Source organism: Atractosteus spatula, chromosome 3, assembly GCF_055471065.1.
Source record: "Atractosteus spatula isolate fAtrSpa1 chromosome 3, fAtrSpa1.hap1, whole genome shotgun sequence".
NCBI classification, from domain to species: domain Eukaryota; kingdom Metazoa; phylum Chordata; class Actinopteri; order Semionotiformes; family Lepisosteidae; genus Atractosteus; species Atractosteus spatula.
In genome coordinates this window covers 62,421,418-62,644,034 of record NC_142708.1, presented here as the reverse complement: position 1 = coordinate 62,644,034, position 222,617 = coordinate 62,421,418, and the positions used below count along the sequence as shown (strand labels likewise).

Below are 222,617 nucleotides of genomic sequence, written 5' to 3'. Positions count from 1 at the left end.
GCGTTTGATCAGCTAATTGCCCCTTTCTCCCTTGCCCTGTGGTGGAGTGATGTCCTGTCCAGAGTGAGAGCGTTCCTGAGCTCTCTGCCCTGCCTTGCGCGCCGTACTTCCAGGACGGGTTTCCTCACCAGGAAGAGTGACTTTCCAATCAGGGAATTCCGATGCTTTGGGTTCGGTGTTTGTCATGCTTTTGGATTGGGGGAATTATTAAAGAAGAGTCTGAGAAGTCAAGACCCTTTTCATCCTTTAGAATTCCCATAATTCTTTGGTCCCTAAATATTTCTGCTTTTATTGAATGTCAGCTGGAGTCTTGGTTGCCGAGTGTGCACTAATTTGCCTTGACAGTTCACAGAATGGGATTACATAACGCTGCAAAAAACTCCCCTGTTGCAAGGCTGCGTTAAGATAAGGGGAGAAGATGTGCTGTTGTATCCCCAGTCATGTAGCGTTGCTCTGATCACAGAAATAACTGCCAATTGCTCTTCTGTTCGGCCTCAAAGTCACCCTTCACTCCAACAGGGCAGGACCCTCCCAGAAACCACGCGGTTTAGTTTTATGAGAAAATAAAACTGAATTACGCAGATGTAAGCATTGTAACCAATTCCTTAGCAACCAGAATACATGTACATGCTGGTTTTTAAAAAAGACTGCATAGACACAATTGATTCACATGTAAGAGAGCCCTCTATGAACACAAGGGGATTTGCTCGATCCATAAAAATACCTGCACATTGTTTCATGAAAGTGTTTAATCCGAGCACGTTTTCCATGTTTACTCAATATGTATGTGAACCTGTTTTATTTTATTGATCTTTTCCAAAGGAAATGCAACTGAATTCCAGCTCTAATGTCATTTACTGTAAGTGCACAGTGCAGGGCATCATGAGAATACTTCTGAAACTTACTCTGGAGCAGGTTTTGAAACTGAAGTGCTCTGTGTAAAGGCTAATGTTGTGTTACTAAATGCCTGGAGCAGGTGCATATGAAATACCAAATAGAGTGACAAAAAGCATTCTGCCTTCCATTGAAAGCACACAATTAAATGCATCTTCACATGAGTCAATAAATTATGGTGTTTTTCTCCTTTTTTAAGTTGAATTGCATCTTCATATTTTGCCAAATATTTTTAAGAGTGGGGTTTTTCTCTTGAACTGTTCCTGAGATTAGTATTTCTCATTGCAGTGTATGTACAGTACCACTCTTCCTGTTCTCATTAGCCTTATTTTCAAGCTGGAAGATCAATTTTGTTTTTATTAGAGGTGTTTTGTTAATGATTCTGTTCTGGACCAAGTGAGTATGCTAGTGTGACAATTTCTCTGTGTTCACTGTATTTGTTTTGACCCTAAGATCCATGAGCTGCTGTATATGAGCTTGATCTCACAACCTGGTATACAAACACTTGAGGGCTGTTGTACAGTGATGGGGTTGTTTTTATTATGGATGCAAGAGACTCAGACAAAGGAATGCACATAATACCATTTATACACCTCACTCCAGAGAAAAGACTCATTTAAACTTATCATACTGCAAAGATACAATTTTTAACAGTTTCATCAGCCAGAAACGTGATTGATTATTAACTTGGCAACCACATTCCATGAATAGCAAAATCTTTCAGTTTACCAAGTTGCTGTTTCATTGTGCTTACAATCTTCTTTTCTCAGGTTCCACTGACTTGAGAGCTTCATTCAGTAAGAGGGGAGGCTGTGTCCCTCTCTCTTTACCCCTCTCTGCTCCCCATCCAGCAGATGAATTTATGGATGCAGCCACTATAACAAGCGAAGCCGAAAACCTAAAAAGTAATTAAAATATGAGCTTCAGTCACTCATAAATAGTTGATGAAACAGGTTGTCCTGACTGGACTGTGTTTACATTCATATAGCTTCTTTTACAAATCAGGATAAAATTGACAACAGAAGCCACAAACTCCAGACAGTTCTCCAGGCAGCACACACAGAGAAAGCCTTCCCAGTGGGATCTGTGTGGCCTGTGTTTCAGACCAAAGGTGACGCAATTTGTGAAATCAGCTTGCGATGCTCATTTTATTAACCGCAGGGCAATGCTGAGATTCAAGGACTAGATTTGATTTTGTTTCTGTATTTAAGCTATCAAAGGCACAGTTTTCCGTTAAATAAGGAATTATAAGCTACTAACACTGAAAAAAAAAATGTATAAATATTTCAGATATTTGTTGTTTGAACACAGTTATGTAATGCTATATATTTTTTAACTAGTTAAGTGTCAAGCGATGATTCCAATTTTAAACTTGCTTACGTTTAACTGCTGTTCAGTGTGTATTCTTTACAATACTCTGCTCCAGGCAAGTCCAGCCTGTTCTTGGGTCATTCACCTAACACATCTCCACAGAGTGAGGGGTGCCTGTGGAAAATTTTCAAACTCGCAGATTAGCAATGTCAACTAGGACCGACCACAAACAGTTTTCCAGAATGGTCCCTGAACAGCAACTCAGCTTTCCTAACCCCTACTTCCGCAGAACTGCTCTCCGGGAGAATATCCTGATACTAATCTAACAGTATTCTCCCTGTCCATTTAAAAATAGTCTGCTTAGTCTTGATGGGCCTTTGTGTTAGTCAGTAAAGCTCCTGGAAAAGATTAGGTTTCTGCTGAGGACCAAAACAGGTTAGTCTGTGACTGGGGCACCCCTGACAGATCACCCTGTGACTGGTTAACACCCGACTGGTCAACTCCTGACTGGTCAACCTGTGACTAGTTAACTCCCGACTGGTCAACCTGTGACTACTTAACCCCCAAATAGACAACTCCTGACTGGTCAACCTGTGACTGGTTAACACCCGACTGGTCAACTCCTGACTGGTCAACCTGTGACTACTTAACCCCCAAATAGACAACTCCTGACTGGTCAACCTGTGACTGGTACTCCTCTGACAGGTCAGCCTGTGACTAGTTAACCCACGACTGTTCAACTTTTAACAGGTCAGCCTGTGACAGGTGGGTAAAGTTCCTCCTCAGCTGTGCTACAGGCTGATGCAGGAGCACCTGGAAGTGAAGAGAGCTGTAATTACAAGAGCGACAGGCTAATAGAGAGTGTAGGTGTTGTGATAGAGTCTTGGCAGCCGTTTCTGTTACAACAGGAAAGAGAAATCGAGAAATCTCCTCATTGCCTGCTGCTTACATACAGTATATCTCACTTCATGCAAAGCCTTTCTATCTACATGTTGCTAAGAAACAGGAAGTGCCCATAGGCAGAATACGCTCACATTTATGCGTTAAGCTGGCTCATATGGTCAAAATAGCTGTTTCTCAGGGTTCTTTCATCAGCCAAGATGCCTCACATGCGATTTGAGGACAGATATACTGTATACAGGAACATCTGAGGCCACTAGTTATGCAGCTACTTATAATCTGTTTTGAGAGTAATGAAAAAGCTCATATTACAATATTCTACAGTACTGTTCAAAGGTTTGGAAATCTAACAGAGGCATGGGGAGTGACACATTGTTCATTCTTCTTCACTATAATCCTAGATCCTCTAATAGCTTGGCAGTCCTTCCTTTGTCTTCTCCTTGGTTATTAGTTGATAAGACCTTGATGAGGAGGTGGTCCGAGGCAGCCCTTCAGAGGGGTATGAATTACCTGACATGTCAGCGCTCGGTATATGCCTAAAACTTGGTAATTGAGACATTAAATATTTTGATTGCAGCACACTGAAATGTACTGAATATGATGCTTACATGACCTGGCCCAGTGGCACCAGCCAGGTTTTCCATGTTCTTATCCTGAGGTGTGATTCAACGCTGCAGGTGCTCTGCAAGAGGCCTCTGGCTCCCCTGACGTCCCTCAGTCAGCCTGATGGTTGGGCTATGCCCCGAAGTCCTTCCTCATCAGTCCACCCTGTCCAGAGCAGCTCTGCCCCAATGCCGACCCCGGATCTCTGGGGACAAGGCTCCAGAGGAGAAGCAGTGAGGCGATCAGGGTGCGAGAGCTACACTGACAGCGGGAGGATTACGATGAAGTATACAGAAATTAATGAAAGCTGGCATCAGGCATCTTTTACGTTCTTCTCCCCTGAGCACTAAGGTGATTCAGAAGATAATTGAACATTTGATGAAAGCTGGTCCAGCAGTCTGTACTGTATGGGAGGTTCACAGCATATACTGTAGGACTCCTGTTATTGAAGAAACAAAACCATAACACTTTTCTTTTAACAGGTGATATTTTTGGTTCAAAAAAGATTGATAGTGAATTGCTCAAGGTGAGCTATTCGAGTGAAGCACCTTGCTCAAGGGTACCACAGCTGTGTCCCAGAATCCGAACCATCACTCAGAACAGCTGCCTTAATTCTGTTCTCTTTGCCACACTTTAAATAGCACTGACCTGACAGAAAATTCAGTCCAGGACCACGAGAGTTAACCACCAAGCATCTCTGTCCTGCATGCCCTGCATCTGTGGCTTTGGTTGGATTTTGAGCTCAGGACTTCAGCAAACGAAATCTAGGGAGCGGTTCATGTTACATCATATCCCACAGAGCACGCACGCACCACCGCTGCTAAAATCAGATCTGTGCCTGTCTGCACAATAGCACAGAAAACTGCAGACCGTCCAGAAGTATTTAATGACACTGAATGCTAGATTAACGTTGGGGCTAGTCAGCTCAGGGGCTTTGTCACCTCTCACAGCGCAGGGATTAGTACAATCCCTGGGGGAGGCGACTGCAGGACAAATGTGAAAGTCACTTGCTGTCAGGAATGCCAGCTTTCCACCCCAGGAATCCGTAAGCAGTCTCTCTAAACACTTTCTGATGGTAGGTTTTGGTTCCTGGTCCACAGAATGAGCAAGGAAACATGAACTGGAGGACATGAGTGGAAATTACAGGAAAGTGCATTTAAAATTGAGAACAGGAGGGACGTCTTCACAAAAGGGATTGTGGGAGTGTGGGACAAGCTGCTCAGTCGTGCGGTTGAAGCCATATCGTTGACTTCTTTTAAGACATGTCTGGATGAGATCCTTGGATCAATTAACTACTAACTACCAAACACGTTAGATGGGCAGAAAGGCCTCCTTTAGTTTTTTTTAAGAAAGCTGCCACCAGTGATGAGAGAGAAATACCCTGCTTCAGATCCACCCTTGGATGAGAATGAGGAGGATGTCATTGGAGTACAATATTGCACCAGCCACCCTCTTTCCTTAACAAACACTGACATAACCTTCCTTGATTGAAACCCCAGACTTTGTACTATACATTGTAACATGTTTGGTGTCTTACTTCGCTACATTGTCTAGAAGCTTTAAATCAAGTGTCAACACAAATACTTAAGATTTTCTCATCTTATATCTATAATTGATATTTCTGCTACCTGCACACAATCCTGCACTTGTCTACATTAAATGTGATTTACTGTAGCACATTTTTGCCTAGTCTTTTCTATTTTAATTTTATTTGCAGAATCTCCAGCATATGCTGTTCCTCTTATTTTGGGATCACGAGTGAATTTGACTACTTTATCAACTACAGTATACTGGAAACTGGACCGCTACATATTAAGAGTAGAGTCTGCTGATTACATCATCTAGTAAACAACTAAAAAGCACACTCGAAACCAACTTAACAATTTCTTGTTAAATTTAATTTGAAAATCCTTTTAAATTTTAAAACCTTCAGAATAGGGGAAGTGAATTTAGTTCTGGAGGCAAAAACGATGAGAAATACCATGTGCTTCTTTACAAGCGTTTTGCTTTGTTATGAAGAACACTGCAGTCTTTTTCTGATTGCTGTTGAGTTCAGATCTTCAAACTACCACTTCATACTCCACACAGCAAGCATGTGGGTGTCTGCAGGCAGAGGTTATAGGAGGTGGGCTAAGCATCGCACTCCTCTACTCTGCATCACCTCTGAAGTCACTTTTGCTTAGTGTGCCAGCATGCTCCAATACTGGAGTATCTGAAAAGTCATTATCACAACAAAAGTAACAGCTTTTCTCAGCTTCACATCAGACGCATTCTTTCCTGAACAGATTAATATCCCATCTGCACTGTCATCAATATAATTATTAGGCTTCTCTTACAGAAGGATATCAACTGTTCTACAAAATTGATTGTTAGAACCATATAAAATCTTTGGCACTTACTGAAACGGCTTTTTTAGGAGAACTTAAACTGATCACTGTTTGAAACAATATTAACACTAGTACTTTATTTCAGTTACAGAACAAACTCAGATGTATACGACATATGACATATCCTGCTACTTTCAGACAATGTTCAAAAGCACCTAGTTGTTAGTGCTGTGTGCTCTGTTGGTAGTTCTAGAACAAATCTGATGACTGCCTTTGAAGTCACTGAATACGGTATTTTCAATGAGGAGGCAGATATCTCAAGTATTTTAATTAATTCCGAATAGAATGATAAGAAATCAGTTCACTGTTGGCTCTACAGAGTATTGTTAAGGAATTTTAATCATTAACAATATCATTAACCTTTTGCCTTAAACTCTCCTTAATTGAAGTAATAGGACTCACCTTACTAAATTGAAGTTAAGTATTTTGGGCACATTTTCTTTTAAAAAAAAGGTTTGTTTCTCAATAAAATTGAGTGGGATGCCTAGCTGAAGGGGGCAACAGCAGTGTCTCACTAGTAATTTGATCCTAAAAAATGGAGGAGTTTCCAGTGCCGATGGAACAATCTCCTGATCCCAACAGCAAAGATGCAGTTAAAAGATTATCAGAAGCTTCTGGTTTGTTGTTCGTGATGTCTAAATGTTTCTTGTCTTTGATAAACTCTTTAAGATGTAGAAATGCGCTGAAAATGTTAACATATAAAATATCTTGGGAATCACCTCCAAAGAAGAATGTGACAATAAAATCTCTAAAAATCTGTCTTAATGAAAAATGTTATACATAGGTTTAAATTGCCAAAATTGCCCTTCTCTAAATGAAACCTATAATGTAAAAAAGGTTTACACTATTCTTTAAGAACCCAGCTTCATAGCCACCCATGTACATTAAGCAATTTAGATGTTTAAACTTTTGTTACCGTTTAACTGTGATATGGATAAAACCAACAGACTTTCGTACACGTTTTCATGCTGGTCTCAATTTTTTCACATAAAGTATTTCATTTAGGACAAGGCTATTAAACATAAGAACAAATCTTTCTTCCAGCTGGTTTGACAAGAACATGGTGCTGGTGAGCCAACTTAGCTCTGAGAGTTCCTACCAGAATGTCCATCTGCTGATTCAACTCCACTGTCTTCGATAACCATTCTAAGTGTTTTTTTGGGGGGGAATTTTTATTGGAAACGATCATCTTCTCTTGCAGAAGAAAATGATAAAAAGCTCAGATTGCATATTCAAAGACTCTTATCTTTCCATTGGCAGTGGTACACTGGAATGGCTTTTTTAAAGGTATTAAAATAGTGAAAGCGCAGTCCGTGTAGTTATCATAAATGAATGCACCATCCAGTGAAGCAGAAAATAGAAACTGAAATCTGAGATTAAGATTTTCTAACTTTCACAATAAAAAGCCATTCAACTTATTTTGGAATGATTTAAAATATTTAATGCATCTAAGGTAAAACACATTTTATTGATTAGTATAAAAAATTAGCAAGACTGACCATTATGAAAATTCTACGATTCATTTGTTCAGTTTGTGGATTTTGACAACTGTAGTGTCTCGCTTCAAAGAACAAATCTTTGAAAGAAACCGAAACAAAAGGTAAAACAGGGTATGTAGCAAAGAAAAGCCTACATGTATCTCCGCACAAACTGAACCAAGTTCATTCTGTGTCAGAGCAAAGCAGCATGATGATTTCAGGTCCGTGGGAGAAACTTATATACGGTCCCCAATCTGAGGCCTGTCCCCACCCTGAGGCCAGTCCTACAGAGACAGCTGGCATTTACTGTCCCAACAACTCTCTTCACTAGACTAAAGCGCTGTTTTTAACCACCTCTCTGCACTTACCATCCATGAGGAGTACCAAGAGGCTAACACACCAGCTCATGAGGGACAGGTAACTGCACTCTCCTCAGCCCTTTTTCCATCAAAGGGCCTGATTTTCCTTCACCTGATATAAGCAGCCAGCCTGGGCTGGAATAGATGCCCAGACATGACAGTATTCGGCCATCAGAGCTGGTTTCCACTGCACTGAGTGCTACTCACAACTCCCACTCACTCAGCAAGCCAACAAGAAGATGCCAGGCTTGGAGACTTCTCTTGTAAATGGGAAAAAAAAGTTAAGACAAGGAGTACTGCTCTACCTAAAACGTCCAGCAAAAATCTGACACCACTGGTAATGACGGTGGTAGCAGGGTTGTTTAATGGCCATGGGCACAGTGGGGATGCTGGAGATCTAGCATGTGATGGCAGAGGTGATGAACTCAGGGGAAGCATTAATGTCAACGTCATGCAAACATTAGTGGCCACTGGGGAAAAAAGAAACTTCCTAATCATACAAAACACAAAAGGAAAAACAATAGGAAAAAAATCAGCCCTTCCCCTCCATTTCACTGTAGGGTTTGGACTCGTACATGTCATTGTTATTACTGGATTACTGATGCCGGGACAAAGCTGCAGAGCTGGCAGGAGAGCTGCTACTGCAGAAACGAGAATTCAGAAAAGAGGAGCCGAGTTGTGCAGAAAGGTCTTCGTCTCGCAGCTGGCTTTCTTGCTGCCCGTAATGAGGGCTCCTCCCCGTTCAGCCTCTGGGGTGAGGAGTCGCGTGCCAGTCTGGGTCAGGGCGCTGGCTGGCGTAGGCGGCTGCGCTCAGAGCAGCACGTAGCGGGTGACGCCCCCTCCGCGGAGCTCGCGCAGCCGCTGGCAGTGCCGCAGCACGTTCAGCATGCTCTGGAAGCGCTTGCCCACGTTCATGGAGGTGAACTCCCTGATGTCAGTGTCCACGATGAAAAACAGACCTGCAACGTCACAAACAAGGAGGATCAACCCCCTCTGCCCTGGGGCACTTCTCCGGGAATCGACAGATTCTGAAAACAGGTGACAGATCAAGAGCAAGCCATTTGTCTCACGTGCTGTGCGCAGCTAACTGAACTAAAATTCTCATCTAGCTGACTGTTGAAGGAAAGATTTTTCCCATCGTACCTACAGCTCATTTGATCTCCTATTTAGTCTTAAATGCACCTCCTCTTAACTGACCAGTTGTGTCCCTGGGACCTTGACTCATGTTTGATTCTCAAGTTGTCCTTTGCGTTGACTGCCAGTGCTTTGCAGGATCTAGAATACTAAGTTGTGTTAAGTCCACTCTTATTATTCCCCCTTCAAGACTCAAGGGAATCAAGCCTTTAAATCCTCTGTGCAGGTCACAGACGTATTAATCTGGATGAACTCTTTCCAGAGTGGTGATATCCTTGATATCTTGTTCTTGTGGTATGGAAAACAAAATCCAGCACAATGCCCAAAACGAGATCTTACGAGTGTGCTGTAAGATTCACATTATTCCCAGCTCAAAGCAGATTTCACACTGTACAGAGAGGCAGCTTGGGATGTTTTAGTTGCCTTCGTCCATTTCTAATGAGTAAACTGCAGCATATTTTACCGAGCATGCCACATACTGTTTATTTGCACTGCCTAAACACCTTCACTGAGGTGGCAATTCCTCATGATATTTTAAATATCTGTGACTAATCACAAACCTTTAATTGAGGTTATCTTACGTCAAAACACATCACTCAGAGAAAAATCTTCTCAATGCAGAGCAGCATTTGAAAGAATCACGTTTGCCTTCTTAGTTCGACTCCTCTGTAACTACATTACCTTTAGTGCCCTTGGTCTCCTCGTCCTTAAACCTCTGGTACAGTTTCCTTGAGGCGTTGCTCATGGATTTTAGAGGCTGGTGCAGAATCTTGTATTTACTTGTCACTGCTTTGTTGATTTCCTCGATCACACCGTTCAGCTGGTCGTATGTCATGCGTCCTTTCATGTATCTAAAAAGTTGAAAAGGGTGTTAAAACACAGCTGAAGAGAGGAGACTCTCAGGTGAACAGGAAGAAAACTGGCTCCAAGCTTTGTTTGGTAGCTGAAGTCTGGTCCTCCACAACAGTAAAGTATTAGGGGTATAAAGGAAGCTTAAGCATTTATGAAATTTTTATGAGCGATAATACTAGCTGAGGCAGAACATCACTGACTTGGCCTATGAATGTCACAGGGTGCACACACTGATGCTCATTGTGGAATAATGCAGGATTAGGGCCCAACAAAAGTGTATATGGAAGAAAACTAACAAAATATTGCCTTTTCAATTAAGTGGGCCACATCCCCTCTTAATCGGATTCCCACTTGTTTCACTGTCAGGATAGAAATGATCTTGTTCCAAGAAAAAACCTTCTTCCTAGCAACTTGGAAACAAAAGGCCTCTGAGCACAGTCTGCTGCATATGTCTGACGCTTTAAATAGAGAAATAATCCCACTAGTTCAAGTGTGTCACCAGTTTTCCTTTAACATGATTAGTAACCATTTTTCATTAGGAACACTCTGTCCTGGTATTTAATCCATATCATCGGCCCTGTTTATGTAATGGCCCTGGGAAGGCCTGGTAGCTGATTGCGGAAATAAAGTACTGATTATAGAGGTAAGCCTGCAGACAAATCCTGGGACTGTGACAGAAAGAGGACGCTGCAGAAGTCGCAGAAGGTGAAGTTTCATAAAATGAACACAAACAAAAAAAATGGAGTGCTGTAGTGAAAAATACTTTTTCCTTTAAGCTAAGAGAAGGGAGTGTGGAGGTAATTCTTTACTCCCCATTCACAATGAAACAACTGACTAAGAAAGCCTTTCCTTTTTATTGATTTAGTTCAAATTTGCACACCCATTCTGCATTGAGTTTGGCACTGAATTGCATAATGAAAAGGATAATTTACAGCCCTTAGCAGTACCAAACAAAGCTGTATGCAAAGTCAAAAAAGCTTTCAATAGGATAAAAGGGCAGTTTATAAACAGAACACAAAAACCGCAATGGTGCAGTTTTTAAACACTCAAAGCATTAAAACTAGTGTTCCATTTTGTTCCTCAAGAATTTTGGTGCACAGAAGAGTTCAAAGAACAGTACCTGATATAAAGACATGTTGCGCCAAAAAGGGATGGAATCTCTGATTGATTTTAATGTCTTAAGCAAAGGAGATGATCTGATTCAAGTATTTAAAGTCACATAAGAATGTAAGAAAGGTTACGAGAGGATTGGTCTATCTAGTGTGTTTGGTAGTTCGTAGTTAATTGATCTAAAGATCTCATCCGCCGTGGGAAGAGCTGTGCCTTCCCTCCTCTGTTTTAAAGACCCCATGTTCAGTTCTTTCAGCCTGTCAGCGTAGGGTGTCGACAGAAACTTCAAAACAGAAAAACACACACAGACCAGAAGCCTGTTTTCTGCCTGTGCGTCAAACCAGGGGCCTGGTTTATCAAGGGGACACAAGGACTGGCCTATTCAGGCATCTAAACAAGAGACGTCTCCTCACACACTTCAGGAACAAACTGCCCAGTCATACCGCTGACAGGGACTCACTGGCAAAGCTTCAAGAACCAGCTCAATGTGCTCCTGGATCAATAAGCTGCAAGCAAACAAATGAGCAAGACAAGAACACGCGTTGTGCCACAGGACATTATTTTTCTAGCTCCATTGTACGACTATTTTTCACTGAATTGTTTCAGATTGAAATGGCTATATATTTGTGAACACAGGCATTTGGATATGTACAATCTACCTATTTTGTTAGGAAACTATGGACATCCTCACAACACACTTTAGCCCGGGTGGAGGACTAAAGCATAAAATCAAATTTCTCGTAACGAATGTACATGAAAAGTGCAAATGCATTCAATTACAAGCCTGCAGACTGAACATTCCTATTAAGGCTCCTAGCTCCTCGACACCTGCGGAGAACCACACAGAAACGCTGCTACGCCCTACAGGTCTAGATACTCACTGTACTGTAAATGTTGTAGGAAAGGTTACAAAGAAGTCATATGTGTGGGAAATGTGAGAAACAGGCTAACTGCTCTTCTACAGCTTGCTCTTAAACCACTCAGGTCCTCATTGTGTGCCAGTCTTATGGGGAACTGTCACAACAGTCCCACAGGCATGTCTACACCATGGATAAACGGCTCAAACCAGTTAATAGTTCAGCCCTTCATCTACAACATAACACATTAATGCAGTTATTTCACATCTAAATGCAGACTATTTATAATAAACAACTGGTCTCACCTTTTTTATTAATTTTAACTACGCCTACTCCTGCTCTCACGGGCTTCACTTTCTCTTTATTTTACGGCTATGGATGCTGGTTACGTGACTAAAAATGTAGCTAAAATAAGACCTAGTATTATCTAACGAGCTATCCGAGACCTTCCTTTAGGGTTTACACAGAGATGGTACTGAAACAGCACTTGCTGAGGTAGGTTATGATATGTTGATGGTGTTGAACTCTGAGGCACTTAAAATTCTTCTCTATCAGGTCTTAACTGCCGCTCCTAATACTGTCAATCCAGAGCCTTCATCCTGGATTGCTTGGAAAATCATCTAGGGGCTGCTGATAAACCGTTTGTTGGTTTGGCTCCTATTTGGCTAACAGAAGCCAATTAGTAAATCTTGGCTGTTGTAAATCTGAGGATGTCCCAGTTATTCAGGCTGTTCCCCATGGGTTTGTGCTGGAACCTTTACCATTTAGCATATATACAATGCCACCTGCGGAGATATTTCCTATCATGGGAATTAATCTCACTTCTATGTCGAAAAACTAAATTTGATTTAACAGGTTTTGCACTTTACACCTGCCAGTCTGATGTTAAGGCAGACTTATTTAATCTAGACATACTGTATAATGACCACAAACCAAACCGGTCCTCACTATACAGTTGTATAATTATATTAAATAAGCTAACAAAGACTTTACCATTCACACATTCCTCCAAAAGAAAATCATTATAAAATTCAGCAAATTACATTATTGATTAGGCTTGTGCAAAGACAGGCTGGGAAAACCTTTCCATTTCAGGCAAAGAGAAGGAAACAGTCCTTTAAGGTGTAAAAACAAAACTTTGTAGCAAGTTTTGTCATTTCCCCAGCCACAGCCTTACCTACAGAGCCCTGGGAGAGAAGTATCAATATAATACCTTCCAAATCGCTTACCAACAGACATGCTTGTAGAAAAAGAATAACTGAACTGAATCGCACTAAAGCAGGAATATGAAAGATCACTGAATACTTGAAGACCAGTAACCTGGAATCCAACATTTCTTGGTGATAATGTGACGAAAGGCTTAAGTACAGTATATCACAAAAAATTGATTTCTCTTTAAACAGGTATTGTAATAAATGTAATGCACTGTACTTTGCATTAAACCAGCTGAAGTAATGTGTCCGGTACTGTGTTGTATCTGCAGTACTGTATTTTAAATATGTAGTCTGTCTGTGATTTCTCTTAAGTACGCTGTGCTTTATTTCTAAAAGTTTTATACAAATTCAAGACATAAAAACATGTCTACAGCACCCAAAGACATTATATTATTATAGACAAAGGTATTATAAAACATTTGGGAAAGTATCTGACGTTTCTGGAAATGCTGTATTAATTATTCAGGCTCTGATCCAAAGCTAAGCATAAACAAGTTCCACCAATGTTGCTCACACTTAGCATCAAATTTCCCAAATTTGGAAAAACAGCAAAATCAAAATGTGACCCCCAAAAAGACTAGATACCGCTTAATGTAAAGTGCTGTTTTGATCCACATCCAATTGTTTCTACAATCCGTATAAACAGAGGTTTAATCAGAAGCCTCTTTATCCTAAAAAGATAATAAAAATTTAACAGTAAAAGATTGTTTCATTCCAAACTTGTTTTGTTACAACAGATACTAAGAGCCATTTCTTTCTCCATCCTCAAACCTCTAGAATCCACACAAACCTAAACGCTTATCATTGATTGCGTACAGCGCTACTAAATTTAACCCAACAATTTTACAGATGTACTGTATGTAGAAGCAGGCCTTTGGGAGAAACTGCTGTATCTGTTGTATAACCAGAGCAAACACTTGGCAACCTGTCAAGGTTTGGGGTCAATCAAAATAAAACCTTCATCTAATCGATGTGTTATAGCTGAATGTGAAAAAAGAAAGCAGTCTCGCTTTTAAAAGCCAGTTTGCCAGCAAGCTGTTTCTTTAACCAACACATTACCCAAAAATGTGTTTTTAGCTTCTGTCACTCTGCAAGGGAACTGGAGCAGCATTGGATGAACTGATCAATATTTATGCAACAGCAACACAAAACCAGCCCTCTGTTGATCAAAGTGGATCGTTCCTCCTCCCACCTGCACTCCTAACGTGCTCTTCAGTGGGAAGAAGCCCGTAGCCGAACCTAAAAGACTTAACCGTAGCCCGAGGGAGAATAGCGATTTTCCTGGCCACATCCCGGAAAAGAAAGGAAATAGTCAGGGTTTGCTCCAAAAGCCCTCGGTCGGCCACTGCTCCACACTGTCTCACTACAAAGTGACAACTGGGGCAAATTGGGGGATACAACAAAAAGGCAAACCATGTCAGGATATACAGCTAAAAGAAAGGGATTTAAGTTAAATCAATGTTATGTTATAAATGCACAACCTGTTAGCAAATGTAGCTTGTAGAATTCTGCGCACACCTCTGGTCGCCATGTTACAAAAAAGATGGTGATGTGCAGAGACACCCCTGGGCTGAAAAGAATATCCTGTTCTGTCAGGCTAAAGAACAGCTTCAGTTCTTAAGACATCCTGCTACTTATATTTATATTTAAAAGTGGATTGGACCACTGGCTTTGGTTCTTGATCATAAAAAGCCTGAAGACTATTTTTATCCTGATGTATTCATTAAAGGCCCTCCAGTGAGTTGCCCTTCGTCACAAACGTGCCCAATCAGGGAGGGAAGAAGGCACTCTCTGTGTGGCCTGCCGGACACCTGATGAGGGCCGTAGTACAAAAACACTTACTGTGGAATACTCTCAAACTCTGCCAAGGTGACGAACTCCATTTCCTTGATTACACATTTAGAGGGCTTTCTGACGGGCTCTTGCTCAGGAACTGGTCTGGTGTCGGGATCCTTTTCCGATTTCACCTCAGCGACACTAGGAAACAAGAGGGAGAGCTCTTGACATGGGGCGCCTGAGGCAAAGGAGGAGGTCATTACTGCACATGCAACGCAAGAATGCTTTGAGAAAAGGTGGTATCGTAGGGCCGCAAAAAGTCACAGCGCAGCTTGGCGTAGATTTCAGCTGAGTGTATTACGAAAGTCCTTGGAGATCTGAGCAGAGATCACTAAACTCTGAAGCACAGGCGTTACTGACTACTTCTCTACCTTGGACAGAGCCTAGATCACTTCCTGTGCTACCATAAATGTCATATTAAGGAAAAGCCAATTAAAATGGATATCTCTGTTCACGGCCTCACAAACATCCACCTGTCTACATATCCCGTGGGCCTGAGACAGCTAAATAAATACCCAGAGTTACAACAGGTGGTCACAAAAAAGTCTACCTGAATCGCATAGTAAACATGAGGCCTTACAGTGGTCAACACCTGGACCAGTTTCAGTCCGAAAGTGACAAAACCCCACGAGAGAAATGGCTGCTGATAAGCAGTGGTAGCTTTTGCAGCACACCCCAGTCTGCATTACCAGGACTGCAAGGGTTAAAATCCCTTCTGCAGCTGCTTTCGGAGACTAAAAAACACAAGCTGTTCCTGCACACAGCATCGATCAACTCCCTGCAAGAACACGGGGTTATCGAGCTCTCCTTTTACACGCGCGGGACCAACGAGAAATCCGCGTGCCTGCGGTCCCTCTGAATGAGTCCGTCGCACGCAGATCAGCTTGTGAGCTACGGGCACGAGGGAGCCGAGCAGTAGGAGGCTCAGCTGGGATCTCCTCTTCATTCCCACGGTTCCATATGGCACTTCGCTTCTCCGGGAGCACGCCGGCAGCAGGATGCCGATGACAGCACCGCCGCAGGGCTGCAGGAACGGGGAACGGAGAGCTGGCCTTGTTCCACTGCATCAGCACTGGGGCCGCAGGCCTGTCGCACAGGGCGCTGGCAGCAGATGTGCGAGAGGCCAGGGAACAGGCTTGTGGCACAGCGGGACTGAGGAGTAATTATACCGCAGGGCCCAACACAGCGCTGATTGCTCAGAGTCCATTTACTCAAAGCCAGCTAACTACAGTAGAGGAGCTGGGAATTTGACTGAAATCACCTCACGGTCCCTGTGTCCCACGTATCTGAACATGCCGATTTACTTTCTGAACTGAGCTACCGGTTGTAAACAGTCAAAGGGGGCACTGTTCTCTGAAAAGATGGGCAGGGCTGACCTTGCAGTGACTGAGGTTTTCCTCGGCATGTGTGGAGGGATGTTCTGTAAGAGGTGTTCGGCCTCCTTCGCGTCCTCCTTAAAGGATTCCTCTACCTCCTGCAGGACGAGAGATGTTAAATCAGCAGTTAGAGAAATTATGTTCAAAGAATCAAAGAAAGCATTTCATTCATGAGGGACTCTGATTTCTGGCTGTGGTCTGTGGGAGCCCAGGCTTCTAGTTTTCACGGCAGCAGAGCTCTTCAATCGCCAGTTTAAAAGCCATACGATGCTTCAATCACTTTCTGCCATCAGGGCATGTTTTCATGCGTCTGCAAGGTCTGTCCACAATGTTTTTAATAAAATGCTGCTCACGTGCAGCTGATGTTATCAGACTAGCAGTGAGAGATGTACGATACTGGGAATCGCACTGGACACAGGCCGTGAGCATGTACAAACGTTTATGAGCAAAAAAATCTTTTAAAGAGAATAAAAAACAGTCCTAGCTGAAAACTTTGAAAACTAGCAAATTTAGGGCTTATAATATAATATAGTACAGTATATAGTATAACATAATAAGTGTTTCTGGTCAGATCCATCTCTTTTGTATCCTCAGCATTCTCTTCCCTTCAGTTTCATCTGAACCCTGCGGTAGGAATTTGGAAGAGTCAGCCCATGAGCGTGTGGTTATGCCCTGAGGTTACGGTGCATTACATAACCCCTGTGAAACTCTGGATTCAGTCTCCTAAGTGGGCTGTTCCAAAGATCCATTTACTGGCAAGGGAAAAAAAAATCTCTTCCATATTTCACTTTAGGTCCAGCACACTGATTCAGCCAAACTCTGACAAACGAGAATGTCAAAGAAGTGTGGTCGGAATTTAAATGAGCTTGCTAGAGGAAAACGGAAGCTTGTTTAATGTAGGGCACTCTAGACATTTACTACACCGATTTAATTAATATGAGGCAGCAGTGAGCAGCTCTGATCTTGGGGTTCAAGTTCCAGTTGGGTCAGTACAGTCATACCCTTGAGCAAAGACCTTTGCTCAGATAGCCCCAGCACAATACCCTGCTGTGAAAACGGGTCCCCAGGTCATTATCGTCAATGACAACTCAACTGACTCATCTTTTTCAATAATGGTTTGTTTTTGTTGGGAATTTTAATGAATGAATAAGACAGAGTGCCTTATCTGCTGTGCATTCTTCTCCATTTATTTTTAATAAGACAGAGCCCTCTGCTGGTTATTTATTTGTGATTCATTTTGTTTTGAACTTCCAGGACATCAGAGAACAAACAGGGTATGGCAATAAACTCTAAGGCAGAAACCATACACAGATTTATTCATACCACCCGTGAAATAGGAACAGAAAACAATGTATTACAATTCATAATGGAATGCATTACAGATCGGATAACCGGTCTTGCTTCAAAATTGTCAAAAATGTTATACTGTAATTGCAACAGTGCTGCACAGAGCAAAGTTGTATTTGATATAATTGAATCCCAGGAAACATGAGGGCCAGAATTATTCACATCTCTACGGGTTCCTTTAAACAAAATCCGGTACACAAACCCTCCAGCGTAGATCGCGAGCGAACACAGCCCCTGCACAGCAGAACCCCACCTGCGCCTCACACGGGAGATCTCCGTCGAGGAGATGGAGGAATTTCTATTCAAAGGGGGCCGGGCAGGTGCAGAAGAACATGGTACCTCACAGTCTCGGGCATACAGCTAGAAAAACAGCCATATGGAAAATGACCACGGTGACCAATGTCCAACACTGCCGTGTCTGCGAGCTACAGAAGTCATTGCAGCCAGAGCAGCTTCTGCTTGTGCACACGCCAGATCACTGACACCAGAGGGCTCCATTTTTTCTGCAGTTTGAAAAAAGACCCAAAACAAGCTAAGGGGTGGTAAGAGACAGCACCCCTCAACACACATAGAGGAACGTGAGAGATACTCAGGAGACGACACAAGGTCAGTCCCAGGGCCTTTTCCAAGACACATTTGCAAGTTGCTTAGTTTGTCTTTACTTCATGTATGTTTGAAAGCAGGCAGTAAATGGATCTACAGCGCCCCACTGCGCAGCGCCGGAGGAGCAGAGCTGGCACACGAGCGCGGCTTTGTCATAGGAAGACAGGAGGCAGTGGCCTGTCCTGCTGCTGTTCAGCACCTCTCCTCACTTTCCATTTCTGCACTCACTGCAGGCAGACTGCACGCCTAGGACCACTTCTTACGTGGTTCCAGCCTCTATGGGAACAGGAAGTGGAACGCAATTGCACTGAAAATGGACAAAACATGCAGCCCAGGCGGGACAGAAAAAACACATCCGGCTATCAGTCAGTATCATACCTTAAGGGTCTTCAGCATCTCCTTCTGCTGGGCGAGGTGTTTTTCAAACTGGTCTAAGAGCATATTTATCGTGAGAACATCCTGGCCCACTTTCTGCAGAATACTTCTTTTATGGGGATCATTTACTGAGGAAGGAAAAGAGAGAACAAAAAGGTAACTGCATTAAAATGAATAAAGGACCTCGACAGAAAAAGATATCGTTGCGTTTAAAAGACATTGAAATTCTGCCCTCTACACTGTCAGATCACATTTGCTCGGCTGTTTCCCCATGTTAACGAGGACCAGTGATAATCAGTTAGTACCTACTGTGTACAAGTAGCATTACTGAGCCACGAAACCAGGTTTGTCCAGTCCAAGTCCTGGAGGGCCAGTGTATCATTCTAGTATATTAGAAACAGAGAAGTTCTGGTTTTGAAGCTAATGGTTTTTTTTACTTCTAACACAAAATAGGACACAGCCTTGTTTAAGAAGCTTGTGATGCAGTGACAGAACAAGTCACATAGTGGCTGGTCTTAAATCAGTTTTGAATCACCAGTTTGAAAACCTGTCCGCACCGTACCAACGGTCCTGAGCTCAATCATCTTCCTGATGCATGATATTTTGTTGTTTATATGCTGAGTCAATTCTCCCAGGTCACAAGAATCCATTGGTAAAGCTGCCTATTGTTGTTTCTGTCAAAGACAAAAAAAAAAACAGTACAAAGACACATAAATAACACAGGCAATTCCATTTAATATTTAAATACAAATCTTGCTCAATGCAAATATTCACTAGAACATCACCAGCAAGGCTACAAGTCTCGTTTACACATTTTTTATCTGAGCACCTCAGTCAGATAATTCTCAAAGGATCCCACACAGTCTCTCAATAACATAGCTGGGCAGTTAATCCCAGTCTCCTCCCACTCTTTGTGTAAAGAAGTACACTTCACGTAAGGAAGAAGAATGTTTTCGGTATATAATCACAGTTCTCTTTTATTGTTCCACTTACTCCCACTGGTCAATGAAGGCCAAGTACAAACCTGGCTATTCGTCTTTGTACAGAATCTAACTAACAGACCAAATGACTTTAGAAATTTATATTGAATATACCTTGCTACAAATCCTTAAACATGCAAATTCGAGACGAAGGTCGATTCGATCTGTTTTCCGATTATTTGCCGATAGTCTTTTGTCTTAAAATTCGGGGTTGCGTCGAATTCCGTGCACGGTTGTGCTCAATTCACAATTAGCCATTTACAGTTACATTACAGCTAACGAGCTGAGCCCTGGATAACACCATCATGATTTTAAACGTCGCCATTAAACCGGTACCTCAAAGATCACTACAGAGAATCGAAGCAATCGATTATTTCCTGGTTTGTTTTAGAGGACCAGAGCTAAATCATTGCTAAAAGCAAACTGTAGCCTTCGAAAAACGAAACCTCGCTGAGGAAAGGACCACTAACCGAGTTGATAAGCGTGTTGGGGTCTGTAAGCAAGATTAGTGGAGGATATTTCACAAAGACAAAACAACCACAGCAAAAGTCGAACCAGCTAGACATAAATCGCAGACACACAGCAATCCTTATTCTTCAAAATACTCCGTACTTAATTTTAATTGTAATCATGATTTTGTACACATATATAGTGCTAACATTTAACATACAAGCGCTCTTGTGTATATAGTCCACGCGTTTTTGATCATTTCATGTTTGTTTCTATTTTAATAATTCAAACCCAAAATAAGCAAGCCGTAGACTTCGATCTGAAGACATCTTACTTATATAATATCTACAAAAACAGACCGTCTGGACCTGAACAGTGACGGCGCCGGCACTCCCCTCCGCTCCGCTTCTAGTCCACATTTCAAACTTCTCTCTCATCCCGCCATCCAATCGTCATCTCGCGAGAAGGAGAGAAGCTCATCGGGAAGTGTAGTTTAGAACAAAAACCCGTTTCGACCGCAAGTGTAGCTTCATAAACAAAAAGTCTCTTATCGTCAGTTCTGTTTCCAGTGTAAAAGTTATTTTTTAAGACTCTGGAAAAAATAAATGCATCTAAACTAGTCTTTATTTGGAAAATGTGTATGTACAAATGTTTTTTTTAATATAAGTTGTTACTAACAAAAAATGTCCAGCACTGATCTGTACAGGTTTTCCCGCACCAAACATGCATATAACAATGTGAATTCATAACTATAAATCAAAAACTGAAAGTTTGCCAGGTGAATTATAAAAAATACCACCTGTAAAGTCCCTGGCATAAATATTGTCATCATCATTTAGTTAATGATCATAATTACCTGCACTTTACCAGCAATATTTAAACTCTATATTGGTCAATAATTTGCTACATTTATTTCCAGAAATACATTTATTGACATACATGAAGTATAACATGGTTATGTTAATAATGTAACGGATTCGGGTTCTCGGGCTTGTGCCCTCGCCGCTCCCACCCCTGTTCGTCCGTCAACTGCAATGGGCGCGAATCCGGGTCTCCAGTGTCGCTCAACAGGAGTCTTGCCGGCTGAGCTTAAGTTATATAATGTGCAGGGGCGTATTCGTTACAATAACTTAAGAAGGATACTCCGGCTATTAAGTATTGGGGATCAATACCTCCCGTGAAAAATGTTCCACAGTTGTCTTCTATATTGCAGAGCCCACGTACTCTAGAGCGCTGTAGCCACGCGCACGCAAGGCAGGCTGCGAGCGGCGGCTGAGGGGCGGGACTACCCGCTTGTATATAGTGGGACGAGAGCTGGAGATGCCCTCTTCCCTCTTGTGTCTGTGTAGGTGTGGTGCAGTGCTGTATTTCCCCTGTCACTATGTAACACCCCCTCAGCGTCCTTAATAAATGTCCTGCCGACCTGTGCCAGAGACTCCGGCCCGTTTCTTTCTGTCCGCGGACCCCGTTACCGTTACAATATTCTGTTACATTCTGCAAGCATACTTACCACACACACAAATCACCACGGTAATGTCGCTGGATGCAAGAGCTGACGAGCCTGATGAGAATTTGCTGGGGAAGCACAAGTATGCGCCAAGAAAGTTTTGAATGCAAGTTTGCTGAGCAGATGAGATGGAGACAAAGTTTTACCAAAGTGTGGAAAGCCTTGGAGATGTAAAGAATTCCTGAATTTTACAGAAAAATTTTGTCTCCCAATGTAGAAGAAAATGCTGCCACACTGATTGGGCAGCACTTTAGCATGCAGCGTGACAGTAACCCAAAACATACATGCAGTGCAACCAAGGAGATCATCGGGACAAACAGGTGGAAAAATCTTAGACTGGCCAAGTCAATCTGGATTAAAATCCAACTGAGTTCATTTTATTAGATGTTTTTATGTACAGTAGTTTCATTTGTTTCTATTGTTTCATAGTCACTGTTAGTCTTGTTAAATTTTTCAAAATTGCTTAAGATACTTTAAAAAATGCAATGTGTGTTTAACATGCTGAAGAAACAAATGGAGTCAGAATTCAAAGTGGCTTCAGGAAAGAATCTCAAATATTTACACTCAGGGTTGGGTGAACTAAGGGGGTTGCAGACTTCTGCAAACTTAAAGGGAATGCATCTCGATGCTTAAAGTTACTTTAATTCAGTGGAATGAACACACATTATGTTTTTATTCTAATATGATCACATGTATGTTTGAATTACTCTAAAATTTACATAATATACTCATCATTCATATTAATGTAATGATCAACACAAATACTGAACTGTAAAGCAAAAATAGGTTTTGGCGTTGCCATTAAGTATGTAACTGTATGTAGTTGTAAGTAAATGTTTGGAAAAAAAAAAGCTTAATTAAAATCAAATACTTTACTGTTGATAACTTTTAAATTACTAGGTACATTTGAACAGTGATGAAAAAAAATCTGTATCCTATCTCCTAAATCACTGAATCGATATGCTTTTATCATCTTGATATAACTCTGGAATTTTAAACTTCAGAAATGACAACTGCCATACATTTTAAAAAAAGTTCTAACATTACATTATAATATAAAGCACTATTTTCAATAAACAATCTACATTTCTGAGCATATTCAGATCTGCAGAACTGCATTTATTGTGCATTTAGGTGTGCAAAGCAGTTAATTCAGAATTTATTTTATTACATTTTGAATTAAAAAACACACACAACAGATATTTATGGCATGTGAAATTTTCTTTTAAAAAAGGTTGTTTCCAGCATAAAGGTTCAGTGACCAAAGCAAACAAACAATAGTAATAGTGCCTTTCAGTGTTGCCTACCACTTAAAAATGAGGTTCTAAATAATACCATCCTAGACTCCGTTCAAATATTATTTGTACCAGGTGCATTATATACATTTTCTCCCACAATTATTAGTTAACAGAATTATTTAAAACCAGAAGAGAAATTCAAGGAGCAAGGCACACTTCAGACTTGAGGCATATTTACAGAACAGCAATTCCTTGCCTTCAGTATTTCATTAGTCAGCTTATAATACCGAATCCTGTCCTACCTGTCAAATCAACACACTCTGAGCGAAACTCTTCAATATAATAGATATATGAAACTTAAGTGAAAAAAAAAATCCCCTTGGAGCCTTGGACCTTGAAATTAAGAAATACAAAACCAGAAATGTGCCCCTGAAAACGTGACGGTTTGCTCAAATACAGACATTAGAACAAACACCCAAGTGTGTGTGTGTGGACAGTCCTGAACAAAACAGCTCTCTCTCCAAACCCCGAGTGAAGGGCATGGGATCCTCACGCATATGTGCCAGACAAGGGCTGGTAGTCATTCTGGTTCCTGTTTCTGCACGTGATCACGCACACGCTCAGCATCCCGAAGAACTGAAATCCAAACAGAGGAAAAAATAAGGCAAGGGTCTTTGCAGCAGACATTCGCTATGTGCACAAATAAAATATACTGAAAACGCTCAATCTGCTCCCCCTTGTTTCATGTCAAATGTGCCATTTGCTCCCTACTTACGATGTACTATACAGAAATCTATAAGTAGTCAGGCAACCAGGAGTATCTGATGGCTCAATCTTGGTGCTTGTATGCCCAAGATCCCACTGTGGAATGGTGCTCCGGTACCTCTTGGTACTCGGGTTTGAGTATGCATAGTCTGTCAGGCTGTTAAAGATCTTTTCATCTAATAGAACCATGTTCCTTGTAATATCTATTAAAAAGCACAATGAAAGTTACCTTGATGATGGCAAACCCCAGAATCACCAGCATGGCATAGCTCAGGACCTCCTGAAGTACATGCTCCAGTTTGGTTTCACAGCCCTGTGAGTTGCAAGACAACACATTTAGAACAAAAGATCACCACTCTTCCCTTTTGCAGCAGTTTCTGAAGTTTTGTACTTTAGTTTAATTGTCAGGCCATGGCAAGCTCAACATAAGAGATACTGGTTAGTTGATCTGGTGATCTAACTGGGTCCTGTGACTGTCAGAGATGGCCACAATGTTGACAGCTGAGAAACAACTTACAAAAAACCCCAATGATACACAAGTCAAAGTCATTTTAGAATGAGACAAAGAGTGACTGTCTTGAAATAAATATATCAGCATCACTCATAGTAGGTTTTGAGGTTGCTGAAAATGATTTATATATGACTAATGGTCTCATGCCCATTTGGAAAATGAATCACACACATGACCAGCATAGACTCGTCTTCAATGGACAGTCTCTGAAGGAGAGAACAGTTGTTAGAAACGGCCATGTGTGATGCTCCTTAGCAGCAATTCAGAGTTTCATAGAAAAAAAACAAGCAGAAATTCAAAGATTGTGCATTTAATATAGAAAGCAGGTGCAACCTCTTTACCCAGTGGCTTCAGGGATCTGGAAAAAATGAATGGCAATGCTGTTGGTGTTGAGACCCTGGCTTCTTTCAAGAAAGAACTGGAGGAGATCCTCAGACCTCTTAGGCAACAAGCTAGATTTGTCCAATGGTCTTCTCTTGTTTGTAACTTTTGTATGCTCTATTGAACAGGAATCTGAATGCATCGGGCATCTGGTTCTAATCCTGTTCAGGAAGGGTTCTCGTTTGCCAAAACCCTCCGTGATGCTAGAAACACAAGTCACAAAGGCCCCACTATGGTATCATGTGGAGACTGCAGATGGTCAGAGAAGCACAGGAACTTTAGCTGTAGTACTCTCCAGCCACATGAACACATTGTACAGCATCAGAAAAATCTCTTTCAGTTTGCATTAGAAGCAGCTGAGAGTTAGGTCCATCTTTGAGCACAACCTTCTGAACACAGGAAAAGAGGTCTCATGTTCCCAAGGCTCCCTACCACCCACATCATGATTACTGATGGTGACTCTACAATTTCCAGTCTCTAGTGCAGCCTGTTGTTCATGCCCACTGATGCAGTGGCAGTGGGGACATATCCCAACTTTAACTGCAGACAATGAGACAATCAGTATTTGCACATCACCCTCTCACTCCTCCGCCTCAAATCCTAGCACCCATGGTGGGTCGCCAAAACGAAAGAAACCAAAACTGTACAAAAACATTTTATGTCCTCAAATCATGAACATCAAAACAAATCAATACATAAAAACTATGGATCAGTAACTGTGGCTTCTCTCAACCACTGCAGTTACCTTGAAGCTTTGTACCATTTAGGTTAAGATATGGACCTTGGTAACTGTTCAGTTTGAATCAGGACTGCACAGAGATTGCCCAACCAGGACAGGAGGAGGAGGTACCTGCGTGCTGAGCCTGCTCTCTGGGAGTCGGCCCTTACCTCTGTGTTGATGAAGCCAGGCTGGCCGGTGCAGTTGGCGAAGGCAGACTTGCAGCAGGACTGGGGAACACTGCCATTGCCAGAGGTGTGGAACCACTGGGTATTGTTCCAGTCGCTGTAGTTCTTCACTCCACAACACTGGAGCTGCAGAGCAGAAAAACACACAAATACCCAAATCACTACTATGCCCCTGCTCCACATCCCCCACACCCACACCCCCAATCACTACCGCGCCCCTACACCACACCCCCCACAAACACCCCCCCCAATCACTACTGCGCCCCTACACCATGCCCCCCACAAACACCCCCCCAATCACTACTGCACACCAACTCCACGCCCCCCCACAAACACCCCCCAAATCACTACTGCGCCTCTACTTCACGCCCCCCACAAACACCCCCCCAATCACTACTGCGCCCCTACACCACGCCCCCCACAAACACCCCCCCAATCACTACTGCACACCAACTCCACGCCCCCCACAAACACCCCCCCAATCACTACTGCACACCAACTCCACGCCCCCCCACAAACACCCCCCCAATCACTACTGCGCCTCTACTTCACGCCCCCCACAATACACCCCCCAATCACTACTGCGCCCCTACACCACGCCCCCCACAAACACCCCCCCAATCACTACTGCACACCAACTCCACGCCCCCCCACAAACACCCCCCCAATCACTACTGCGCCCCTACACCACGCCCCCCACAAACACCCCCCCAATCACTACTGCACACCAACTCCACGCCCCCCCCACAAACACCCCCCCAATTACTACTGCGCCTCTACTTCACGCCCCCCACAATACACCCCCCAATCACTACTGCGCCCCTACTCCACACTACAACATGGCACTGATATTTAGAATACTTTCACTTAGCACTTATTTGTTTCCAGCTTTTAAGAACAGCTGGTCTGTCTTAAGCCTGGTGATACAGCGAGATCTTCGCACAGACACTGAAAGACAACATCTTTCCATGGCCTCGAGAGTCTCACATGACCCAGCAAAGTCACTGGATTTCGAATACTTCACTTGCCTTGTCTGTATCCTTTTCCACTCAAACTCACCCACATGGCCAACATGCGACTCTGAAGACAACTGTTCCATTCGTCCCTGTCCTGACTCCGATTGTGTGTATCCCAGCCATTAAAGTCATTGAATTTCAATGTCAGACTGGATCTGTGCTTCAATTTACTCAGCTAACTCTCTCACGAGAAAAGCCTCACTATAATGTATCCTAAACACTAGCATGCGACACTGCCAGAAATTCCACACTCTTCCCCCCCAGAATGAGAGCCTTCAAACCTTCTCCAGTTTACCTGTTGTTGCAAATAATCCACTGCTCTGCTTTCCGAATTCTTCCCATCGTACTTCTGGAAAACCTCAGCCATTGATTTTTCAATGTCTCTATTTACCTAGAAAAAATAGGCACACACACTCAGACAAAGACAGACAAGCAATCTGCAAACAATGGAGTTTGTAGGACTGGAATGCCAACAATTTCTTCTCAAATAAACAAGAAACCTTAAGAACTCTTATAACCAATAGGCACTCTTGGTACTTTTACTTATTTTTTTGCCGTGTGGAAATTATCTTTAGAAACACTCGCCCTTTCAGGCTTGTTTTAAAAAGACAGTGACACATCCTTGTTGCTTTCTTTCCTGCTTAGAGGAAAAATAATTCAAATAATTAGCTGTTTATTTTGTATGTTTGAATTAATCGCAAAATAGAAGAGAAATCACAATTTAAGTACAGTCGGAAAGAATTTCATAAAAAGGGAGTAGTGGTTGGTTACTGAATGCTTGAAAAATACTTGCTCATTAAATGTTGAAGCACCACAGGTGTTTATATCTGTGCTGTAATGGACAGAATAACAGCTAAGCTTGAACAAATGAGCACACCACCTTGAGATCAGAACATCAGCATTTTCTGAGAGTTTTTGCTGTGCAGAATATACATGGTCACATTAGTCTGATGATGAAGAAATCTGGCAGAATTTCCACAACAATGAGAGCAGGGAATAGCTGGGCAACACTCACCCTTCCCCGGTAGATAACTCCCAGCACAAAGGCTGCCACTTCGGCTGCAAAGATCAGCAGGATGATGATGAGGAACTGATGAGGAGATACGAAAACAGAAAACAGAAAGTGAAACAGAGCTCAGCTTTTAGCCTTAGCTCTCTCTTCAAGGACTGCTTGACATGACTTGTGTTTTCTTTAGCTTGTTGAACACTGCTTTCCTTAAACAGCAGTCCTATGCAAGGACAGGGAGTACTGTGTTGAAAAAACATTTCAGACTTTGTTGTACCAATAAAGTTATTACATTACTGAGCATTTTTACCGAAAGTACTCACTTCCCTTGATATGGGACCTACAGTATATTGAAATGTTTTAGAATTAACAATGTGCCTTACAGGGGGCAGTATGGCCACATCTTTGTTTAATTATGCGTGAAAACAGCTTAGTTTGACAATCACAAGCCATGAAAACACACAATATGACCCAAGAGACATCCACAGCAGAAGAGTACATCAGTTGAGTGGAACTAAACTTGCAGAGAATAGCTATTTGGGGGGCTCTTCTACTAAGGTTACAAAAAAGTTTGATCTTATCCAAGATGGGTATTAATGTGTCTAAATATAATCAGTATAAATTTGCATGGTATTAAATGGGTATTAATGATATTAAGCTTGGGTATTTAATAAAGTAATAAGTTCCTCCACTCCCCCAGCCTCCCACCATTAACAAGAACAGGAAGTGAAAAGAACAGGTCAGAAGACCCGCTAAAATGATTGCAATAATTTCAACGATATCCTTACACTCCCAATTTCCCTGGTGCGGTATTTTTGCCAGTATTCCTGGTTTTAGTTTTGTCTTGATGACTTTCTGAAACTGTTTTTCCCCCATCGACCTGCATGGGCAACTAATGAAGAAGTGAAGCTCCTACTGTTTTGGGAAAAGATTTCTGCTTTGCGTACATTTTTGGTGTTTTTTCTTTTGCAGAAAAAAAGGAACTGAAAGACTGTGTGGGGGACTCCTTCAATGAGGCTACTGTTTTTGTGAAAGCAGCCAGCAGCAGCTACCTTAAAACTAACTCAAGTTCCTGTCCAATTACTGTAAAATGCTGTTTAAGGAATACCCTTTTCTTCTAACCACTTGTTTGCCATGTTTTATCTGTTCATATTCTTTTTCTATTACAGTTTATAGCCGAGCTTTAGGGTACAATAACCACTAAACCAACTGGTGTTACTTCTCAGTTTTTGAACTGGACGCACATTGATACTTTGATTCAAGTATTAATGTATTTTTTAGGGAGGGATACATTGGTCAAAACTACAATGTCTTCCAAGGGAAGATTCTTTTACAGTTTGTACAGATGCACCTTTCTCCTCTGAGCGGAGTTTCACGGAGGCAGCAAGACCCGGTAGAGAGACAGACCCTTTGCCCTTGAGAAGCCCGAGGGTCTTGCCAGACCTGCAGTGTCATACTTACAAACCCCAGCCCAATGCGCGACTCGCGCAGCGTCGCACAGCACCCAATGATTCCAATGACGAACATCACCACGGCGACGCCCAGGATCACCACCGCAGGAATGAGTGTGTACTTGTCCTCCAGGAAGTTGTCATAGTTTTTGTAGCTGGTGAAGACATAGGAGCCCACATATGCCAGAGCAGCCCCTGCAGCCTGAAACAGAGAAAGAGAAGACACTTAATTTCCATCAGCCTAGACGTAAAAAAATGCCAGCTGACCAGTTTTGGCCTCTGCCTTGCAGACAGGGCCTCCGAGTGCAACGTCACAATCACACTCCTTCAGTGGTTAATGGGATGACCGGAAACACCCTTCAGTGACTCTACATGTATGACTGAACAATTAGGCAAATCTGAGGTATTGACACAGCCTCACAGCTGGTCCAAATGCAGAAGTGCTTCAGAACAGACCTGAACATCAAGCACAGAAGCATGTAATTTTATTTTTTTCATATCAGAGTGAGCTCATTGTTGACAACACAGAGAGGCCATGTTTGGACCAATGAATAACAGTTAGTAAAGGTATCGTTTTGTTTTGTGCTTTAAGAAGGCATTTATTACATAAGCCCATTAAAGCCCTGGCCTTCTGTTTCTAACAAGACCTGTTTGCGTGAGCTCACACCTACGTATGCTTGTTCTGGCAAACACGGTCAAGTCCAGTCACAGGACACCTTCTGGTGTGTCCACTCAGCACCACTGGTGAATGAACAGACAAAGGACAGGTCTGGAGATGGCTGAACAAGCAGATGACGTTTAGTCGTGGAGCTGTGTGACCAGTCTTTCTGTTTTAATCACCCAACACATCAAATATCAGAAGGATAAAATAAGGTTTTTTTATTATGGTTAATAAAATATAAACCATATTAAACTGGAAAAATTCACCTACTACTTATCCAGATCCACTGATCTCAATAGACAAACAGCATTTATGAACGTAAAATACTGTGTTTGTACTCTGTTATCCTTTAACATGCATCACGCTTGATCTGGGAAGGAACCCATATCCCCTTATCTGGTGCATGTCAATAGGGGAACAACTAACACTAGCTTTGCCCTCCATTACAACTGCTGAACCCCTCTCCTGTTTTCCCACATGGGAAACTGCTGTCGACACTCTCGCACACACGTTACAAAGCCAGCTCCAGCAATGACTATGGTGCCCGAAGTTCCCCCTCCTCACAGTGGGATTGAAAGACGCAACCAAAAGTAATTCCCCCCTGAGTGATTTTGTTGAGCCAGCTCATCTAGCACCAGAGACAAACCGCAAAAGTGCTTCTGTCTTAACTCTACTGCCGAGAAGGAGCACGGTCTTTACTGTGAGAGGAGAAGACCAACAGGCTCCTTCTAAACAAACGCAGATTTGTTTAACGCCAACCTGCCCATTAGCTCCTAGTACACTGCCAGGCTGTTTTTTGAGTGATACATCATCCCATTAAAGAATGCAGTACAAAAAAGCTCAACGGATGAGATATTTTAGGGTGACAAAACAAAGAGCTTAAATCCAGTTCCTAGTTATAGACTGGGAGGCTGACCTTGAAACTAAAAGTCACCTTCAACTCATCCAGTTTCTTCATTCTGTGTGTAAGCAGGCGAAAGTTCTAGCTCACTGCTGTGATCCCATGACCGCCACTTCCCTTTGAACAATTTTTCAGAGTTTCCAATGGATTGAGTAGCTGTCTGGGCTCCAGAGAGGAGACTGGAAACACGGACTGATGTCTGAGCTTCCCATGTCCCTGGGAGACCCTGGACTCAGAAAGGGAATGACGAACCGCCCAGCCCGGAGAACTGGGCAAGATGGCAGGGGCTCCGTGTCTACAGGTCACACCAATTTAGACAAAAAACAATAAGACTTCCTGTCCTAATCAAGTTCAATTTAGCAGGATGTAGATGGTGTGTTGCAGCGGAACTGCTAGAGGCGCCTTAAGAGAACGTCTGATGAAGCTCTTTGAAGATACTCTAGGCATGCAGAACTGAAAGAGACACAAACCTCACTAACCCACTTCACAGCAAATAAAAACCTTTTTACCACCAAAACACATTCTGCACAAGCCCCCTTCCTCATTGAAACTGTTTTATCACACCACACATCAGTACAATTCCTGGAGCTCAGAAGAATAGAGCTTCCTTTGCAAATTTTCATTTCAGACAAACCATCCTTTCATAAAAAGTCCTAAAAATATGCCACAATATCACAGTCAAAACCATGTTACAATCTAAAAAAAAGAACTGCTGAAGAGCAAGAAGGTTTTCTTAAAACATTAAGAAACTGAAGACCTTCAAGGCTAGCAGTGTTATACTGCATCTCACTCATCCTAATTAGATTTGGAGCAACCACATACAGCAATTACTTGCTACCAAACAGTGAACCTCTCAATGAATACCGAAATCACTTACACTACAAATCTGATGTTCTGCCTGTTAAGACTGACAGCGTGATCTGTTACAATGATAGGACCACCTTTGCTTTCATTTAATCAGCTCCCCACTCCAAGAGAACTGCCCTCTGAACATGGGCTTGTTACTCAAATGGTAAAACAAGTTCACATCCACCCGGCTGTCCGAGTCCAAATTTTAGCTTGGCAAATAAGAACGATACTATTTCTGTCAGTCACTCCTTCACACAGGTAAAACACAACACAAGCTACTCCTGCTGGAATTCTGCGCACTCTTTTTTGCCCAGCTCCAGACAGAAACCCACGTGGAGTTTGAAGGTGCGGCTGAATGAGTGGTAATAACAAGCAAGCATCTCCAATATATCCTTAACTGCCACAGGGAAGCGAGCGAGTGCTTCTCTTCCAAAATAATAATCATTGCTTACACTTATATAGTGCTTTTCTGGACACTCCACTCAAAGCGCTTTACAGGTAATGGGGACTCCCCTCCACCACCACCAATGTGCAGCCCCCACCTGGATGATGCAACGGCAGCCATAGTGCGCCAGAACGCTCACCACACATCAGCTATTAGTGGGGAGGAGAGCAGAGTAATGAAGCCAATTCATAGATGGGGATTATTAGGAGGCCATGAAGGGCAAATGGGAAATTTTTTCAAGAAACGCCCTGGGATTTTTAATGACCACAGAGAGTCAGGACCTCGGTTTTACGTCTCATCCGAAGGACGGCGCCTGTTTACAGTATAGTGTCCCCATCACTATACTAGAGCATTAGGACCCATATGGGCCGTTAGTGGAGTGCCCCCTGCTGCCTCTACTAACACCTCTTCCAGCAGCAGCCTTAGTTTTTCCCAGGAGGTCTCCCATCCAGGTACTGACCAGACTCACACCTGCTTAGCTTCAGTAGGCTGCCAGTTGTGAGCTGCAGGGTGATATGGCTGCTGGTCAATGGCTTCGTCCACTTTCTTATGTTGTTCCATAGCAATTTTTGACCCAGCTAACCCCTGACCACTGAAGTCATCTCCAGCAGCTCAGCTAATGAAGTAATTAACTGGAGGATTTCAAAATCTGCAACGGCATGGAATGGAGTTGCCAAGGTTGACTACCCCTGCCTCAGTCTACAATAGGTATCAAACTCAAACCCAGGAGGCGCAGTGTCTTCTGGCTCGTGTTCCATATGCTTGGTTACATCATTGATTCGAATTCAATAATTAGGTGAGTAACTGCAATATTTCTCATCGGGTGATCTCTAGTTAACTTTGCCTCTAATGAAGTGAACGCCTTGTGTAATCAACTGCAAACATTCTCTTAAGAATAATCCAATACGTGTCTATTTAAGAAAACAGACATTAGGAGTAGATCACCTGTATGAATAATAATTCATGTTTTCAAAAAAAAACAAGGCCTTTTTCTCAGTATTTGTCTTTTGATTTAAGCTGTGTCAATGAATGAATGAAAGGGTTTGCTATCCCCTATTGTCAGTTACAGCTCTTAATTTAAGGCTTTGATGAGGCTGCAGAGAGCTTGCTTAGAAATGAAAAGCAAAAGCGTGCGCTAGCCCTTCCATGCTGAATGATTAGCAACTTTCTTTCAGAGCTCTGCACACCCACTGTGTGAGCTACAGCAGGAGCTGGCAGCTACTGGCCTGGAGTGATGGGTTTCAGCAGGGTTTAGAGACACCTTTCAATTAGCACCTGATTAAGATCTGACAAGCAGCTAATTGAACAAATTAGGAGGATAAGTAAAATGAGGGCACAAGATGGAATGAAAATTAGAAAGTAACACAGTGCACAAGGATCAGAGTCATCATTATTGGATCCACAAATTATTGCTGATCTTTAAAAACAGCCTATATACAGGCTGTTATACAAGATATACAGGTGATGTATGGTATTGACCAGATTAGAAGAATCCAGGATCAGGACTAGAGACCACTGTGCTCAAGGAACAGAATCCACCTCCAGGTCCAGGCCACGAGCACCAACACATAACGAGGAAGACGCAGTTTCAAATGTTTATATTTTACAAGTACCCATAGGTCATTAATGCGGCACAGGATCTATACGCAATGCTCGGTCACCCGCGGTGTTGTGATAAATACGTCATGATTCCAATGCCAACCCAGAAACTTCTTTACATAAGATACTGTAAATGCCTGGGATGCTCTTGTGCCAGCTTGCTGCCTTGTAAGAGATGTTACAACATTAGGAAGTATGGACAAGCAGATTCTATACAGTCCATTTAAACATATGTATTCTTTCCTACAGAGAAAACGCAAGATTAAAAGATTTAAAGACAAAACGGGGTTAAAAGGGATGCTTTAAAATGATAAACTCCCAGCAAAGGTCGATTCGAAGAAGCAAATGACTCAGCTTATTTGGCTAAAGAACACGGCAAGAGCTCTGAAAAAACCCAAACTTGAGTCCCCGTTGAACTATTTTCATCTCAACTAATGCAAAAGGAGTGTCGAATTGAAGTCCCCCCCAGAAAATGATTTTCCTGGTTTAAGACGGTTTATAAGAATAAGGTACTTAAACAAGGCGGCGTTTAGAGACTCTTGGATTTCAAATCTTGACAAAATCGGATTCTTCAAGACAAAAACAACTATTTGATTTATACGTATATACACTATTAACTAAAAATACTCCCCCAATAAATACGGACCACGCACAGCGATTCGGAACAAACTCCCACTTAAAACTTTCTGCCGAATCGGTTCAATGTAGCCGTGGGTCGACTGGGCTCTTGTAGTTTACTTACTAGTATGAATGTATGAATAGTTAACCTACGTATAATCTCATATTGTAGACTGGATATCCATGTCAATACTGCGTTTTAAAATTCACGCACGATGAAGGGCAGCGAATTAAGTCCATCACGGTAAAATACCGAAGAGGTACACTGCTGGGTTTAATAAAAGGATCACATTATCATTCAATCAATCTTAATCCACGTTTTGTGGTTTATTTCATACAAGTTAACATTTTATACACGGTTAATAAAGTGTGAGCAGTTATAGACACTAATGAGAATTTTTTTCTTCTTACTACATTTCCTGATGAGCTTTTTTGAAAATGTTCCACCCACTTGCAGGTAACCGTTTTTTTTGTTTCGTACTATCCTCGCCACACACAATCATTTAAAACAAAGGGTCGAGGCATATTATCAAACGTAACATATTCTAGAAAAAAATAACTTACCCAGAAAATCAAGCTCAGCAACAGTAGAACTGTTTTCGAAGTTATTAATCCGCAATCCATTGTCTGCAGTTACTGTAAGAGTGTAAAATGCTTCTGAAATCGTCGCTCCACAATTTCTCCAGCGATTGCAACTGTGTTATGAGCAACCTGTTAAACTTAATAAACCACATGACGAGTATCGCTCTGACTCACACAGTCACATGATTAGGCCTTTCTTTAGATTAGGTTTTTTTGTCTGGGTCTTAGAGCCCAGCAATTTCTCTTACAGTAATTTCTCAGAGGTTGTGGACCAAGCGAATCGAGCTCACGTCAGTCATCGGCGTCATTTCACACGCCTTGCACAAATTACATTTGTTTCCTAATCTCACCATTTGTGTCACAAGAGAAAGGTGAAGATAGGAGAGCTTCCCACATAATGGACGTTCCCATACATTACCTGGAAAATAAATACAATTCAGAATATCGGGAGCTGGACTGTTGGGTGCTTATTGACAGCAGATAAAACTAGGGTCTTGTCTAGAGTTGCAAAGGCAGCATTCATCAACACGTTTAAGCACTCTGTTTTCCGTTGTGATCAACACGATATCTTTCATGAAAAGAAAAAACCAGAAAGAATCATTTAACATCTTTAGTACTATGCGACAGTACCATTCTTATTGTAATCAAATCAAAATTTGGAAAAGTGTGTCGATTGGTATCCTATGGGAATCTAAATGAAAAGGATAATCTAAATGAGTCTGAGTCTGAAACGGCGATAAACAGTATTCAAAGATGACTAATCAAATTTAGACAATATATGGGCAGACATCTTTAAAACGCAGAGATGATAGGGTGTACGGCAGTTTCCAGTCCAGGAGAGCAATTATCTGGGTTGTAAAGTTTTTTTTTATCATAAACTTTAAAGACTTTTTACAATGTTGTTATAAATGAATCAGTGGATTTATTATTATTATCCTTTAGGATCCAAATGTGAATACCCTTCATCCCTTGATGATCTGGGGTTTCTTAATTCAACTGATTGCTATCTCATTCTTAACTCATTTATAAGTGTTTCCAACACGTACTGAAATAGTGAAGAATTATCCTTTTAGTAATTGAATGTGCTTAGTAAATTTAGAACAGAAAGTATGTAATCGAATGTGTAGACCTTTTTGTGTTTAAAACTAATCATGCCTTGCAAAAAGGATTTTTTTCACAAAGCTGGGCATAGCTTTGGTTCATAATTAGATCTGTCAAAGATTTATGGCACATGTTGGACTCAACATTTGAAAGCACATGGATACTGTATTAGTACAACAGAATGTCATTAATTCTGATTGAAAATAATATAAAGCAAACATTCATTGTGTTGTATACCATATCAAAGCCATTAAGAGAAAGAGAAACTTTCCCAGTTTTTCTTTCTCTTTATGGCTTTAAAATGTGGGGAACTTCTTAGAACATCGACATAATACTGTTCACAGACAGAAACTCCAGGGAGTCCAGAAATCAAATTTCAAACATTTTCAGCCAAAGCAGCATACTGAAAGCTTTCCCTCCAGTCAGGGTCTGCCCTGGCTAATCTCAAATATCTTTGTATAATGCGATTGCTGCCCAAGCACTAAAAATTCTTCTCAGTTCATCCATCCATCAACTTTCTAACGGCTTTATCCAATCCAGGGTCACGTGGGGAAATTTCTAGCAAGCAACAGGCACTGGGTACACCCTGGAAGGGATGCCAATTCTTCTCAATTCAATTAATATAAAAACAGCTTGTCATACTGTACTCTCAGGAAGTCAACAATTGGGTCAAAGGCTGTTTTCTGCATGATAAGCATCTCTGCAGTCTGCACAAAACCAGACTGAGCCTTAATTTCTTTACCAAGGAAGAAAAACGACAGGTCTCACTGCAAATACAGAGGTCTCAACACCAGGAGACTGGTCCCTGGTGAAATTTTTGAGGATGAATAAAAATATGAATAGCTGATCGACACTGATAGTACCTTTTATCCCAAAAGATTCAAAGGTTAGGATTGAGCCAGGACACCATGGTTAGTACATGCGTACTCTCACAAAAAGTGTCCTGGGATCTTTAATGACCAAGTAGTGAGGACCTCAGTTTAATGTCTCATCTAAGATGTGTTGTTTAGAGGTCTCCCAACCAAATACTGACCAGGACCATCCTTGTCTAGCTACACTAAGCCATGAAGATATTGACATACTGTAGTCTGTGGCTGGCAACAGTTTCCTGGCGCTACTGGAAACCAAAGTATTTTCTCCACAACTGTTGGAGTTCCTGATTCGAAAAGTAAATGATAATCCTCTTATTTATCAGGAACTACATTCCATGCACAGGCCTGTGATGTGTGTGACAGTGCTGCATCAACTATTCCACTTTTTTTCTATTTTAAAACACTTCAGCCTTGTGATGCATGGTCAGGCGGCAGATGAAAAAGAAGATACGTAACAACAGTGAAGAGTAATGTATGGAATGCCACAAAATAACAAAGAAAACTTGCTGAAGATGAGGTTGGGCAATCTCAAGTGATGTATCCAGTGTGTTGTTTCATCAAAGAGGAGCAGTGTCCCAGTCACATGGGGGTCTCTGCCTCAAGTAGATCACACGGGGGAAAAGCCATCTGAAGTACAGACAGAGCGAAGAGAGTTCTTGGCATTAAGATTCTTGAAGTTGGTCTTTTCAATGAGTTGCATCAGTGTCAGTGGGGTCGTCATTTTCTGCGAAATTACAGAAACTGCTCAAACACAATGGCATCTGCAATGAAAAGAGTTGGTTTCCAGTCCCTGGTGAAAACTTGAGGCATTTTTTTCTTTCCGTTCAGCTCCTTTTTTGTTTCACTTTTTAATTGCAACAAAGAATCTATACAATACACACAAGAGTACTTGTGACATCACCAGGGCTACATAATACAGTTGCATTTTACAAAGAAGATTAATGTGAGGTAAATAAAGATAAGGTCCACACAGTGTGATACAGTATGCAGTAGTTGAAATGTCAAATTTCAACTGCTCAAATGTGGGCCCTTCCCAGACCATTTCATTTTTTGCATATAACAACAAGTATATCTATACAGAGCAAGTATAATGATTAAGTCAATGACAAATTATATTTTTGTACTATTTTTCAAATAGGTTTAAAAAGTAACATAACATCTATTTCTCCAAAAGAAATGTCAGTATTAGAATCATTTATATAATTTGGCAGAGCCATCCAGAATGTTTTAACAACAGGACATAACCAAAACAAATGTTGTAAAGTTTCTGGACTGCCTTTGAAAAAGACACCGTTATCATCTATATTGATTTTAAATGTATAGTTCAGGAGGTTTGACAGCGCCTGTTTTTAACCCTTCATGATAGCGTTTCTCTGATCAGGGAGTACATGATGAGTAGCTTTCAAAAGAGGAACAGCAAGACACTGGCCAATGTTTTCATAGTCTGGAAAATCAAAGAAGTACATTTTCATAGTGATGACCATTGCCACTTTTTCTAACACAACCCTGCTGTTGATCTGCAGTGACAGTTTCACAGGGAAAAGTGAATCCCATCATGTTTTCATCCTCTTTATGTTAAACAGTTTTCTTTCTTTGTTGAGAAACCAAGTTTCCCTTTGAAATGCTAATTATAGGAGGATGTGAAAATCAAATGACATGAAGCACTAATGAGTAATGAAGATAGCTGATGATGTACATCAAAAGGTTCTGCTTATTATAATAATAATAACAACAATAATGGATTTGTACTTAAAATATGTTGCACAATTTTTAACAAAGAATACAAAAAACAATATCCTGCCGACTGTGATCTGTCTGCTAGAATTATTATAATTATCATCCTGTCATCATGACATTAATGACAACAATCCTAATCATATTCAATGACAGAAATTATAATGTGGGTTTCATAAATTCTGGAAACTCAGATAATTCTATGCACTTCAGCTTTTTCAAGCAATATTATAGCTTGCATTGTCTTTTTTAAGGAGCATTTTTCTACAACAGGAGTGTCCGCTCCTGGTCCTGGAGGGCATGTGTGTCTGCATTTTTTAAAGCTTTAAAGCACCAATGTCTGAATAGCTGGGAGAAAGTCTTAAATTGGTCCAGTTAAGCTAACAGCCATATGACTTATCTCATTTAAAGCCGAGTTGGAATGAAAACACTCCTACACATCAGCCACCTAGAACAAGGATTGAATAATCCTTTTCTGCACTGACACTTTCATTTTTTTAAAGACTTACTGAACATAAGTTCATCTACACATGAGTTCTAATTACATTTAACAGGATTTGAAGAGTACTCAAATGTTCAAATAAAAGAACATTCACTATCTTGTTTTACGCATTACGTATCTTTCACTTGAGTGTCAAACATATCCTCAGTGACATGGACAAAGGCAATGCATTAATAACTGAATGTCATCGGTGACTCTTGAAGCAATGCCAGACTTGTTTACAGCTGCCTAGTTGTATTTTTTTTTCAGCCACAAACTGCCCTGAAACTTGTAAAAAGGTAGTACAAATGGTCCTTATTTAATTTATTTTTTACAAGGGGGAGGAGGGAAGTTCACACATCTGGCTTTAACTGATTAAGGGTTAAGACTTGACTATGCAAGTTTCCTGAGCTGTCTGATGTGCTTTTTTTTTACTTTTAATGTTAAAGCTAAGGCTGGGTCTGGTCAGTACTAGGTTGGAGACCTCTAAACAAAACCCATAGGTGGTTAGTGGACCAGTTAGTTAGTGGTGCTCTCATACCTGGCCTACAAATTCCAGTCTAATGACCAACTCTCACATCACACAATATTTACACATCATGGATTATGCTAGAGTTCTCTGTCTAATCTCTAGGAGTTCTTTAACCTGTCAATCTAGTACTTTTACAGGTAAAAGATCTTCCCTCAACATTGTAACGAATACGCCCCTGCGCATAAGAGGGATCTTGGTCGCCTGGGCTGATGAAAGTTTTCTTTAGTTCAGCCGGCAAGACCGCTGTTGAGTGACGCCTGAGACCCGGGTTCGCGCCTATGCGGTGAGGGATGAACTGGGGCGGGGAGCTGCGAAGGCACAAGCCCGAGAACCGGCATCGGTTGTAATGATACCGGTCACGAATAAAGAAAACGCTGCAACACGATGAAACAGCAGCGAAATTCTTTCTAATCCCCGCGGGGTAGCACATGACTAACTCATGAATTTGCAGTTCACTGATCTTGAGACACTGTTATGCATTCACGACAGTGGTATTTTCAATCACGAGTTGATTCCGTTTCCAAGTATCCGTCATTTAACTATAAATGCGTGAGAATCTCAGTGTTAAGATCCTCGTTATATCTTTGACTTGAAAATGGGAGTCCACCAGGAAACTACTGAAATTTGTCATTATTATTAAATTACAGATAAGGAAAAATATGTAGTTAGACACGAGAAGCCAGCGCGAAAAAGCCCCAATTAGTATTAGCTTCGTGAAATTTATTATTTATTCTTAACTCAATGAGTTGAAGGTGATTTCATTACGAATTTGGAATTATAACTAATCAACAGAAATATAACAGAAGTGTTGAATTTCGCTTTTTAGAACGCGTCAAGTTTTAAATGATGTTATTACTAATAACTATTCTGATATATACTGTTGTATCGATATCTGTATCACATACAGTCGGCGCCCCTAAGGCAGAGAGCTTTGCATTGCTATAGCAACCACTTGTCATTTCCTGTACTTGTGGGTCGGTTGCTATGGGACCCTCTCATTACTTCCGTACACAAGTTTTATTGTGATTCCATCGAGATGTAAATGTTATAGCTGCGTTCAGAGAGTGAAATAGAGGCATAAACCTCAGAGATAAAACAGAGATAATAATGCAAGTAAGTCAGAGAAGCAAGCCGCGATGCAGGGAATTCACTGGACCCACTCCGCATTCAGTCGCCGTGGTAAGTGATGTCTGGAGTTAAACTCGGAGGAGAGGGTTTTGGTTTTTCTTCATAATTAAATAAACTAAAACCTCGAAATTTCTGTTATGTCCTATAAAACTGATAATGGTGTAATGACCATTATCGTCGTCGTCTCATCATCATGAAAAAGTAACTCAATGCTGTGAACAGATCAGCCTGAATTATAGTTGTGAGTCTACGATATCCCATAATCGTGTATTAAGCAAAACTCTAGGAAGTAAACAAGAACGTTACCGGGTGCATATATTTGACAACAAAGCAATGGTAATTAGTAGTCTTTGTTTTTGCTTATTGATCTTCTTCTGCTTCTATAACTTGAACACTGACTGCTTTTCCTACAGAGCTTCTCTTAGATTTGAGGTCACTTATGGGCTCTTCTGAAGTTTTTCTTATTTTCTGAAGTGTTTTTTATCACTAATCCATCCTCAGTCCAGTGGAGGGATGGTTTGAAGGTGGGTGGAATCCCTGGGGCTCCCTATTCAAGCTTTGATAGAGAATGGAATTAGCCAGCAGCCATATGACCCTGCAACTCACAACTGACAGCCTACTGAAGCTAAGTGGGTGTGAGCCTGGTCAGTACCTGGATGGGAGACCTCCTGGGAAAAACTAAGGTTGCTGCTGGAAGAGGTGTTAGTGGGGCCAGCAGGGGGTGCTCACCCTGCGGTCCATGTGATGGGGACACTATACTGTAAACAGGCGCCGTCCTTTGGATGAGATGTAAAATTGAGGTCCTGACTCTCTGTAGTCATTAAAAATCCCAGGGTGTTTCTCAAAAAGAGTAGGGGTGTATCCCTGGCATCCTGGCCAAATTTCCCATTGTCCCTTACCAATCATGGCCTCCTTATAATCCCCATCTATGAATTGGCTTCATTACTCTGCTGTCAAATCATCCAGGTGGGGCTGCACATTGGTGGTGATGGAGGGGAGTCCCCATTACCTGTAAAGTGCTTTGAGTGGAGTGTCCAGAAAAGTGGACACATATAAGTGTAAGCAATTATTATAATAGATGGGTTGGTGGATGGATTGAATATTTGGGGCTTTGTTCGAGTTGCAATCTATGTCGTGTCCTGCAGAGAGCCAAGCTCCCCTCGGCGCGGCCGCCTGACTTCCTGATTCTGGAAAGGCGGCGGCAGGAGGCGGCGAGGGGCGAAGTCCTGGCCTTCATGCAGCACCAGAGCCGCCATGACCTGCAGACCCAGTGGGAGAGGGCCACGGACCGCCGCATCGCCCTGGGCACCGTCCAGAGACGAGTGCAGGAAGCCATGGAGCAGTACAAGCTGGGCATTGAGGACAGGAGGGAAAGGTTGGACCTGTTCAGGTTTTGCTTTGCCACTAACATGAGAAGAATTGATAAGACTGAAGAATGAAATGGAAAAGTGACCCAAGTCAGAGAACTGTAATAAAGGATGTATAATCCATTTTTCCCAGGTCTGACAGCAGCTAAAAGCTTCTTGCCGAGACACCGAAGCTATCTTATATACTGTATCAGCCATGGGTAGTCAGTCCAGGTCATCAACGGGACACCATCACTTTGTAATGACTTGAAACACTCAGGTGTTTTGATCAGTAGATCAGCAATGGCCAGCTGTGTTTTTTGAGAGTTACAGGGTGTTAGCAACTTAATTTCCAAACGATCTTCATATGCTGAAGTAGTCAATAATGAAATTGTTCCATGTGTTGAGAAAGTGATGATTACAAATCCTCTGGGCTGTGGCTCTTCAGGGACCTGGGTTGGCCCATCCCTGCTAGATTCTAAGTAGAGTACAGGACCAGAGATACTGTATCTATGGCAGCAACCCTGTGGTGGTCATGTGGGGGTGACGTGGTGATTTTTTGGGTACCCCTAAAGTAAAGAAGACGATGGAGCCATGTATACATTTTAAAGAAACATTGTTGCATGACCAGGCTGCGTGACCTGCTGGAGACCGAGGAGAGAAATTACCTCAGAGAACTGGAGTCCAGGGAGGAGACCCTGTTGGAGCGCCAGGCAAAGATGCGCGAGAGGGCCAAGTTCCTGCGAGAGAAGAGAGAGAGCGAGAGACAAAAGCTGGTGGCTGAGAAACTGGATCAGAGGTTCCAGTAAGTCCACGCTGGGGTAGCCTGGATTAACCTCGGGTGTGCACCAAAACCGATTATGTCATTCCCTTCCGTCTTTCTTATTTAGTTATTGTTGTTTAGTTGTGCCACTGACCACAGTGTCAAGAGTGATTGTGACCCATATTAGTCCAATAATGTTAATGTTTTAGCATGGTAATCTGAACACCTTTCAATATAATGTGCTGCAGAAAATGCTCTGGGTGCATATTAATGTGATTTTGAAATGGGTATTGCAGGGGTAACAGAAAGATTATATACAGCATTTGTGTCTGTTGCAGTGCTTCTTTTTTTTTTAAAGACGTCATTTTATGAATGCCTTGTTTTTATACCCAGCACTTCGGTAGGTCAGAATCCAGGATTCTGAATGATTTACTATGCATTTGAACAAACAGAATGTGGCGAATGGTTATAATTTACAATTGTCTCTTTCTATTTAGGTACTATCGTAAATCCAAACCTGCTAAGAAGTACTTCAGTACACAGATTTCTAACTGAGAAGTCTGTTCTCAGTTAGGAATGTGAGGGGGGGGTTCAGTGTGACCGGCAGTGAGCACAGTTTGGAGAAGCTAAATCTTAACTGTAAAAATACTTTGCTGTTTTTGAATGGGAAGAAATGAATTAATCTATTGTTTTACTGCTTACACTGGCATGGGATTAGGAAGACAATAATGAATAACATGGTGGATAACAGAATCTGAATATTTTGTTACCCAGAGACTCTCCCTTTGGCTGACTGCTAAAGCTGATTATTGCACACCAAGCATAGAAAAGCTAACTGAAGCAAAATGGGGGCTTAAGGATTAATGCTGCATAATGCAGAGGCCTCTATTAAAGAACACATCATCTTAAATCAGGCGTCGCAGTCCCTTTTGCACTTTAGCAATGAGTGATATAAAACAGTCTTAGTCAGCACACTCAGAACTTGAAATTTAATTATAAGAACTCAGAACTGCAGTTTTCTCTTTGCAAGAAGCTGGGCTCTTCTAAAACCATGCAGAGCCGTCATAACTGTACTCTTATTGTATACATAAGTGTGCATTTATTTTGGTGGGAATTAGTTTGATGCCTGAGATGTGTGTAATCCAGAGTGATGGAATCAGCATGGTGTGTACTGGAATGAACACTAGGGGTCTGGGGTTCAGCCGGAGACCCTGCCTCTGTGTGTGTGTCCTGGGGGCAGACGAGGGGGTGATTGGCCTGAGACCCTGCCCCTGTGTGTGTGTCCTGGGGGCAGACGAGGGGGTGATTGGCCTGAGACCCTGCCCCTGTGTGTGTGTCCTGGGGGCAGACGAGGGGGTGATTGGCCTGAGACCCTGCCCCCTGTGTGTGTGTCCTGGGGGCAGACAAGGGGGTGATTGGCCTGAGACCCTGCCCCCTGTGTGTGTGTCCTGGGGGCAGACGAGGGGGTGATTGGTCTGAGACCCTGCCCCTGTGTGTGTGTCCTGGGGGCAGACGAGGGGGTGATTGGCCTGAGACCCTGCCCCTGTGTGTGTGTCCTGGGGGCAGACGAGGGGGTGATTGGTCTGAGACCCTGCCCCTGTGTGTGTGTCCTGGGGGCAGACGAGGGGGTGATTGGCCTGAGACCCTGCCCCTGTGTGTGTGTCCTGGGGGCAGACGAGGGGGTGATTGGCCTGAGACCCTGCCCCTGTGTGTGTGTCCTGGGGGCAGACGAGGGGGTGATTGGCCTGAGACCCTGCCCCTGTGTGTGTGTCCTGGGGGCAGACGAGGGGGTGATTGGCCTGAGACCCTGCCCCTGTGTGTGTGTCCAGGGAGCAGTGCGAGGAGCTGCGGGCAGTGATGACCCGCCGCAGGCAAGATGAGGTCTGCTCCGAGAGGACGGCCCAGCTGTCCCTGAAGGAGAGGATGCGTCGGCAGCAGCAGGAAGAGGAGGAGCTGTTTGTCCAGCTGTGGGAGAAGGACCGACAGGCCAAAGAGGAGAGGGAAGGCCAGGAAGCCCAACGGCAAAGGGAGAGGAGCCGCGAGCTGGCAGACTTCCTGGATGTACAGAAAGCTGATGCTGAGGCACAGAGACTGCAGGCCAAGCTGCTGAAGGAGGAGGAGGCACAGCTGCTGGTACCTGAGCTCACTAATCTTTGTGACATTCATGTCTCCCAGTTAAGGGTTCTTGTGTAGGTTTCTAAAGGGCAGTGTAGAGCAGGGGTCAGGGTTCTGAACTCGATACTAGAAGGATGCAGGTTCAATTCCCAGATGAGACACTTTTGTTGTCCCCTTCATCTGAATGGGACAACAAAATACCAAGCTATGTAAATGACTACGTCTTCCATTCGTCTGTGTTTGCTTGTGACTTAAGGCAAAAGCAGGAAACTCTTGTAAAGTTTAGTTACAAGGAAACTCTTGTAAAGTTTAGTTTGAAATAGGACGTCTAGTTCAGCCTTTCTCTATAATTACTCTGAACTAAAAGTGCCTTGTATTCAGTCAATAAATCAGACATTTATTTCTTTAGCTGCTTAAAATCTTTGTGAACACATGGCACCGTGATTGTGATTTATGTGTGCTGATATGGAAGGACGTTTTTAGTGTTCCTTGGGGTTGGACTTCATATCAAAACTACAGCTACTTCATTGCTTTTGACTTAATTTATTCAAACCTGATGATATTCATACAGCTTTAATTAATTTGTCGTGAAGATGTCAGAAGAGAGAAAATCTCACAAGGATTTTGTACTTTTTTCCTTTGATGTAAAAATTGCCGGATCATTCAAACATTCCAAATTCAGCTAATTTCCCAAACTATTTCTTAAGTTTTAATACATCTGTTTTTTGCAAGGTGTGCATAATTAAATTCTCATAATTACCTTTAGGAAATACAGAGCAAAATTGTGCACTCCAGGAAAAAGCCATGCAGATCTTTGTATCAGAATCCTCACGGTTCTCCTGGGTTATTGTTCTTTGCTGTTGAAAATGAGCATAAGATCAGAGGTTTCAAACAAATGGCAAGAATAAAGGTTACAAACAGGAGGTGGCCGTTCAGTGCATCTAACATGTTTGTAGTTAGTGATTAAGTAAGAGATCCAAGGATCTCATCCAGCTGTTTCTTGAAAAAAGGCAGGGTATCGGCTTCGACAGTGTGGCACGGTAGCTTGTTCCACACTCCCATCTTTTTTCAAAGCCCCCTTCATCACCTCCCTTTGGGGAATGAAGGGGGGTTTAACTCTTAGTTCTGCTCTCTGCTTGGTGTTTCACCGTTCATTGCTCGCTGGTTTGACTTGTAAGAGAACCTTGAGTGTTGACACAATGCAGATGTGAAGCGCTCCCTGAGGTGCAACAGGCCAGCACTAGGAGAACTGGGAAGTGTTGTGTCCCGGCTCCGGCTAACTGTGGGCTCTCTCCCGCGGGGCAGAAGGAGCAGCGGGAGATGCGGAGGCTGGAGGAGGAGCGCGAGAAGCGCCAGCGGCTGCAGAGCCAGCAGCAGACGCGCCGCCTGCTGGACCAGTCCCTGCGCCTCAAGATGAAGCGGCTGGCCCGCGAGCGGCAGGAGGAGCTGGCGCTGGACATGAAGATCATGGAGCAGCTGCTGCACGAGGAGCGGGACGAGACCGCGGAGAGGCAGCACAGGAAGGTGAGCCCGCAGCCCCTCCTGTCTCCACTCTCTTCTCCTCCCTCTGCCACACAGACCTCCAGGATGGTCACCTTTGTGGTGGTTTTGATCACTACTTTCTAATGAGCTGAAGAAAATGTGGACTGATCTCAGTGTCCTCTGATCTGTAAAAGCAGATGGATTCTGTCAGTGCAGCAGATCGATTCTAAATAAAGTGCTCTCTGTGTTCCTGCTCCTGCAGGGCAAATAATACTAATATGTGAAATAGTTGTAATTAATAACAACATTTCTGTTCAAAGTTTTACCTCTTGCAAAAACATTTTCCTTTATTCCATGATGAGACCTGAACAAGCTCCTAAGGAGTACCTGATAAATAAAGATACTTTGTAAGGGAATTATGCATAAATGAATTCCTGTTGCAAGGAATGAAAGAGATTCAGAACTTTCCTCTCTTCTTTCGAGTTCATAGCATTATTATAATGTTCCTGTTGAAATCATTTAGCAGGCCACTGAGAGACTGCTTCACTTAAGGAATTGGTCTCCAGATCTATCACTGTTGCTCAGGGCTGGCTCATGTGTTTGTGTTGTACCCATGGTGAAATGCTGTTGTGCACAGCTGGAGCTTCGCGAGGAGCAGCGGAGGTACCGGGAGTACCTGGCCCAGCAGCTGGAGGAGCAGAGGAGGCAGGAGGTGGAGATGGACCAGCTGCTGGAGGCTGAACTCAACCGCTCCTGGGCCAAGAAGGCTGAGCAGTGGAGACTGGAGAAGGAGGCCAGGGACCGGCTCATGAGAGAAGTCATGGACACCCGGCGCCTCCAGATCCAAGCGAAGTGTAAGGGCATCCTTGAGCCTCTTTCAGACCCCAGATGAGTGACTCTTAAACCTGGTCCCAATGATCAGATATTTACTCACAGGGCTGCTGCGTTGATTTTGTTTCTTAATGTCTTGATTAAATCAGTTAGTAATATAATTGATCTTAATTGGCATTGTTCCATAGTCAACCGTGTAATGTTTCATGGTGTGAAAATTTGCTTACAGACTATATATTTTAACAGAAACTATTTTGCAGATGAGTTTCTCATATTACTGATTGTGCAGCAGGAGGATGCAATGTCCCTCTCAACATGAGTTTTATGAGTTTGTTTTAGTTTTCTTACCATTTTTGATCTTTCTTACCATTACTTTATATGTATTTCAGATGCTAAAATTGGTGCTCAGTCATGGGGCTGTTAAAGCAAATAGAAACGGGTTAATTTTCCTTATTGGTTTTAATGTTGAGAACATTATTTTTCTGGAATGTTGTCCATCAGTGGATGAGAACAGCCAGAAACAGGCCCAGCTTGCAAAAGAGCGAGAGGAGCTGGCCAGAGCCATTGAGGAGCAGAAAGCTTTGGAAGAGGCAAAGAAGATAAGGTGTGTAAGGACAAGGAGATTAGCCTCCTTTTTGCTGTTGAAAATAAAAAAAAAATCAAAATTTCTGAATCATTCTACACCCCCTATTCAAGCAAAACATAAAATGCCCTAATTAAGACAGGAAGATGTATCATATCCAACGAAGATGTACAAGAAAAATAGTTGAACTCACAGATTGTGTGTTCTGTCTGTTTTCAAAGTGATCCAAATCTAAATTCTTATTGTTTGCCACCACTAGGCCTCTGACGTAGCATTGCAGCTTGCTTTCTTTCCAGCTGAACTCACTGTTGGCGAATCCCAGGATTCCCTGTTATAATTCTTGAACCCCTGCTCAGGAGCCCACCCTCTATCATCATCCTTTGGATTCTCTTATACCATAGCTGTCACATCCCCTGTAATGTGTTATAGGAGTGTCTGGCCCGATTGCTGCCTTAATGCAGATTGGTGCATGTCATTGTGTAAACGCTCTGGAAGTAAAGTGGTGCCACTCTAGTTTGTGCTTAACACATGTGGAGTGATAGCACAGAATTCAGCTTCTCCTTCTACCTTCATTTTTTTAAATGTTGTTCTTCCACCTTTCTTTGAAGCCGAAAGAAGGCTAACCAGGAGTACCAGGGGGCGCTGCTGGCTCAGATGACTTACCAGCAGCGCCTGCGAGAGGCTGAGAGAGCCGAGGAGTGGCAGGAGTTTCAAGACGGGCTGCTCTCCGAGGAGGAGTACCAGAAGAAGCTTCAGCAAGTTCTCTCCCGGCCCTGTTCCGACCAGGCGCAGGTCCACCCTTTCAGAAGAGCCCGTCTTTCCAGCCCCAAGGACTGGCTTTCAGCCTGACATTGCACAAGCACAGAAACATATCACATGCTGTAGCTCTAACAGAATAAAATCTAATGTAATAAAGAAGATGAGTATTTGCCTTGATTGGTTTCTTCAGCAGCTATCATGGATGATGGGTACTGGAAACATCTGGCTTTGACAATAATGAGTTACACAGCCACGCCTCAGGGCTCTTGGCTGTCTTATACTTTACCTTGCCTCCCAGGGTGATCTTATAGGATCAGACAAAGCATATAGCCTCTTTAAGGTTTTTAAAATGTTATATTTTTGCTGCATTTGCATGTCCATAAAATTTCTTTCGGTTTAGGTGTCAGTGGTTTTAATTCTAGCCGTAGCATCCAAAGGGCATTTTTGAGATCGTAGAACTCGAGAGTACATCATCTTCGAGCAAAACAATGTAGTAACTACAATCTGCCACTAGATGGCAGGGCATTCATGCTATATTGCAGATTTGTACTGTACAGTATGTATAGGGTAGGTCTCTGAAAAAATTGACATGCTGATAAATGTTTTGCCTCATTTCAAAACAAAAAAAATAGATGTTGAATAGAATCAGAAGTGCCTCGCCTTTGACCTGTCAAACACAGCCCGTCCAGCTTTCACTGAACTATTGAGTCTCGAAGTTTGAATGTATACATTATCAATCAGTTTGTATGACAACTTTTCTCCCCCTTAATAGAGCCCATTTAAAAATCTTAGCCCAATATAGAGCCCAGTGTTTACATGGAAAACTTTTTTTCCATGTAAGAAAAGGGGCAAGAGGCCCCTTTGGAGACATGGAGAAGCTGAGGTGAAACTACTGTAAACCTGCAGCAGGTGTGTGCAAGCTGACACTCTGAAAGGTCTCTTCTTTACAAGCAACCCAGCTCAAACTATTCCAGTAAGAAAGCCCTGGGTCAGAAGGGATGTTGTAAAGAGCCTGACGACAGCTCTTGTTCATTAGAACAGCTAGGATGTGTTTTATCACACAACCCAGTGGGGCTTGTGAGGAAAATGTTCACTGTCAGGCAGCTTTGCAAACTCATGTTAAAAGTCAAACTTGTGATATGCTTGCTATGAGACAAGCATGTTGTCTGTTGCTCCACCTGTGGCTCTGCCCTGGTAAAGGGACCTCTGATCTAGGAATGCGGCCAATAAAAGCTTCTGTGAAGAAATTACACGTGACAAAGGTGAACATGCGCGTGTGTCTGTTGAGTCAGCACTGAAGCGCATTGTGCAATAACTAACCCTGCCTGCCTGCGGTGATGTAAGGGCCAGTGACCTCTTTCCTCTTGACTCAGTGGGCCAGTTTCACACTGAACCAGTCCCTTGTTTGGAACCGTGTGGTGTCTTGATCACAGAGTGCAGAGAAATCAAAAGAAAATAAAAGGTAAAAGTAAAGAAACAAAAAAGATATTGACATGGAAGTATCATCTGATTTTAAAAAGTATATTAAAAACCGTGTAAGCTAAAAAAAAGACAAGACTTCAAGCTATATTGTATAAGGACAGAGTTAAGGAACTGAACCTAAGGACAGAGTGTTCAGGCATTGAATAAGAAGGAAACGAATCTTTCTGAAATACTTTTGCAACATTCTTAAAGTCCTGAAGTTGTTATCAATTTCATCTTCTAATTTGCTGATGATCGTGGGAGAAACTCATTTAATGATATTGCGCCTGCAGTGTCAGGTGTGCATCAAGAATTCAAGGGGGGTGTGCTCTCAAGTTGAAGTATTCCTGTGAACTACTATCCTGTGAGCACATTTGTGTCATAACTGGTTACACGGAAAGTGCCAATTCTCCAGTGGTGGTGACAGGAAATGTCAGTTTTTTTTTTCTTTGGAGATAAAAAGATATGAAGATTACCAAATGCAGCAATAAAGATGTTAACAGATTTCCATGCATTTATCCATTAACCCATTACCCAGTAAAGACATACCAGTGTGTTACTGGTTAACAGTGCATAGCACGAAACAAACCAAATCCCAAATTCTTTCCCTGATGCATTCTATGTGCTGTATCACTGGCATTACAGTGGAGAATGTGGGTAGTCCAATGTCTAAACCTGCATGGGACAATGGGACAGTCATTGGGCACCCTATTCTTACAGTGCAGGGGGGTCTGTAGTCAGGACATCAGCGTAAATATATTTTCCCTGAAGGACAGCACCTCCTCACAAACAACAGAGATCTACCTCAGTTCATGAGGCTACAGAGTAGTGGCATCAAATGTTTTCACTACTATATCCAAAATTGACAGTGAAGCTGGGAGGAGAATGGAGTCTAATATGCATTAATTTCCAGTGTGAAGAAGCTGAAGTCACTGTTTCAGACTCCCTGAAGTTAAGGAAGGTAAGGTTACTTTTGCAACCATGGCAATCTCAGCATTTCTCTGGGAATTTCCAATTACATATTTCAAGGTTTCTGCTTCCAGCCTATCATTAAACATGCATGTTGCAACCTTCTTGAAGCTTTTAATGATCAACAGTCTGTGTTACAAATTTCCAAGGCTTTGGATCAAAACAACCTTAATTCCTGGGGCTTTGCTTTCACACACTCATTCTTGATTTGAAATCAGGAGCCTTTGGAGTCTTTATTTTAATGACAGGTATGTGACTGTACTCTCTGAAGGTGGCATCTCTATCCACCAGCAATGTGTTAGCATTCTCTCTGTTTCTCCTTAAACCCATGGCAACACAATACCACACCAAAATAATGACCAAAATGAACAGCACTTTAATTTTCATTGTGGAGAGAGTGAGATGGTAGATAATTGAATTATTTGCAGGTCTGAAGCAAAATTACCTGCTGCTAATTGGCAGCAATATTCCTGCTTGGCAGAGGCTGAATCAATGTTCTGTGGTCAGCTGTATCCTAATAAGCAATTTGAGTCTGTTTCCTTACCAGCAGTATTACTTCACTGGAGGAGCTTGTGAGGAATTGTGGAAACAGTGTTTCACGGTCACTAACACTCAGTGAAGTGAGTAGACGGTGTCTAGTTACAGACGGCCTTGGGAGACAAGCCCACTTACTGCACGTACATCAGACACCCCACATCTGAGGGAGAGATTTTTTCATTTTTCTTTATCATGTGTCAGTTTTCCTCCTCTTCCCTCCTCTGCCACACCTAAATCTAAATAATGCTTCTTGCATAACAAGGAGCTGGAGGACAGGGAGAAAATTAAGTGCAGAAAAATGCAAGGGAGGGTGCAGGTGAGAGGATGCCTATAACTTCAGTTCACTTGACAGAGCAGACCTAAAGGGAAAGTTAGCGATTGTGATGCCATCGGGCTCGTGGAATGTACAGGAAAAGGAGTACCTGTCAAGAGACCCAGTAGCAACGATCCCATTGTATTCAAGATATGGTATAAGTTTAGTAAAGAAATGAATTTACTTTCATTTAGTTAACAAATGAATGAATTTTAAAGATTCATCCAGCTATTTATTGTTCCTGTTCTCTGACACAAATGGATTCCCTTGTGGTTTCCAGCTGTGAGCCAGTGTCTTTGTTCCCTGGGTTGACCCTATTTATACCCCTTAGGTGTTGACTTGAATCAAATCTGCTCTCAATTTCCCTTCTTCCAGGTTTAAGAGCTTTAGTTCCTTGAACCTGACCATATATGAAAATCCTTTTAGAGCAGTAATGATACTTGTTGCTGTTCTTTGAACTCTTTCTAAATCTAGATAGTTTTTTTTTCATGATATGGAGCAGATTACAATCTCTTAAATGAGGTTTTACTATTGCTCTGTAAAACCTGCATACAGAAACCTGTGGTTTAGTGGACGTGTATGAGTGTTTTGCAACATCATTGCTGAACCCAACTTTCTTTTAAAAATAGAATCCAAGTTGCAAAGATAGATATCTCATCTGGATTACTAGTGGTTGTCCACAGGATGGCGGCTGTTTTAATGGTGTCCCAGTGAGTCTTGCTCTGTTGATTAAATGAAAATACCTCACTCAGCTCTCACTCTGCTCTCTAGGAAAGCAGTGGAGATCTGTGCACCTTCTGGAGTCCCACAAGACGTTCAGTACATCCTTTTGTTCCATTTACCATGTCGGAGAGATTTTGGTCTGGGCAGTCCTCTCAGGTTTGTGAGTAAGTGAGCACTGTACTTGTTGATACAAGTGCAGCAAGTGTGGACTGAACTTTCAAATTTGCACACCAAGTAAAATACCATGTCTTTGAGGACCACTGAACTATGATATTTTTGTGGAAATGGTTGTTTTAATGCATTATTACCTGCAGATAAATTGAGCAGTAAGCCTCAGTGGTAAGTGCTCTGTGTGCCTTCTCTTCTTGTTCGGGGAACACAAGAAGACACAAGCACTGGGAAGGGTTCAGAGCACAGCGAGTTGTGCTACGAGTCTTGAAGTCCTCCCTGGGTCCAAAGCTCAAGAGACATGTTTAGTCAGGATAAAAAAGCTTTCAACCCAGTCGGGAGGAAAGCAATAAGTAGCCGTTATCATTAAAAATTCTTATGTAAAACAGATGCTTATTTATGAAGAAGAAATTCATTATGTATCCCTTTGATGTTGAGGTGTGGATTTGCCCCGGAATACCAAAGGCCAGGGATGATCATGATCATTTCCAGTGTGGGATTTGCACGGTAGGCTTGCATTAGACATGAAGGGGTGTTCATTTTTTTGGTTTTATGTTGGGGAATTTTGTCTTTCGTGCATCCCAGTTCAAATACCTTAAAAAGAAAAGGTAAAAACAGAGGAATACTTGGCATTATTCTTTAGCTCCTGTTTCTTCTCAGGAACAAGCTCCTACTATGTGAACAGCTCTGTTTTTATATCTACCCTGCAGAGCAGCACTGCCCTGGGAGCTTGGAATTTCATGCTTAGCGTCAGATACTGAATACATGGCATTCTAACTCTATGCAGACAGAAGAAACAAAGACTAAGAGGGCGTGCAATGTAATGGACAGTGATTGACTGCACTTTTTTGTAAATATGAATTTAAAACATATTAGAAATATATGGTACTGTATATGACAACATATATTGCTAAATAGAAAACAGTTACAGTGCAATGTACGCCAGCCCATCGCAGTCCTGCTCTGTTGATTAAATGAAAACACCTCACTGAGCTCTCACTCTGCTCTCTAGGAAAGCAGTGGAAATCTGTGCACCTTCTGGGGTCCCACAAGAAATTCAGTATATCCTTTAATTCCATTTACCATGTCGGAGAGATTTTGGTCTGGGCAGTCCTCTCAGGTTTGTGAGTAAGTGAGCACTGTACTTGTTGATACAAGTGCAGCAAGTGTGGACTGAATTTTCACATTTGCACAGCAAGTAAAATACCATATCTTTGTGGACCACGATATGACACACACACACAGACACAAACACAGTCGCACACACACTCCTAGAAATCAATTAACCTCCTAGTGTGTCTTTGGGCTGTGGGAGGAAACAGGAGCACCCATAGGAAACCCACATAGAAAGAACACAGGGAGAGCACCCCAGGTCTGGAACTGAACCAGGGCCCCAGCCCTGTGAGGAAACAATGCTAACCACTGCATCACTGTGCCACCTTGTCGATACTGAATAATAAAAAAAAAAAGATTGTGACAGTTTCTGGCGCAATCGCTACAGGAGTTTGTATAGACAGCAGGTTGAGCCTGGTGGTGTGGACAACCTCAGCCAGATGTCTGTCATATTCTGTCTTTACCCTCTTGCCAGCAAAATTCTGCAACCAGTGGTGCCCAGATGCCCAGTCATGACCAGAGCTGGGCAGGACTGAGGCAGCTGGGTTAGACATGGCAACACTGGTCCTTCAGGCTCATCATAAAAAAATCACATAGGAACTACATTTATTACCTCCGCCTGCAGGGACCGTTCGTAAAGTATGAAAGGATTACAGTCTGGCACATTAGTTTCTTATGGGTAGTTAATGAGCTTGCCAAACTAATACACTTTGAACAGAGGACTGACACAACCCTTATTGCTTATCTTTGGGCACATTGATGAGCAGCTGGGCTGCTGATGTCCAGTACAGCAGGGGTCTCCCACTAGACCCCATGGTGTCCATTTCTGTTCATCTTGGCCCGTCAGTGCTGCCCATTCCGATCCTCTGGGGGCACAGGCTGGATTTGAACCTGGAACTCTCCTGGCAGTCAGACGCTATTCTCCACTCCAGACAGGGAGTTACCAGAAGAGAATCTGCCTTCCTGTTACACACAGAATTTGAATTCTTCTTCTTCTGCACGGTCACTACACTCAGAGAGGGTCTCGTGAAACTCTGAACAAGAGAGGAAATGCTATTTAATTGCTGCTTTTTTGACAGAGTTCTGAGATTAATCTGACAGACCGCAAAATACATCTGAATTAGTATTCTGTATTCTTATTAAGTCAATTATTTGTTTTGAAATAATGGAATTAGTGAATTTTTAAACCAATATAGGCAAAGGAATGGCACCTTTTCGCTTATAAATGGGTGACTTCTTCATTTTTACCCTGTCAAAAACTAGCGCCCCTGTTGTACTGTTTTCTTCCAAAGCAACAAGATGGGACAAATGCATTAAGCAAAAATAAGCATTTTGCAATTGCGCAGGGAAAAAAAACCAACTTCATCGTGGGAATGATTTTCTTGTGGCCGATTCCAAAAACAGATGACAACACCTCATACCTGAGAAAGGAGTGTTTAGGGAGTGGAGCAATAAAGAGTATTGGCAACAATTTTTCCAGAACTCTTCGTGCAGGTCTGATGTTACAAAGGCAACCTCACACTTCCACATCGGATAAGACGGAATACTGTGAAGAAATGGATCTTTAATTCAAATCCACTCAGCTGCTACCCTTCTCGGCTAACATTTACTCCTGATTTTTGGGGTTCTTCCGTGGACACTGTGGCCAGAGAAGACCGCAGTAGACGGAAACAATGATGGAGTATGAGTTGTACGCAAAGGTAACTCCCTCTGACTTCTCTCTCTTGTGTTTACAGCAATATCTCAATTTATATGGGATATAGAAATCAGTATTTTTATTTACAAATGTGTGGCTGCTATCACAGACAGTGACGGCCAGTGATTTATCACGGCGCCCTAATTCGTAAAGAAATATATTGTTTTGGTGAAAGCTGTGCACACAGGATACATTTGACTACTCTGTAATACAGTCAGGCTGTGGCGCAATGCCATGTCTTTCTACAAAGATCCACGAGTAAGGGTGAGAAACCTTAGTATATTTGATCAGCAGCGAATTTTCCTCAAACGGCCCCACTGTTTTAAAGTTGTCCTGTGATGTTTCCCATTTTCTCACCTTTTCCACCTTTCACCAAGATGTTGTAGAACGAGGAGTAATACTTTTGATTATTTTTCTCCATGTATTAAAATTAATATGCTTTTATTAATTCAATATTTTCAATAATTCAATTCAGATATATATTGTAATATATGGTAAAGATTGTAATCTTTGAGACTAACTTTTAAACGTAGTGCAGGATATACTGTACTTACTATGGTTTGCTGAGATGTTACCTAAACATAACTTGCACGCAGGCGGTAAAAAGTTCTGCGAGACTACATCATCATCAGTCTCGCAGTGACGCTGCGGCCTGCGCTGGTCTTCCCACAGTCCACAGACACGCTGCCCAGTCCTAATTGTCCCCCTGTCCTTGTATGTGCCCTGCGAAGATGCCTACTCCAGGTGTAGACCCACCGTGCGCCCTGTGCCTACCGGGGTCAGCTCAGGCTTGCCGCGACCCTCTTAGGATAAAGTGCCTATTGAAAGAGGATGGGTAATAACTTTGATCGATGTGACGTATCCTGTACACGCAGCTTGGTGTCGCACGACATAATCAACAAAAATGCCCAAATCCAAACCATGTACGTTTGTGAATCTCCAATTAGAAACCTCATATGGGTAACGTGTTTAGCAGATCTCAGATCCGAGCGACAACACCTCAGCTGCTTCTACGCGCTACGGCGCTTCACGGGAAGACCGGGTAACAGGTGGGAATGCCGTAACGCGGCTCGCGGCTCGCCGCACAGTGGTGCCGAATGGGTAAGTCGCTCGCGGCGGCTGCTCCGCGCTCGCGCTGGGACAATGCGGAAATGCGCTGAGCTGGGAGAGCCAGCAGGTGTCTGTAGTCCGGGAAGGGTTTCGACAGGACCGAGCTGCGATGAGATTACAGCTAAACGGCAGGCAAACATGACCGAGTCCATGGACAAGAGGGAGAAGTAAGGAGAGCAATTGCGTGGCCACTTTTTTTCTCCCTCCTTTTTTTTTTACTTTTTCGTTTGCCTCCCTCTCTCGCTCGCTTTTTTTTTTAAACTGGTCATTTAACACTTAGCTCACCTTCGGGTTGCGTCCATACCTGCGCTGGGAGCGGCGTGCGGGGAGGAGCAAAGAGTGGAGGAGTGTTTAACACTTGTGTTTTCAGAAGACAAAGAATTAAAAAAACAAACAAGAAGCCTATGCTGTTTTTAAGAAAAGGGATTCATCAGCACACACACACACAAAGATCATAACTAGAAAAAGAAAAAACAATCTTTCGTTCTGGAGTTATAAACCTGTGCCTACGCGAAAATGGCGACCGCCGGACAGTCATCTCTCTAACCGGGGCAATACTTTAAATGGGAATATATGCGTTTTTTTCCATAATAACATCTGAGGAATTGTGACCAGGCTACATGGTCCTGTTTCTTTTGGTGATCAGAAGGTAACCCATCTCCGCGGAAAAAATGTCAGTCAACGAACTCTATACAAAGGTGAGTGGGCATATTGGTGGAACAAGTTTTCGTCAGGCTTCAGGAAGGAGAGATTCGGGGTTTAAGTTCGTTGTTCTTGGGGAGATCTGTGAAAATGGCTAATATTACATATGACTATTTTATAGACCGCATGTCTGAGATATCTCATTTTTTATCCTTTTACTTGCGTGGCTCAGTGTTGCGATGAAAAGAATAAAGTACAAATGGAAGAAAATAGATGGTTCAGATAAGCGCCGGGTGTTTGGCTGGCAATCGATTACATTATTAACTGTGTCCTCTCTGATTTTTTATTATTGTTTTTGACGACATTCTGTAACTTGCTGTGATTGTATTATTCAATATTTCAGATGGGTGGTTTCAAAATGACTATTTTCAGGGGAAATAGTGAGAAATTTTTAAAACGGGGAATACACATCATACTTGGTTTTCATTAAATGTAAAAGCAAGAAAGTTTTAAGATGCGAGTCGGTCATCAATCTCCCTGGCGAAGAAGAGGACTTACATTTTTTGTGGGTTTTATTTCAGCGAGGAGTATCGCAAGGGAGGCTACAGTTCTGAGACCACGCTGATCAATGGTGTCATTATGTAACGTCGCGCTTTTGTGAAATGGGTCCTGGCGTGTGGTGAAGTTGGAAAAAGAGCGGAACTTTGCTCTTCCGTTCTTCGACATTATGGTAGCCAGGTTACTGCAGGAGAGCAGGTGCAGTTCTCCGAGCTGGTTTCGTTGTGGTTTCGCTGTCACATTAGGGAGTGTGTGCAACTTCCTTATATTTTAGCGCTGACGTGTTTACGCTGCTCAAAACAACAATAACAACAATTTTGTGCTCTGCTTTTTCATCCTCGGACATTTATCTTAAAGCTAAGTGACATGTTTCTGTTCTGGTGCTCTGTTTGGTTGTGTACGCTTTGCATCGGTTTCCAGAGTGCAACTCTAAAGCAATGCCTGTGAAATCCTAATAGTCCATTGTCTCTATGATTGCAATATGTATAAAAACATAAGCCTAGGTGTTGCACTAGAGAGTAACAACTGCATATTCGGAATATTCAGAAACTGAGAAGTTTTTTTTTTAATTGTTGGCAGCGCTCTGCCCTTTTTCGCTTTAAAGGCGCCACAGTAACTGTGATATGGTCCCTGCCCGCACACACGTACGGAGAGTGCTGTGATAGGCAATGCGGGTATTCCGCTTGACAGACTCTTGGGCTGTTTTATGCGGAGATAGTGGAAGGCGCTCAGATGCGCTCAAGGCGATCCCTCGCGTTAGGGAGACTGTAGCGCTTTAATTGGCATGCGGAACAGCGCTTGCTTTCAATCCCGAAATATTTTTGAGCGAGTGCGGAAACTGTGGTCTGTCAGTGTGGCATGTATGGTAATTTTTATGATTTTGCACTTTTAATGGAACAGTGACCATTTCAGAACTGACAGCACTGGCTGTCGTGGGAAGTTAATTTAATGGGTACGTTAAATGTAAACAGTAAACATCACGACTGACGCTCGGTTTTCATTGCATACGTTGTTTTCTTGTTCGCCTAAAATGTACTTGACAGTCTCTAAAAAAAAGCTCTTTGCCGAAGAGCTGAGTGTTGGTGGAAACTCTGTGATGGTCCATGGCTATATGTCATGGAGAATTCCAGCTCTCCCTTTCAGAATGAGGGCACAAGTGAAAACTACATTGAAGAACAGGCACCTCTTTACCCAAATAGTTGGGGGTTGCAGTAGCTACCCAGCCATGTCACTGAAGCCTTTCTTTCAAGAAATGACTGGATGAGGTCCTGTGACCATACTAAATGCCAGACTGCTGAGATGGACTGAATGTCCTCTCATTTGGAACCCTTGTTATGTTCTTATGTTCTCTGATTTTTGCTCTTGGCCTGAGCTGAGCTGGTCTGTTGCGCTATGGAAATCTGATTTCCTTTTGTTTTGTAGTCTCAGGTGACATATTATTTTCCTAATCCACCACATGACTAAATCCCTGGCCTACATTCTTTTAATGACTACAATGATGACTTCTTCCAGTTCTGTGCTGACCTGTGAATGTATGTGTGAAGATGGTGGTGTGGCTGTTTTCTGTTCACACAGGGGCGTATATCTCTAACAACAGCACAGAGAGCAGCATGTGACGAAGAGGCTCTGTGACATTAGCTGCAAGCTGTGGGAGAACTGCCACTTCGCCCCTAGACGAACAGGCTGTTGCATGTCCACAAATACTCACACTGAGTGTCTGAGTGCAAAGACTCTTAAGTCATGGTGCACGTGTTCCTGAAGCTGGTTATGTAGATCATGAAATACCACACCATTCTATAGAGCAGTTCAAGGGTTTGAAAGCAGAATTTTGAATTAAGAAATCCACAACTGGACAGTGGCCCAGAGCAAACTCTAAATTGCGCTCCATCCCTTTACAAATGCTTTTTGCTTGCTTAGAATGTGCAAAGTAGAATCTGTTTTTTTGAATGGCAGAAACAAATTGATAGGCAGGTCGGAAATGTAATCAAGTAATCTTTTTGGGGACATGAAAATTGAATTCCATCCACTGATCTTGAAAAGATATACCCATTTCTCTAAATCATCATTCATCACTCTGCTTTCAAGCTTTTAGTCTGTTCTCTGTGTTTGTGTGTCACATTGATTTTAGGAAAAGGCATACTAAGCAGAATACAAGACCCTTACGCAGAAATGCCTACTTTCTTCAGTCGGGATTGTCCTAGGGTGAGATACCTACGCCATTAAGAGAGAGGAGCTGCAGGCTCCCTTCTTCTGGCTGGGCTTTCTTTATATCTGTACTGTTACTGTATGTGTGCTCAGTGCTGGACTGCACATGACAGGCACAGGTCAAAAAGATAGCTTTGCATATTTGTAAATAATGAAATAAAAGAGATTTACAGCTTCAGAAAAGTGCCTATGTGCTGCAGGATATGCAAACAAATGAGGAAACTAAGATGTGATGATATTTAAGGTTTCCTTTTTGAGTGACTTTATTGCTTGTAAGAGCTCTTCTATCAGTGCAGAAAGCATTTAAAACATTGATTCAATCCTGGATCCCAATAGTGGGGGACCAGGCTGCTTACACTGCAAAAATCCAATGGGCTGCGCTTGATTGAGGGCTGGTAAGAAATTCACGCATGCCTTTGCAGTCTCAGAGATTTGTGTCCGAGTGCAGTTTACTGTAGGGTTTGTCTGATACAAGCAATGCCAGCAGACTGGATTGTGCAGCTTCATTTCATTGAATTGAAGGCTGGGCTCAGATGTAATGGCAGATATCATCTTTGTTTAATACAATACCAAACTCACCGAGCTTGAGTCATGTGAATTAGAGTACAGATGCTCACAAAAGGCTTTTATGTGAGTAGAGATGAGGGAACAGCAAACAGATAAATACAAGATAACTGGTTGCAAATACACAAGGTTGAGTACCCAGTGTCCTCTTTATAGCGTGCCTTCTTTTGTAGAATACCTCCCCGGTCATTATGAAGTGAACCAGTGGACAGCCCTGAGGTTAATAGGTTGACTCATACTGCTACAGGGGTTTTGAAATTATGGCAGATGATGGAGTGTTTTACTGTGGTGAGAAAAGACACTAATTGATTACACATCTGTGCAGTCCCTTTGGCCGTGTACCATATCAGGAACAAATATAGAACGACTGACCAATATGTTAAAGTGTAAATTTATATAAATAAGCGATCAGATCAGTTAAGGCATTAATTAGTCCTGGTGATTTAGAGCTCAGTGGCCAGCCAGCCTGTTCTACAGGATTGGGTTAGTCTTCTAGGAGGTGCATGGCCTAACTTGTGAGTCATAAAAGAACAGTGAAAGGCAAATTGTTCTTTAATTCTGGAATGTCACAGGTTTTAAAAGAGTCCTGCATAGGTTCAGGGAAATAGTCTTTCTGTGGCACTCTCTTAGGGTATAGGATTTTGAGCTAATACAGATTCGGTTCCAAAGGCAAGGTGCAATATGCTGTCCTGAGCCAGTTGCAGTGAAGGACTGTGTGTTGCAGTTGTTTCAGTGGGACAGGTGAACACTCCCAGTTTCCCAATACAGTATTTCTCAATGTTGGTCTGTCTCTTAACTGAAATGAGATTCATTTCAGTTTTTCTCCCCCCATTGTTTTTGCTCCTGCTGTGTTTTTTTCCCCAGTAGACTCCATCTTCCCTTTCATCGAAAAGCCCATTTTGCGCCAGATCTTCCATTTTTTTTAATAAAACCTGGCGAGTGTACAGTACATTTAAAAGAAGAGTATAAAGAAATTCAGATCCTGTTGTGAAATCCACAGAAAATTTGTTCGTAGAGAAATCCATTAGGTTAATGTCTGTATCCTTGACTATTGATCTCACTGCTTTAAGGTTGTCCTGTGCAGTTTTTACTGTTACGTCTGGGTTTCTAATGCTGAGCCATAAATAACGTATTTGTATGAAAAACAGTAGTCACAGTGGATAAAGGCTTCAGCCAAATGAGTCACTGCATATATAAGATGTTTTTCGGGCTGCTTTTTAACACAGTGAAAAATAAAACGGCGATTAATTGTAGTGATTTGTTTCACTCATTTTTTAGGCTCGTCTCAGCATAGTGAAAGAGGACAGTCAATTATTTGAATCACATTTACTGATTGGATGCTAGATTGAATGAGGCCATTTGCAGTAAAAGGTGCAGCTGCAGGAACTTGTCTGATAATTGTCATTATTTTATAAGAATTGGAAGAGGCCATCAGCCCAAGATGAGTTTTCAAGCAGAGACCAAATAGTTTTGCAATATCTAACGGTAGCTTCTGGACTCTATTAGTTCAAAATTTGTAAAGGCTGGTTGAACGTGACATACTGTATAGCAAGTAAACTCATTGCTTGTTCTGTGGCTACTGATTTTATTTGTTCTTGAACATTGGCCTGCAAATATCCTTCTGGATTGCTGGCTTTTTTTACTCTCGGAGAGGGCACACTTTTCCAGTTCTCTAACATCGTATTTGCTTAGCGATGACTTCTGCTTTCCCCTTCCGCCATACTGGGCCACTTCTTCTTTTTCCTTGTCTGCTCTCCAGCAGTGTAATAAATATCTGATAACGTTAACACTACTGCAAATATCATACAGGATTGCTGGCTTTTTTCACTCTCAGAGAGGGCACACTGTATTTCAATGTGTGATGTGCATTTGAGCTTTCAACTCATCTCCCCAGTGCTCCATAGCTGTTGAATATGGATGTGCCCAGCTGTCACCGCATTGTGGCACTAGTACGGGTCTCGTGTCTTCATGTCTGGCTGAAACTTCTGTCACAGGAGACGAAACTTGTAGTTTGGAGTTCACCTTCCCTGAACAAGCCCACACACCACTGCTACACCCTATACTTCTCCCACTGTGGCCTCCTGAAGTCTCAGAGCCCAGCGTGGGGTTCAAAAGAAAGCCATTGATGTGTGGAAAGAGTCACGCTAGGTGAGCAGGTCATGGGAATGATGTACAATAACTAGGCTCAAGGGGACAATACCAGTCTTGTGTGAAATATAAACATGATTTATCACTGAGCAAGCTAGCATCACTTCATTTGCCTGCCATTATTTTGCACACTTCTTATCTTTTCATTAGTTCTATTTCTCTATAACTCCCATAATCCCCTTTTTATCCCACAATTCTCCTGTCCCATTTGGTATTAACTGTTATGTTTCACAAGTCTATGCCTGGTAAATCTCCTTTGTAAGCTGAAGTATCATGGAACATCATATTAATACCAGGCAACCTTGAACCGTTCACAACCTGAACATTGAGGGAGCTAACTTGCGATGATGGTTGAATAATTGAGCATGAGTTGAATGCATTATGTTATTGGAACTAACTTGATTTTATTGAGACACATATTTAAACGTCTTTCTAATTTTATGACAACAATGACGATTTTGTCCCCTTCTATTGCAGTGTTTCAGTGCATTGCAGAAGCACAGTAAATAGTGGATGTCGCAGTAGTAGATTCTTCTTTCTGAAAACCCTTAATGGCTGAGTGGCAGATGGTGAGTGATTAGAGTCTTTGAGATGACAGCCATTGGCCTTGAAAGTTCAAGGCAACAGTTTACGTTACTCAGGGAGGAGAGGTCAGTGCTGCTACGCTTTCTGACGAGCTTGGCAGCTGGAGCCCGGTTTTTAATGGACGGACTCTGTCTCATAAATCTCACAAATGTCTGTTTCACAAATGTGATCACGTCCTTTATTGTGAGGATAATGTTTGCCCTTCCAGAATTTCACTGGGTCGTCCAAGAAAAGACCATCACAAAATGTATCCCACAGCAGCGGCGGAGTCACATGCCAGTGGGGTTCACTTTCTTATAAACAGGTTCTTGGTCTTATTCTTCCATCAAAGCGGCAGATCTGCCATTGGCCTCAGACCAGGGAGAGCAGTGCTGAAGCTGCAATGTGTCCCTGTAACTAGACAGCGACTTCTTCGGAGGAAGATTATGCCAATTTTTAGATCAGTGGCAGTTGCTTATAACACTTCTAAGTGGTAAGACTCTTTAATGTCAATCCACTTCAAGAACCTTCTTCTGTCTACTCTGAGTTTTTTTGACTGGAATGTAATGACTAGCAGCTCTTGTAAATACGAGCCTTTGTGCATTGACGGGCGTCAACGGGTGTCTGTCATCCTGCCATTTTTAGCTGCGTAAAGGAAGAAGGCCGTGGTCACACCAGCCTACAGTACTCGTGCAGGAAGGGAAACGACTAGGTGGTGGCAAACCAACAAGTGCAAAACAGCAACACCTTGTTGTTATCTTTACACATGATCGAGTGCAAACTGTGGTAATTGGCCTATTGTTACAAAGGAATTTTTTTTCACTAAGATAGCCCTTGTTTCAATGTACAGTATGAAAGGGATGGAGAGCGCTAATGGTGAAACTATGCATTGAGGTGCCTCTCGGCGGGAGGCGTTGTGCAACACTTTCTCTGCAGACCCCGCCTCGCTGCAGAACCTGAAAGCCAGGTCTTGTTATGCAGGCCCCCCCAAGCCGGCTGTGCTAATTGTATCCAATCACCTTGCGATGTTCTAAGAGCTGCTGCCAGCAAGCCTAAAGTGAGAGAACTTCGATTTACAGAAGCCCTGGTGGCGACCACAGCCACATATTGCAACTCTCTGCGAAGAAGAAGGAATTAAAGTAAGGCTTTAAAAGCTGGGTACTAAAATTCATATCCCACTGCTGTGTGACACAGGCTGAGAAAGTAAAAAATGGAGGGAGTTAAGGCTGTCTCCACTCATCTTCTTCAGACAGGGTTTCACAGAGGCATGTTTGGCTGGTTCTGTACAGTTCCTTCTGTCCTCACGGTCTTCGAGGGGCAGCCCCTGAGAGCAGAGACTGCTGGGAATGGCTTGCTAAGTCAGACGTGTGTTAGGTTTCGAAACCAGTAAGGTTTGGCGGGTTCTAAGAGGATGAGGGTTCTGTTCTGAAGAGCTGTGCTTCTCTTTACTTCACTTTAGTTTGAATCTCTGAAGCTCTCCAACACAATATAGTTTTGCTGATATTGTTAATTTTCTCATGCCCTAAAGAGACAAATATTTCTCGTTCAAGGTCTCATTGCTCATGGTGTCAGACGCTCAGTTTCCCAGTGCAAATGAATGGGACTGGTTTTGTGCCCCTGTCTTGCTGTAGGGGGCTGAGAGAAGTCAGTGTGTTGTCACATCCTTAAGAAAATAATCCTTAGTATCTCAGAAACTAAAGCAGCACAAAAGCTGGTTTGAATGATGAATGATCTGTTTTTCCTGTTTGGTGGAAGGCCAGTTTCGCAGAGCTCTAAAGCTATCATGCATTTTAAGAATGTGGTCTTTAGTTTTCCTAATTGTACACTGCATTATAGTTCTGTTCCCACAAAAGAGCTTTGTGAGCCCGTTCGTTTTGTAATCAGAAGCGCTTTCTTGGAGTACCTACTTCTGTAACTTTACACTTCATGAATCCTTCAATTTCAGTAAAAGGCACTAAGGCTTCTAATCTTAATTATGTATTTTTTGTTCCACACTTGGCTCCTAGTCTCACTGTAAGGATATTGTGCATTTTCTCTGTTTTAAAGGAGGAAGGTTAGGTTGATGAAAAGAATTTTAAAAAGAAAACTATTTTTAATATCTAGAAGGTGTCAGCTATAGAAAACAGCACGGAACTGGTTTTGTAACAGTTGCTATGAAATTGAAGAAGGGGAGTTAAAGCTATCTAAATTTCTGAATCCAAAGTCCCATGGGAGTTTTGCTGGAGAAATACTCTGCAGGCTCTCTGCAGTGATATCTGCTGTGATATCATAAACACTTCTTAAGTGTTTGACTATAATGAATGAATCTGTGAATACGAATTCTTCTTAGTGTGAACTAGACATGACCGACATGTACTGAATGCATGGAGGATTAGAATGACACTACTCTGGAGTAATTGCAGTATGGGAAGATAATATACTGTATAAAATTATTGTCATCCAGAAGGGTGGAAATTTGTCTTTGGTATCACCATACAAAACCAGAAAAACACGTAACACAACATAACTATACATTATAAACAAATAATAGTTCTAGACATGCCACATAATCACGTCTCGCTCTGCTCGTATTACATTTCTTAACACCGGCCTTGAGAGTCAAAACCTGCTAAGAAATATTCTGGATGCCAAGGTTTGAAATGTGAAGTTTCTCTTAAGATATAAGGCAGCGGTGTTCTAAAGTGACACTCTAGGTGAAGGTGTTGTATAGGTGTTGTGATGTATCATGGGAAGTCCTGTTAAAAAAACAAATCTTTCCTTTAGTAAATAAGTTAACATTGGGCTCCTTGTGTCCAACTCTTTTCCCTATCAGCCTGACAATGCAAACGCCAGATTTCTCGTGGCCTTGTACCAGAGGCTGACTGTGAAATCTAACCTTTTCAGTCCTGCTCTGATATACAGCAGGTGAGTTGTGACAAAATCTTATCACTGTGGTTCACCCTAGATAAGTGAAACAGTGCAGGGCAATTGGAGATTGACCGAAGCATGCGGAGCGCTTAGCGATTCAGACTGCAGCTCCGCGCCTGGAAGGGTTTGCTCGGTGCATGACCACAATATTAACACAACCGTAATGTAGTGGTGTAAGAGAAACCCTTTTAAACATATCTTCACAAGCAATTAAAAACAAGCAGAAGATAATAGTTTGTGTCCATTTGCAAAATAGAATATTCTCTAGGATGAATCAAGAAAAGGGTTGTGCTGGTCTGGCTGTCGAAGTGATTTTGGTGGTGTGTGTAGCGTTCTCTGGAGTTTTCAAAAATGATTACTAAAGTTTACCGTGTAGATATGTATGTGAAAACCTTTTAAACCTGAAACAAAGATAACAGAACAAAAGCATTCCGGGCATTCCTAAAGACATCTACCCTTTGTAAGGGATTTTAAGGACATATGCAATGATTTGATTGGCTTTTCCTCTCCATAGTCTTCTGCCGATCTGCTGCAGTGATGGTTTACTAATCCTGGATTTTATAAAGTCTTTACCATTGCCCACTAAATAATAAGTGCCTAGTAAATAATTGAACAATAAGTTATATGGAGCCATCTGCCTTACTCCAAGCTCTTTAAAAAACACAAAAACCCGCGCGAGTGTAGTGTGGCGCCGGGGGTTATAGGAGATTACGGATTAATCAGGCGGGCGAATGAGATGGTAATAAATAACTCGGTACCCTCGCTTAGCTTGTCCATGATCTCCCTGGGTTTATTTCGTTTGACATGTATCCCGTTTATTGCACTGACCAAGGCAGCTAAGGCGTGCCGTAAAAAAAAAGCTATTTAATTGAGTCAATCGTGACGGTGCGAAAATAATCAAGCGGGATCGGCTCGGCAGTTCAGGCTCCTGAAGAGGTTTTTTCGTGGCGCCTGGAGTTGTCGGTTTTGTCCTTCTTTACTGGATGGTCGCGATCCCCTCTCGTGAAGAACACGGCGGCAGCGTGTTCGTGGTAATGTAGCAGCGCATGAAACGCTCTTCTACGGCCGTGGAGTTTGAGGATGATTTATAGTTGCTGTTGAAAGGCAACATTGAAAGGAGAAGCAAAGTTAATTTAACACAGAAATAAAGCGTTTTGGAAATCGTTATTGCTGACATTTTCATTTCCAGCAACTGGGTGTAACATTTTTGTTGCTGCATTTTTGCTTAAAAAAAATAAAAGCAGAACCCTCTGACAATGTGTGTGTCATTCTTAAAGCTGAGTACTGTATGTTTCCGTTGGAAAATCTATTTCTTGTCTAGGAGGAAGAAAGTCTACCAGTTGCCCGTTGCTTAGAAAAGATCATGAGCTTCCAGTTTGTTGTGTATTTTGTGCAATGTGTGCATTGGTATTTGTCATCAGTGATGAGGTTTGCAACTATCCAAGTGGCTACTGCAGCCTTGCTCACTTGCTTTTACTGGAATATCAAAGGAAGTTTTGGAAATAAAAGGTAGATGAATATGTTTTCTTATCATATACATTTATCCTTCATTATTTTTAAAATCAATTATTTTTAGCATGAAATAACTCTGGTGGTTAACAGTGGTTAGCGTTTAAGCCTCGCAGAGCAGCGGCTCTGAGCTCAATTCCAGACCTGGGGTGTAGTCTGTGTGGAGCTTGTATGTCCCTGTGTTCTCATGGGTTTCCTCCAAGACATACTGGCACATTGAGTGGTATCTGGGAAACTGTCCCCAGGTGTGAGTGTGTGCAAGTCTGTGTCTGACTGTCTGCCTGGGATGGACTGGCGTCTTGTCTAGGGTGTACCGTGCCTCGCACCTGCTGTTTGCAAGGATAGCCTCCTTTTCCCCTCCAACCCTGACTTGGATAACGTGGTTAGAAGGTGGATAGATGAAACAATTTCATGTGAGCTTCAATTACTGCACATCTGAGAGCAGGCATGTTGAGCTGCGTCTGTGTTTGCAGTGAGGTAATCTGAGAATTTATTAGGAAACTGTTCTTTACTGTGGTTACCCATTACATGTTGTTAAAGCGACTTTTCCTGCAATTTAGGACTCTGAAGAACAGTTGCACAAATGGTGTACAAAATCATTTTGTGAAGCCAGATTGAATTCTATTCATGCAGGATTAGACCGTCAGTCATTCTTCTGTTAATGGCAGGCACATTTAGCTGGTGGCCTCTCTGTCAATATCCACACTGCTTAACATAATTGTCCCATGTGATTTAGAGGAAGATGAAAGATGAAAAACCACACCGAGACAGTTCCCTTGTTGCGTGTACAAAGAAAAAGCAAAAATAAGGAGTTTGGATCAATCCTTGAGAAGAACACCCACATTCCAGGGATGTGATTTACTGTAGATTATGCGCTGGCGGTTTCTTCCTTGGGGTCGGCTGCCGGCTGCTGAAATCATGAAGTGGACATAGGTCACAGGAGAAAGTCAATAAGCAGCAGGTTGGTGATGAGGTTCCTTTCATTGATGGAACGCAGAATGCCACTTAGCATAGTGACATCTAACAGCCTCCTTTCAACCCGTCGACTGAAGCACTGCTAGGAGGCAGCAATACTAACCACTGTGCCACTGTGCCACACCTCTCACTATGGTTGTTCGTGGTGAACTGTGATCTTGAAGGGAAAAGACTACAGAGACTACAGCATGGAGTCGGTGACAGGGAGATAAAAGCCCGCATGTGGTACAGGCTGTCCTTTTCGCATGCAGTCTAAGCTAACAGAGTCCCTGAGGACTGTGCATGTGGTGGCGCTGGTAAAATATACATTAAACATTACAATATAATATACAATATACATTAAACATCTGAGTGTATGTGAATATATGATGAACAGAATGAAGTACATCAGGGGTACTGTCAAGTTGTACTGGCGGCTTTGTAGTATCCTCAACAACTATAAGGAGTCTTGCAGTGCTGTCCTTGAGGGAATGTAGTGATTCTGAATCTAAGGCTTTTGTTGCAAAGGGAGAGTAGCAACTGTTTTATATATATATTTTTAAAGGGTTACTTTGAAAAACATGTTACTTGTATTTTTTTGTCATCTGAGCAAAGCCAAGTGAGTGTTAAAAGTATTAGAACTCTGAGAATGTTGTCCCTACTTTTGTAGTTCTCAAGTGTTTTTGCATTGATTTCATAAGTAAATATCAATACCTGTTCACAGAGCCAGTTATGAGAGAGAGCCCAGTGAAAATCATATTGATTTCTTTCAGCCGTATTGTATGAAGGGGTTATGAGGAGTGATGGTTCAATAAAATTCAAAGAAAGACATCTGGAGTTGTGGATTTCAAAATTAAAACAATGCAGCCAGCACTATTTGCTGTCTTTAAATCAAAAGTACCATTTTGCAGTTGATAGGTGTTGTTATCCAAAAGTGATTGTTATACCCTCACTGGTATTTAATGAAAAAAGACAAAGACAGTTGTGCTTCTAAACTGAAGCCTTTTACAATGCACGTGTGTTCACAGCTTGCTTTCGGCGAGTCTCCCGTCATGGAAACAGGCGATTCAGCCTTCTGTCGCGATGGCTAGCTGGAACAGTTCTGTAAATGCAGTTCCCGATTATACTGCTTGATCTCTGATGAGAAGGAGACGCTTATTTGTTCCCATTTAAAGCCAGCTCTTTAAGGTCTTGAATTTGGATAATACGGTATTAAATACCAACCTCCTGCTTTAGCTAGGCCATACATAAAAGTGCTAAATGTCATGCTTTCAAAGTAGCGCAGTTAAAATCCTCATTCCTTTAAATGGCAGGATTAATAATAATCTGTACCTGGCACCTGATTTACTGAGGCTGTGTGACAGGTGCGTCCACCTGTGGAAGAAATGAGATCAGAGGCTTTCCCAGGCACCGATTTCAAACCTTTCCAAATGTGAAACTGCGCGGCACACAATTCATCACTTGAAACTCTGAGGGGCTGTCAGGTCGTTCAGAGGCAGCTCTGCTGATCCTAATGAATCCTGTCCTCGATAGCTAAACTCTGCTGCAGGTTCCTGGCCAAGCAGAACTCAATTAATACAGGGAAATACTTTCTCTTTCTTCAGCTGTATGTTCTAGGATGTCCTGTTTTTACTGTGCTGTGCTCAGTCATCATGGGTGGAAGGCATGGATATAAGTTTCAATGCTGTATAAGTTCAATGTTCCCAGTCCTTTTGGATCATAAGAGGATGGCAGGGTTCACAGCAGTGGTCCTTAAAGAGGCAGTTATTAGAGACTGAAGATTTGCAAATTGCTCTGTTTATACTAGTGCATAGCTACCACAGTGATGAACACTAATGGAATTAAGTAATGCAATCACTGCCTATTAGAAATCCCTTCGGAGGTCTGCTACTCCTTCTGTTTTGTCTGTGCCAAGCTCTTTATTGTAGTAATTCCATGTGGTCTGCGCTGCAGCAAAGTACTCTTTCAAATCTCGGTTACAGATTAATTTTAGGGGCTTGTCTGAGCTAAGGGTTCATAGCTGGAAAGTGGAGATTAGGTAATTGTCTGTATGCACATCCTCTCACCACAAACCTGCTGCCGAGAAGAATAATCCTTTTGCTTGAAGGTGATCTGCCTTTTTGACCGTTTGGATCTATCCAGTGTATCGAAGTATTGAAGCACCAGATCACAGAAACAGACTGAGGCTGGTTTAGCATTGCTCTCTCCAAACAAGAGTCATGGCATGCTTGGGTTATTTCTTCCATTACAGCACAAACACATATAAGATGCATTTCCAATGTATTCATTACAAGACATCCTTTTGATTTTCAGTTCCTTTTTTTGGTTTCTTGACTGAGTAATGTCCCTTTTACAAACTTTTACCTTACCTGCACTGGCTAGTGGGACAACTCATAGGCAAGCATTCCATGGAGAAATTGTAAGGTCTAGCAAATATTCACAATTGTTCTGATGTGAATTTATTCGTAAATCCTGACTTCCCTGTGTGAAAAAAAATGGAGAGAGCATCTGTCTTCCAAAATTTCATTTTGTAAGTGCATGTGTTTCTGGGGGTGTGCTGATAGTGTCTGCTCAGCTATTTCAGATAATCTAATTCCGAGGCTGTAATTTTTTTCTGGGCTTTCCAAACTAAAGTAGCTGCGCCCACTTCACACGTCCACGATCGCTTGCAATAGCAGCACAGTCTGCTGTGAGCATAAGAGAGGAAGACATTCAGCCTCTTTTTGTTGTAAATAGCTAATTGATCTCCTATCCTATCCAGCCCTTTCTTGAAAGATTTAGAATATCGGCTTCTACTGCTTGGCTAGGAAACGCATTCCACACCCCCACAATGCTTTAGATAAAGAAGTGCCTCCTGTTCTCAGTCTTAACTACATTTTCATGCAGTTCCCACTTGTGTCCTCCAAAAGGGAATGTGTGACTGTAGGATCTTCCACATCTCATCCTGAGAATGAGAACACAGCACCTCACTTCCCTGTTCTTCCCGAGATTCCGACTGAGACATTTGGTCCAGTACACTCCTGTATCTGCTGTGCTTATGCAAATCGGACATGAGAGCCCTGAGCTCATTTGCCTTGTAAAATGTGCTTCCCTGCCCTCGGCCTCCTGCCGTCAGGTGAAAGTGAAAGTTCTGGTTCATTCGACTCCTGTGTTCAATTCTGTCCTGATGAGGAGCAAAATCCGGCTCACAAGGCTCCAAGTGAAAGGCAACAAGAATGAATAAATTCAAGCTGCACTGAACATACACCCCAGGGACAAATACAATTAAGCGATTCCTTGTTTTCTAAGAACAATGCCAAGTCTCGAATTCTTCTGTGTACAGCTTCATGCCAGGGCTTCACAACGCAGCCGAGAGTGAGCTGTACACTCTCCATTATTTCCAGTGCTTGAGAGACCTCTAATAAGATCAGTTAATGATGCTGAGGTTTTAACCCAGTAAACCAGCTGCTTGTTTTCCTTCTTTCCTTATGGCAGAGCATCTATTTCACTGTTCCCAGGATATTCCCAAACAAGCCTTCATAATCATCTCTCATTCAGTGCAATGGGTTTTGTCCTGAAGGCCGCTATCTGTCTATCTGTGCCCCTCAGTGTCTAGAGAAATGTCAGCATCTTCCATTGCATCCAGTTGTGGAGAAAAGACCCTCGGAAACGCAGCTCCTCCGAGACCTCGCTGATGCCTGTAAAGTGAATTTGACTGATCAGAACCCATGAGGATAAGAACCAGAGCAGAAACAATTTGAGCAACATGTTGTGATGAAGAACAAGCTGCAGTCATTATTTGCTCAGAAGATGACTTGCAACAACAATACAGTACATAAAATAAATTTAAATACATATTCTGATATTAAAAATAGAAAATACATTTAGAAAGTAAATGTTAGTAAATGCTAAGACTAAACTAATTGTTGCTGCTATTTTTAGCATTAACAGTGTAACTGATATTAAAGTTAAGGGGCAGAATAAATCTCTTATTAAAACCTCTCCTTGGAATGTCATTTCATGCTCTTGTTTTCATTTTCCATGTCTATGTCTCTAAATCCTGCCAACTGATTAAGAGCAGTGCTTGAAAATACTTAGAATTTAGAAATGGTCCCCTTTATCCCGAACGCCATCTGCCACTTCAGCTCATCTGAAACAGATGCTGAATATGAATTGTGACAAATCAGGGTTTGTACACATCAGTACACACTGAGCACACAGTGCCATCCTGACGCCTGACACTGATACTAACTGGGAAGACTGACTCTGTACACCTCCTGTAAGTGTTGCTTACTTGTCATCATGCACTCTAACAGAAATGTATAATTTCTCCAAAACAGGCAGAACCAAGATCTTTAGAATTTAGAGATTACACAAACTTTTATTTATTTTAAATATTTTTTTTACTGGGGGTGGTGGTTCTAAAACCGCTGGGACGTTCAGGAGGGCTCTGGGTAAATACTGTACAGTATGTGGATAAGCAGTGGCTGCCTTGAGCCCTGCGCCTGCTGGGACAGCTTCCCGCTGAATGTAATTAAGGATAAAGCCGTTATTGGAAGAGGACAGATGGATGGAAACATATCATATTTAGAATCTCAGAGCCCGAGAATAATGTTAACGTTGCAAGAGAGCCAGCAAGGCAACTCCCCTCTTCTTCTCCCTTGTTCTCACGTAAAGCCAGCTCGAGAAGAGAAGCTCTGTGCCTGCTTCCATCGGGACGATGTGCTGTTGTCTTCAGACTCAGTGAGGTGGCGCAGGGGGGCACCCGGAGGGCAGCATCCTCCACGAACTGCCGGAGCGGCAGCAGTAAATCAGCAGGGCATTGATTGAAGCTGACTTGACGTGACTAATGCAGCACTGCAGCTCTGCCCCTGACCCGCGTTCTGAAACGGCAGGATTGATGGGCACCCCTGTGCATTGCAGGCCCGGGATGAGAAGAGGCACTCGTTCTTTAGCTCTGCCATGCACAAGCCTGTGGCACCCCCCTGCTCCCCAGAAGGCTTTCATTCTGCAGGCCCACGATGTGCTCCGGTAGCAGCGAAACTAATGGCTTTTTAGTTCCAGCCTTTGAGACTGGAAATTAAGAAAAGTACGGGTTTGCCTGCCCTGTGAGAGGTACACAAAAGCTTTTGAATTATAATCTCTCAAAGTAAGTGATTTCCTGTTGCTTGTCTTTTCAGAAGTGGACAAGTGTCCTACTTCTCCGGTGAGAGACTAGTTGTAATTGCAGACATTTTAGTCACCTGGTCTCTTACAAAAGATCTCCAGGTCAAACCCTGCCCAACGACATTTCTTTTTACATAAGAAAGCATTCCTGCAGAAAGTGGCTACAGGGTGTGCTGATGATTTGATCATTCCAGTGATAAAAAGAGTTATTTTCGTCTTCCTGGAATCTCCCAGGAGGAGCTGGAAGTGGAGCCGTGAGGCAGAAGGCCAGGCTGACCCTGTGGCTTTGGTGTCAGCGGTGCAGTAAGGTCACTGTCGCAACAGGTTGACATGAGCACGTCGCCAACACGTAAGGTCATTGGCCAAAAAAATGGGAAACGCAGTTCTCTCATTCCCAAACTGCTTAGGGCCCTAGAGGAGTTAGTCTTTTCAGAACGGAGCTACTGTTCGTTGGAAAAAAGTGGTCATTTCAGATGGCCCTCTTGTTCATCTAAACCAAATCGATCTCTAAATTAAATGTTCAATCGCTCTAAAACCATTTCTTTTAACTAAAAAAAGCAGAAGCTTGAAAGGCATGTTTCTCATAGGCTTCGGCTATGTTAAGATGCAAATAAGGAAAGCTCAAGGAGTGAAGGAGATGACTGCTTTTGTGATGATGGCTTGTATGTATTTTGTCTCTTTTCTCCTTTCTCCTTTCTCTCGCTTATATGGATCTTTCTCAAACCAAAGGACACTGTACATCGGGATGAAGAAAAAGACAAAAAGACAAAAAAAAGTATAATAAAAGTAAAAGAAAAAAATAAACAAAAACCTACATGAATGTAGGCAACGTACTGTACGTCCTGGTAAAAAGATGAGTTTTGAGTTCACGTTTAAAGAGAGTCGGAGAGTCTCAGGAAGACCAAGAGAAAAGGCAGTCCCCAAAAGTCTGAGATTAAGTCCTAGGTATAGTGAGCAAAGGACCAGCTTCGACTGAACGGAGACTGTAGGAGGGAGCGTAAACTTGGAGGAGGTCAGAGATGTATTGTATATTGGATCTATATTATTTAAACCCTTAAAAGTCAGTAAGTCAAGTATTGAATACGTGACTTTATAGACAACCCATCTAGAGATTTAAGTCTAGGAGAGATATGCTGCCAGATCTGGCGTGGGTTAGAAGTCTAGCTGCAGATATTTGGACATACTGTATTGCAATGTACAGAAAAGAGTGTTGGATAACCCATAGAACAAAGAGGTTGAGTGGCTTCTTCTCATTTGTAAACTTTCCCATGTTGTAACTAAGTCTGTTCAGTTCTTTTTTTACAGAGCCTTTTACCTGTAAGGGGCAGTTTTATGGTCATCAGGGTGAAACTGTATTTAAAAGAGTTTATTTTTTTATCATTTGAATCAATAAAGTGAAAGAGGCACAACAATAGATGTTTTGTTGAGAGGAGGCTTAGTATTTAGGATTTGAGCTCCACAGAATTTGCCTCAGGCATATGTGTGGTATGAAATGAGGTGAAGCTGTGCTTTTTGAGAGATGTTTTTGGATTTATCTTTATCTTGCTGGATGTGAATTGAAAGAAACTGGCATATACAGTGTATGCTGTAGAACCCTTTTCAGAAACTCGACTGTAGCTGCTTGAGTCTAATGGTATTAGATATTTTGTCTAATATCTCAGTTTGCAAGAGCTGTTACTTGGTTTTCATTTTATGTTGTATACCACACGCAATGTTATTTTGATTTGGTGAATACCATCTCACAGAAAACCTCAGTTATTTGTAATAAATATATTTTCATACAACTTTATAACTGGCAGTTACCCAACACTCTGAAATCTCTGATTTTTAAAAGTTAGAACAGGTTATTCTTGCAGTGTAGTTGGCTTTTGGTATCTAAACACAGATGATGGTTTTACCAGCCTGTGAGGTCGAGCATTGTATTTTGAGATGCCAGCTATACTTCCTGACAGCCCCTCCCTTATAGAATGTGACCTCTGTGGTGCTGTGCTGGAGAAGAGTGGGACAGCACACTCAGAGCACATCAGAGCACGTGAAACAAAAACTTTCCCTGCTAAACCCTTCATTATATTTCCCAGGGAATCTACTATCCTTATTTATTTTCACATTTACTTTATGGATGCTGTATCTGTCTCTTGGGAAATGCTGCATTTGGAAAGCTTCAGTGAGAGCACCTGACCACATCGGAGCTATTTTCTTGTCGGGAATATGCTGTTTTCCAGGTTATGCAGTAGTTGTGGAGTCTTTCCTGTCAGTTTCCTGTCACTTGGGGCTGGCCGGGGGTTGTGGTTTGGGAATGTGGTGGAGCAGGTTGGAGCTGTTGCTCAGAGACCAGACAGACCCTGCAGTTCTGTCCTCTGGGTGGGCTTACAGAGAGACCGCGCTGAGAAGAGAGACGTTAGAGCTGATTTATTGGCCAGAGGGCAGAAGCCTCGAATGATGAAGAAGTTGCTTAATTTTTTTGGTGTTTTGAAGGCACATTTGCTCGACAGGAGATGTGCGTCAGGTTGGTTAAACAACTCGCTCTCAGAGAGCACCGTAGTGTTATAGCGTGACTTGAGTGTTTCCAGGGTTAGAACTGGGCTGGCTGAGAGAACCTGGAAAGTCCCAGTCAGCTAGAGTCCTTCCCTGTTGCCATGAGTTTTAATTGATAATTTTAGAAGCTGGAATTAATCAGATGCCACCCTGTTTTTACTAAAATAACACTAGGTTATGCAATTAAGCTCATGTTCCATGATAATCGCTTATATGGAGACATTTTCATGGCCGACTGAACAGTTCTTCATGGCCTGAAAGTGCTAATCGACGTGCCTGAAATTCTGATGTTTCCTCTCCGCCACCACGGTATTCCACCCCTCCCCATCAGACATGTCCTAATCATTAAATAGCTGATAGTTGGTGCTGCTCAGTGCTGAAGCCAGAGTGACAGGAGAGGACTGAATGCAACTGCAAACACGAGAGAATGAAGACAAATGTGTAATAAAGGAATAGTGGTCAAAGCTAATGAAAAACAGGATATACAGGAGGTCTTGACAGAACAGTGTGCTTAAGCTGTGTATGTGATGTAAAAAACGTACTGTATCTTCACTCCCACCGCCTGCAACAGGCCACAGAGAGCTCCTGCTTTCTGTTCCAGGAGAAGTGAGGCGACAGTCCCTCAGTCTGCTGTGAGGGGACCCTGGTTTGAAGCACAAAGTCAGACAGAGCCAGCGAAGACTGGCAGTTAGGCCATTTCTGAGCAATTCTCCGGATGTTCACAGGGAGGTGTTAGCGGGATTCCTTCCTCTCAGAGTTTTTCTATGCGGGTCTTTAAAACTGTACTCACCTGTCATTAAGCCACCCACGTTCCCCTGTGTAACATCCTAATAGTGAAATGACTCAGACTGTTTTTTTTCCAACATGATGTCATCATTATCAAGTAGTTCTGTCCTTGGTATAGCACCTGATTTAAAAAAAAAAAGTAAAACAGAAACTGCCTGTGGTCGTTTCATTGTTTTGAACTATTACTCATTAATGCCCACGTCATTTTCTGTTTCTTCATCACTTAAGGTGTTCATTTAGGTTATACAGCAAAAACATTTTGAGCTTGAGCACTAATAATTATAACCCTTTGTGTCACAAAGTACCCCCTATTGGCTGTTTTAAATATACACCCCTGTAGTGATGTATATACTGTACATGCATTGTGGTCTGCGGTCAAGAAGCACAGAAGTGAAGACAGGACGAGATGAAGCTGATTCTACAGTAGCTGAATGAGTAAGATGGGCCTGATGACAACCTGTGATCTGATTTTGATTATATGATTGTATAGGATTGTATTAGAGCGGGTGGGTCCATGTCAATTCAGACTCCAGGCTGGTGGTTTCTGAAATGTAATGTCTACTGTCTTTGCTTTCAGGGCTGATTTTTAGTTTTTTAGCTGCTCTCACACTGTCAAGAGAAAAAACAATTTCCTGAAAACCAGAGATATATAGATCAATACAAGGGATGCATACACTCCAAGTATGGTAGATAAGCTCACATTTAAAAAGCAATTTTTAATCAATTTTCAATTTTCCCGGTGGTTTTTATACATAGTAAAGTCTCCCTGACTTTTCCTTATTTACACATCTGCCTAGGTCCCAAATAATTTATTTATCCAAAAACCTGTGTGTTTTCTGTACGTGGTAGCAACGTAATGCCAAGTATGACATATATCTAGTAATAACATTTATGTCAAAGCTTGAGGCGATCAGCCAGATAGGCAGTAATTGCGGATGTAAAGAAATGGAGAACATTGTTTAAGAAGACAAACGGGCAGTGAGTTTCAGGGCCCATCTGCCAGAGATGATGTTGCAGGAAAGCCCGCTTGGCGAAATCGGTCTGAATGAATCAGCTGCGGGTTCTGTGCATTAGTGGGACTGTCGAGATGAGATGAATGTGCCCGTCACTCTTCTGCTGGTGATTGGCAGATACATCACTCTTCTGTGCTGCTCTCCACAGCACACAGGTATGAGATGCATCAAGAGTGTTGTCAAAGGATACCAGATCACCTTGCAACTCACAAGGTCCCCATTACCTGTAAAGCGCTTTGAGTGTCCAGAAAAGCATTATATAAGTGTAAGGAACTATTATTCATTATTATTAAGCATTTAGACTTACGAACCTGAATGTACCCACGGGTTCCATGATCTCATGTAGAGAGGGGATAAGAGGAAAGAAATGGCTTGGGGTTTCAAAGGGCCCGTCTGACTGATCAGACATTGCTCTCCAAGCTGAAACTGGCCTTGACCTCTGGACAGGCCAGCTTGTGTGCCCTGCCTCTTCAAAGGCCTGTTTGAATCGAACCCAGTAATTTCCAAGGATTAAGCACTAAAACCTGTCAAGTTGGCTTCTCAGGGTCCACTGAATGGCCGGTGCAGGATCCGCAGTTCAGTTCCCACGCATGCCGAGACTTGAGCAGTGGATCTGCCGCTGGGATCAGTTTCCTGGCCCACACAATGAGACTTTTCTGTGGTGCTCCTCCATCCATACTGTGTGAGTGTCTCCTTTCAGCACGGTGCATTCAGCCCACGACACCTGTGTTCGATCTGATAGAGGAAGGCTGTGTACTGTACTTTTTCCCCTTTCAAAAGGCAGAAGCGGCATATCGTCTTGCCTACAGAGGGGAGTGAAATTTATGCCAGACCAAGTGGCCGGTGGGAACGCACATCCCTTCGGCACAACACTAGGGGCCTAGACCATGATTCAGGTGGGAATCTAGATCCAGGATCACATCACAGTTGGGTTCAGACATATTGGAATGACGCTTAACTTTTCTTCTATTTCAGGAAAGTTATATAGATACCCACACATTGTTTATGTATTTTCTCTAGACTTGCACAACCTTTTTGCAATTTTCCACCTAACCACTAATATCCAGCACAGACAGAACTACCAGACATGATGCACTGAGTTTCAGTATTTATAAGCGGGGGGAATGCTGAAATTTTCCTTGCATGACTTCCAGTGAAGCCTGGGCCGAGCTGGAGCACTCTTCAGATGGCAGAACAGCCTCTTGTTGGGTACAGAGTCACGGTCACTCATTAAACAGTTGTCTAGTGATGTTGAACTCACAATGAAACCTAAGCAGGCAGCTGGAATGTATTTTATCCTTTTAGTTTTACGTTTTCCAAGGTAGAGTACAGAAGCAAGCCTGTACCTCTTTGCAAAACCAGCTCATTAAGCAACATTCTGTTCTGCTACCTCTTCAAAAGCTACTTCTGTTCCTTTAAATACTTACGGTGTGACATCCCAAGCATGGAGTCTCGCTTGGATTTTCTGCTGTTCTGCTGGCCTAATTGTGGCCAGCTGCCCTGATTTCTTCTAGGTGCTTCATCCAAGTGACAAGCATTAAAGACCATGAAGTTAGAGGAAGGTATCTCAGCTATTTCAGCTATTTATGCAGAAATTCACAGTTCTGCCTTTAGATATTCTATCCTGAGAGGAATAGCAAGAAGTGAGCTCATTGTTTTTCCTTTGTGAACTTGCAGCCTGGTGAAGGGATCAGTAAAACCAAGACAATGGAACCTCCTGGCGGATTTGAGGTTCATTCCATGTGGATGTGCTCAAACCTTTTTGCTCCTCAAAGAGGGCAGTCCATGCTGTGGTGTCAAAAAAAACATTTGACACTTCCTTGTGTATTTTTACTCATTGCAAATTGAGACTTGCACCCTGAAACTGAGAGAAATGACTATGTTTCAAGACCCCGTCTGCTCTTAGAAACAGATCAGTATTTTCAGTGTTTTCTTTGAAGAGCTTGCATCAAGATGCGCTTTGAGTCCTGCTTAAATGATTTGCCTTCCTGACGAACATGCTTTAATGCCCATATCCAGGAAGTGCACAAGGTGAGTGTATTAGCAATGCAAACGCACAGATATTCTCTCATGGGCTTGCTTCTGTCCAGTCCTGAGAACTTAGAAAACTTGTTCAGTGCGTACTGGGGTGCAATATGCTCACATTTTAGTCACTGTGTAGCAGTTTACCACCTTGGATGTTTTCACTCCTTGGTGGTTTCATTTGAAACCTCCCCACAAAAAATAGGCTAGGTCAAGGTGTCAACCATTATAAAGAGGTCAAAGATTTTGGTAAAATGTACTTTCAGCCTCCAGTTCGCTGTCAGTATTAAGAACGTAAGACTCATAAGAAAGGTTACAAATAAGAGGAAATTATTTGGCTCAACTAACTCAGTGGATTGCTGGTAGCTATTTGGTCCAAGGAGCTCATTTGACACTTTTTTGAAAAACGCCATCATATCAGCTTCAACATGGCTATACTGACTGTCCCAGACCCCGCAACAGACAAGCCCTGGACACTCTTAGATAAGATAAGGATTCTGTGAAGTCTAACTCTGCCTTGATATTCTAAAGCATTGTTTTTTCTATGCCATTATGGGGTATTGCCATTCACTTTCATGCAAATAAGACCTGAAAGAAGATTTATAAAAGGTTGAAAGGAGTGGAAATCGACCAGTTTCTGGCCGCTCATCCGAACCACTGACGTAATCAGTCTAAATATTTTTAGAAGATATGGTGCTTGAGGCAAGTCAAGAACCAGGAATCATGTGAATAATGGATGGAAAGCTGTCATGACAGGTTATTTGTTAAATCCCAGTTCTATTGTATGATAAGTGAGAATGTATTTTGAAAGAGCTATGTAGGAAAAACAAAGGAGTTGCATGTGGTGATAAATTTAGTATCGACAATGCAGAGCTGAGTCTAAATATTTCTGATGGTCGTTTGGTGACAAGCCCGGTATTTTTGAGGCTGGTTGTGAGTCACTTTGTGTCAAAGCCATGCTGCAGGTCAGTGCCCTGTAGTGCTCGCTGCCTTCGGTTGAAATACCTCTCGTGTCCTGATACTGTGGGCTGAACTGGAGGGCTTCAAATTCGAATGGAAGGGAAGGCTGGCAGAGATTTCCATACAGCCCATCGCTCAGTGTGAAGACGGCGCAGCCTGGCCTGCAGAACAAGACAGGAGAGACCTGTTGCTCAGCCTTGGTGAATGCATCAGCAGACAGAAGGCATGAGTCACTCTTGCCCACAATGTGGCATCTGAGGAAGTGACAGATATTAACATGCACTTAAAAAGGAGCAGGAGTGCCGAGCTGCATTAAGGCATGATTTGATTATTCCAGCTTGGTTTACCAGTAGGCGTAAATGATTGAGGAGAGTTTAGGCTGTACAATGGCTTTTTTAAGCGTGAGCTGTCAGGTCATTCCAATTATGCAGTCTATTGATTTTTTTTTTGTTAAAAGCAAATTTGCATATGATTGCACAAATTCCGAAAATCTGAAAATGTCATTATGTGAAGAACATCTTCTCTTTTCTTGACTGGGTTCATCAGTTTCTTTTATTTCTTACCACTGAGGACTGGGTAAAGAACACAAATTCATCTACCTTTTTGTCTGTTTTACTGTGCCTCCTTGAAAACTACAATCCAGGCAATCATCTCTCCTAGCTCTGTGTTACTGTTACCGACTTAAGCCTTTATACAAAGACACCTCTGTGCGGCCCATTGTGCAGTGTGTGTCCCTGGTCGTGCACAGAAGAGCTTTAGTGTTTTGCTTGGATGCACACTGAGTGCTGTGCCTGCCTGCCTGAACCCTTTAGCTCAGACAGGACCCTGCATTCAACAAAAGACCAGCAAAGAGATGAACATGCAAACTCCACACAGAGAGAGAGACCCAATATGGAATTTTACCTTGGACTCGAGCAGCGACGCAGCAGTGCTAACTGCTGTTAGTGTGCTGCCAATTTGTAAGTCGGTCCGTCCTCACTTTATAAACAAGGCACTGTACAAATACTGTACAGTAAAGTACGCAGACAGTAAAGAAAAGTAATGTCAGGTAATACAGCTGAAAAAACAGCCCACATCTAATGAGTTAACAAACAGGCACAGAACATAAGAAGCTCTTCATAGAAGGAAACAGGGTGGAGAGAAAAGTGCCCTTGTCAGAAACTGGGGAGATACGGGGTGAAGGGGCTCCCCAGGTGAACAGGTGTTGTTTTGAAGGCTGTGTTTCTGAACGAGGGTCAGCTGATGGGTGGGCTGCCCCTGAAGTTCTTCTCTCAGACAGGAGGGGGGCAGGCCGGGTGGAGCAGACTGTGCTGGAGTGTCGGTGATGAGCATGTTCAGGATTATGGATAAAGGATGTACTGTAAGATGGCTGTAAAGGAGAGGAGGCTGTTTGAGCTCTCGTGCTAGTTTCTTAGTTGATCCCAGAATCCCCCTCCAGCAGTTTTCTGGGAGAGACCCAGAGAATAATGTTTGACATTATGGATTTTGTTCCAGACACCTGCAGAGAGGAAAGGTTTTTTGGTTTAACCTGAGGCCAGTGCATTTAATTCCAGCCTGAAGTAAATATCTATGCTCTGCACACCTACTACAGTAAGCACATCTCTTTTAACTATATTTTAACAAAAGAACGTATTTTTTTTTTAAAAAAGTGCTTTTGCCATCAGAAAAAACCCTGAACAAGTGTCCCTCCAGCACTAAATATGATGCTAAGCAGTTAGCATTGACTCTCACCCTGGAAGTTACCCTGGCTGGAGTCTGTGAAGCTCATGTGGCTCTGAAACAATCCAGGATATTCATTTCTTCAGAGAGTGATAGTGACTGGGGCCCAGATTGGCGTTTTCTGTAGGTGTGTTGTAAAGTCGGCCTTGGAGCTGGAGCTGTGCGCAACCCAAGGCTGTGATCTTTGCAGCACAGTAAAGGCAGGGGCTCCGAGTTGCGTGTTTTTTTTGGTGAAACATTACAGCCCATTCTCTATGGGCAGGCTGTGGTCCCTGAGCTTGTATATCAGATGGGTCTTCTTTATCAATTCAGATTTTCTGCCAAAGATATATGACATTTTTTACAAAATGTATGAAAATAGAATGCAAGGTATAAAAATATTCAAAATGCCTCCAAGTTTTCCGTTTCTTTCTTACTTGGTAAACTGTACACTTCCCCCAGGAACATGCCAAGCTGGGGCTATAATTAATACTACACAGAAGCTCAGAGTTTCTTCTGCTCCATTTCTTGTAATAATGTCTTGTCACACTTCAACAAGCTTGAGAGCACCCAAAGGACCTCCACTATTAATGGTGTTCGCTTTCCGACTGTCAGAATTTGCTGACACATTGTGCGTTGCATCTGCTGTTGATATTATTACAGTATCAGCACTACTCGAGAATCAGTGACTATGATTCCAGAATCACCTTGGAAAGTCTTGTTTTGTTTTCTGATGCCCGTCACTTTTGACCTACTTTGGATGTTTTCAGTTATAGTCTGCTTCATAATTCATTCGGCGGGGGAAGAAAATGTCAAGAAATGCTAAGAAGGTCAGCTTGATCTGCCTGTTGTTTTATATATAGTATTTGCTTTCTTTTTGCGGATCAAGTCTTGCTCGTAGTGTCATTTTTGGGTCTGATTTTGTAGCCAGCTGCAACGAAACTTGTTATTCAGATGCGAGCCTTCTGCTTCGCCATCTCTCTTTCTTTCAGTTCGGCCTGTTAAGGCATGTCTCTTCTAATCTGTTTTTATCGCATCAAGGAAGCATGCAGTGTCTGCAACAATTATCCTTCTATATGTGTTTCTCCATCAGGTGTAATAGATTTGTATTGTCCTTTATATTGGTTGTGAAGCTTATTCACTGCAGTGCAAAAGTCTTGGTCATCTTGGTTTTTGAGTGGAAACCTGCTTTCAAGATGGCAGCTCCCTTTCTGCAATGGAGGTGTTTTGTCCGTGAGGCTGCTGTCCAGGATGTTCCTGTCTGCTGGAGAAGCTCCAGTAAGAGATGCTTCCATCATGCCAAGGCTTGGAGAAAACTGGGGGACAGACAGCTGCACGAAGAATGTGTAGGGATGTAGGAATCACACTGCTGTTCTGCACAGTTTTGAAACAAGTTTGTTACAAAGAGATATGGAGAGTCAAGTGGATATGAAGACTGCCTTCTGAAAAATCAACTCTTAAAAAAGTCTCTTTCTATACAGTACCTGCAGCAGTGACCAATCTGTTGTGTTGCCACATTCAGAATGGGTTATTTGGATGACAGAATGACCAACAACACAGAATGCCCAGGTTCTCTAGATGTCACATAGTTCTCTGAGTTATGTTAAACCCTGGCCATCCTAAATAATTGTCTTTAGTCACGCATAGCAATAGCCAAAAAAATAAGTGTAACTAAAGTCTACAGATATTATTCTGAAATGTATTCTTTTGATATTCTCACAAATAAAATTGCTCACCTTCTGCGTTCAGTGCAATATATTATTGAAATTGTTCTGGATTTCGCTGTGCCGTGCAGACTTCACAATGGGAGTATGTTCATTCCTGTATTAACCCTCACCTGCAAGTGGGCTTCCATTGCTAGGATATCTGCTATCATTTGTGGCAGTGTGTCCAGCTGGTTTCTTGCCAAATCCCAAGTAATGTGTTGCTACAGGGGTACTGTTACTTGTGACTCAAATAGTGTGGCATGGCTGCTTTTTTAAGTCGATTCCCTGTCTTTTTTTCTGGCTGGATGAGGTCCTTGCATCAGTTAGATGCTAAGTAGCAAACAGGCTAGATGGGGGAAATGGCTTCCTCTCATTTGGATGGAACTGTTCTTATGTTTCTATCCCAGTAATCATATTTCCCTGTTGTCATTTACCTTTTGTAAGTGACAGGAGAAAGATACAGTGGCCCCGGAGACAGCACTCAGTTCTGACTTGCAGGAGGTCAGTAAGGTAGCACAGCAGCTAGCGCAAACCAATAGAACTCTGGTATTGTGTGCACCAAGTGCACAATAGTAATGAGTTTTGTGGTTGTGTTTGGGTGAGTTATTCCCCTGAGGGATTTGGAGGTAGATGTGTTATTTGTGCGGGGATATTTATTATATTTCTACTTGGTAGCTGTTCATACAACCTTGTCTTTTGGGTGAAGAGTTGAGATGGATTGGAGAGATTCTCTTCGGAGTACTTGCAAATGACTGGCAGCCCATTAGAAGGCAAGAAGGCAGAAACAAGTTTTTGTGTGGTGCAGCAATACTGATACTTAAATGAATAGTGACAAAAAGCCACTACTCTTTGTGTTTCTGTAGCAGTCCGCTATTATTCAGTGCCTCTGTCTCAGGTAACCGTTAAAAAAGGCTCACAGGCTCTGGCGCTACGCAAACTGATGAGCTAATGGAGGGAAGGCAGAGAAAGTCAGTAGCAAGAGAAACACATTTGACTGCATCTTCACACGTATCATTTCAGCTTAAAGCATCGTGTACACCGTGTCACAGGATCCTTCTATTATTTTAGGATGATCAATTCAGAAGGTTTAATAGTGTTTAGGGTTTCATAGGATTGGAGGTCACGTGCTCCACTGATCATGAAGGCGAGAATTTTCCTTCCCAGCATCCCATTATTTTCACCTTGACCCTGACCCGTGACCTCCTTTGGCGTGATGACAAATGATATATTCCTTTATTTAGTTTAATAGGTAAGTCAACAGAGAGCAAGTACTCTGTTCCCACTGCGACCTGGAGACCCATTTATATACTGTAGCAATGTAAGCAAAGCACCTCGCTGAAGGCTGTAACACCAGCATTCCTTTGGGATTTGAACCTGCAACCTTCTGGTCCCCAATCCAAAGCCTGACTTCTACTACTGTCCAATAGCAAGACAGTACGTTATTGTGTTCTGAAATAACATAAATACGCATGCAATTTATAAAGAAGTAGTTGTCTCACATTACAGTGAGTTTGTTAAACAAGAACCATTTGACAAAAACAAACTGCAGGCATTACTGTTTGACATTTTCAGGTCTCATCTCTATCCCTTTAGCTTTACATTGAAGTAAGTCATAGTGCTGTGGCATTTTTATGTTGTCTCTGTTGTTTACTGTTGGGGAAGGGAATACTTAAGGGCCTTTTCTGCCTCTTTTGTAATTAGACAGCAGATACAGTACATGTGCACTGTGGCCTCATTGTGTCAGTCCTCCAAATCGAAAGGACTCTTCACAGAGATGCTTTGGGGACTCAGCCAAATAATTAGGAGGTATTCCTTTGATCAAACTTTTAATGTTGCTTTAGCGTGATTGGTATTGATTTGCAGATTATGGTTCAACACGGTGAACAAGCCACGTTTCGTCTCCACTCAGTTCCCTTCGCCCTCCTATGTGACCTTTCTGTCTGGTTTCCCTCTGGGTGCGGGGCTGCAGGTGTCCACGCTGGCAGTTTAATGGGGAAATTCTTGCACGATGATGCCAAGAAAATGGTAAAAATAAAAACAGTCTTCTACCATTTTCCAAACCAGCCTCTTTTTTGCTTCCTTTTTGATCTTGTTTGCCTTCAGTGTCGGAATGACAACAGCTCTGTTTGTCATGACTTATTGTTCTCATCTTGAAAAGAAAGCAAAATGATGAAATCATAGCGTACATGTACGAAAATGCCTTGTAATACTGTTTGTGTGTGTGGGGGGGCATTATTAAAACGTGAAAGTGTAGGGAAATAAAAATATATCCCATATGATTGGTATGGGAGTGGTTTTGATGGTTTGTGTAGTCGTGTCTTTTTTTTCCTGTTTTACTTTAAGCATGCTTATTTTTGTTATTGGATTTTGTGGCCAACATAATTCTCCCAGCAGCTGTCTTACAAACAGGGCAGTGTTTGTAAGAGCTGGAGTATTAACCCCAGTGGCCTGGCTTAATTCCACTCTGGGCTTGCACAGTCTGGCCTTAATTCAATTGCTAAAGTGGTAACTATCTGATGCTCCTCTTCATCTGCTGTGTAGACAGTTTTGATATTTTATCCCACATTCCTTGGGTTGTAAATCACCTGGGAGAGAGTGATAAAATTCAATAGCAATCAGTATCCTCTGTTGACTTAATAACTGTGGGCCAAGTCTATGTTTTTGTGTGATAACAAACCATCATTTTCTTTAACTCAGATTCATGTTTCCCCAGTTACTTTATCATATGAGCTGGATGTTGTTTCTAAACTATAGTATTAAAACAACTGTACCTTTGCTGGACATGATATTTCACAAACGCCTATAGTTAAAGTAGGTATTTGCTATGAGCACCACAAGATTTTTTATAATAAAGGAAATGAGGGATGTTGCTTATAAAAGTAACAGAGGCTTGATACTTAAATTGGAAAATTGAACCAAGCAAGAAATGATAGATCAGTAAGTCCCACCTTTATCACTTGTGAGGGTATAGGAATGTTAATTACAGCTAAACTAGGGTATCGTCTTTGTGGTAATAAAATTCTACAGGATAGAAAAGGCAGATCTTGTAACTTCTAAAAGCCTCTTTTCTTTCATGTCCAGTCCCATGCTGATGAGGTATTAAAGGCTATGAGATTGTGTTGCCAGGTAGTGACTATAAACAAATACAGGCCTTTGAAGAGTTTCTAGCCACTGTGCCATGACACACACCTCTGTGCTGTGTGATCTGTTCGGCACTCAATTCTAAATCAAGAACAAGCTGAGCCCTTTGGAACACGATGAGCGGCTGATGTTCAGACGCTCTGTTCATTAATGTCACTGCCTGCCTCCAGTGCTCAGCTGTTAAAGAATAAATCTCAGGCTTCCCTTCTGTTTGGAGACTAAGGGATGTGATGGAGGGCTGTGACATTTTTGCTTTCATTTTAAGGGCTGAAATCAAACCAGCGAACTTGCAAGATCTAGTAGATCCGCAGAACGGGTTCAGTACTGACCAGCAAGGAGTTTCATGGGATTTTGAGAGCAGAAATGTCTTTCCTCATCCACCCAGCTGACGGGTTTTCTGGCAGCTCTTTACCCTGTACAGTGTTCTGTACTCCTGAAACCGTTTCCAGTGCATTCTTAGATATGGAAAACACTGAGTCACTGTAAAGCACGGCACGAATATGTTGTCAGGGAGTGGGCGTTAGAAGTTGAGGGGAGAGAGTAGAGTGCACTCGGCTCGTTTTACTTACAGTACATGACGCTCTACATGCATTTAGAGAGGGAAACGCAATCTGGCTTGAAGTAGCTTATGAAACCAAATCAGAATGCATCTTTTGCCGGCTGCAATTTCAATTACAAATGTATTAAAAGTGGACGAGTGCGACGTTGCTGAGGTGATGCCATGTCACGTTAGTCGCTAGGTTTTCTTTGTGTGGAAACAACGAAACAATGCCTGTTGAAGACCATTTGGATGTCTATATGGGAAGCCACAGAAGTGGGTGTGTTTCAAAGCTGGGTTGTTTCAAAATATTGGGTTGTTCGTGCTGTAGGGGGAAGTCTTATGCCCAGGGCCTAAGCGCTACAGTGGCTGGTGTGTCCAGTGGAATGTAGACCACGCGCTGGTTCCTCGTGGTCCTTGGTGTGGCCAAGAAACTAGAGGAGTTATCCAACCGGATTGCAGGGGAGTTTGGGATTCAGTTACTGTACATCGTGGCCAGTCAGAGACCCCTGAGACAACCACCTGGTTCACCTGAAGCAGCAGCACGGGAGCTGCCACATAGGACGCCTGCAGACAGTAATGGCGAGTGCAAGGCCTTTTTCTGGAAGGAAACACGAGATTCTGAAGAAGGGAGTATCCTAGATTCTGCTGTTCCTGCCATCAGATAACACTGAGCTGAAGGGAATGAAAGAATGCATATTCAAAGCATTCTCTGACGTCACAGTTTCGATAACAGGACCAGAGACTCATCACGAGGAGCGAGGCCATGCTGTCATTGAACTTCTTTGAATACAGATCTCTGGCATTTCCATGTGTACTTGGCTTTTTATGCCTCTCTAATGCCATTACGAAGTGGAGATCGTTATTTGAAAAAATGTTTTGATGCCAAACATGAATGCGCAGAAACTGGGTGTCTGCTTCCTTGAACTGTCTTGGTGAGCCTTTTACTAGGACAACTCTTTCAGCAGCAAAGAACTTGTGAGTCTACAGGACTGGCTTCTGATTCAGAAACATAGCAACATGCATTAAAAGACCAGGGTTTGTCACAGTGATATCCCTGGTATTCAACCTAATTTCTTCCAAGCTGAAGAATTGACAAGCACTAAGTACAAACACATACAATCTATACAGTTAAACTAACACAGGAATAAAAGGACGCTCATTCTTTTAAAATTGATTGTTTTGTGCATGGTGTATAATACATGTGATAGTATCTATTATAACAGAAAAAAAATTATAAGCCGAAAGACATTATTGTAAACTTCACATTTCTTTTCTAAAAGCGATCATATAAAGTATGCCTGCCTACACAAAGAGGCACTTTACTAAGGTAAACAACCTACAGCATGGTAGGAAAAGACTCTCTGTAGTTCAGAAATCCTGAAATGGATTTATGAACTGCAGTTTAGTGGGTCTCAGTAGTTTCCCCTATTATCACATAAGACAAGTGAAGCATTGGATCGACTGTCTGATATGCAGCATCTGATGTATGGAAGATAAACTAGAATGAAAAGCATTCCAAATAAAAAAAGACATTTATGACACTTTTTGTGAATGGTGAGAAATTAGGCGTGTGCCCACGTTTGAACATTCTGTGGGAGCTTAGGCATGTTCAGTGTGACGCAGTAACAACTTTAGGAGGAAATAAGAAAGCAGTCCACACAGAGACACCGGGGTCAGTGGGTTTCCACATGTCTTCATTTGTCAGCCCTGGAAGGAGGGCACAGTTTAACAAGAAGAAAAACCTTTTCCATCAGGCTTTTCTTTGTGACATGAAGTGACTACTTGCTCAAGCCTGTGTGCAAAGTTCAAGCACGTAGTGTAGAGATAAGAGAACTTTGAATTAATAGATGTCTTATCTATTAAGCATTCTAAACACAAACACCAGCTTTCACCTTGGTCACAGTGGAGAAGTATAGTATACAGTATGTGATCTTGGTGCAATATTAATTTGCTTTAATGTGCAGTACAGGATGTTGTGCTTAGCCAGTCACTGTGCACTGTTATGATCAGAGAGTATGACCCATGAGAGAAACTGTTTTTATTGCTAAGCACAGACTGCTAGAAGTATATTTCAGCAGGAACAATATTGTACTAATATTTAATGTTTGTAGCAGAGAATCCACAAAGAGGAGATTTTAAGCTTTGTAACATGAGTTATGAGCTTACAATGTGCGATATCATATCCCCTGTGTTTTAAATCACCTCTGTGTAACTCCACGGGTATCAGTGGGCAAGACTGAGCAGTGTTTCAGCACCTCAATTCCCACTTCTTTTCTGTAAAGAGAAAGAAAATATCCTAGTTTGGCTTGTTAAATAGTTCTGAACAACTTGCTGTGACATTTTAATTAAGGGCCATTCCTTCTCAGTTATACCCTCATTTCCAGCGGGTCCAAACCTGAGATTCTCACATTTTCTTGCCAAACAAAAACATCAGAAGTACACACTTATGAGATCACGTTTACAACCAACAAACACCAAAACTAACCAGAAGATAATTACATGATAATGATTGTAATTTTTTACGTGTCACCCTTCGTGACGCAACACGCAACTTAAGGTACTTTACAATGAAACAAGATTGATGCCAAAAAAACAGAGTATATAGAGACCTAGATTAACTCGGGAAGTTAAATGGAATTCAATACTAGCGTATAAAGATGAGTTTTAAGTCTAAGCTTTGAAAGGTTATGGAAGGACCTTTTAAATATTTTAAAGGTTCTGAAAGGCTTGTAAGGCTTTTAAAGGACTTGCAAATTCTGATTTGGGATGGGAGATCTTTCCACAGCTGTAGACAGACAGAAGAGAAAACCCAGTCTCTGGGAACTGTTTCCGAATATTTGTGGGTGTGTAGGAAGGTAACGGTTCCCTGTTGTAGTCAGGAGCCCAAACTTTATGACCCCTGCATTTGACTTCCTCTCTTGTTTGGCTGTTGCTATAAGGAACAGTGTTTGGAAACAAACATGAGGTCAAATGAATACCTTGTGCCTTGCACACACTTGCCTTCCCACAAGATCACAAAACATCAAGGTCTGAGGTCTAATTACTTCCTAATAGAGTGAAATACTGCAGAAACTCGTGTGGCACTAAAGAAAATAAATCAATGTCAGGGCTTAGCTGAAATTTCTAAAAATAAATATCAGAATTCATTAATGTTTCCTGGCAGGTCATGACCACACCAGTGCATCTGTGAACAGTGAACAGACTGGGGAATGTCAGGGGTCCTCTCCTTTCAGATGTGGGGGACGTAGCTGAGGTGTGTCCAGGCTTTCCTTCTGTCTGTGCTGAGCACCACTGAACCTCTGCAAGTCCTGAATACCATACCACAAGCCCAGAAACGCCATAGAGCTGATATAACTCCCCATTGTCAGAAACTGGGTTATTCTTCTACCCATTCTGTTCCGTACACTACCTTGAAATATTACCACCTGCCCATATTACAACCTTCCACCCTGCAGGCAGTTTAGACAATTTTCCTTTTTACGTTAACATATCCCTGACGTTCCTTCTTATTTTCCATTGTGTGTTCTCTCACTAGAATATTGTTGATGAAATCCTTACACTTTGCATGCAGCTGAGGAAGATAATAATAAAGGAAATAATCGAGTGACGATTAGATTAAAACAAAAAAGGCAATATAAATACACATACAAACCTGAAGTCAGTATTTTCAGGGTAAATTCAAATTATTTGCATGGCAAAATTTTAATCTGCTGCAGTAATTGTCATTCACTTTTTTAGGAATAGAAGCATCCACTAAAGTCGGTCAATTTATTAAATAAGTTATTTGTATTGGATTCAGCTTTTTAATGTACAGTGTTAGTGCATACTGTACTATTTAAAGGGTAGGAACAGAAGGCTATTTGTGCATAGTAACATTATCAAACACTTGCTGATTTAAGCTTTGTGCGTTCATTTGAGATTGATCGTACCAAATTATATGGGCCAGATTTTGCTGATGCTGTAATACTGTGCACAGACAGAAGAAATCAGAACAGAAGACTGTTTGGGTATATTAGTCTAAGATGGCTAGCATCTCTGTCTTGAAGATAAGGAGGCCCCAGTGAAATCTCCACATCCTGTGTACAGCGTACACTCTTACTGGGTCTTTCTCCTCAACCAATAACGTTTCTCTGTTCTCACTTTGGGAAGGGTGGAAGTCTCACACTGCCTGCACACAAGGCTGTAGTTGTTAATATTGTGGCCAGCGAGTGCATGAATCCATTAAAAAATGTTTTTACGTACACGTGTGGAATCTGGGTTTCAATCCTCACGTTCTCAAACATGCAGTTTTGGAAAATTAATTCTGCTTTTTTTATTTTTTGTGGTTTTCGCCTCTTATTTATTTGGCTTATAATTCTAGAATTTGCAAGTGAAGAACTTTTGCCTTGAGGAGTCAGTGGCCTTGCTGACACACAAACTCGGTCCTTCTTTTGCCCAAGGAACAAATGAGCTGACAGCACTCTCTTTAGTCCAGCAGACAGGTGAGTCACAGCTGGCTGAGCTCCTGACAGCAGTGGTTTGTCACCAGTCTTTGCACAGCTTCTGCAAGCCTTCCAGTCTGTTATACTAGGGCTTCAAAAGACTTTCCTGTGTTTTAAAAAGGCTGTCTGCTGAACCATTCCCTTGGTCTGAAATAACTGTTTGAGATGAGTGAAGAGGAAATTGTCATAAACGTTAAAGCTATCAGACGATTTCCACCACCAGGCTGCCAGGGATGGGGTGTGGAGATTGTCCTTCCCTTAAACCGCCAGCTGTCTGCTATGAGGACTGTAGATGAGACTTGCTCGGGGATGAATGTGTGCGGTACGCTGTTTTCTGATGGGGAAGCAAGCGTGATGAACCCAATGATTGGTAGGGAGACAATCCCAGCTCATGTTTCTTTTGTTAAGTTGTTGGTAAGAGTGAATTACCAATAATGATCTTTCCTCTAAACGATGGCAGCTTGAGGCAGGCTTATTGTGGAAGCAGCCCCCTTTCAGCTGAGATCTGTACCTGCTCCAGCAGTGCATCCTCATTCATTCAGACGGTTAATCTGACGAGACTACCGCTGTGATCCAGCTCTTAACCTGGCAAACTGCAACTCTGTCCTCAATCAGCTCTTCTCTGACAGAGATCTGGAGATCCTCACGGACGGAGTCAGTAGAATTTTGATCGGAAATGAGTGAGGATGATTAGGTCTGGTGTAAATTTATTGGGAGAGGGAGACTTTTTCCTGAAAATCTGTCTTATGCAGTCCTTTGCCTTAGGAGTTTACTTACAGCACATAATTCACAAAGTGACTCCAGCCATTCAATTCATGTGCTTTGCATCAGTCTTTAATGCTCCTCCCTGCAAATGAATGTTTACTGTTCTTGGTGACTTACTGGCACCACAGTTACCAGTTCTTCGGTTTATTATGACCGACGTTAGCAGTTCCATTAGGCCCAACTACTACTAGCAGTAATAAAAGTACAAGAGATACTATTCCACTGAATCTTATTTATCTTATCAGGCTGCATTGCAGTAAGGTCATTGATGTTCAGATTTTTGTGTACGTTGCTATCATTGAGGTTTGCTTTACCACTGTTTTGCAGTGCTGCCTTGTCAGTATTTACAAAACATGACAACGGGCATATTTATGTTTAGGGAGTCATTTTTATACCTCCCCTTCCTTCCTGGGCCTGTGCCACCTATACAGGAAGCAGGGATTCATGTGCTTTATATATATAGACACTTATATCTGAAGTGACGTACACCTGCACCCATTCATACAGCTGTTTTGCTGGAGCAATTCGGCCAATGTTCCTTGCTCAAACTGTACCTCACTGGGATTGGAGTCTGGAACCCTCACCATTGCTTTAGAAGAAGGCAGCCATTGGCTGAAGCAGGCAGGCTTTTGTTTTATGGGTCAATGAAATCCATTCCAGCAACACAATAAAAAAAATCTACATTTAAATGATAAGTCAGCAGCTTAGCTCGCATCCAGGCAAAATAGACGTGAAAATGGTTTCCTGAATTGGAAAAGCCACAACAATAACAATAAAAAAACAGCCCTGCATTTTTATGGGTACAGGGATGAAGTGTGCATATATTAAAGATTGAATCCGTCTATTTAGCCTGAGCTTCTATTATGTCTGCATGTGCCCTCACCTTCAATGATGTTGGGAATGTTCAGCCTTGGAGAGTAAAATATGGATTAATATTAATATAGGGGAGATATGGGACACTTATATTTGTGCTCGTACTGTTTTGATACTGTTTGCAGTTACATGTTTTTACAAGATCCTTTGGAAAAATGCTTCCACTGAAAAGAAGGAACTGCCTATATCTCACCGTAAATTAAACGGAACACCGTTTTAAGATCTGGGCTTGTGGTAAACACAGTACAAGTGGCAGAAGGATGTAGGGAAGTACCGGTATCGGTTCCTTAAACGTGTTCTGAAATCAATTCATACTGAATGTATTCAGGCAGCGGTAATCTCTGAATGCATATATTTAATATGCACAATAAAATCCCATCACAGGTGGCCGATAAGATATTCTGCTTTGGGTTGTGCTTCTGGTGATGTGTGCCATGTTTTATTTTTTCCTGCTTGGCTGTGGGGAAAGTTAAGTTGACAGGATTTAAGCAGGTGAATCAAGAGCTCTTATCCTGGCACAGATGACAGACGTCACCTTCCTTTGCAGAAAGTTGCCAAGCAGGTGGTTGCATCTGTAAATGCTTCTGTAAGGATCCCCTTCAAAGTTTTAGCCCGGGCACAGAGATATCACACCTGTGACTAAACACCTACTCAAAGTGGAACAGACACCAGTAAAACAGCCTATCTGCTTGCTACAGTAAGTTCTGGGCTTCATACAAGCCCTTTTATTGTAAAAAAAAAAAAACTGCAATTGTTTATTACTTTCTTTATTGTATAGGTACCCAACCTGCATGTGCTAACTGGTTTAATAAGCACTCTGCTTTCTGGCACTAACCCTCTGCACCTGTAGGTGGACAATGAGGGCCTGTAGACATGCTACTCCAGCACACCCAAGCATGAGAGCCATTCATCTCTTGACGCAACGCAAGCTCTACAGTGCCTTACAGCACAATTAGCGCCAGCTGCAGAAGTGGTTCCTTTCTAACCATTCTGAACTCGTGGTAAAAGTGTCCAGGCTTCTCCATTGGGGACCAAGGGTAGAACTAGACACCGAATCACTTATTGCACAACATCAAAAGGGACCCCTCGACCTGCAGAAACCCCATGAGCCGCTGTTTCAGGACACACTTTATGACACTGTCCGGAGTGCTTAACATGTGGCGCTTGTCCTGCTGGTTCCTGCTGCAGCCTCACGCTTGTCTTCACTGGCTCTCACAGTGGCCAGCAAACCACCCGCAGGCCCGTGTCACACGTCGCTTTGCAGGACACCCAGACAGCACTGCTAGCGTCCTTTTGTGTCTTACAGAATATGTTCGAGTCCCGCACTGAATTCCTGTACCTTGGTACATGCAATGTTGTGGGAGGGGTGGTGCCCATTGTCAGGGAGGTACTGCTTCAAATGTCCGCGTTGTTTTTCATTTGCACCTTCCTGAAGTCTTTCCATCTTTCCAGTCAGAGGGATACATACAGTGCAGAAGCATTTGTATTCCGTACAGGTCAAGAGGCCGAAGGCAGAGTTTGAGCCTGTGCAGGCTGAGCCCTTCAGGAGCCCATTAGACTGTTTTAATAGGAGGGCTGGTCTGAGGCTGTCTCCTTCGTGGTGCGTGCTGAATGTGAATTGCTCTTCCGGCAGCTCTATTGTTTTGCTTGTTTGTGAGTTTTGCTTGACAGAACAGCCTCATGAATTTGCCTTTTTACACTATGGATGCTCCTGATTCTGCAGCAGAACTCTGCTGCAAGATTCAGTGTTGCTGGGTGATGAGTGATACATGAGACTGCTTGTGTGGGCGATTGTGTTTGTGGCAAATGCTGTCCTTGGTGAACAAGAAAGCTTCTGAATGAATGGAGACCCATTTGGCCCACACTGGCTCTCTGGCCGTTTGTCCCTTATTGATCTGAGCCTGTCCAATCTTCTCCTGGGGGTCTCAGCAAATGAAAGTCCTGATTATGGCTTAATAAATCATTCATTATGTCCCGCCTTTCCTCTTGCATCCCCTTCCATTTCATTTTCCTGGTTGTGGTGTTACGCCTGCCGTGAAATTTCACTATTTCCCTCAGGGGAAAATCCCAGTTAATTCTCCCCAAGAACCTTCCTGTTCCAGAGAAGGGAGGTTCAATTATTTTAGCCCGGTCAAGTCACTGTCCGTTAATCGTGTGGTTTTATGCTGTTCTCATTTTTTCCTGCTTTTCACTTCCTAGCTTTCTGCCTTGGTTGCCCTATGTGAATCCCTTTGGTATGGCACTTTCCATTTGCGGTAGTTGAGGTTCATAATTTTGCACTTAAACACTTTTCAGCATGAAGTGATCTTTCCAAGAGTGTGAAGTTTTAAATTACCCATTCCCAACATGGATATGAATGTTTCACTCAATGTGTAAAGTATGTTCAACACATTTAGCAAGATTCAGAACTCTCCAAAGGTCCTCCCTAGATGGTTGTGCTGTGTTTTGGAGTTCACATTTGCTTTTCCACCTTCTGTGTTTTGGGGGTCTTCTCACTTATTATATCCCTTCAAAACGACGAGTGAGAGCCAGATTTGGCCCAGAAGCCCACTTTTGGGGACGACTGGTCTATGATGTGTGGAAACCCAGGTTCATGCAGTTCTCCTGCCAATTTCTCATGTGGCACAAGAGTATAGAGAAAGATCCCTGATTCAAATTCAACAGAGGAGTCTTGTATTTCCCCCATTCACTTCGCTTGTTAATAACGAAACAGTAATATTATTCAGAAAAATAACAGCTGTGTTCTACATTTGGAGCTAGGAAGCCAATACACAGGTGTACTCCAAATTATTTCGTGTTTTATGCTCTTGTTAACATCTTAACCAGAATCAGCTTTACCCTACAATGAATCTTGAAATGTTACTGTTATATGACTTTACAGAGCAATATTTTTAATGTTCTTCTATGTGTGATATTGCCTGCTCCAGGACTCCAGGTGGGTTGAATGCAAGAAATAGACAGAATGTTAAGTGATAACTTTTATGGAAATCAGAAATTGCAAGCTGTTAGTCATTCTCACTGTTTCCCAGTAAAACTAGTTGACAGAATAATGCTTCACAGAGTCTGTGTGTAGTTTCCTGATTGTCCATCCTGGAGCAGGTTTATTAATAATCTGCAATGCAAATATCACCAGACCCCTCCAGTATCCTATAAAGCAATGTGTGTTATTTTGTCACAGCTCAGTAGCTTTCAGTGTAGCTCCTGTTAATTTTTAGTTTTTCACTTAGAAGCCTGGAACTTAGCTTTGCAGCTTTGGGGAAGTCAGTTTATTGTCTTTAACCATCTATAAGAGCTCCTCATGGCTGTGTATCATTCAGATTAGCATTATCTGCTCCCAATATTATAGTAAACTTGAGCCCCTGTTAGCTCATAGCCCCATTTCAATTATCTGTATTGTGTTTACAGAATTAGAACAGTTAATTTAATAATAGTTTCTGCTCTCAAGCATCAAAGAGTTCTGTTTCCTTCTTTATGTCATTTGGCATCACTTTTAATTAAAGGCCTTGGCATTATCACTGTGTTCATTGGCCCCAACTGTCAATCCAGCATGTGGTGTGGTCAAGTAATACAGTCGAAAATTGTAATTGTTTATAAAATTAAATTAATGTATTGAGCAAGCCAAATGCTTGAAAGCAGAGGTATTGGTAATAAATTCAAGTAAAAAACTATCTTCAGGACTAGTTGATGTTGCAATTTTACACAGCCATGTCACACTCTTTGCAAAATCTTCACACACTTTGGAACCTTGCTGACTTTCCTCTTGTGACGTCTTGAATAGATTAGAATAGATTTTAATTCCTCTAAAATGAAGAATAAACCTTTAGAATTGCTTCAGTAAAGTATTGATCTATTGCGTTAGGTCTTTGGCTTCACACAGAAGAATGTCTAGTGGTGATCAGTGACATGGCTGTCTCACATTTCGAAACACCCCTCCACACGCATGACCTACCTCACTCATGGACTGGGGCGTGTACTGACTCGTGTGATGCACATACTTACTTGGTAAATCTCACGCAATCAACATGCCATGTGAAACTTGCTGTCTGGAAGAGTGGTACAGACACTAAATAGAAGAGCAAAGGGCTTGTAAATTATCTACTCTATTATTCTGTGAGGTTATAAAAGAGAATTGTAGGTTTGTGAAATCTGTGTTGCAAGTTTCAGGTTCTCATTGTTTTTTAAGCTTTTTTTAAAGCTATTGTTACATTTCCCAGAAAGTTTTATAGTTCAGAAGGCAGCAGTCATGCTTCCTGTAACTCACATCTGGCAGCCCACTGAAGCTCAGCAGGTGCGAGCCTGGGCAGTACCTGGATGGGAGACCTCCTGGGAAAAAAATAAGGTTGCCGCTGGAAGGGATAGTAGGGGTGTTACCCCGGCGTTCTGGCCAATCATGGCCTCCTAATCATCCCCATCTATGAAATGGCTTCATCACTCTGTTCTCCTCCCCACTGGTAGCTGATGTGTGGGGAGTGTTCTGGCGCACTATGGCTACCGTCACATCACATCACATCATCCAGGTGGGGCTGTACCTTGGTGGCAGTGGAGGGGAGTCCCCTTTACCTGTAAAGTGCTTTGAATAGAGTGTCCATAAATGCGCTATATAAGTGTACGTAATAATAATAAGGAAGTGCAGAAAAGAAACTTGCACATTGTGTTACAGAGATCCTTTTAATATGAGGGAAAATGAACTGTTCTGTGTTGGTTGCAAATTCTCTTTTTCTAGCTGTATTTGTCCTTCAGGGGCCTAACTGCGAGTTTTGGTTTGCCTTGTTTTTCAGTACACCAGAGTGTGGATTCCAGATCCTGAAGATGTCTGGAAGCCAGCTGAAATCACCAAAGACTACAAGGAGGGGGACCGGGTCATGCATCTCAAACTCGAAGATGAAACGGTAGTGTGCATCAGTACTGTTTCTGATCAGGAACACAGTAAATTCTACACTGAAAGAGAGAAGAGTGCATGGTTTTTAGCATATGTTGAAAAGAATGTGGCCCGTATTTCAATGACAGAACAATCCGAACACAAGTGCCCCCTTCCTGTCCTCATGATGGGCAGTGCTCATTGTTGCTGCAGCCGTCTCTGACTTGTGCGCTTAATGAACCCCGCCACTTTCATTAAGGAGGCAATTAGTCCCATGACTGTGCATGACGCAGCAGGCTGACCTGAGGGCTCCGAGTCTGTCTCATCAAGGGTCACCAGGTAACGAGTTTCAGAAATGGGGCTTCACAGCCCTCAGTGAAGGATGAGAAGGACTAGCAGAAGTGCAGCCGTGAGTTTTTAATCTGATGCTTCTTGGAAAAGACCTTCAGTTAGTTTGAAAGATTTCAGCCTTACACCTGACTATCTTGTGAGGAAAAAGAAAAATGACACATGTAGGTTTCCAGAAATATTTTTCGACCGTGAAAGCAATGAGTTATGGAATTGGTTGGAAAGTGAAGTCACTTCTTTTTTCCTCCACTGACCTGAGCTGTGAGGAGCTGTGTTTCACACCTGTTTTTTTCTCCTGTCTCTTTCTCAGACGCTGGAGTATGCCATCAACCCCAAGGACAACCAGCTGCCTTTCCTGCGAAACCCAGACATCCTGGTGGGGGAGAACGACCTGACGGCCCTCAGCTACCTCCACGAGCCCGCCGTCCTGCACAACCTGAAGGTGCGGTTCCTGGAGTCCAACCATATCTACACTTACTGCGGTGAGTGACCCCTGTTAGTCACGGCTTTTCCCGAACGAGCCGCACTTCACTGGTCTGCTCCAAACGCCCACAGTGCTTTGAGCCCTTTCCATTTACAGTCCTACACAGTCACACTTCACACTGTTTTCTCAGGCCCTTGTTTTCCTGTTGATCGCTTCACTACCCGAACAATACATCACAAAGGCATGGCTGTCTAGCTGGTCAATCAGTAGACTTCGTTGCAATACCTTATCGAGCACAGAAGGTTAAGGGTGACCACCTTTTTAGAAAATCAGTTAGCGAGGTTAAGGAATAGCTGTTTTGGAATCATTCCTTTAAAATATTTGGTGGGAATTTTCTGTTACAAAAGATATTTTTTCTGTGCAGCTAATTTGACCCTCCCTCACCTGTTTAATGTCTTCCCTTGAGTTAAATTGTGGTTCCTTGCACAGAGATTTACCTTTTCCTCACCACAGTGGATCTGACAGGTCGCACCTGGGTATGACAAGATTACAGACTTGCATGTTTGTGCAGTCTGTTCTGTCATGGCACTGTACCACTGTGCCAGTGTATTTTACAGATCTGCAAGGTGTTCCAGGTGACCTCATCATTTTGACCTCCAGAGGTTTTCTGTATATTCTTAGAAAACCCATCTATGTGATCCATCTTGATATCTTAATTATTATTATTAAATGTTGTATCACATACAGTAAGTTGAAATGAAAACGCCTGAGATTTGGAGCTCCGTGAATTATTAAGCCTTCACCCATCGGTGAAATTCAGCAAAACCAAAAAAGAATCCTGAAAAAGAAACATCTTTCTGGGGTTTTACACTAGCAGAGGCTGTCAGGAGGTATTTGTGCCTGTCTTATAGAGCTGTCAGAAAGCCTTAACCTCCAGGGGATATTCAAGCGTGATGACACTGGCACACCATGATGTTCAGTAGGTTTGGTACATTGGAAAGACTGAAATGGGTCAAGATTTCGTCAAAGAAAATCCAGCTTCTGTGTTCTATTCACTGAGTGTTTTGATAAGTCAGAGTCACTCAGTGTGTGACCTTAAAGGCAACTCATTTCTGCCCCAGAGGGACTGCTCAAGCTCAAGCCATGCAGATTTTATCCAAATTATTTATTTAGTAACAGTAAATATTAATGATAAAGTTACATTATATAAAAAGTAATGTCGTTATAAACATCAACTGTAAAAGTGCTGTAAACTGGAATGTAAAGTGCGACTGTCAAACAAATAAGGGGATCCACCATAAATCAAGTTCAGTATATTATCCAGTGAATAACAAATACAATGTGAGATAGAGTTTGAGCAATCTGCCAGGAATCGTTCTCTGTGACTGAGGCCTTGATCAAGGCATTCTGGAGAGGTGCTGTGCGATGATGAAACTGCATGTGGGAAGGGGCGGTTCTGATGTCTGTGGCTAGGTGGTGCCACCACAGGGCCAGAGAGAGGAGAACAAACTATACAGGATGCACTGAGGAAAAGGAATGATTAAAAGGTCAGTTGGAGATGAGCAGAGACGATGATGGGAGAATATGAGTAGGAGGCATGGGCAAGACACTTGTATTTGATGTGGGCAGAGATGGGCAGCACGTACAGAGTTTGCTGTATGAGCACCAGAGCTGTGAGCTACTGTACAGCTGTAAATGCAGAGTTGGTCATAAATGGAGAATGATGAGCATAGCCAAAACCAGATGCTGGAACAGGAGCTAGGGATAAAAACATAGGCCTGATTCCTTTGTAAGTGACAGTTTATCACTGTGGTGAGGTTCGGAGGTACAGAGGACAGAACGTGAGGCAGCAGCAGGAAACACTTTAAAGTAGAGGCAGATTTCTTCTCAGGTTGGAACGTGAGTGCTGACCCAGATGCAGAAGGAATATGGAGGCCAAGGCTCTCTGGTTGGCCCAGGACCGTCAGCCCCAGTAGGGACTGGAGCTGCAAATACTGCAGTGTGTTACACAATGAAATACTGTACAGATGTTTCAGGCCAGCCCAAGCTTGCATCTGTACAGCAATTGTGCCCCAGCAGCTACAGTACGTGCTGAATTCTTTTAGTTTCCAAAGATGCCCAAGTTTGAGATTTGTAGGCATAAATGATACATGCTAACATGTAACGCTACACAGGTAGGTTTGGCACTTCCCTCGTGGACATCTCATCACAGGAAAAATGAGCGTGATAGATTTCTGTCAAGCAGAATTGAATGACACAAAATATAACTTTAATTATTTGGGTTTTGTGAGATTTGTGATTTCCTGAAATGATTTTAAGCACTGTATGAACTTGGAATTTCAATGTTTATGTTCTTTATGTACATTTTAGAATTAATTTCCATCCATTATCAGAAACCTTCTTGTTCCTGGCAAGGGCAGAGGCCACACAGGGCTTATCCAAGAACCACAAGACAGTGATACTTCCCAGTGGGGATGTCAGGATGTAACACACCAGGACGATGGGGACAGCCCGTTCAGCCTACCCACCATGTCTTTGTGATGTGGACGAACCCCAGAGCCCCAGGAGAAAGCCCACTCAGACATAGAGAGGGCTCTCCACTCTGGAACCAAATCCAGAAGTCAAGAGTTGTCCCACCTGGTTCATAATGCATCTGCAGATCACCATAAACACCATCATAAAGATGAAGAATTTGTGAAACGGTGTTTTATTTTGTGAGTGTATTCACAATAAAAGAAGGTACCCACTCCCTTCCTCCCTACACTGACCAACTCAGTTATGAATAGGAGTGCATCTTATGGGATTAAACTTGAAATGAAGACAGAACAGTGTTTTAGCCTGTGCTATGAAATAATATAATCTCTCCAAAACTGGGTTAATCTTGCTTTGTCTGTCTGGCTATTGGGAGCTGCGTGCTGTGGACGACGTCATTTGGATTTCTGCTGGCTTAGCACAGGTCACCTCAGGAAATACCAGTTTGCCCAGAAGCCAGTTAACCTACCAGCATGTCTTTAGAATGTGAGCAGGAACTGGATCACCTGGAGGAAATCCACACCAACATGGGGAGGACATACGAAAGCCAGGCAGATAGTACCGAGGTCCAGACTTGAACCCAGGGCCAAAGCACTGTGAAGCAGCAATGCTATCCACTGCACCACTGTGCCTCCCTCCTGTGCACTTCTCCTCTGCTTGATTTGTAATATCTTGTGTTTTTGTGGCACAAGGATAGTTTAAGAGAAGCTGTTTCTTTATCTTTTCAGTGTTAGAAGCGTGTTAAAAATAGTCGTGCATTCCCTCTATTTGTTTGTTTTTCAACTTCAGGGGTGGTTTAGCCATCTCCATAGCAACACATCCCCATGTTTTGAGTGTAGATGGTTTAATTTCAAAGTTCAGCTAATTATTATACATTCTTCTGTCTTTTTACAAGACTAAAAAAATAACATGCCTTCATTTTACCTCAATGAATTAGTACACTTTCACATCTAGTGTTTACATTTTCAGTCTCTGAGGATGCTGGTCTCTGATCTAGTCTAAAGGCTGTGCTGTACTACTGCAGGGCAAAGGAAAATCCCTCAGGCGTCTTTAAATCCATACCCTGCTTCTACTCATCTGCTATTTCTCATGCATAACATTTTCTCTGTGCTTTTCTTTGTATTTTTGTCTTTTGTTCCATACCATTTCAGAATGCATTTTAAAAAGCAACAGGAACAATGATTAATATTGTAAAACAGTGGAATGTGTCGTTTGAAGAGCCTCTGTACTTAATAAACTATTCGAATATGCTTAACAAGCATGGGCGATGAAACATCTGTTGCAAGGAGCGCTTGAAGAATGAAAACAAGGGCTTACAGGAATTGACCTTCAAAGCCACTTCTCTGATTTGCACTTAAAATTTCTCAGCTCAGTCTCAGGCAAGCAAGATTGGATTTTAGATGCAGCACACCAGGTTTATGAGATGGAAAGCTCCTGTAATGAACTCTACTCACCAGCAGTGCACTTCATTTGTTCTTTGGCTTTAAAGTTCACATCTGAAAACCATGACAGTACTCGCTCTGCTGTGCTGAACGGAAACATTGTTTCTAAGATTTTTCTGTTATGTACTGTAATTTTGGAAACCTAATAATGTATATGTAGAGGCTCTCATACTACCTTAATGGCTACCTAGGCCCAGTAAAGATTGTTGCAGATCGAGCTCTGTGACATTTATGGGAGAATGGATATTACCTGAATGATTTGCAGTCTGAAGCCATTTTGTTAATTAATCTGCAGTTTGTAGCAGAGGGGTGGCCAGCTCATTAAATACTCTAATAGGATGATTGACAGGTGGTTGCTTGTTGCTTTGCTTCGGTTTTGATTAAATAGTTCTGTCATGGTTGGAGGACTTAATAAAAAAAGACAACCGATGGAATAACTTATGGATAAAATTCCTTAATAAGGATCCTGAGTTCCTATTGATAATGGTACTTGGTGATCAGAGAGGATTGATCTATTCACAAAATCCAGCACAACATAACATCCCATGGGAACGGTATGTGCAGTTTATTCTATTGAGGATACGTGATCCAAAGCTTGGTATTACCTGGTTACATCTGCGATCTTTGTTTCTTATTCTCAGGGATTGTTCTTGTTGCCATAAACCCTTATGAGCAGATGCCCATCTATGGAGACGATGTGATCTATGCCTACAGCGGCCAGAACATGGGTGACATGGACCCCCACATCTTCGCGGTGGCAGAAGAGGCTTACAAGCAGATGGCCAGGTAAGCAGGGGCTTCTCCTGGGTCCAGTTCCTCATGCCTGGAGCTCATTAGCAAAAGGATGGCCGCAGTCGCAGGAAGGCCATGGGACAAAAGTAACTCGCTTTTTTGTTTAGTTTAGGATTACCATTTCCAACCACCACCCAAGCCAGTCTAGCTACCTGTCTTGTCATGACATCTCAGCTCTCAGCTGTGATCCCTGTAGCCCGACGCAAGTAAACAATGAGGAAGTGTAGACAGAAAAATTCCACCCACCCACCTTCGTTCCAGCCAATCGCTTTTTAACACGCCACAGGAAGAGCAGCCCCGTACCGGAGGTTCAGGCTGATTGGAGGAGAGGTATGTCTGTCACTGAGAGCTCTGGGATAGTGCAAGCACCCAGGATGCCACAGGGGCAATGTGTCACTGACAGAGCCCAGGTTGACTAAAGGCCCCCTACCTTCAGCAAGGGCATTAGAAAATTAACTCACTTTTTCCAGAGTCAGAAAATGGACAACAGCGCTATCCCCTCCAGATCTGCCTTGTGAACGGTGAAAGCTTGCTCTGGGTTCCTGTCTTTTTTGCAGAATTTTCTATATATTTACTTGTATTTCATAGGGCGGCACGGTAGCACAGTGGTTAGCATTGCTGATTCTCAGCGCTGGGGCAGTGGGAGCGGGGTCTATTCCAGACCTGGGGTATTATCTGCATAGGGTTTGTGTGTGTTCTCCCTGTTTTTCGTGTCTGATCTGTAGTTCATGACCGTGATTGAAAGATATACAGGATTATTGTGATCACAGTCTGGAACAGAATCATCTGGGTTGCCTCTTCTCACCATGAAATCCCAGGAGCCTTAATGTTGTATAGCATTTGGACTGGAAAGGGATAACAATGCACTAAGATTCAGGGCTGGATTTCATTAGCTATTATAGCAGAGAGATTTTTAGGAAAGGCTTTGACAGCCACTATGAGCTGTATCTTTTGGCACCCTGTATCCAGTATGTAGTGTCATAAATCTTGTAACACTGGCATTCATCCAGCTTCATCCAGCAGCTATACTCGAGCAGCTACTTACTATTATTCTTCACAACAAGATTTTCAACTGATTTTGATCACATTTGCTGATTATTCAAAAAATTTAAGAATTCTATTTAAAGAATATGCATCCTTTCAACAGCATTACACAGAAGTGTGCCGCATTATCATGTACTTAAAAAAATCCTTATAGCAGGCACTGTAATGTGATTTGAATCTCTAACTTGTTTAAAATGCTGAAGTTGTTTCTGTCGTTATTGTAACAGAAACAATGGGCTCCCGGTGTTGAACATAGTTACAGTAGGTGCTCTGTGCCGAGAACCATATTTATGAATTATTTCCTGTCTACTCAGTTTTAGTGCTCTGTGCCACCGAGACGGGTGTGTTTATAGTGTGGTTGTTACAATGATACTTTCTCATGTCGGAGAGGTTAATAGGTTGTGAACAGCACTTTAATTTTATTTGAAACCCTTAAATCCTTTGCTTTTCCGGGAAATAGCAATGCTGCGCTACTCCAGTGAGCCGTTTTTAAAGCCACCTCTTGCTTTAAAAAGTCAATAATTCAAAGTTTCTTTACAGTGTAGTGTGTAGCATCAGGGTTGTAAAGCATTTTTAAAATTGTAACAGATTACGTCTGGCAAGATAATGCTATAATGATAATGATAAAGTTTTTAGCCAACAAGGGGTATAGTTGTGGTAGTGAATTGAGAGATTGCTTGGAGAAGGAGCAATTTGGAGTCATTTAGCTGATAAAAAAGGACTGTGAATTCTTTAAGGAGGCTTTTGAGAGACTTAGCCCAAAGGATGCACAGTGCTTCTTTATCAAGGAAGGCAGACCGTTCTGTGGGAACCTCTGATCTTTAGCGGGCTTAGGGCTAAGATCTTGGAGATGAGGAGGTGCTGTGGAGCAGGTCTAAAAGAAACCGTGAGTCAAAGTTTCACTGCAATTCATAACCAATCTCAGCGACTGGTTTAAGATGATGATTTGAGTGCCTAGCATAAACATTTATTTTTTAAGATCAAATTTATAATGCTGTATTTTCAGTTATTTGTATTCAGTTTCTTTTAAAATAAAGATGGTAGCAAAGAATAACAGTTCTAATTAGCTGTTACACACTCATGAGCTGGGGGTATAAAAAAATTATATCTTTATTAAATGTGTCTTGAGCTGCGACAGTTTTGATCTGGAACAGAAAGCCGAGTAAAATTTCTTTTAAGTGGAACATTTTCTAGTTTGGGTTACATTTCTTTGTATGTATAGAAGCAGCCCCTGAAATTAGTTAGCACTTTAGTTGAAGGAATGGTTGTGCCAGCTGCATTGCAGTGTGGTGCAATAATCCCTCTGGTGTTTTTAAATAGTAACATATAAAACAGAGTTAAACAGATAGCATGCTAAAATTGATTGAATTTGAGCATCTGTCCACTGAACATTTAAAACACTGGCCTTTCCAAATGAAGCCATTAGGTGCTTGCGGAGTTTGCACATGCAACCCAGACAGAAGGTAATGCTTTCATGCTAGGGGCTCTCTTGTCTGGCACACAGCTACACACACTTTTAAGTTTGCACAACAAGTTTAGTAACATTCTTTTCAAGGCTTTGACTTTTTGAATAGATGTATATACACGAATCCTGTCACTTTGCAATCTCTGTGAAGAGAAACGTGTCACAATTAAATTAAAGCAGTTAAACTGAAGGATTGTTCAGGTGTGTATCAAGGGATGTGATGTTATTCAGTGATTTCTCCTGACAATTAATCAGTCCTTGACAGTAGGAAGCCCTGATTTTACAAAGAGAGCAGTTTCATTTTCAGAACCACTAGCCTGACTCAGGTGTAAAGAATGATGATTATGATATTAATAACATTAATAAGAAGAAGAGAAAATAAATGTATCATTTTTTATATTTAAACGTAAAAGGTTTCTTAATCATTCACAGCTAAAGTACAGCCCTGCCTGTACAAGGATACATAGTGATGAAAAAAGGTGTATTCTCTGTGTATTGTATTGTATCTGTAAAAAATCGGGGGCTAAGAAATGCCACTTACGACATTTGGAAAGTGTGATGCACCTACATCTTATTTCGATTGTATGGATTAAAAAAGGTTGGAGATGGTTACACCATGCCCCATCACAATGAAAGAGTGTACGAGGTAGATTAAAATGACAGTACTGATCTCCATCATCCAGGTTTTCTTGGGGAGAAAGAAAATCACCTGTGAAACTGTCAGAAGTGTCAGTAGACACAACATTCTTCGACATTCTGATTGGCTGCCCTGCATTTTTCTGTTTAGGACTAGACCAGGTTAGCATAGCCTCACTGTTCCTCCGAGTCTTTGGTTTGCTTTATAGTCTACAGATTTGCAGAAGAACTATTATTTCCAAGATTTGATAGAACCACTTAAGCAACCCTTAAAAGGTTGTACTGTGGAGAATTGAGTTAAGTTAAACTAAAAGCTCAAGTGCTTACTTCAATATTTGTGATGAATCTGGTCAGTAATCTGTGTGTGTGCTTTGATTTAATGGCAGATGCCTCTGTATCTGCTTTCGGTTTGAGCCAGGAATGCTTTCCAGCCTAAGCTGTATCGCTCTCAGAGGGTGCCGTTTCTGTGACTGCCTGCATTTTAAATCACGCCTGGGTACGGGCTGGCACTGTGCCGGCCGCCTCCAGGCTTATTCAGAGATTTTCTCCTGAAAGATGAAGAAAGGGCAGTGAATATTGATTCAAAGACCCTGGAAATCCATATCCAGGATCAGGTCCAATTTTGGCTTAATCCAGGTGAGGACAGATCAAGAATGTGAGGATTAGTTTCAGAATTTAATAGCATTCTATCATTGTACCTACATGTCCCTAAGCAGTGAGAGACAATTCTTCATTTCAGGGAAACTGCACGCTGAACCACAGGTTTGACTGAGTTTGTTTTGCTCTGTCCCCTCACATGCTGCTTGTCAAGTTAGTCCCAAGTCCCCAGGTATTGCTCAGCTCTCCAGGAACGTCACATGAATCCTGTCCTGGTTGATCTAAGACACTGGTTCCCAATCCTGGTCCTGGTGAGCCGCACACCGGTTGGATTTTGTTCCAGCGAAGCCCTCCACAATCCACAATCAAACCCTCCGTTGACTTAATAATATGAAGAGTTTAATAATCTCTTTCCTTCCAGTTCTTAAACATGTTGAAGCTTTAACTGTTGTATTTTGTAAGTGAATTAAAATCCCAAACTTGTGACTAGAAATAAAATGCAAATACGTTATTGAAGCAACTTTTAAGATCAGCTGAGGCTTCAGTAATCTAATGCAGTTGGGATGGAATGAAAATCCGCAGGTGTGTGGGTCACAGGACCAGGACTGGGAATCACTCATCTAGAGTCGATCCCCGGCTGGCTCTTTTGAGTCTCGAGTGAAATGCCCCTCGAGTCTAGGTTTGTTGTTTGTGCAGTGTTGTGCCATTTTTACTCCGTGTCTGATGCAGAGAAGCAGCTGTGTGCCTGTGGCCGGCGTGCTGCCCTGAAGCCACACCTGCAGCAGGTGCCAGATTGAGGGCCGAGGGAGAGAGCGACTGAGAGGAGCAGGACGAGGAAACACTGCCGGATAAACCGAGCCAGCTTGGATTGCTCAGCACATTAAATGGATGTGGGCGTTGAGTATGATATGTGGCTGCTGGTCTCTAGCATCCTCATCTGATCCCTTTATCCAGAATAGAAAGTGACGTCCCCGGAGTCCCATAAAGTTCCTTGCCATTCCTCTGCCCTTTCAAGCATTTATGCTGGTCTGTTTGTCATATTCTGGGCACTGCTGTGTAGCTCAGGCAATAACTCAGGCACTTCAAGCAATCATTACAATGAGCTTGAAATCTATGTCCTCCTAGTCTGCATTTCACATTACTGTGATCGTAAAGGGTGTGATAGAAAAATTCCTGAAACTAAATGGTTGCTCAACTTCTCTCTTACATGCAGTGTTCCTGCATTGTACTCTGAGCTTGCCGTAGAGGTCCGTGTATAATCTTCAGTCTCCACAGCCCAGATTTGAACCTTACAACAAGCCTACAATGCCACCATTCCGTGAAACATTTTGTCAGATTTTTTAAAAATCACAATACTGGATGGTGATAAAAGATTTTAACTGTAAGGCTGATTTGTATGTAAAGCAGATCCTCTTGTCCTCTTTGTACAGACTTCTTCTGTATGTCTGTCAGACCCAGTTCTAGAAGTTTCAGTTTTCAGAATAGTACAATCTAGTAACTAGTTTTAATAAAATATTTGCTGCATTTATTCTTTCTCTGTAAATACTGTAATGTACTTGAATGAAGTGGTTGGTGCACTTTATACAAAGGCTAAGGGGAAACAGATTCTTTTTTACTCCATTGGGTTTATTTTTTCTGGCTTATTCAGTCCAGATACAAACTGGATAATCAGGCACCAGAGTCAGATGCTGGAGAACGAAACGGGAGCAACAGATGACATGTCACATCAGCTTTTTCTTAGCTGGCAGGACAGCAGATGTCCTTGCAGTCTCTCAGATCAGAAGGGGAATGACCTCGGGCTCTAGGGGACTGCAGACAGACAAGTGTCACATCTCTGGAGTAACAGCTCCATTGATTCCTTCGTGCTGAGAACCAGAAGAGAGATGATAGAGCTGCGACGCTGAACACGAGGCAGACGCGGCTCATATTGAAACAGTCCAGCAGGCATCCTTTCAGGCACAGGTGATGCTGCCAAGATGCTGGACACAAGTCCTCCCTGCAGGAGCGTCTCAGACCTGCCCTGTCTTAGGCCTAGATCATCGAATAATGTCCCTTGCATTGTGGCCAAATGGTTTTTGAGTAACCCGTCTGGAAATACATGACCCCTGCAGCTCAGCCCCCAAATTACCACAGTTCACAGATGCGGAAAAAGGCAAGTTTTGTTCGCGGGAGAATGAAATCAGCCTTTCAGTGTAAGCCAGGCTGGTGTGTGCTGTAATGTGGATGGCCATGTTTGATATTGACTGAGAGAATCATCATAATAGTTTTATAGAGCTGTTTCCACTTGCACTGTTGTTAAAGAAGGGTTTAAGCAAATTCCTTCCTGGTCAGTCTCTCAGAGAGCCAATGGACATCATTTTCATATTAAAGGCCAATAAAAGAGGTGATGTTTGCACACCAATAAAAAGGGAGAGGGAGAAAAAGCAGAGTGTTGCTCTTTCAGTTGTCTCGGGGACAGTTAAGGAAAAGTCAGAAATCCCGTGTTCTGGCTCCTACATGCTTGACATGTAGTTAAGAAGTTGGTAATAACCATGTGACTTCACATCTGCTGGAAACTGTTTCCACTTCATCACTTGCGAACCTGTGATGAAGCTTTGCATTCAGCTTGGCACAAAATGTGGGAGAATAAAAACACCCCAAAAGACAACAGCTCTGTCTGCAAAGGTGTAACTTTTCACCCGTTGTAAGAACAGTGTAACCAGAAGTGGGGAAAAGCATTTTCCGGGAAAGAGCTGTGGCCCAGTCCGAGTCCCCTCAGTGAAAGCGGGTTGTTGCTGCTGTCCGGCATGTTCGCAGAACACACAGGCCTGCATGGCCTCCTGCACAGCTCTTCCTGACCAGTCAGAAGGGTTCAGTGTGATGGTACTCCAGTCACATGTGCTTTTTTTTCCCATTGGGACAAAGACCACAGATGTAGAGGTACAGTATACACTCCTTGTCTCGCATAACAACAAGAGAACCTGCAATGGCTGAATTAGTCAAATGTTTTGACTCCATTCACTTCTGAAATTCTCCCTATTCATTGCTGTAGAAAAAACAACACTAATGTAGGTTTTGTTCCCTATACAGTAGATCATCTAAGGAGACTCGGGAATGAAGGGATTGTCACAGCAGATGCTCACAACAGTGAGAAGTATTACATGGACAGAAATGTTTCTCTTATAAACTCTTTAATACATGTGCCTTTCCCTTGCCTGACTGGCCCATGTTTAATATATGAATGTGCCTGCTGCCAGAGATCTTATCCTCCTCAAACCTGTTCTGGCATCTCAAGGGGGTTTGTTTTTAGAAGCATCATCTGTGTAGCCAAGGTTTGCCTTGGAAGTATTATTACAGCTTACGAGATGATGCCAACAATTGATTACTTTCATATCGCTCCGGTACCCATCCTGAGTGATCTTTGTTCAGGAAGAGCAGCTCCTTCTCCTGGATACAGCTGAGCAAGGCATTGATGTCTCTGCATGCCTTGCTCAGCTGCTCTGTCCTGTGTCTGTGCTGATTGCGGGTCCTTCTTAGATTAAGAAACAAACCCATTGAGTCTCCACTTCCTGACTTTTCATAAATTTAATGCAGAACAACAATGAATTTTGGTGGCTAAAATTGTGAAACCTTCTTGATGGATCAGTGTTCTGTACAGTATAGGCATATCCCTTTAAGGCCAAGGATGTTATCCTTTTTTGATGATTCCAGAACAGCATTCTTCTTTGTTGTAGCATGGGTTCCCGAAGTTAACACAATATTCTAAATACCGAGGTAAACACCGAGGTTTACCCAAGGTGTATATTTTTTATGGAATTTTCCTTGACTTGAATTTTATATTTTAGACTGTTAGCATTTTGGGGAGATTTTGGTTAATTAAGTGTTCTGAAATGGAGTGTTCTAGAACGCCTCTCTTGTTCATTTTTTGCTCCTGTCCTGTCTCCTGGCCCTTGCTGTGAAGAGGCTGACTGTCTCACCTCTCCTCCTGTAGCTGCAGAATTCCATTAGAGAGAGGGGGAAGTGTGAGTGGGGAGTTGAGGGCAAGGCTGAGTGACAGACATGGCCTTCTCCGAAGAGACAGGAGCATGTGAATTACGTGAGTCGGTTCCTTTAAGAGTCTTCTCCCAGGTATCTAGGAATTTGAAAATGTTTTTGAAACACCATATGTCTTCATGCATATTTCATCTAGCGATTACCTCTTGAGACATTTAATTTGCACTTGTTTTCTGGATTCATTAAATAATTTTGAGAATGAGGGAAGTTTAGCATCTCACTCTTTGGCAAGTTTGTTTTTTGCAGAAAGTTAACTGCTGTACAATTGCAGGCAAGACTATATCTGATCATCTCCTAATCTGAATCTAAAGAAAAAAACAGGCTCAGTGTTGACCATGCCTAGAACCTGTATAATTACAAGGTAGAATTGTATGAATGTAATGTTTGCTATAGTTCATTATGTAGTACTATTTATCCTAAAGGATCTAAAACCTTCTACACGTTGTTTCAAAGACATCAACAGTTGAACTTGCGATGCAGAGACATGTTGAACGGGTGTCAAACTGTTCTTAAAAGGAATTAATAGAATGCAAAAATAAGAGTAAGTTAACTACTATTGTTAAGTAAAGTAACTTTAAAGTAAGTAAAGCAAGGAAAGCTGGATACTTACTTAATGCATTGATCAAATGTTTAGCATTTGAAAACACTCATTTCTGTACATCTTTCACATTCTATCAGACACTTTTTCTTGTGATACATTTGTATGCATGTAATGCAGTGATTTTTGCTGTAATGCGCACCATGTCCTGCGCTAGTTCAGCTCTCAGCAGCACACTTGAACATAGGCATGGAGTCAGTAGTTTGCACATGTTTCTGCAGGTGATGAGACCGTTATAAACATGTTGTGTAATTTCTCTGACCTTTCTCTGATAATGGCTAAAAACGCTAATCACTCATGCATGTAAAACTAATGCACTCACAGAGCAGAATTCTTGTACTTTGAAGAGGGGAAAAATCTCTTTAATGGTCTGTATTTGCAGTTTGAAATCAGTGCCCTTGCTTCATCTCCTGAAATGTAAGCGTGTTTATACCTTCGTTATGAGCAATTTAATTTAGCGCGTTTCTTTTTTTTTTTGATAAAGCAAAAGCCTTTTCTGGTTTCATAAATACTCTTCATTCTGTTACCTCCCATTTAAAATTTGTTGTGTCTTGACTGCTTTAAATATTTTCTGGACCCTTTAGAAATAATGTATCAAAACATATCCAGAAAACAGGATATGGATATATCTCTATCCAGGATTGAGGAAATACTGCTGCTACAGTACATACAGGACTGGTATTGCCCCATGCCAGCTTTAGTGTCTCTTTCACATGCTGTTCCTGTCTGCTGGCACAATCCTCTTGCACGATCATGTGGAGAGGAGCGTTGTGTCCTATTGCCTTGAGCTCTGGGTTCCTGTGGATGGATCCAACACTTGTATAAAGGATGGCACTCCGAAGTACCATGACAGTCTTGTGCATGGTCTTGCCTTGACTGTTATCCGCTAACTGCATGGATACCTCTCCCTGTTGTTTCAGAGATGAGAAGAACCAGTCCATCATTGTGAGTGGAGAGTCGGGGGCAGGGAAGACCGTGTCTGCCAAGTATGCCATGCGATACTTTGCCACTGTGGGCGGGTCAGCCAGCGACACCAATGTGGAAGAGAAGGTGCTTGCCTCCAGCCCAATCATGGAGGTAAGGACTCTGTAGTGCAGAAGCTGTGGTAGTCTGGAACCAGCTGCCCCAGCCATGTGATTGAAGATGATACCCTGGCTTCTTTCAAAACACGGCTGGAATAGATACTTGAATAAATGATCTACTAACTACCCCACAGGCTAGATAGGCCAAATGGCCTCCTCTCGTTTGTAACCTTTCTCATGTGCTGAACTTGGAGAAAACGTTAACAACATTAGGGGGTGGTCAATGCATTAGCACCTGGAAGGTAATGAATTATCTAACACTCATAAATCTCTCAAAAATGTCAGTACCAGTGGCCATTTTTTCTAATAATACACTGCATGGTTCCCCAAAGACTTGTCCTTGATTGTGATGGGACAGTGTGCATAGAAATAAAAACTTTCAATACTCCCACAAACTTCTAAGACTTGGCAGAACCAAACAATAATTTCCTTCTTCTTTAACACATTAATATCCCTTTCAAGAAAAAGAAAACAGGAATTAGCTAAATTAGTTTAAAGATGTAAATTAGTTTTAAAAAATGCTTCCTTTGTGTGTAGACTTAAACCTTGGCAACCTTTGCATTATTATGCAGTATTACTTGACATCTTCCTTGATTGATAAAACCTTGATTGATAAAGTGGAGAACATGAACATGAAACAAATAAATATCCATTCCTACATTTTAACTCCCCTTTCATTTTTTCCTTGCCAGCAAAAATATGGTCTTACACATACCTCTGCATCACACACTCAGCCCAAACGCTGCAGGAGGCCTGTGACTCTCCGGCTTTCAGGGTGTAAGATCAGCTGGTAACAGCTGTTTCATGCAGCATTCTTAATCACTAGTGTTTGCCGAGTTTTTTAAACCCCCCCTTTTTTCCCTCCCCAAGGCCATTGGAAATGCCAAAACCACCCGAAATGACAACAGCAGCCGTTTCGGAAAATACATTCAGATCGGCTTCGACAAGCGATATTACATCATCGGAGCCAACATGAGGACTTATCTCCTGGAGAAATCGAGAGTGGTCTTTCAGGTTTGTGTTATGACTTATGTAGATGAAGAAAAGGGTTTATGACCAGGTCCGTGATTAATATGTTGACAATTGCAGCAATTACAGCTTTTGGACATTGATTTGATGACGTGGACCCCTCGTCTTGTTCTTGGTGAGTTTCAAGCCCCCTTTCTACCTAATCTGCTCTTGCAGGACAACCTTACATTTTGAAACGGAACACCACCCAGCTCAGTGCAGTCCCAGCCAGTCTTCTTATCTTTGACAGCCCTCTCCACTGGCAGCTGAAAGTAATGATCCATCGCTGTTCTGAAAGAAGATGCAACCACACCTGTGCTTTTTGTGCCCTTTGTTCCCAGTTTTCCGTCTTGTCAGCCTGAGAGAAGTGACACACAGAGCTAGTCTGCACTGGCCCGTGAAAATCAGTATCATCTATTGCATTTTCTTGTTTCTAGATTCCTGAGTCACTTTTGATTTTCATGACTCTTCACTCCTAAGAAAAGCTTTTTATGTGCTGCCTTACTGATGCCTCATATAAACTGGTCTGGCATTGTTCTCTCATCAAAGCAGCCCTGCCTACCTGTCTGTCTCTATATACATCAGCATTCATTTCCTGTCAGACAGATCATGTAATTCTGAAATGAGTGTTTGTAATAGCTGCCAAAATAGATTTACACCACAAAATGAATTCTACTTTTTAAAATAAGATTAGTTTTCATTCCAAAGGATCCCGTAGCTTTTCAGATCTTGGAAGGGTCCCACTTCGTCTCCAGCTGTAGTGCAGAATTCCAGTTCCGTGCTTTGGTTTTTCCCTGGACCTTCGGGTCCGGTTTCTGTCATAGAGTGAGTTTCATGCCTGGAAGACTCTTGTAAAAAAAACGTTTGATTTTAGGAACAGCACCAGAGTCCCAGCTCCAAGACAGGAGAAACATGGGAGAATGAACCCACTGTTTATGACAAAGGTTTGCTGAATTTTAAGCCAGTGCTCAGTTTACAATGAGTCGTCACAGTTAAATTAATTGTACCAGTGGTGCGTGCACAGTGTGCGTTGCGTGTATTGTTGAAAATAACTGTTAGGTGAGCTTAGAAATGAAATGCTCTGTCCTGAAAAAGGTTTAGATAAAAAACTTGTCAAGTGAGTTTTTCTGTAAATGTGTTCCACTGATTACAAGTCATTTTGCTGTCTGCATTCCTGCATGGTACACTTTACACAAAGTGACAGTGACTCAGTGTTTGTGAAGTGGACCTTAACGAGCAAGGAAAAGCAGTGTAGCAGCTGTTCCAAAGAAGGAAGATGAAGAAAATGCCTTGTAGCGTGTCATTGTCTGATTGTGTACTCGTGGAGATGGCCATTTTGTGTCTTTGTGGGACCTGGTGATTGTCTCATTTCACCCTGGTGCCAAACTGCAGTGAAAAGTCTCACCTGTTTGGTGGTGTAAAAGGCTGTGCAGGTGAAGTGGGTTGTTGTGCCACAGAGGTATATGGAGAAGCTACCTGCACTTTTAGGTTGTTATTGCTGGGTTTTCCAGATTGCCATTCTCAGTTTAAAAATTCATGCCAAGCTCTTGATTTCTCTTTATCACCAGTTCTGCTATAGTTATTCATCCTGATGTCACCTAGGCAAACTATCGCTCACCCTGTCTGATTCTAGGTTAATCTCACCCTGTCTGATTATGAGCACCTGCAGGGCTGTGTCACTTTGGTCCTGAGCTGACCCAGTGAAGATGTCATGGATGGTTGAAAGGTTGTCAGACCTGGACTGTTGAAAACATGAGAAAGACTGAAGCGTTCAGAAACGTTCTACATGGTTGTGGAATAGGCCATCAACTTCAAACTGAAAGGGTTTTGGCACATTGGAAACATTGGGAACATGTCAAAATCTGATGCCCAGAGAGGCTCAGATATAGATCGTGGAAATGCTCAGTTGACACCCCAGGTAGGGTTAGGGTTAGCATTCACACACTATTTAGACAATTTTTAAGCTCAGCGCTGGATTTTGGGGCCCAAGTCAGGTTTAGGACGGGTGGTTTTGTAGTCCTATCTGAATTTTTTTTTCCAGAAACTCTGGGGCCTGGGTGGCGCAGTGCACCGCGTGGGTAGTTGTATCCCGAAAGAGTCAGTGGGATCAAAAGTTGTCACCAAGCATTATTGAATCTCATTTAATCGCAAGAGCTTTGATACGTTGTCTTGATTGTTTCCCACTCATACCTTTAGGTTTTGGGAATATGTCAATATCCAATGCCCAGAGATTCTCAGATATAGATCGCTGAAATGCTCAGTTGACACCCCAGGTAGTGTTAGTAGTGCATTCACGCACTAATTAGACAGTTATTTTTCTAAATAATGTATTTGTTACTCATTGCTCGTTTCTGACTTTGTTGGTTTATGCCTGATAATAGTAGAAAACTGAATCCAAAGCCTAATCAAATGTTCTTTTATTAACGGAGTTTGTTGTTTTCTTAAAGTGTCATTGCTATTAACTTTGCTAATGTTTTTAAAATGTACTTGCATGCTGAATGTCAGTGCTAATCTTTTTCTAACACTTACAATCAACACATAATAAACTTTATCAGTCTGCTGTTAGGGCAGCAGATTTAAGTTCATGTGGAAACTTTGGACAGTTCACATGGTCCTGAGCTCCGTCATCAGCGTAATAATGTTTGATTATATTTCAGGCTGAAGATGAGCGAAACTATCACATATTTTATCAGCTGTGCGCCTCTGCTAGCCTGCCCGAGTTTAAGGATCTCTCATTGAGTAAGTGCCTTTGTGTGACTTTTTTTTGAAGGAGCAATGAGAGGTGCTGCTCTCTTGGAACAAACTCCCTGGTTTTGATGGTGACTTGTCTTTGACAGAGCAGCTTTCTCCTGAGATGTGAATCTATCTCTAGGAAAATAAATTCTAAATTTCTGAACTTGAAGAGAGGAGTATTTAGCCCATTCATTGTTTTTTTATAATTGCAATAAAAAGTGCTCGCCTGAATATTGGGCACAGTACGAATGGTAATGTTATGGAGAAACATCCATTGGTCCGTCCATTTTCAGTGACCACTTTATCCTTGGTTAGCCAGGAGGTAAAGGGTGTGAGGCAGGGCTACCCACTGGGCTGGACACAAGGCCATTGCATAACACAACATACATTCACTCACATACAGGGAACAATTTAGAGATACCAATTATCCTGGACAGTATGTCTTTGGACTATTGGTGTAAATCAGGACACCAAACCAGAGAGTGCCCCCATGGATCCAAAGAGAACATGCAAACCTTGCACAAAACAGAACTGAACCCCAGAACTGTGAGGCACCACAAAGGCAGATGTTTCTGTGCTGGACTTGTAATTCTCTAATGACAACTGAAATCACTTTGTTTACAGAACAGGTAACAGTCTGCAGTTTCTTGTGCTGGAAGTAGGCTGACATACAGGTTGTTACACAGAGGGCTGGACAGATCTGACACTTCTGACCCTCCCTCTGCGCTGGGCTGTACGGGTGGGTGACACAGTCTCTCACTCGCTCTTTCCTCCAGCCTCGGCAGAGGACTTCTTCTACACCTCGCAGGGCGAGAACATCTTCATTGATGGGGTGAACGACGCCAAGGACTTCGAGAAGACCAGGAAAGCCTTCACGCTGCTCGGTGAGTGACCCTGGGGTGACCACTCGGTCACTCCGTGTGATCAGGAAGTCAGGGGCTCCAGACACCACTGGAATCAGACATGTTTACCTGTAATCGTTGTTGGTAATCGGTGATCTATTATATTAATGATCACCATTAATATACTGTAAATGAAAAAACATTAAGGCAGATGATAGAATGTTAGACACTTCCTACAGCTTTCCCCTTTCTCTGTAGGATTATGTATGGAAATGTTGAATGTACGTTTTTTTGTCAATTAAAAACTCTACAGCTAGAGTGTGTTTTTTGTTGGCGTGTGCAGCGCAATCTGTCAGTACTGTACAGAGAGATTTTTGTCAGTATGGCGCTGTCTGCTTATAAGTGTTGTCTCACATATGTGTTCGTACTGTCAACCTTGGATACTGTAGTTTTGTCACATGTCCCAGGATTCTGTGATGTTTTTTTTGGTTAAACAATATTACAATTACAGCAAACACCTTCTAAAGGACAAAAAAAGTTCTGAGTTTCCTCAGCATATCAATCACACTGCAGCAGAGTTTCACTGGAGAGAAATCAATCCCTAAATGAATTCCACGGTAAAATATTTCTTCCATGAGGAGTTCCAGTGCCTGTGTACCAGAGGCACCCTGGTGATAAATAAGTGCCCAGACTGCAGCTATTCACAGAATTAGTTTTCCATTGTCTGCTGTGTTTTTCTCATACTGTTCTCCCACAGTGCAGTCTGTTCTCAAGTTATTACTTTCCAAAGAAGAAAAGAACCAGGTGCCCTGTGGCGTTCTAGCAAGAAGCAGAGGTCTGTTACAAGCCTCTCACCCAGGCACTCCACATTAATTGTGTTTGCTTCAGCTGATAGCCGGGTCGGAGCTGAGTCGTAACAGACCTTTTCTCCACTGTCCCGGGTTTCCCTCGCAGCCGGCCGCCAACCCCGACCCGTTTGGAGCATTAAGAGCTCCTCATGGTTTAAAGCAGCTCAGCCAGCCTTTTCAGTCAGAGCCCACCCACCTCCGAGCTGATGCTCTGCCCACTCTCCCCACGCCCCCGCGCCCACAGCTTTGTGTCTGAGGAGAATGCGTTGTCACTTCGCCATGGAGCCACCCACCTCACAAACACGAAAATTAACACCTGCGCGAATTCCAAGCATGTGGCTTGTGAGCTCCTTGAGTGCATAATATAAGCAAGAATCCCCAAACGGCGATGCAGTCAAGCTGATCTCTGCATGTGTGTTCGGTAAAATATGGTCAAATTATTTACATTTTTTTTGCCAATTTTGACCAAAATCTAATTTCAAAAGCTTGTAGTGATCATTAAAGAATTTTCAGCTGTTTGATGTGGAAACATCTTATTCCTTATTATTACTAATAACAACAATAATAATAATTCCTTACACGTACAGTACAGTATATACCGCTTCCCCCCTCCACCACCAATGCGCAGCCCCACCTGGATGATGCGACAGCAGCCAGAGTGCACTGGTGCGCTCACTTCACACCAGCTATTAGTGGGGAGGAGAACAGAGTGATGAAGCCAGTTCATAGATGAGGATTATAAGGAGTCCATGATTGGTAAAGGCCAAGGGAAATTTGGCTTGGACACCAGGGTAAAACCCTTACTCTTTTCAAGAAACACCCTGGGATGTCCACGGTTTTACATCTCATCTGAAGGATGGCATCTTTTTACTGTATAGTGTCCCTGTCACTGTCCTGCAGCATAAGGACCCACATAGACAGCAGGATGAGTGCCCTCTACTGGCCCCTCTAAGACCTTTTCCAGCAGCAGCCTTAGTTTTTTTCCCAGGAGGTCTCCATCCAGGTACTGACCAGGCTCACACCTGCTGAGCTTCAGTGGGTTACCAGGTGTGAGTTGCAGAGTGATATAGCCGCTGGGGTATTAAGCTATTGACCTTTGCAGGTGTGAAGGAGAGTCACCAGATGAACCTCTTTAAGATTATTGCCTCCATCCTCCACCTGGGCAACGTGGACATCCGGTCAGAGCGCGACGGTGACTCCTGCTACATCCCTGTGAGTGTCTGGAGCCACTCTGCAACAGCATAACCATATTTCATGCCAAATCATTGTTTCATTTTTGAAGCAAAGCTTTTTCAGTTTTGCATCCCGGATAAAAGACTGTGTGGTCACCTTAAAACCAAACATACTTATAAAGTGTATTAGTGTTATAAATAAAGTGCATGGATGTTGAGGATATTGATGAAACGGGTATGGTGTCATTTTGATTAATGAATCATGTAGGTCTGACCACGATAGTGACTTAGTCCTGCAATGATCACCACTGATTCTGCAGTGATCACATTCCAGCAGGGCAGTGTACATGCACAGTGGCTTCCTTGCAACATGACAATGTGACAGTTCTGCTGTAGATTCTGTGCTCATCAGACTGGAGCTCCACTAAAAATCTGTAGGATGAAATAAGATGAAGTGTGACACGTAGGGCTCAGAGACCAGTGAACAGGCACATGCTTGTCCAAGGGCTTTGAGCTGAAAGGGACCTCAACTGGATCCTGCGTGTGCCAAGCACACCTGATGTACAGCTTGTATTTCTTGTAGCGATGACCACGTACACCACTGTCCCGAGACTTTCAGATGAGAGAGCATTGTCAATTGGCCCTGTAGACTGCAGGTGTCTTGATGGCAAATATTAATCAGCATCAGAAATCTTGCTGTGTCTTTTCTGTTCAATAAAAGATCTGTGCATCTCCTAGTACACAGATATTCCTAATAATAACATTAACTTTTTAATTATAAGTAATACGTTACTTTTGAGTAAATTAAAGAGCAAAATACATGTACCTCATTTGTTGTTCCCCGTGTGTTTTGAAAGGGGATCACAAGGGGACTTATAACAAGAATTCAAGAATTCAAAATAAGATAAGATCAGGCTACTTCAGGCTCATAAAGTAGCAATGATTATACAGGAAAAGTGCTGTTTTAAAGTGGAAATGGGAAACTCTGAAATCTTATTTTCAAAAAGCTGCTGGCACTCAAACAAAACAGATTGGCCAAAGTGCCTGCTCTCATACTTCAGCCTTATTTAAAGTTCATTGTTACCATGCTGTCCTAGTGCCAGATTTTGATTTAAGCAATTCAGGTTCAGCTGCCCGAGTACAAGCTGGTAAAGTTTCCTTCGTCTTCTGCTGTCGGGAGCCTTGACCTCTTCCATTTACAAGTGTTTTTTTTTTAGTAAGGTGCTTACAGTTCTACTGAAATCATGCGGATGGAAGACAGAAAATAGAGTACATTCATGTTCTGCAGCAGTGTACACGTTAGTGTGGCGCAGTGTTCAGAGTTCTGAACTTGTAACTGGAAGGCTGTGGGTTCAAATCCCACTTGAGACACTGCTTTGGCCCCTTCAGGATGGTGCTTCACATGAATTGCTCCAGTAAAATACCCAGCTGCTTAAATGGGTACTGTAAGTCACTTTGGATAAATGAAAGTAAATAATTAGTTGTAATAGTATCTGGCATCCAAGTAGGTACTGTGGAGAAAGTGTCAGTGCTCTGTTTAAGTGAATTAGCTCTGGTCTAATTTGTTGCAGGCTGAGACCATCAAGCTGTGGCCACTGCCAACGTGAAAATGATCGTGATTCTTAGCCTTTAGTCATAAACGTTTAGATGTGCAGCATCATTTTATACCTGTATCTCAGCCTTATCACTTCAAAAGAAATTAATAGCAATTCTTAAAAATGCCACAAAGTGTTTAGAAGGAAATGCAATAGTTTTAACCGGCTGTTTTTTCTCAGAAGTTTTTTTTGTAATTTTCTTTTTAAAAAACTGCCAATTACAGAATTGTGTAAGATTCCCAGACAAGCAGATCAGGTGTCATTATATTGGAACTGTTTAAATGTCCCTGAATCCTGCTCATGTGAAAGAGCCACCATCTCCAATGGACAGATGCAATAATCAGTATAATTTTTCATTGATCTGGTGAAATGAAAGACGGTCTTTCAGGACAGGAGACTGTGAGGGATGGGAGGACTGCTGGTGGTGATGATGGCAATTCAGTCTCAGCCTCAGGAAAAAGACCAATGAGTCAAAATTACGCTTCAGTAAACCAGTAACATCTTTTCAGAATAATTGAAAACCTTAATGAAGATACAGTAGGCTGCTGTTTTTAATAATCTTATCTTGAGGCCTAGTTCTTCCTTTACAGCTAGAAACAATGAGATGAATTGGTCCAGTAATTTTAATAATTTGTTTGTGGAAGTGTTTTTTTTCTTTTGTCCGCAGTTGGTTTTTGGAGGTGGGGAGGGATTGATTTTTTCTTTTTCCTGGGAAGTGGTGTAGCAGTAAAACAAAGCCCTGTCTTTTCTGACCAGCGAGAAACCGCGTCTTCGTCTCGCGCCGCTGAAAGAGCGAGATGGCGCGGGAAGGATGGGTTAGCTGCTCCGTGCGCGCGGGGCCTGAGGGGCCGTTCGCGTTCTTGCCGTGCCCTTCGCGGGGGTGACCGGCTCTCCTCTCCGTGCAGAAAGGCGACGAGCACCTGAACCACTACTGCGACCTGCTGGGCGTGGAGCACGACCAGATGGAGCACTGGCTGTGCCACCGCAAGCTGGTGACCACGGCGGAGACCTACGTCAAGCCCATGTCCAGGCAGCATGCCCTCAACGCTCGCAACGCGCTGGCCAAGCACATCTACGCCGAGCTCTTCAACTGGATCGTGGAGCACATCAACAAGGCACTGTACACCAGCACCAAGCAGCACTCCTTCATCGGCGTGCTGGACATTTACGGGTAAGAGCTCGACAGCTTAAATGATTTGATGATGAGTCATTATACACAATATAAGTATACTTGCAAAAGATATTATGTTTTAATTTCATAGTTAAATATTACAAGTAATTTTTGTCTCAGGAGTAAATAGCATTAAAGATAGAGGTCTGGTTGTTCCATACAATACAGGTTTTATCATTATTATATTTATAATCATTTCTGGCCTTATGACACATACATGAAAATATTTTATTCGACTTATTATAAGAGTGCCTTGACATTTGGCACCAAATAAAAACTAAAACAGAAATGAATGTGTCTTTAAGTATTAAGTTTATATGGAAAGTTTAAAAAGACTCTTTATTGTACTAATATTTAGGCAGATTTAACCATTCCAATAGGAATAAGGTTTTTTTCCACAATGCACAAGCACAGAGGTACGGCACATGACTTTGGCTGTACCTGTAAGTGAATCCTCATCCTCAACAGCGCTTGCCTTCTGCAGGTTCGAGACGTTTGAGGTCAACAGTTTCGAACAGTTCTGTATCAACTATGCCAACGAGAAGCTGCAGCAGCAGTTTAACTCAGTGAGTATGAGAGGAATTGTCCTGTGCAAAGATTACAATATCCCATTTTTACCATCTTCTTTCACTGAATGGACATATATCTGTAGTGATTTAATAGAGCATTGTTTATCTAAAGGGACTGGATAAACATTTAAATGTCTGTATTCTAATCCAAGTAATTTATCGATGTAGCTAGCATTTACTAGGCTAGAAGTGAAAGATGTTTTGTTAAAGGAGCAGTTGCTCATAGTGTACTTACAGTACAAATACTAGACCTTTGTCAAATCTGTCTTGGCAATCAATCATACAGCACAGCTTTCATGAAACATTTACTGCCATACCGAGTTTACAACTGATTTTCCTCTGCCCAGAAAAGCACAGTGGTGTTTTGAAATGTGGCAGAAATACTGTATTTCAAGGCATGGGTTTCAGAGTGGCTACCAGGAGAATAAGCTTCTTGTGTGTACTGTAATCGTCCTGCCACAGCAGAGCAGAGTTCAATGCAAGTATTCATACAAAATAACAGAATTCCATCTAAGAAAGACGGGTCGTGAGTCTGAAAGGTTACAAAAATAGTATGTGAGTTTCTGTAATAAAGCCCGTGCCAAAATCTGTCTTAAATAAGCTGGGCTAGAGGAGACGCTGGAAATGTAATGGTCAAATAGCTGAATTCCATCAGAGCAGGGCATTGCTTAAAGAAGCATGATGATGTGGGCTTAGCCGATGTCTTGAATTTCTCCTCTGTCAATTTCCGCTGTCAAACCAGTGGGAACCAGAGGTTATCAGTTTTAATGTGTTACTGTTTAAGTCTGTTTGAACTGTATTGGCTACCCATTTATGATTTATGAACTGTATTGGGTACCATTCACTATTCCTGTATTGATTTTATGATAGACAGACTTCTTGGGGTCACATGACCTGTTTTTTTTCACTAAAGGATCTGAGTCACAGGGGAAATTTGCTTCAGCGCTCTAAACTGAGAGCCATCCTGTGGCATAAACTATAGCTGCTCAACCATTTCTTCTGTGGCAAAGGACATGAGATGTGAAAGGGAATCTCTTTTATATCTAAATGGACAAGTTAGAGGCTGGGCCACTCCTTTTCAAAGTTGATCTTTCCAGTATAAGTTCAACAAATTATTTTTTTGTTTACCTTTTGAAAAGAGGATGCTGGGAGAGGCATCAAGGGTGACCTGTGAGTACAAACCTTCTGAGTGTTGCTCTCTGACCCCCATGAGCAGGTCCCATGCTTCTCCCCTGAGTCAACCTGCACTAATTAAACGAAAATTAAGAGAATTAAAGCTAAGCTAAAAACCAAGCTGCATCGTGTGCTACATTGAGTCATGCTTCAAACTTTTTCTTTGCCTTGTCCAATAGTTTTCAGCTCCTATTTTAATGAAGTGATAACTCCTTCAATTAACTGGTATTTAAATAGTGAGAGGCTATTATCCCTTAAAAATGCATAAAAAATGGCATCTTTCAAAGTGCTTTTGTTTGTCCAAATTATCCACCCACAGCCATTTACTACAATTTACTACATTTAATTCCCCAGCACTCCTGTCGTACTTATTTTCTGACCCAGACCTTTTCAGGTTTCATGTTAACCTCTGGGCTCTGCGATCCACAGCCCACCAGCTCTGATTGTTGGGCCATTGCCCTGGTCTGTTGTGTTGCAGCATGTCTTCAAGCTGGAGCAGGAGGAGTACATGAAGGAGCAGATCCCCTGGACCCTGATCGACTTCTATGACAACCAGCCTTGCATCGACCTTATTGAGGCCAAGCTGGGCATCCTGGATCTGCTGGACGAGGAGTGCAAGGTACACCCTGCCCATAGAGAAGAGAAGTGTACAGCAAAGGCATTAGGTACTGTGCTGCGGGCAGGAAATCAGGGATGAACCCGGAAGAATGGCAAAAAAACCAAAAGGGTCCCCTGTGTGAGAATCCAGATTGTCTGAGCCAAGCTCTTTACTGAAAAGCTGTGTGTGTGTGTTATGCCAGGTGCCCAAGGGGACAGACCAGAACTGGGCACAGAAGCTGTATGATAGGCATTCCAACTGTGAGCACTTTCAGAAGCCAAGGATGTCCAACACCTCCTTCATCGTAGTGCACTTTGCAGACAAGGTGAGTGCAATCCACAGGTACCCTCATGACACCTTGAGGGCTACTGATAAGTCCAGAAAGAGCACTGCGGTGGTATCCTGTTTTCACCTGCAGCTCTTCTGTTCTTGTGTTGTGATGTCAAATCATTGTTTCTGATCTGACATATCCTTTGGAGCATTTTTAAGTCTGGGTAAATTGAACTCAACCCATCAAGACTGCTCTTATTTCTTCTTGGTTTCCATTTTTTGGGAAGTTAAAACGTTGACTTTGGGAAAACGGAATGAACAGGGTGTGTTCCTCTGTGCAATTCTGCCATGATGACTTTGCGTGGTACATTTTAGAGCTGTCCTAGGGTTGTTTTATGATGTTGATATCTTATTTACCCACAACACAGTTTGATAGGTTGAACTTTTTTTACCTTGTTTTACCATGATTTTGCTGTTCATGCCTATACTGATTTTGTCATGATGTACCACAGTGAACATTTGCAAAGAGGAGCATTTTAACGGTTTGTGTTTTGGCAATAAGAGTGCACCAAACTGCAGTGCAGTCTAACCAATAAATCAGCATTGACTGGCATAATAAAAATGTGATTCATTGTTCTAATAAAGTGTAAGGCAGAAGCTGGCTCCTGGATGTCTTGGAAACTTACCGTCCCCTTCTTCATCATCAAAGTGCCAGACAGGTGCATTGTCTGTGCCAACTGTCATCCTGTGGAGTGCCACACTGAGAGTTTTGGTACACCCACCCACCAGCCAGCACCAGGCTGTGCTCTCCGGCATCAGATTGGGCTCTCCAGTGTCGGGCTGGGCTCGTTATCTGTTTTCCATTTCCCATGTTGCCAGTCATAAGCATGTCTTCATCATAGGAATACACTGTTATAAGTATGTAAATAGTGCACGTTTGAAAATATAATAACAGAGAACTACAGAATAGTCATTTTCCATGTGTCCTGTAAAACTGTGTGGGGTGCATGGTGGCGCAACGTGATTATACGGTTCTTAAATTTCCACATAGTGTACTACTGCGCAGCACCTCCAGGATTTCTGTGCTTTAATGTGTTGCTGTGCTCTCCGGCCAGGAGCTTGTATCTGAGACGGCACAGTTACGCCAGATGCTCCTGTCTGCAAGCCAGTCTGGCCTCCGTGATAGCTGTTGACAGATAAAGAAAAGCGAAGCCAGAGCAAGTTTAAACAGAAAACCCTTTTTTTGCTACACTGTTGTCTCACGGGACTCATTCCACTGCATTGATTGTCTGGCTTGTTATAACTCTGGTCCGCACCAGCATTTCTTGAGAATCAGGAAACAGTGTGTCGTCTCCGCAGACTGGGAGAGGAAGAGGACTCATGGTCTTTGCCACTCCAGGGACCTGACATTAGCAGTTAGCTTCTGGAGTTGGTTCTACTGGCAGGCAGCATGACGCTGGAAAGACTTGCCCTAACAGTGCTCGTGTTTCCTACTTTCTTGTAACCTTTCAGGTAATGAATGCCCAACTGTGCTGGTCTGTAGTCAGGCAATCTGCGCTTGAGGTATTTTGATTCTTCTCTCAAAATGAAATGTCAATGCTGGCTTGACAAGAAATGCAAAGAAAATAAATGGACGTGAGTGAAATAAAAGGAGGAGAGGAGAGGCGAGCGCTGGTGTTGTTAATGATCATGCTTTGCAGAGAGCAGCACACTAGTTGAATTCTAGTTTCTATGCCAAAGACACACTGGAGTCTGGAGTCTGAATGATTCCAGTCCAGGGCAGGGCTCACCATTGTGCTGTTAATTTTGGGGCTCTGTAGGACCTAGTGTGCACAAATCTGGAGAAAATATCCATCCTGTTGACAGCAGTCCACTCATCTTAATTAGAACTGGATGTCCTATTATTAAAAGGTGAATTAAGGCAAAGCTGGAAAAAGCCTTTCCACCCTGGCAAGATCATATCTGCCTATCTCATTATTTGAGCCTGTATACGTTTTAATGTTCTGCAGTTTAACTGAATGCATATTAATTGAAAACAGTAGGCATTTTGTAAATTCAGTCCATTTACCCCTTTCATTGCTGCTGAACTATGACTTGGAGTAAATGAAGCTTCTTCAGCTTGTCTCCTAAAATCATATCAGGGTCTAGCACAGCACTTAAGCATTGACCTGGATCGATCTCCAGTCATCACTGCCGAACAATAACAAGGAAAGGTGGATTATGAGAGGGCAGGCCTGGTTACCTGGTCATGATGAGGGCTGTGCAGCAAGTGACAGGCTGCTACAGTACATGTCATTTTCTTGTTACACAGGTGGAGTACCAGTGTGACGGATTCCTGGAGAAGAACCGGGACACTGTGTATGAAGAGCAAATCAACATCCTCAAGGCCAGCAAGGTAGGCCCTGCAATTCTTGAGCCGATGCAAAAAAGACCCGTCCGCATGGCCATAGTTCAATCACACACCTCCGTCTGAAGTGCAATCTGTAGTCGAGCCCTCTGAGCCCTTCAGTCCCCAGGACAGGGCTGGCATCCAGTGAGACAATGGCAACACTGTAAGCTCACACCCCTACAAGCCAGAGACAAAGACACAGTGTCCTGCTGCAGTCCAGCTTATTCTAACAGCCCCTGGCCAGCCCTATGACACTTCAGATCCCTGGAGACCCTGGCGGAGATTGAATCTTCTTACATTTTCTCTGGCCAGCCTCTGACTGCTTCTGTCTTAACCCACACTTGGTCATTGTGAGGTGGAAGCCCATTTACAAGTGTAAATTTTAACACAGCAGTCATGCTGTTGGTCTGCAAACATCACAGCTTCTGCACAGTGGCTGAGAATCCCATCTGTCAGATCAGATTAGATTGGAGAGCTGGCTCTGTTATCAGTCCCATTCTCTCTGTGTTTTATATAACCACTAACTGATCTTTTTCATCACTGTTTATGCTTGGCCTTGCTCTTCGCAAGCACATGCAGCTCTGCTTACATTCCTTGGTGATAGGGGCATGTGAAAGCTCCCTCATTCATCTTTCCTGACTGAAGCACTGGCCTGTTTTGTCCGTCTGCTCCTAAGCCCTTTTTCGATATGGAATTTTATTTGCACATGCATACAGTACCTTATATTAAAAAGCACATCCCAGTAATAAAGAAATGTTCAATATTACAGGTCCCTTCCTCTTAAACTCTCAATACTATATGTTACCTTCCTTGTAAGAAGCAGCTCTTACTTGTCACATGTCCTGCATATCTTTTGAATTTGAATTCAACATCTCAAAGTCCTTTACTGTGATGTCCAGCACTTTCCAAAAATGCTGGTTGTTGGCGCTGGTAAATCTCTCTGAAATCCAGACAAGTGTGTCGTTTATCAGTTGCTTTGCTCTCAGTTCCAGCTGGTGGCTGACCTCTTTCAAGATGGAAAAGACACTCCCGTGCCCACCCCTTCCAGCAAGGGATCCAAGATCAACGTGAGGGCTGCCAAGCCGGCCCTCAAAACCCCCAACCGTGAGCACAGGAAAACCGTGGGGCACCAGGTGAGCCTCTCTCACACAGTTGCCTAGCCAACCGTGTCAGAGGTAGGCAGGAGGTTAGCATACGTGACGTATGCTGCAGAGAGTTGTGGGTATAACTTTTCATGTGGTAATGGGTTATTTTGCAATATGTACAATAAAGTAGGAATATCTGGGTAAAAAAGTCTCTTATCCCCTGAAATGGTGGATGTTCACCTTTCATAGTGTTTCTCTCCCTAGAGGAAAATTTTTCTGGCACACTTTTTAGAAACGACTGTTCTTTGAAGTTGAAGAGGCAAGTCCTATGGACAATAACATGACTCTGGAGCACCAGATTGATATCTAAAGTATTGAATAAAGTGAGATATTAAACATCAATGTATGTCGAAGACTTTTGTCGAACCTTCTTTGAGTGAAGTCCTGTGTGCTGACAATCCAGACACTCAGAGGAGCTTGGTATTGGACTCTATGTAGTTGTAGTGTAGTAACCTGCAGTTAACCTGTAGTTGCTACCCAGTAAACCTGCTGTTTCAATAAGATAAATAAACATTCAGACACTTGTTGTATGGTTTGTTGTGCCCTTAGTCTGTATGAGTGTATTATTAGTTTTCTGCAGATTCCTGTCTTGATCTTTTCTTTGACAGTTTCCCTCATGTAGAAGTCATGTAAAGTACCTTTGACCTTATAAAAAAGATGCAAAGGAGAAAGGAAAGAAAAATGAATAATTAATTAATGGCGGTCACATTGTAACACATTGTCCCAGAAGGGAAGTGTTTCTGGTGCATATTTTGGAATTTCTTGCTTTCCTGAGAGGCCGTTTCATCTCTTTCCCAAGGGAATTGCAGGTGGTTTGTTCTAGAAGCACAAACTGCCAGGTTCCCTGGGGGACGGGCAGGGCACTTTCTCTCGGTTTCAGGTTTTTCACCTTCCTCCTCCCTGTCTTGTTCTCTGTCCAGTTCCGCAACTCCCTGCACCTGCTCATGGAGACGCTCAACGCCACCACCCCCCACTACGTGCGCTGCATCAAGCCCAACGACGAGAAGAAGGCCTTCTCGTGAGTACTCAGGGTATCATGCTTTGAGCTGTGATGTGGTAGAAAACACACTTCCACCCAGTTTTTCACTCCAGTATGTGCTATGTAAGATGAGGTTTCGCCCAGTCAGGGGCCTTCTAGAATTAGTAGTGTAGACCTGAATCATCGTACCAAGTGTAAAAATAGAACTTTCTTTCCAGACATTTGATGGCTTTGGAAATAATATGCAATGGTGTATGTATTCTGTACTGGTGTTTCCAATATCTGGTTCGCATCCTTCACCTCTGACAAGAGGGTTGCACTGATCAGCTAAGTAAATATGTTATATTACAGTTAAAAACTGAGTTTTGGGCATCCATTTCTGTGTCCACTATTTAGAATCGAAATTACTACATACATTCATGTAAAAGAACTTCACTCTGGTGTACTTTCTACATATACCACACATAAACAAGACTAAGAGACATTATTAAGAAAGTGCGCAGACACAAAGCTGAATCTCTTCCTGTGGGTCTGCTTTCTGGAAACCCGATCATCAGCAAACGGAATACGGGCCTGTCCTTAAATCAGACCTCGCACCGAAGCTTGCCTGACCCAACAGAAGGCAAAGACATTAATGTTGACACTTGTGTCTGTTTTCTTTTCCAGGTTTGACTCCAGCAGAGCAGTGCAGCAGCTGCGGGCCTGTGGGGTTCTGGAGACCATTCGGATCAGCGCCGCTGGGTATCCATCCAGGTGAGTCACAGTAGAGCATCACACTCTTCTGGCAACATATCTGTACGTGCCTCAAGGAAGACAGGCAGTAGAAGACAAGTCCGCTCCTGGAGTTCCTGAGAGATTCCAGCAGTCAAGGCAGTGCTTTTGTGCCTTACTCTCAGTCCATCTTTGTATTTATTGCAGAATTGCATGTCAGTGCAATCATTGTACTATAGACTACAGTAGAGTACCTTGGCGAAATACATATTTTCTGTATCCACAGATGACAGAGTTTTTTATTTTCCAAAAGGTCACAGATCACAGATATTCCACAATTGCCAACAATACATGCATCTCAAGCCTGCATGGAAGCTGAAGAGAAATAATTAGGAGGTTGTCTATTTCCATATGACAAACATTAGTCAGAAATTATGCTGTGGTACTTCATCATAAGGACAGCTGCACGTATATTAGCAACTGTGCTGAAGGATACAGGTTGTTGATGTGAGCAAATTAACAAAAAGGAAGTAAGTTTCTAGAACAGCAAGACAAAAAGTTATTCGGTTGAACTGTTGAAAACTCCTGTAACCTGTCCAAATGTGAAGTGACACACTCAATAAAGTACTTAGACATCCTTCAGAATTACTTGTGAGGGGATGCAAAGGACTATTCTTTGGCATTTTTTAATAGCAAGTTGGACAAAAACTGAATTTAATGTTACTTGAAACAGTCCCCCAAGGCACATACGGAGCTGTGCTGCTGATGACTCTTGGCTGGGACAGCCATAGAAAGCCAATCTCACCATGACAAAAGAAGTGGAGAATGTTCTGTAATACAAAAACAAACTTTCATTGTATACAGTATTTTTTTTTGCATGACCTACATTCCAAAACGGAACAGAGATCCTCCTCCTAGGCTTACAGAAGATGAAAGCTTGCATCTTCTAGCTACTCTGCAGAACATCCTGGTATTGTGTGTGCCTTTCAATGAAACACTCATTCAGGGCTGCAGTTTGAACAGCCAGAAGGAACTAATAATTGTATATCTTCATTCAGAATAAAGACCTAAATATAGCCTGCATGAGGAACTGCATCAATCATTGTGGGGCATTTGTCTCAGGAATGCTCTGTTATGATCAGTGCAGATGTCACAGGAGCTACTGTATGATTTAACATTATCCTTGCGGTCTCACTGATATATTTTTTTTCTGTTTGCTGCAAGCAATGTACTTAATATTCAGTGTACTGTACTTAATGTGCTTGTTTTACAGCTCTTTGCATTGCTCAGGTTCATTTATGTCACAAATACTCTTTAGCTGCAGAACTGTTATATTTTACATGCAGTGTAGATTGTAACATGGTGAGGACTGTTGAAGAATTACTGAGCTGAATCTGAGTTTCTAATGAAGCAGTGAATAGGGTGCTGGTATTTGAGGCTCCTCCGGCTGGTAGTGGTAACACAAACTGGAAATGCTGAAAATACGGTGACATTGAAATACCTCGAAAACCAAGGTCCACTTCACTCTCATAAAATGCACGTTGCGAAGGACCATAACTGAGAGGACTCGTTGAGATTCCTGTTTAAAACACTGTGAGACGTACAAAGTAATTGTTAATGCCTTCTGTACACCAAATAGAAGACTTTGATTCAGATAATTTTTTCCTTATCTGTACTTTTTTCACTTTAAGTGTTCAGGATTGACAAAAATACAAATCTTTATTTTGCACTTTAGAAATAACAAGTTATAGTTTTTGATGGGAGAAACTGTAATAATGGTTGTGACGTTGAACAGTAGCAGAGTGACGTATCGCGGCCCCAGCTGTGGTGCTCCTAAGAGGCCAGTACCCCTCCACTAATGAGACCTTCGCTAGGAGCAGCCCTGACCCTCTGGGTGTGTGTCCTCTGCTTTCAGGTGGACCTACCCAGACTTCTTCAACAGGTACCGGGTGCTGATGAAGAAGAAGGACGCTACAAATTCAGACAAAAAAGCCATCTGCAGAAACCTGCTGGAGACCCTGATTAAGGCAAGAGTTATTTTCCTGTCACCTCTGCTGTAGCTCATTGGCAGATATTGTTCTGTGATCTAGAGCTATTGACTTATGTCTGGAAATTTGGCTTCTGTAATTGCACTGCAGTTCTGGGTTTTTGTTATAGCCCAAGAAAGAAGTCGGGTTACTGATTTTCTCCAGCTGACCTTCAGCAATAATGCGAATAGACAAGGTCTTTGAAAATGGGTACAACTTGTATAGAGTTAGCCAACAGTTCGGCTTATTAGAGTTTACCTACTAGGAGTTCCTGGGGCCTTAATGCACAGCCACCCTCCACTAATGGACTAGTCTGGTAAAATTTACAGTTTCTTAAACCCCTTTAAACTCCTGAACCAACTGATGTAACAACCTCTCCCCCGCGCCATACTGTTAATTACCATCCTTAGGTTTATCTTCTCTGAGTGTCATCATCTCCACCGCTCTTTAAAAGATTTAAAAAGAGAACACGCTTCAGCTTTAGCTCTCCTTTATAAGAATGTATATACTGTACTTTTTCATATGAGTTTCCTGTTTTCCACAATCCCAGTTTCACTTCCACCACAAGTAACAACACAAGTTACTGTGTAACTGTGTCTGGACACTCTCCCGGCTCACCATAGCCCTCAGTGATCTGGCTGTGTTAATGGGCTGAAGGTCTTTAAGATGGGACTTGGTATCAGCCTCATGGTGTCAATTTGAGAAAATTTGATCAAGATCCAGGATCGTTGGTTTTCCACCTCCAAACCCAGACAAGAGTACAGGACTGTTTCCTTTAGCAGACCCCTGATAGTATACAGTATCAATTTCATATTTCATTCATTTTTCCTTTCCATCACATACTGTACTGTAACCATTTTTTGCTTGTGAACCTTTTTACATCTTCAGTCCTTGTACAAGTCACATCCTTGTCATTGCCTCTGCCTCTCCCCACGCGACACAAAGAAAAAGCCAGTTGTGTGATCCCTCTCTGTTTGGCAATATGTTCTGCTGTTGTGCCAGCTAAGAGGCTTGTCTGGGTGTTTCTAAATGGATAAAGAAAGAGCCACGTTTGAGATGAGAATCTTGTCCCAGCTAATGTGAGATACAAGGAATTACGTTTAATTTCTTTTTCATGTACCCTGAAAATGTTTCATGATCCTACTTTCTAAACCCCGGTTTCTGAGTGGTACAGGATGATGTTTTTTCCTTGTAACATGCCTCTCAAGGGCCTGATGCTTCATGTTGGTTGGCCTGCCTTGCTGTCTGCTTGTGCACATCAGCTAAATTTATCCATTTCAAAACAAACTCTGGTGATGCTTTATGTCCACAGACGTTTTGAGTGGTGACTATTTCACTTTTATGTAGCATGTGAAATAAAATAACCTTTTCCTAGCACAGGGCAGTGCTGTAGCTGTATCCTCCCTCGCCTCCCTTAAATCAGCTAATGCATTTCAACGAAGATTCACGTCCAGGCAAATCTGTCTTTTTACTGTCCTGTTGTTTATTATTAACTAAACATTTTAAAATGTTTTATTTCTCATCTAGTTATTTTTCTTTGCTTTATACTTCCCTCTCTGCTCCAACACCACCAGAGCTTTCCTCAGTTTGGAATTTGCCGTCCTTGAGAGAGCTTGGCTGTGTCCTACAGGTCTCGTGCTTGCAAAAAAAACAATTATGAACTTCTCACTTTTAATAGGATCTTAATCACTGTGCTTATGAGGACAGCAGTTCAAATTTAATGACAACAGCTAGTAATACTTTGTTGTGGGGGATTTGACCAGAACATCTTCACTTATGTACATCCTTAAGCTCGTATTTGGCTGTATATTTATGCTCACGGTTGTGACCTTTCTGAATTAGTGAGTTTTTTTTGGCTAATCCACTTGCGACTGTTTCACCTTTGGCAGGACCCCGACAAATTCCAGTTTGGCAAAACCAAGATCTTCTTCCGAGCTGGCCAGGTGGCCTACCTGGAGAAGCTGCGGGCGGACAAGTTCCGCTCAGCCTGCATCAAGATCCAGAAGACGGTGCGTGGCTGGCTGCAGAGGGTCAAGTACAGAAAGATCCGGAAGTCCGCCATCACCCTGCAGAGATATGGCCGAGGGTACCTGGCCCGCAGGTCAGTGCTGCCGAAAGACGTGTTCCGGCTCCGAGCTCCGGACCTGCTGACTGTCTGCGTTCCGCCCTCATTCTTGTCCCGGTTCTGGTGTCACGTCTGTTCTTTCCCCTTGTTTCTCTCGCAGGCTGGCGGAGCAGCTGAGAAGGACGCGGGCCGCCCTGGTGTTCCAGAAGCAGCGTAGGATGGTGCGCGACCGCCGGGCCTACCTCGGAGTGCGGCAGGCCGTCATCACCATTCAGGCCTTCGCGAGAGGCATGTTCACCAGGCGCATTTATCAGGAGGTACCGCATCTCACGTGCTTCCCAGCCACAGCTGTGTTCTGAGCAATTACCCAGCACTCCCCGAGGTGTCTGTCTTTTCTGATCGCCCCACAGCATGGCAGCACCTGTCCAGTGGATGTATTTCACATGGGCATCCTTTGATGTGCCCTCATGAGGAACAATGACAGGCTGTGCATCTCTTCTCCCTTTGATGCTGGGATTTTTGTTGCATTTGTCCTCACTTTGACCAAACTGCATATTTTCATAAGATAAGGTGGTATAATTGTTCAAAAAGTAACTGCAAGCTAATGATAGAGGTTGCATTTGGGGTAGAGGGAATGGAGTTAGAGGAAATGACTAAATACTGCAACAGACAAAGCCACCCTGGACGCTCAGTATCATTTTTGTTGAATGTGGGGACATGCTTAACCCCTAGTGCCGTGTTGTTGTTTTGTAACCCCTACCCATCTCCCCCTGCTCAGTTCCTGCTGCACCACAAGGCGGTGATCATTCAGAAGACTGTAAGAGGCTGGCTGGAGAGGAAGAAGTTCCGGCGCGCCCGGAACGCTGCCATCACCATCCAGTGCGCGTACAGGCGCCTGCAGGCCAAGAGGCAGCTGAAGCAGCTCAAGATCGAGGCGCGCTCAGCGGAGCACCTCAAAAAGCTCAACATCGGCATGGAGAACAAGATCGTGCAGCTGCAACGCAAAATGGACGAGCAGGTAATGCCAGAGCTCGGGGCCCGAGACAGAGTGGCTGGAATCAACCCAAAGCTCATGGTGCACGGAGAACAGGGGAAACGGTCGGGCCACACTCATCACCCCAGCGTCTCTCACCTTGAGGAATGACCTCCATCGTAGTGTTAGGAGAATGAAACCAAAGGATGAAAAACATCCTGAATACCTTAACTGTACCTGGAATTCCAGACGCTGAGAAATGTTTATTGTATTTAAGAAGTACAGTAGTTTATTCCTTAAACATAGTTAATATAAAGCTGTAAGATCACAATGGTGGGTGCACTGGTGTAAGAAATGATTGATAGCTGGAAAAAATAATCAAGTTAACTGTTTTCGTTGTTTTATGTGCATCACGTTTCTGCTGATACGAAGTGAAACACTTTGTCTAGTTTTAAGGAGCCAGACCTCCCTCAATTTCTTTCCCTACAACAGAGCAAGGAACACAAGGCCCAGACCGAACAGCTGGCGGCAGCCAACTCCACCTTCGCCACAGAGGTGGGGAAGCTGCAAAAGGAGCTGGAGCTCTTCCGCAGCCGGCAGGGAGACAGCAACCAGCTCAGCTCCCTGCAAGAGGAGGTGGAGAGACTGCGAGCGGAGCTGGAGAGAGCCCAAGCCCAGCACACACAGCTGGAGGAGGAGCACTCCACGGAGAAGGCCAGCCTCCTGCAGGTGAGACCCCCATGGTCTCTGCACTTAGAGCTGCACAACCCCTCACAACCGGCAATCCTGGTTTTGCAAGGAGACTCGGAAACCCGATGTCTTGTGAGGGAGGGAGGCATTCAGTTAATTAAAAGTGCCAGATTTTCTCACTCATCATTTAAATTCTTCAGAATAATAACTGGGCAGAACCTTTTTGTATATTAAGAAGGACCTAATGCCACAAGGATGACTATAACATTGCTTCTTCCAGAAACATTTGGCCACCTATGAATTATTTTCTATTCCTTTTCTATTTCTATGCCTTGAGCACTAATGTTGATGCTTACCAAACCTATTTATGTTTATGTGCTACAGTATATATAAAACAGACTTAGGTATACAGAGAATATAATGGCACTATCCCTCTGCCACCCGCACATCAATATTTCTAAATGTCCTCACTTTGAAAAACCTTTTTTGCTCATCTGGTCACTTATTCTTAATGCGTTTGACCCACAAGGATTTGTTTATCTCACTGGGTACAAACTGTTGTAAGACCTGTACTGCAGAGGACAGAATCTAACCCATTAAATGAACCGGCATTCAAAGGGCTTAGATACAGGCGAAAATACAACTAACATAGAACTGGGCTGTGTGATGTTTGTTGGGTGTTTTTTGTTTCAGTTCAGTTACTAAAGATAGAAACATTGATGTTTTTTAGAAAGATGGGGTTTAATCCCACTCTTACCATCATATAATGTTGGGTTTCATTATAAAGTTTTATTTATTCTCAATCAGGAAAAGCTCATTTAATACACAACAAAAAAAACCAAATAGGACGTTTATAGTATGGATTTCCTTTCACTCTCTGTCTCTCACTCCACCTGTAACTAGCACAGGATCTAAGAATTCCACTCTTTAAAAACAAATAAATAAAACACACCATAACCATCACAAATTCCAGCCCTACAGCACTATTATTCTACAGACTTTTTAATGCTTCAGTTCCTACTGTACTTGCACATAAGAATCTCAGTTGTTTCTTAAAGCCTTTTGAGCAATTAGAACACTGCTGACAGTATTCGGCTAAAATATGGTGAGTGGGAGAGGAGAACAGTGAGTGAACAGTGTTTCCTCTTGCGCAGAGAGTGGAGGATCTGGAGAAGGAGAATACCCTGCTGAAGGAGGAGAAGGAAGAGATGAACCAGAAGATTCTGCGCCAGTCCAAGAACAGTGCAGGTGAGAGATGTTGGATTGGATCCATCAGGGCTTTTACCATAATGTTCCAGCCACTTCTTCATTTTCTTGACAAGCAGCCTATACTGTAGTTCGGATTCCATGACTTAATTTCTCAGGAGATATTCTCTTGAGTATCAGTGTGAAGGTTCTGCCCTTTTAAAGAACATTTCTTCCTTATCACAATGAAAGCCTTTCTGTGAGGTCTGCTTGGATCAGACTGAAAGGGTATTGGGTTGCAGTTGACCTTTGAAGAAATATGAGGCTTTGGGAACTGTACAACCAGGCCTCTTGACAGTATGAAGCAGGTGGTCTCTTCAGTGCCCCTAACTCAGTGCTTTTTAAAGTTCTCTGTTTAGGAATTATAATTCTAGAGCTCTGAAGTTAACAAAAAGGAGAACATATTTAGAGAAGGATATTATTCCTACCTTTCAGATTTGTTTCAGTAATGTCAGAAACTACCTTCTCATTTCAGAAAATTCTCTTATGCCTGTTAATAGATTAAATATGAAGATCTACATAATTTTCCTCCCATTGCCATCTCTGAAAATGTGCCCAAAAGAGCTTATTTCCAGAAGGTTTAAAGTGCAGCATCAAGCATCAACTAACTGGGGAGGGTGGGGTCGCATGAACAGATACTGTTGTAGACGTTGCTGAAAGCATGATGCTGCAGCACGAGCTGTCTTGCTTATAAAACAGTCTGAAGCTCAGCACTTTCTCACTGACTGATGCACATGTGCAGAGGAGTGAAAATGCAGCCTACTTCAATAACAGTGATGCTAAACGTAATGCTCAGCGTGCAGTTTGGAGAGAAGATAAAGGTCCTACTTATCAGCTCAAAAGGACCTGGATACCTGCCAGTATCACATCCGTCTGGGCTGCTTGGGCAGGAAAATGTGACTGGAAGTAATTGAGAAGGCAAAGCTGTATGAGTGCATTGATTTCACTTTGGGACCTGTGTTTTTTTTATGTTCTTTAATAAAAATCTAGGTTTGTCATAGAGGACGGATCTTCTGACTTTTGATGCTGTCGTGAATTTTGAAGACATGTCTCAGGTTTACTATATGAGCGCTGTTTTGAGACAATCCTGAAAAAGCACATGACAGCGTTTATTTTTAATTAAAGGGGGGAAATTACTCAACATTAGAACATTCCTTCATTCTTTTACGAATCAAGACTTGCCTTGTGTGCGTGTTCCACAGCTGCAGCACGTTTTGACACAGGATTCCAGATAGCACATGAGTGTTAAATAGTAAAAAATGCATATGAATGGAGTCTTGCCATGTGGGCTTTCTTCATTTTACTCCAAACGTACAGTATGTGCAGCTTGACACCAGGCATGAAACAGAGTATACTCAGACACTCTTAAGAGCTTGGTCTTGCACTGTATATCATTCTCATTGTGGTACAAGCACTCCTTGAAAATGACTCAGAAAAATACCACTGGTTTGTTTGGGGAAAACCATTAGTTGGTGTACGTAGATGCGTGATCACATATAAATGTGTGAATAAACACCGTGGTGCAAAAAAATCTCAAACTTTTTTAATTGTTCTGCTCTTTACACTGAATGTTTTTCATGTCTTTGATACAGAAAGACAGCAAATCTATGGTAATCCTCTACTAAAGGTTAAGCTGTTTTTTTGTAAGATACCTGTTAACCCTTACAGATCTGTATTATGTAGTAACCTTTTAGCTTTGTCAGTTGTTAGAGAGGAACAAAAAATGTTAATGACAAGGAACACCTGACAACTGAATTGAATCTGATTGGTAAACGTGATTAATCAGCTGCAGTACTACAACACATCATTCTGGCCGTTCCTGTCCAGTTTACCTTGAGCTGTATGAATCGCAGTCCGATGTGTTATAACAGTAGAAAACACTAGTGAAGGCTCAGAGTAAATTGTTGATGCTCGTGACATGGGTATATCGTAAATCTTGCTTGGGTCTGATGGGAAGAAAGTTTCCTTGAATCCTTTTTTGACACTTATAATTTGCCAGCGTGGAGTGATGGAGAGACTCACTACCATAAGGAATAGGGGACGTGTGCATGTGGAGGGTCGGTCTGAGTGTCAGCCCGTGTCGCTCTCCTCTCAGACCAGGTCACCAGTGTCTCTCAGAAGGAGACCCACCTGCAGGCCGAGCTGGAGGAGGAGCGCCGGCGCTACCAGAACCTGGTGAAAGAGTACTCCCGGCTGGAGCAGAGATACGAGAACCTGCAGGACGAGGTCTCTCTGGCCAAGGTAGGAGTTCACTCGAATCCCCACTGTCTATCTAAACATCTCAAAAACAAGACAACGTTGTTTTTCGACTTCTTCTGTTGCTTAAGAAAACATTCAGGGCAGGAATATGGTTCAGAATGATAGGGAAGCCATCTCTTACGTATGACTCCAGCTGTTGTCTTCTCTTTTCCACCACAGATAGGGTAGGTATGTATCATATTGTACATATCATCTTAAATCTTATCCTATTAAGAGCGAATTCTCTGTAGAGAAGTGGTGTTTCTTTTTTCAAAAGACAATTCCTCCCAAGTCACTCAAACCATTTTATTGGCATTGTGAGTGTCTGCTGCTTGCTGCATGTATTTGTGGGCCAGTCTTCTTTTATTAGTTGAATTACCAGCAGAACGCGAGTCGGCCACTCTAGTCAAACAGCCTTGACTCACTTGCTGAATTGTGACCTGCCAGGCATGTGGATTACAATAGAAGCCAGGAAGACAGCAAAGGAATGCGAGACGCTAGGAAGAAAACAATGCTTTAGATTCCTGGAGGTGCTTGATGTGAATCGGGTGTTTATTCTTTTCCTTTTTACACCCTTCGTTTCTTGTCCTTGTCCGTAGTTCCATCCTGGACACAGGAGGAACCCGTCCAATCAGAGCAGCCTGGAGTCAGACTCCAACTACCCCTCCATCTCCACCTCCGAGGTGGGCGACACAGACGACGCCATCCAGCAGGTGGAGGTAAGGTAGCAGCCCTTCTGAGCCTTAATTTCCCCGGTTCTCTGGGTGTTTTCAGTTTTTAATTTTACACTTCCCCTTCTCCACTTATTAGTGGAAAATCAATTATAATTATTAAAGATGTTTACATTTTCACTGTTTTTAAAAGCACCAAAATGGAGTTTTTAACAAAGGTTCGTTAGGGTTGAGACAGTAGTCAAGACCTTACAGAGAGCTTGTAATTACACGCCATCACTTTGCTGAAAACCTGTAAAAACCACAGTGGCTACCTTCTACCTAAGTCATCAATAAACTCTCCTCAACTTCCGCCTAAATAATTTCATTGTTAAATCTACAGTAATGCTTTGAATTTTTTGTGAATTTACCATCTGGATTTTCTTGTTTGGGGTCACTGTTATCAGAGCTTTTTTTTTCCTTGAAGCAAGATTGCACTGGCAGAATGTCTGCAGTGTTATATTGATATATCTGCTACAATATCGCACTGGGGTTACATCACTTCCTGGCGCAAAGGTACAGGAGTTCCTGATCTGTGAATATCAATGTTTTCTGCTTTACAAAATGAAGCATGAACTTTGCAAGGTGGTAAGTGCTTGACGCACATTGGAGTACGTTTTTCGATTTAAAACCAATTTTTTTTAATCCACATTACTTCACACACGACAGTAAATATGCTTTTAAAGAGGCTTCTTGCCATAAGAAGGCAGCTTACAGGAGCTGGCTTTGTTCGGCTGCTGCTTGTGGCAGATTCCTGACCTGCAGGTGGGTCTCTTGTCCCTGACGGTGTCTGTCTTTCCTTCCTGTGTGCTGTTCCCCGGCGGCAGGACATGGGCCTGGAGAAGGCGGCCATGGACATGAGTCTCTTCATGAAGCTGCAGAAACGCGTGAGGGAGCTGGAGCAGGAGAGACGCCGGCTCCAGGCTGACATGGAGAAGATGGAGGAGCTCGTCAAGCGCAAGGTCTCTCTCTCCCTGCCCTCTGTCTCCTGTAGTTTCCGTTTATACGCTTGGCTGCCAGGGCTCGTTTTCCACCACTTGTTATGATTTAGTTTGGGTTTTCTTCTGTCTCTTACGATTAAGGCTCTACAGATTTTTATGGGTGAATTAGAAGGACCGTGCACTTCATTTTCAATCTTTGTGTAGTCATTTTCTGTCTGAAAGAATAATTAGGCAGTCAGCTACGCATCACGCTTAACATTGCAATTTAAATTTTTTCTTCTGTCGCGGAACAGACATAATTTGCTCTCATTATGAGGGGATATTTTCCCATTATTTGCCAGTAACTGAAACTCTAATTGCTTAATAATCCTGTGAGCTGGTGCAATTGGAGTAGCTCAAGTCAGCAATGTAAGGTTGTGGGTTGAGGTGCAGGCTGTTCAGTTCCTTCTAAATTTTCACACACCCCTGCTTGTGCACACATGCAGTCACAGGAGAAAATGATCTTTTAAATAACGGATGCCAAGCCAATATGGAAAGGTGTGTGGAGTGATAGTGAAGGTTCTGGACTCCTAACTGGAAGTTTGTTGATTCAAATCCCAGGGGAGACACTACTGTTGTACCCCTGAACAAGGTACTTTGTCTGAATTGCTTCAAGAAGTTGCCCAACTGTTTAAAAGGGTGCAAGTGTAAGTTATTTTAAATAATAACGTCGGACAAATAAATTAGTAATAATAAAAAAGTGAAGTTCTGCCTGCAGTTTTGGATTCAGAGACTGCTGTTTGTTTTCATTCTTGCAAGTTCTTCAAGGCCCTCAGTATTAATTGAAATAAAAAAAACAAAGAGCTCTTTGCTTGTTGCTCTCACCTTGCCAGTCAACCTGTTGGCCATGGTAAGAGAATTCATAAGCATACTTACCAAACCAAACCTATGACCATTTTAAGAAGTTTCCCTGTGGGAGTGATAATCTCGGATCAAGGGCTGTCAAAGCTTTGTGGAAGTAATCTTTTCATTAGGTAAAGCGATTAAGCACCAAGTCCTTGATGTCTTACACAACCGAACTGCCCTTGATACATCAGTATTGACAGAAATAGAAACTGTGTTGGTGCACTATACCAAACTTTCCAAATGTGGAGAAGAACTGTGAAAAATTCATGTTCATCTCCCTGCATAATTCAGCTAAATGTAGGTACTTAGTGGTTCTTAAAAACTTTAATGTTGGTCTTTCCTTAGTTTCTATATATTTAGACAGCAATGAGAAATCTCTCCTCTGTTTCTGAGAAAGCCTTGAGATTTTCTGAAGAGAGACATTTTTATTTAATGAGGCAGGAGTGGTGGAGGCTGTGTGTAAAAGATGGAGTGGTTGAGATTCTAGAGCATGCTCTTCTTTTTCTCTGTATTGAAACTCCATTACAGAAATACTGCAGTAAGGTACAGTAGAACATTATAAAAGGTCCACAGTTTTTAAAAAGCTGCTGGAGTTGGAACATTGATATACAGTAAATTGTGTATTTTCTATCAACATTATCACGAAGTATTACAAGGTATCACAGAGTAATGTCAAGAAAGGTCTAATGTGGCCTTCTGTCTTTCAGTACACCTTAGCTCCTAATGTCTTGCATTTTTGTGGTTCATTTGGATACATTTAACACTTCGTGTTACTAACAGGGCTTTGTTAATATAATGATAAACTATTAGATTTTAAAACTGTAGAAAAGCTAATGTGTAATTTAGTTGTCTTGCTATGAATAAGACAGTTACACTTCTATCTAAAGGAATTGGCCATAAATAAGGTTTTCCTGACCCTTCCACCTTTACCCTGAAATAATAAATCTGATAGGGTGACAAATTCTCTTTCTTCTCTCCTTTTCTGGTATTTTGTGATCTTACACATGAACAAAGGCTGCTTCTTCTTCCAGTCTAGGCTAGGGTGCTACTGTTTTTGGTTTTCTCCTTTTTTATAAATTTACAAAAGAACTGTCAGCAAGACCTTTCCTGTTCGTTAAATTATTTAATAAAAGATCTCCCTGAGATTGGGCAAGATCATGCTAATATATCAATAACAGCAAAGAGGAACACTCACGATGGCGAAACTGTATGATAATCTGGTAAAAAAAAGAGTAAAGAAAATGTGAACATGGCACAGTTTTCATATTGTCCGTCCCCATTGAACCACTGTATATCGATCAGCAGATGTCTGTCCCAGCAGAGTGGCCTGCCGCATCCACTAAACCCAGAGTCTTTGCTGTGTCGCCTTGCAGGGGAACGAGCACAAGAGCACAGCGGATCAAGACGAGGACCGCAACGCCGACTCAGCCTACAACAGTCTCAAGGTACAGATCGCTATCTCTGCTCCTCCTGCTGCTTGTGTCCGAGACGCCGCTAGCTGTATCGATGTCTCTTCTGCTTCTCAGTTTCTTATATAAATGTGCCTGTTTTATATTGTTCGCGTTCTGGCATGTGGAACTGTGGGTGAGTACTTGACTGAGAGTATAGTACCTTTAGCTGTTGTGAACTACAACACGTGGAAAAAGTCATGCTTTCTTGAACGGAGCTGATGTTTGTTGCGTTGACTGTAAAGTTAACCATTAATAGATATAAATCAACTGCTGTAATTGCAAGATTCTCCTCACTTTACCTTGATTGCTTTGAAGTGAGAAATTTTGAACATGAACTTGTTATAGCTTAACTACTGTCTTTCCTCACATATTTGGAATATTGTTTACAATTCTGGCCATCACCTACTGTATATAGAAAATACATTACTACATTACTCAAAATATTCTGTTTTAAGATATGGGAGACTGACCAAACTGAACCTTTTCAGTCTTGAACAGAGAGCATTGCTAAGGGATCCAACAGGAGTGTTCAGAATACTGAGAGGTGTTGACAGAATCATCCTGGCAGACTTCTTCAGCATCATGAGAATTAAAATACACATTATGCTCTTTGTAAAACGGGATGTTCATGTACTATGCATATTGAGACTTTCTGGAAAATGCTGTGCTGCATTTACTGACTTGTGTAATAGAAGTATGATCACTTTCATGAGGACAAGTGTCCAGGGCTGTGGACGTGTATCTGGAAGGCTGTGGGTTCAAATCCCTGGTGGAGCACTGCTACAGCAAGGCACTTCAGTCAAATTGCTCCAGCAAAATATCCAGTTGTATGATTGTGTACAAATATAGGCTGTTTCAGATAAAAGCAACAGCTAAATAAAGTAGTAATAACAGTATGATCAGTGGTCAGTGTAAAGACCCATTTTAATCACAAATTGAGATCCCACCCCAAATGCACTGAGTGAATAAACAAAATAAACTTTGTCATGGATAAATTGGGTCTAATTCACAAATCATTAACCTATAGGCATTTTTCGCAATGTTGAAAGGTCCGTGTTTGATAGCTTAATACAACTTACAGGTAATTCTCTGGTGGTGTTATCAGAAGAGGTCAAAAAACTAGTATAAAACTAGTATCTTGGAATGGAGCCCTGATTGTAGTGAACGTCCTCAAACGTGGCCAGGCATGGAACAGTAATTTTGTGTTGTCTTCAGTTGTCTTGTGTTGTTCAGTGTATTTCAGTGTAGATCGTGACTTAACCTTTTCTCTTTGGGTTTTGTCAAATAGAAGATACAATCTGTGTAAGGATGACCACAGGGCTTACAGATAAAATTGATCTACCCCGAAGGCATGATGGTGTGTTTCATAAGTGGGCTTTTTGAAGCAGCTCTGTTTCTCTCACGCTGAGGTACTGTACACAGCGTGAACTGTAATTATAGCCCTGCATTTTCAACTCCCACTCACACACAGAAGAGAAGTACGCAGAGATGTGGCAAGTTAGAATCTAGAGATTGGAGGAGTACAATCTTTTCAAAAATCCTCCAAACACAGATACTGTAACTGGAATTGTCTGCTAATTGTACCTTTCAAAAGTGTTTGATTGTTAAACACTGGAAATTAAAGTGTGACTTTCAGCTTTGAGGTGAGAGGGCAGGGGCTCTGACAATGACTGGCAGAATCCCCTTTGTTTGGAAATTTAATTTAATGTAACTCTCCTTTGCCTTTCAACCGGATAATTTGAGAAAATATGGGTCCTGTCCTTCAAGCAGCCATTAGTATTCTGGTGACCACAGTCGATCCTTCTTTTCCTCATAACCAGCAGTGCTCTGGCATAAGAGTTCCCCAAAGTACATCTTTCTATTCCTCCTGGCTGTTGGAAACTTTGTAATTCACAGGGGATTCTTCTTTCCCATGCTGTAGAATGGCTCATCAGTTATCAAGGCAAGCGTTTGGAAAATGGATGCATTTGAAAGAGTAAAAATTGGATTAAGTTGTCTGGCAGGTCTGTTCCTTAAGCACAGAATCAAGCAAACCGCAGAGCAGCTTTTGGGTAATGAAGAGTTATACCAGGTTTAAACATAGCCAATTAGCACTACGGCGAAAATCAGTCAGTACAAAAGAAGACCGCATAGTACATAATCTATTAAGACACAAAGAGTGGAAACAGTCTCTATGTTACTAAGGAACCTTGGAGTGATGTTCACAGATAGTAGCATCATTTACGTTAGGTTGCAGAAACGACAGCTGCAGAAAGATTTTTTTTTAAGTAAGGTTGAAACAATTTTCTTGTCTTTCTTGTATAATACCTGGGTCCTTCTATTTTTATATTCCTGAATAAAGACAGACGATCTCTCCGAACAGCTGCATTTTTAGGTGGAGCTCCTAGAAAGACTCGCCTGATACAAATTACTCTCCCTGTATTCAACACCCATCACTTTTATTTTTCTTCTGTTACCCGGCAGAGACAAGAGCTGGAGTCTGAAAACAAGAAGCTGAAGAATGACCTGAACGAGCTGAGGAAGGCCATCGCCGAGAGGGCCACGCAGAACAACTCCTCCAATGAGCTGCAGGAGAGCTACAATCTGCTGCTCAACCAGCTCAAGGCGGCCAATGAGGAGCTGGAGGTGCGGAAGGAGGAGGTGCTAATCCTGAGGACGCAGATCGTGAGCTCCGCCCAACAAAAGGAACCAGACAAACGCATTGTAAGTCCCTTTGTTCCCCTGGGCATTGTGGGATTGAGTGCTGTCCTCTGTACCTCAGCACAAACACTGTGCAGTTGTGTCAGTGCAGCAGTCATCCTTCACTGTGGAGGTGCAGCTTTGAACCTTGAACTGTCTGTCACTGAAGCAGCGAAGTTTTTAATTTCCCCAGTGCTTTTAGGTGCGTTGAAAAATGAAGCCACACAATTTCACAATTAATGGCAGTCAGGCATGGTTTCGTGTTTTTTTCATATTAAGATTCTGTGGTCCATTCCTGCTTGTTTCACAGCTGTGATCTGCGGGCTGAAATTGCAACAGAGGGTGCAGGGTGTGTAATTGTAGATGTAATTGCACTTGATGCTTTTGCTAATTAATTGTCATCCTGCATGCAGGAAGGGGGAAACAAAGGCGAGCACTTTGATGACAGCAGGCTGCAGCTGAAAGGGACAAATGTAAAAGGAGCTCAGCTTGAATGTGGGGTTGTGATGCTGTAGGTTAATTTGATGTAGTGGGTTTTCCTGGTTGTGTTGGCACTGGGAGCAAATCTATTGATGGCTAAGAGATCCATGACCCGAAAGCTCATAGCACAGCACTGCTTAATTATAAACACTTAATTATACAGCCCTACAAATCTGCTTTTGAAGTTGCTGAGGCTGTTTCAAGCTGAATTCCCCCCTGGTGCTTTCTGGAAGCTGAATTCATGTTTTTCACTACTCATTTTTTCTTCTGCTTCAGGTGTCTATATTAATTGTAACACCAGGCGATTCTGATACAACTGATAGAGAAAGTAAACCTGAAAGCATTAAGTATATATGAGCTGGTGGCCAAAGCAGTGAAATCTCAGATCCTAGGGAGATCTGTTTTCTATTGTGTTTTAGAAAAATAAAACGATCTGATTCTATGGAAGGGTGGGCATTTGAATTCATGTGGAGAGGATTTGTGATCAACAAGGACTATTTAACACTCTGTTCCAGCAGCCGCACTACACAGCAGATCAGGTGGAAAATTGCAAAATGAATTCATCAATTGAATTAAGGGGGATATTAAGCTAGATAGGACAATGCCAACCTATAGTGGAATGTAGCCAGACAAAAGCGTTAATAAGCCCTATGCTTACAAAGCGCTGTAGGATGTCCAACGAGTCAGTAATCAAGACCTCCATTTAGCATCTCAGCTGAAGTCCTGTTGACATACTGGGGGATTGATGTGGAAATTCTGCTCCAGATGTAAGAGCCCCAACCAGCGGTCACCAACATCACTTAGCAGCACCCTTGTTTCCTTTTGAGGTCTCTCTAAACCTTCCCTGGCTTGTGACATCAGACTACAAGTTGGTAATGCTGCTTTCAAGTCATTCTGTGGAGAGTGTAAAGGCTGTGCAGCTGTAAAATAAATTTAAAAAGTCATGATGCTTCGGTTTGATATTATTTCTTTGTTTACTGTTATGGTTAATTGCCTGGTTTTACAAAGTCAGCCCAAGATGGGCAAGTTCATGGCAGAACTGACACTGCTGCTGTTTGTGTGCTTGCAGGAACCTAGCACTATGCCTGAGTGGAATAACAGCAATAAGAACATGAACAGGGATGAGGCCATTCAGGCCTACCATGGGATGTGCGAGTCCAAAAAGTAAGTGAACAAGCCTCTGATAAATTAGGAGTATTCTCTCCGCTTCTTTAGAAAAGGTGGCCTTTTCCCTGCATCCTTCCCTTCAACAACAGGCATGCCTGTGCAGCCAGACAAGATCCGGTCCAGACGAGAGCACTTGAGCTCCGGGAAGTGAAATGTTCAAGTGCAGTAACATCTTCCTTTAGCTGAAGCCCAAATCGGTTTGGAGTCATTTATGAAACATAGCCATTAAAGACAAACCTTCGACGTTGTTGAGGAACTGAAAACAGTTAAAAGGCTCAAGGTCAGCCTATTATCAGGTAAGTTAAGAGCTCAATGGTGTACCTGAAATTCATCTGGAATGAATGCTTGGAGGTGTGACAGTCCTTAAAACCGGGGTTAGGAACCCTGATGTGACAGATTTAGGGGTGTTTTTGGATACTCTTACACTGTTTCTTGTGTGTATCTGTGTTTGTTATGCTTGCGGTTAAACACTTTTCCTAAGTTCAATTAGTAGCACAACACCAACACTACAGTATACAGCTGATTCAATTTCAAGTGATTCATTGAGTTGGTTTTTCTCAGACTTATTTTTCACAATCACTGAAACTAATGAAAGGTCCTAGTACACATGAGGAGGGTGAAGTAAGAAGATTAAAACAATACTGTACTTGTAGAACCGGGTGGCTGAACCTTTAATGGGTTGGTCAAACTAGAGCAGGAAAAAAATATTATTTTTTCTAGCATATACTGTACACTAATAGTGAAAAACAATTGCTGTGAATTTGTAGAATTTGTGCTCCCTGTTCTGTGTGTGGCACTTAGCTATGAAAAATATATATTTGCTTAATCATTTCACAAGTAGTGCTACTGTTTAGAAAGGAAAATACAGTAAATTCAGTGGAAGAGAAGAGATTCGATGAAGAGTTTCAGTTCTAGCTGCAATTACGCTTTGCAGTTCAGTTTTAATATTACCATGAAGTCTTACCTGGTGTAAATTATTGTATTTGCAGTGTCTAAGAAAGAAAAACATGTCTCTGTTTATTAACACACCCTGGGTTATATCTTCACATTTAAAATAGAGTAGCAGTCCTATATTATTAATCACATATTGATTTGAATTCATCTCTAATGTGTCTGCTCTTTAATAATAACTGGAAAAGCATATTAAAAAGATTGAGTTTATCTGTTGGCCATTTTCCTGTGGCAGAGTGGGAGGCACGAGAAAATTAGATTGAATAGTGAGCTTTTGTTGCCATTCTTGGATGGATTTGAGACTTATGGTGAAATAAAAGCACTATTACTGGTATGCTGAGTGGCTACAGCAGAGAAATGAGCAGTAGACTTTAGAGACTTTAGAGTTCATAACAGAGGTTACAGTGGTCAACACTGTATGATGTTTTATCAATCTGTTCATAATCTAAATTCATAGATTTCAGCCTTGCAATACTGCTATTGTGGTGGTTTCCAGGCAATAGGAATGACTGACAGCACTGTGATGATATCAAGATAACTGGGGAAAATGCTCCCACTTTCAGTCTGCCAAAAAGTCATTCTCAATCATAAAACCACAAAACAAAAAACAGAATGAAAGAAAAATACTACACCTGCGTTAGCTGAAATAAAGATCCGCACACTGTAGTGGAACTAAGGGAGCAGAACCAGTTGGCTTTGGCAATATTTCAACGACCTGTCAAAGGGAAATATGATTTAGCATTCTGCATTGACTCAAAAACTCAAGAAACATCATTTTTAAAGCCCTCTTCCAGCCTCTAGCTTGTGAGGTTTGTGAAAGCCATGACAAACTGTGTTAGTCACTAGTATGCAGGATCCATTTCTGATCAATGAGATTTGAAAAACATAAAATGGGCAAAGGGTTATTAAAAAAACACAACTGTGCAGCTGTCTTTGGCATCGGTGCCAGCAGGACATAGTATTACATTACTGCTCATGCATAATAGCTACAGTGCCTTGCGAAAGTATTCGGCCCCCTTGAACTTTTCAACCTTTTGCCACATTTCAGGCTTCAAACATAAAGATATAAATTTTTTATTTTATGTGAAGAATCACCAACAAGTGGGACACAATTGTGAAGTGGAACGAAATCTATTGGATTTTTGAAACTTTTTTAACTAATAAAAAAATGAAAAGTGGGACGTGCAAAATTATTCGGCCCCTTTACTTTCAGTGCAGCAAACTCAGTCCAGAAGTTCAGCGAGGATCTCTGAATGATCCAATGTTGTCCTAAATGACTGATGGTGATAAATAGAATCCACCTGTGTGTAATCAAGTCTCTGTATAAATGCACCTGCTCTGTGATAGTCTCAAGGTTCTGTTGAAAGCGCAGAGAGCATCATGAAGACCAAGGAACACACCAGGCAGGTCCGTAATACTGTTGTGGAGAAGTTTAAAGCCGGATTTGGATACAAAAAGATTTCCCAAGCTTCAAACATCCCAAGGAGCACTGTGCAAGCGATCATCTTGAAATGGAAGGAGTATCAGACCACTGCAAATCTACCAAGACCTGGCCGTCCCTCTAAACTTTCAGCTCAGACAAGGAGAAGACTGATCAGAGATGCAGCCAAGAGGCCCATGATCACTCTGGATGAACTGCAGAGAACTACAGCTGAGGTGGGAGAGTCTGTCCATAGGACAACAATCAGTCTTACACTGCACAAATCTGGCCTTTATGGAAGAGTGGCAAGAAGAAAGCCATTTCTCAAAGATATCCATAAAAAGTCTCGTCTAAAGTTTGCCACAAGCCACCTGGGAGACACCCCAAACATGTGGAAGAAGGTGCTCTGGTCAGATGAAACCAAAATCGAACTTTTTGGCCACAATGCAAAACGATATGTTTGGCGTAAAAGCAACACAGCTCATCACCCTCAACACACCATCCCCACTGTCAAACATGGTGGTGGCAGCATCATGGTTTGGGCCTGCTTTTCTTCAGCAGGGACAGGGAAGATGGTTACAATTGAAGGGAAGATGGATGCAGCCAAATACAGGACCATTCTGGATGAAAACCTGTTGGAGTCTGCAAAAGACCTGAGACTGGGACGGAGATTTATCTTCCAACAAGACAATGATCCCAAACATACAGCAAAATCTACAAAGGAATGGTTCACAAATAAACGTATCCAGGTGTTTGAATGGCCAAGTCAAAGTCCAGACCTGAATCCAATCGAGAATCTGTGGAAAGAGCTGAAAACTGCTGTTCACAAACGCTCTCCATCCAACCTCACTGAGCTCGAGCTGTTTTGCAAGGAAGAATGGGCAAGAATTTCAGTCTCTCGATGTGCAAAACTGATAGAGACATACCCCAAGCGACTTGCAGCTGTAATCGCAGCAAAAGGTGGCTCTACAAAGTATTAACGCAAGGGGGCCGAATAATTTTGCACGCCCCACTTTTCATTTTTTTATTAGTTAAAAAAGTTTCAAAAATCCAATAGATTTCGTTCCACTTCACAATTGTGTCCCACTTGTTGGTGATTCTTCACATAAAATAAAAAAATTATATCTTTATGTTTGAAGCCTGAAATGTGGCAAAAGGTTGAAAAGTTCAAGGGGGCCGAATACTTTCGCAAGGCACTGTAAGTAAACAACAGTTTTTTTAAAAATATTTTCTATAATTTTATTAACAATGCAGTTTTGCTCCAGGGTCCATCTGGTTCATTCTAGGTTTGTTTACTGCTTGTGTATTACAACATCATTACTTCATGACCAGTGTCTAATGTTGTGACAGTGAGTGAAATACAAAACCAATACATAACATACACCTTTATAAAAAAAAACGCTTGTTTTTTTAGTTTGTCTTTTTCTACTCCCACAGAAAATGTGTTAAGAAAGGTCTGCTGTAAAAGCAACCACCCTGAAGAGCGTGGTTCTTCCTTTTCCAAGTAATCTTTGCTTTTAAAAGAGCCATTTCAACCCATAACGTCCTGCAGTAGAACTCACTGACAATTTTCTGTTAGTAGAGGGGAAAAAAACTCCATCGATCTGCACAGAGGCAGGTCTTACATGTCAGGACCTAATGTAAGAGCCTGTTTGTTAAACAATAGGAGTCTGCACAGCTTGTAGAGCACATGGGCACTGACTGTCAATTTCTCACTGACTGAAAGTCCCAGAAATTCCCTTTGACAGTCTGATCAATAGCCACTGCTCGTATTTTTTAAGACGCATCTTTGAAACTATGATGTAGCACAGAAATGCAATTAATTGGCTTCTGTTCTGACAGAAGACAGGATCTGAAAGGTATTTTGTGATATTTGCAATTCCCCCACAGTATGACTTTCAGTAGGGAAAGTGCAAACATGCTGTATAACAAGGATGTTGTTAAACTACAAAGCAACTAATCCTTCATTGAAAAAGCCTTTCTTGAGCCCCGTGACCCTTGTTCTATGTCTTATCAATTGGCTGGTTTATTGTATACTGTATATGGAGGTGGAATTAGAGTTAACTACATATATGAAGTCCTGTTCTCTCAGGAAAATCTTGCACTTAGGGATTTAACACAAACTTCGAGAATTAAGAATTAAGAAGGGGTTTGTCATTTGACAACTGTAGAGTAGTACTGCACAAATTAAATGCTTTCTGCTTTAATGCTGTTGTCTGTTTCCACAGCTTTGCTTGCTACGTATACTGCAGCTGTGTGGAGACAGATATAGGCTCAGGGGAGGCCAGGCAGGGCTGATTTACACAGCTCCTTCAACCAGCTGATAACAGGCAGAGTTTTAGACAGAGACTAAAATAAGGAACACCATTTCTGCTGCGTTGGAGGTCTGTTGAGATGCAATGTTTAAGAAAGCCCTTAAAATGCTATCAGTATTTTACATGGTGTGCCAAGTGGCTTTCCAGCAGACAGCGGTACATTGGCAAATAACAGCTTGGTCTCTTTCCATGTTACTTAGCGTTGGCTGCCTTTTCAAGTGCACGTTTTCCTTTCAGCTCCTCTCTTTGCCAGCGCTATTAATCTGTCTTGCTTTGTTTTCTCCACCCTGTCCTTCTCCTCCTTCTCCTTCTCCTTCTCCTTCTCCTCCTGCTGTGACTGTGGTTTCCAGCAAGGCCCAGGACTGGGGCTACTTGAACGAAGATGGGGAGCTGGGCCTGGCCTACCAGGGTTTAAAGCAAGTCGCCAGGTTATCTGCTTCTCTCCTTTCCTGCGCTCAGCTGTGTGTTGTGTGCATGTTGGAGCTGGGCACACGCCGAGCTTTGTTAGCCTTATCTGTCACGTGAGACTGGCCATTCATTGCCATTCTGTGTCGTTCTCATCGTTTGGAGGGATGTGATGGAGTTCCTGCCCTTACAGGGTACTTGGAATGTGTGCTCCAAGCCACTGCCATTGGGTTCTTCAGAAAGGAGCAGTCTGTGTTTGAACAGAATCAGGGTGAAACAGTCAAGGACCTATCAGAAGAGAGCTTGGCCACTCGAGCTTCCATCTAAGCTTCAACGTTTAAACTGCTGTCTTTTTACAGGATGTCTTCAGTGTGTTTTTTGTGGAGATCAGGAGGGCTAGAAAGGTGATATACACAGATGGTATAAGCCTCAGCCTTTTGTTTCACTCTTGTCGATTTACATTCTTCCAGCAAAAGCAAAGACCTCAACACAGACTCACATAAAATTATTACAAGGGGCAAAACACATGAAGAACTGAAAATACCACATATACTCACCTACGTATTTAAAAGCGCTGCCTGGTGGGCAAGTAAAGTTTTAGAGCATTTAAGTAAGTGTGTGTGCAAAAAAGAAAAATTCCAAGGGAGTATGTGAATTTGTTTATAATTTCACTGACCTGAGATCTGTTTTACAAAGACTGCAAACACTGGAGATATAGACACAGCTGGCATCAGCACACATGTCTGAAACATGCGAGTCAAGAAACACGCACTCCCAGTTCCTCCCAGTTTTTTGGGAACGGGCCTTGCCGCTACTGGGAGCCGGAGCTGTGAAACGAAGACGGATTCTAGGAAGTGAATTTGTCAGTGTCAGCAAAAGAGAAAGAGAAGTGGCTGATCCAACATCTTAGAAAACAAGCAGTCTGACAGAAGGACTCAGACAGGTGTTGCATCTGTGCTGTTGATATAGGGTTCCTAGGATATTCCCTACCTGATGTATCGCAGCAGTCCTAGTTTGTCTCCATATGGCAGATCTCTTCTTCCCCCCGTTTCCTGCGGACAGTGGTGTGCGATCATCCCAGTCCCTCCATCATGCTTTTCACATCCCCACTGTGACCTGAGCATCGTCAGTCATCCTCCATGTCGTACCTGCTGTGCCTTGACCATAGAGGTCACTTGAAAGGCAGGCGGGCATACAGTATGCTTCCCTCAAGTGCTCATTGTAATAGAAGTATTCATCTCTCACACTGTGTACAGTTTCGAGAAAAAGGGTAACTTCACCATTAATATTGTAAGGAGAGACGTTCTGTGTCAAAAATGCAAATCAGTCTGTGATATACAGGTGAATCTGTATTAGCATTGCCAATACCCTCTTTCACAGAACATATTTTTCTTCTTTATTACATTTGGTTACTGTATGTTTAATAGTGGCCAAATTCCATTATTCAAAACGGAACAAAATTTTAGTATATAAAATGGGGGAAGGGCTGTGTTTTATGTTGAGAATGGGACCTGAGATCTTCCCTTGAGAATACAAATGCAGGTCTAAGATGAAGTGTCCTGCTGCGATCCTCTGTTTCAAAAGCACTGGGAAAATGCCCTTGTTGGTCCTGACATATTGTGTCTCATGGAATTGAGAGTAGTTTCCTTTGAGTAGTTTTCTCAAAGGAAAGATTCACCTTTTATTACTCTAAAATGGCCTACTGCAAGTCTTTTTATGAAATACAAAATCTGGTTATTTTTACATTGACTAATGATTGAATAGTTAACAAATAGTTTTTTTTAAAACTTCTCATACTGAATTGTGACTTCCTTTCCCCCTCTTCCAGGGCTAATTAATTCTTTGTGTCCTTTGGTTCAGTTAATTCTAGTTGCAAATTAGCTGAAGGGGGACATGTTAGGTGTCTCGGAAATTCTTTGAGCTCTGATAAGATTTGTATGTAAGATGTTTTTTTACATCACAGTTTGAACAGTCAAGATGTACTGTATGTAAATTGAACAGCTAACTGCAGCAAATTGGATTTCTGAAAAACAGAATGGAAATTCAGTTTTCACAGAACCCAACAGTTGCCTTCTTATCAGACATCAAAAGCTCATTATTTTATTGAATAAACATTTGCTAACGTATTAACTCTCTCAAAGGTTATCTCACCCTTTTACAAAATCAAACAGACTTGCAGTACATGGAGGTTTTCCGATACAGTAGAAAGGAAGTCTACTTTGATTTTTCTTCATCACCCTGTTAGTTTTATGAAGACTAGGAAAAAGTGAAGGCATGAAATCAAAGCTGAAATAAAAGAATAAACTGTAAATATTCATTGTAGTGTACTGTATGTAGCAGTAAGGATTCATACAGAAGGATGATGATCTTCAACTGTAAGAGTTCGTACAGAAAGATGATGAAGATCTTCCTCAGCTCTGAGAGTTTGTATAGAAGATGACAATGTTCATCATAGTTTATGCAGCTGTAAGAGTTTGTACACAAAGATGATGAAGATCTTTCTCAGCTCTGAGAGTTTGTATAGAAGATGACAATGTTCATCATAGTTCATGCAGCTGTAAGAGTTTGTGCAGAAAGATTCCTTGCAAAGGAATTATACTGGCAACTCGTTCTGTCACCTGGGGTTCAATGCTCCCTGCAGCCCTGCAGGGACAGTAGTATTTCTCTACATGCCTGTGATGCTCGGGGCTCTCCAGTGAGTGGTGTTCTCTTCCCCAGGCTGCTGGAAGGCCAGCTCCAGACACAGAGCCGGCAGCACGAGGACGAGCTGGTGGCCCTGCGCACCCAGATCGAGGTCTTGAAGGACGACATCGAGAGGAAGCAGGAGCTGCTCAGCCAGACCCTCTCTCTCTCGCCTGAAGCGCAAGTGGAGTTCAGCATCCAGCAGGAGATCACCCGGCTCACCAACGAGAACCTGGTGCGAACCGCCTCCCCCGTCTCACCCTTCTTGCCCTTCTGTCTGTCTGCTCTGACCAGTCCCGCGTCCAGCAAGACAAGACAGTCACTTCATGGAACAGAAGTGCAAAGCTGACGTTGACAAGTGTGCGTGGCTCGCCTTAACACCTCTGGTTTGCTCCTGGGTTTCTAGGACCTGAAGGAGCTGCTGGAAAAACTGGAGAAGAACGAGAAGAAACTGAAGAAACAGCTGAGGATCTACATGAAGAAGGTCCAGGAGCTGGAAGGTGAGAGGAGTAGCAATTCATGGGGAGTTTCTGGTGATGATATCAGCCCTTTCACTCACTTCTCCACTTTGTCTGGAGGAGGTCTGTCAACCACACGTGTGAGAGAGCAGGCAGCGCAGGATTTAAATGGAATTTCAATCAAAGTATAATAATTACATCAAATATATTTCATGTAGTGTCTTTCATGGTACATCATCTCATGGCTCTGTACAGGAAAAAAGTCAAACAAAACAGAATAATACACAAATTTGAAAGGGTACATGAAGCAGAATTAAAAGCTGGGGTATAAAAGTGAACTTTAGGGCAGGATGTGATACGAGTCGGGAGATCAGCCACAGGCTTGAAGCACCGGAGCATCAGTATGAACTCTTGCTGTCTCCCGGATCTCAGAGCTTCGGACCATGATTCCAAAGTGCAAAGTGGACAAGGGGTGTGTAGGTACACAGGGGGTGACAAGGGAGTGTAGTCTGGCTTTGACCACTGTCACTTCATCGGGACAGAGATTTCAGTTCTCTGGAACCCTCTCCCAAGTACTCGCAAGCGCTTTCTAAATGAAAAAGAGTGGACTCCTTGATTTTAAGAAGTGCTTGTGCCCCAACCTCAGTCTGCCTCTTTGGTCTGACTGGTGTGCTCCATCTCCTGTCTCCCTCTCCAGTGTCCCAGACCTCGGAGAAGACGGAGAGGCGGCGCCATGAGCTCACCCGGCAGGTGACGGTGCAGAGGAAAGACAAGGATTTCGAGGGCATGCTGGAGTACTGCAAGGAGGACGAGGCCCTGCTGGTGAAAATCCTCATCACAGGTACAGTATCCTGGGCTGGAGCTCAGTCTCCACTGCTGCTCCTTAGGATCTGGTCAAATCCTCATCACAGGTACAGTATAGCCCTGGGCTGGAGCTCAATCACCACTGCTGCTCCTTAGAAAACTGGTCAAATCCTCATCACAGGTATAGTACAACCCTGGGCTGGAGCTTAGTCTCCACAGGTCAAATCCTCATCAGTGGTTTAGAGGCAAAAGTACTAGGATAAGCCAACAAGGGAGACAATTTCTTATCCAAGGTGTATTCATGCCCTTGAAGCAGAGAGCCCTGACATCACCACAAAACCCTTTTTTGCACACAAATAGCGTGAGCCCAGGCGGGACAGTCAGCTGTGCACCAATGAGTAGACACAGCAGTCCTTTGCAAATGGCAAACTGCCATCAATTTCCAATCCTAGGTCGATTAGGAGACCTTTGCACAACCAGGGATTAGTTTTATCCTGATAAACTGCCTATCAACCAGAATATACAGTATGTAGTTTAATGTGGCGAGTTTCTCAACTTACACATTCCTTTTAACCAAAAGATAACACAGCATCACCAGTAGAAATGTTTGGTCTTTGTCAGTCTTGCAGATGTTCTTAATAGATCATTGATTAGAGCCAAGTGGGACCAGTAGTTTTTGTTTTTTTTCGTAAAAAAAAATAATGCTGTAAAGTGTCACATACTGTAAATCGCTCCAGGTCTCTATTTCAAACGTTGTATGGAATTATATTGTAACGCTTATGGCCGACAGGTACTGTGTAAGAGCCGGCTTACCAGAGCAGGTGACGTCACCGCCCTTCCCAGTAATAGCAGGACCACAGCCCCTGGGCTGTGGAGAGATCTCTCTTTGGCTCACCGGGCTGGGTCCCTGTTGAGTGACGCGGGAGTCCCGGGTTCGAGCCCCCGACGGTGGGGGGCCGACCTAATGCGGCAAGGGCGCCCGCCTGAGCCCCCGTTGCGTTACAATATGTTCAAGGTTTGATTGAGACTGCAGTGTGTAACAGACTCTACTGTGTGCTGCAGAGGCTCCAGAGCTGCTCGCAGGTTTTCCAGTTTGCATTTTATCTGAAAGCCAGTTTCCGAATTTGAAGCTTACTGGATTACAGAACATTAAATTATTATCAGTAAAAACTTAATAGTACTTGGGATTGCCAGAGCGTCCTTCACAAGTCTTACCTAACGTATTGTTTTGTTACACATGAAGGATTTGTCTGTGTTCTTTCTAAAACGGTGTGCCCTCGACACGCTAACTAAAAGGAGACTGAGGGCTGTCACTCTGCTCCGTGTTAACAGACATGAAACCGCAGATGGTGTCGGCCACCGTGCCCTGTCTGCCTGCCTACATCCTCTTCATGTGCATTCGACACGCCGACTACATGAACGATGACCAGAAAGTGCACTCCCTGCTCACCTCCACCATCAACGCCATCAAAAAAGTGTTAAAGGTACCGCCCGCACGAGCTGTTTCAAGGCGATGAAGCAAGGAGCTCAGGCAGGTCCCGGTTATCTGTTTTGACGGGTCAGTGGGGCTCGTTTTAAAGCGCGCGGGGCGTGGAACGCTGAAAGCAACACGCAAACGCGGATTGAGGATTGATGCCGAATTCCACATTTACAGGCTGTTCATATGGGAGAACAATCTCTCGTCTGTATTGTGGCGAATCGGCCCCAAACTTGGTTCGGCGGAGGACGGCGACACAGACTAGACAGGAGGCAGGTTAGCAGCTTCACAAGGAAGAGTTTATTGCCCTTTAGGTTGCAGGAGTGTACTGTTCACTTGGGAGAGATGGGGGAAGAAAGAGACTGGAGACAGAGAAAGAGGGAGCGCGACGCTACCATATTATGTGTTTAATAATATAGCTGTTCAACTTATTAAGTGATGAAAGTGGCCCGTTCACAGATCAACCTGAGTCCCCCTGACCCCAGACCTGCACTTTCCCTTCTGTCTAAACAGAACTGACAGATGTGTGGTGGTTGTGTTGCTCTTTAAAAAGCCTCAGGTTTCCCGAGCCTGGTCATGACCTCTCCACTGTTTTTCCAGTACTTAGTAGTAACTAAGCTCTTATTTGCATAAATGAACCCTTTACTGAAGTCTTAACATGCCTTTTTAAACCTTATTGCAGCTGCTGCTACTAGGGATTTCAAGCTGCTGACGGGCATTCCTAACGAACTCGAAATCGGAAACTTGGTTTAGGAGGTGAAACCAAATTAGCGAGTTAAATTGTGAGTTTAAAAGAGCTGTGCTTAGCAGTTGAAAACTCAGCCGTATGGAAAGCCCGAGGTCTCTGGGCTCCCGAGGGTGTGGAGTTAGCATGCCTTCTTCACACCATGCCGGGAGAAAAGGGTGAAGCTTTCGCAGTCCTGCTGCTGGCTGCCACTGTTACTTCTAAACCTGTGCTGCGTACTGCTGCACTTGCCCCGTCTTGCCAGCGTTCTTCCTCGATGTTAATTAAAAAATAATTCTGCTCATTGAGTCCGCCCATGCATGTCTGAAAGCGCTAATGTGGCGGAACAGCTTCATTTTGTCAGATGAAGACGGAACCAATTTGCGCTAATTCTGCATCTCATTTGGCCAGGAGGGATGTCTTGCATAAAAGGCGCGGCAGCCTTAATCTCAGCGGAATGGATGTGGACTGTGAGAAATGCTCGTGTCCGGCCTTTTTCAGCAGCTCGTCGCTCACATACGTCTTTTCGCTGTCGTTCACAGAAGCACAATGACGACTTCGAGACGACCTCCTTCTGGCTGGCAAACACGAGCCGTCTGCTGCACTGCCTGAAGCAGTACAGTGGGGATGAGGTGAGGCTGGCAGAAGCGCAGGGGACAGTCACAAGAGGGCGCTAGTGGACAGCACACCAGGCACAATAAGACGAATCCATGTCAGGCTTTGTTGAAGTCCTTGATATTTTACTGTTTCACAGGAGAAATACAGCTGTGACATTCCTGCCTTGAAAACTAAGCATTGTGAATACCAAGACATTTCAACACTTTTCTCTGTGGTTCTAAATGAGTCCTGGATTCAAACAATAACTAAAAACTTCCATAGATAATACCTTGGCATAGTTTAATGAAATAAAAACTTACTAGAGTAAAACAAGAGCATCCATGTCAAGAATATTCCCCACAAGAGCTGAGCACTTAAATTTTATTGTAAAATGATCGTCCTAATTATCATATCACTATCTAACATGATTGACCCATTCAATTAAAGTAATTGAATAAGAATCAAACCTAAATAAAATGAGTACAGAAATGGCCTCATTATTAGGTGCCGTGCTCTGATTTGCACAGGCTCTGAGCTGGTGCAGGTTAAAGTGTGGGAGTGCTCTAGGCCGCCACCACAAAACTGATCTCTGTGGCTCAGTTCCAATCCAGTCCTTTCTTTCCCCACCTGGAAGCTGGAAACAGCAGCAGGTGCAGTTTGTCTCACTCACCCTGTCCTCCCCGGCCAGGCCTTCATGACGCAGAACTCGTCCAAGCAGAATGAGCACTGCCTGAAGAACTTCGACCTGGCAGAGTACAGGCAGGTCCTCAGCGACCTCTCCATTCAGATCTACCAGCAGCTCATCAAGGTGGCAGAGGGCATGATGCACCCCATGATAGGTGAGCTGCTCCCTCTGTCCCACTCTCTCTCCCTCTATCCCCTCTCTTTCCCTCTGGCCTCCCTCTCTTTCTTTCCCTCTGTCCTCCTCTCTCTCCCTCCCTCTGGTCCCCTCTCTCTCTCTCTACATCTGTCCTCCTCTCTCTCCCTCTGCCCACCCCCCTCCCTCTGTCTCTCCTCTCTCTCCCCCTCTCCTGCTGTCCCCTGGGTCAGTATTATTCCTTCTGTGTTGTAAACACGAACACAGGTTTGATTTTGGTTCAGATTGTTGTGCCATGCGCATTTGATGCACTGGAATTCTCTCCCTTGGGACCTAGTTTTTAAATTATCTTTAAAATTTAGCTCAGACCTTGCGTACTCAGAGTTGCTTCGTGAATCCACTTTGATTTGTGAAATCACAAATTTGCACACAAAAAATGGAGGAATTCTTTTTTAAGTGCACCCATGAATAAAAGCTAACCTGCGTCCGGATCTGTAATTAGAAAGTGCTTCTTTGTGAAAAGAGGGTTGATTGCAGGCATCAGTGGTTAATGCCACTGCAGGGGCAGGAGCAGCACAGCAGGGTCACATGGAGGCAGCTGTCCCCTGTCTCTGACGGACCTCTGTGGGTTTTCAGTGTCGGCGATGCTGGAGAGCGAGAGCATCCCCAGCCTGGCCGGCGTGAAGCCGATGGGCTATCGCCACCGCTCGTCCAGCATGGACGGGGACAGCTACTCCCTGGAGGGGCTGATCCGCCAGCTGGGCATCTTCCAGGGCACCATGTGTGACCATGGCCTGGACCCCGAGATCATCCGGCAGGTCTTCAAGCAGCTCTTCTACATGATCAACGCCGTCACGCTCAACAACCTGCTGCTCAGGAAGGACGTGTGCTCCTGGAGCACAGGCATGCAGCTCAGGTAATTTTATTGCACAATTTTATTGTGTTTTCATAGTTTTATTCTGCTTGTCTTTTATGTTTACTAATCTTTTTTGAAACCAGAAGGTGCATCCAATTGACACCACTATTTTTGGTGTTTTTTTTTACTGAAAAGCACCTCCATGATTTCTGGATGCATGCTCATTTACTCCTTTTTCTATTCTGCTTATAACATGCTTTTATGTTGTTTTGTCATAGTCTTCCATACTTGGTTTGTATAATGCATTACCATTGTTCTCTGTGCTTGACCGCTAATGAAGCTGCAGCCCAGAGAATCGTGAAATCTCTTGATAATGAATGAAAATGATGAGAATCATAAATGCTCTCTAATCTTCTTCATTTCCAAAAGATTCGCAATTTCAGGAGTTATGGGAACAGGCTCTCCCCTGCTCTCCTTTCTCCTATGAAGGGTTACATGCTCTACCCAGTCTTCACTTCTTTTCTTGCTCCTTCTCTGGCATTTGGAGGTGGACTGGACTTGTTATCTAAGCAGTCCACAGTCTGTCTTGGTGTTTCCCAAAGGCCCGCTGCCCTTCCTTGTCTCACTTGGATTGTGTCTTCCTCCAGGTACAACATCAGCCAATTGGAAGAATGGCTGAGAAGCAAAAATCTCCACCAGAGCGGTGCTGTGGCCACCATGGAGCCCCTGATCCAGGCCACCCAGCTTCTGCAGGTGAAGAAGAAGACACACAGTGATGCTGAGGCAATCTGCTCCCTGTGCACGGTGCTCACTGCGCAGCAGGTAAGACTGCACAGCGCTCTTTCCCTCTGCACAGCGCTCATCGCGCAGCAGGTGAGACTGCACAGCGCTCTGTCCCTGTGCACGGCGCTCATCACGTAGCAGGTGAGACTGCACAGTGCTCTGTCCCTGTGCACAGTGCTCATCGCGCAGCAGGTGCAACTGCACAGCGCTCTGTCCCTGTGCACAGCGCTCATCGCGCAGCAGGTGAGACTGCACAGCGCTCTGTCCCTGTGCACGGCGCTCACCACGCAGCAGGTGAGACTGCACAGCGCTCTGTCCCTGTGCACGGCGCTCACCGCGCAGCAGGTGAGACTGCACAGCGCTCTGCCCCTGTGCACGGCGCTCACCGCGCAGCAGGTGCGACTGCACAGCGCTCTGTCCCTGTGCACAGCGCTCATCGCGCAGCAGGTGAGACTGCACAGTGCTCTGTCCCTGTGCACAGTGCTCATCGCTCACTGAGCAGCAGGTGAGACTGCACAACGCTCTGTCCCTGTGCACGGCGCTCATCACGCAGCAGGTGAGACTGCACAACGCTCTGTCCCTGTGCACGGCGCTCACCGCACAGCAGGTGCGACTGCACAGCGCTCTGTCCAAGTGCGCTCACCGCGTAGCAGCACAAATACAAACTCTGTACAAACGGTAGGTCAAATTTTTAGTAAGCTACTTTTGTAGAATTCAGTTAAACTTAGCTACTTTGTGTTTAAGAAAGCAGGCAGGACCCCACATCTGTTATTCAACTCTGTCAAAGAGAGTCTGTAATTTAAGATAACAAATTTGTAACAGCTGAAGTTTTGTGATGTTTGTGTTGTCCAAAGATATTCGTTACAATGACATCTTGTCCTTAACATAAAATTTAATATAACATGTAACACAGGCCTTTAACACTGTATCTCAGGTACAATATAAAAGCATGTAGGAACGGCTTGTACTTTTAGAGCTGATCTCCGAGAGAGTGATGGCGATGGTGGAATGTAATAAGCATATTTCCGAACTAGACTGATCTGCGCTATGATTTATTTCATCCCTGTAACTGTAAGTGGAATAATGAAAATAAGTCCTAATCATATTGATCCACAGCAAGTGGATAATTCACGTTACTGAAAAGCACACTACAAATTTCTCATTGTCTGTCTTGACCCCTCCCTGCAGGTTGTGAAGATTCTCAACCTATATACTCCTTTGAACGAGTTTGAAGAACGAGTCACAGTATCCTTCATTCGGGACATTCAGGTGAGATTATCTTTGAAAGCTGCAAATATACATTTTGACTTTTCATACATTTCAGCTCTTTAAAAGATTTCATTTTATGCAAAAATATATCACTTGTGCCACTTTTCTCCCCTCCTCTTACCCTTCCTCCCAACCTGGGTCATTAGTTCTCCTCCTTCACACCTGTGCCACATTCCCCTGTTCTCTCCCTCATTTCTGCACACCCCTGAAGTGGCTCTACATCTGAAACATTGTGTTTTCTTTCTTCCCTCTTTTCTGCATGAGGATAGCTTCTGCTCTTTGCTTCGCTGCTCGCACACATTGACACACCTACTTACATAACTGGTTCATTGACTTGCCGGCCACTTTACAAACTGAACAAGCAAAATTTCAGGCTTTTCTCAGTTTTTGGCACATTTAAAACGTAGAAAGCAAACGGCCATGATGGAAAATGGGGTCATACGACTCAAGCCGTGAGTGGGTTGCTGCCATGATAAATGCTTTCTGTTCTCTTCATAGGGCCTGCTCCGTGACCGCAATGATCCTCCACAGCTTCTGGTGGACACCAAACACGCCTTCCCAGTTCTGTTCCCCTATACCCCTTCCGCCCTCAGCCTGGAGACCCTACATATCCCCGCCAACCTTGGCCTGGATTTCCTCACCCGGGTCTGAGGACTCAGGGGTATCCTCCTGACTGGCCAGGAGGAGCAGGAGACCCTGGGATGAGGCTTCGGGGCTCTCTCTGGGCAGTGCAGTATCAAGCTCTCCGTCAACCTTCTGGGTCCGACACATCCTGACAGAGGTTCCCAGCTGCAGGCACTGCACCTCTCCCCCTTCAGCCTTGTCCTGCTGTCATGTGTAGTTGGGAAAGAGACAGAAAAACTGCACAGCTGTAAGAGAAAAAGTGCTCCCCAGTCACGTTTGCAGTGATACTGTATAACAGAAACACCAAAAAAATATTCATTTAATTCCTTGTCTCTTAATACCTAAAACTTCAAAAACAAAATGACTTGAATAGTTTTGAAACAACATGACTTTCCTGCATTTACACGTAATGGCAGTAGTATCCTGTCGCTGCAGGCGTTTGTGTTGGCAGTTGAGGTGGAGCACTTTAGTTCATTTCTTGTCAGGTAATTCTCACTGATCGCAAATCATTTATCTGCCACTAACACAAAATGGTTAGACAGCTGCATATGTCCTTGCTGTAGGTTTCCCTTTCTTTATGGGCTGGCTTATAAGAGATAGGGGACAGACTGGGGAAAAAATAGTTACGACAGCTCTGAGGGAACTGCCGTGCTGATAGGCTCGCTCTGCTGTGGGTCATGAATGAAGACAACTTGCTTTATTTTTGTTTTTGAGATCCTGATTCTTTATTCCTTTGCTTTGGAGATAAACTTGGTTCAAACAAACACATTGGTTTCTCAGTCATCAGCTGAGTACAGCTGCAGGACTGTGGCTGTGTAATTTCATAACCAGTAGAGGGGCAGAGGGTGTGGCTTGAGCTTCCTGGTTTCAGCAAAAAATGCCTAGATGAGCTTTCATATTCAAAGTGCAGTCATTTTATTAAAATCAGATTTAATAAACTTGACGATACAAGTGTACAGTTGGCCATATTAGAGGAAATGCTGGAGGTTGACAAGTTTGCATACATGTTCTCATGCTCTCCCTTTGTCTCCACATAAAGCTGTTTACCTTTGCTGAAAGTGGGATTCTGGGCACCTGCTGCCAAGGTGTATATGAGGGGTTAGAGGGAAGTGGAGTCTGTATTTGGATATGACAGCAATGCTAATGATGAAACCCGTTAGACAGTGGAGTATCCCAAACACATTTCTATTACTGCAGAGCGTGAGTCCCAGAGCTTGTTCATTTGCTCTGCTGGAGGTCCCGAGTCTTTCAGTGCCACTGGGGATACTCCTTTCAATTGTATGATACTGTACTGTATGTGATTTGTCTTTCTTGACCTGGTATGACTTTGCACATTGTTCATTGCAACCTAGAAGACTCAACAGGAAACTGACGAGGCTTTCCAGAAGGAGCAAAGTGTGCTTTAGACCTGATTTGCCATGTTTTGTCTTTATAGACTTCTTGTATAGACTAATTGATATTCCATTTATGAGAACATTGGTAAAAAGATTAGATCATTAAGCCAAACCACACAGGAGTCTTTCATTGGAACGCACAGCTCACATACAGTGAGCTTTCAGTTAAGGAGGACGATCTAAATAGGTTTGATATATCACCCTTTAAGTCTGGAGAAACAATGTGTTGTTCCATGTGATGAGGCAAACAGACTGTAATGACTTTAAGATGTGTCTGAACCTTACTTTGAACCTCCCTTTCCCTGCCTTTCTGTTTACTTGTCTGGCCTTTTGAAAGATCAGGTTTATTGTAAAACATGTTTAATAAATCAGTTATAAAAATAGTAAATCAATCCTTTAGCAAAATCAGGAACAGTGCGGTCACAAGCAGAAAATGAATCAATCTCATGTAATGTCCCAGAGGGAGAAATGGAGACCTATTGCTATTTTACCTCCCACACAGCAGTCAGATTTTCTTAAGCAGATATGGAAGGACATGGGGGTTCCAAGATCACCACCTTGTGGAGTCTCATTGAACTGTAACAAGGCTAAAGAATGTTCAATTCCCAATGGAGGTTTGTTTGTGGTTGAGGTGACACCTCATTTCCATGCTTTCATAACCTCATGAGTGTGGAAGCTCTGTTGGGAGTATGGGACAAGGCCAGGCAATGGGGTTCTCTGCTTTTCTTCAGATACAAAGCGCACTTGTCGTCAGCCGGACTTATAAAGGGACTGTTTTCTTCACCACCTTATCTCTCAGTATTGAAGAGTGTAGTGTCTGGAACCACTGTGCCAAAATCTGTGTGTAGGTGTAATCAGGGCTGCAGGCTGACGAGGCAAAGTTAAAGTTTTTCCTGCTGCGGTTGTCATCTTTTTTAGTTTTTTTCTTAATTACCTTTTAGCTTTTATTTGTAGGAAATCTATACTTGGAAATTGAATATCTTATTTTAAATGGTATTAGCATTATTTTTAAAAATGTTTTTTTTGTTATGGGGCTCGGAGCAGGGGCAAAGAGATGGACAGCTATTTTTTAATTATTTTTTTTAATTGGTATTTTTTCTAACACCAGTTTTCCAAGAGGCTAATTTATTCATTTTGATTTAAAGTTGATCTACTTTTCTGGTGATTCTAACCAATTGCCAGCTGCGTCTAACCAAATGTCCAAGTAGTTGAAGTCATTTTTTGCCTGTGTGTCCTTTATTGTAACCGTCTAAAGGCCTCTAACAAAGCATGACAGCCGTTGTAGGGCGCAGTCTTTGACACAGAAGTGATCATTCCTAACAAGAGCTGCATTCAAGTTCGCTGGCAGCTGCTTTGCCCCTGCAGAAATCTGCAGCCTCCCTGGAACTCCTCCTAATGAGATCTCAGATGTGTTTGTTTCCCGGATTTCTCAAAAGTACGTACATCTCAAGAAATCGATGGGCCTGTCTTATGTAAGCATCTGTTGGAATGGAGGGTGTGCACCTGCGCTAATAGCCCACTCAGCCCATCTGGAGAGCGAGGTCTCTGAGCTCTCCACTCACTCTCGCAGCACACTTTTTCTTTTGTCTGAACTAAAAAACATTTGTTGTCAATGCCTCGCAAGAACCGTAAAATCTGTTAACCCTTAACAGTCTGGCTTGGCCAACTTGCGTTTATACTCTTTAGAATTACAGTCATCCATGTTGCCAGAGTAGCATTTTAAACCCAGAAAAGGCCTTCCCTTTTTTTAAACTGGCACTGTCAAGGCAGTGAAACACCTAGCTTCTTCTTTTAGCAGCTGGTGTGTATATACGGTTTATACTGTATCTGGCTCACACCAACCTAAGAGAATTAACCACTAACCCTGAACAACCCCTCAGTCACACTGCAAAAGCTGTCTACAGATGTGCGGAACAAAAAAGAAATCAAGCTACAAAATATGACTCTTGTGAATAATGGATGCATATGCTGTATATATCATTTTCAAAATCTGGGGATGGTACTGATCATGTCTGGGGGGTATCTATAAATATGAATTGTGCTTAACAGACTGTTTAATTCAGAGTTATGTTATGCTGTTGAAAATAGTTTTACCTTTTGAACAAATACTGTATGTAAACTACACATTAACGATCTTTATGAAAATACGTCATACCAAAACAAACGGGAAATTCTCAATAAAAATGATACATCAATTTTGAATAAAATAATTCTGTTTGTGTTCTTCTGTTGGATTTCCATGCTGAATGTTTAAACCCAATTCAGATTTAAAAAAGTGTTTCATATTCTTACAACTGTACAGTAGATGTTGCGTTTGTAAGGTTTCAAGCAGGTTTCAGTGAAATGTGGGAAGGATCCATTTTAAAAGTGTGTAAATCAAGTTCAAGGACAGTATGAAAACGGTCTCCTTTAATTTCATCTGAAAAAAATCTCACCGCTTCATCCCATGTGACCAGAGCTGAAATTCTGACTGGAAAGTCCCTCTCTGGGATCTGTGTACTGCAGGGTTTGGAAAACAGCATCATCGGAGCTCCCAGCAGATTCATTCCGCAAAAGAACAGAAAACACTTCACACACCCTCAAGAAAGCTCACTGCAACTCTCACCTTCCAAGTGTTTACATGGTTCATCTTGTTACAGAGAGGGATTTGCATTGGTTAGGATAAATGAAATGTGATGAGAGACGTCTTCAGCCTTGTATTCAAAACACCTGGGCTTTTCCAGCTGCTTCCTGTACTTGTATGGTTTGCTATTGACATCCTTGTGGTGCTTGAAGGTTTTGCATTTAATTTGCACCCCTCAACCCAAATTAATCCATATGGGTGTCAGGGTGCAGTGGCTAACATTGCTGCCTGGGTGCAGCGCTGGGACTCTGGGTTCAGTTCTGGACTTGGCGTGCTTCTGTGTGGAGTTTGTATGTTCTCCCTGTCTTCACATGGGTCGCCTCCAGGTGCCCCAGTTTCCTCCCACATTCCAAAGACATACTGGCAGATTAATTGGCTACTGAGGAAATTGGCCCTGGTGTGAGTGTGCACGTTAATGTCTGTGTGCGCCCTGCCCATGGACTGGCGTACCATCCAGGGTGTACCCTGCCTTTCGGCCATTGCTTGCCAGGATAGGCTCTGCGATGACACTGAGTTGGGATAAAGAAATTAGAAAATGGATGAACCCAAAGGTCTTTCCTCCATGCAGAGGGAGGGAGGCAGATAAAATGCATTAGCTAATTGTATCCATCTAGAAAAACTATCCCATGCTGAAGAGCGGTGTCGGCCTGGACATCTGCATCTGTTGTGTTTCCAGAGCTTTTTTAATCACCCTCTGTTCTTCTTTAATTCCTTACATGTGCTTGAGCTTCTCCCATAGTGTTATTAACACTTATGTGCAGTAACTGTCTTCTATCTTTCTCTTTAATGAAGTCGTTTTAATATCTAAAATGATCAGTGAGGCAGATAGCCTTTGTTCAATTTGAGAGGTCCTCTTGTGGACGTGAAGTGTAATTACAGACCAAAGAAGTGAAACGTCACCCAGTTTAACGAATTCCCCGTGCTCTTTTATCCATGCCGACTCGCAAAATCAATAAGAAAATATTAATAGTGCAAAACTAAAACTGGCAAGTAAATTCATCTGTAAGTGAAACAAAAGCAATAAAAGCACGGAACATTCTACGAGAAGCCACATAAAACACAATGTTACATGTTAGTAAAAAATATATTAATAAATTTTAACCGACCTTACAGAAGCTATTGCTTTAAAAAAATTATGGTTGGGAAAAAATAGACGAATCCTAGGTTAAAGGAGTTAATTATGACATACAAGTGATTATCAGTGAAGACATGAAAAAAAACAAAAGACTCCGTTCGTCTCCTATTGTTTGATTTTAGTATCTCGCTTGGTCGATTTGACCATTTCAACCCATGACAATCATCTTTCCTGATATCTCAGAAGTTTTGCCCTCAATAACGAAGAGAGAGTCCAGACGGTGTACTTTAAGTCAAGTGACGTCACAAGGTGGGTGTTACGTTGTCAGCCCGTTTGGTAACTGTTGCTAAGCTGGCAGGTCGCCTAGGCAACGGGACGCTGTCTCTTTACAAAGGCCTTGCAGCTTTGCTGGATTTTGGACTGTGGAGAGCGAAGCACACCCCTGGACAATACAAGTCCGCCACAGAAGGATAAAACATGTCGGATATTTTGTGCCAGTGGCTCAACTCTGAGCTCAGAATATCGAAACATGTGGGTGAGTGCATTTCTTATTACTTTTACCTTAAAAAAACACCTCTGACTTTGTTCCGCATGGCTAGATTATAGAAAATATAACATTTTTTTGCCTTCAGACCCGAGTTCATTTGCCAAAGATTTCAGCACCGGATATCTGATTGGCGAAGTCCTGCACAAATACCAGCTTCAAGATGATTTCGACCTCTTTTCAAAAAGCAAGTGAGTGGACTAGTTCTGATTTACCTGAAGCCGCCTTTGCAGTTGACATTTGTAAATGTGCGGTTGTCAAAGTCCCCCGATCGAAGCCACGCGTTTTGGTTTGGCTCTTGCTTATTGGAAGTTTGGAAGTCCAGCACGAGAGAACAGCCAAAGGCTGGTGTCCTCTTCAGCGAAGTCCCCGTTATTTCTTGCGTACAGGATAAATACCCTCTATTATTATTATTTATATTATTATGTGCAACAGGCAACGCACAGTCAACAATATACGTAATGCACGTTTTGTCTGCACGGTTAAACTATTTTAAGTGTGTTCTTCATAACTGCATTTTTCATTTTCTTTCTGTTTTTCATTAACTGCATTATTAGTCTTGATGGAATTCATTGCAATTCATTCTAACATGTACTGTAGCTGGTATTGTCAGTGTTTTTGCAGCACACTGACTTCAGACATAATCTGCCATTTTTCTGAAAGTGACCTGACAGGCACTCCCCAGGTGTTCTCAGGTGTGGGTCAATCATGATAAAGGCCTCTAGCAGCTCTGGTTAAATTAAAAGACCTCTAGCACTGGTCCTGGACAGACCCAAATCATGCAGGTTGTATAATTAATAATTGAATGATCGATTCCCAAACACTTGGAGCAATTACACAGCATCTGTTGAACAGGTGATCTATTCAGTTAAGTAGTTCAGACATCAACTGGATCTGAATACTGAACAAAAATCTGAAGTTCTTAACTTAATTGATCAGTAACACACAAGTGTCTCCAGTCTTTAGTCACAGATAATTCAAGATGACGTATAAGACTTACTGGGTTATGGGAAGTGTTGGAGACCCCTAATTTAACCGTCACCACTGGAACTTGGTGGTCAAGTCCATGCATTTAAATTGCAATGTCATCAGAAAAGAATCTCTTCCTACACACTCCTACAACAAGATGGATGTGCACATCTTTAAGGGAAAGGACCAGTGCCCTGGACAAAAACATCTGCAATCTGATGACATTAATTCCAGACACCCGAGACACTGATTTCAGCATTTAGCTTCTTTTCCCTCTTGCAGGACAGCTGATTCCAAACTGAACAATTTCACCCGGGTGGAGCCCACGCTGCAGTTGTTGGGAGTCCCCTTTGACCTGAGGATTGCCCAGTCCATCATGTCGCAGCAGCACGGCGTGGCCACCCGGCTGCTCTACCAGCTGTACATTGTTCTGCAGAAGAAGAAGAAAGCTGGGCTCACGGGAGTGGCCCTCGAGACCTTACAGCCGACAGCGCTGGCAAAGCTGCAGAGCATCGAGAGAGAGATATACAACGATGTGGGTTTCGCGAGTACCTGAAACTGAAACCGTTTTCCTGGGAATAAGCTCTAGGGACCAGCCTCATCAAACCCTTCCTGAAATTGTGATGTATAGCTGTAAAAACACAGACCATACTTTTGTCATACAAAGGGACATGCAGTTTCTCTCGGTTGCCTCCACTGTGTGGCTAGTGTTAGCATTAGGGGTTGTGCGTACTGTGATAATGCAATGAATTAAGTCAACGGTTCCAGTTTCTGTAGGAGCCTTATCTCTTCAGTGAACTGAGAGTCTCACCTTATGGCACTGATAAACATAGCCCATATGGTTAATCTGGGTACCTATGTCTCAGGCTACCAGGGAACGTTCTTCTCTTATAGAAAGCAACCTCTTGTGCATGTTTTCTTCGGGTTGATTCAGTTACAAAACAATTCATTTTAGTATCTAAAATAATTAAATTTTAATGCCTAAAATTGTTAATGGGTGTCTGTAATATTTTGGTGCGCACTGCATAACGGAGCCCTATAACATTAAAATGAATTTTTACTGCCCTTTTTGTTAAGTAAACTGGATAATAATGAAGTGTCTTCCTGAAAAATAATAAAAAACAAGAAGTAAGACCTAAGTAGACCTTGAAAACCTGCCTGTTTTGATACACACTTTTTGCCTCTTTTTAGCGTCTGAGAGGAGCAGTTCAGCGTGAGGCAGATATCAGACTTCAGAAAGCGTCACAGAAATATGAGTTGAAAGCGAAAGAGATTCAAGAAAAAGTATCCCTTGTGCATTACCAAGAGATGCAGAAAATGCAGAAACTGCAAAATGATCTACGACTTCAGAGTATTGAGAAGGTACAGTGCCTCCTTTGTCTTCACCGGGAACATTGTTTCTTGTAAAATCCCAAGGTCATTAGAGTGAAACTTACTCCGTGTTCTTAAATAATCAGATTCTTTACTGTAGTTTCCAGAATAAAGCATTTTCTGTGTTACACATTGTACTAAACTGTGTATACATGTACATCTTCAGTGTCCTTCATATTGCTGTTCACAGCCTGAACAAACGTCTCTGCAACTCTCGCACAAGTGTGGCAAAACTGAGCTGCCTAATCGGTGGAGTTCAGGTGGAGTTCAGGTGAACTCCTACACGCATGTATTTGCTGTGTTTTAGTGGGAATGGTGGGTTTAAGTCTGACAGGATTTGACCTACAGGACCAAAGAGACGATTGTGGCTTACCAGGCTCCTTTATAACCTGCAGCAGTACTAAATTAGGGTTGTCTTTCTTTCTTCTGATGCACCAGCCCTCTCACTGGTGGCTTGCAGTTGGAATAAGAATTAGAAAAAGAAACAGATGGTCTGTCAAGAGCAGGAGATGTCTAGAGTCTCTGTTCTGCACCTTTGAGGGTTGTAGCTGTTGGATAATATGATTTCAAACTGGCTATTCCAAATAGAGGTTGGAGATTCTAAGTTTAGGCAGTAGAATAGGATTACTGTCTTGCAAGGGAAGTAGTGTAAAAGGTAAAGGTAAAGTCCACACCAGAACCAGAACAGTTCATCGGGCCAGAGCTCATCCTGGTTTCTGTAGTGTTAAGTGGACTTTAGAGCACATGACTCCCTCCACTGGACAAGAAGCTCAGGGAACATCCCCCCAGCAATGCTGGTCCCCACTTACTGTATACAGCTCGGTGTGCAAGAGAATTCGAGTGAAGTACCTCAGTCAAGGTACAACAGTGATGTCTGCAGCAGGGACTCAAACATCATCAAGTCAGGGTAATATTGCAGTTGTTAATAAGCTGCTGCCCCCACCGAGAAGATGTGGGCTACTGTATACAGCTTAAAACTTTCTGTTTCAGCATCGGCTTGCTCGGAAAAGACAGAACGAGATCATGGCCAGGATACAAGCTGCCATTGTTCAGATTCCCAAACCCCCACCTCAGCGGACTCTGAAAGCTATTGAACTCCGTAAGCAACAAAAGAAGCAGCTGGAGGCTCAGGTACGACAGGTCATCCTCACAGAAAACATTGTTATATAAGAGGCCAATTGTTCAGAACAATTGTTCAGAATTTTATAGTTTGATGGAACAGTGCTGTATTGATAAGTATTACTCAGCTGTGTGGTTTGCTCGTAGCTACACTATATATTTACTCTGTTTGGAAAGTTTATGTGGTGTGACAGTACAGAGAAAAAGATTGTGAACTCCCTAGGTTTGTTTGTTTCCTTGTATATTTAAGACCTAATTACTGTAGAGAGTCATCTAATAAAAGATGAAGGTAACCCGATTTACCCTAGCCACAAAGACACTGTATATATTTGAAGTATTAAATTAATTAAATCATCCAATAGCACATTCTTTTTTGAATAAGTATGCGAGCCCTTAGTTAGATTTAGTGACTGATGGCAACTTCTTGACCAGCAATGACTTCAACTACCAGTTTCCTGTATCCTCCTGTTTATCAGTTTCCTGTTTGTCAGCTTTTAGGAATTTTGGCCCATTCCTCATTACTGAACTGCTTCAGGACAATCACATTTGAAAGTTTCCTTACATGACCCCCGCTGTCTTCAGTCCTGCTATAACATTTCACTAGGATTTAGGTATTTGACTTGGCCAATCCAAAATGTATGTTGAGAATTATAGCATCTGCTTTAATGTTTAGAATTACTGTATTGCTGCATGTCCCACTTTTGGCTCAGCTACAGCTGAAGAATTGGTAGCCTGATGTTTTCCTCTCCAGAATTTGTTGATGCAACTCTGAATTCATGGTTCTGTGATTGGTAAGCTATGAGGGACCTTGCGCAGCTAAGCAGCACCGAACTGTGATACTCCTACTGCCATGCTAGACGATCAGGATGAGGCTCTTCTGGTAGAAGGCAGGGTTCGGTTGTCGAAGTAACATTTTTCATTGTGGTAAAAAAGTTCAACATTTGAGTCATCTTTCCAGGGAATATTCTTCCAGGGGTCTTCTGGATTGTCCAAGTTTTCTCTAGCATACTGTGCAGGAGAGAGGTAACAATGTTGTTTTTAGAGAACAGTAGTTTCTTCCTGGCTATCCTCAACATGAAAACCATTTCTGTCCTGCCTTTCCTCATGGATGAGTCATGAACACCGACATTAGCCACAGCCACGTACCATGTAGGCCTGCAGATAATTAGATGTTACAGTGGGATTTCTTGTGACTTTCTGGATAATGGTTCAGGTTGCTCTTGGGCATCCTAGCAAGAGAAGATGACCAGTCTTGGGTAGAGTCATTGATCATGGCAAAAGTCAAAATGTATTTCCATTCACGTGTATGGCAAAAACCATTTTGTTTCTTACAATTAGAACATAGCTGCCCAAATTCATTTTTTGTTTACTGTACATTTTACCCAGTTATTTAACTGATTCGAATTATTGTCTTAATTTTACTAAGTAAACTTTGCTAAGTTAATTTATTATTTCACCTTTTTTCAGTGATTTTTTTCTACTTCACGCAGTGTTGCATCTCAAAAAACATTTAATCGATCAATATAAACCCCTTTTGGTTATTTTAGAAAAGACCAGTTTGATTATACAAGAGTATCATTGTGAGTAATTCCTATAATAATATTTGGGGTCCATGACCTTTTTCTCAGTACTGTATTATGTAAAAAGTCTTCTCCCATAAGCAGCATGTAAAAGGCTGAAGAACAGGAATGCATCAATTGCTGTAAACAACATCTATTTCAACAGAATTCTTGTACAATTTTTTGTTTGAAATATAATGGCATATGGCCTAATTTCTAATTGTTTTGGGAAAACAATTGCTACTGCTTGTGACTGTTAAAAGCTTATTTAAACAGTAAGGTGACTCAATCCATTTGCAGTGAATGATTACAGCACTGGTGCAGAGGATAGGACAAGGTCTTCCTAATGCTTTGATTGGATGTATTATAGGATGTGTACAGTGAGATCCTGCAGTTTGAGAAAGTGAGAAAGAAGCTGTCTCCATCTGCAGGTGTCACTTCCTCTCTCAGGTGTGTGAATGATTAATTCTTAAAATGATTATCTTTAAAGCTAAGCTTTATTCATGGCTTTGCATTAATTTCTTTTAATCACAGTTTGCTGTAACGTAATGATTTTATCTCTGTTTTCTTCTGTATTGAAAGGCTTATCTGCAATGGTTATGCTGTATATTGTAAAGTAATTGTTTGGGACCCCTGTAAAGGAAGTATCTCTGACACTAATAAGAATTAGAACAGATTTTATTAATTATGACATAATTTTTTCATGTTACACTGCCTGATAAAAAGCCTGGTGATTCGGAAAGGGCAAATGGTTCCCACAGCAGGTTATTCTCCCAGAGGAATTTCCTCTGCCTGGAGCACAGGTTGGGTCCAGTAGTCCAGAGTTTGCCAAATTGAGTATTTTCCGCGATGTTAGCCAGCTGTATCTGGGATTCTCCTAGCAGTGAAGCACAGCTGGCTGAGTGGTGCCATTCCTAGATGGGCTCAACATCAGCCAGAGTTTCTGAGTTTCCGCACCTCAGCCACCCCTGTGGCTTGCTAGGTGCCTGGGAGTCAGCTGTGTTATTAGCGAGGGCAGAGGCGGTACTGTGTCCAGACCTTCCCCTGCTGTTTGAGTTCTGGGCGTCCTGTTATCACATCGTTTGCACCTCTCCTGTGCTACTGTGAGAGCGATGGTAAAGGAAATATGGTGTAATCCATGGGCAGTTTCAAAAGTAGACTGCCATGCAAGTGCGATAACTGATAATACAGGATGTGTAAATGAAGATGGTGGTAATGTCCACCCAGAAATGTTCTTTCGTGCAGTGCTTTGCAAGGGTCCTTCCAGACTGATGGACAGAGCACGAAGTTCCTCTCCCCCAGCTGGGAGGAGAAAGTGCAGGCCAGCAGCCTGTACATCCAGAAGATCCGTCAGCGCCTGGAGGAGGACGTGGCTGCCAGGGAGCAGAGAGAGAAGCGGCGCCGGAAAGTCCTGGTGGAGCAGTTCAGGGCCCTTGAGGCTCAAGAGGCGAGTTCCCTGTCTGAAGGTCTTTCCAAGCGTGGTCTGACTGGCCGCAGAATTAAAGCCTACAACAAACTGACATGGAATAGCAGTTTTATAAATTGGCAGCTGAGGCATCTTAAAGTAAGAAGCCCAGATGTAGATGCAGATGAATAGTCTATGGATACTGCAACAACTCCACGCCTACAAATGGTCATCCCCTATAAATGGTCACCTATGTTTTTATTCTCTATGTGATGTGCAAGACTGAGTTACTGCTGTGTTTGTGTCCATTCTTTATTATTCTATGTGTTGCATTACAATATGATTATCTTCTTAATAATACAGATTTGCAACAGGGTAATACAGTATGTAATCAATAAAATATTAAACTTTAACATCAGCAGTATGCATTGGTGGAGGTACATGTGGCCGTCACAAAAACTTTTGTCTCCTCTTCCTGCCTCATGCTTTTCGGACTAGATCACAAGGGCTCTTTCTCGTCACAGGAGACGTATCGGGAGGAGCAGCTGGTGAACCGGCTGACGAAGCAGTCCCAGCAAGAGCGCCGGCTGGCCGTGCAGCTGATGCAAGTCCGCCATGAGAAGGAAGTTGTCCGAAGGAACCGCATCTTCCGGGAGAAGCAGTACGAGCAGCAGAGGCTGAAGGAGTTCCAGGAGGCTCTCGACAGGGAAGCGGTACATTTCAGCCCAGGCAGTTATGCCTGGAAATACTGCTTGAATCTGTATTACTGTATAGGCGCTAGGCTGTAGATAATGTTTGTGAAGATCGTAGTCACAGAAATTTCCAGAGTATTTTCACCATAATGTATACTGTGTTTTATATTAGAAAACAGATATTGCTTCTCTGTAATCAGTTCAGAGAAGAATGACCAGATACGTTCCTGTGCTTGAAGGAAAGTCTGGAACTGACAGGGTACAAAAACAAGAATCCCTGTGGTCTTAAATAGAGAGGACACCGGGGTCTTGTGGCTGGTTTTTACATCTATTTAGCCCGAGAACCAACTAAATAATAGATATGATGTTAAGACAGATTTTTTTTCTGCACTTCTAAGGCACTGGCTAAGCAGGCCCAGATTGACCACATGGAGGAGATTCGTAAGGAAATTGAGCTCCATGACAAGATTGCTGCAGAGAGGGCAGAGGCTCGCTACCGAAAGCACTACAGTGTCTGCCAGGAGGTTCTCAGCCAGATGGTTGACCTTGTGACCAAAGTTGGAGAGTACCGGGAGCTGACCAGCAAGTATGTGTTCATCCATGGTACAGAGCCACCTGGAGATCAGATTCAAGTGTCCTGGAACGTAAAGATACTTAATCAGACAGATGATCTAATCACCCCATACATGTGTCTACTCTTACATATCTGCCAATTATCACAGACTAAATGGTATTATTTATCAGACATTTGGGAGGAGGACAAAAGATCTAATCTTGCATTTCCACTCTACTACAGTACCTATCAATACTCACTGGCTGCCCACAACTCTGTGCACATCTTTTCTACAGCCTTCTCATCTTCCCATCTGCAACCCTGCAGCTACCTCCCTGGCTCATTCCTCATAAGTGAGGGGGGTTGTGACAATCATGGCCTTTTGGCCAGTGCTGTCATTTCCTCAGGCATGTGCGTTAATGCCATAATATTCAGTACACGATCCCTTGATATTTGTTGGCTCGTTTTGTCATTACTAATATATGACCAAACCAGTGGTCTAAGTATGAAAATGTTTGAAAGATATATCTTTACCAAATGAGCTTGATGTGTTGGATGGCCACTTCTCATTAGTAACCTTTCTTTTGTTTTTGAGATTGTAAGGAAGACATCTGTGAATGCATCCTTATTAGTAATATTTGATTTACATTGAAGCTTTTAAAGGACCTCTCCTTGTGTTGACCCTTGTGAGGACGAGAAGTTACTCTTTGTAGTCAACTCTGTAGACATTTAAAAGAGAGGAGATACGTGATTTGTCTAAGAGATTAAAATTGACTGACTTACATGAAGGTACAATTCTATATTGTTGTGTACTGAGCAACTTCATGAATCATTGAATTTAAAACAAATATATCTGTATCTTCTTTTATTCAGAAAGTCAGTGTTGTCCATTTAGAGTTGTTACAACACATGCATGTTCTTTTGCTGTTAGTAAGAGTTTACTGATCGCAATACTGTGGCATTGTTGTGCTTCCCACAGTCTGATACCTGCTAAGCTGATGCAGGAATGGAAGGAGCTCTTCTTTAATGGGAAGCCCCTGTATGAGCAGGCCTCTGTCGACCCATTGCCACCCGAGCCCACCCCTGAACAGATACTAGAGCTGGAAAAAATGGCAATACTGGATAACCAGGATTATGAGGACTATCAGGTATGGCTGTTGCAGTGCACAAAATGTGGCTGAGAAGAAATCAGCCTGCCAAGAAATTTAGAACATTTTTCATCTGCAAAGTCCTCTATCCTCCTGAAAAACACTCAGCTCTCATGTTGTTATCTAGGCTACTGTAATTACACAGTTATTACACTGTAATTGCCCACATGATTGTGAATATAGCATGAACCATTTTTTTAATGATTGTGAGTAACACTCCGTATAATCAATGTAAACTATTGGTAAATAATAGCTTTAGCCTCCATTGAGGCTGCTACTGCAAAACGCACTATTGTTAGGAGCACCATGGTAGCTTTTCTGTGCATCATACAGTAGTTACATGGTTACTACTTACAAAACAAAAAATAATTTCAATAGTGATTTGTTGCCTTTTTAGTGTAGTGTTTCTGGTGCATTTTCATATGCATATCTAAAAGATATTCTTTATAGCTTACAGTGTAGGACAAAAAATTGATAGCCGTCACACTGTGGCCACAGAGTATCGAGAAATTTGTTATATTAATCCCAGAACCCATGGAGAGGAAAACATTCTAAGATATTGTGATTTGTCCATTTTGAAAAGCTTAGATTAACAAAAAGAAAAATGTTACGTGTGTGTTGTAATTACAACAATTAGGATTTGCATTTTTTTAGTTCTACTCATGTTTGTGCTTGGAATATGGGGTACAGTACATGTGACCTGAATGGAACAAAACTGGTCATTTCATTATTTCAATTTTTTGTGTCAACCTGTGCTTTGGGTACCCTTCTTGACAGTTAAAATGGGGTGTGAAAGAGCCCAGCACCCTGACATGGTTAACCCTATACCCTACACAGTGAAAGAGCGCTCTCCTAGACCCTCTTGAGAACCTTATCTTGCACACTTTAGTAGAGACCTTAAGGGGCCCTCCACACGCCCCTAAGCTTTGACATGTGTGGTAATACTTATCACTGACAATGCTTAGTGTGATACTTTCACCACAGCGCAGACAGTGTTCTTAGCCTGACACCCACATCCTGGAAAAGCAGCTTGCTACACTGCGACAGGAAGAGCTACCCCCGACACATACATCTTTCAGAAATGCACTGCTGAAGGCTGAGCAGCAAAGCCTGTCTGAGTGACATGTAAAAATCATCTCTGGCCATGAACATAGATCCTAGGTATTAAAAGGATCACATGAGCCTTGAGGGAACTAATGAGCTTTAGATTCAGAGCAACATAAATCACAGACAAACATGATACAGAGCAAAGGTGCATGTTGATTTTTAATGTTAATGCTGTAAACCTGACAATATTTTAGTGAACTGCAAATTGCATTAACAAATCTGGCATGCTTTTCTCTCCAACTTTACGTTCCTTTCTAAAAAACTATTTCCAGAAAACCCCCCTTCATCTGTGTTGTTTCCCAGCTTTAGCAGCAAACTAATCTTCTGAAAGTTTCTGCTGTCTGTGGTCCTAATTAGTTAACTCAACAAATTAATTAGGTACTGACCCTTTTTATCCAATTTGCTCCAGATTTAAACCTGGAATATGTTTAAAGAGATCTATTAACCAGGGAAAAGAGTTGAGGAACTATTCTGCAGTATTGCCATTGCTTTTGTGTCTTCTACTGTGCTTATGCCACAGCACAAGAACTTAATAAAGCTTAACTTATTAAAAAATATTTTTTTAGTTAAAATGGACAGATGTTGTCCAGGTTTGTTGCTCTTGTCTAACAGAGGTGGGAATTATGTCATTTCTGTAGCATATGACTGGGGAATGGGCTGCGCCAGATGATTGTGAAGTGAAAGAGCCTCTGCCCAACAGCAACATCTTGGGCCATGTGGTATACAGGCTGCTCAACATCATAAATCCCCCTCAGCCAGCCAGCCCATCCCCCCACTTCCCCCCCTTCACTCTGAAGGCGTGTGTTCTAGGAAAACTCTTCTCCGGAAAAACCTCCTGCCTGGAAAAAATTGCCAAAGGTACACTTGGGTATCTTTACAGATGTCTGGTTGCAAAATTTGTTTACCCTCCTAGTTTTTGCATACTTGTTGTTCTTAGTCAACTCCTCTCTTTTCTTAAATATTGCACTATTTTCTTCTGGACTTAAAGGGAAGAAAAAATAACCACCACACAAGTACAGTTATTCTTACAGTTTAGCTATGCTGGGTTTTTCCTTAATGCCAGTTCTTAAAAGGAGGAGACTTGGGGTTTTAAGGTGGTCGTTGCAGGATCAAAAAGTTGTGCACAAATGTATGACAAAAAGAAGTCAGAAGAAAAATGACACTTTTGCCAGCTTGTCTTCAAACCCTGTAAATTACACAAAACACCCATGTTTAAGAATGTTTTCTTCATCAGCTTATCACATCCAGATTCTGTCAGCCAACACCATGATTCGAGAAGCAGTCAATGCCTTTCAGGACAATGAAATGGCTGAGGCCCTGCCAGAGTTGAGCAATTCTGGGAAGGAAAGAGAGGTCAGTCCTGTGTTTATTAAACTTTCTTCTGTATGTTCTATCCTGGCATTTGCTGGTTCACATCTGGACTCTGCCATTACCCGAATGAGATTAGAAACGTCTTCAAAGACTGACTGAGAACTCTTGAGGTGGAGTGGTCTGGGAAAATCCTTGATTCTCTGCAACTGCAAGTTTATCATTGGTGAACTGGAATTTCATTTAAATATATAGATGGTTTTTTATTACATCTTGGGGTTTTTTTCTCCCCAGCTCTTCCAAGCATGTCCTACTCATGGTACTGATTGTCGTGTTTTTAATTCTGTGATGTACTATGGGCTGCATGAAGCCAGATGTATGTCTCACTGTGTTCTAGCTCTCTGCACGGGCCCAGCTTGGTGCTGTTGTAGAGAAGATTCTTAAAAAAGGGAAGAGCGTTCCAGATGAGCTGCTGGTCGACATCATCGTTGAAGCCATCAGGTGTGACTCTCACATGTCTTACATAATGTTAGTCTTCTGTATGCTGGACTACAGTTTAGCTCTGGCACCTTGCGCCGTCTTTTGGGCTTGTGATGTGTTGAGGAGTTCAGGTGCCCTGACAGGGCATGTTCAGAGGATGTGTGTATGCTCTGTTTACAGTACAGTATGTCTCTTGTACTGGCAGTGATCCAGGTTCCTGAAGACTCCAAGTGAAACAGAAAAATAGAACGGAAAACTGTAATTCTAATCCCTTGATAAGCTTCCTGTATTTTAGCACACATATCTCTGACAATATTGTTTGTTCCAGACATGTTCCTGCAGAAACAGGCTGGATTTTGGATGGCTTCCCAGTGGATATCAATCAAGCAAAGCTTCTGGAGAAAGCCTTGTCTGGGACTGATCCAGACAAAGCAGGTTCCAAAAAGAGTAAAGCCAAAAGCTCTTCGATTGTGGTTGACCCAAATGCTGCAAAAGAACCACCACGTCCTTCACCTGCTCTGGATCTGGCTCTGCTCCTCGAAGTGTCTGATGACCTGGTACTGGACCGTGCTGCAAAGAAGACATGTATGTACTGTAACTGGTTTAAGGAAACCATGGATCGTTGCACATTAATAAAGTTCATTTCACGGTTTAGGGAGAAGTCAGACAATGGTATTGGACAGGAGGTTCTTGAGAACACAAGTGTGTTCATCTGCCTCGTCTTCCATTGTACCATGAAGATTATAGCACTGATTCCCAAAATTATGATTAATTTTCTAAAGAAACAAAAGACTTGACAAGTGTTTTAGAACATGGTATTAAAAATGCATGATCAAGCACCCTTACCACTTATGGGATGAGATGAAAACTATTACAATTTTAAAACATGTGAATTGCCCTTTGTTTAAAAAAGGAGAGTATTTACTTACATGTTGCACTTTTGTCAGGTATTTACTGTACTTTTGCAGATACAGGAGGATCTGGGCCTGGTCAAGAGGTATACCACCAGTCCCAAGAAGGACCTTTAACTAATGTGGGAGTTAAAGACCAGATCGTACCAATAAGAGATCTATCTCTAGAAAAGCGACAAATACAGCACAGGTCAGTGTCAGCAGTACCAATGCAGTTTTATTTCACCATTTCATCATTTTTGCCTTTTCTCATTTTTGCATACATTCTGCTAGTACCTCCACATTCTGTCATAAGCAACTGACACCACTACACAATATAGTACAGATAAAAGAACATCTTGTGAATTTGTTGAAATGTTTTGGACTTTGTTCCAAATTGCATAATTTGAAATGTTTATTGAAACACCAGAAGAGTTTTCAATTTTAGAATTTCAGAAAAAATCTGTTGGTAAAACAATAGTTTAAAATAATATCCGCAAGTCTATCATAGGCATTCAAAACTAAAACCTGTTCTATATTTTCTGATATTATATTTGAGGTTGTTCTCTTCTTGGAAAATAGAACTCTGCCCAGTCAGCTTCTTCTTAGGCAGAATGTCACATAAGGTTGCGATTTAGCAATATGACAGGATAACGTGTGTGATATCAGGTGATATGTGGTGTGTTGTGAAGCACACGGCTACATTTAATGTTCCCATCAAATATTTCTATGCTGTTGTGTTTTTCTTTATCTATGTTGATTAAACAATCTGTAAGCAAAGTCAAGTAGCATTCAAAGTAAGTAGGAGATAATGAACTGCTGACATGGGAATAAAGCCATAATGTTACAAACATGAATGCATGATGCAAATGCAGTCAAATACAGACCAAATGATTGAAGAACAGATACATAAGTTATCAAACTGAGTAGGCTAGTTACTAAACTTTGTGAAACTGAGCATGTGAAAGTGACAGCCATGCACAGTAAAGCTAAAAGGATGATTATCTTTGTCCATTTGTTCATGGTGTACTTGCTTCTGTCCTCCCTCCCTAGGATCACTGCTTTCCATGACACCTGGCCCAAGCTGGAGAAGTGGTTTGCCCTCCAACAGAACATCTTAGTGAAGGTGACCGCCGAGGAGGATGAAGAAACGGTCTTTAAGAAAGTGGAGTCTGTTTTATTGGAAGCCATGATCAATAAGAACAAAAATGGTATGTGCACTGAACAATTAACAAGTAAAAGCTTTCTCTCTCCCCATAAAGCTCACAGTGACTAAAATTCCAAGAATAGCATGTCAAGAAAGATGGGGCCTTTTGTTTGTTTTACACTGATTTATAGTTATTATTCTGGTCTAATCACACAGTCCAGGATGATGTGAAACTATGAGGAAGGGAGGGAATACTGTGGACTTTGCCTTCTAAACGGAACCTGAATCTGTCTTTGGGACCTCTAGGGAAGGAAATTGTGCTGGAAGATAAACCGTCAATAGAGAGCCCTGTCTCAGATGTGCCACCTCCTGCCCCTGTTCCAGAAACAAAACCCTCAGCTACTGTAGTCGCAACAGAAGGCATGGAAGCGAAACCCTCTAGATCTAAGTCTGCCACCAGATCTCCTAAAGGTCAGCCACGCTTATTCAGAATAATTAAAATTCACCATTGTTGCCTCACCATCCACTGTCTCAGTTCTGCGAAAATCACAATTTAACAGCACTGCTATGCTGGGCAGATGTACAAAGGCATAAATCATAACGCTGTTTATTACATGAAAGAATATTGTCTGCTCTTTTTAGGTAAGTGGATATGTAACTCAAAATATTCAAAATATTTTTAAATGCTGATTAAATGGACCATTGTTTTTCAGACCTTATCCTTGTTTATAATAGTACTGCAGTACACCAGGGAATGTTGCATTAGAAGTGTGTAAAGCTTGAAAACATAAATGAACAAACATATACAAAATTATTAACTTGGCCACTGATACTATCTTATAAGAACGGGTCATGTTTTTTAGGGTTAGGGATTTAGTCATTTAATATGGTGGTGACTGCCAGGTATCCATGTATCTCTATTTACAGCCTGTGGACTCACAGGACAACTTTTAGCACTATTTGTTTCAATGCTAAATTGACCCTGCTTTGACTAACTCAGGCTAAGCTTCCCAAACTAAGTTTAATAAAAAAGACACATTTATCCATTTTATTTAACATAGGTGTGAGGATCTACATTATCTCTTACTAGGTAGAATGATCTTTTAAAACCTTGAAATAATTTCCAAAAAATAAGGAGCTGTCTCGGCATGCTCTGACTAACAGATATTGCAAAGCATGTCCTGTTCCTCTCAGGTGGCAGGGATCAAGAGGACCGCTGATCTGACCCATGTCAGATCACAGGTCTGTTAGCCTAATGGTCACATACATTTTCATTTTATCACACTGTAAAACCAGTAAGGGAGACCTACAGTCTAAACAATCTAAAATGTGTGGTTGTTAAATGCATTGTAAAGTAACTTGTAAGTGCGCATAAATCTACAGTAGATAAAAAACAATGGATTTTTTTAGGCTCCCGGAGTCGAAGCAGTTCTGCCAAGGACAGGAAAGGAAGAAAGGCCAGCATACCAGAGGGAAAGGAGGTTACCAAGAAGATCTCCAAGTCAGGGTCAGGTACAGGTCCCAGCTGTTCTACTGTATTAGTTCAATCAACAGAGTGACACTGTACTTGTCCTACTTAATAAATGTTGTTTTTTTGGTGGCTAAAAATCTTACACTGTAAAGTTACTTCCCTGAAAGTGTAAGGGAAAGAAAATGAGTGACATTTAAAATTATTGTGACAAAGTGATATTCACTGTGAAGTCACTGTTTTGCAATTCAATTTTATCTTTTAATGTGTCAAAAGTAGAATGACCAGTGATTCATTTGTCGATCACTTACAGTAGTTATTCTTCAGACTTTCACTTCTGCGAATTGATAGGCATCATAACAGCTGCTCTTTCAGAACAACGTGGAACGCTTTGACATGCAGGAAGGTACTGGACTTTGAAGCTATTTTTTTTTTCAATTCTTCTTTGCTTTGAGGCTCTGCCCAGGGCAAGACCACAAGAGCATCTGAGTCTTCTACCTCTGAAATGGCCCCTCAGCCTGCCCCCACAGTATCCCCGTCTCCCAAGCCAGGCTCCGATAAGTGGGTCTATGTGGATGAGCTCCTTCCCAAGGTATGAATGCCAGGCCCAGCAGGTCCTGTGGCCAGCAGCCTGATTATGACAATGTCCCACTGGCTTCCTGATTCTAACCATTCATTATCGATTGTCTTTGAGACATGGTGGGTGTAACAGCTTCCAAAGTGGTAAAACCAAAGGGTATATCTCGAGACAGGAGCAAAAGCTGTTATTATTTTTAATAGCACAAGCAAGTTCTCGTAATAACATTTCGCAGACTCTTGTGTAATACGCACAGAACCCTGCACATTTTCACCTAAGGCCAACTCAAGTGCTTGGCCTCCCAGGTCTCTTGTCTCTTCTGGTTTCAGTTTCACTTCCTTTCTTCTCACTACATTGGAGTCTCAACGGTCTCACCCGTCTCACTCGTCTCGCTGTTTTTGTTCTGCTTTGCTCTTTTCCCTCTGCTTCTCTCAGCAGCTTCCTTTCTTTCCTTTCAGTCCCCCTTTTATCCTCTTGCTCGGCAGAAGACCTTGCCACTCCCAATCGAATTTCAAGAATTCCTTCAAACTGAAATGAATGTAACATTAAACCAGATAAAACATGTGTTAGTTTTATCAAGTAAAAGTTATTGGGGATCCTTTTACATAGGAAGCTAAGAAAGGTAGTCAAAGAGAAGAGGACATTCAGCCTCCCTGGATTCATTGGTTGCTAGTAGCTACATGGTCCCAAGGTTTCATCCAGCAGTTTCTTGAAAGGAGCCAGGAAAAGTCTTGTTCCAGACTCCCACAATCCCTCAACCCCTTGTCCAAGAAGTTCCTCTTGTTTAGTGCGTGGTGATTGTCAACTTACAGTGGCAACTCTTGTTTAGGCTTCCAAGTAGTGGACGCTTCTAGTGACTGTAAGAATTTTCTTTCTTCCCACTTTTGAAACTTATCAGTTTGGAAGATTGAGCAGCCAAGCAACTTCATTCTAAGCAGGTATACTGGGACTGATAGGTGTCAACCAGGATGGAGATGCCCATCCTGCCTATTTGATAATCCTTTCAAAGTCTTTGACCATTCAACTCCAAAAAGAGTATCTACAGAAGGTCTTATTGTAGTGACAATGCACTTTGAATAAATTTAAACAGGGATCCTGCACAGATCAGGTTAGCTCCTTAGTTGCCATTATGTTCTCTTGTTGATTCTCTTTACGTGTTGTACCTCTACCTACTGTACTCTTGAGCAAAAACTGTTTGGACATACCTGTATACCTCTGAACTCAGTAAGCCTCATTCTATCGCAAATTATCATGAGGTGCTCACCATTTATGGATAGTTAGATTATTTAAATAATCTCTTTTAATAGAGTATTTTGTATGCAGCAAAAATGTCATACGGAAAGGTTTCAGATGAGGAATGAATTAACACTTAAATTACACATTCATGTTTGGTGTGACTTTAAAAACCTATCCTGCTTCAGAGTTATTACGGTATCAGTTGGACTCCTCAGAAAAGACTTTAAAGACCTTTGCCTTTAAAAGTTTTTTTTTTGCTAATCATCCCAAATTTGTATCATCTTATTCAGCATTGTATAGAATATAAAAGAATATTTAATTACATCTGCAGATATGATCTTGTTTTTGTCAGGTATTGCATTGACCCAAATAAAGAGCACTCATGGTGAAATTTCAACCACAGATCAGCTGATAGGAAGTCATTCTGAAGCTGATGCTTAATGTCCTCATATTCTTCACTAGCCTTTTTTGTGTTTGCACGTCAGCCTCTGACCAAAGAATCCAAGGTGATTTCTGATCAGTGCTTAGAAATCTAAATTTATAGTGTGTCTTTTATTGTGATTTTGCAATCTCAAGAGGCTCAGTTGTTTTAAGCACTGATGAGGGAGACATATTTTTTAGAGCAATGCACATAAACTGTGAAACGCCATGTACAAACTACGGCTGGCTTAAAATAATATTTTATTAAGTAGATAAATGCATTTTTAAAGTATTTTTGTTAAATAGCCTGGTTGAAGTGGTACATTTAAATAATCAGTTCAATGAAGTGCTTTATACACATTGTAGTGTAAGCAAACAAACAATTTGAAGTGGCTGTTTCATCTATCTGTGGAATTAAAACAGATAACCAATGATGCTGGAAGTGAAGTAGCAATGTGTGCTTTTAGCTATGGTATCATTTCACATATACAGTACATGTAGGACTATTCCTCAGCTGTCTCTCTGTACCTCTAGAAGTGAGCACAAAAGATGTACCAGCTATCTGGTAACTTTGGTGGATCATACTTGTGGAGCATGTTCCTTTCTGGACCGCAGAAATTTCTTCTCCGAACGCACTGCTTCATTGTATGTTCTTTTCTGCTCATGTTCTGGATCGAAATTCTGAGTATTATCAGCTGTTTTAGTGAATATGTTTCTGTCACTTCACAGTACCTTTGATCCTGCTTCTCCAAACCAATACATTTGTTTTCTTCATGATTTTCTTTTTCAACCATCAGGTTCATTTGTATATACAGTATGTTGAGCCGTGAGATGCTTAATTTAATCTTTTTACTTGAATTACATATTTGACTACATCTTCAGCAATTTTTTGTTTTCAGTAATCACAGGTGTTGAATTTAAGTAGTTTATTTTAAGCAAACAAAAATAGTGCTTATTATGGGAAAGATTGACACGGCACTTACTCTTGCTGTCTGTTCTTGGTCACCTATGAAGAGCCGTTAAAAGAGCTGTTGGAGAGAGACTCTAATAAATGTTGTGGATATGGCTGAACCGTTCCGTTTACCAAATTTCTTGGCAACAGTATGACTTGAAGCAAGGTATTTGATCAGCAAGGTATTGAAACCAAGAATTATTGTATGTGTAGAAAACAGATTATATATCTGATTAGGTATAATCATGCACAAGGAATGTGTTAAGGAACTTAATATACCGAGGCTGTCTAAAATGGAAGTTAAAATCTAAAGAAACCTCAGGATCAAAAATGGGAAATGCTTGTACTATAATAGCTTTTCTTGTACAATATTAGACTATTTAATTTTTCATCCGCTGTTGTTGTGTTCATTTCTAACTCCAAGAAGGGTACTGCCAACTGCGCAGCAGTCAAAACATTGCTCTACTGGCCCAAATGTATGATTAGTACCATAGCTATTTGCAAGAGTAACATGCAAATTAACAGTAGTTCACCAACTCACCTTTGTGCTTACTCTGCCTAATTCTCTATCCTTCATTCTGCTTAGTCAGTCCCTCAACCATTTATTTAGTCTCTTCAATCCAATATGCATGCTTGATTCAGTAACTTTAAGGTATATTAAACAACTGTAGGTGTCATTGCTTTTCCAGTTAATGTATGGCAAATATTTCTAAAGAGCTGCAGCTCTTAAAAAGACTTGCTGTTTCTGTCAGGCTTGTGTGATATGTAACTTTGAAAACAGGCTCCTTCCTGCATTTATTGCAGAACGGTCAAGAGGCCAGTATTAGTTGGATAAAACTGCACTTATTCAGGAAGGGTATTTAAAGGTATTGTGTAATAATTCGTATCAGCACAAAGAGAGTATATGTTCCAGGTCAATGCTACTGTATATCTGCAGAGTGCCGACTTACAGTCTAACAAACCCTTCTTATATTTGCCTCATACAAATAAAATTATATATACAGTATGTTTTACAGTACACATGTTGTAGTATCTGTTTTTTATGTCACATTCCGTTACTGTTGACATTAAGTATTTATAGATCTGTAACAGTAGTGGTGCTTCTGCTTTCATTGTACCCATATCCTCAGTTGTTAACTTTACCAGATTCTTGCTAAGCTGAACAGGTGAGACATTGCAAGGTCTGAAACAGAATGTGATTTAAAGAGCCATACAGGACCTATAGAGCTGTGACTGCTGAAGCTCTGGGCCGCCCATTCTACTTTATAGTACTGTATGTTTTTCTTCAGTCCATTATTCATTCATTATTATTTCATACAGGAGATACCTGAATATCTCATTCCGTACTGGGAGAATGTGTGTGACTCTTACATTACCAATGTCAAGATGGTAATGCGCAACCTGCGCTCTGAACGCTATCTGATCATCCACCACTTATATGACATCAGGTATGAATTATGTGGGGGGTTTTTTCAGTTGATTTTTTTCAACATAGCATGTCATCATTTTGACCTAACCGGCTCTTCTTGCATGTTCAGTGTTTTTCTACCTTCATGGTTCTTAACAAGAACAGAACGGAAAATGAGGCCTGCAGTGCCCGGTGGCAAGGCTTTTGAAGTGACAGAAATTTGTGCAGTTACAGTACCTGAGAGGTCTTTGTTTTCAGACATACTGTACTGCTTATGCTGAGGACTTGCAGGGTAGCTGTAAATATCGTAGCTTGATTTTTCACTCCTGCGTAAGGACTGGGGTCAGTGTTTAAAAGGTAAGTGTTGCAGTGGGGGGGTAGCTTCCTCCTCATCTCTCTGAAGTCACTGTGGATGAAAGTTTATTTTCAGAACTTCTTGCATTCTTTTGCAGCCAACAGTAGTATAGTACAACACTGAGAAATTCTTCATTTATTTAATTTATATCCATTACGCTTCATGCCCATGTTTACAGAAAACCATGCACTGAACAATTATGTCACTTTGAAAGGGAACATTTGGATGTTGAATATGCATTCAGGCAGGCCCCTGGATTCGGTGACCTGAGGCACATACAGTAGATCAAATGAGCAAAGCAGCTGCTATATCTGAAGCATTTGGCCTCTGGATTGGGGGGTTTGAACAGTCCTGAGCGTTGAGGGGTGTGACGACACAGCAAAAGACTCACTACGTGCTGTGGCACATTTTTCACATTTTTTCCTTCTAAAGTCAAGCAACCTCAGCGATTGACACCCAACAATTTACTTGATCAGAACCACAGAGCCGCTCCAGCATAGGAGACCAGACAGACTCTGAGAAACACTAACATGTCAGGCTCACATCCCAGTTCCTGAAACACACAGTCCAGGCAGATAGGCAGCTAAACGACCAATCCCCTGGAGAAGGGGGTTGAAACACTCCCGAGGGCAGAGGCTAGAGTCTGCCGAACTGACTCATACAGGACTCACACGTTACATACTGTACATAACAGGGTATAGAACTAGCTCCCTAACTTTGCCTTCATTTCCATCTCTATGTATAACAATCCTAGAATTTTAAATAGTTTTTCCTTGTTTTTAGAATGCATTGCACTTTCTGGCTGTTAGGTTTAAATCACCTAATATTATGGAGCCGCCTGTACCTGTAATAACTTGTAACTCGCCTGGCGCAGGGAGGAGTTCAAGGAGTTCCTCAGACGCCCTGACCACAAGCAGGAGTTTGTGTCCCAGTGGCAGCAGGACTACAATAGCATCCCTGATGACATGAGAGATGACGAGGAGACCAAGGCTGAACTCCACCAGCGGCTTGATGTGAGTGACATTTGTCTTCTGCATGCATTAATAGTTTTGCTGCTTATACTGAGCTCTTATTCAGTCACGGACAGGAAAAGAGTTGCATGAGGAGCATAGTGACTTCATTGCAATTACAGTAGCAATACTGGGACTGTGTTTTGTAAGGGTGCCATTTTCAGTGAGAGAGACAGGTAGGTACAGATAAGGGGCAATAAGGTTACACTATCCCATCCAGGGTAGTCCCCCAAGCTTGACTTCTGTTTGCATCATTGCAAGTACATATACTGAATATACGCCTTTCATGCAGTAATCTTGATCTATCTTGAACTACAGGTATCTGTTATCTTGACTAGACCCAGCATTCCCCTCACTCAAACTGAATCTTAACCAGAGCATTTAGCCTAACCTCAGAACAAACACCTGCCCTTGACACAAACACTAATGCTAATTTACCCCAGCAGATGGTGGCACTTTTATTCTATTAAATCCATGTGGTAGGCATGATACGCTCCTTCACCTAAAGAGAAAGAGAGCATAATTAATATAAAATAAAAAAATGATTTAGGAGGATTTGTAGAATTGTGTTTTCACTTTGACACTATAGTTTTTTGTGTCGGTTAATAGCAAAAAATCTGAATTAAACACATAATTACACAATAAAATGTGAAAAAGTCCAAGGTGGGTAAATACATATGCTATGACAGTGTTTTGTGTCTGTGTATATTAACATCAGTAAGATCTTCTCTTTTGGTGCTTTCTGGCTGACATAAGAATTTAAGTCACAAGTGTTAAATTCTGTGGAACATTTGCATGGTGTTAAGTCCACGTCACGAAAAGCCGCAAAGCTGCTTGTTCATCAATGTGGTTTTGTAGTTTCGGTATCTTTGAAGTGAACCTTAATAAAATGTCAAGAAATGTAGAAATTGTAGAAATTATGTCTGATAACCTTTTCAAAAGGCTGCATATGGCAACATCAGGTTCCCCAGAAAAAATCTTCAGCAAAAATTACTGTGACATAGCCTTCAGTGATTTACAAAGACTAATGAGGAAAATACCAGGGTCCAAGCAGGGCGATTGCTCATTAGTCTTATGATTTTATCTAGACTGTAGATTAGCACAAACATCAGTCTAAGAGATTCATTCCCTGGTGCTCTGTACATCGTGTCTAACAGAAGCATAGACATCCCTCTTGTACTATAAATTAATGATTGAGTCCTTTAAGAGAGAATCATAATAAAATCCAGTGGCAGGGCCAGTGTGAAAGTGATAGATACCACTGCTGCTGTATAGTCACTGTTTTTTTTTTAAGTTTTTCTAAAACAAGTTTAAGCTTCATTCAAAAATCAATGATATTGATACTGAAATCTTTGTAAGCAGATGTGTTTTCACGAATTCATCCCACGGTGTACTGACCCTGGGCCACTGCCTTGTGGGTCTCCTCCAGTCCGCAGCTGGAACTGAGCGCGGATCCCTGTTGCCTCGTGAGGCTGTAAGGCACCTCTGTTCCTCAACCCCCACTGCCTCTTCCTTCAGGATCTGCGGGAACGCTTGTGGGACATCTGTGACAACCGGCGGGAGGAGGCAATGCAGGAGAGAGGCAATGTCATGAGTGATGGCTGGCTGGAAGATCACACCACAATCCTCATTAACCACTTCTCCTCCTTGATGCAGGTATCAGACGTGCTGCAGGCCTGCAGGGTTGCTCTCTGTACATGCAGCAGGCATGCGACCCAGGAAAGAAAGTAGAAAGGATGACTTTTATTTCCTGTGTTTTATACTGTGTTTTACTTACAACTTGAGAAGGAAAGCCCCCTGCATTTTTCATGGGGAGTAGGTTTAAAGTACTGTAGGTTTGGTGATGACAATGCAGGTGGTGAAACAATGTAGCGCCTTGTGGTTTTACAGGTGGTAAAGGTGTAACAAACCATTTTATCAAAAAAATCATGTTATTTACAAACTTCTCAATCTTTGTGCTGAAGGAGTATTTTGACATGACTTTGTCAGTATCTGTCATGAGTCTGTATACCTGAGTAAGAACCTTGTATGATCTCTGTCAAGTGATAAAGGGATTTAAATTGTTCATGGATGTGTCCAGCCTACTGTACCTCTCAGAGCAGAAGTAATTCTGATTGCTCTTTGAACTCACAAATTAATATCTATAAACGTTTTTATATTGCCATTCCAGATCGAGTTCAGTACTGCTCTGCCGATACTTATAATGCACATTTTTATTTCCCACTTGTAGAAGTTTGTGCTTCTCTGAATTAAATTTGTGCCAAATGTGCGCCCTCTTCCTCAATACTGGGTTTGTATTTCTTTTGCAGTTACTACCGTATTTGCTGTCCTGATGATTTTTTACTATCTGAAATTGTAACAGATTTACTAACAACACCAGTATTGCTGTTGTCGATATATATTGATATAATATTGATACAGATCGGGAAAAGACACTATCCTAATACTCATTGCTGTGGAACTTCACTAATTACATCATTACCATTAGAGGCTTTTCTTTCCTGTATTCATGTTCTCCGTTTTCTTCAAATTAGCTGCTTGTTTGCCTTCCTGAATACTTTTATTATTTTCTTCATACTGGATAATGGTATTCTACAGTATGTAGAACATTTATCAGCAGTCTTCAGGAAATTCAATGCTCCAGTGTTATCCATTGCCCCTGTTGTTTGTTTAAAGAAATCTTATAGATTGTGCCCATTCTGAAATCCATGCTGGTTGACCTCACAGAGAATTTTCTCATTCTCCTATTATTATTATTTCCACACCTTAACATGTAATAAATATAGGATTGGTTGGCATGTGATTGTTAAGTTTCAGTTTTGTTGGATTTCTGTCTAAGCATGATAGCTGTTTTCCTTTTCTTTGTATTGTTTATTAAGCCAGCCAGCTGTTTATTATTGTTTATTAAACCAGTTTGTTATCTCCAGCAGCCATACCACCCTGCAACTCACAACTGGCAACCCACTGAAGCTAAGCAGGTGTGAGCCTGGTCAATAGCTGGATGGGAGATCTCCAGGGAAAAACTAAGGTTGCTACTGGAAGAGGTGTTAGTGGGGGTGGTCACCCTGTAGTCTGTGTGGGTCCTACTATACCCAGTATAGTGACAGGGACACTATACTGTAAAAAGGCACCATTCTTCGGATGAGGTCCTGACTCTGTGGTCATTAAAAATAGCATGGTGTTTCTTTAAAAGAATAGGGGTCTGGCATATTTTTCTTGCAATGTGATAGGCTATGCTCCCCAAACTTTTTCCATAATGCCATTATGTACAAGTTAAGGACATTATATTATTAAGTTTAATAAAAACCTGAATAAAGCAAAGATCTAATACCACTAATAATAGTGATGATGATGATGATGACACAGCCAGGAGGTGGCATTGAACTGAATGCAAATAAACATGCAGAGGATGAGCCAAGTTTCCTGTACAAATTGTACAAATTGCCTCTGATGAGTGATAGGGCAGCCTATCTTTGTTGTAAGCTTTATTATCTTACCACAGAAATACAAATGATAAGCCCCAGTCCCTTTAAAATGCAACAACATCACAAGTATGTTGTGATTGTGATTACACACCTTACAAATGTCCTTTAGTTAGATGGGCCTCTGTTCAGGCCCAGCCGTAAGTGCAGTCCACTGTGTTCAAAGGAAAGCCTATTGTAAGAAGCCACTTGTAGTATCCCACACAACTTGATTCTAACAGACATGTGAACTCTACAGCGGTAGAAAAATGTGTAAACTCTACTTACAGGATTTTACATATATACATTTTACATATCAATCTATTTGCATTAGTTTCGCCAATTGCCTGACCTGCTTATAATTGACTCGGTTTATAAATCTTATCTGCAGACAGGCAGCTGAGTGGCTTTGGGAAGTGACAATCAGTTTCACACTGTCTTTGTGAATGTGGTTATCTGTGTTTTCTCAGACAGATGTGATTCTAGCACCGTTTTGTCAGTTAAGCGGCTAAGCTGCTTTCACATCAGAAGTTTTAATAAATTTATGGTGAGAACTGGCTTTGTTTTACCTTTGTCTGTGCCAGATGTGCCGTGGCCCTCGCTCGTTCCTAATCATACAAATAATTGCACTAATCTCATAACTGATATAACGTCATGGCACACAAAGCCACCTGACTGCTTTGTCTTCCCTTATTATCAACAATTAAAAAAACATAACGTCTCAAAGGTCCTGACTTGGTAGTTTTGATGTCTTGGTCTTGGACACTCTTTGTGCAGTTCTTCGTGTGGCCCTAATGGATGGCTCTTAACTGTCCTAGCTGCACATACTGTACTCTGAAGTTAATCTAAGAAATGCAACTTTTAAAGCTCTAAATTAAACTAAGACCTTATAGGTGCTAATCAAAATAAAAGCAGGTTTGCAGCAAGCACATGATCCATTTGGAGAGATTTATGGCCATGTCTTATGAACATCAAGTGCATATTTTGATCAAACTAAATTATTTGTTGGCTTTTATATTTCATTAAAGGAAGTGTTTCAACCATTCAGCCACATTTGGGGGGAACCCAGCTACAAAAACTAGATTAATAAAGTACACAACTACGATTACTCTTTATTTTAGATTTAATGTTTATTTTATATTTAGTTCCATACACAATTTATACAGTAGTTTTTTGTTCAAAAAACGTTTTTTATTGATGTTTCTCTATCAAATGAGTGGCATTATTTTTAGCACCAGAGACCTTGTTTAGGAAGAGACGAGTTTTCCCTTGCACTGAAAAACAAAGATCAAAGACTGTTGTGCAGTTATGAGCAACTAATAATAACTAGAAATAGTGCATTATTTTTTTTTAAAGAAACAAGGTGGAGACAATTTTTGGGTCTCGGCTGGAGTTCTGTGTATACTGTGGACATCGTAAACTGAATACATAATACATGCATAATGCATACATAATAACAAACACTGACTCAGAGACTGTAGCTTATAAATATAAGATATTTCATCGATAAACCTAATGGCAGGATTTATACTGCTTTGCTTTGTTCTGTAAAGCCTTCCTATTTTTTGGTTCTTAGACACAAAAAGTCCTGGGTCAGTTCAGAGAAACTCAAAGCATGAAAATAATTTAAATTGATTAGACTTCCATACTATTATTGTAACCACTGCTCTCATCACAAGATCTTGATTCTCTTTAACAATGTATTTGCACCTTGGAGACATTTTAGAAAAGACATGTATTCAAGAGCTCTAAACTGGTAGAATCCCAGCACTGTCAATGTATGTCCAAAGCTGCTTTTCAATCATTGGCATCATCTCCCTAACTTTCTGTCCAGTTTTTCCAGTAACAGATTAATAGATGGGTCTGTGTGAGATGCAGGCACTGGGGTGGCCAGACCAGGTCTGGTCCCAGGTTGTGGAGATACCACTGTGATTCTCCTTGTTTTCTCCACAGGGTCTTTGTTCAGTTTCCCTTCCTTATCCTTTGTTTCATGTCTGACAGTATGCCTGAAAGGCCAGAGCCTTTGGCACTAAACTGCAGGTTGGCTCTGTGGAGATAACTGGAGATGTGTTTCAGTTTACCAGTGGTGTGCATGATGATTCTTCCAGGTGGAAGTTGACCGATGCCAGGATACACTACGTCTCCTGCGAGATTACTATAAAGGCATGGAAGGCGGCCTCCTTCCTGAAGCCAGCATGGACTTTGCCTGCATCCCCCTGGTAGACACTGTGGAGGAGGATCCAAAGCATGACCCAGAAAGGACAATGAGGTTGGTGTAAAACACATTTGTACTTTCTTTAAGCAGCATCTACTGTCCTGTCCTGCAGTTTTTGGTCAGTTCAGATTACACATATTCCACAGACAGTTTTGTTAATTTTCAGATGAATCCTGTGATATTGGGTAGATCAAAAAACTTGAGACTTTGAGGAGTGTCTTGATAAAATTCAGAATATTTTTCTGAGATTTCCTAATTTACCTGTATTTCTTATAGTATATACTATTTTTGATTTTGTTTAAGTGATTACTTGGCTTGCTACCTTACTGCTATAATGATTACATTCTCCAAAAATCATCTTGAAACTCCTATATAGTTTCATTTAATAATGTCTATAATCTCTCTGACCAATTAAGTGGAAGGTGGTCTATCCTTCACTTGATTGGCTGTTTCAGGTGTGCTCTTGATCTGTGAAGTTGTATTTGCAAGGCTAAGGTTCAAAACAAAGTTGTATTGCTATGATTATGAAGTGAACCATCCTAAATCCTAAGGGTTAAGCTTTAGAATACATGCTTTTCATTTTCATTAGGGTAATACAATAGCTTTGAAAGTCACAACTCTTTGTTTCGCACAGAAAATTTACAGTTTCTTGAGTTCTATTTGGTCAGAACGCTTAAGGAGGTCCCTTTCTCTGTGTTTTTGTTGTTTTTACTCTACGTTCCAGTGCATCTGGCTTGGCCAACTCTGAAAGGCAAGTGAAGAGCGCCGGGCAGAAGGAAAATGAGGCGGAAGATAAGAAGCCCAAAACTGAGAAGTAAGATGTTTTCGCAGAGGTGAAACATTGTAAAGTACTGTTTCTTCCTCAGCTTCATGTGCCTTACATCATCAGAGGACATTTCCAAACAGCGCCCCTGATACCATGTCTGTAAAGAATTAAAAACAAGACAAAGGAGACTAATGGGTATGACACACTGCAGCCGTGAATCAGCTTTCAGTTCGCACCTTGGAACTTGATGAAAAACAGGAACTGCAGTAAATGAATCGTTTCACTGAATAAAGCTTTGAAGTTTTGAGACATTATCTGGAAATTATTAGGGGTTGGAAATTTCACGATGGAGCAAAAAATCTCAGAAGTACTATGAATCATCAAAATTGATAGAATTGAAAGTAATCTTTAGGGATATTTTAGGACCTTTTACTGAAACAACACTGAACTATGTATTGACATCTATGCATTTTGAATGAGGGGTAGATGAATAGTATTTCTATATCAACAAAAGTTTGGTAGGGCTGTAATGGTGTGGTCTGGGTTTTGGACAAGAATGAAGGCCCATGGTTTAAAACCTGGTTTGTATTTGTACTATTGTACCCATGAGAAATGTAATAAGTACTGTAGATAAACAGATTTCTAGACTGTCACTGTTAAAGGGAACATGTTTTCATTTGACTAATTTGGTGAAAGAATAAAAAGTATATGGTCTTAGAAGGTACTGTACTGTACTGAAGAAGTTTGTAATTGTCTGGTTTTGCCCGTTTTCTCTTTTAGTGCAGAATCTTTTAAAAATTGTGTTTCTCAATGTGCAGAATACCCTTGATATCTAGAAGGCCTCTGTCTTCTGACCCCAGTGGAACAAAGCTGAAGACTGGTTTAGCAGACCTCAAATCAAAGGATGAGCAACTGGTGATGGATATATGGCAGGCAGCCTGGACAGCCATTTCCAATATGGTGAGCCACCAAATGAATGCACACTGCAAATATTTCCTGCGGGATTTTTCAAATATAGAATGAAGGAATGAAGGAATTCATTTGGCTCACAAATCTGTGCAGTGTATTGTTACCAGAAGATAGAAACTGAATTAGGACAGCACTTCCCACTAGCAGTGAATCCCTCCAGTTCAAGACTCTGAATAGCTGGAGATCACCATTTTTAATAGGTGTGCCTGCAGCTGTGAGCTTCAAATGGGCTGACTGACATGAGCTCATGCAGTGTCTGGCACGTCACTGAGTTCCATGGTGTTTGCACAAGCTGATGCCTTTCTTTGAAAAACATTTAATCTATTGATATGTTTTATGTTAATGATCTCTCTGCCTTCCTTTCCTGCAGCACCTAGCATCAGTTGCATTGCCATTCATAATGCTGGCATTACAGATAGGATCAGTACAGTATATGGGAAGTCATATTGCATCTTGCTTCACTGCTTATAGTGAGGCCTTAGATTAATAGCACATTCTACATGCTATTTGACCACTTAATTCTGTGATATCACTTTTTATATGGCTATAGAACTGCATGAATAACTATTAAATTATTTGGGTTGAATTTCCCACATAGAGTTAATAATGACTGGAGGAGAGTTTCTGTTTCTGTTGATTCTCCTTTTTGTGAAATGTCAGGCTGTCCAATTAAGAAACAGGACAGGATTTAATACAGTACGGCATTTGCATTTTGAAACTGATCGGGATCAACAAATAAAACCTGAAAGAAGGGAGTGTTGAAGTCGCCTCCGCTTTACAACAGGAAGCACTTTCTTTCTTGCCACTGTAATGATTAGTCAGTGGATAATAAAAACATAATTCATATCCACAGTACACACACACACACTCACTCCAAGGCCAATTTTCCCAGCAGCCAAATGACCAACCAGTATATTTTTGGACTGTGGGAGAAAACTGGAGCACCCAGAGGAAACCCATGCGAACATGGGACAAACATCCAAATTCCACAAAGGTAGCACCCCAGGGTCTAAACCAATGCTGTGAGGCAGCCAAGCTAACCATTGTGCCACCATACCACGCTAGTTTTAAAATTCTAATTATTAATAGTAACAAATATTTACAACTAAGTAACCTGAAGTCTATAAAAATACTTTTCTAGGTCACATAGTCAAAAGCGGTGAAAAAGCCCTGGGTTTGGGTCACACAGATGCACGCTCTGATGTTTGTGGGTTTGTTTCCAGATGTCTGCAGAGATCCAGCAAAAGGAGGCAGAGGAGGAAGAGGAGCGCCTTCGGAGTGCTGAGAGAGAACAACACAGAGCCTCGCAGGTCTCCGCCATGCTCAGTGCTGGGCAGGAGAAGAAGAAAAGCCCAAAGAAAAAAGGTACAGACCTGTTAGGGTCAGCTGGGAGAGACCTGCCTTTAGCACTCAGGGTGCAAGGCAGCAGTGTGGCACAGCAGTCAGCATCCTGGACTCTGTACCTGGGAGGTTGTGGGTTCCAATCCCAGGTGAGACACTGCTATCGTACCCTTGAGCAAGGTGTTCCAGTTGTACAACTGGGTGCAAATGTAGGTTGCTTTGGATAAAGGCATCAGCCCAGTCTAAGGCTTACGAGTGCTGTTTGTGCTTTGTCGGGTGTGGAGCCTGCTGCCACAGCCAGGGTAAGGGTTAGTAGGCATGTAAATGAAACACATCATTGTTTCCAGGCAATTTCCAGGTTCAAATGTGACATACTGTGCACTGTGTCCAGCTCTAATAAAACATAACAGGCTTGGGTGCAAAAAATTCAATTCCTGTTCACTGCCAACCTAATTTTATAAACTTCTGTTTATTTAATTAATACTTTACAAAGAGCTTGTTGGATAAGACCAAGTTAGGTTTTGATATAGCCTTCCAAAACAGGTTGTATTTAATAATAAAATCAGTCCTTGTTATAGCTGTCGTAGGAAAGACTGTTTTGGCAGTTTACTTTTAAGCAGATCTATATAATCTTCTTGTATAATAATCCTGGATCACCGACAAACAGAAGTCCCCTGAATTTTCTCATAATTTCTTCATACACAATATCACCCATTAAGTCAAATATTCTTAAACTGTGAGTTCATTTATCAGATTTGGATAATGAGTTAATAACATACATTTTTTAAAGCAATCCAACCAAACACAGGGCTGGATACAGTGAATATAGTGTGTTCCCAATGTTCCAGCTTGTACAGCAATGGATAGCTTTCACATTATAGCCTTTCTCTTAAGCTCTTACAGCCTTCATTTTTTCCACACAGAAATAGATTGCTTAGCAAGGCTATTATAATGTATAATTAACACCTGACACTGACAAAATACGTGCATTTGACCTTTGACTGTGAGCCCAAGAAGAATCTGGCATCTTATCTGCAAAGGTTTAAATGTCATTATTAATTTCTCAGTGTACTGTATTTATTCAAGCCGCTGTTAGAGAGAACCCAGTAAGATGTACATCAGAGATGAACTTGTTGCAGGGGCTCCTTCGCCAGTCCCACAGCACACCCCTCCTCCAGCACCCGAGGAAGACGCTGGAGAGCTGAGGAAGAGGGCGGTGAAACTCAGGATCAGACAGGAGTACCGTGCAGCGCTGGGGCACGAAGGTAACCTGTACTAAGTCTCCTGCCCATCAGCTCCGGCTGTTTCCATTAACAGGGTGCAGGAGAACAATCCTGGACAGGAGTCTCCATTTCCCTGCTCCTTGGAAAACACGGAAACAGAATCTTCATAGGCTCAGTTTATCCACCTCTATTATATACTGTAGCTGAATTAAGAAGAAATGATCGTTTCTCTTGCTAAAAAATGTGAAACAGTGCTATAATATTGAAACCAACCAGCAAACCAGACTTTTTTTCTGGGTCAAATTGAAGTTTTGGCAAAATCTCAGTTTTCATTCATTTTATTGTTTTCCTTCAACTGTTACTAGTTACTGTACATATTGAATGTGGAAGACTTTGTAGAGTGCTGCTTTGCATTGCTCTTCTTTTTTTGTTTTAAATAACGTTTAAACTGTTGTATCTGCATCCTGAAAAAGTCTGTGATGTTTTGCAGCCTTTTTTTGCACTTTATACCCAACAACAGCTTAACATGAGTGCAGTAATAAAATAACTAAAATGTTATCAACTAAAATAAAATAACCCTATGTACTGTATGTTTTCTGCTCCAGCAGACAGAGAAGACAATTCTTGGTGGTGTATTGTGGAAAATGTAGTTCATTTATCAAAAACACATATTGTTTCTGATATCACTTTTCATACAGTATGCTACACTAGTAAGTCTTTTGAGTCTGTAGAATATTGTAGAACCATATAGTACTTCTGGCACTGAGGTGTCTTTTAGCAATAAACCTAGTTAATGTATATAGCACATTTCCTAACAAGTATGCAAGTGCTCTGTCCAGTGCCACTAAATGGACAAAGAAATCAACAGAGACATGTCAGATAACTTAAAACATCATTATGTTCATCCATTGGGGAAGGTCTCTAAGCAAATTTTACAGTTTTCTCCAAATGAAGCACTTCTTCATTACAGATTATGCAAAGCATAATTAATTTTAAAATGGAGAAATGGCTCATTAACAGTTTCACTGAGCATACTGTTGTTAAAACACGTTTCACTTTTAAAGTGATTTTTAGGATAGTTACTATGAGACCACTTGAATATCAAGAGGCAAATACTGTACCACAGCTGGTGAAGGAGATGCTTTCAAGCGCAAAAAAAACTTGATACCTTTCTCTTGGCAGAGTCTGCGGTGAAGGTGAGGCTTGAACAGATAAAATCGAAGTCTTTAGCTGTTGTTCGGGACTTGCTACAGAAGGCAGACAATGCTTACAAGGAAATGGAGGAGTGGCTTGGAGCAAGGTTCTTGGCAGAAATGACAAGGTAAACTCACCACCACAACAGAATGAGTAATGTACACTGTCATGGAGCTCAGTGACACTGACAGATTTTTCTTTTTTAACTTTTTTTCATCTCGCTTTTTCTGACTCCAGGGAAGCTCCAGGTGATTTTCACAACTTCATTTTAATTGCATTCCCCTTTTCAGTCCCAGTGTTCTCTCTCTCTAGGTTTTCATGTTTATTTACTTACATAATTGTTCTGAAATCACACTCTTTGCCATTTGAAATGACCAGTTCTTAATCCCTAACTCAGAGCGGCAGTCTTTGTGGTCTAGCAGTGATAGAGAGTCCGTGATTCCTTCTGGGCCTGTCAGGCCATGTGCTTCTTATTTACACAGTAATCGATCAATAGTGTGTCTCCAATACGAGAATCTGTAACAGCTGGCTACTATCTCAGCCCCGTCTCAGACCAGTGAGGTCTGAACTGCAGGGCACACCCCACACTCCAAGTCTGTGCCTTGACAGGCTGCAGATTCATACAGTACTTCTTATCTTATTAGGAATATATTTCCTAGAGAGACACAAAGAGTGAACATTTTAAAAAGTCGGGTGGATAGCTGCATCAGCATGCACAGGCTGCAAAGGAACAAGTAATAGGTTTATTCCCTGCTGAAAAGAGAAGAAAGAGAACACAATGTTTTGGCCATGGAGCCTTCTTCAGGTGTCTCATATGACTATTTTAAATAGTCATATGTGCTGTTCTGCATCATCACAGCTTGTAGTGAATACTATAGCAGCTTGCAATGGATAAAACGTCCATGCATTAATAAAATTTCTGGGTTCGACAGAACAAAACTAAAACTGAAACCTTTTGATGCCAACAGTATCGATCGTCTCACGGATGTGGCTCGCCATCACATCGAGTTGTCAGCTCAGATCCGGAACGAGCTGGTGCTTTCCTGTTCCGACTTCTTCATTGACGGGGACTTGAAAGTGGTGCCCAGCCCAGAGCCGGACCCACGGCCCCCTCCACTGGAGACACCCATGAACAGCACCCTGACCATCGCGCAGCTCCACACCTTCTACTGCCAGCTCTGTACGGCTGCACCAGCAGGTCAGGATCCCATTTCCATTCTTCAGAGCCAGACCTGAATCTATTACTTCTGGAAGCCCAGGAAGTGTTTGTTTTCACTCTGTAGTGCGCCAGGAGTATCGGCTGGTGTCATCACTGAGGGCACTTTTATCACTAGATGCGGCATTGCTCAGGCTTTATCGGCAGTGAAGTTTTCAGGTTTTTGGGTAACAAGCTTTTTTATCAGCAAAAATTACAATTTGTCTGCTTCACTTACAACAGCAATTATCTGAATGTGTGTGTAATTCACCGATTAACCTGACATGATTTGCACATACAGCCAGGTCCAGATTGATTTTTAATAAGGATGAGCAGTGGGTTGAAAGATGTCTAATTCAGTCTTGTGTGGTGTTTTGTTCTTTCCTTCCATTGATATCATGTATCCAGCAAAGTCATTAGCAGCGATCAAACAAGGGAGCTGAAAATCTTTAAAAAAAGAAGAAAACATCTTTGCTTATGTTTATTGTGCAGTTAATAATCCCCTTAACAAAATTGTGATTGTGCTGGTGTGTCCCTCCTTTTTGTTTGTATAGACCCAAAACTAAATATAGTTTTTGCTCTTCGGTCAGGAACATGTCAAGGTTCTGGGCCTGTAGGTATGGAGTGTAATTGGACGCTGGGGTACCTTCTGTGTAGAGCTTGCATGTTTTTGCATGTCCTTGTACAGTAGGTTTTCTTCAAGTGCTGCAGTTTCCTCTCACCTCTGTCTCTGTGAGCCTATGCATGTGTGTTCTGGCAGGGATAAGCACTAGACCTTCCCAACTCCCTCCAAGAATGAGTGCTTTTTACATAATAGCCATAATTTAATCATCTAAACTGAATTCGTTTTACCCCTTAGCCACTTACAATATAGCATCTTCTTTACCATCTGTGTTAACCTATCTTCTACTCTAAAACTCTAAATTTCATGCTACCTTCTCGTGCAATCCCTGCTCGTATCAGTTCAAGATCCTTCCAAATTGTAGTTCTCTTCTCTGCATGTCTTATCTCCTCCTACGTCCCCTCTCATCCTTACTGCTCCTCCTGAGCTTGCAGTCTAGGTCTTCTCCTCTGCCAAATGTCCTGTACCATCCCCCCTCATTCCCTCATTCCCATCTCCTCCGCTGTTTCCCTCTGGAGCGCGAGGAGGGCTCCCTGCCTCGCCACCTTCTGACGCCTCCTAGAATGTCAGAACCCCTCAGGCTGCGGCTGGAGGTCTCATCACCAGCCTGTGCTGCCTCTTGCCCCATGACTATTGTACAGTATTGCCACGCACTAATGCTGTTCCGTTTCGCTGCGCACCAGTCGCTTCATGTCACTTTCCATTTCACGGCCTGCTCCTGTATTCGTCTGCGTGCCACATTTTACCATTCATGAGACTGACGTGGACTTTTAACGCTGGTCTTTTTTGAATGTTTTTAAAGCATGTGTTAAAAACGCTGAGATATTAGGACTGCAAAACAGACAAAAATGGGAACCCACACCAGAGAAAGGGGGAGGAAAGAGGGCTGAGTTTGCAAGTTCAGAAAAATGCAAAAAGGCATTTCTCCATCCTGTTGAAGTTAGCATTAGAAACATGTAAGGTCGCCTTCCTTATTTCCATTAGAATCAGTTCTTTCCATTTGGCAAACAGATACAGCTAAGTGTTCTTTAAGGGTATCCCAGTCTCTACCCAGGCTGCCCATTTGTTACATACAACACTTTCCTTAAGAGTGCAAGAGCCATGGGAAAACATGGGATTTGACCCCACAGCCTTCTAGTAAGGGGTTCACTGCCTTAACCACTACCCACACTGACACAGACTGCCAGGGACTGACTGACTGACTGACTGACTGACACAAAAGTACATTACTCTCTCTCCAATGTCAGTATAGAGTTTGGAATGATTGGGCCCATTTGAAATTTTGTTCTTTTTATAGCTCTTGTTTGTGGCTATGAAACCTAGCCAGGGAAGTAATATACATACTGTATACTGTAAAAGAGATGGTTTTGTGGTTTAGCACAGGCTATGCTGAGTGAAGTTCTGAATGTCTATTTGACACTCTGTACAGAGGTGACCAAACAAAGGCGCTCAAGGCGAAAAGAAACAAAACAGAAAATTATAAAGATTGTGAAAGGTTGGTGTGTGTTTACAATCACAGACTGTGTATTCATACTCTCTTAGAAACACACTTGGCAAATAGGGTCAGTGCATAAAGTCATAGTCTCTGGTGTTTTCCTTCATTTCACTTGTGAAAGACATGTAACAACATGAGGAAAATATTTCAGAAATCTAAATGGTTATTTCCTGCATGATTTGGCATTAGCCATTTCTAACAACCAAGTAATCAGAAATGAGATGCCTTTTTAGCCTGATCAGATTTCAACCGTGGAATACCCCCAGTTCTATTCAGAACAATAAATCATTTATGGTATTCATTGTAAATGAAGAAGAAGAGTGACAGACCAGCCATACTAGTTTACAAATACAGATATCTGTTGTGAAGGTGATGGTGATGCCAACAATGATATGTATTCTTATTGTGGCATTGCTTCTTGTTTTCACTAATATGATTTTAATTTCTGTTCTGTTTTTGTCTGTGTTTCATTGCCAGGTGTTCTGTCAAGTAGGGATTTTGTTGACATGCTGCAAGATTTAACATCTTTGAACCTGGGAAGTGACTCTCTTCCTGACCCCTGGCTGCAGCTCTCAGGTGCCCAGGTACTCAGTTACCTGCCGTGTAATACTGCTCTATTCGCACCCTGTGCTTGGGGCTCATGTTGTGACTCATACAGTACTTGTATGATTGTACTGTTTCTACTTTGAATTGCCTCTCACTCATATATTCACAATGAAAATCACGCAGGATCAAAGGAATGTCCTATCCTGACAGGCTGAACATTTCTCTGCTTTTACAGATACAGGAGCTAACATCCCTACTGACCCTGGACTCGGAGGTCATTGACTGGCGCAAGTTTCTGCTCCTGGCTGCTCAGCCGTGGCCTTACCCTTCACAGGGAGATCTGCTCCACACGCTGGCCAGGTTCAGAGCCCTCGATCCTGACTCCACAGGGTTTATAACAGAAGAGCAGTTTGACCAGGCAAGGTCCTCCTCCATACAACAACTAAAAGGCTATTCTGGTCTAAACTGAAATCTGTCCCTGGACCTCCAGACACAGTATGTTGGAGGATTTATGAGAATAGCCTATACAGGCAATATCTTATACTGTCCTACAATTAGAACATTTCTAACCTTTAGGTCATTTTCAAGCGTATCCATTGAAGGTACAAGGTAGACAGTAATCTGGCTATTAACATATGGTCAAAGGTTTGATTTAAACTTGTCCTTTGTGTACTATTCAAGTCACTGGTGACATTTACGCCTCCCTTCCTCCTTTAGACTTTTAAACTTTCAGGAGGCACTCTGTGCACTACTGCCTGTGCTGTCGCTGTCATCTCCCATTTCATTACTGTGAACTACATTCCCATGAGACTGTCAATGACTGGTGACACACATGAGCTTTCCTGCCTCTTCCCTTCCTTTTAAATGATTAAGGTTTAATCTTGCAGTGTGGTTTACAGACATTATCATTAAAGATTTTTTACAAATAGAAGCCTTTACCCATAAGTCACCCCTTTTCCCAATTTTTATATGACTACCAAAAATATATTGTTGAGGTCATAAAAAACTAGGGAAAAGTACAATAAAATATTGGTATTGTGCTGTAGAATTGCTAGAGTGAATGCACAGCTGTATTAGAAATGAATTAGATGTGTACATTAGAAATGAATTATTCAAATTACAATAAAAAAGAGATTTTGAAACTTAAGCACCAGTAAACTGATAAACTGAAATAATTTCTATGTTTTATGTCATTTTTTCAGAGATAATTAATTTTCATATCTTTGACAATAGACAAGTCATCTTTCCTGTCTTGGTATCATCCAGTAAGATTTGGCTAAGCGAGCCCTGATTGTGATCACTTGTGTGTGACATGTATTTATTCTTTTTTGTATCCTTCTATTACAGACTGAGCTGTGGTTTGACAGTCAAACTGAACTTCCTGTGCCTGAGGACCCAACAGAACCCTTGCCTTTCAACAGAATGGCCAATCTGAAAAAGGTCCCGTCATTGATACTTTGTAGAGATCTTTTTCTCATACCGTTTGTCTGGTATAAAATGAAGATGTTTGTCTGATATATTCACGCAGGCTACATCTTGTCTCATTGGCACAATTAGAGCTATCTCCAGATTCCTTAATATATTAGCCTTCAGTGCTTGGCATGGTTAGCACAGATCAGTAACCTTTTTTATATCATGTTATTTCAGAACCAGATCTGAAAGGCTAAAAAGGAAGTGATATTAAACACTAGGGTTTTTTATTAATATACTTTAAAGATTTTTGATGGCATTCACAACTCCAAGTTATTTTTTTTATATATTCTCATTTCCTCTAATACCAAAAACAGGAAAAGCAGAAAGAGAAATATAGGTTGGTTTTGCTTAAATGACAAAAGTTCCTAATTACAACTGAAAAGAACAGTGTCCAGTTACTGTTTAGTGACCTTCAGTGTCTGGTGGTACCAGACCTGGCACAGACACAGTGTCCTGGGGGGGTGTACTAGAAGGACCACCTTGCTGGATGTGTTTGTAATGCTCTGCTCGTCTGCTTGCAGTTTTTCTTCGTGCTGTTTGCAGATTGTCAGGCCCCAGTCGCAAGGCTGGACTACGTGAACATGCTCCTGTACTTTGCGTCACATCCAGACCCTGTTCAGGGGGTTCACCGGGCCATGAGCATTGCCACTGGAGAGCGGATCTCCCAGAGGAAGACCAGCTCCAGGCTCTTGCAGGTAGTACAGTAGCTCACTGAGGGGCACAAAAGAAAAATATTGAAAATTCTTTGGGATTCTAGGAACTGTACCTATCCTCTAAAGCTAGCTTCCAGCAGGCAATATTTCTAATACATTTTCCTCACCCTAGAGATGGGAATTTACTTGGACCTCTCTGGTCTTTTTGTTACTTTACATTCTCCGACCAGTGGCAATGCCAACCAAGTAAGCCATTAATGCTCAGCATGTGTGGCTGACACAAGGTGGCAATAAAGCTGCCCCTCACAACCCCTCCTGCCCAGGGAGGGGGCAAAAGCTTTTACATGCAGGAAGAACAGGGAGCAGCTGAAGAGCAGCGGATTAATTTAGCCTAGTCGCAGAATGGGGGGAGTAATAGTTTGAGGTAGCTTTAAAATTCTTTTCTTTATCATTCATTAGCCCTTGTAGAAAGCTGAAATAAAATGCATCATATGGAGATCTGATGGAAAAAAAGCCCTCATTGATTTGCTTAGTCTTGAAGCACTGTGCCTGCTTGAGCTACCTTAGTTCGTTTCAGTGGGGAGCTGGGCCAGTTTGGAAGAGGCCTGAAAGCCAGGGAGTCAGTTCGGTTCCACAGAGGCTTTGCTTTGCCTACAGTCGGTGCTTCAGATCGATGAAGACGTGGACACCAAGGTGCCAGAGGCTGGGACAGAGGAGGATCCAGGGGCTGAGGAAGTAGGGGGAGTGACCGTCACCGCTCTGCTGAGGGTGGTGTGTCACGGAGGTGTCATGATGGAAAATCAGAACAGATTTCGCTCTCATGGGAAGACAAAGGAGGAGTATAAAGAGGTACACTTGATTAGTTTAAAATGTGTCTATAAGCTCATAAGCTCTTTGGAAGGAGCTCTTTATAAGCTCTTTCCTTGATCTTGTGAACAGGATTTCTGTAGGATCTACAAGGAGCTGGGATATGAGGACCAGGACAAAATCCCTTTTCGCGTCCTTTCTCAGCACCCATTCATGCTAGACCTGATCGAGAACAGCATCCGGTATAAACTCATTGTGAGTACACCTTCTTTAACAAGCTGTGCGTTATGTTATTGTTACACAAATCCACCTTCTATCTTAGCCTCCTTAGTTGTTCAACCAGTAAAGGTGCTCAGATTGACCTTTATGATCCCAGTCATAAAGGGATCAGGCTGGGATTTCCCAAACCAGATGTCAGCCAGGGCTCTGTCAGCCCTCACTCAGCTCTGTGGCCCCCATCCAGTCAGACTGACCCTTCGGTACAGGGCTAAGGTACTTGTGATGTGCCTCCTGTTTTGAATGCACTCTCATGTGCTGTAATTTCTACTTCTGTCCCCTTTTCTATGCTGTTCAAAGCAAAAATGTTTCATGTCATTTACAGAAAACAAACTCCTATTTTATCTTTATAAGAGGTTAACAGTTAAGCTGGTTTTTAACACATTACTTTAAAAGTGATTTGTGAGGGATTTGATCCATGTTTTGTTACAACTGTTTTAGGCTTATAAAAGCAATGCACTGTTTCAGTACTGTATAAACTCTTATACAGGTGCAAAAGAGAGAAAAGTTATAAATAGCTCTTTACTGTATAAACCTGACTTCTCAGAAGGCTGGCCACTCTTAAAGTGATTGAGAGCATCCACAGGCATGGAACAGTCTTTCACGCCTGGCGGTATGCACCTGACTGCCCCTGTTTCCTTGGGTTTTAAAAGACTTTCATAAGAGAAGTGCAGATGTGAGCCAGAGATGCGTCTTGTGGGCAGTGGTCTGCACGCACTCCATGACAGCAGTTACCGAGCTCATCTTTAGCAGAAGAGGAGAAGAAAACTAGAGCAAATCAGTCCAGACTTCATGAACAGCAGCAACGAAAAAAGAAAGAAAAAAAAATTCCCAGTTTGTTCAGCTGAGCAGATAAAAAGAAAATAATGTAAAACCACACCGATGTTGTTCTGAGATCTGCAGCAAGATAGGGAAATCAAATGATCATGTGCGGTTTTAGGGTTCAGAAACTGCACACATGCCTCTCTCGCGCTGTAGTGCATGTAGCTCTTCAGAAAACTATAACAACACAGTAACCTTTCACAACAGCATTTTTACATAATCTTTCACAGTGCTGTGTTCAAAGCACTGCCCCTCTCCCAAATGCAGACATTACTAATTACTACCTGACCAGACCAGGCATTGTGTGTAGTCTGTAGTGAGATGACAGGGCCACAGAAGATGTTAGGGCAGTCACATGTTTTTTTCCCATGCTTTTTTTTTTTCTCTCTGCATGTCTTTCTTGTTCTTCGCTGAACCACAGCTCCCTCCCACAACTGCAGTCTAGAGCGAACACCCCCACACTTTTATCCTACACTCACAGGCTGAGAACACCTGAAAAAAAACGTCTTCGCTTTGTTTCATTATTTTTTTTTGTCAAGGGGATTTTGAAATCGCATATAGAGAGATGGCAGTTACTAAGGCTAAGATTGTTTTAAAACAGCGGTAAATTAACTCACTGGAAAACAAATTATGTCATGTTTATTAAACAGAATGAAGTGACTGGAAGGGGAAAAAAAGCTGAAACCTTAATTAATGCAGCAAAGGTCATAACCCTTGTTGTGGTCATAAACAAACTGAAACACGTGGTATCATAACAGGAATAAGTGATATCCCAGCCTCACCTAATTTCAGACACAGGAAATGTTTTTGTATACCTAGTGCAGTACCTTTTAATGTAAAAGCAGTTGTGATGCACAAGTAAAAGTATGAAAGGGAAGATTACAGGATATTTACAGTATAAGCAGCAGAAGAATCCCCGATAGAAAGATGACTGCTGTTCACTAGCTGTGCTGGCAGGGGAATTATTAATTTCTAATGAACAATAAATCAGCAGAGAAGCTTCATGTGTTAGCAATGTCTGTAATTTAATGTGAATGGTAACTTTTAGGTTATGATTCATGATTTGTTAAATCACAGTGCTCCCACATTCATTGGTTTCCTTCAACTGTGACGAAAGGTCTTTGATCAGACGTATGTGATTTTGTTTCAGTCTCTAATTGATATTAAATCAGACATGCAGTGCACCTGTACTCCTTGGTTTTGCCAGCTTCAGATCTTTTTAATGTTTTCATGTTATGACAACAGGACCAGGGGACATACCTCAACCTAGCGGAGACAGAAGTAATATTCTCAGCTCTTGGTGGAACTTTCAGCAATTGATCTGGGTAATGAAAGCATTATGGTTAGGTGGACATTATGTGGCCCAGAGGTCTGTAAGGAGGTTAAACCGGTGAAAGTAAAATGTGCAATTATGTGTTATACCTGAATTGAGAATAGCCGATACTGACACCTAAGCAAAACATGAGCTACTAACATTCTAGGCATTAATACAAATTCATAAATACATTCTCTAATTGTTCTGAAGCTCCATGAAGATGTGTTATAAGCACAATGTGGATATATAGAGCACTTCAGGTAGCGACCTGTATGAAAGCCTGCTGTTTTGACAAACAACCTGACTTGCATTTTTCCCCCATTAACATCAACCCTTGCACTGAAACTGTCTCCTTCAGTTATAATGTCATCTGCCTAAGCACAGACCGCTCAGACCCTTGCACGTACTGGTACAGTGTAGTGTGGTATATCGGAAATGTGTTAAAAACAACGGGGAGCTGAGGCATGGCTGGATCTCTGAAGGTGTGTCCATGGACTGCAGGTTTGAGCCCAGGCAGCAATCAGGGCATGACCACAACTGCGATTTGCCTGGGTGTCCTTGGCTCACCGCTTGGCCCTGGGCGACCTGTGAACGTGTCGGCACTGAGAGCCACATCTGCTTCTTCAATCTATGGAGCTCATGTGTCAGATAGCAAATGGTGAATGGCTCTGACCGCTGGCCACACTGGAGCAGTCCGGGCACAAGTCCTCATAGTGTCATCCAGTTTCCTTTGCTCAGGAAATTGAGTAAAGAGGCAATTCCAGATTCAGAAGGTGGAAAAGAAGTCAATGATTCACAAATTTAAACAAATGCAATACAACAAACACTGATGTGCCCAGCAGAACATGAATACACACTACCACTAAACAGCGTGTTTGAAATAGCACATTATACTGTATGTCGAAGATTATACATCTGGTACAGGTTTACCACTACATCCAGGCTGTGTAAAGACAATTGTTTTTGTTTTAGGCCCTATACTCCTTCACAGAGCTGGAGCAAAACCAGAACCTTCTCTGTTCTTACATGGGTATGACTTTTTAATGATTTTCTTCACCCTTTTCTGCAGGATATCCACAAAATTATCCAGACTCAGCGAAGTGAAGGTGAATCCCAGTGTCCATCATCTTAAATATCTCCAGCCTGCCATCGGATCTCTGGGGGACTCGCGAATGGCTGAAAAATAAGCCATGTCCTTGTAAATGCAGTTGGCCAGTTTGACGTTTTTGTTTGCTATTAAAGACATAAAAAATAATAAAAGAAACTGGAACTGTTTTTGCTCTCCCCAAATTAATTTTCTGTTATTGTCTTTAACTGTAATCATTTTTCTATAATAATATAGAAAACCCTTGATTAAATAAAAAAATAATGTTAGCTTATCTTTTTTTTAAGGTCCACCTCTTTCAACTCTTTATTAAGTAATAAGACTTTGGAGAAAAACACACTTAAAGAAATACCTTGTAGCTCTAGATGCATTTCTTTCAATATCCACAGTGCAGAAAACTGTGATCTTCAATTTTTACTTATGCTATGGGGCATTTATAGGTATACATTGAAAAATAGCATGTTGACCTTTTTTTAAATTAAAATTATTCTTGTTCAAGTAGTGCAATATCTGTCCTCTTAATTATTTTAACAACTGCTAGAGCTAATTATTTAGAATCACACCAGCATTTCAATATACTATACCTTACAGTTCAATATATGTTTTTCAGATTATGTTATCTCAATCCATCCAAACTGTTTTTTTATTATAAATGCTCTGTATAATAATAATTATAATATCCGGAGAGTTTCCCTTCATTGTAATTAGTATGACTATGTAGCAAAGTTCAAATGTATTCAGAAACAAGAATGAAAATGTTCCTTGGGTCACATATGCAGAAAGTGAAATTAATAACTCTTTGGATTGCTTTGCCATGGGTGCAGTACAAATACGTATTTTTACCATTCAACCTGGATCTAAACTGAACCATAGAATGTATAAACTCTGCTTTATCAGTTTAATCTTCACTGCTTAAAGTTTTCCAGGCCACAAAATGCAATATTTTTCTCCATCACAAAACACTTGAAAATTCTCTTGGAAAGTTCCACAATAGCTATAAACTCATTGGACACAGCTTCTTGCTATGAGAATGATCAGAAGTGCAAAACCAGGGCACTAGAAACTCTAAAGAGGAAATAGTTAACTGTAGCTTTGCGGATGCAAGTGTGAGTACTTCCTATCTTGCCAGTTAATGTACTAGAATATCTTAATAATCGCAGATTAGAATGAGACTGTACAATAAACATCTTGGTATCATCATAACGGACCATTTGGCCTGTCTACATGTAGTTCATTTTTGTAACCAATTGATCCAAGCATGTGCTAGTGCCATGGGAGATAATCAAGATCACCTTAAGTTTTTCAAAAAGAGCTCAATGACTCTTTTGAAGCGAACACACAAGCATGTAATAAGGAGAAAACATATTGAAAACCAGTTGCATGGCAACGAGAACTGTAAACAAGAACACAGAGAGATCGCTGGGTCAAGTCTAAACAGCGAGGCTGTAATACTCGAGTCTCTTCTGGAAAGGCTTTAATCAGAGATCTTTTGGGTGATTATCAGGAGAGACAAAAAAAATAGTAAGTGTTACTTCTGTTCATTTTGAGTCTTTGGAAAAAAACAAGCTTTGGGGGTGGAATTTTCAACCTTGCAGCGAGACCTGGAAAGCTCTTCGTAGGTTGACTGAGTGATAATGAGATCTGAAACCAGATTGTTGTAAACTTGAGCAAAGTTTCTGACGATGCAGCAAACTGGAGATACTATGTGTCGTGTATCATACTGCTATATCTCTGAACCATTGATACAGGTTTCCCTTTACTCTGGAAGAAAGTGGTTTGCATCACAAACATACAGAGTTTACATATCTTCTTAGTCCAGCATATGTTTGAGACTTTGGGCAGGTAGAAACAGCATTTCTGTATTTTTAATTTAGAAGGAGTCTCAATCTCTGCGATGTTTTCACAGAGTTACACAATGACTGTCTGAAGTGTTAATATCAGTTAATATCAATATTTAGATGCAATGTCTTTAATGACTTCAAATATTTGAACAGACAGCAGTACTATGGAGCCCATCAAGTGAAGATTAAATTAGATGTGCTTTGGATGTGACAAATGTTTTTGTAGTCCTACAACACACAAATATTGGAAATCTACTGTAGATCTTAGCAGTATTTCAAAATATCTTTTTGTGTGGGTTCTGTGCACAGGTAGCGAACAAGGTGCATGAAATGCAGACAAGTGGATAGTCTGCAGAAATGGCACAACACAGGAGGAGAGCCTGCACATCCCAGATCCGGAGAAACTGCGGGCGCTTCTCCGAGTCTCGCAGCTCTGGCTGTCTCCTGGGAGTGCTGTGTCCTGTGTCACCCCTGGAGGTGGGAAGGAGGACGGCAGCCCAGGAAGAACAGGGGTGCCTCCTCTGTGGGCTCCAAGCCTCTCGGGGTGTCGTCTGCAGGGCCTCCCTGACCCAGCTGGACACTTCCGCCTCTGTGATCTGCACCTCTGTCCTGCTCACGGGGCAGCTCACCCACTGCACTCGGAGGCAGCTGGAAGACGAACTCAGCAGTGGGGAAATCTGCCTCTTCTCCTGGCCTGTCTCCAAGGCCCCGGCCACGCAGACACAGGCTCCTGAAGAGAGCCGCCCCCAGCCTGTGGCCAGCCTTACTCCCCAGAGCCCTTCACAGGGCTACTTCTCCAGAATAACAGACCTGCAGCACAAACTCTACACAGGTGAAGTAACTTTTTTTCTGTGTTACTCGTTGACTCATTCACTGCCAAAAAGAGACGATGGGTTTAGGTGGATACTGACTAGACCTGTTGTGAAAACACACCAGTTCCTCAAAAAGCATCTGTCTATTCTTAAACGATTCATGACACTGACAGGGCAGGAGTGGGCCTGACAGTCGGCTCTGTCTTTGCTGCATGTGGGGCAGCAGCAGGCTCTTGCTCTGTGTGAATGAGATCAGAGTTGTGGTCTGCTCAATCGCAGTTATCTATTGGGTTCCGAGCTACTGTGAGGATGAGATTGGTGTGGCACGCTGTGGGCTGAAAGAAAAACGCACCGTGCCATTTACAGTATAGTACTGCTTGAGTTCAAGTTATTGGTTTAAAAATGAGTTTCTTTCCCAAAACATCTCCTTATTAAAAAAAGAGGCAACAGACAGTTAAGGCATCGTGATACTTAGAGAAAAAAAGTGTGTGTGTTGGGGGGGGGGGGGGTTGAGATTTTTTTTTTCTTTTGTTATCAGGAACACGAAATGAAGCCACAGAGAAATTGTCAACTAAAACAGAAACTCCTGAAGTGTCTTGCCCACACAAACAAGAATTGTTCACTTTTGTTTTGAGTTGAAAGTTATTCTTGCGGAAAGACGGGGTGTCTGTTGTCTTTCTAAAATGGCAATGCTACACATTCACCAGTCCGGGCAGACATACGAAGGACAGCAGCCGCTCTGTGATCAGCTACAATCCCCACCCAAAGGGTACTAATCTGAAAAGAGGTCAGGGATGAAGAGAGGCTGTTGTATTTAAAAAAAAAAAACATTTTGCAAGCCTGGAAATAAGTAGGTTTTAGCATTGCTGCCATCATCCAGGAGGTGCAGAGGATATAATGCAACAAAGCTCATCTTTCTTCACTGACAGTTTAACAGAATTCCTCCCACGCTGTGTGACCTGTGGTAACAATTCCCATTCCACTCAGTAGGACTTTCCCCTTGAAGCCTCTCTGTCTGTGCTTGTCTTGGTATCTTCTTTTATCTGGTGAAGCAAAGGACTTTATTGAAAGACACCAGGTTATTACTGTATTAATTAGAACAACACATTCCAGGGAAATCCCTGCACTGACAAATGCATTTTTAATTTAATGCTAACATTATCAGTGTATAAATCACGTATGTGTGTGTGTGGGTGATGTAGTTCTTGTATTAAGCTACGTGTTTCTTTAATATATATGCCAAAGAGGAACCTGTACACACAAACGAATGAGAATGAATTCGCCTTGAGCTGATGGAAGTCTAGTTTGTCATGCCAAAGAGTGTGAACTGATGGCAGATCGCTATGTGGCTGCTCAGGACAGAGCCCCCCCAGACTGCTGCCATGGAGACAGAGCACTCCGGCCTCCTCAGGACCAGGCCAGCCAATCAAGTGCCACTCTGCAGACTGGAGGCAGGGCCCCAGCCCAGTGGGGACCTGGCTCTGCGGCTCACCTGAGCCAGCCACCCTCTTCCCCCCTCTCCTCAGCACCTGGATGCAGAGAGACGCCAGAAGCCGCCCCTTCAGGAGCTACTGACCAAAACCATGTCAGGTAAATTTTACTGTGTATCCAGCACTTGAAGACCACATATCCACAGATACTGAAAACACGCACCCCGCAATAAACCTGCAGAGACAATTGTTCAATATCTCTGATGTTGTCTTTTATAAGACATATACATAAGGCAGGGAAGAAATCTGTTTCTAGCTGAAGGAATTACCAGAGGTGGCACCATCAAAAGAGGATAAGCTGTCCTTGTGTCTTTGTTGCATCTGGGCCCCCTACTATACGGTATATCTTATCTTAAAAGCACAGCAGCAAGGAGACACTGCTTTTATCGACGAGCCTGTTAAAGCTGGGCAAGGAAACGAGATCATGGCTGGACCTCTGAAATCAGTAGGTAGTCGATCCCTGCAGAGAGGAGAGGGCTGGAAGCATTTGGGATGAGTGAAGAGTGAAGAATCCTGGCCATTGCCACATGTCAGCCCTCAGCCCAGGGTCCTGGGGAACCCCACATCTGCTGGGCTGTGCTCCACCTGCGCACTCACAAACAACTGATCACATTGACCTCCAAAGACCAAATTGCAGGATTTAATTTGAACTATATAATTGCTTTCAGTTCCTTAACATGATGGAGGTTTCCTTATATAGTAGCTGCTGTGTTTCATAAGTAACTGAAGACCCCCAATCTTCGAGCAGAAGAGGTTAATTCGATTAAGGACTCAGTGAAGTATAGAACTCACCTGCTGTGAAAAGTAGGAGGTGTGGGGGTCCCCAGGACCAGGGCAGGGAACCCCAGCTTGAAACTCATTTTTTGACAATGAGAGCTATCACTTAAAAAGAGGCCCACGCCGGTTTAGGGGGGGAGCGCCGGTTTAGGGGGGGAGCGCTGAGATTGTGAAATGCATTTTCCAAACTAATCTCTGAAATATAGACCATAAATAAGCTTAGCACTTTATGTATATAATACAAGATCACAGAGAAAGAAAACAGCTTGTAGTAACAGGGGATTTCTGCTGCATCTCCGTTTCTCCCTCTGTCCAGCTCACACAGCACACACCTGGATACTGCTGATCCTCTGTGCTCAAAGGTGGTGAATGTGTTTTAGATCCTCCGTCATCAGAAATATAATGGCTTTAGGCCCTGTTTCAATTATGGGCTTCAGATTTCAATTTTGCGTAAATCTTTTTTTGAATATTTGTAGCTTCTGTAATTTTAATTACAAATAGTTTCTTGAAAATTACAATTTGTTTGAAAATGTGTAGTATAGTCTTTGCTATTTTTAATATTTCACCTGTGTTGCTAATGTTATGTCACATTCTGTTTGTTAACCTGTGCTTTGCTATGAGTCAGCTTAGGTAAAGGTGTCTGCAAAGCAGAGTACTTGCAACAAGGAGGAAGAATGTTACTTAAAGGTCAGCCTCTCTTTGTGAGTCTAACAACAGAATATGTGTTAAACTGCCACACGAAAATCTCTGGATGTTATAAGAGCAACAATGTTCAAATGATGATTATGAGGACATGACATGCAGATGCCTTCCATGTCAGAAAGAAAAACAGTCACAGGCAGGAAAGTCAGGAGTCTGTTCAGTTTATCTGCTGTAAAGGAAACGGTCGTATTCTAGTGACAAAGGCCAGATGCTCTGTAAGAAGACGGTAATAAAAACCAAAAGCAACTAATTTGAGGCACAACCTCCCAGACAATAGAATACAAAAGAAACCACCCCAAAAAACACCCCAGAGGGGAAAAGAAGAGTTGCTTGAGTTAAAATGAAAGGTCTTCTTGCTTGTTTTCCCCAACAACAACTATTAATTAATAGCTGACAATTAATTTTAGAAATTAATTTATTTTTCTGATCACAATTTATTTTTAGATTGCACTTTAGTTCCAAATGCAACTAAGGACTTAATGCAGACTTTTTAAATTGGTATAGTTTCGAATGTGTTTCAGACTCAACTCTATCCAACAGCAAAGAAGAAGAATCGTACATTTTACAATTTTTAAAAATCTGGTACTGTTCTGAGTGAACCATTTCCTATTTTGCAGGTCAGAACTTTGACAAAGGATGTCTCAGTTTGACACAGACCAGGAAATGAGGAGCTGCAAGGTCTGAAACATGCATTATGAAATGCACTACTGAAGTCTTGTGGTGCAAAAATCAACCACAGCAATTTTGAGAACATTAGCCCAGTTTACAACTCCTGTCTCTTATCACATCGAAAGATCTCCGACAGGATGCTCATCATGACTATATGAAGTGTCCTCACAGTGCTCCTTCTGTAGCACTCATATTAATATTAACAGTTAGAAAGTGTGGTTACATTATTCCTGCAAAGCAAGTCATGGTATCTGGCCACGTGTTTCGGCACCCAAGCTTCTTACCAAATTAAAGGAACCCCATCATGCCTCTGTTTTCAGTGTGAGTAAGGAATGCGCTAGCAGAACTCTGCAGCAAGAAGACAGCTGCCTGCTGTAACTCGGCAACAGGTTCATGGGATGCTCTGTGCTGGCCAAGGTTCACAGTGACAAATTTCCAAATTCTGGAAAATGTCTTGTGTTTTTTTATAAACACTTCTCTTTTTTTTAGCCAGATCTGGCCTACTATGAATACGGTACACCAGTCTAATCAATTAATCCTTCTATGAGTTCCCTTAACTTCAAAAAGAGCCAAACATTTGTTGTTTTTTTCAGTGCTGCTATTTTGTTTTCAGAATAAACATTTTGTCTGGGCCGTGCATATTATATTTTGTCATCCTTCTGTCTGTCGAATGACATGAGGGCAAATACGGCTATCTGTGTGCTGTAACCAAATCCTTTTCACAGCCCCAGCTCTGACTTGCTCCCGTGGGTGTTGTGATTGAGGTACTTCTCCTCGTCCAGCCCTGTTGTTGTCACTGTCTGCAGCAGCGATGACTCAGTGAGGTTTCAGTTGCTTTACGGCATGGACCTGCTGCCTGTGCTTTCGACGTTGGGTTTGACTGTAATCCTCCTGCCAAAGGCCTAAGCCCTTGGCCAATAGGCAAGGTGCCTTCATCTCCCTGCTCAACCAAGTCTCTGAGGAGTAGACGCAAAACCAAAGAACAACCGAACAGAAAAAAAGCCGCAATACCAGTTGTGACATAAAGAAGTCAGCTGTCTCCTCCCAAATATTCATTTTTTACCATACAGTTATAAAACCATATATTTTGCTACAAATCAGCATTGTGAAAGTGATATATTCAAATAAACTTTGCAGACTTGTGCTTTTGGTCTGATGTATCCTGAGACAATTGTTTGCAATATTAAACATGCATAGTACAGTCCTTCCTCCCTGACAGTTAGCAGGCTTGCCACATTGTTCCACTGAAATCTTCAACAGTCCGTTATGCGCATTAAAACCTGTAGTCCTGTGGACTTGCAGTCTTCTTGCATTTGGATTTTAACATTTTACACTGAACAATCCACAGTATTTGGTGGCACTACTTCATGGACGTGTTTCAGAGCGCGGTCACAGAACTGCGAGTTTACTTGTTTCGGTTTTACTTGATGCCTTGACTGCTGTGATATTCTCCTCCAATCGGTAGCAGGGACTAGTTTGCACATGAACTGGACCTGGTATCATTGCCCAAGCAAACCAGAACCAGAATTCCCTTTTCACAGTGTCCAGTTTTTCAACAGTTTAGTCAACATTGCAGTCTGCTTCCCCTCCTGCCTCCTTTAACCACAGCAGGGATGTGGTCACATTGGTCATACCTCTGGTCATGCTGGACTCCTTCCCAGTATGGAGTGACATTAGCAAGGAGTCACAGTGTAACAACTCTATTAACGGATGGAAACTGGTACTTCCTTTTTTTCTCTACATCAGGGAAAATCCTCCTAAACTAAATCCTGAGCTACATTCCTGAGCTCTCGCCAAGGACAAACAAGTTTCCTTAGAGCTCTGTCTACGAGCAGGCTGGTGAGAGGGTTCTGCCTGCCCTGCCTGCTTCTGGCTCATTCTGGACTGTCCACATGTTTGAGAAGGTGAAGGTGTGTGCTGTGTTCTTCAAAGTTTCATTATGAAAAGGCTTTGTGACTCAGGTCCATTATTCTAACCAATTGTGATTTCCTGTGGTCTTCATACTGAGCACCTGTGGAGACAGATCACAACTGGGATGCTCCACCTGTACTCTGAGCATTGCCCTCATTGAAGTTGAGCTAATAGAACTTGCAATAAAATATTAGCGGTATTGACATTGACAAAGCTGTGCCATTCACAACGAAAGCTGACTTTGGTTTAAAACTTGTTGTCATAAAGATTTTTGGTAGTTTGTGCCCAGTTAGGTCAGTGTGTGTAAGTACCGGCATCGCCTCTGCTTCTCTTCTGTCTAAAGCAGTGAACAGTCAATGGATAGACGATTAACCTATGATGCCAAGTGGGATGTCAGTTTTCACTCAAACTGTTCTTAGAAGCGTCCCGGTGTTACTAATCTGATCATGGTCAGTCTGTGCAAAAATGCCAACATAAGAATTAATATGTGTTTTTATTGTGTAAAACAAAAAAAATAGTTAAGGAGCGACTTTAAACTCATCGTCCATCTCTGAGCTCCTTCCACTGCTCAAACAAGACCTAACTCTGCCCTGCGAACCAAAAACACAAATTATTCCTGTTAAAACAGGATGAAATAGGAGTGAGCATATATGAAACGTAAACAGATGAAATGGGTAAATAAATCCTTTCTTTTGGGAAAAGAATTAGGAGTGCCAAAAAGAGTTTTTCTACACTCTCATTCGTTTCTTCTTATTGGCACAGACACTCCTAGGCAACAGTGCCGTTACTGGCATCCACATTTGTCAAAAAATAATCCTCTGAAAGAAGATAGTCTGGCCTCCCCACACTCTTTGGCCTCTGCTCACAAATGTACCTATACCTTTATGCCTTCAAACACTTTAAGAGGATGTGGGAGGCCCTAAGAGCCAGTTGATAACAATCAGTTGACTATGCGTTTAACATTCCCCTGCTCTTCAAAACTCACTCTTGCCTTTTATCTAGTGGAAGGACTTGATCACGGCAGGCCTGGGTTCAGCAGTGGAGTCTATACTAGCTCTGAGGCCGAGCGTCACGTAGTAGGCCGAGCACATCTAAACTTTCCACCCCTTATCGCCCTTGAAGGCCCACGGGGCTAGGGCTGGGGCTGGAGGCAGCACGGGCCTGCCTCTGATCTCAGACGCCTCTGCTGTCATTGTTCCAGCACACACTAGCTCAGACAACACAGGAGGACGCTGTTGTATCTGATGAACTGCGAACAACTCTCTGCCCATGAATGTGATCAGTCAATCATTCTTACAGTATATA

At 42.2% G+C, this 222,617-nt stretch overlaps 5 protein-coding genes across 7 annotated transcripts; 3 read left to right on the top strand and 2 right to left on the bottom strand.

The window, feature by feature from the left end:
* Window positions 1-8,682: 8,682 nt before the first annotated feature.
* ska1 (spindle and kinetochore associated complex subunit 1) lies at window positions 8,683-20,478 on the bottom strand. The gene is made up of 7 exons (XM_088910416.1): window positions 20,426-20,478; window positions 19,199-19,310; window positions 18,640-18,764; window positions 16,312-16,409; window positions 14,942-15,076; window positions 9,748-9,917; window positions 8,683-8,891 (listed from the first exon to the last, which is right to left on the bottom strand). The coding sequence occupies exons 2-7, from the start codon at window positions 19,284-19,286 to the stop codon at window positions 8,743-8,745; spliced, it is 765 nt and encodes a 254-aa protein (XP_088766542.1). The 5' UTR covers window positions 19,287-19,310; window positions 20,426-20,478; the 3' UTR covers window positions 8,683-8,742.
* Window positions 20,479-22,659: 2,181 nt separating this feature from the next.
* Window positions 22,660-34,677, bottom strand: tspan36 (tetraspanin 36). Its single transcript, XM_088910417.1, has 7 exons — window positions 34,485-34,677; window positions 28,858-29,049; window positions 27,406-27,480; window positions 26,686-26,781; window positions 25,357-25,500; window positions 23,806-23,889; window positions 22,660-23,447 (listed from the first exon to the last, which is right to left on the bottom strand). The coding sequence occupies exons 1-7, from the start codon at window positions 34,542-34,544 to the stop codon at window positions 23,361-23,363; spliced, it is 738 nt and encodes a 245-aa protein (XP_088766543.1). The 5' UTR covers window positions 34,545-34,677; the 3' UTR covers window positions 22,660-23,360.
* Window positions 34,678-40,329: 5,652 nt separating this feature from the next.
* Window positions 40,330-48,384, top strand: cfap53 (cilia and flagella associated protein 53). Its single transcript, XM_088910719.1, has 8 exons — window positions 40,330-40,401; window positions 41,496-41,725; window positions 42,328-42,501; window positions 44,289-44,592; window positions 45,880-46,098; window positions 46,694-46,910; window positions 47,389-47,491; window positions 48,079-48,384. The coding sequence occupies exons 1-8, from the start codon at window positions 40,330-40,332 to the stop codon at window positions 48,317-48,319; spliced, it is 1,560 nt and encodes a 519-aa protein (XP_088766845.1). The 3' UTR covers window positions 48,320-48,384.
* A 6,569-nt stretch (window positions 48,385-54,953) lies between these two features.
* On the top strand, window positions 54,954-168,423 carry myo5b (myosin VB). 3 transcript variants are annotated; one of them, XM_088911376.1, is made up of 40 exons: window positions 56,379-57,017; window positions 98,815-98,925; window positions 99,553-99,724; window positions 104,282-104,426; window positions 113,725-113,881; window positions 114,757-114,900; window positions 117,552-117,633; window positions 118,404-118,511; window positions 120,420-120,529; window positions 122,990-123,255; window positions 123,740-123,821; window positions 125,476-125,616; window positions 125,798-125,920; window positions 128,177-128,260; window positions 129,241-129,387; window positions 130,320-130,417; window positions 131,045-131,131; window positions 133,005-133,116; window positions 135,006-135,217; window positions 135,342-135,498; window positions 135,960-136,199; window positions 136,647-136,883; window positions 137,999-138,092; window positions 140,185-140,330; window positions 140,927-141,046; window positions 141,865-141,999; window positions 144,237-144,308; window positions 146,778-147,017; window positions 148,543-148,637; window positions 153,677-153,754; window positions 156,450-156,648; window positions 156,820-156,913; window positions 157,569-157,712; window positions 159,008-159,159; window positions 160,419-160,508; window positions 161,162-161,312; window positions 161,927-162,206; window positions 162,794-162,968; window positions 164,118-164,198; window positions 164,697-168,414. In XM_088911376.1, exons 1-40 carry the CDS (start codon window positions 56,991-56,993, stop codon window positions 164,847-164,849), a joined length of 5,541 nt encoding a protein of 1,846 aa, XP_088767502.1. In that variant the 5' UTR covers window positions 56,379-56,990; the 3' UTR covers window positions 164,850-168,414. The 3 variants fall into 3 exon arrangements, with proteins under 3 accessions (XP_088767501.1, XP_088767502.1, XP_088767500.1); XM_088911375.1 differs by lacking the exons at window positions 56,379-57,017; window positions 153,677-153,754 and adding an exon at window positions 54,954-55,213 and having other exon boundaries at window positions 164,697-168,423; XM_088911374.1 differs by lacking the exon at window positions 153,677-153,754 and having other exon boundaries at window positions 164,697-168,423.
* A 1,968-nt stretch (window positions 168,424-170,391) lies between these two features.
* spef2 (sperm flagellar and cilia associated 2) lies at window positions 170,392-213,374 on the top strand. Its single transcript, XM_088910976.1, has 36 exons — window positions 170,392-170,449; window positions 170,547-170,649; window positions 171,710-171,962; window positions 172,619-172,789; window positions 173,789-173,929; window positions 175,847-175,926; window positions 176,722-176,923; window positions 177,406-177,594; window positions 177,972-178,159; window positions 179,106-179,274; window positions 181,020-181,239; window positions 181,616-181,734; window positions 182,087-182,190; window positions 182,498-182,754; window positions 183,138-183,270; window positions 184,113-184,270; window positions 184,513-184,677; window positions 185,617-185,718; window positions 186,130-186,266; window positions 190,180-190,307; window positions 191,497-191,635; window positions 193,151-193,288; window positions 197,202-197,362; window positions 198,033-198,122; window positions 198,893-199,034; window positions 200,267-200,408; window positions 201,524-201,649; window positions 202,790-202,928; window positions 203,770-203,999; window positions 206,591-206,697; window positions 206,895-207,077; window positions 208,007-208,099; window positions 208,654-208,827; window positions 209,443-209,634; window positions 209,725-209,847; window positions 213,075-213,374. The coding sequence occupies exons 1-36, from the start codon at window positions 170,392-170,394 to the stop codon at window positions 213,135-213,137; spliced, it is 5,319 nt and encodes a 1,772-aa protein (XP_088767102.1). The 3' UTR covers window positions 213,138-213,374.
* Window positions 213,375-222,617: the final 9,243 nt, after the last annotated feature.

Coding starts and splice junctions, on each gene's coding strand:
- ska1 (XM_088910416.1), bottom strand. CDS start 19,286: ATGGATTCTTGTGACCTGGGAGAATTGACTCAGCATATAAACAACAAA. Junction 18,765..19,198: donor GATTGAGCTCAGGACCGTTG/GTACGGTGCGGA, acceptor TTCCTTCCTCAG/TAAATGATCCCCATAAAAGA. Junction 8,892..9,747: donor GGAGACCAAGGGCACTAAAG/GTAATGTAGTTA, acceptor GTGACGTTGCAG/GTCTGTTTTTCATCGTGGAC.
- tspan36 (XM_088910417.1), bottom strand. CDS start 34,544: ATGGATTGCGGATTAATAACTTCGAAAACAGTTCTACTGTTGCTGAGC. Junction 27,481..28,857: donor CGCGCATTGGGCTGGGGTTT/GTAAGTATGACA, acceptor TCTCCTCATCAG/TTCCTCATCATCATCCTGCT. Junction 23,448..23,805: donor TGGGGTTTGCCATCATCAAG/GTAACTTTCATT, acceptor TTTGGATTTCAG/TTCTTCGGGATGCTGAGCGT.
- cfap53 (XM_088910719.1), top strand. CDS start 40,330: ATGCAAGTAAGTCAGAGAAGCAAGCCGCGATGCAGGGAATTCACTGGA. Junction 46,099..46,693: donor CGGAGAGGCAGCACAGGAAG/GTGAGCCCGCAG, acceptor TGTTGTGCACAG/CTGGAGCTTCGCGAGGAGCA. Junction 47,492..48,078: donor GAAGAGGCAAAGAAGATAAG/GTGTGTAAGGAC, acceptor CTTTCTTTGAAG/CCGAAAGAAGGCTAACCAGG.
- myo5b (XM_088911376.1), top strand. CDS start 56,991: ATGTCAGTCAACGAACTCTATACAAAG. Junction 156,914..157,568: donor GAAGGTCCAGGAGCTGGAAG/GTGAGAGGAGTA, acceptor CTCCCTCTCCAG/TGTCCCAGACCTCGGAGAAG. Junction 162,969..164,117: donor CGGTGCTCACTGCGCAGCAG/GTAAGACTGCAC, acceptor CCCTCCCTGCAG/GTTGTGAAGATTCTCAACCT.
- spef2 (XM_088910976.1), top strand. CDS start 170,392: ATGTCGGATATTTTGTGCCAGTGGCTCAACTCTGAGCTCAGAATATCG. Junction 177,595..177,971: donor AGGCTCTCGACAGGGAAGCG/GTACATTTCAGC, acceptor TGCACTTCTAAG/GCACTGGCTAAGCAGGCCCA. Junction 200,409..201,523: donor GAAAAGCCCAAAGAAAAAAG/GTACAGACCTGT, acceptor AACTTGTTGCAG/GGGCTCCTTCGCCAGTCCCA.